This window comes from Pseudopipra pipra, chromosome 3 (genome assembly GCF_036250125.1).
Source record: "Pseudopipra pipra isolate bDixPip1 chromosome 3, bDixPip1.hap1, whole genome shotgun sequence".
Taxonomy (NCBI): Eukaryota; Metazoa; Chordata; class Aves; order Passeriformes; family Pipridae; genus Pseudopipra; species Pseudopipra pipra.
This window is the reverse complement of record NC_087551.1, coordinates 49,602,240-49,881,529: the sequence shown is the minus strand read 5'-3', so window position 1 is coordinate 49,881,529 and position 279,290 is coordinate 49,602,240. Positions and strand designations below refer to the sequence as shown.

General features: G+C 37.8%; 2 protein-coding genes and 2 long non-coding RNA genes across 13 annotated transcripts in view; 1 reads left to right on the top strand and 3 right to left on the bottom strand.

Moving 5' to 3' along the window:
- Positions 1-37,392, bottom strand: part of SASH1 (SAM and SH3 domain containing 1) — a 542,727-nt gene extending 505,335 nt beyond the window's left edge. For all 5 annotated transcript variants that reach the window (XM_064649068.1, XM_064649070.1, XM_064649072.1 and 2 more), the window contains exon 1: positions 35,784-37,392. In XM_064649068.1, the coding sequence (XP_064505138.1) occupies positions 35,784-36,248 (465 nt within the window). In that variant the 5' untranslated portion in view covers positions 36,249-37,392. The remainder of the gene's footprint in view (positions 1-35,783) is intronic.
- Positions 37,393-74,781: 37,389 nt separating this feature from the next.
- Positions 74,782-173,387, bottom strand: STXBP5 (syntaxin binding protein 5). 6 transcript variants are annotated; one of them, XM_064649075.1, is made up of 28 exons: positions 172,981-173,387; positions 171,103-171,200; positions 146,263-146,344; positions 145,384-145,484; positions 133,796-133,930; positions 132,638-132,701; positions 129,123-129,206; positions 123,792-123,915; positions 122,334-122,412; positions 116,139-116,293; positions 115,037-115,109; positions 112,884-113,031; positions 112,442-112,509; positions 111,393-111,433; positions 109,109-109,329; positions 108,228-108,406; positions 106,843-106,968; positions 106,207-106,358; positions 98,697-98,762; positions 95,300-95,359; positions 95,158-95,205; positions 88,298-88,348; positions 83,942-84,181; positions 82,137-82,506; positions 79,506-79,671; positions 78,593-78,704; positions 76,239-76,459; positions 74,782-75,547 (listed from the first exon to the last, which is right to left on the bottom strand). In XM_064649075.1, the coding sequence occupies exons 1-28, from the start codon at positions 173,131-173,133 to the stop codon at positions 75,506-75,508; spliced, it is 3,459 nt and encodes a 1,152-aa protein (XP_064505145.1). In that variant the 5' UTR covers positions 173,134-173,387; the 3' UTR covers positions 74,782-75,505. The 6 variants fall into 6 exon arrangements, with proteins under 6 accessions (XP_064505145.1, XP_064505146.1, XP_064505147.1 ...); XM_064649076.1 differs by having other exon boundaries at positions 98,697-98,759; XM_064649077.1 differs by lacking the exons at positions 95,158-95,205; positions 95,300-95,359 and having other exon boundaries at positions 172,981-173,386.
- A 986-nt stretch (positions 173,388-174,373) lies between these two features.
- Positions 174,374-191,044, top strand: LOC135411479 (uncharacterized). The gene is made up of 2 exons (XR_010429170.1): positions 174,374-178,269; positions 186,691-191,044. It is a non-coding gene; the product is annotated as an uncharacterized LOC135411479 (long non-coding RNA).
- A 77,190-nt stretch (positions 191,045-268,234) lies between these two features.
- On the bottom strand, positions 268,235-273,137 carry LOC135412517 (uncharacterized). The gene is made up of 2 exons (XR_010429713.1): positions 272,822-273,137; positions 268,235-268,447 (listed from the first exon to the last, which is right to left on the bottom strand). It is a non-coding gene; the product is annotated as an uncharacterized LOC135412517 (long non-coding RNA).
- Between the last annotated feature and the right edge of the window lie 6,153 nt (positions 273,138-279,290).

Genomic DNA, 279,290 nt, shown 5'->3' with positions numbered 1-279,290 from the left:
TATTTCCTTCCTAATGTTCCAGTGGAATGACTTTTTGGCAGAACTAGCTGGAAAGTAGAAACCAGATCTAGATGCAGAGTTTAACCCATTTATTTCTGATCTGAAATGAATACTAATATTTATAAAATTTTGAAGTGTCCCCAAAGCTTTAAGTTACAAAAATAATCTTTTTATTCACTTTACCTCATTTGCCTTTTGATATTTATTCTCCTGAGATATTATAGGGAGATTACTTGAGAAACTAACTGAAAAGTCCAACTTTCCCTTTTTATTCAAATGTTTGACTTATTTCTTCATATGACTCTCAATAGCCCTTTCCACTGGGAAAAATTACTCCTAGCCTGATTCTGCACCACACATAAATGTGCACTATTCACCGAAGCCTTCTAGTGTTTTGTCTTAAGTACTACAGAAACAGGGGTTATAATTAAATATATACATTTATTAAACACTCATGTAAAACACTCTATTCCATAACAAGCTGATCGCTGACTAAGGTATGCAGTTTTTGGCCCAAGAACAAAGTGGGAGGGAAAAACATTACCTAATATTTCTGTTTGGTGTCAAACTCCACGAAAAAAAAGGAAGATGCTCAAGCCTTGAATAAAAAAGAAATGTCATTAAAGCACCTGAAACACATTTAACTGAGATATACTCACATGAAGAGTATAAAAAACAAACAAAACCAAACTAACAAAAAAACCTCAAAATGAAGCCAACAAAGAACAATCCTCAAAATCATGCTCAAAACTTACTTTTTCTTCAGAAAAGCATGGCCTTTCTTGTGCAATATGTAAAAACTATAGTAATAACATTTTTATACTAACTCCCAGAAAACAATTTCCATGGGATTAACACTTGAAACATTTGAACTTTAGACATGAATGAGTCTTTTTCTTCTAGTGGGGGAGCTCACTTGAATAAAACTAAGTTAACATTATTAGAGTTTATAAACTCTTATTCTACAAAGCCACTTAATTGCTCAGTGTATCAGTTTTATTAGTGCACTCCAGCTTTATCTATATCCTTCACTAGCTATTGTCATTCCCACAGTACTGTATTTCATTGTAAGTTGCTTACAAATTTCCATAGGTTAATGCATCCCTCTTCCTAACCAACTGTTCTTTCTACATTACAAAGGAGTAAACAATATAAATTGAAAAAATCTCTTTTATAAGCAAGTAATAGCTGAAATAAAGGCAGAACACGGAAGTTCTGCAGCTTTTCTTGGGACCATTTAAGACAGGGATCTCCAAGTGTAGGCATATGTTTTGGTATTAACTAAATATTAAGTCAGAGCTGTTCTGTACAGCTTCATCATGCAAAGTTATCTCTTGTGTACTTGGAATTAAATGTTGGCATTTGCACAAGATGTGTTTTCTTTCTGCAGAAACAGTATTAAAGAGAAAATAGAAGTAGTCATTATAAGTTTTCACAGAGAGACTATGAGAAAATCAGTTAGGTTGTTTATGGCATGTAGCTATTCATGGCAAAGCTACTGTCACCTTCTCTGCCTCAGAATAATCTGGAGAGAAGGAAATTAAGTTCTTTTCCCTCTATGTAGACTTAATTTGGACAATCTTGCTATGTCAGAAAGCTAAAAGTAAAATTCCTTTCTGAATGGCACCTTCAAGGAAGTACATTAAATGGGTTATTGCCTTCATAGCTGGTATAAATTATCTGCAGCAGCCTTATTTGTTCTTTTTCACGTGTCCACAACAACATGACTTACCAAGAGCATTGCAAGCTCAGCAAGTGGGTTCACACACGCTGCTGCTGAACTTCAGTTTGCATTCCACTGTCAAACTTGGTTCTGTTGTTTTAACTAATAATATACTAAATACTCTACTGTATTTACTACAGTATTTAGGATTTACTATTTAGTATTTACAAGTGTATTTAATACTGCTTGAGGATAGACAAAGCACACACCTCTCTGAAGGATATGAAAACATTTGAGGATAACACAAATAAGTCAATTATTACAGTAAAACTGATTCTTGTTAGAAACTATCGTCTTATAGTTCTATAAATATAATGTGCATGCCTGGATAAGTGTGTGGACCAGTTTTTATAATAACAGTTACTGAACACTTCTAGACCATCCACGTGATTTGTACAATAAGTCATACATTCTCATTATAAATCCCTCCGATCATACAGGGTCATGTAATTAAAAAGCTCAAGCCACTTAAATTGAAATAGTCAAATAAAAGGGGTATCACACATTATAATCCATTGCTACTGGCAGCTGTGTCTTCAAACAATACTCTATTACATTTAAAGCCACACAAACTGAAAGAAAACAAATTATTTCTGTATTCATGATTCTCAGCAATTACTTCACACATTTCATGATCATTTCTCCATTTAATTACTTTCCTTGGAGATTACTTTATGCTACAGTACTTTGTATTCTATTTCATTTCAAAGGATTTTGAAAGCCAGGCCTCTTTTATCATTAGGTTTCCTGGTTTTAGTCCTTCCGAAAGAGCCTTATGAAGGGCTCATTCCTTCTACCTTTCTCCCCCCCAAAGAAGAAAAATTACTTGAATAAAAAGCCTTTTCCTCTAGAAAAATAAACAAATATCACAAACATTCCTAACTGATAATAATATTTGTTTCTATGTTGTACTCAACTAAAAGCAACTAAGTTAGCGAAGAATATAAAAAATCTACCATATATTTAATACTGAAATTCATCAAGGGAACACTGAGCATGCACTGAAAAATGTGCATATAAGTTACATAAAATTATGTGATGCATAATCATGGCATATTTATCCATGGCACTGTAATAAATAACCAGCTGTCAGCATCCTGGAGTGATTTTCCAAACACATTAGACATAGGATGCTTAAATATTTTTAACTTTTTTTGTTAACATGCTTCTTTGAACAAGCAGAAATTTTACATAGGCACTGTATTATTATGAATGCCTGAATAGGATTAAGAGGTTTTCTTGAAATACAGAGACCAAGTGGTTCATCTGCTATGTGGGAAGGCAGCACTGTTCATGGGCTTCTCAGGTTTACATTACATTCATTATCTTCAAGCACTGTTAGGTGTTGACAGTTCTAACTGCCTTCATTGGAACGACAGCCCCTGCAGAACTGAACATGAGCAGAATTTATGATTTACCACCCATCTGCCAAGGCTGAAAGTCAGCCCTTCAGAAGTGCATGACACGGCAGGCACGTCTCCCACCACTCTTCGGGGGGAGATGAGAATGGGAAGTCAGGGCCAAAACCAGGAGAGGGTCTGGGAAGAGCTCCCCCAGCACTCCCTGCAAGCTTCAACTGAGTGATTACACTCACCTCACTGCAGGAGATCACCCAACATCCCCGGAACCAACAAAAATCTAACTGAGAGGTTTACACACAGTTTAAATGGCACATAAGTCTGTGCCTCAACCTGCTATGCAACCCGCAACTCCTGGAGGAGTCAGAATGAGCATGTACTTTGATAAAAATTTCCAAGTCCAAAAGAGGGCCACACAGATGAATTAGAGGGATGGAACACCTCTCCTATGAGGAAAGGCTGGGAGAGTTGTGCTTGTTCAGCCTGGAGAAGAGAAGGCTCCAGGGTGACCTTATTGTGGCCTTTCTGTACCAAAAGGGGACCTACGAGAAAGCTGAGGAGGGACTTTTTACAAGGGCTTATAGTGACAGGACAAGGGGGAATGGCTTTAAACTGAAAGAGAGTAGGCTTAGATTAGATACTAGGAAGAAATTCTTTACTGTGAGGCTGGTGAGGCACTAGAACAGGTTGCCCAGGAAAGTTGTGGATGCCCAGCCCTGAAGTGCTCAAGGCCAGATTGTACAGGGCACTGAGGAACCTGGTCTAGTGAAAGGTGCTCCTGCCCAGGGCAGGGAGTTTGGAACTTTAAGGTCCCTTCCAACCCAAACCATTCTATGATACTATGAAGAATACAGAGACACAGGTGAAGTTGGGAGAGATTCTTTGGTCAGTAATATGATGTTCTGCTCCAAAACCCAGGAACACCTCTTCCTTATTTTAGTTGTAGAAGCAATCAACATATTTTGAAGTATTTCTAGACTTTAACTTTCCCCTCCTATCAGGAACATAAGTTTTGTCTATAGATCACATCATTTTTTTTCCAAAGCATACTTAGGTATATTAAAAGCATATTTTTATCCTACATTTTGTTATTATGCTATTATGTAGGTTTCATTAGGCAGACCAACAGTTTTCAGGGGTTGAAAAAAAAGTAACACTTCAAATAATTGCCTGCTGGATCCAGTATGTTATCTAGGAGGCTGTTATTAATTGATTTTGTGTCCTACCAAATTATGTAGTGCAACCACAAAATGCTAGACAGATTACACAGAAAATTTCATTCAAGCATCTTCTCAAACTACTGCTTATGGTATTTTTGAAAGAAAAATGGATATTAAAATACTGAACTAAGGAAAACAATAAATACAGTGGAAAAAATAAATCAATGTTTTAAATACAATTTAAAAAAGGCATCGTGTTGTTCCATACCAAAAAAACCATGATCCATCCTTTACTAGTAAAATTCTTTGACAAAAAAATAAACTTTAAAGTACATACAATAAAAGAGTATTTTGTATGCTGCTGATATTGAGAGATGAAATTCAAATGATGACAAGCAACCCCCTTCAACAAATTATACTGGTTGTTTACAGCAAACAGATTATTTAAATTTTTTAAACATATAAGTGAAATATAAAAAAAATAAAGCCATTGTGTTTGTTTTTAAAGATAATAATTTGAAAGGTCCTCCTGTCTCTTGAAACTTTTATCTGACCCTATTCTATTCTGTTACAATCTTAGAAAGAAAAGTCCCACATAAACGTACACAAGCAGCTTTGAAGTCAAAAGAACAAGTCGTATCCTATTTTAAGCATTTAAGAAACTGATGAAGAGGAAACCAAAAATATATCTTGCAAAGGCTTATACTTATGTTTAACTTTCCATAATATATATACTTCTACTGCTGGGCTGCTCACCGCGTGCATCAAGTTGGACATTCACACAGAATATCACCAAAATTTTGCAGTATCATATTTATCCTATACACAAGTCCAAAGTTATGAGTGAAGAACAGTATTTTATTGAAGAAGCCGCAAAAGCAATGTTACCTCAGTAATTGAATCTACCACTTAGAAATTCATGAAAAAAGGGGACTAATAACAGCAAGGCTTAGTGGCTGCTGAAAGAGGTAGCCACTTTTTAGCAATTACTAAAAAAAGTTTTGGGAGGATGGTGTTTAAATTTAAGCTATGGACCAAAACCTACTTCAATTCACAGAATCACAGAATGTACCAAGTTGGAAGGAACCCACAGGGATCATTGAGTCCAACTCCTGGCCCTGCTCAGGACCATCCCCAGGAGTTACACCATGTGCCTGAGAGTATCATCCAAATACTTCTTGAACTCTGTCAGGCTTAGTGCTGTGACCACTTTCCTGAGGAGCCTGTTCCAGTGCCCAACCACCCTCTGGGTGAAAAACTGTTTTCTAATATCCAACCCAAATCTCCCCTGACACAACTTCAGACCATTCCCTCAGGTCCTGTTCCTGGTCACTACAGAGAAGAGATCAGTGTCTACCCCTCCTTTTCCTCTCATCGGGAAGTTGTAGACTACAATGATTCAATTTTCAGTAGCAGAGGATAGAAAACAGAAAGGCAGGAGACATGAACAAGAGAGGCCTGACCTTGTTAACCGAGGCAGAGGTTTATGCTTGAATTTGAAGAACTAGATCAACTGAATTCCATAATTGTGAGCAGGAGTAAAAGCCATCAGGTCAATGGGAAGATTTTCACACAAACCTAACAGATCACTTGTTGCAGAGATAAAATGTGGTATGATTAGGGATTTTACTGTTTCAGGTCTTCTTCACATCACTGAAGAAGACACTCATCAAATTTTTCCCACCATAAATCCTGGCATGATTTCCTGAGGTCTTTCCCAATTCCTTCCCTTCTGTCACTCACCCCATGAAATTCTTCCAATTCCCTGGCAAACTGACCTCTTTAAAAGTATTTGGTGTGGAACCACAGTCTTTCTGAAAATCCAGTGATTTCCAGGTTGGTCACTCAAGCCTTTTTTGTAGATGGGAGCTGTAGGGGCAATCTGCACAGTGTCCATCAGAAATGGGACACTACTCACCTTGGTCAGCAGCTTAGTGATTTTGCACGTCACAGTTGAGTCCCTTCAGGACCCTTTGGTGAATGTCATCTGGATCTGGTGAACTGTTAACCTCTCATCTGTTCAGTCTCACATTTTTTCCATATTTACATCACATTTGTCTAGTGTCCTACAGGAACAGCAGAGTAATGAGTGCAGGAATTTGAAAGCAGTCAGAGATTTAGCTAGGTTATAATGAAAAGGGAACTGAAATGTAAACAAGCTTGATGTTGGCATTCTTCAATGATCGGTCCAAAGACTGATCTTACTTGGCATTTTGACCCTGAGATCAGCTCGGTTAGAGCATGGTGCTAAGAACAACAAGGTGGAAGGTTTGATTCCCATACGGGTCATTCATTTCAGAGTTGGACTCAATGATCCTTCTAGGTCCCTTCCAACTGAGAATATTCTGTGATTCAGTGAAATTTTGCCTGACACGAAAAAAAAGAAGCAAGTGAAATTTTGGAATGTTACAAAGGAGGGAAGGTTCATCAACACACAGGATGGTCAACCTCATAAAGAAAAATTATCTCAAGGATTACTGTATGGAAAATGAACAGCTCTAACACTTCAGAGTGAAAGGTCTGTTTACATCAAAACATTAGAGAAGGAAAGATCTGAGTATATATATCAAACTGTAACTAACCATGAGTGTCAGCAGGACAACCTTGTCCACAGTAAAAGTAAATATAATCCAGCAATGGATCAGCAAGGTATATACAATGGAAATATTCCATTTCAGCTGTAATAAATCTAATTTTTGCATATGAGGCATTTATGTTAAAGATAGAAGTAAAAGTTTAATCCCACTTCAGAATTATTTCCTTTGATCCATGCTGGAGGTCAAGAATAATCAATCTTAAAAAAAAAACAACATACACACAAAAAAAACCCCAAACCAAAAAAAAAACCCAACTAAACTTTATAGAAGAGAGAAATCTCACTTTATAGAATTAACCAAATCTCCCTTTTTTTTCTTCATTCTTTTAAACCACGGAGATTGATGCTGTCATTAGAGAAAAGACAGCTTTGTCTGATTGGATTTAAAAACTATATTAGCATTGTAGATAATTAGGGATATTAATGATACTTATAATGTATAATAAATATAACCTTGCAGAAAATTAGAATAATTAGTGTTTGCAAAGAGCCATTAGCAGGCATGCCCTATATACAGCACTACATGCACACACATCTACTACCTGTTACTATTTTCAATAACTGTCATCTATTCTTTTCAGGGGGAAAAAAAAGAAATTGCAGGGGAAAACCATTCGCACAGGGAAGTATTTTTTTTTCTGAAAAAAAACCAAGAGAGTGGCATAGGAAAAATGTGGTTTATTTGCAGTATATTCAACTGATGTAATGAGCACATTCAGGTGACTTAATTTGCTACTGTCCATAAGTTTCATCAGACGTCAGATGGTACTTATTTCCATTGTAAAACACTTGAGACATACTGATGAAGATCTCTACACAATAAAGTACTTTCATTCTTTAGTTCACTAAGTAGGCATCTAGGTAAAGAAATTACAGAACCTAATACTATAGGAGAAAAAGAATTATCATATGCAATATTAAAAAGTATTCCCACAGCCTTAAGAGTATCACTGCTGAGATAATATAGATAAAAAAAATCCAAAAGGCCTACCAAAATAATTGTTCCCCTTAATAAGAAAAGCATTTTCATGAAAAGTGATTAATTTATTTCAAAATTAACTACAGTTTTCTTGAAAAAGAAAATAAATCTCTCTTAATTCAGCTAAAGTAAACACTAACTTAGATTTGTATATATTTTTCTTCTACAGAATATGATTGCACTGGCTAGAAAACCAAGAAACTTAAATATGAACTGGCCCTTTCTTAATTCCCAGGAAAACCAAATTGCTGGAACGTTAAATACTAACTTGAAGTTATTGACACTGAGTAACTGTGTAACACTAAGTAATGTTACTTAAAAAACAAGCAACACTGTTTATCAGAAACAGAAGCCAACAGTAGCGCAGAGCAAAGTAGCCTGTAATTATGTTTTGCAGAACTACCATCTTCTTATCTCTGGGGAGATATTACCAAGTTTTTGCTGAGCTGAAACATAAATATAACAAAGACATTTTTGTCAATTATACTAATTTTTTTTATGCTCAGGTTACTCTATCACTGAAAATAATTTGTATAACACTCCGAACTTTACATATGCTAAGCAATGGAAAAAAAATACTTTGTCACTGAGAGGTGACAGGAACTGGGAGGCTGCCAGCCAGCTCATCCAGCCGTGACTTCTACTCCTTCCTTGCCGGAAGGGGGAAACAGAAAAATTCTTGTATCTGTTTCTGTATACTCCAGGCAAGATAAAAAATTATGACACTTGGAACAATGGCAGCACCAGAACACTAAGTGCAGACTACATGCCCTGACGAGCCACCAGGCTTCATACATTAGGAATTAGCCAAAAAGAAGATTCCCCAAACAAAACTACAGGGCTGCTGAACCAAGCACAGGAGTGTCCAAGGGAAATGGGGACCTTTTATTAGCAGTCAGCAGAGCTTTGAAGACAGGTTATCAGCCTGGAAAATTTAGTCCCACTTGAGCTCTGCACTTCACATTTTTTTCAGTTTCATAGTTCACCTTGCCTACTCAGATGGCAAGTCCACGAGACAGGCTCCTCAACATGTCTGTAAAGTAGAATGACAGCACAAGCTAACCTGGCATAAATATAATTCTCATTGACAAATATCACAAAACTCAGTACCTCAGATCCTGTAGGCTAAATAGGAGCCTAGGTGATACCCAGGTATTAAATAATAAATTCAGAGGATCTCCATTAGCTTGCAGGTCAGTTCTTTACCAGCCATTTCTCAAACCACTCACTGTTGGCTGAACTTGGTGCATCTAAATTGTAAAGGATATGGGAATTATCTAATATTTACTGCAATAAAACACTTGCCTACGATTAGTATACCTTGAATAATCCTGGGGTTTTGGGGTTTGTTTGGTTTGGTTGGGTTTTTTTAAATGACACTTCACAATTGATCACTTAGTTCAAGGTCAGAACATCATTAATTTCCCCCCTGAAATTTTCTCATGAACACCTGGTCCACTTAAAACTCCAATTCCTCCTTCTACAAAGCTCAAAAATTTCTTATCTTTTGAGAGCCACTGCTTCTGGTTGGAAAACCAACACACAATGTACAGAACAGTCTTGTGCATATGATAGCAAAAATCCTGTGCACTGATTGACTCTGTGAAGTCCTGGGACTGAAGTATTGTAAAGTTAATAAAAAATGCATATAAAACTATATTACATAAACAAATACATATGAAACATTCTATTCAATTGCAGGTATTATCTATTTTCCTGACTCCAGCTCCAGGAATACAACCACTGTCCTTTAACTGTTTAAAGATAAAACAGCCCAGTGCCTTTTAACTTAAAAGTAAATGATAACACTTATTAAAAAAAAAAAAAAAAGTGATGTCCACTTCAGTAAACCTACGTAGTATCAGGTTTTAACACTCATGAAAGAATTTTCATTCCCAAATGCTTTGCTTTATAACATATATGGCAATGAGGAGTTGGACCAAGTCTGTTATTGTGAAGTTTGTGGGTTTTGGCTTGGTTTTTTTTAGTATTGAATTAAATGGCATCTATTTATCTCTGTTACAGCCCTTCTGCCATCTGTGACACATCATATTTCTTGAATTCATCATCAGGAGATTACTTGTTTCATATGTTACCTCTTTATGCTGCTTATACATGCATTCCAATCACTAATATTTTACCACTAGGAAAGGGATCTTCTGATTTCAAGAAGCAGAGGGAGACTAATGACAGAGCCCTCAGCATGACACTGCAGCTCCTCAACACCAATCAGGGATTACATTTCCTCCCTTCCACTGCATCAGGAAAGCACCAGCTGAGCAGTTCAGAGGAGATCTAAGTAGTGTAGAAAAACACCTCAGAGCCAATCACAACCGCCTACTGGACACAGCAGTCCACAGAGAATAGGATTAGTATGCAAAGTAGGAGGAAAATGCAAGTTATTAATCATCTGGGTGCCTTATTAAACTACTGGGGAGGAGGCAAAAGAAACAGAAAATGACAAAAACAGTGTTAGAAAAAAATCCCCCTTTCCTATTGACAACGACTAAATTCATAAGTACAGCTACTCAGATATCAGTGCTCTTTGACAATTAATACAACCCCTCTACTGCCTTATCTCCACACAGCTTTCTTCGAAGGCCAAAAGGACCCAGAAGCCAGCTGATTTAACTTCAGAGCTGTACGAATGCAAGAAGAACAGTTCCATGCAAACTTTGCATGATGCACTGTGTGTGCTAGCTGCAGCAGAGACCAAGGTGGGGTGTATGAAGAAAGAAAGACAATGGAGAAACAAGTTGCTCTTGTTCATCACAGGCTAAGAGAGGATCTGGAAGCAATCAATTGCAACAAATCCTGGTCATAAGGGGTTTGAGTTGTCAGCAGAGGAACAACCAGTCATGCGACACCAAGAGTCAAGTTTATTTTGAAATACTGAAATGCAAACCGTAAGGGTACAAACAAATACGCAGAATGTAGATGTGCTTTAGAAGATCCCAATTATCTAAAGCAAGTCCAATAGTCAATTTCTTATCCAACAGCATTTAGCTATCACTATTCAAACATGCAACAGGGATAACAATATCAGTTTATATGACATGCCACAGCTTTATTTATTCCTATTTATTCCCCATAATACAAAACAAACTCTCCCAAAAAGCAACCATACTCAGATATACACTAGGTTTTGTACTTGGGCATAGGACGGCTATACTAACCTATACTACCACCTCAGCCTTCTATGTGTTCCTTTTACTCTGCTACATTTCCTTCTTAGTTTCCAAAAGAGAAAGAATAAAATTGTAATGACTCTCCTGAGTAGCCTCCATCCCATTATATCCCTTACTTCCATATCCCACATTCCTTACTCACAAGTCTCACATCAACACTGACTTTTTTTATTTCAAAGAAAAAAAAAAAACCTATCAGATTAATTTTCCAGAAAAAAAACCTCACCATTTCCCTAGGGGGTAAAGACAAAAAAACAAATGCTAAAACATAACTTGTAATTTTTATTTAAATAAGTCTGTACATTAAATTACTGTATTCTAGATTGACCACTTAAACCCTTTTTTAAAAACTGTTGTTCTTTACTGTGAAAAACTGAAACATTAAAAAAATGCTGTAGTATCAAATCCCACATACTTAATAAAAATACTGCTTCACTAAAATATTGTCAGAAAAAAATGCAACCAGCTCCAATTAAGTATAACAACTGGTTTTAAAATTTGGACAAAGGAAGTCATGGGATTCTGAAGTTCTAGGATTATACTCACATGCAGAAAAATGCCTAAAGAACAGAGGATGTAAACTCCAAAGAACTCATTTGTATATCTTAGACAACTAGCAAGACAAATAATGTAGCTGCTCACAGCAATATACATTTTCCACAACAATAAACCCAACACGACGTCTTCCCTAGTACTTGTAAAAGTATCCTGTTTGTACCACTCTCCTTATTTACACTTAGGACAAGAGAATAATAAAGTTTTGGTCTGCTTTTTCCTCAGTTAATGTATTGCCTCTCTTCACGCTCATGAGCTGTCCTTGGCAACTAATGATTTACCTCACCTGTTCCAGGCACAAGCTGATTGTAATAAATTAATCTGGCTTTCAACACTACTTCTCTATCCATATGGCCCCTAGTATAAACTCATCATTTATCTACAAGGTTTTCTGAAACAAGCGATGCTGGGGAAGGAAATGCATGGTAAAACAACATTTCAATTTATTTACAACAGGTACAATTTAGAATTAATAAATTCAGTATTGAAGCTTAGCTTGGTTCTAGGACTGATCAGTCACAAGTGTCTGAATCCAACTGAGCCTCTAAAATTGCACCTTTTACAATTATGTTTAGGCCAATCACTGAAATAGAGTGTCTGCTACATACTGCTTCACAGATGAATGACAGCACTATTGCTGTAGGAACCAATCCACCAGGCATGAATAATGTAGACAATTACTATGATCACAACATCACACTTGGACTTATGCAAGTCCATGCCAGCTGCTGCCATTTCACGCATTCTCTTTATTCCTCAATTTCCCTATTTTAATAATATTTTAGAACCTGTAAGTAAACAAAGGCATAACACAATGACTTATCTCCCTTTCACATCTTTACCATATAAGCTTCAGTATTTTGGTTGCTAGAGTAGTGCATTGCATGCTTTGGTATTGCATGCTGAGAAACATACAATAAAACCTCATAAAATGTTCAAGCAGATCATTTGCAATGCATTAAGAGGGAAACCAGTAAAAGGGAAAGAGCTATCCCCTTTCTCACACTTCATCACATAAATTGAATGCAAAAGTCTACTGCAGAAGTCATTCTAGGACAAAGAAATGAAAATTCTGATTCAATAACAAACAGAAGAAGGTATGGCTGTGATGCAGTTCTGCGACTACATCCAGAAGAATTAAAAAATTAGCCCAAAAGCAAATAATTAGGAACTTCAATTTTTCTAAAGTCACCGTAAATCTATTGTGACAGTATTATTTGCCACACATCATGCCTTAAAATTTACAGTATCTCAAATATAAATCTACATTTGTTTTACTGAATATTATTCACCTTGCTAGTATTGTTTTAGTATGAAGAAAACCACAAAAGACAAAACATAAGAGAGTCAACTCTGCATTGACTCCACAAAAGTTTTGTATGTAACATCAGGGACAAATTCTGCCCCTCAAGTTTTGTTAGCAGTCAAGCAAAAACCCCAACCCCATATACTGTCACCATATAGGCACACAGACAGAATACACCTACACCCCTACAGAAGAAACTTGACCTAGAAAAAAGCACCAATCCCTTGGACAGTCTGAGAAGGTCAGCATGTACTCATATGTGTTCACAGCAGCACATTGCCTACCTGTAATGCACATGTATTTGCTGTGAAAGGGCACAGAAGCTCAGCACAGTCTCAGGCTGCAGGTGCAAGCACTCCAACTGCATCAAGTATGCTGCTTTCAGGCATCAGAGAGAAGATGCTGCTCTACCATCAGCAAACTGAGACTGCCCAGACATCTGAAACAGTGGTGAACATGGCAGTTTCCCCTGCTGGTGATCTTCAGTGTCCTGAATGCCATTTGCGGTTCCTAAAAAGCTGCCACACAACCCATATGGAATTGATATTGTAAAAAAGTTGATAAAAGTGACTGGACCTTTTGATGATAATTTATACTAAACTATCCCAACAAGTTACACTCCAATCTCATATGCAGTCACTGCAACACAGTTCAAGTTCATGTTTTGTATTTGCCACAAGAAAAACTGTTCATATAAAGTTCATTTAAGTCTTCTAATGAGAAAACTTTACATTCTAGCAGACTTAAAAATCTCTTTTATACATACAGACCAACCCCACCTGTACCTTCAGTAATTTCCATATCATCTTTTACGACTTCCAAGAGTAATAAATAGTTAATTCATCCCTCTCTACACTAGTTTAGCCCAGATACTTCATATATAATTTTTGAGCCTAAAGGCTCACCCAGCAGTCTAACTCTACAGAACAATGAAGCTTTAGCTAATTACGCTAATTAATTAAGCTAATTAGGCAGCTTCAGCTAACGTATGTAAATGCATCTGGTTTCAGAATATTTCATTTTAAAAAGCTAACATATTTCAGCATGACTGAAGGCAAACAGTCACTTTTATAGTAAGTGTTAACAGACAGCTGTAGCGGGTTGTTTTGCACTGGAAACTATTCCTGTCATACTCCCACAGAGAGGAATGCTCAGGGGACTCAACAGTACTTAACAAATCAAAAAGACTAAGCTAAGCTCCAGGACAGTGAAAGTGTAACTTGTACATCTACCTACCTTATGTGCATTGCTGTCCAGAAAATTCCCAGCAGAATTTCACAGTCAACGCTGAAGTCTAAACTGTGATAATACTGATATCATCTAGTTAGCTTTAACCTGAAACTCTCACTTTGCTTTTGTGCAGGCAGAGGTCATGATTGTAAAAAGAGTCATGGTCTATTTTGCCTTATAGACCACGAATACCTTATTCAAGCTTTACAAGCTAAACAAACAATATAGAATTAGCATGATATAATACACTTTTGACTTGATATTCTACTCCAAAAGGGATTGAATATGTAAAAGTATTTCAGGGTTAAAAATATATTAACATGTATTTGACTTTGGTAACATAAAGATTAGTTACAGATTACTACTACCCCTTGAAGGTCTAAAGGCCTCAAATGTGATTTCAATTGCTGAGCTTCGAGTAAGAGATTCATTTGAAGTCTGCCTTTCCAAAATGTAAAATGCACACTCGCATTTGCAAAGTATACCTCTTTCTCATCCTGCTGCATAAGGCTGGAGAAAATAAGTGTCAGAAGAAACATCCAGACTGAAACTCTGACCTACATTCACTTTGGCTAAGTAACTAGCAGGGTAAAAGGCCAACAGCCTTTAAAAACTAGAACTTGAGATCCTCTACTTTGGTAGAAAGAAGGTACCGAGATTTTAGCAAGAAAGAATTCAACTTGACAATTGACAGTTATGATTAAATAAAACTAAGAGCTGCAGCGTACATACTGGCAGTCTATCCCATTTTTGCTTGCTGTTTATCTTATTTCCTTTTCTTTAAGGAAATGCCTCTTTTCCCTACATGGAACTGTAGTGACATTTGACAAAGTAATTAAGAGAAGGGTGATCATGATCAGCTGCTTTTGCCCCATTACCAAACACAGTCAATACACAGTTCATGGCTCCAGCAGATGTTTGTGCTTTACAGACTTACGGGGAACTTAAGGTCGTACTTTTTCTGCTCTTCCTGTATTATATGGAAAACAGAGTCCAAACAGAGAAATCACTGCATTACTAACAGCTAGTATTAACCCATCCAGCACAATCTACGATACAAATCAACAAAAAATAAATTGCCCAACAGTTTTATTTCCACAAATCCAGAGTTATTTTGAAACAGGCAAGCTTAAACTCTCTTGAAAAATGGCAGAAAAGCTTGTTTGAGCAAAGGACTCTGTCAGAGCCATCGGCTACTCATCTATCACTCGCCACTCCTTCCAGTCAATACCTGACTGAAATAATCCTGCTCACAAAACATGAATCTACAGTGCACAGGACAGAGGGTCACATATTTTAATGAGGCAGAGTCAAACTCCAACTGTAAAGAAGCATTTGTGAATTCTCCCATCACTTATGTCCTCATCTCTGCCTCTACTCCATCTCCTTATGCCACCCAACTTTGCATGATCATGGACTTGCTCATGTCACAGGACTAACCCAAATCAAAACTAATCCCTCTCATACAAAGAGTTTTGTGTGAGAGCGTGTGTGTGTGTGTGTGTGCGTGTGTGTATTTGTGTGTTTGTGCTCACAGAAGAGGAAGGTAACACAGATTTAAAATTAACTGCCTAAAAAATAAGGTTGATTTGGGGGTTTTGTTTGTTTGTTTAAACACAACTAGTTTAAACTGCTTATAAAATGTGGGCCTAATTCTAATACAGACTATTTCAGCTAATGCAGTGAAAGTACAGTAGTTAAAATCTAATTTGGCAAAAGACATCTTCAGTCATTCAAGAATGCAACCTCACTGAACAGCTATGAGGGGAGAGATAGGAAAGATATTTTGCTCCTGGGCAAAATCCTCCTCACCCTGACAATTCCTGGACTTCAAGCACTGGCGCGTTGGCTACAGCACAGAAACCCACTTGGGCTTCACAAGTATATGAGAGATCAGCTGTAGAAACTAGGGACAGATACCAGCTAGGGATTCTCAGGTGATCGCGTGAGGAAGCAGTTGAGAAGGAGAAATGAATACAGGAGGCTTTACAGACCAGAGAGATTCTGCAGGGAGCCTAGACCAAGTCTCATCAGAACCCAAAAGTTCACTCAACATGAAAGAATCCAAATGAAATATTTCCAATGCTTAATTTTAACCAAAAAATATCCAACAATCTCTAGACCCGAAAATAGCATGGTGAAGAAAAACTTTTTTCCAATGAGAGATTGGGTTTCATCTCTCCTGCTTGCTTCTACAAGTCCTTAACCAGGAAAAAATAACATCTTGCCATTTTCCATTTCCAACGCACCCTGTCCCATACCATCATAACCACCTAAACAAGGTACCAAGCTGGAAAGAATATGCCAGAGAGTGCAAACCCCAAAGCAACCAGTACTGAAGTGATCCCTGCCACATTTCAAAACCCATTTTCTGATGAAGAATCTTAACAAGGAGACTTTCTAAAGGCAAGCGCTTCAGAATATTTTGCATCAGTGATATGAAAACTGTTAATGCAAGACAGGGACTGAAACCTTAGTCAACTAGGTTTGACACAGAACACAAGCTAAAATAAAACACTGAGTTTCTTCCAATAACACTACTGGTCAATGATGACAGAGACCCTGCATGAGAGGTTGTAGAAACAAACCAATGTCATCCAACAGTTCAGAAACTTCTCTAGTTTTGAGGTTTTTAGTCAGTATTTCTAACTAACAGGTATATAATCAGTAACTATACCACTGCATTTTACATCGTGACTTGACTGCTAATGTACCTGATCGCTATCTTATCTTAGTTAAAATCCAGGTTTTACAAGGGGAAAGTGCTGCTTATGCTAAAGTATGAGAATGTATACAGAAAAATGTTATTGTTATCATAGCTTTAACTCTTAGAGTTCCCAACTGCAAAGCCCAACTCAGAATCATAGAATCATTGAATGGCTTGGCTTGGAAGGATAATCTCGTTCCAAACGCCATGACATGGGCAGGGACACCTTTCACTAGACCAGGTTGCTCAGAGCCCCACCCAACCTGCCCTGGAACATTTCCAGGGATTGGGCATCCTGCTCTGGTGTCTCACCACCCTCACAGTAAAGAATTTATTCCTAATATCTCATCTAAACTTACCCTGGTTTCCTTTGGAAACCATTCCACCTTGTCCTGTCACCACATGCTCTTGTAAATAGTCTCTCTCCATCTTTCTTGCAGGCTCCCTTCAAATAATACTACTTGCACTAGTTATCTGTTCTCCTTGAGTTTTGATGCATGAAGGTACAAAAAGACGAGAACATATTCAGGAAAGTGAGAAAATAAACAAAAAGAAGAAATGTGAGCAAAATTCCTCCATATTCTTACCTGATTCCAGAGGCATTTAAAAATAATGTGCAGGTAAAACTATAACGTCTTTCTATATGATTTTAAGTGCTCAGAATTTCAGTATGTTAGCTACCTTTTCAATAACTCATATACACCTAGATATGCATTTGGTCTGTGGGAAGGGGTGAAGAAAAGGATTTACTTACATTACCTGCTAGACAGAAATGAGTCTTGCAGCTAACCTTAAAAGTCTTGAACCAATAGAAACTAAGAGGTAAAATATATATATATATGCAACTCTGGCTGCTGTAGTCCAACTAATTCATTTTAGTTGTAGTTAATTTTGAGCAACAAAAGGATATATAAAGCACTACATATGTATTCTTTAACATAGAAGATTATAACTAATATAAAGTCTCTTTTAAATTTACTGTTATCATCTATTAAAGAATAACTAATTTTACAGCTTTCTAACGTGTAGCTCTTAAGCTCTAAATCACTGACCATAACTAATAAGCAGTGTAATAGCATGAGTATCTGAAGTAAAACCACAGACTGCAATTTTGTTGATTGTAAATCAACATTTTAATGCAAAAGCAACAGCAAATCTCTGTAATTACTGGGTGCATTTTGAATCACTTTTATGATTACTGCTCTATATCCATTAAAAATCCAAAACACTGAACTGCACAGGGTATAAAACTAGAATTATGATACGCTACAAGCTGTAATTGAAATCCATAAATTTCCTTAGTAGTGTTCAAAATTATTTTGTTGCCAAGAATTGCAGCCCCACAAAATTGACTTTAAAAACCTTTACTAACATTTATCTAAGAAAGTAGTAGTGGCAGGGACAGTAGTAGTTGCTTTGGGATATGTTTGGGATATGAAAAAATTTAAAATGTCTAAGATCAGATTTGGCATCCCTGCTTGTTTATGTAATATCAAACTCACCAATTAAAAAAACAACTGGTCCAAGTGCTGTAAGCAAAAACTGAAAAGGACAATAGTGGTATATACGCAGTTTGGACCTGTAATTAAAAACTTGAAGACACAGCTTATAGCACCTGGTATGACTTATCACATACAGCACCGTCCAAGAACATTCCACAGAGTGGTAAAACACTGTATATGACCCTAAAAAGGAAAGGAAAAAAAGAAAGAAAGTTCCCACACACTACTTGAGCACTGCCCTTCCTTGGTAATAAGAAGAAAATTGGCTTCTAGAAATGTATGCTTTTCAGCAGAGGTGGAAAGGAAATCAGAAAAACTAAGTATCTCATAACAGGAAAAGACTTTATTGTTTCTAGAGATATGAAAGTGTATGCTAGCTAAACATCTCATTGAACATCAGATTAAAAATTCATCTGGAATAAACCCACATTCAAACTCAGATGGGTACAGAAAAGGGATATCAGGATATTCATGGATTTGGAGGATTTGAACATCCCAGTTTACAAGGAGAGACTGGAAGAGCTTTCCTTTTTTTCAGCTTTCAGAACAAAGACATAGAAGAGATATGCCTGCTCTCATCATACTGTGAATCTGGGCTATTCTTTGAATGGGGACTACGGTTGCAATTCATCTCTGCATGCAAGGAGATACATCCATGTTGGAGACTATGCACAGGACACTGTCAGGGTTGTTCCTTTTACACAATAAACTACTTAAACTAAAAGTCATCACTATTTATTCTTTTTAAAAGAGGAAGACCAAAGCAGTAATAAATGTGGGTTGAAAATTAGAAGACATTTTCTATTTAAAACTAAAAGAAAAAATGAAAAAGGCAGTTTTGGGGATCTTGAAGTGCTTCTATTAGGATGACTGATAGGGATACACAAGTTGCCTAAGTCAGAAAGATTCTTCCACACCCATATATCGATGTCATTGTCTGCTTCCACTGGTCACCAAAGTTTATTATAGTGTAACAATTCCTTTTATTCTGGTGAGTTTTTCCTAAATCAATGACTGCAAAAAATCAGTAAGAGATGATCCGCAGATCCATTCTGCAGGACCTCCAGGGATAGAATTTGAACAGAACAAGGTAAAATGCACACTTTGCCATTTCCTCTTCTTACCCTCCCTATCCCTCCCTCCCCCCCACTAACTTTAATATGGTAATTTCTACATGACCAGATTATAACATCCTATTATGAGCCACAGTCATGGTTGAAGAAGCATTCTTTAGTCTAAAAGTCCCTTTACACTGATTCATAACTTTCTCTAAGTGATTTCCTCATTTTCCCAAAGCTCCAGGCTAGGAGAAACTGCAAAATGTTTTCCCTAAAAGCAATATATTGAACTGTTTGTTTTCAAGAACTCTGTGTTGAAAGTGGGTAACATCAGCATTATTTAAAATGCTTTTGGCTATTTAAAAATAAACTGTTGAAAATGCCAAACTTCATATAAGCAGATGACTGTGTGGTTCAGTAATTAAGTATAATCTCCAGTATGCTGCAGCTTGGCCCCTTCTCATTAAGGGGACATTTGTTGCTCATTAAGATCAGCATTTGTGAATCAAAACATATTCAGTCCATTAGGATGATAATGCCAACCACATTTAAAGACACTAAATGGGTTCCTACTGCATTAACTGGAAGATCTGCTGATCAACTGTGATAACTCCCCTTCAGGGAGGAATTAGCACCTTCACACCCAGCCTGAGGGGTCATCTCCGCTAATGGGCCACACTGGACCGGCATAATAGGCAGCTGCAACACCTAGACCATTAAAAAAGACTCTAAAAAAATCCCAGGACTCACAGAGTTAAATCACCCATTGTGAAACTCCCCACCCTCGGGAAGGTACTGGACATTCCCACCTGAACTTGAGCACGTACAATCTTTGGGTTTTGGTACTTCTGGTACCACTCCTTGGATCCAGAGGAGGACCAGAACTTCAACAGAACTATGATCATCATCCAGACCAACAGGTGTTCTTTTACTCTGCACCCAGGGGGGCCACATGGTGCTCAGCACAGGGGCTAACAAACAGTGTTCTGTTCTTGTCCCAGGGTGTGGGGTTATACATCTGTCTTTGTGGGTTAAAACCAGTTTTTCTCTGTATCAATGGATTTATTGTAGTCTTTTTAGTAAATTGTAAGTCTGACTTGTAATCTCTCTTGAATCGGGTTCATTTCTCCCACCGGTTTACTTTTAAACCAGCACAGATTAAAAAGGGATGAAAATCCTACGGATTAGAAACATGATTGACCTATTTCTGACAAAACAGCAGCAAGAGGCACAATGGGAAGAGTAAGGAGAAGGTACCTTTCCTCTGCACAGATGGAAGGAAAGTTGTGGTATGCCCTGTGTCAGTCATTGAGTTACTCATCTTGTACAGCAGGCTACTCCCGGGCCTGTGTCCCTGTAAACCAGAGAGACGTAATCAACTGTTTTCTTGGTTTAAGTCTACCCTCTGTAAACAAAACAAAAACCAAAACACATCAAAACCACAAACTGTGGGATACCTATCTGCCCATTGTCAAGCACACAAAAAGCCTGTGAAACTTTCTGAGGCCTTGACACCAGAACGAACACATTCATTTTTACATCACATGCCCAACAGGAAAAGGGTTTCCTACAGTTTACACTTTTAAGTCTGAGTAATATAAAATAAAGATAGATCTGAGGGTTGAGAAATTGAATCATGATTCATGTGTGAGCCAGTCATGTTCTTATTTCCTTCAACTACATCCTGAATGACAGAATGGATGCCACACGGCATCCAATACACATTAGACCATATCTTTGGCAGCGCCCAAAAGGCACACAGGACTTAATCACCCGGGAAATCATGTGTGCCTTTGGAGGCCTTCCTTCGCAGACTCCACTTTTGCACATGCACCTTCCTGTAGTGCCTACAGACAAATCCTCCTCAGGCACAAAGCACCTAAAGGGCAGCACAGAGTTATCTTCAGTTCCCTTCACCCACTAGAAAACTAGCAGGAGCTGAAATGCAGAGGACACACATGCATACATTGTATAAGTATGGGGTCAACAGTTTTGCAAAGGAGTTCATCTAGGAGGCTAGGTTTATGATCACAACTAGAATAGTAGCATGGGGGGTGAATCTACACTGCATGCAAGGAGATGGCCCAGAAAGCATGCTGCCCTCGTCCAAAATTGGTGGCATAAGTGACCAAGAGCAGTTACTTTTTTGGGTAAAGGAAGACAGCAGGATGAAACAAATGAGTATTTGTTGAAACAAGATTATTATGCTGTATAGGGTAAACTTTATTGATCCTCCCATATAAAAATGCTTTTGTTTCATTAATCAAAAAGTGATAAGATAAAATTTAACAATCAACACAGACTTGTCAAGAATTAATTATGTCAAATCAACCTAATCTCTTTGTATACCAGGCAACTAGTTGCCAGGAAAAAAAAGGACATAAGCAGATGCCGAAAATCTTAATTTTGTTACATCTTTTGATGTTGTTTCATGAGACATTTGTATTAGCAAACTAAGGAAGCACAGCATAAATGAAAATATCAAATGAGTACAAAACACAAGGAAAAAACATATTTACAAACTACCTATGCCAAAATTTGAAGAAAGATCAAGTGAATTTTTGCAGGGGGCTGTCCTCAGTATAGCAACAATCACTGTTTTTAGTACCGATTTGGATAGAGAAACAGAGAATGACTTTTTTCATATCAGTAGGCCACATTCTGGTTGGAGCATTAGTGCACAGAGCAAGAGGCTTAGATTTCCAAGTGGTCTTAAAGTGAAGGGAGACCCTTGTAAATACAGTGATGTTATTCATCGGGGACTACAGCAAGAAAGCACACCTGACCACGAACCATTGCATTCACTGATAATGAGAAATAAATGGCTCACTCTGCTACCAAAGGTCTCAGGGCCACCTGTGGATCCAAGGCATGAATCAGCAGTATCATAATATCAGAAAAGGGGGGTAAAGAAACCAAATTATCAACTGCAAAGTAACTTATGTACTGCTCAACATCAGCAAAGCCTCCACTGGGATACCATGCCCAGAGGCCTTCAGTCCAGTTAGGGAGGGATCCAACTTCAAAGAATGAGAATTGGTCTAGCAAGTGTAACCTAAAAGAAGGATTAATGAACCATCTTCTTTATTTTAGCAGAGACATTTAGGTAGGACTTAGTAACACCCTTGGACAGCTAAAGCTTGCCACCAGAGGAAAAGACAAAAACTTCTACTCTCCATGACGCTGGTGGAAATCTCAAGAAGTAACAAGCTAAGATTGTTACATAGAAGATTTAGGTAAGATACTAGGAAAAAACTTTGAGCAGCAAGGACAGCTCAGTGCTGTAAAATGAGTAATAGCCAAGATTAAGATCACCAGTAACACAGTCTCTACAAAGTTATAAACTGCTTGTCAATCAGTAGTTTCAGAATCCATCTTACACTTGAGGAAGATACTTACCACTGTGTCACCTCTACTCAAAGGTGTTGGACAAGTATTTCAGTCACAACCCCACCAGGGGTTGGGTTGGTGCTACCGATTAGCCAAACAGCAGAAGGACATTTAACTCTCTGTGTGGATCTGATGTCATACAAATAGAATTATTTTTACAACTTTGGCAGTATCCATTTGGTCAAACCCTAGATATAATGAAAGAGAACACATGGAAAATGGCTGCACCAACTTCACTGTTTTTTCTGCTCTTTAGAGATACATAGTTCCATGCAGCACTACCACTTAATTTGTACAGGGAAAAAAGAAGCTTACATAAAACTACAAGAGTCTTTTTCTAAACATATTCTTCAGCTGCAAGCTGTCTAAACAACATGCAGAGCCATGATTTAAACATGAACCTATGAAAAAAAAATGCTTCTCTTTTCCAACTTTTTCTTGTATTTAAAAGACAACTGACAGTACTTGGAAAACCAAGATTCCCACTGTTTTGGGAATATAGAAAGAAAACACCAGTAGAGTGTTAATAACATACCATTTCAGGCCCTTTTTTTTGTCCAGGCTGACAAAATGGTCTACATGGGCACAAGCACTAGCAGGTCTAAATACGTGCGTGTTTATCAGGAAAGGGAGCAGAAACCACAGATTCTGAAGAAAAAAGAAAGGGAGCATAAGGGCAGATAGCCAACAACTCCTCTGAATACATGACTTTAAATTAAAAAAGAACAGGAAATTAGTTACAATGTCTCCAAAATTTCCACCTTTAGGACTGACCAGACTCATAAGTAAACCAATCTACCCATCTTGAAACAAATCCTACCCTTTCACCAAAGTCAGTGATCTCCTTGGGGCATATAATTCCAATCACATTGTAAAAACCTTTTTCTCTACCTGGCTGCTCTTGATATGTCATTACTACAGCTCATACCACCTTTTCAAGTTTTGCTGCTCCCAGTTTAAGTCTAGTAAGGCACAAATAATTAAAATGTTGGAGTACTCTTCTTAAATAGGCTAAAAATCCTTTTGAAAGGGACTTACCTTACAAGCCTCCAAAATGGAAAAATAAAAAGTGTGTATATGTGAGAGAGAAAGAGAGAAGCAAGCAAGCAAAAAAACTAAGAAAGAAAAGAAGCACAGATTTATTTAATGATATTTGGCTGACAACATTAAGTGGGGCGGAGGGGCACCCACAATCTCAGCAGCTCATTTCAAAGAGAAAGGATTTTACCAGCTCATGAAAATAGCAGCCAATAAAAATATGTTTTAAAAGCCATTTAAATCTAGGCACAGTTTCAACCAGAAACGATAATGGTTATATTTTTTTTTTATTTAATACTTTGAAAGCAGAATTGTAGGTTCTTAGCAAAAAACCTCAGTCCGTTCCCAACAAGATCAATAGCAAAATTTCCACTATTTTATATGATAGGGGGTAATGGGTCACAGCCTAGATACCTGATAGAATCTTTGGAAATCTTGCTATGGCAAAGACAATTGATAACACTCACCATGTAAACTGCAGAACTTTCCTCTTCTGACAGAATCTTTGAAAATCTTGCTATGGCAAAGACAATTGATAACACTCACCATGTAAACTGCAGAACTTTCCTCTTCTATCGACCAACATGCAATTACATATTGTGTATGTCTCATTTTCCAGCAGCTAGTAAGCAGACCACAGAAAAGTGCACAAAGACAAAAATTCAGTTCTGCAGTCTCTTTAGGTTTTAGTTTTAAGGATTTTTGTAATGCTTTTCAATATTCATACATGCCCCTAACCCATGTAATATTAAAACCATAAATATTTCTCTTCTAGCAAATTCCTTTTCCATGAGATATACATAATCGCTAATAGTTACCTGAATAGTTATTATGGGTTTTTTTGGTTTTTTTTGTTAATGGAACAGTTTGAAAGACAAACACACAGTAAAACAGAGGACTGGTCAAAAGCAATGCCATTTTAATGGAATTTTTAATCTTTTGTCAGCAGGAGCCAGAGAAGTAAAACATGTATCAGCAAATAATGAGGAGAAGGAGGAAGAAAAGAAAAAAAAAAGGGCTTCCAGGAAAAAAAAATGCCAAAGAGCAGAGATAAGTTCTGGGAGTGACTGTCTAGAGCAGCAAGGTGTTAGTGAAAACAGCTGAGTCATTCTGAAAGTCATTTTTAAGACACCAGCTCTAAAAGTTCAGAAGAGAATTTAAATGCCATGATTGATTTGAAGGAAAAACAATGCTACTACTTCAGTTAAAAATAACACATCTTGAAAACTCAAAATTAGACACTTATGAATTGAAAACTATCAAGTACATGGAGCATATATTCATACTACAGAAACTACTGGGGAAAATAACAAAAAAAAGAAGACTGCAAAGTTAGAATATGCTAAGTAAAAAGATCAAATTGTTTTTGTCTAATTGTATGGTATATTCAAATTAGAGAAAGATATTTTTCCACAGTAAATATGAAAAGAGAGGTAAGGAAAAGGAAAATAAGCTCTTGCAATTCCTTCAGTATCTTCACTCTGAGTATAATTCATATTCATTGTAAGTACAAAGCTGCTACTTCTTAGTAAGATGATGCTCATTTCCTTATCCTTGTAGGAAGAAGTGTCTTAGGCACTCTGCTTTATTTTCCAAAATGAGATCAATAATATTAACTATTACATCAATTTCATCCACTAAAAGATTTATAAAACAAGTTCTCTGAAAACAATTAGTTCTCCTAGACAAATCCCTGCTCTTTCCAAACCCATCTCATCATACTCACGGAGAAAGGAGGTACTGTAATAGCTTATTTCCTCTTAGACACCATAGGAACTGACTTAACCAATCCAGTGGCTGTATAACCAGTTCTTTTTAATATACACAAGTTTAGAATATAAATTCACTTTTAAGTATGTTTCCAGCTCTATGATGAAACAATTCCTTAGGGAAATACCTCAATCCTTTACAACTTCTTATAGAGGTGAATTAATACCCCCTACTGAAGGCTCATAGGAAACCCACCCAATTTCATAAGTGATATTTTATAAAAAGCACAGCACCCAAACTAGCACATACTTGCTACAGCATTAGTATAAACCAGCTTCCAAGATTCAGACTACCTCTTATTATGATAATCTCTGCTTTCATCGATATGCACAAAACTTACTTATGATAAGGATCATTGCAGACAAAACTCCCTTGGAAAAATATCCCAAAATGGTTCAATCCTCTGCAGTGCTATTCATATTTATGGAAATAAATGAGCACTGAGGCCACCAGCCTGGGAGCACCAGCCAGAAGCAAGCCTGGCTGAGCTGGTTTCCATTGCTGCCTGATAGCTGATAGCAATTAACTTAGTTCCTTTCACTTGGTGGCACATACACACCTTTCTATCAAAGAGAATAAAATAATTTTCCTGGGGAATTACTGCATCAAGACTAAAGTACTACTGAAAGGAGAATTTTTCAACGTTGCTTCGAACACTTGACTTTTTAGACCACAAGCCTGAGAAACAAAGTTAACCTTTTTGAAGAATTTTGCCTTAACCTTTGCTAGGGATACTAATGTTACTTCTTAGAAAGATATAAAATGAGTTACTGGGGGTTTTGTTTTGTTTGGTTTTGACATTACTGGCAATGACACACACAGATTTTATTACTCCTAGTCATTGGCTACATGAAGTATGTCCCTACTGTATGTAATTTTTAGAGCTGGACAGAAACCAGCTAGTGATATTCTTGTCAAGATTTCTCTTGCTCCATCCTACTTCACAAACTACAGAGCATTATTTTTAACACTGTAAATACCAAGTGTATGTGAAAATCCTCTCTCTGAAATAGCCTCTTGGCAAAACCTTATTTACAAGTCATCATAGGAAAGTTCAGGAAGTTTTCTTCACACGAAAACATCAGGTGACATCAAAATGATTCTTTTTCCAGATGTTTTGGTATAGTTTGTCACATTTCCTTATTTTCTGTTTACTCCCCTTTTAAATGTTATCAACTTAAAATGAACAAATCTTCTTTGTTAGTAATTTCTACAGTTAATTAACTTCCACTCTCAGTTGGTTCAGGTCAGTGTTTTAAAATGAGATCCCCTTTCGATGCGTGGTTTCATATAAGAGAGAATGTAGACTCAGAGGCTGAAACAGTCATTTGTTTTTATCTTGAGGTTGAAATTTTTAGCTTAGGAACTAGCACATGAAGATCTATGATAGACTTTCTCAACCTAAATTTGATTTCTTGATGATTCTTTATTCTGGTACTTTTCATTCCCTAACTGTGGAAAATCCTCTGCTAAACTAATAGCTGGATATTTAGGGGGGAACCTCAACTACAAGGTAAACAAAAGGTCAGAGATACATTTGTAAAAAAGCTCTCAATGCAGTACAGCACAAGTAGTTATTACTAGAACAGGTCTAAATAAAAGTTGAAGAAAAACATTTTGGCGAACAATAAACAACTGAACAAGAATTCAGAGATGCTACAATTACAAGCAATTATCATGAAAACATGATTAGCACTAAAAAAATATGCAAAAATGGAGCCTTTCAAAATTTTTGCATTTAACACGTTTTGCATTGAGGTTACAACTTAATTTTTTAACAATACATTGAGTTTTGCTTCAAAAAGACCAAGTCAGTCCTGTACATATGTTCAAAAGCTATTATGCATCCTCCTCTTCCTAGATCGATGCCTTCTTTCTGCCATAGAACTGGGGCTGGAGGGACTCTGGATAACTCCTGCTTGTGGCAGTTTTAACATTGAAATTTTTAAGATCAAAGTTTAGAGCTTTAGTTTTATGAGAAAAATCTGGGCTCAGCCATCTGTGTTGGTTAGTGGGAAGGCAGCTGGGGACAGGGAGCACAAAGGGGAGAGAAGGGATTGCCCCACTCTCCTGAGTGGAAGAGAAAGTTTCTCTTCTCATCAGAACATGGCGGGGGAGAGAGAAGGACACAAATAGCAGCCTGAGACATTGAGGCAGCAAGAGAGAGAGATGGAATGAGACTCACACAGAATGTAGATGGGGAAAAAAAAAGGTTAGGGAGACCAAAGGCAAAATAGGTGTATTCTTGGGTGGGAAAGAGATTGTTCTTAGGGAAGAAGATAGTTTGTCTTGAGGCAGACTTAGGGGAAATGATTTAGGAGAAGTCAGGGACTAGGTAGCTTAGCTTGAGGGCTCTGGGACAGCAGCTCTGGGACATGTGGAGCCCAAGGGACAGGAGCTTGCTAGTGCAGTGGAGTCACTTCCAGCAAACTCCTCTCCACAAACCAAGGGCACTGATGCAAAAATGGCACATGCTCCTAGTTTTGTTTGGAAGTTGTTTGGGTTTTTTCCTCTATGGAATATTAACTTATTTAGTTTTTGGTTTATACTGGCTTTTGGCCTTCTTCACAGCATGAATAGTCTAGCTCCAGCTCTCAGTCACTGAAGTTCTCAATGCCTTTTTCTGCTAATCAAAATATTTCCTTCCATGCATGTGAAAGCATGGCCAAGTGGACACTTAACTAACTCTGGGAAAAAAAAACAGTACAAGCTTTCCTTAGTGCCTGATTGAAAGGCAAGGGTTTTTTCCTAGCTTTTTAACTCTTTTCTTAACCACGTTAAATTTACTGTGTGGTTTTTGAGGCACAGACAACAGAACCAGACTTAATTTCTCCATAAACTTTCAACTGACATCACATGCAATGATAACACCACATTTCTGCTTCAGGATGTGTTTCCTCAAAACCAATACAATTCTTCTGCGGAAAAAACAAACCTTTGGAAGACATACATTTGTACCTGGTTGTAAGCTTTGTTTGCTATATATTATTGCCATTTCTCCCTGATTTTAAGTTAGTGAGATGACAGCTGTTAACAACTATGTGTACTTAATGCCAGGCAATATACATTAGTGGAGATTTCAGAGAATATGTACAAAACATTTATTCTAGCACAGACCTGTAAGATCTATGTTCAGAAGTCTGCCTCACTGCTGTTCAAGCTGTTAATGGTGACATTTAAAGCTCTGAAAAGTTCTGATTTTTATTTCATGCTACTGCTGTACTTACTATTCTCATCTCATGTAATCCTGTTCTCACCCACCACAACAGTTACAGTCAGTAAGGGTATGCTTGTTAGTTGAATTAAATTTGAACACTTCATGCCAAACCCAGCATCAAATGAAATCACTGGCAAAACCCCCACTGACTTCACTGGGAATGAGACCAACTGGAAGAGCAAGGCTCCTGTGAGAGGCATGAATCACTGTCATTCCCATCCTGCTGAGTTTGTGAGAATGAGGATGAGATACTATTTGAAGGTCCTTCTACTTGCGTTTCATGTGACTCGCCACTTCTCTTTTGTTTTGCAAAATCATAAGAAAAGTTTTTTTACTGTCTGCAAGTAGCAAACTGAAGAGGCTGTATGAGTCACTGGAGACAGTTTTGGGCCAGCTTGGCTTGCAGACTGCCAGTGTCAGGGAAGGTTCACTGATTCTCCCCTTTCTGCTGCATAGCCATTCCCAAAATAACGTGGCAGTGCTAAACATAGTGATGCCGTGCTCTTTTAATAAAAGACAATTCCTGCAGGGTGTACAAGCCACCACATTTGTCAAGATAAGCACATCAATATGAGATGTCATATTAGCCTAGACAAAGAGATTGAACAGATAGCTTTGTCAAACACCAAGCAGAGGGGTTCATTCAAACTGACAAAGCAAGGAATTTAAAAGTTGAACATACAATCTAGCTTTAACACATTCCATCCTCTTCTGTTTTCAAAGAGTCTCAAACTAGTAAGTAAGCTCCTGTGATATAATAAATTTATTCCTAATCTACAATAACAATATTTCTGTCAATTCAAACCCCTCTGCTGTGCTTTTCAAAAATTCTGTAATGACTGTTAGTACGTTTCAAATTATACATATGGATCTATATACCTTGGTGGATAGGGACCCTTCATAATGACATATGCACACAGGGTACAACTAACACACAGGCATAACTAATTGCCATATAGCTAAATTGATCACTTTTCTGTTACTTACACGTAAGGAAGTTTATTCTTAATCCCAAGGGAAAGGACAAGGACACTGCCCTAGTCCTTCATCTGTCTAAAATTTTTAATGACTTTAGACAAATCCTTCGATTCCACATTTTAAATCAGGGACCCAGAAGCCCTATATATCATAGAAAATGCAAGATAGGGATATTTGTCATAAGCAAAACTAGAAACAAAGTTCATATGATTCCTTCTTTGGTGAAAAATTATCTTGATTTCTTTGGTATTCCTTACACACAGTTGTGTGTATGGGCTTCCTCATCCTACATATGGCAGAGACAGAAGCTCTGGGGGTGGGGAGAAGTATTTTCCTTAAAATGTGTCTTCTTTTCAGAAAGGCTTATGATCACCAAACTTTTTGAAAACAAGACAGGTTATCTGTGTGTGTAAGTGAAACTGGTAGTTAGACTTTCGTCACACCGCTGGTGGTGTCCCTGTTGAGGTGCGGTATTCACACAAAACCCCGCACTGTGCAGGAATTTTCCCACTGCTAGGTGGGAAAATTCAGTTCAGTTTTGGACCACAGAGCTCTGACTGAACTATATCCTTTGGGGAAAGAGAAAAGCCTTCAAGGAACTACCAGAGGCCAGGCATTCCTCTTTTGCCAGGAACCAGTAAGTTTAGCTTTTCCTTCAAACTTAGAGCCTTGTGGAGGATGCAGGAAGGATCACCCTTGCAGGGCTCAGTCCCACACAGCTCCTTGGAACCGAAAACTACACACTCCCCCTCTCCTCTGCCAGCCACCACCATGACCAGAGCTCAGATCATAGAAAGGGGGCAAGAAAGCTGTGGAGCTGATACTATCCTCTCTCAAAACTCCATATATAATATACCTTAAAGAGATCTCCCTCCCCTCAAAACTGAGAGATAATGAAACCTATAAAGATTTGCATTCAACATTTCCAGAGGAGACTGAATACACTTTAAAATATTCAGGAACAATTCAAATGCAAATATAATACAGTACTGTGTTATTCATATTCTGCAACATTTTGCCTTAATGGTCTGATGGGAAGAAGATCTTTTCCAGTTTGTTTTCTGTGAGTTCAATAAACCAGGACTTTAGAACAGCTGCCAAATATATGAGGTGCTCCGTTTTCTTTAAAAGAAAACAGAGTTATGAAGTCAAACACAAATTCAGTGGTATCTTATATAAAATACCTTTTCACATCCTGAACATTGCCTGTAGCTTTGCTAATTTATTGCCATGAAAATATTGTTACTACTTAATGCACTAGTACTTCTGTCAATAGGCAGCTTTCCCCAAGGCATATTTGAGAACGCTCTGCTAATCAGAGTTGATGCAGTTATTCTAAAGCAGTCGGGTCTTTAGAAAAAGGTTCATGTTTAATTCTAGTATAGGTGAGTGTTGCCATTTCTTCAAAGCACAATATTTTTAATTCGCTGAATTCATTTCTGAAGATAAAGTGCTGATTACATTATCCAGCCCCAGCTTGAACCTGTGTATTTCAAAGCAGCATTTATGGCATCTTTACCTCTTAACACTTAACTTATGTGAAATATTCCTCATTTTGTAGTGGCAAGGATTAAACAAAGACTTAATCAGAACCACAAATCTGTGCTATATCATCACCACATAACTTAAAAAAAATGTGTTTGGGTCTTTAAGCAGATACTCACTTGGATCTGATTTTTTAGTCTTCTGCATCTGCTTGAACTCTTGAGATTATGATCTCAAATGCAGCTGAATTTTTAGTGTTTGTTTTCCAAGCATGCTGATAATCATGAACAGCATAGTGAGTGACAATGAGGTCATGTACATATGTCACACTACAGTTTTATTCTCTCTAATAAATACTGAAATCTACATGAGAATATCTTTACTGAGGCTAAGCAAATCATCTTAATTGGTGTGGGAGATTTAATGCATGTATGTTTTTAATGTACTTGCAATTCTCCGCAGATGAAAAATTGAAAAAAGTTCCTCAAGAAAGAGGTCAGGCCATTTATTTCAATTAGAAATAGTAATGAAATTCCAGTAAACTATTAAATGTCACTTAATCTATATTCAAGATAAATAGAGTACTAAATTTCTCTTGGCATGTTCCACAACAAGGTACCCTACTTCTCTTTATATTGACAAAGTTGGTGCTCCACAGCGACATTTAGTGACTTTACTCCCAGTCAAACACCGCATGGACATAATCCGTTTTGGAATATGCCCACCAAAGCAAGAAATATTGCCATATGGAGTTTAAGGATATACTTCTCTGATCTGGCTGGTTCAGGTCTGTACTGCATTTTTCTTCATTCGTCTTCACTGAAACGCAGTGGGGCTGCTCATTTTGGTTTTCTTCTGCCATCAATTCATCCCCCAAAACTTCTATGTGGCAAAAGACCATTAATAATGTTTCTACATTGGGCATAATTAACTTCCTAATTAAGGACAGAATTACAACCATCAATGACAATTTTTCTAAGCAGCTAGATGTTTTGACATGACAAGATGTTTCACTTGACCATGGGTTCTTGTTTGAAGGGCATTCAATCCCATCACCTCCACAAGAAGTTTCTTCTAGGGCTACCAGCCAGCAACAGCAAGCTTGGTAGACAAACTAAAACAGAAGGCTTTGAGTATTAAGGAGCATTACCAACATGGAACAAAATCTGACTTCTGTAGAGTTCTCCTCAGTTACAGTTATGTTCCTTGGTTTATACCTGAAAAATATATAAGATGCAATATGAGAAGGTGAGGCCTCATTCTAATTCTCCATGGAAACAATCAAGATGGCTTATGATAATTCTCTACGTCTGAAGTCACCCACACATATGGTTTCAATTCCAAGTTTGCACGTCTTTAAGGGATTTATATTAAGGTCTGCTAAGTAATTGTAAGCCATTTCTGCCTGACTGTAATCAAACTAAATTAAACTAAAATTTACTCTGCCAATACTTTTCTATTCTGCCCACTCTGTTTCATCCTTCATCTGAAACTACAGCAAAAACAAAGGACAGCAAATGGATGCTTTCAACATCTCTACAGCCACATCCAATATTCATTTTTGATCTTTTGACACGTCTACAGCTCAGGCAGCTAGCAAAAGCTAGCTCTGCAGCTAGCAAAAGGCTCCAAACAAGCCAGAGGAGCAGCACTTGCAGTTCTCAGGGATGTTTTAAAATAAAACACCAAAATTCCCTGAGAACTACATAACTGAGCACAAGAAGTATTCTTCAGGAGACAAGGGAAATGCATGTATACACACATACATATACACACCAGTATGCTCCTCCTTTTATGGATGCTAATTTCCATTCACAGATATTAAGAGGAACAGAACATGGCATTCTCCATGTAAGTCATGGAAGGAAGTAGAAGGCTAGATTGCAGTTCAGCAGAACAAGAAATGCAAATAAATGTCAAACAGGTCAGTGGTCTAGTGCCCCACTTCAGAATACCCTCATGACAAGGATGTGCGACAAATGTATGCTAAAAAACTTGACACAAATTTCAAGCTGATTCTTTAATTCTGTGTACTGCAGAGAATACATCCAGTTTCTTTTGACATGTAGAAGCCTGTACACTGCATATTCTATATTAAAAATATAATGCTTAAATTATAGCCACTTTTTTCTATAGTTTGGCTTTGTTGTTTTTTTAGGCTTGTTTTTGGGTTATAATATGTTATAATATGGCTCTTTCCCAATTGAAAGAATACAGTATTTCATCTTTCTTGCTCTAAAAGACATCCAATAAATAAAGTACAGTGACATGATCTTTTGCTATTCACTTTAAGCTGTTTTGGAGATGGATTGCTGCAGTATAGGGTGACATTCAGAATAACGTATGTTGAGCAACACACACTCAAATCTTGCCAGTTTTGTGGTTTCTTATAACATGATACAATGTGAAGTGATTCACACTGAGGAGATGGAGAAAATTTTTTCTGTTGTTGTAAAAAAATGATGTGATATGCATTTATTAACCAAAATAAATACATTGACACCACAGCCTGAATTAAAACTAAGAAAGTAAAGTTTGCTCCTCTTTCTATTTCAAAATATTGCATTTAAATTTAAACTAATTAAAGCTGAGTGATGCTTTCTGTGTAACATGAGCTTGCCCTGACAGTTAATCTACACTATTATCAGACTCATCAAATTAAAATAAGGTGAGCTAAAGAAGAAACGAATGCCAAAGATTTGAATTGCCTTGATGTCATATGCTAGCATCTTATAAATGTTACAATTCCTGTAGAAGAGTATCATAGAATCATTTAAGTTGGAAAAAACTTTTAAGATCATTGAGTCCAACTATTACTCAGCACTTCCAAGTCCACCAGTAAACCATGTCCCAAAGTGCCACTTCTACACATCTTTAAAATACCTCAGAGAGAAAGTAGAGGATCCACTTGGTGGGATAGAATTGGTAACTAAAAACATCCATGAAGTCAAAAGGAAGGAGTGAAACGCAGCTGTGGAGGTGGGTAATGTGGTGCGGTTACACTGATAAGCCAGAACTTCCATAGAATTTCTTTTATATCAGACATGTAATGGTAATTTCAGTCTCATGATGTACCACTTCAAAGGAGGGGGGAGGGAAAACCTCTCAAAAATGATACAGTAACTTTTGGAAGATGCTGTACCTAGACTAGATGTTCATGAATGTTAAATTTTGCACGATGTCCCTGATGTCATTAAACAGAAGTTTCAGGAAAAGGGAACAAATAAATATCTGAAACCAAACAACTGTACTGTACTCGAGAAGTGATTAATGGGCCTCTATCACCAAGATGTTAAAAAATTGGAATCCTGAAATTTATGGTCTTATTATCTGCACCTCCACAATGTTATTCACACACACGGGTTCCCTACGACAGATTACTTATTCTCTATTTTAATTCGGCACATTTCTGTAAACCCAGAGCTGCAGCCCTCCCCAATAGCTTATATACAAAATAGTTTATATACATAAACTTTTTAGAGGTAAAAAGTACCCACAAGTTGAAAGTCAACTGCAACTGCTCGGTCTTTCTGAAAAATGAGACTTCAAATCATTAAAGAAAATACAGGCAAACTTGAGTCATCAAACTACTCTGAAGCACTTCATTGTGAACTGCGAAACCACCATGCATTATAATATCTTAGTTTGTTTCAAAAATTATATTCTTCTTCATGGTGTTATTAATTTAATACTATTATTCCATTTATTCTCCGTATTCTGTTTTCAGCAGGAAACCTACCAAAAATTTCCAACAAAATGATTTCCAGACCACATTAATCTTACATTTTAACCTTTTCAAAAAATAAGAATTAGGTAAACATTGACGCTTCATCAAACAGAACGTACCCTTCTGAGATGTGCAGTTTTCCGGACTTTCAGCAGACTGTGCTGACACAACCAGAGATTGGCTGACCTGTGCTGGAGCAGCTGATGAATAGTTTTGACATTCACCAGTCACTACCATCTTCCAGTAAATAAATCCAGGCAACAGAAGGAGTTGTTTCTCCAGCCAGATTACCACTTGCTACGGGAGCCACTTCACCAACAGAAACTGACACTAAAATATGACTGCTACCAAAAGATGAGAGGAGCCATCCCTCTTAAACACAATGGAAAAGTTTCACAGAAGAGAAAAAACAATCAAACAAACCCCCAAATCATTAAGACCAGTCCGTCAATTTCTGTTTTCCCACCTCAAGCCAAACTAAAAGAACTGCTTAATGAAAAAAAAAGAGGCAAAACCAAAACACAGCGCCATGCCATACCACCAAGGCCAAGAAGTGTTAGTGGATCCAGCCTTTGTTGGCCCCACTCCTCTTCAGACCTAGCTGGTGCTCAAGCCTTACCAGGTTCCCCTCCGAAAATGCCACTGGGCAACTGGAGGCATTCAGCACCAGCGCACAGCAGAGGCGGGACCAGGCCCTGCCAGACCCCGCATCTCCAGCCGCTGCCTATGGCAGGATTCGTCCAGCGGCTCCGCTGCCCCACCGCACCTGGCAGCCACGGCTCCTCCCGGGGTGGCGGCCGGCGGGGACCCTCTTACCTTGTTGGAGTAGGGGGGTTTACTCAGATTGATGCCGTCGCGGATGAGCTTGTCCCGTATCATGATCTTCAGCTTCAGCCTGGGGTAGGCGGCCAGCCCCTCGCCGCAGGCCGCCCCCCGCCGTCCGCCGGGCCGGGACCTGGGGGCCGCCCCCCGCCGGGGCTCCTCCGGGCCCCCCGCCCGGCGGGGGCAGCGCCCGGCCGCAGGGGGCGCCGGCCGCGGCGGCGGCTGCGGCTCCAGCGTGAAGTACAGCCCCGCCGCCGACTCGTCCGCCTCCTTTAGCCGCCGCACGGCTTCGTGGATTCGGCGCCTGTGGTGGGGCACGGCCACGCCGATGGCATCCAGGTCCGGGTCGCCGATCTGCTTGCAAACCTCCAGGTCGTCGTAGCCATTATCGACGAAGGACTCCGCGTACTGAGGGAGCTGTAGGGTCTTCAGCCACTCGTAGACTATGTTGGTGCACATGCTGGGTCCAAAATAATAACGACTGCAACTTTGAGCACCGAAGCCAGCCTCCCCCTTTCCACTTTTCGCCAAAGGAAATAAAACCACAAAAACTGCGATGCAACTAAGACGTCTCAAAATCAAGGTCAAGAAAACAACATCCACCAGGAAAAGAAAAAAAAAATCCCTGAAGCAGATCAGCAGGGCACCGCGAGCACTGCTGAGCGAAATCCCCCTGCTTATTCCTCCTCCTGTTTTGTTACTACCAAGTATAGCCGCTTTCTGCCACCGGAGAAGGGAGGCTCGGACTAGAGAGCAGCAAAATGTAAGGGTGCATCCCCTAAAATCCCAGGTCGCTGCTGCACAACATCCACCCACTTTCTCTGGAAGTAATTCGCAGTCGCTGTCTTTTTTTCCCCCTTTCTTCCTTTCAGTGTTAGTTTCTGTTTCTGCTTCTGTGTCACCTTCCTGAGCTCTGTCGCACGATGAATCTGTTTACTATGAGTAGCTGCTTTGGTACACGACCGTGCTGGGGGAGAGCCGAAGGTAGGATCCCGCACCTTCTTCCAGCAAGGGTGCCGGTGTGCAGTGCCCTCCTCTCCCGTGCCTCTCCCAGCAGCGGGCGCACGGAGGCTTTTGCTTTCCTTTTAAACGGGTGTTTTCGGATTAGGAAGAAAAAAGAAGTAATAAAAAAAAATTAATCCCAGTCACTTTTCCGAGTTACTTTCCCAGTTCCCCTTCATTCCCGGAATGATGGTAAAATGCGCTTCGCCGGCAGCGAGACCAGAAACTGCTTTTCAATCCCACTTTCTCCGCGCTGATGCCGGCGGTGCCCTCCTGCCCCGGCGGGGCACGCAGCCCTGTGCCCAGCCCGCACAACTTTCCCTGCGCTCCCCTATCCCCGCTGGCGCTCCCAGCGCTGTCCGCAGCCGCCCTGAGGAGACGGAGGCGGCGGCGGCGGAGGGTCCGTGCGGGCTCCCGGCGCTCCGTGCATCCTCCGGCGGCGGATGAGCCGATCTGCGGCAGGTCACCGGCGCTGCCCCCGCCTTCCCCGGATGCCGGCGGAGCTCTCCCCTCCCTGCCACCGGTACCCGGAGCGCTGCTCCTCAGCCGGGTCCTTCTTCCCCTCTACCCCGAAGGCGCCTGACACACCGCCCGCAGATCTCCTCCGGCTCCTCCCGGTGCGGCTTCTCCCCGCTCCTCCTCCGCGCCCGCCGCCCCGCTTCCAGCCCCCTGTCCCGACTCTCCCGAGGTCTTTCCAACTTTCCCCGCCGGCAGCCCGCGGTCCCTGCCGCCGGCGCTCGCCCGCCCTGCCCGATCCGGGAGCGCGGGGAGGCGGCGTGGGGCCGGCCGGGGGCACGGCAGCCTGGCCGGGCAGCGCCTCGGGGCCACCACCGCTACGCAGGCTCTCCTGCGGGCTTGCCTGTCCCCGTTGCCCCCGGCAAGGAAGAAGCACCGCGCCCGGGGGGCACGGCCCGGGAGCTGCCCCCCAGCGCCCTCAGGACGGGGGCGACGGCGGCGCCGGCTCCTCCGCGGGGGCACAGAGCCCTTCGTAGTCGAAGGGCGACTCTTCGCGGGGCGGGGGGCGCAGAGCGGTACTGCCGGCGGGGGCGAGCCCCCGGGAGGCGCTGGCCCCGCTCTTCCCCCGCCGCCGGGGCTGCCCGGGCCGGCGGAGGCGCCGCGCTCTGCCCGCCGCGCTCTCCCCATGAACGCCGGGCTCGCAGCGCCCCCGCCGGGCCGGCCCGGGAAGCGCCGCCGGGCCCGGCCTGGCGCCGCCGCCACACCCTCCCTTTTCCGAATCCCAGCGGGGTGAGGCGCGGACCCCCCTGCATTTTAATTTAAAACTGGTTGAAACTTATTTTCTTGCCAAGATCCCTCCCTGTCTGGGTTGGGGGAAGCTGGGGACCGGCAGTGGGCCACCCACCTGCCTCCCGCAGCACAGGAGTACCGGAGGAGTGATGTGCTCCCTTTTGTAATTTGGAGGGGTTTATTCGTGACAGGGCCGTTTTCGAGCAGAAGTAGGCACACATTTTTCCTCAGGCTTCATGTAGTTCGCCACAGGATTGCGCAGCACAGCAGCATTCTCACAGAAACTTGCACTGCAAGGTGTTTGGGAAAGGTTAGCTACTTACCAGGGGTTAAAATGCAGCCTCTGGGTATAAAGCTTAGGCATCACAGGTTCGTCTGCCAAAAGAGGAGTAAGAGAGGAAACACATTTTACTCTCTTTAAAATCTTCCATCCCTCTTTTTTTTTTCTGTATCTTATTTTCCTTCCAGACCACATAATATGTCAAATCCTCTTCTCAGCCCAGAGACACAGTGAAGCAGCAATTATCTTCTCTTCATAGACCTGGAGAAAGACTGACAGCACCAGCAAAATCAGCAGGGAGGTTCTGTGATCTGGAGATGGAACTGATGGCATGAGAGGCAGAAAAAACTGACTAGTGCAGCCCATGTTTATCAGTCTTACTGACAATACATACAGAATAATTTTTACGTGTGTATTTTGGAAGGGTCTTGAAAGGCTTCTAAAGTATTGCAAATGTTATAATTCAGATATGCTGGGTAAAAGGGTAGGGTCCTTAGCTTCTGATGGGAGAAGCAGGAGAAGTGGTGCACCCCAATGGCACCATGGATTCTGGCAGTTTACAAACATTGTGAAACTCCCTGGTTGTGTTTGGCACTGATTTTGGTTTCACGAAATGAGTTCACCTGGTAGCGAATACAGTAAAGTTTTATGTGACTTTGAAATATAAAAGTAAACAGCAATAAAAAGAAAATGTTATGTCCACTTTTAAAAAAGACAGAAGTCCAGGAAACAAAAGACCAGTCCACCTCACCTCAGTCCCTGGGAAAACTTTGGGACAAGTCTTTGGGGTAGTCAGTATCACAGAATCAGAGAATATGCTGAGTTGGAAGGCACCCACAAAGATCATTAAGTTCAGCCCTTAGCCCTTCACAGGACCATCCCCAAGAGTCACACCATGTGCCTGAGAGTATTGTGCAAACGCTTCTTGAACTCTGTCACAATATGTTGGGAGGCTAATTCAAGAGTGAAAAAGGAAGAAGAGCACAGAGTGGCAGAGCAGGAAATGAAGGCATCTTTTGAGTGGTAACAGCAAACTCAGTTTGAAAACCTCCTTTATGTCCTTTTTTTATTAAGTGCAATGTTATTACTAAAAATGAAAAAAAAAATTATCTTGTATTCAGAAGAACCAAGTCCAGGTGAGATGCATGGCAGGAAAAATATCATTTTTCAAGAGGATTTGTTTTCTCTCCTGTAAGCTTTGCAGGCTCACTATGAAGAAAAACTGAGATTCCTGGCAGATTTCATCTTGTCCAACTACATCGTTCATGTAATACAATACAAATGTGATTCATATTGCTAAAAAGTAGATACAGCATAACAACAACATATTTGCTCAGGAAATGTAAATGATATTTTAACTGAATCATTGGTTTAGGTATCCTTTAAACAGAGGGCACTATGCATTTATGCAGTGTACTAAGGAATGAAATAGTTTCATCATTAAGCTTCTGAATGGTATTCTATGAAATCTATGATTATATATCGGATAAGATTATCTTACAATAATATATAGTCACTCATTTTCTATACCATGGGGTGTTGTATGTAGTCATTTTGCTTGGGATAAGATAAATAACAATGTAGCTTAATGCTAACTTACATCCAATAAATACAAAAATATATCCAGAAATCCTTAGAGTTGTTTATATTTTCTACCTTTATTAAGACTTACTTGATGTATGACATGTTAAGGAAGCAGCATGGGCCTTTGCTCTGGATACCTGAATACTGCTTAGTGTTTTGAATCAAATGGTGATATATTTGATGGTTGAAAAAAAACTAGACGAGAACACAAATACTTAGAAAAGTACTCACATAGTGGATGAATGTGAGGAAGACTCTAAAATGAATATAATTCCGTTAAGATATTTGTGAAAGTGTTCAGCTAGGAAAGGAAACTCAGATTCACACACCGAGTGAGGTAGTACCCCATGATTTTGTTGCAAAGAATAACATATAACGAACGAGTGCAAGCTAATACTTTTGTGCTTTTTTAAAACAACAGAAGTAGATTCTCAAATACTTTTCTAGGGTTTCCACTAGGGCACAAAGTGAATAATTCACTAGAATGAATGGAACTGCTCATGCACAATGACAAATGTTTGCAGAACCAGGCTATTAGTTTAGGTAAATAGAGCTTGTGTGTAAAATGTTGTGGTTATATTTGACGGTACCTGGTGTATACACTGGAAAAGTGTCCAGAGGGAAATAACAATGATGGTGAGAGAAAGTTTGAATATATCCGATGTCTCATCTAAAGTGTTAATCCTAAAATATATGGCAACCTAACTCAGCATCTAAAGGAAGATTTGCCCCTGTAAACACTGCAGAGAAATAAGCTTAGAACTTCAAAAACTGGTACACATCATGTCAATTCCTACAGCTATACTAACTCTAATGGAAAGTACTGGCTGTTGAGTGTTCTGAAGATTTTTTCCTCATTAAAAAATCGGATGACCATTATTTTAAGTACTCTTTCGTAGACAACTAGGACATTTTAGATTGGAAAGGACCCCTGGGAGTCACCCGGTTCCATATCCCACTCAGAGCAGAGCTAATTGCAAACTCTGATCAGGTTGTAGACAGGTTCGCCCCATTGACTTCTGAAAATCCACGGGGATGGAGGTTCCTTAGTATCTCTGGGTGGCCTCTTCCAGCATTGACCCATTCTCACCATGAAGAATTTCTTCCTCTTGTCCAGTCAAAGCAATGGTGACCTTTGTCTTATGTTCTTTGCTGAGCACTTCTAGGAAGGGTTTGGCTTTGTCTTCTTTATAGCTTTCTCCATAGGTAATGAAAGACTGCAGTTTGGTTCCCTTTGCCTTTTCATTTTCAGGATAAAAAACTAAGTTCTCCTATTTTAATATTTTGTCAGCAGATGAAAATCTGAAAAGATGCTGTTTGTGAGGTATGTAAGTATAAGTTTTATCAGAGAAAAGAAAAAAATCCCAAAACTCAAAAGGGAGACTAACAAGAACATCACAATCAGGAATTTATATGAGATTTAAATATAAAAATAGAATTGCTTACAAAACAAATCTATCACTTAGATCTTTATATTAACAAAGCAATGTTAATTGTAAAGCAAACTTAAAAATATACAAAAAATGACCCCCACTCTAAATTTACTCACTATGTTTTTAATAACTTAATGCTCACTGAAACTGTATAACTGGGAGTGTAAAAGGATCTAGCTCAAGAAACATCCATTTTTCTCTGTTGTGAATGTAAAATTATTTTGGATTTGAGAGTGCATTTAAAACAGAGCAGCTATTTTATTTACTATGATACTCCTTTGCCATAAAAATTTACAGGCATTATTTCAGTTCACTTCCTGAATGCGATGGAGAAAGAAACTGACTAAAAATGGGAATAAATATCCAAATCAAGGCTACCATTTTCCTCAGACCAAGTTCTGTAACAAGAATTCAGTCTAAAACTTTATCCTATTTTCCTCACTAACAAAAAGAGCTAATTTCATTTAAAAATGATTCCCTATAATAATTTAGAATGGGTTTGCCTTTACAAACAAACCACTGACCAATTCTCATTGCTACTAGCTTTGAGCTAGAAGGTAATGCTGATATGGTGTGCACATGGTTGAATTTTACCCGTACTCAAAATATTTTGCTTCACACTGAATGCTGTTTAAATGAACTATTTATTGTAGGTAAATAAAAGAAGAAATCCTAAATTATTACTTATAGTCACATTCTTACTACTACGTAAGTTGTGGAAGTCCCTAGAAGTACCAGCTGAATATCAGTACAGTGGGTAGAAAACCAATATTTACATTCTCACAGTTTGCAATCTAGTGCTTCCATGTGATGCTGTCTTGAAATCATAATGAATATAAAGCTTTGCTCTCTTGGTCTTTTACTTTGGTTTCCTTTCTTCTATGAAATTCCCTTTACTCTTCTTCATCGAGAAGAGCTTCTTCATCAGACACATGCACAAATCATGAAACAACAATCTTTATGTGGCTTTCAAGTTGGATTTTTTTCCAGTAAGAAATTGAATTTAGAGCATACAGCTAATGCCTAATAAAATTGAATTCTCAGTCAGCATAGTAATATGCCTTAAACAAATATGCTGTGAAAATCCACAAACATCAGGCACCAGGTTTCCAGGACACCAAAGCATTTTGTTGAGGGGGAAAAAAAAAGTAAATATGCATTAAAACTGTGTTCTTAAACTTCTTTCTATTATGGACATAGCTGATAGTAGGGACAGGCTCTTCCTATTACTTGTTGGCATATGTTCAATTCCCTTATTATCTGGGATCTTTCTCTAATCATGCCATTCTTCCATCCTTCCTCCATGTGTATTATCTCAACCAATTTCCTATGGTTCTTTGTGCCTCGTGAACTGTGTTATTTCTCCTATTTCCACCATTCCTACTCTTTTGCTTCACAGTGTCTCTGCTGAATGGCTTTTTTGATAACACTCCTCACTTTCAGTTATTTTCTCCTTCTCTTCCTGTGTCCAGATCTGATTCTTTCCCCCTATAGCTCCAACAAAAATAGTTAAGTTGGAAAATTTCCTTTTAATGTTTGCCCTGTTCATGTATTTATTTTTCACTTGGGCATCTGCTACTTAGACAGGATATTGAGCTAGAAGGACTTTTCATCTGTTTCAGTGTGGCCATTGCTAGGTATGGTTTTTATGAAGGGTGAAAGCACCATCCTAACTTTACCTTTCTCTCTTAAGCTCAGCTGCTGTAGATAGTATAAACACATAGAGCTTCCTGAATGGCACTTCAAACACAAGGCGTGAAGGTGGGAGCTGTCTAAGGTAGAAATAAGCAAGAGCAAAGTTAATACTTATTTTGTTTCTTGAAGGTCATTGAACAGAAAGTTCTTCCTTGCAGGAAGAAGTCAAGATTATTATCCAGGTGAGTATCAGGTAAAAATTCCTGGAGTGAAGCAGCACTGCAGGTTAGTGGTTGTGATTTTTCCTCTTATGGACTTGAACCCATCACATCAGCAGGACCAATAGTCCTGGAGGAGGAGAAGGAATCAGCTGGCATGAAAGGGTACAGCACAGGCCAAGTATATTAGACCATCTGAAGCAGCTAAGGATTTGGCTCCTGGATGTGAAATAAAGTGTCCTGATAGTGCTGAAATGCTGAAGAACTTCCACCAAGAAATTAGAAAGCTCCCACTATGCCATTTTAAAACAAAGACAGGATAAGGTGTTTGGATTTATGCAAAAGGTTTTCTCCAAGTAATCAATGTTTGAAAGAATCAAATATTTCCCTGAATTCCCCCTGGACAGTCCCATTCTGGATGAGTAATGAGAAATTAATCATCCTGTCAAAATAAATGCTGTGAGACCTTTTAGTCATGCTCGCCCTTCTCTCCGTAATAGATTTTTGTCAGTCATTCAACTAGGTCTCCCAAAAGACAGTGCTGCATCCCAGCTCCTGCCCTTTGTGTAGTCTTTATTTTTTTTTTTCTCTCTGGGACTCGTTCTGCTATTCCTTGGTGTGTCAGGAGTCAATCACGCATCACAGGACCCCAACCCATCACACCCTCCTTGCCTCCACTGACTGCCACAGCACCAGGCAGCACCAGCTCTTCATTAAGTCAGTGTTGATTCCAGTCGTCCTGCAGCTGATACCCAGTATCTTCCTGACACAAGCAGACACAGCTGGTGCATGCATGGGGTTTTAACTCTTTAGGTGAATAAATACAAGGCTAGCAGAATATAATGTCAGGGAATTAAAAGTTCTCTCAATCATATGAATTCATTTACACCACACATATTTCTGCTAAAGTTGATATAACAGTATAATTAGAAAAGTGAGTAAGAAAAAGGAAGAAGTAACTAGTGTTTTCTGTCCTGAGTCATGACAGCTAAAAGAACCTTGAGTTTTTCCATAGATACAGAATCAGGATGATGGTTTTTTCTCTCCAGGGAACATATCCGTCTTTGTGTTTTTGATGCTTTAGATTTTAATTTCTTTTTCAACAACCAATAGCTCAACAGAAGTTTTCTTATCTTTGCATTACTGGCTCTTCATTTCTGTATAGCAGCTTCCATTCATTCACAAACACTTCCATTAGAGCGAACCATCATCTATCTTTAATTATCAGTTTACGTTTGAAGTGAATCTGGGAAGACTGTCGAAGGGTTCAGACCTTGACTACAGAAAGCTAGACAGGTGTGTGGATTAACCTCTACACCTCTGGTGGGAGAAGACAGGAGGAAAATAAATTATACAGCCAATAACTCTCAAATTTAAAAACATACCATATGTGCAGAATCACTGATGCTTTTTAACTCTAGAAGTGTTCTTGGGGGAATGAAGAAATGGTTTCTTCCCTTCCAGGCTTCTGTAGACTTTTACATCTCACCCACTTTAGCTGAGTATGCATTGCAGGAATGTTGTGGAAGTGAAAAAGGGATGCACACGAGATGATCCAAGCTGTGACACCAGATATGTAAATGGTACATATCCATGTCTGATCTAGACATGGATCAAAACTTGTCTAGAAACAGCCTCATTGACAACCTTGGCATTTATCAACATCCTGATTTCTCATGATTTCAGGTGGCCAAATTCAGAAAACACAGTTTTAAGTTTAAAGTGCTACCTTTTGAGCATCAGAGAAAGGCTCTATCTCAGCTTGATGGACTAGGGACATTTCTGAGCTCCCAGGTTTTCAGGTGAATTCTCCAGCTGTGTTGCAACCTCTTACCAGAATAGAATTTGGGGTCCAGGTAGTTATCTTTGCATTAACTTGTATGATAAGAACCACAGTCAAACAGCCTGGAAGACACCTATTGCTGATGTTAACCAAAACCTTGATTAAGATATTTGAGAGACCAGGAGTCCAAAGTATGCCATGAAGCACCTTTCCATCTAACAAGCCTCTGCAATTTTTGTAATGATTTGAGACAGGTCAAATCATCTCCTCATAAAGTTCAAGACTCTGATTTGCAATTAAGATTCAAGGTTTGATCTAAAACTAACATAATGATGGATTAGCTTAATTTGGATTAATCAAATAGGGCAATTAGAGCAATTCCTGTTTCATTCAAGCCCAATTGAAGTCCAGGTGGAAGATTAATGCATCTTTATGTCTGAGCAGTCTCAGCCTTAGGAAACTAGCATTGGTTCAGACTGGTCAGCTGAAGTGTCACAATTATCTGGCAGAGATATGCTGTAATGAATAGTTTTTCCTCTTTTCACTTAATATAAAAAGCCAACTCTTTCTAGTGATGCTAGTCAATAAATTATGAGGTAATCTGTAGTTTACCTTTCCATTATCAGGCATATAAGATACTGTTGTGAACATCCCCTGTCTTTCTATAGTAAAAACTCACCTTTCTCATGGCAACAAAAATCAAACCAGAGAAAACTTCACCAGCTCCAGTCCAGGCAAAACATCCTAACTCCAGTGTAGGGCTCATGGGTTTTGTGTTACAAGCTTTTAACAAAATCCCGTCTCACATAAATGAGCTCTTTCAGAAAAAGATAGTCTTCTATGGATGCTTTCAATCAGAGCTTTTAAATTCCTAAAGTCCATATTTCATATTTTCTCTCTTAGCCATTGCTATGCTGAGCTACCCACTGCACATCTACTGGAATTGCAGGAGGGATCATTGGAAGTGGCATGTTGCTAAGTAAGAGCAAGAGAGATGCTAAAGATTTTTGTGAATTAGGTAAGGAATACAAAATGGAAGATCTTATTAATGAGATGAAAGAAAACTGTAGAAGTGAAACATTTATATCTCTATGGTCTGCGTAGTAATTCAACCTTAACACATGAATGTACATTTTAATTAATAATTAATTTAATAAAAATTTTAAATGAAATTTTGAAGGCACTTTCTACAAAGCATGTAGATAAACCTTTGCTATGCTAGAAGACTTCACTAAGCTTCCAGAATAAACTAAATCTGAACACTTGTTTACTCCTAACTGTGGTGTATAGCAATGAACAGTGTTTCTAGATGCCAGACCAAGGAAGCTAGGGGGTTTCAGAGCTCTGAAAAATAAAGATGGAACACCATATTATATTAATTTTGCCTCTGCCTGAAGTACAAATGGAAACTGTGTCTTTTTCCACTGCAAACTGAAAATATTTAGTGCTGCTCTTTTAATATTGTCTAATCTGGCTTTTGGTCCAACAGTCTCTGCGATTCCCCTGAAATGTAACACCCCTAAAACATTGCAGCAGTTTTCAAATATGTGGCTTCTAATGCTAATTCTGATTGTTGTTTAAAGACATATTACTCCATTTACATATCACAACTGCTCATCAGACATGCTGTTTTATATGCTAAAATAAACATAAAGAAGGACGTGTTGCTTTATTTACTTACCTTCCCCTCAAGGAGTAGCAGACACCTTAAACTTATGGAATTGCACATCCCTTGGAAATATTCATGCAGAAACCCCAGCAGTATATGTGGTACCTGCCTATCTTCATTTAATGTAATTGTATTAAAAGGTTGCTGAAGTAAGATCTTATTATAGAACAACAACAAAAAGGAACAGATTGAACAGGAATATTTACTATTGTTTTGGCAGTGCATAGTTCAGCCTAATTTGGGGGATTTTAATTTCATGAGGGAGAATGGAAAAGCTTCCTTATTTCCTCAGATTTTTATTCCTAGAATAAACAAGAAAGAGAGAGGACTTGCAGCAATCATTCTTGACAGTAGATCGCTGTAAAAATTGTAATAATGTTTAGAAACTGGTAATGGCAATATCATTTTTATACTTTACAACAGGGACACCACAAATACATCTGTCTCTGTTAAAAGCAATACTACTGAACCAAAGCAAGTGACTGACGTGTAGCATTCTGAAGATCACTGAGATGAGTTAAGCATTATAAATTCAATTTTCTTTTGCTTCAAATTATTTTATTTTCTTTATAAAAAATATTTTTCCAGTTTTTAAAGGGGGAACTGAGCAGTTCAATTAATTTTATTTTCCTTTTTGGTTGCAGAAGTGGCTCTTGCAGACTGCACTGCCTAACCCAATGTCATCGGGAAATTATCTCAAGCACATCTTGAGCAGTTCTGCATATTTCAGCACAAGTTTTCTTTGAAAAGATGACTTACATAGATCCATCTGCAAGAACAAGCTCATTGGGGAGTTTGACTTTAACAGGCATTTAAATGTCTTGAAAAATAGAGGCAGACTCTGAACCCGAACTAATTTTCTTTTTAAATAGTGTTAGATGATTATTATTAAGGAGAAAAGGAAGGAGGGGTAAAGCATGCCTGGAAAGCATTACTGCTGGTCACTGGTCTGAACTGCTTTGAAAAGAATTATTCACTCACTTGAGCAGATCTTTTTTTCCAAGCATTCCAGAATTCATTAAAGCAGATTTAAAGCACTTTCAGATCAAGTTTTTGGCTCTGATTAGCTATCTCCATTTTGTCAATGTAACATTCACACCACTACATACAGCTTTACTAGAGATCAAAACTAATTATTATTCATGTTTTTGAAAAGTTGAAGAATAGTTGCTTAAGAGATTTAACTCCTTAAGAGAACTGCCTACTATTCTTTGCTTCTGTAGCAACCACTGTGCCTTCAATCCAAAATATTCAGAAATCATGAACTATGTCTGATGTTTGATGACATTAATTTCATTTTCATGAGAGCTCTTTGTTTGTTGAGAGTGTAGAGGTCCTTTTCGTTCCTCTTTTTTGTTGTTGGGTTTTGTTTTGTTTAGAAAGAAATATAACATTTTCACAAAATCGCTTGCTCTGGGGATTTGAAATTTTAGTAAACTTTGCCAGTGAAAAGATTACTGGATGCCAGTGGGCATCCAGTTTACCTTATGTCTACTGTGATCTTGAAAAAATCTATTGGATAGTACGTGGTAGCCCTATGCAAGCTGGAAAAGAAGAAGACCTAAGATATTTAATGATTTTGTTCTGATATGTCTGTCTGGACTTAATATCTCTTCTTATGCCTGCAAATGGTTAGAATGTATGGGCAGGTGCATTAACAGTGAGCTGCCACTGTAGTCAATCTACCCCAAACATGGCATGCACCCCCTCCCTCCCCAAAACTGAGTAAAATATCAGGTAAACAGAAAACCTTGGTAGCATCATGGTAGCACATGCAGTGATCATAATAATCATAGAATGGTTTGGATTTGAAGAAATTTTAAAAATCATTTAGTTCCAACCCCACTGTCATAGTCAAAGACACCTTCCACTAGACCAGGTTGTTTAAAGACCTGTACAACCTCAGATCCCTGACACTTCCAGGCACTATGCATCCACGTCTTGGCTGGGCTAGCTGTTGCAGTGCTTAAGCCTTGCAGTAAAGAGTTTCTTTCTAATATCTAATCTAAACCTACTTTCAGTTTGAAGCCATTCCCCCTTGTCCTATCATGACATGTCCTTGTAAAAAGTCCCTCTCCAGCTTTTCTGTAGGCCCCCTTTAGGTACTGGAAGGCTGCTGTAAGGTCTCCCCAGAGCCCTCTCTTCTCCAGGCTAAACAACCACAGCTGTCTCAGCCTTTCCTCATAGGAGAGGTCCTCCAGCCCTCTGATTATATTTATGGCCCTCCTCTGGACTCACTCCAATATGTCCATGTTCCTCTTATTTCAGGGGTCCCAGAGCTGGATGCAGCACTACAGGTGGGCTCTCAGCAAAGCAGAGCAAAGGGGGAGAATCACCTCCCCTGATCTGCTGGTCACACTTCTCTTGATGCAGCCCAGGATATGGTTAGCATTCTATTGCTGTATTTACTAGAAACAGATATTAGTATATCAGCAGTTGTTTCTGAACTTGCTTCCCACTTGAATGGCAGAAAAAATTCTCAGAGATCCAAAAGAGCTGCAGGAGTGAAACTCTCTGAACATTTGATCCTGCCCATGGCAGGGGCACGCTGTGCTAAGCCAAGGCTACCCAGTGTCTTCACCCCACTTTTGGCTTAACCCCATATAAGTTCAACACAAACACACAGCTTTGCCTGTGTAGGTATTCCTAGGAAAGGATAGAAATAAGCATTACTGCTCCCCTGCCTTTCATCCACCACAAACAGCCCAGCAGTCATCTGAGTAGCAGAGACTTGTCATGCCTGCCTTCATCAATAATTAAATGGAAATCTTGATTGCCATTAAGAAGATTTTTTTGCATTTTTGCTAGGCTGTAACAAGCATTTCAACTGTTCATTTGTGTTAATGTTGCAAGATAGGGTGTAACCTGTAGACTAACTAATTAAATGCTCTTTGATTTTGAGTGAAGTGTTTGGTACAGTCTAGACAACAGAGTCTAATTAGCGCTGGATGTTTAATGGAACTAAAGACCCATGAAAAGCAAAAGGTGCTGAAATAAAAAGTCCGTGAGAGACATCTGAAGATAAATGAGAGTGAAATAAGAAAAACAAAATAACCCTTTTCTGTGCTAGAAATGCCACTCGCCTCAGATAAAAACACTATATTAATTATGAAAAAATGAAAAAAATCTCATCAACTCCAATGTCCAGCTGTTTAGGGTAATATAATGGAAAGCTATCCAAAACACATTATGTCAGCAAGCAACAAATTAAGGCATTTCACACTATCTCACTTCATTTCATTTCTTCCAGGCAACAAATCCACTCCAGTATTTTTACAACAGAATAAAAACTCCATGTGTATTGCTTTGTGAGCTATGATTCACAGCCTCTCAGCAGGAAATAGAATGTTTGCCTTAGCAGCACCTTCTTCTGTCTGTAAATGTAGCCAATTTGTGGTTTTCCTTAGCTGAGAAAAATGTGTATGCAACTTTCTACCAGTATGTAGTTAAATCTATAAATTTATAAAACAAAATAAAAATCTCAATAGATGGGTCTACAGTGTAGCTTTAAACGAATAAAATTTTATTCAATGCATATGTTCTCTCTAAGAAGGGATTAAGCTGAATGGTTTAGGAATAAGAAGGCTGGATTGCACCCCCAGCTCTGCACTAATTCTTTGGTATTATCATCTGCTGAAGACCTGGGAGCAAACTGTACCAAATCAATGCTAAAAGCTATGGCCCATTTAGTTTTTCAGCACCTCTGGCTCCCTGGCACCACCTTTTTTTGCAATGGGGAGTTAGTTTTAGTTTTAGGTTTGGAGGTACACTTGGGTTTTTTTCCCTTTTAGGGCTTTTCAGTGTATTTTCAGTTTATTCTGAAGGAAAGAAGGTGAACAATGAAGTCAGGAGGCCAGTAATATACTGTATGTTTACATTACTAGACTAGTCCCTTAATAGGGTGATTAAAAAAACAAACCAAACCAAAACAAAACAAAAAACCAAAGCAAAGCTAACACCCAGAGCAATTGCAGTACAAAAGCAGATGCCTTAATCCTGCAGCAGCATGTCAGCGAATGTATAATCCAGCCTTGCTTTCTAAGAAATACCATTTGCCTAATGATGTACGGCATCCCTACCTAGTGGAATACAGTAGGGCAAGGATCCTTACAAAGGCAAATCTTCCTGAGGAGGGTTGTGTGCCCTGAGCTCTTTGGCAGACTGCTGGGGAGCAGAACTGTGCTGTGGGTTAGTGCAATGCAGAATTGGCACCTGGCATGTCAGGCATGAAGATCAGTAGCTTGAGCACCTCAGACTTTGTTTAGCTGTCATGGGGCAGAAACGTCTCAGTGGTTCGAATCCTCTTCTGCCTCTGAGCTCTGTTGCTTTTCTCTTCACACCTCACTGCCCACAATGCAGTGTCAGACAATGCTTGCACCTTCTACACACAGCCACTGTACCCTCTTCCTTCTCTTCAAAACACAGGAACTAGGACAAAATATTCCACAGAGCTGAACTCCTGTGCAGCAGGGGGGCATGCTCCCTGATAGAGGTCCCAGTAACTCTTGACTAAGGTTGTTGGGCAGGGCTTGCTCATGATGCCCAGGAGCTGCTCCAGCTGCTGAGAAACTCACAGGGGTGTTTGGAATCTCGGTCTCACATGGGCTGATATGGAGTCTAGGCCCCAACCCCAGTGAATCATGTATGACCAGACCCTCAGATACAGGCTCCATACCAAAGGTCTCTCTGCCAAAACAAGTGCAATATGTTCTGCTGTGCTGTCTGTTTTGCTTCATGGGCTTCAGGTAGGCTGCCTTTTCATTTTTGGATTGTTCTTATATAGTTCTTATATTGCTGCTTGAAGCAAAGTCCAAGTCACAACAACTGCAAACCAGAGTGTTAAAGTCAATGAACTCCGTGTGCTTTGGCCATCAGTACAGAAATGTCTGGCTGCTTCACAGCCCACCACAGGCAACTTCTTACAGAACGTGTCGTGTCCACGTGTATCATATGGAGACCTATATGTGGCTTATGAGGGAAAGACCGCAAAGGTTGCTGGGATGGTTTTTGTATGATAAGGGCAATCTTAGAAAGCCAAAAAGTTTTGTTTACATATGCACTGCATCTACAGGCAGCCTTCTCATCACACCCATGTTTTCCTGACAAAGGAAGTGGTTAGTTCAAACCACCTCAAAGCCAGGGTATGAAATAAAAATTCACAATTTGGACATCTGTAGGAAAATTAACTGGATATTCGATCGCACATGGGACATTGCTGCTACACGTGACAAATTCAGCATGTATAAGGTTATTATCTCCCAACTTCTTCTGATTAACACTTACCACTTTTTTTTCTATAAACTTGGTAGAGATCAGTGAATGCTTGGTGGGCATCACAGAGCAGCCTTGGAGCACAGGAGCTGGTTTCCTTCTGGTCAAAACCAAACAAAAATATATGCTCTAGCAACACATTGATGTGCTTCACCTGCATATTGGAGTTCAGCCCAGAGGACCAGAATCAACCTAGTCCAAAACAACCTTCCTGACATGGGTATAGTCTGAAAGTCAGATATTTAACACTGAGTGTTTCTCTCTACAAATATATTTTTATCTTTCTATTCAATCTTTCTATTACTATTTTCTAATACAGCTGTAGCCACACTGCTCAGACAGTGGGTTAAATGCTTTCACCTTCACTACTTGTCAATCTTAAAGCTACTCCTATTGCTGAGAAAAGGAAAGAACTGACTCAGCAGTCAGAGCAGCAGGGTTTCATACAGATCAGCACAGCACACAAGGTGGCACCATATGTTCCTGCCCTTCAGCATCTAACAAATATCAATTAATTCCAGCAGGCATCAACACAGAAACAAATACTAATTAGAGATTTGGAGGAAGTGGTGGTATTAGCAGTCTAAATAGTGGGGAAAATTCATACTATGCTTAGAGGCACTTGAAGGAGGACAAACTGAAGGTCATTTGCATATTTGCATTAAAAAAGCTGTGATAGCAGTCAGCCACCCCCTGCTCTCCAAAAGATGCTGAGCCAGAGTTAGCTTGGTCAGAGTTAATCACAAGAGATTTGAAAAACAGGCTTAGAAGCTCATATTGGGTACAATGAAGAACAGCAAATGAAGAACAACAAAGAACAAGCTCCTGTGTGAGTGGCTAAAAGGAACAAAACATTGAGCTACAAGAAAGATACCTTCACTCTGGAGTTTTGTGAATGTCATAGAGCACCTTGGTACTAATTATATGTAACTAAGAGAAAAACAATCAATCATTTCTTCAAAAGTACAAATGCATGTAATTTCAATTATTTTGGGGAATACATCCCTGTTTATATACGCAACAAATTTTAACCTGAATTTACTTGAAGTCTTTACAAGACATTTATTTTCTGTGGCTGGGAAGCTTACATGGGCACAAGGAAGAGGGGGTTTAAGAGCTCTTATTTTTTGTTTGTTTGTTTGTTTTTCTTTGGGGGGGTTGTTTGTTTTATTGGGACATTTGTTATATCTGCTAACAAAATCTGCTGTTTTCTTTGAAGTCTTTTAAGTACTATGACTTTATGACTGGACTCTATTGGCAACAGGAGAGTGGAAGTTGCAGCTAGGGGCTCTGTTTAAGTGAGCCCTAGCAGTGGATGGAAACACTGTAAGGTCAAGTTCAGCCTTAAGAAGTTGTGTCCCCAAGATCTTTCAAAGTTTCCAGTCCAGAGATTAGAATATCAGCAGCAGTGACATACTCTTTAATCTGTGCAGTTGATAAAAAAAAACCAAACAAACAAACAAAAAAACAACACTAAAAACCAACAGAGCAAAAACTAACAATAAAACCCCCAAAACAACAGAAAGAATCAGACCCAACACAGATTTAAATTCAAGTCTATATTTTGAAACGTAGCAAGAGGAAGAAGGGCCAGAGTGCCAAAGCCATGGAAAAGTGGCTTTCATAACAGTGACCACAACTTAACAAAGTCACTGACTTGTGAAATTCCAGTCCTTCACCTACAATCTGTCAGACTATTTGTACTGGAATATGTGCTGGCAAGCATAACTATTTGCACAGAAAAAAAAGTTAAGAAGTAATTACTGAATTGCCAGGTGTATTTTGATAGAATTTAGAGGTTTTCTTTTCCCTCAGTGCCAGTGCAAATGAAGTCTCTGGATATCAACAACACAAGTATTTCTTTTGAAGCAGAGGAAAGTCATGCCACTGGTGGCTTGCCCTTCTCTATCTACTATTCTTTGTTTTCCAAGGTAGGTTAGTGCAGTTCTTTGCTTTTCTCTTTTGTTTTGGTTTTGATTTTTTTTTCTGTAGAAACTTTGTTAATGCTAGAGGGGAAGTGACAAAGAGCTAGTTCAAGCTGAGAAGATGAGAAATGTGGAAAACTCTACTCTTAGGATGGTTTTCATGACTAATTAAATAAAAACAACTGGAGCAACAAGACTACTGCAAAGTCTGCATGTCATCTGCTTTTCATGTGGATTAGTGCTGAGAATGAAGAAATTAAATGGATGAAGCTCAGAAATGTAGACAGTACCCTGGAACACTGCTCATGTAATTATTTGAAATGAAACTCCTCAAACTTGAATTAATATCTGGTGCTGGGTGTTTCTGAAGTCACAGCTGTTTCTTTATGAGGAGGGAGGCAAGGGGAGGAAGACTTCAGCGTTGCTGTTTGTGCTTAACTTTCCACAGTAATATCAGATCTCCAAAAGTAAATCACAGCTCCAAAGTATGGCCTTTTCAGTGTCTATCAGTTCATACTGCTTTGAAGACTATGAGTGGCACAAGGTCACCAAACTTCAAAAAGCATACAAAAAGCCCCCTAAATGCTTAGAAGAGAAAAAGCGCTGAGGTTTTAGAACAGAAACTTTTGCACCAAGGGCATTCACAAGAACATACCACCTCCTAATCCTGAAAAACTGAAGGTCATGTGAAACCTTGGGGGCAGTTTAGTGGTTAGACAAAATGCAGGCAAAATATCAAAACAAATAGTCATTATACCAGTCGCTAAACATCGTTTCCAGTGCATTTTTTTTCCTCTCTTCTTGCCTTCCTCAGTCTAGTGGATTCTTGAAGACTTCACACATCAAATCATCTACCTTATAGGGAGGTATGACCAGACTTTGTGCCACTGTCACCATCAACAGCTTCCCTATTCACTCTAATAGCCCAACACTGACTTTCTTTTAGCTCAGGTCTTTTCTTTGATCCAAGGACTCTAAAATTCCCTGAACTAAGCTTTGGTGGACTTTTGAAAGAACAGGTAATATTCAGGGATTTTATTGAACCCAATCCTAATGTCTAAAAGAAAAGACAATACTCAGAGGATGGCCAGAGCCTGTTTTACATTCTTAAGGTCATTTTATTCATGACCTAGACCAAAGATATATCTGAATCCTTGCGGGAAGTTTAAGTGCATAGACTTAGTTGTATCTGAGAACTTCTGTGTGTCATTTGAAAAAGAAAAAACAACCAAACTAGAAGACAGTAATGGATTCTAACCACGGAGTACAAAACAATGAGTAGCCTTACAGTCACACATTTTAGTGCTCTAAAGGACAAAAAAATTGGGTTTGCAATTCACATTGCAAACTTCACTGGGGGTTTTAAAAATCCTAACCTCCAAGCCTGGCCTCCAGGTATGTTTCCTCCTTGGTGGAAGACAATGGAGAAGCTTGAACTGCCAAAAGACTCTTAAGCAAGGAATGAAAAAAATGCATTTGTGTGGATATCCTGCTCTCAGGTAGGTGAAATTCAATAGCAGAAAGTAAATGTTTTGTATTGCCTTTTTTTTTCTAAAAAGACTCATCATTTGTGATAGAAACTCTAAAATGCTTACTCCTAATAAGACATGACTATGATATTTGGTAAATACATGATATGGAAAGAAATATCGTTACTGCTTTACCTGTCCATCAAAATTCTTAAGATACTTTTCAGGCTTTGAAAGAGTCTCTCAGGAGAGTTTGGTAGAAAGGAGGGTGATGCTTTTGCAATCCAACTGACAGCTGGAAAGGCAGCAGCAATTTTTCTACTGAATTCAGGTTGCTGTATGATAAATGCTGTTTTAAATTGAAAGCTTGATATATGAATGTAAATTGTTTGCAACAAGAAAAGCACTGCTGACCAAAAGACACAGGTTATCAAAACAATATCACCCCAGTCCTGCTGTCTTCAGCAATTCTATATCTAATAACAAATCGAAGGAAGAGTTTGATTCATCTTTTGTGAACAAATTGTAATTTGTGTCTGTAGATCATTTTATTCATGACCTAGAATGGATTTTGGAATTGGGATTTGTAACTGGATTAGAAGAATGGGCACTCAGCTCTGTGCAGTGGCACTGGGGGAGTGCCCATGTTTTGTTTTGTTTCCCTGTCAGTTGGTTCAGGAGTCCGAGGTTTGTAGCTCACTACAAAATGGCACTGACATGACCAAAACATTTGCCATATTCAGGGATGAATACACAAGCCACTTCTTTGACTTCTTCTCTAGAGAAAGAGGTAAATGCAACTTTTTCACACTCAGTAGCTCTGGGAGGTGCTGGGATTTTAATCATATGTGTAAGGACCTCAATCAATAAAGTTCAAGACAAAGGCAAAAAGAAAAAAAAAATACCCAACCATCTAGCACAGAAAGCACTGCTGAGGCTGCATTCAAGGTGTTCTTATAAAATAAATGACAAAAACGATTATACAGCTTGGTGACTGAAAGGATATAGCAGTATGGAGCAATTATTAAAGTGGACAAAAAGCAGATTTTCCCACAGGGGTCAGCTTAGACCCATCACTAGGGCTGTGCAAAGCTGTGGGATGAAGGAGGGAACTGAACATTTTATACCTGGCAACAGGCTCTGGTGAAAGGAGGGTGTCCGTTCTTCAGAGTGAGCCTTAATCCCTCTTTTTGGTCTTTATAGGTAGGGAACACTGTGGGAATTAGTGAAAATCAAATAATTTGCTAAACCTTGTCTATTCAATTCAGCAAATGCTTATCAAGGTTTGTTTATTTTTAGGCAGAAAATTATTGGTTCAGGAGGATTAGCTGGGGCTGGGAAGCCAACGTCAGACTATGGAACTGGAGACAAAACTTGAATATGGCAGGATCTGAAGGAAGTCAGATTGGCAGAAAATGTAAAAGAGTGATAGGGTAGGAGAGTAGAGAGGGAGTAGATTGCCCTAGAAGAAAGGGCAAAGCCTGGTAAGGATACAGATGCTGGGGGATCTGGGGGCAACAGCAAAGCAGGGTTAATAGGATCTTATCTGGACCTTCTAGGCTTGTCCTAGCACATAAGCAGAAGAGGTGAGGGCATGGCTGACAGGTGTGAGGTGCTGCAGGGCAAAAGGAGCAGCAGGACAGGTGTGATGGGTACAAATCTCTGCTGTGGTGGGGGTCTCCAGTCCCCAGCAGTTCCCAGAGGCCAGCCTAGAAGTAGTAGTGGGGATGGGCACTTGCTGAAAAGCTGATGTGTGGGAACAGGGGCGAGGAGAAAAGGTCTGCCTTGCAACCAGAGTTGCTCCTAGAATGTGTATACAAAGCAAAGCTAATTTGCCTGAAGTGGCTTACATTTTCACTTTTCAAAATAGGAATGCAATCTGTTCTGACCTGTTTGTCATGTTTCAGGTTAGCATAAAAACATATAAATCTTACGTGCATAAAAGATAAAGGATTAGCAAAACTTAACATCTAAAATGCAACTTTCCATCACAGCTCTCTCTATTTCTGTTCAAGATTCGAAAGGAAAGAAAAAAATCACTTGTTTTAAGCTGGTTTGTTTTCCCTTAATGAATTTACTTCAGAATAAGCTGTTCTGACCCATCTGCCCACAGATCTCTGTGGTATGAAGTGGATTAGTTTTCCACGTGTCATTATGCCAGCATTTACTAAATTTCCTAGAAATTTTTAAAAGCAGAGAAAAAGGACATGGCAGCTAGAAAACCTCCAAGCTCTTTTCCTGGATCAACAGATTTCAGGGGAATTTTGATGGGAAATGGACAGCAGACACAGCTGTTCTATCAACATGGGTTTTTCCTTCCTTGGTTTTTCAATTCAGTATAAACTGTTAAATTTTAGTTACCATTAGTTCTATTTGTGAAGGTACAAGTTGCAGATGTATACTCCTAACAGTTGAATAAGTAATTATAAGTAAAATAAATAGTACACAAATATGCGTATGGCAACCAAACTGATAAGAAGTACTGCAAAACCTTCAGCCTGACACAAAAGAGACTTCTCTGATGAGAGTGACAAGAAGGATTGTGAGTGAATTGGTTCTCTGTCTCTGTTTTGCAGAAATCTGAAGTAGGTCATCAGATGGAAAGCATGAGGAAACAGTATGACCACCACACTACTTTGAAGACAACTCTAAGGAAAAAACTTCTCCTCATACAACTAGCACTTGGCTTATAAATATGAAGTGCAAAACAGCTGTATGAGATCCCACACATCACCATGGGTTGACAAACTTCACTTACCCCGGGGGAAACTGCATTTTTCAGGGTTGGTCCTACCAGGGGTGCAGATTCCAGCACAGAGTGCAGCATTTATGCCACCATGCCACAGACATTGTGTTCTGAAACACAGGGAAAGCATTAATGAAAACATAAAATGCCTGTACAGTCATTTTCCCAGGGTCAAAACCAACTGCTTTGTTTGACATTGAAGACTTAATGTAGTGCCTCAAATCCAGAGAAACAAAAGAAGTGGAGGCTACAAAGCATCGGTTTTGGAATCTGTGTCTGAAAAAAGGTTCTGATTGTGTTTTTGCTTTTCAGCAAGGGCATTTGATTAATTTATTGCAGTTTTTAAAGTTGGGGTGTTTTAACCCTTTCCTTATAATGGCAGTAATTATACCACAACAGGGAGGAAAACCAGACAGGTGTGGCACGAGCTGTGTTGTCCTTGGCTGGAGCGGGGCTGAGCTGGGAGTGGTCCTACCATCCCCACCTGAGCAGGGTCTGGCCTTTCTGCTCTGCTCCCTGCCCCCATGCCTGCCTTTCTCCCCCAGGGAGGAAAATGGAGCACCTCAGCCTGACCAAACCATCTCATGTCACCACATGAAGATGGCTTCATTCCTGCCTGGCTCCCAGTGAGTCTTCATCCACCATTTCAAACAGCAGCTGTACTGGTGCTGCAGCTTAAGCTTGCAATTAAGTTGCAAGCTGAGGACTTTTGTGAAAAATGCCATGGGATTATGAGTGATCCCAAGCAATCAAATAAACATCTCTAGCATGAGAGAGCTGCTGCTGCTAGCTGGTGTGTCAGGGAAATTGTTGAAGTACTTATCACCTGTGATACCATTTACCTGTCATGATTTAATGGGTTCGCAGCTCCATAGGCAGGAATCTTAGTGATACATAAATACCCAAGCATGTGGATAGGTACTCAATCCCCCAGGTTCACAGCTTCCAAAGAAAGTTGTGAAAATTTGGTGCTTAAGTGCTTCTGGAAATTCCCCAAGAAGCAAAGCTTTACAGGTAAGCATGACCTGATTTCCCCTAATTTCAGGGAGCTAAATATCTTTAAGGACCTGGTTCTAACTGCTTTACAACATCAGATTCCAGCATAAGATGGAGACAGACCCTAAGCTTGTGCTGCTGTGCTTTTTCTTTAGCAGTGACTAGTTTTACTGGTGTACAGAGTGCTAACAGGCAAACTCCAGAATGATTTCCATATGCTCAAGCGTTATTGTAGACCACACTTGGATTGACCGCCACACTGTTCTTGTTGGCTTCATAATTTTTTGTGGTAGAATTTGAATTTTGAAATAATCACACTCTGTCACATCTGCACTTGAAGGGAAACATCTAAAACTTTTTTTTATGTACCAAAAGAATTGAAACTAACAAGTTGCTACTTTACAGCTGGCATTAATGAATCTACACTCTGTATGTCTTCTACCAGCCAAGAAGCTCTGCCATAATGGACAATACCATGGAAATGAGGCTGGGGTTGCATAGGGACACTCCAAAATAAAAACACAAGCGGCTCTATGAGAACATGGTCTTTTAATAAATGGGATCTGCAACCCAAATAAAATATCTGAGTAGACTGAAGCAAGGATGATACGTGGTTTGTTAATACCCGTAGTAGCTGCTCATGCCAGAAATACGTCAGTGAGTATTGTTCATATGGAAAGGCAGCAGAACTCCCGTTTCAGCAAAATCATTTGAGAATAGGGTTTATCATAAGCTGCTGATGTTACACAGTATCATATCCAAGGTGCTGAAAGACATAATTTTTTTTCTTTAGAACAACTGCCAGAGGCATACCTGATGGGTCCATGGCCTCACTATGTGGGGGGAAAAATTCATGTGCTTCTTTTGTCAGGAATGCATAAGTAACTATTTGCACTTGTTCATTCTAGAAGAGAGAAATTGTTTGCATGTGAGCAACAATAAATTAGGCATTTTAAATAGTTGATCCTCTGCTGTCAGAAAAAATGTCAATACAAAGGCAGTTTCCAGTGGCTAAGATTTGTAATAGAAATTTAAGCCCTTTGTGAAAAACACTTTGGACTTAAGGATCTCATCTTTTTCTGTAGTAGAAAAATAAGTAAGAACACTGTCTATTTAGGTGAATCTCTATGCTTGATAAAAACTTTATAGGTTTTTCAACTGGCTATTAGATTTAGAATGAACCCTTTAAACATTGTTATTCTTCCCCTTAACTGAAATGCTGGATTTTCCTAACGCACATGGCTGGTTAATGGGGTCACTGCAGTATTGAAAGAATAATTGCCAGAAACAGGGTAAATTGTTTTCTCTGTGTTTTATTGTTACCATTACTGTTTTGAGATGTATATCAAACAAAGTTACCTAAATTGCCTCAGAGAACCTCATTGCAATGTGATGGATTCCTACAATTTAGCTGAAAGAACAGATTGCCTTATGGTCCTAACATACTGCTCTGCTCCTTGCCCCCTCCCTCCTCCCACCCCAATTCAATAGACATTTTGGTTTAGTTTCTGAATAAAGACTTACAGCTGAGCTACTTCATCACATCGCTGTGCCTATAAATACTTCAAGCAGACTTTCTATATATTTTTAAAGATTTCCCAGGGCAAGAATAATTATGAAGATTATAATCATGGTTTCCACAAAATATGTTACAGTAACATATGATGAGAGTATCCATGTAAAACTGAGAGGACACGCTTGAGTCCTGCAGTAAAAACTTAGAGAATATTTCTTCTGGAATGCACTTATGTAAAAATGACTTCTGATTTCCAACTGAATAGCTTCTTACAATATCCAGTCACATCTGCTTAGTTGTTTGACAGAAACTACTTTTATTGCCTCTTCCCCTTGAGATACAGTATGTATCAATGCCATTTTATAAGTCTCCTTTCAGTGCAGAACCACCTCTTGCAGCCAGAAAGAGACAAAGACTCCAACAAGCCCTTTCAGCCCAGCCTGGCTCTCCTCTCCCCCTGCCTGGGCACATGCACTATAAAGATGGTCTTTCTCTAAGATTTTTTTGTTGTTGTTGTACAATTTCTAATTTATTGCAAGTATCCAGAGAGGTAAATTGACAAGCAGTTGCATGTTAGGGTGATATTTCTCTCCTGACAGCACTAGATGGACCCAGACATAGGAAACAATGTGGTATCATGGGATATTTTTGCTGAATACAACACTTTCAATTGAGCATCTTCAAGACTGCTTCAGCTTTAAATCTGAAGTTGCCAGATATAACAGGGTTTTGACATTGACCCTTCACCTGACAGTAATACATTTTTTATCTTTTAATAACATACAGTAATGCTGCTTTGTGATTTCAGGAAGCTCTTTGAGTAAACAAATCATGTTCATCGCCTAGAGACTAACATGCCTTTCCAGAGTCTATAAAGATGAGAGATAAGCTGAAAGGCAGGCTTGAAAAAGTTTTCAGCCATCTAACAGAATTTTTTTAGGAGTACATTGCTGCACTAGTTAGAAATAATATTTAAAATTCCATTTTTTAAGGTACAGTTGTTTATATGATTTCTTGAACTGATTTCTCAATAATGTTTGATCCAAATGTACTGAAGGTTTCAAATTGGGTCTTTAGGCCAGTTTCTCAGGAAAGCAAGTTTGATGTGCATATACAGTCTAGCTGCCTATGCTGAGCAAATTGTTTTTGAACTCAAACTTCAATTTACAATTTCTGTTAAATTTCACATCACACTAGAAGCAATCCCCTCTAGATTCTAATTCATTCTCTGGTCATCAACATATAGAATGAGAAATGCAGTCATATTTATACTAGCACACCCAAACTCCATGGCAGAAATGTTTTTGGTCCGGGCAGAAATGAGTCAGAACAGGAAAGGTCAGTATTAGAGTGAAATTAGAAGGTGATGCTTTAAAACAGAAAATGAAGATCCCACCAATACAATTGAGGAATTTCGTTTAAAAGGCATTTTTGCAACAGGTTTGGAAGGGACATCAGCACTGCAGTGTGAAATCAACACAGGTATCAAATGCTGCATGTATATTCCTCTGGGTCCTCCCAGAAGACCACAGCATGGACTTTCCTCCAGATCCAATTTTGCATGAAAGCTGCCAATTACAGGGAACTCCATTTGGCATCTGATAGTAGGAATGAAACGTGTCCAGCACAGTAGGATGACAAAAAATTAATTAACTGTGGTGTAGCTTGGGAAATTAACTGAATGAGGGGAAGCAGCAAGATTTGTCTGAAATTTGAGGAATAACCTCAGTGAAATATTTCAGAATATAGAGGGGATCCATGAACATACTAGCCATCAGAGAAAAATTTCCAAATATATATTTGGAAGGTGAAAGCAGAAAAGCACACACAGCATTGAAGAACCGAGGATGGAACATCACCCACATTGGCCACATATAGGTCTTGAAATTTCTAATGGGAGTTTTGAAACTGTGTTCAAACTGGAAGGGAATATTTTTGTGTAGCATAGTAGAGAGTAATTACTGACGGATTGACGTGAACAGTACAAGTATTGTACTATTTATTTTATCAATTGAATTCTATGATTTGTTCCTTATCCCACAGTCTAGTAACAGCATTAAGTGATGATTGTGTGCTAGCACGGGTAATCAGAATGAAAATTAGCCTTTTTCAGTTGAATTAATTGTCTCTATTTATTCTGCTTCCAATTCAGTTTTTAGCCATTATTTACATCTATTTAAGAAAGATTGCATCTCTTCTGCAAAACCACTGTCTTCAGCAAAACCACTGTCAGAAATAAAAGCAGTTTTACAAAAACTGAAATAAGGCAGTGTTTCTCCTTTCAGTTGGCTGTACCTTCCATACTTAGTTTTTGGCTTGAAAGGAAAGCCATTATATTCAGATAATAGTTTTCCCAGCCAAAAGCATGCACTCATATGGAAAAGATTGACTGTTAGACTCTAGTAAAATCTGTAATCTATGCACAATGACATTTTATAATAGCAGCCTACACTAAGTAAAGGCATTTTGTTTTTATTTAAAAAAACTCCTGAGAAACCACAGGGCTGATGTATCTGAACCCAGAGCAGGAGCCTAGTGTCCCATTGTGCTTTTGACAAAAGCTGACTCGTTCAGTTCTAGAAAAGACTGGGGCAGTCATATCAGTGTTTTTGCAGTATGGCAAAGGTTGCTATCTGAAACAACTTTATCTTGTATAGGAGCTGAGTACCTTAATTCATAAAGTGCTTATTATTGATCAGTAATTGCTAAATGACCCAAGGTTCACTTCATTACAGTCAGACCTATGTAAAAAATCCACACTGTTGCCTTTATTATGTATTTTGAGGCAAATTTTTCTCCTTGCTCTGCCTCTCAGCTCCCTAAGCAGGCAGTATTCACAGGTCTCTGTAAAGCATCCTCTGAGAAACAAGATTTTCCTAGCAAACACAAGTTAGAGGTGAGAAGGATTATATGCAGTGCAGCATCTGCAAGTATTTGATTCAGCCAGATTTTGGGTGACCCACATGCTGGTGCCACTGTTCCTGTCCTTAGGAGATTTTCTCAAAGCTTCAGAGAGTAAAAGACTGTGTGTACAGCTAGAGAGTAAAAGACTGTGTGCACAGCTAGTCACTCTGTTGTGCTCTTCTGGTTAGAGGATGAATTTAAACTGAAAATTAATAGCAGGACTTGGAAGAGTCAGAGAAGCCAGGCCACTTCTCACAGGTCTCTGGGGTTGCCCAGTATTTGCTAAACAGGGCACAGGGTCCTGGCTGGCAAAGCCTCTATCTCTGCTGAGCCGGTGGAGCACTGACTGTCCCCACACAGACCTTCTCTTCCTGCCATCCTTGGCCCCACCTTCTCCACTTTTGAACTCGCCATCTGCCCAAAACACCACTGTGTTGGCAATCCACAGGCTTTTCTTCTCTCCATCCCTCATCTGTCCAAAATACAGCTGCACTCTGCCTGGGACCCTGCCCAGCCTCCTCCTGAACTCAAAATGCTGTCCCTGAGTCCAGGTCCTGTCAACTACTCCCCTTGCTCCTACATGCCTCCCATCCTGCCCCAGGGGTCACCTCACCTGGGAGGGGGCAAAAAGCAGAGGCTGGCCAGCAACAACCCTGCAAAACCCAAGACCCTACACCGCCTGTCCTGATGCCTCTCATTTCTCCTTCTCACAGCATAACACCATCCTCTTTGCCAACCTGATGGGAAAAGGGTGGCTGCTTGGAGAAGCTTTCCTCTTCCTCAAGGTATGCCTGCAGTTCCTCCACTCCCATGGCCCAGTGGCATTTATTTCCCTGGCATAGCAAGCAAGGAGCTGCCATGTTAATGCAAAAAAAAAAAAAAAAAAAGAGGATGGGTTTTGGAAAAGATTTTCCTGTAGCTCACACAGATGTAGGAAGAGTTAAAATAAAAATTAGCTGAGTGTGTGAATCTTTTAAGTGACTTGATCAAAGTGAAAGTTTCTAGAGACCCATATTTTAGTTATATAGGAACTTTTTATGGGAGATTTTACTACAGCGTGTACTAGTTACTGTATTACTCCTGTGTGCAGAGGACTAAAGGATAATGCTGTCAGGAAGACATACAGCTTTCAATTGCCTACACAGTAAATCTTCCCACACAGGAGAAGAGACATCTGCAATTTCAGTCATTCTTGCTGCCCTATGATGTACCAGCACAGCTTTTAATTAAAACTATGGAGCAGGAAGAGTTTTTATTTCACTCCAGAGCAGGATGGGTGGTAACGATGAGAAGGGGATGGCTCTTTACTTATTAATTTGCAATATTATTAGTACTCCTCCCATGAACAGCCATCTGGTGCCTGAGAACCACAGGGTACGTTCACTACTCAGCCTGTGAGTTTGCTGCAGAGACCTGGCACTGAAGCTCAGAAATTTGGCATGCCCACGAAGCCCTGTCTCATGAGTTTTCAGCCAAAATGTGACACTTACTGAAAACCCTGGGAATGAATGAAAAAATCTGCTCCTGTGTTATGTGCATTGCCTGCAGGGAGCAAGAGTCCCAAGGCAAGGCAGACCTGCAGAACAGCAACTGTGAAGCCAAAAGGGTAGGCACTTGAAAACTAGTAATTTCTTTGCACCAGAGGGTGTTTGCATCTGCAATGCTCTATGGACAGATGTGGCCACGTATCAGTGCACTGAAGGAAGCTGCATATCTTGTGCCTTGCTTATACTGAACAACATTGCCAGTTAATTTGGCCCAGAACGGGGCAGGTTGTGGCGGGTTTTTTTCTGTTAAAGAAAAAGAACTGTAAAATCAAAGGCTGTATTTTTACATTCAGTTCATAGTCACCTTGGAAAACCTTGGGGTCAGAGCCCCAGTGTCAGCATCAGAGCAGCCAGCAGGACCCCACAAGGGGTACCTGAGTCACCTCCTACCAACTGCAAAGGAAAAGAAACTCACTGGTATAATTTTGAGGAGGACAGAGATCCCGGTAGGGATGCTGAGGAGGAGGCAGCAATGTCAGACTCCAGCTCTCATTTTCCTTGCCACCAGCAGGAGATCCCTGGTCAGTGGTCTTGCCTTGCCTGCCAGACAAATTTGAGGCCAGTCCCTTCTAGGCTGTCATAAGCCACAGGGCTGCTCCACGTGTGACTGTGTTTGGAAACACATGGCCCATAACTGGTGGGGTCCATATGTGAAGTGATGCCTGGGATAACATGGGTCCTCTGGTAAAGCAGGTGTCTTGTCAGGCACTGTTGACTGCTGCTCTCTTCAGGTGCTGACAATGTGGCTGCCTTCTGCCTCATTGGCCCTTTTTTTTGTGCACTTCTTCTAAAGAAAATCCTATTGTATACATCCCCATGACAAAGCTTCACAGCAGTGCTCATTTAAAGACTTTACCTCTGTGGCTCTGTTGTGCGCATTTGTCAGAACCAGAGGAATTTCGAACTCTGCTGCTGTGCTTGTCGCCTCCCCCTGTGCTGCCTTCCTTTTGCTTTCCCCTTCTTGAGAGCAGCAAATGCAAGGAGCTCGCCTCCACGTTCACTGCCTTCTCAGCACCCTGTTCCCTCCAGAGCTATCCCTGCTCCTTTAGTGGGATGCCAGATCTCTCATTGGCCAATTATGCTAAACACTGTCAGTTCTGGTTAGATTTTTCAAACAGCCCAGCTTCACTTTTTCCATGCTGTGTATAAAAGGTAGCAGCTTCCTGTAAATGCCCAAACAGCCACTTTTTCTCATTTTAAATGCATTCTTAAAAACCTTTCTTTGCCACAATAGCTGCACAAACATAGCAAGAAGAGAATCAGCAGTGTGCCAACCAGCTCAGTCAAACATCTCTTTCTTGTTTCTCCTTGCCTCTCTGAGCTATGCTGGATATTCTTTTACTGGGCTGAAGCTTATGGAGACACAGGCTCAGATCCATGTTTGTTCAAATGTTTTTACACTGACTGTAATAATAAGGTAGTAGACCAACAATAGCAGCTCAACAGTAAAGCAATCCACACTCTGACAGAGTAAATGATAACCTTATAGCTTATAGTGCAAATGTAAAGAAATTCCTTTTAATAGCTACAGAAGAAATTTTAGGTTATTCCTTGTCATCAGTCCAACGGGGGACTATGGCAAATGACCATCTGTTTTGCCTTTTCCCCACGTTAAATCACAAGGAGTGGGGTTTTCAGGTTTGAAATCTGCTCTCCAAGATGTGGCCAGTCTCTGTCACTGTAAAACATGTAAACATGTAAACCATGCATCCATTTCAGCCATCCCCCTTCCTGAGGTAGTGAAAGGCCTTTGATGCAATGCTCTCCAGGTCTGACACAGTGCAAGTTTCAAGGAATTACACTGTGCCCTGCAGAGGGCACAGGGAGAGATTTTTGATTGTCCCTTAGGGCATAATCTGCTAAATACTTTCAAGTAGTTGTGATACTGGTGTCAGAGTCTCATAGGCTTAGCAATATTCAGGTATTTTTCAGTTTTATTTACCTAGAGAAAGTTTGCATTGGTGACTACAGCCCACAAGCTACTTGCCAGAACTGGTTCATGCAGCATAACTAGACTACTGGAGAGAAAGCAGCTGCTTCCAAAGAATCCTAACATGAACAAGAAGTTGCATGTTAGACAGAGCCAAACCAACTACTGGCCTTTTACAACCAGGGGAAAGCTCTAGAGGTCTATGCAACTTTGAGGAATCCTGCTTTGGCAACAAATTACATTCAAAAATGTATTAAAAAAAAAGTTTTTAATGGGGTTTAACTGAAAGAGTAAAAAATTTATTTCTATCTTCCCAGGAATTTCACAGATTTCTTTCAGGAGATTCTGGAAACTGTAAAACCCAAACAGAAAGTGCTGTGTTTAAAGACAAAATGGGAGGTAAAGGACCTCTGAGTTTATGGCTAGAATTGTCTTGAGTTTGAGCATATTAAGAAGAAAACCTTATATGACCTTGATTAGTCCTTCTTCTAACCATTTCATAGGAGATAGATTAAAAAAATTAAATAAAACCCAGCCCAAAAAACAGTCCTTCCTTACATAAATTAGTGTTAAGTTCTGAGATCCATCTTGAACAACATACTTCAATCTGAAGACAGCAACTATAGGGAAAAGAAGTCTCAGTTGGGCCTGGACCAACTGCAGTGTGTCCTTCAAGATCCTGTAAGGAAAAGTGCCATAGTTGATACTAACATTCAGATAAAAGGTACTTAACACAAGTGCTGCTAAGAGACTTGCAGGTGCACAAGAGAATTAGGGGATACCAGCTTGAAATTGTTTTCTATTCACTCTGACACAGGAGACTGCATTTCACATTCTTCTTCCCAGGAGTGCCTTGCACCACAGAAACCACAATTATATCAAATTTCCCATTATGTCTGCTTAATTAGGCAGAGGAGTTGGTAAACTTATCAAAACATAAGCACAGTCTGACATTTTGATTACAAACTTCTTCAAACGCTCAACTCTCTGTGAAGTCCTGCTCACACTGTGACTGCAGCAAGATACAGAAACAGTTACCTGCTCCAAAACACATCAACCTTTCCATTTTTATCTTGACTGTGGCTTTTCTACAGTCCTCCATCACTCCTTCTGAGTAGTGCTGGAATCAAACAGCTCTAAATGAGTGTTTGAGGCTAAAGGAGTGCTTCCCAGTTCTCAGCTAAGGTGGTGGGGGTGGGTACAGATCCCCCCTTCGGAGCAGGCTGTGCACAAGCCTTAGTCCAGGTTGTCTCCCATGGCTAAAAAATACAGAAAGCTGTTTGCTACAGCCATTGAGCAGAACTCTGCTACTATAATGAGTTACATATGCAAGCCCCTAAGCTCTTATTGAGGAAGCATTAATTACACATTGTGAAAAATCGGCCAGCAAACTAGAAGGTGAGAAACTGGTGTTTGCTGACATTCTGCTCTCATGGGCTTATCTCAGTGCAGGACTGTGGGGGAAAACATCCCATTTCCTTAGGCCAGACTAGGATACCTCCAGCAAGCCTGCAACCTTTCCTCTTAAAAGAGGCCTCTTGCTCGGCTGACCTGTGGTCAAGGGAGCAGTCTAAGTGCAGCACGGTAGGAGGAGAGAGCAAGCAAGATCAGGGATACCACTGAGCACCCACAGGCCAATGGGAAACACGGAGGAGCTGGTTCAGTGACCCCGCCTGGTTGAAAATTCTCAATTAAAAAATCTGGGTAAGAAAAATACTGATGGGCACATAAACATGTGACTGTAGCTCTTAGATGCATTTAATTAATAGTACATTAGCACCAAAATTGTTGGAACACATGAAGTGCGATGGAACCAAGTTTTAATATAGGTCTCATCAAATTCTGACCTTAACAAAATCAAAGTGCTTCATTTTGCAACTTCACTCTGGCACTCCCCTCCCCTTGTCAGTCCATTGATGCTCAGTGCAGCCCCACAGCCCCCATAGGAAGGGCGCTAGTTTCACTGTAGCTTTTTTAATTTTTTTGGAGACTACTGGAGCTAGTGAGTGGCTGGAGGCAGTGTCAGTCAATATTGTCAGTCCAATTAAACTGAAGATAAAATAATTTTTTCATTCCAATGCATTGTCCTATTTATAACTCCACGTGCTGCAGAGCTTCAAGGTCATAATATGTCACTATCAGATATTACAGAAAAAACAAAACAGGAACACAGAAGAGGTCTGGAACTAGCAGACTCTTCCCACAGATGAAACTGCATCCTCACATGCTAAAATAACTAGCACTGAAATATTTTGCCATTTGACATCATGAAATTCCAAAAATTTCACCAAGGTACAGCAATTTCACCTTTCAGATTTAAAGCTCCAGCCTTTCTTTGGATTCATTATTTCCGCATCAGGGAGAGCATGTTTACAAAGGTGGGTTGTTTGTGTTCCTCTCCCTCCCCAACAGCAAAAGACAAAATTTAATAGACTGCAAGTCAGAAATTGGCAAAGTTCAGCCATAATACATCTGCTGTGCCATAAATATGGTAAAGAAAAAATATCAGTTGCATCTCTTCTCCCCATACACTCTGGACTTTTAGCTTAATAAACACTGTCGAAATGCAGCTAAAGAAAATACTTTGCTTTACTGAGTCTGTGCAATGAATGACCTGAACTTTCTGGTAGCTTAAAAGGATAACAGGACTTAGCATCTTCACCAGCAGTACGTACATTTCAGAATGGTTTTAGATGTGCTTGAGAACATCACTGCAGATAAACCATTTCACCTTTCGCGCTCCTTCAGGGCTACTCAACATCAGCCTCCCTGCTGGTGCTTCAAGCATCCACCGCTTTGCTCATTATAAAGCACATCTCACATTTTCCTGCTGCTCCTGCCAGCAGGAAAAGAACTGCTTAGGAAGAAAAGGAGTAAGCTCCACTCATTTCAGGAGAGATTTGAATAGTTTATTTTGCCCAATCAAGAGCCCTTCAGCATAATGACACATTCATATACACATATATGAACATTTTTTTTTCTGAAACATTAATGTATAATACATTTTAAATTTAAAATACCAGCTGCACAGGTATTTTTATTTACAAAAATATTCCATACTTAATTTTTTAACTTCATTATGATGACATATTTCAGTCCAAGTACATGTAAGTAAAATAACTCTATGCAATCTAACATAGTTGTGTTTGTAACAGTACAGTTTGCAGTTCATATGAAACTATATTTGTAGACAGATGGATTTGCAACCCTACCTAAAAATGCATATTCCAGTAATCATCCTCAGAAGAGCTAGTGGGGCTCAGCAAGACTTAACTGAAGAATAAGTTGCAATGAACATAAAGGAAAAAGAAAGCACACGTACACACTAACAAACACATAAACGAGAACTGCTACACATCAAGCATGCTTACCCACGAGTGGGCAACGTTAGAAAAATTTACGGATGGTTGTTTTTTTTTTTTCCTCCATGGTGCTGGTACAATGAAACAGCAGCGTAACTAGAAAGCAGCAAGTTTTCCTAGTTCTAACCACTACAGATAGCAGAGCTCAGGTCTAAAATAAACACAGTACTGCTTATTTACAATTCTGTTTTAAAAGGGAATATTTAAAACATGTTCCCACCCCTATCCCTTTGCATCACCTATTACTGAATGGTAGTGGTAATCCACATACAACTCCTTAAATGTTTTCAACTGAAACAGTTTAACTTCTAGTTATTTGCCTGGTAATATGTAACTAACAAAAATACTAACAAAAAGAAATACAAGTATAAAGGTAACCTACAGCAGTAGGTTAGCTTAAACATTTCTAGGCGCACATGGAAATATTAAAGAAATACTGATTGACACCTTTCATTTGATTGTTCATTGTTTCTGCCTCATTTCTCCCCCCCACCCCTTGTTAAAAATCAATGCCCACTTCTTTAAGCCTGAACTTCATAACATGTAAAAGAACCCAGAAACGCAGCACACTCATCTGGCTTGAAACAGTAACAGAGTAGATATATAGCACATCTTTATAATGGGCTTAAGAAGAAGAAATTGGCCCAGCTTAATTTAGCTTTTCAATGAAAATTTAAGTAAAATCGGTTTAGCTGATTTACCTACACTACACATTTTTTTTTTATTCGGTTTTAATTACTTCCTCCCCTCAAACACGATTAATCTCTGTCTACAAAGTATTTGAAGATTTTGCGGTAGTAGCAAAGGTATCAACACCCACCCAAAAAGATTCACATAAATTATCCAGAAAATTATCCAGAAATTAGAATGAGCAAAGATTCAACTGACAAGCTACCTTTCTACTTGGAGGGAGGCAAGGCACTGCACTCCTTCACTCCTGAACTAGACTTTGGCTGCAGTCAATGCCTGCCCTGGGATGTTAAACCATGACGAGAAAGTAGAGGGCACTTCAGCCACAGGCCATTAAATTTTCCAACAACCCCTAATCCACAAAAAAACCCAACCCAGATTTTCATGTAAAGAGCTGATGTAATATCAAGATACACAGATTAATCAAAGAAAATGTTTATTGGACAAACTTCACTTCAATTTTGGAGAATTTTAAAAGTTTGAGAAATAGGGCTGAAAAAAGTCTCTTGTGTTTACCAGAAAAAACCAAAACATAGAACAGCAGTCAGCCACAGACTGCAGCTATTGAGAAAACTTTCACATTAGGCTAGTTTTCTATCTTCTCATTCCATACTTAGGGAATTGTTAAAGAATGTTCAAAATGGGAGGTAAAAATAACTGATTATTTTCTGCAAAGCAAAACGGGCAATTTGTTTTCATTGCTTAGTAATTGTATCATCTCGATATGAGATATGAATGTATTCATAAGCTTAAAACAACTTCTATGGATAATATACATACTTTAAGTACTTTGACTTAAAACTTGAACGTAAGTCTTTCTAAAATTAAAGGTAGAAGTGTACATATAAAAATTATTTAAAACTAAAAGTATATTCTTAAGCAGTATGTATAAATATAACAGATTTTTTTTGCATTATCTAGTAATAAATGTGAAAGTGTTGCAGTAATTTATAAACTGAATGCTGACACAGGATATGTGCCTTTAATTAGACTCTATACTGTATATACATATTTTGCTAAGAAAACACACATTCTAAATAAATCACATGATTAGCAAAGGTGCCTGAAAGTAATCTGTTTTAAAGTCTTTATTGAACATGTGTGTTTATATACAAATAATGAACCTGAACTGCACAAATGTAGAAAAAAAATTAAGGAATAAAATACCATGATTGAATTAAAGTGCAGGAAAAATTCAAGTTTAAAAGTTCAGGTAAGATCAGTGCTGTTAATTAAGAAAAAAAAAAAAAAAAAAAAACCAAAAAAATCCAAACAAAAATTCCCCAACCCCCCCTTCCCTCAACCCCCCCCCCCCAAAGAAACAGAAAAACCAAAGGAAAAGAGAAGGGAAAAAAAAAAGAAAATGAACTTGCTTCCAAAAATTCTCCTTTGGATGTAGCTTTCCAATATCACCTGCCATGCAAGTACCACCTCAGGCACAAAAACCTTGCATAAAGACAGACAAGGAACACAGCTATATATTACTATATTTTAGAACTGACTGTTTGCTGAAGAACAAATCACTGGAGATGCCTGTGGTGTAACACTTTCAGACTGATTTCGAATACACGCATATTTACACATACCAGGATTCAAAAGTTACAATTTGGCAGGACTAAGGTGAAGAAAAGCTTCTTCAATTGACAGTTCCTAACGAGACACACTACATATAAACAGATAGTAGCAGCAGTTTTTTACTTTCATCCAAAAAAAAAAAAAAAAAGTAATAGCTCAGTTGTATTTTATAGTTTTCCAGACACTCTAAAAAAGTTTCACACAACTAAAATGCTAGTGAAAATACCAGGGGTGCTTCCCCACAAGGATTTCAATTTACTTTGCTGTACAAAAGGTGCACCACCAATAGCAGAATAAGATGCAATGATGTATCTATGATAAACTTCCTTCCACAGGGAAGGAAAAAGGAACATTTTAGACTAAAATTGTACATAGCCCCTTTTATTGACCAAGAACCATTTGTGTGTTTATCTCATGAGCAATCATTTCATTAGTCTTCATATCTAGAAGCATACTCTGAACTTAACCAACAAAAGAGATTCAACTATGATAGATTCTATAATATCAAATAAGCCACTACTCTTCTTGTACTGGCAGATGGTCTCTCACTGCCTCTTATTTTTTTGCTTGCTGGTGGTTGTCAAATGTGTCTTGATGAGAAAGTTAAGTACATTTCCTTTCACGTCAAGGTCATCTTCCATTGAATGATACCATGATTTATTGAAGAGTAATTTTACCATCCTCTCAACCGGAGCCTGGCCAGATTAATTTCAAGGATTCTATTGCCTTGAAATATAGTTTATCTTCACCTGGTCAAATAATAATCAGTCATCTCAATTTATAAACATTGAGATAAGGAAGGGAACAAGTGTCAGCTAGGGTATTTTATTTTCGTATGTGGTATGGATATGAGTTTATCTAGTTTTCTTCTACCTGGATTTTTAACAAAATGGTGTTAATTTAAATATGCATTAATTAGACGCTAAAAAATAAATTACCATGCAGAGGCAAATATTGCATGGCAAGCTGAGTTAAGCAAATGGAGTTAACATTGCCTCAGTAGGTATGGGAGAGAGCCGTCAAGAAACCAGTGTTGCTTGTTCAAATTGTCATGTTCTCATAAGTCCTTTGAACAGTGGATGTGGTATGGCATGTCCTCATATTGGCAAAAGAATTCACTTGTCTTTTTAAATTAAATGCTACTTATAAAGCAGGAAAATTTATAAGTTTGTGCTACAAAGCCCAAACATATTGGCCTCTCATTTAAAAAGCGAAATTAAAAACCATCAGTAACTTCAATATTTTGCATCCTTTTGCAAAGGTGTTTTGTAAGGTTGCCTTATCTGTGTACCTGCAACATCACAATACAAATATAACCAAGGTTTTGCTTTGGGAACATTCAAAACATTTGTGAAAAAAGCAAACAAAACAATGCTTGGAGAAGCAAACTCAAATGATTAATTTTAGACAATGCAAACCTATCAGCTTCTAAGTACTCCCTTTTATAAGACAAAACCAGTCAGTAACTATTTCTACTTTGAGGAAAAATGTCTAAATAAATTTTTGAAATGCAAGCATTTATTTTAAGAAATCTTCTCAAAAAGAGCTCTGGGTCATTCCCACGATATCAGCTTTAGTGCAGTAGCCATTAACAAGTTAGCTCAGCTGTATTATTTACCTCACCCAAACTGAAATTATTTCACCAATTCCTAAAGTTTCTGTGCACACTTTACCACTGTTTATATTGACAACACTGCTTTAGAGACTAAATCCAAACTTCAGGCCAACTGCCTTTAGTGATGAGTGGGGCTGAGACAGGTACTTGTAAAATAGCTCTACTAGCAGAACTTAGAGATTTGCTAAACCACATACTGACAATTGGTAAATATTAGATGCTTGCTTGCCATTATTCATGCATCAGCACCTCCATGGCATGTAAAAGTTTGAAAACCTGAGTCCACGGTTATCTGATTTCATAGTAAAGGGACTAAAGGGGCATCTAGAACTCAAGTTTTGAGCAAAACTATCTCAGCTATTTTAATGAATGGCTGTAAAGACACATTCTGTTAAACATTTATAAAAACTCACAGCATGAATGGAACCCACAGCCATTTCTAAATGTTACACAACCCTAACCAATAACTATTTTTGGCAAAAAAATAGCATTTAACTGAACAGAAGTTGAAGTATTCTTACCACAAGGAAGATGTTACCACATTTCACATTGCACGGCCATAATACAAATGAAAACTCCCAGCATGACACATTCCAGTCATATTATTCACTTGACTTTTTTAATGCAAAAATTATGTTTTCTTTTGTTTTGCACTTCACAGAATATGATGTGAATACAAGAATACTAGATCAGGGGTCCAAGAAAAGACTATGCACAGGTCAACTATGTGTACAGTTTTCAACAAGGAATCTCCCAAGCTTCCAGTTTCTCCGATGAAAGAAGTGACAGCAAACTTCAACTCTTCTTCAATGATAATGGTAAATACAGTGAGTCCTAGAGATGGTAAGTGTAAGTCAGGTACTGTCCAGCAAGACAAACCACTTGATTCCAGCTCTTGGACCCCTGATTTATTGCCTCTCCTCACAGGAGGGTATAACACTGACAGCAATTACAATAGCACAAAAACTTTTGGCATATGAAATATTAACACAGGATTGACCCTGCATTGCCCCTGCCCATCTCACACTATGTTTTCTCTTTACTTTCTTTTCCACATCTTCTAGTTACTTTCTCAGTTCCACCTCTCTTCTAACCAACAGCTAAGAAACACTCAAGTTTGTTTTGTGTATGTGTTTCTTAGATATAAAGCTCCTCAGTTAAAGCCATGACTGAGGTAAAACAGTGTGTCATTTGTGCTAGGAAACAACAGTATCCAACGGTGAATACTCCTTTAAATTTCAGTGGTCCTGCCAAAATTAATGAAAAAACAAGATTTTTTTTCATCAGGACAAAATTAAACAGATGTAATTGATGAGCGTCATCAGAATTGGTACCACTTCTTGTCTTTGTACTTCAACATCATCTAAAAAAAACCAAAAAACAATTTCTAATTACTGTTTCTATAATGTACCAAAACATACAATGACACAAATTATATGATTACAAAGCAGAATGAGAAAGAGGCATTCTAGTAAGGCTTCTGAAAGCTACAGCAACAACATTGCTGAACAGTGAGGGTTTAGCATGATGAATTTTTTAATGGTAGCAGCATTGCTGGTGATCTGGCCTCAGAAAAAGGCATATTTGAGAGAACAGGACGTTTGCACAGGAGTTCAGGAGTTCACATGAAAATTGATGAGAACAGCCATTCTATGTAGCTACTGAAGAGAAAGACTAACTTGCATTCGTGGGGTTTGCGTACAACTGGATCTTTCTTAAGGACCGCGGCAATCTGATAGAGCATTACTCTTCTTATTAATTCTACTCTTCTTATAATTTCAGCAAAAATTTTTTCAATAATGGGAATTGAGTTACAATTTTAGAAGATTACGTGCCACTCCAGCAGACTGCATGCTCTAGACCAATGTGCCGCAAGACAAAGCTGTTCACGTTAGTACTTAATTATTAGGACTAACAATTGATAGATAAAAGGGAAGTATCCTTTATCAATGATACTGCATTCTCTTTAGATACCTCTAGCATGCCTTTGCAGAACTCAGATACTTGCAGAACTTGCATTATTTGATAATCAGTGTTCAGTTTAACACACTTACCTCATGAGCGTGTTTTGAGAAAGAATCAGCACTGTAAAGCATAGCTGCAGTCTTTTCTTCCAGTTCTCCTAGTTTCTGTCCTCTTTCATCTAATGCCAACCGGGCTCGTGCTAGTTCACCAACTACACCAGATGCTGCTCCTTTGACACCTTCAATACCTCCAGGTCCTGGAATATGCTGGGCAAGACTCCTTGATGCCTTCCCAGATGCTGATTCTCCAACTGGAGGCATTTGCAAAACAGCAAAAACAGAATAGTAAGGTTTTCCATCATTATTACATAAATATCAATGAAACTAGTTTATACAGAGGTGTAATTTCTTTGCATGGAGACCCAACACCTAATTGTAGGTGTGACTATGAGCAACACTCACTACACAATGTTATTAGATATTACTACTTAATAAAACTGAGATTTTTCCAAGTTTGCAGGCAGGTTATAAAACTGTAACCTCTTCGCAGCTCAAGTGTGAAATTAAAATGCTCAGCAGTGCTAGCATCATGGTCATCAACAGAATTGTGCTGGTGAAGTGTTTTTTAACAATGTAGCTTATTTCACATGAAACATGTTATGAGTTCAACAGACAAAGCAGGATAATTTTGAAAATACAAGCTGTGGTCGGTTCTGGAAGTGCTTTGCTGGTGTGTAAGCCAGCCAGTACGACCGCACCAGCTGAAGTTTCCTCTGATGGAAGTTCAATTTGAGATGCAGACACCTGAAGATCAGGTATCTATGCTCTCACTATTGTAAAAATCTTGAAAAAAAAAAGCAATGTAAACCATAAAAATATAGAATGACTGTAAGAACAAACCACCTCATCCTATAGTAAACATAAACAGCCACGAATGGTGAGCTGTACAGCTGAACAGCTCCAGACTCCAGTGCTGGCACTGACTACATCGACTTTGCTCCTAATGGGACATCAGCCACCTAGTTCATTCTAGACCATTAATGGATGTGCTAATCTCATGCTGAATTGTTTACACTACAAAAACTTGAGGGTTTTTTTTTCAAACATTAAGATATAGTTTAAATATTTTCTTTTTTTCAGCTCTAGGAAAAATAATATTGTTAATATATTTTGATGCAGTACTTCAAGATTCTCATTTGATTTTATGCTTCTATTAAGAATGATTTACATTTACTAACACTATAAACATCTTTCTGTGAATTTCCATAAAGAAAAAAGAGAACTCATTTCACTTATTACAGACATTGCTGTGACCCTCATGGTAAATACGGCTACTCTAGAGACATTCTCAGACATCTTTTGAATTGTCATTAAACTCAATTTCAGGCTACAATTCATTATGCTTTTTTTTTCTTCCATTAAATATTATTTTCCTTGTGAAGATCCAAGCCAAAACTTGAAATTACGTAAAGAGGCAGCTTCTAAAGTTATAAGGTATTTTCCCCTGTCCCAGTCATATTATTAAACTATAATTTGTGCACACAAACTTCTCTCCTAGAATATTTCACCAACCTTCTGAAGTATTATATATATAAATAGAAATCTTTAACACAGAAAGTGATCTCTAAATATCTGATGTCTGCTAAAAATGTACAGGAACAAGCAATGAAGTCTAACTGAATTTTTATTGTAGAGATCTAAAGAACCGATATAAGAGAAAGGATTGGCAGGGCACCATGTTCATTTAAACAAATATGTTTCATGTTAATAAGGAAACAGTTCTTATAAATAAACTTGCATAATATGGTGCTGCACCTAGCAAATCTCTGAATAAGTAGAAGGTTTTTTCTTTAAATATATTAAAGTGCTGAATGCTACAGTAAAAAAGAAAGGTGTAATAAAAAAAAAAAAGAGAAAATGATAAAGCAATGAAAATTTTGCCAAATCTGAATTTTACTGTCCTATAAACAGAAGACTGAATCGAACAATCAAACACTTCTGTCCTTCCTTGCAATTCTTAAGGCATCTCTGCACAAATCAACTGAGTAAAATCTGGCAAAATAACTGAAATAGAGTGGAGTCTTAATTTCCCCACTGTCCAGAACAGCATTCTCCAAAAACATTCCCTTTCAGTTTACCAGCATAAACAGCACCACGGTCAGTACTACACAATTCACAAAGATGAATAAAAATAAGATTAGTTGTTCCATTTCTTGTCTTATAATCTGCTCCAGGTAAAAGAGCCTGTGAGAAAAGCAAGCTTTTCTGATCTTGTTGGTAAGGTGTACAACATAAAAAAGATACAAAAAAAGTATTTGTCACTGCCTTTTTTACTTTCCTCTCTACAAATGTTATGTTCTATTTACACAGGTAATACATTTATCAAGGATCACTGCCTTCCTTGGGTAGAAATACCAGAAAAATAACAAAGAATAAAAACTTACACAGTTCTTCTCTGTCAAGTGACTGTGCCCCACCTCCAAACAGGCCTTTAAAGAACCCTCTGTTTGGTGCTTCTGGTGTTTCTACAGGAGTGAAGAGCTCACCCAACATTTCCTTTGCAATGAAGAAGGGACATAACAAGGCATACGTTACTAAAATTAATGTAATGCTCTCACTTTCAGGATTTATTTAACTGATTTGCATTTCAAAATCAATATGCTTAAATGGACATCTGCCTTTGCAAGGCAACTTAGGAAATATAAAAACACAGTAAGAAATCTGATCAAACCTTCCGTTCTGATGTCTGCAAGCTTATAGCTCATGGAATTCAGAAGCAAAGAAATGCATTCAAAGTTGTTTTTGCCCCTCAAAAACTTGGGTGAGACTCTTGATTTTGTTCTACGGAAACTGTATCTACAGATACGCATATCCATTCAGCAGTACCAAAGTAGAACTTATAGCTTGCATCTCTGCTATTTCACTATTCTATACAACTACCAAGCTGAAGCATGACCAAGAATCTTTTCAAGCTGTTAATACCCCTGAAACATAATAGCTTCCTTCAAGTATCCCGAGCTGGCATTCCCCTCTTGTGTCAGCACCCACCTCCACTAGCATCAATCGAACAAGGGAATTTTAACTGCATGTTAAAAAAGGAAGTTTCCTATTGATCAAAAGGAAATTAAGTAAGAAACTGATTCAAGTACAAGAGCATGGATGAAACAGAAAAAATTAAGGATAGAAGTGATTCATCCTGAATCGGACTCTACAGTGAAGAAAAAAAATAAAAAAAAAAATCAAAGCACAAAAGCCAAAGTGCTTGGCTTTATGACAAACTTCATTACTGTAGGCATGAATCTAGAACGAAGAATCTCAGAATATATCCAATAAATATTTTTTAAAAAAATTCATTACCTGAAGATTTTCACATGTTTCTTGGCTGTAGGTGAGCCTCTGTATTTCAGTTGGTGAGACCAGATAGAGTGCTTGTCCATTATTGGTGAAACAGAATGTTCTGGCTATCCGCATATTGGTGAGTGGCAGGTAATATACATCCAACAATGGCCTTAAACTTGGCAAACTTAAGGAAAAGAATTTTAAACTCCATTAAATATAGCAGAAATGTCTATTATTGATCAAATGGCTCACTGCAATACATTATTCTTTCTCTTCATCTGCATGAGTACCACATAAACAGGGTTTCATCAAATGCAATTACAGAATCTCAAAACGTGAGATTTTTCAAGGTAGCAGCTCAAAAGTGAAATTTAAGCACCTGCATCACAGATGCATTTAAAAGCATTATTTAAATGATACTCTGAGCATGTGAATTACAAATTTGCTATTTAAAGAATTAGACATTACTTAATAATTACTTACAAAGTATTTCAGTAAGTATTTACCAAGAGTTTACAATGAAACACCCTGTCTCTTCTCTCCTTGACTAAAAATACAAGTCTAAAAGATTTCTCCTCAAGAACACTTAGAAATATGCAGGGGTGTGCTGTCAAAGGAAAACAGAATTCAGTAGCCTCAAACAATCCAATTAATTATGTCCACCTTTTTTGTCTGACTGGATACTTAAGAGAAAGTTCTTTTAGAGCAAAGTTTGCTTACCTTGTACTTTTTGATTCTGCACATGTAACTGCAGTACTTATTGCATCAATCTACTGAAGAACAGACACGGCACACTTGGGCTATAACAATGTTCATGCTACCAAACATTCCTCTCCCTCAACATAACAATAAATGTGAGTGAGTGACAGAACACCTGATTTCTTGACAAGAAGAAGCCAAAATAAACTGCTGTCTCTGAAACATCCTCTGTGAAGTTTTTGTAAAAGAACTTACACAAGCTGTCAGCTGCAAATGTCCCAACAATACATTAAACAGCTTCTGCTGCAGACACCACCTGCATAAGATTATTTCTAGAAACTAAAAGAAGCAGCAAAAGAAGCAAAGTGAAGTCAAAACCAAAGAAAGATGTAATAACCATAACGGTAAGTGTTGGGTTGCCTTTGTTTGTTTGTTTTGGTTTGTTTTTTTTAAACAATAATGAGATTGGCTTTGGAGGCAAGTTTTAAAAGTGAGAAATAAAAAGCAATATTTTTTTGTAACACATCACCCAGAAATTACACTTCTGCCAAGAATAAGAATATTCTTAAGAGAGAGTTAATAACAGGGAAGTGTCTTGCTTCAGATCAATGGAAGCATAAAACATCCTTACAGCTTCAGAACACAAACCCATTAGATCAGGTAGGACAAGTGTGACATCCATAATAGCATTTTCATAGTTTGTTACAGATTTGTCACTAAGTACTATCTAAATTTATATCAGTAGATAAGTATTGGGCATCTTTGGTATGATACAGTGACAGCTGTATCATACTGACAGCTTTACACAAACCTCATATTAAATCCACTTCCCAATAGCAATTCATGCTTACATAACGGAGCTAATCCTTGGGAGTCCAACTTCCTCACACAATGTAACAATTCAGTATTTATAATTTAGCACCCATGAAGAGCTCATCAGAAAACAACATGAATCCTGAGTAAGACAGGATTTGTTTCAATATATGGTACCTGAACATTACCAAGTTTAGTTTTAATGAGGAAAAACAACAGTGTTTGCCCTGCAAGGTGAGCAGTATCTTGTGGAGATGTTTAGAATATATGTTGGGATACACACCAATGGAGTTACAGACTTACAATCAAAACTTATTTTTAACTGTAGTAGGAGTAAAACTAAAGCTGATATATGACAACTTAATAAATAAGTATTTCCCAAGCTGAGAGCTTCTTTTGTCAACCTTAAAAATAACATTTTAGGAATTTTACTGGCATAATTTTAAAATGCCATCTTCCATATTCATCCTAGCATTAGGCCATGACTAAATTGCAGGTGCAAGGGTATAAGCATATACACTGCTGTTCAGAATAAAATAGCATTTAGAAACATTAAGAAAAAAAATTCATGAAAATTACATAAGTGACAAGTAAGTATATTCAAAAACTACTACTACATGTTTAAACTCATAACTTAAACCTGTACAACTGTAGCAATTCCTGTACAACTACTAGCAGTTAATCTTGCCTTTATAGCCTGAGTTTAAGGCCTTCAAGACATGAGCAAGCTACACAACATCAGTAAGCTTGAGGCATGAGTGTGATGCAAACAGCTGCACAGAAATCAATAGAGCTGTGGTCAGGTACAAGCTAAAGTTCTGACTCAAGGCAGTTTTCTCCATCAGGGAGTAAATTCATCTTTTAGACAAACTTCAATTCATTGACCTATATCACGTTTGAAACTATGTGTTGAACCAGGGTAGCTTGAGCTAAAATGGTAAACTTTTTCATGTGTTAGAGGCATAACTAACAGCAATGTGTAATCAAAATTATCCAGGCCCAAGTGTTAGAGATTCATTAAACCTGAATGAATGTAGATTTTTTTTTAAATTCATCTTCTAATGGAAAAGGAACCTTTCTGTGTAGCAGAAGGCTACTACTTTTTTTATGTTTAAGTTACTATCAAACAGGTCTTACCTAAAAGTCATAATATGCCCATTGGCACAGAAACATGCAAGGCAGATACTGTTACTCAATGACACTATGTCTCCACGAAGAACAAAAGAAGTCTCTGTTATATTTTGCTTATAAGTACAGTTCTGGGATGGCAGTGAGATAACTTTTGCTTGCTTTTCTGAACATATCACTGCATATTGGTTTTCACTGATTTCCTGAGAGGAAGAAGGGGACACTGAGACAGGACGTCGTTTTTTTGCTTTTTCTTTTTCATCTTTATCTTCAGGAACATTGTATTCTCTCCAGGGTTCATGTGCTGGTGGGACCAAAGATCCTGTGGTATCCAAAAAAGCCATTCTCAAGATTGCCCCTTTTAGCCTCAGGATGGTTCCTAGGAAAAAGGAGTTGAGCACATTTCTGAAACAGTTCTCCTAAATTGCCTTTCAAGCTACAAAATATTCCTTTAAGAAGCTAGCAGAATGAAAAGAAAACAAAAACTTCGGCTTGCCTCTGTAGCAAAACAGATGTACCAAAAACTTTGTACATTTATCTAAAAACCAAGGAAGTACATAGGTACTCAAGAAAATTTTAGACCAGTTTTCAAGGGTGTATGTATTCTATTCCATTAACTTCCCAGGAAATGTATACATTTAGTAAGAGAACCAGACTGCCATACACATTTGTATTCAAGTTCAGTGCCACAAATGCACCTGATTTCACTCTCTCCTGAGAAGTACAAGTGTGCTTAATATTGACAATAAATGTTATTAGTCAAAGGTGAGCACCACTTTTTCCTTCAACTGGTTCAGAAACAAGCAATGTGTGTCTTACTCCTCCCCTGCAGTTAGCTCTTGAATCCCTCTCTCTAGCATAAAATGAAAGAGGAAAGTTTTCCTTCCTTACTGTTCAAATCACTGTATCTGTAGACCAGATTTTAATAGATTTCTTAATTTACCTTAGTATATTCACACATAAGTAACAACATGAACATTTGCTAAGTACAAAAAAATACTACACACGTGGCAATATCTTTAATGGATTACACTGCAGATCCAGTGATTAAACCTACTGTCTAGCCTGCAGCCTTGCCTTTATGATCAAATGTTACCAAATCTGAATACTGCTACCAATACTTACTTGATTTGGGCACAAATTACATATATAGTCTAGATATTACACCACTTCTAATCATTATTACAATCAAATAGCATAGCAATTTGTATGTATGATATGATCTGTGTGAGCAAAATGGACTAGACCAGCATGTTTTCATGAGACAGTGGTAGTAGGAAAGCTGAATCTATGCTTAACAGCATATCCAACAAACCACTAATACATAATTTCAACCAAATCAGTTGCTGTGTATCAGAAAAGATACAAGACTTTTTACAGTAATCTAAGGGAATATTTTGTCACTAATATTTCAAGCTAGTTGTTCAACATACAGCCTTAATTTGCATTCTATTCTCTTCATGAAGAAAAACTGAAGGGTTCTTACCTCATGACAAAAAAAAAAATAAACTGAGCATTTGATATTACTTGTCTCTTCTGCTATCTCTGTTTAACAATTGCAAACATGGTTTTCTCAGCAAGTATACACTAAAGTGGTATTTTTATATTTTATGAGATTGTATTTTTAACTTTTCCAACTTTAAAACTCCGGTAATAAACTAAACAGTCTAGACTGTTATCTTAGGAGCTAGATCGATGGAATATATATTCTTAATTACTCTATAATTGAAAAAACCACAATTTCTTACAAAAATGTGAAGAAGGACAACAATACTTTATCAAAGTATATTTTAGCCTGTCTGCTTTGTACATACCACTAGGAGAAACAATTACTGGCTGAAGAAGTCTTTGCTCTCCTCCTGGGGGTAAGTTCAGTACAATGACAAGCACTGTGCCCAGCGTGGTCCCAACCCACAGGCACGGGGAAGGTGATGTATCAGCCTTTCTTGTGAAAGTCTCACAAAAATGAAGAGCTGAAATTGCCTCGCGTGACTCTTTATCAATGCTAGTTACACTAGAACTCCGGGATCGACTGAAAGAGTTGTCTTTGACATCTGAAAATAAATCAGTATTAATTAAAAAGAATGGCAAAATGCAGGCATTAAGAGAATTCAATATTGTTGTGTGTTCTTTAGCGTCAACTGTATACTAACTACCATTCTATTGATTACTACCCCTGTATTCTTCCTTCTGTTTCCTTCTGGCCCAGTTTTCAACTCTGTATCTGAGCAAATCCTTGTTACAGAGGTTGTCATTAGAATGATCATGAACAATTTTTATGCATATTTCTGTCTTCTAGGGCCAGAGAAAAACAGTCATTAAACAGGACTCCTTAAAAAAATTGAATTACAAACCTCTCTGCCAATTAGTTCATTGATCAGATTAAAAAATACTGGCTTCCATGGAACACGGTTTACTAATCTTATGAAGAAACAAGTATTTTACTTTAGGAACTTCAGTGACATCCGGACAGCATGGTAACACGGAACCTGTAATGACTCATAATAATATTGCCCCACTTCAGTAAACTGTATGGAGGAGATCCAACAGGGTATTTACAGATCCCCAAAATTTCGGTAAAAGAAACAACAAATGCTACCAAATGCCACCTGGTACTGGTATGCAAAGCTGAAGATTTCCACTTTGAATGTTGTACCATAGTGCCAGTAACGGCACTAAAACTTTTCAGGATGTCTTGCTCACTGCTTAGCAAATAAATGAATTTTAATGTTAACAAAAGCTCAAATGAATAAATGTGCTGCTCCATTCTAGCCATGTGCTGTCTGCAGGTGTGGCAACACTTAATACATCCGCATACACTGACTTTATCTGTGCATTCAAAAATTATTGCTTTACTTTCTTAATTCATAATTGCAGAATTTTAGCACAAGACAGCTCTTACCAGTAAAAGTTTGATGCAATTTATATAATGACTTTATAAAAAAAAAATCAAGTTCTTGGTCTAGATCTTTGTGTAGGGTGTATACATTTGGCATCTTTAAAGCAGGACTAAGAGCTAAAGAGCACCATTCAACCACATACTTTTTGGAAGTAATACTATGTTAGTTTCATTAAATTATGGCAAAACTTTCTACTAAGAACATCTAACATGCATTTAGAAATCATATATATGAGATTTCATGTGACTAAATACACACATCTACTTAACACAAACAGTGAATCTTCTCAGGATATAATTGTCTCATTCCAACAAGGATACAAAAAAATTATTGTCCTGTTGAATTTTAGCTGTCAAATGTAAAACATGGATTATAGAAAGAAATTAACTCAACCACTCAGATATTAACATCATTTTTCCATTTAAATAAAATTAAATCCAGAGTAAAACAATGAAAACAATTATTTGGTTTTATAATTCTTCTAATGACCACCACCTCTTATGATACTTGGTTTTTTTTCAGGCTTGAATATTTAATAATTTAATGCATTTTTTTCAACTTTAACATGGATTAATCAGTCTGAATATAATAATACAGTAACTGCAATAGGCATAACATTAAATGTGCATTCCTGAGTTCTAGCTGGTTGAATATTTGAAGAACATGTGTACAAATTCCAAAAGCATTGGAATGGACAGGAAAAAAACCCAATAAAAATTACCTTGCCAGATAATATGGGCATTTTTGAGAGTGGTCAATTCATTCTGAAGAGAGAACTAAGGGTAAACAGTTTAACTGTTTTAGTGCATCTTATTTATCCTGAACTCAAGAAAGAAGTCAATGATTTGTTAATGGATTAGGTTCAGGTGAAGAGGAAGGAACAACAGTGTGATGAATCATTACACACCACTTCATCAGAAAGATGGAAAGATGAGGCTCTTTTGAGCAACTAAACCAAAGAATAGGACCTAGCGGCAATAGTATCTTTATCACTGGATTAGAACATTGGAAAGCAATGGTATAATGCCGACAAGGGTATGTTCAAGAAACTTCTGTTTTAGAAAGTGGAGAATAAATACAGAAACACAATTTAATTTTCTTTAATGTATTCAGAAAGGAAAAGGTGTAGGTTAAAGATCTAAAGACAGAAAAGTAATCTGAAAGAACAAGATCATGGAAGAGTAGATTTCAAGAAGCCATGGAAAGAAATGAGAGAAAATGATAGGATAATGAATTTGGGAGAAAGGCATTTCAGCTGTCTCCTACAGGCAGTAGATGGAGCCACATAAGCAACAAAAAAACCCAAACAAGCAAGGCAACAGTCTTTCAAGAATATTATGCAAAAGCTATCCCACTAGGAGAAAAGATAGAAATAATAAAAAAAAAGATTATGATTGCTTAAGGAAGTTATTTACAGACCAAAAAACCTTGAAGAATTTTATGCAGAACAAAATGAGGCATCTAAGTGCAGATATTTACACACACAAAAAACCAAAACCAGTCAAAGGCTATTACAATTCAGAAGGTACAGACTATTTTATGAGTATATCAGAAGTGATGTGACAAAAACCCCCTTCCATTATTTCGGTAGAAAGAACGGCAAATACTAAGTGATTCAGAAAATGCTTCAACTCTTTCAGGACTGGAAAATGCTGAAAAAACTTCAACATTCACTTTTCTCCAGTCTTCATTAGAAAAAATAACACTTCAAAGTACTTATTGCCACCAAAGAATTGGGAGTAAACCAGCAGAATTACAGTTGGATAATATTTAAGTACAAATGTGTTCCAGCTTGCAAAGTATGATAAAATTCACTCTGTGTCAAAATTACCCCTAAACCATGAGTAAACATAGTAAGGAAGAATATAAACATATCAAAAAGAGAAGTCAAATTCTTCTGCTCTTTAGTGCAAAAAAGGCCACAGTTAAATCCCTCTAGTTCTGGGCACTGAGTTTAGAAAGAGAAGGAAAAATTCCAGTTCCAGAGAAGATTAGAAGAAGCCATCCTAGGTTCAGACAACATAATCTAAAGAAGAAGGAGCTGAATTCTGTAAAAAAAAAAAAAAATCTGCAAAAATGAAATTAGAGATATGATGACAGATTTCAACAGCATAAAATGGCTAACAAAGATAGGGAGTACTTGTTACCCCTGTTCATTGTAGAAAGGACAAGAAAAAGTTCATATTAAAGCAAGGAAGTTTGATTAAATAACAGAAAATTCGTCTAATTACTATAAAGCATTGAAACTGTCTTGTATTTTCTGGAGGCCCATGAATAGATCAGAGGTTTAACTGTCAAACATCTGTATCCTTGCCATAGCAATGGATTAAAGGATCTCTGAGGGTTGCTTCCAACTTCACATTTCTCTGAGTGGGGCAAGCTGTAATTGTAAATCAGGGTGGTCCAGCTCAGTTTCAGAATATCCCAGTGTCATGGACTTTTTCCTTGTCAATAGCAGCAGCAGCTGTCACACACGCAGTGCTGCAGCTGCCAGTCTGGTCTGTCTTCTGCTGGGCTTGTGGTAGCAGTTCTGCTGCAAAAAGGGGAGTGAGCTGTGGCAGGCAGAAAGCAGCTGCATCTACTGCTGTAGGTCTACAGCTGTTCCCCATCACTTCTTTAGAGAACAAGGCAAGGGGAGCTGGATATGACCTACAAGCTGGCTGTCAAAGTATTTTAAAAAATAATCTACTCATTTGTATGCTGTTTTACTTATGCAACACAATGACCTTTAGTATTACAGACTTCAAAACTGAACTGCTTCCTATATAAAAAGTTACTGTGCTTTTTCAAGAAAAATTAAATTCTCAGACTGGTCATCCATCCAAACAGCTGTATGTTCCTTTAATTTAGAGAGAGTGGTCACAAGACAATTAAAGTTTATAAAACTACGGCCAACTATTTGTTGAGAGGACCTCAACATACCCTGTTAAAATATTTCATTTTTCAGTTTAAAATGTATCAGATGGCAGCAGTTTTCCTTATGTTGTCTGCTTGTCATGCTTTTGCTATCACAGCACTATTGATAAAGTGAGTGACAGATGCCTAAAAATTGACCGAAGTGTGATAAGCCATATACAGGAATTATAGGCTTACCTTAAGATGATGGCAAAGACATTTTGTGCCTGAGAGTCCCCAAAAAGAGTGGAATTAAAATTTTAGTTCTATACTTCAGATAAATGCAACATAAAGTCATGATAGCTTACATAATTTAGGACTCTAACGTACTTGCATTCAGTTTTAGTAAAAATAAAATTAACTCTGTAAACTTACCTAAATCAGGCTTTAACTCAGTTGGCAAACTTAGCTTCCTGGACATCTTTGCTGAAAAGTGAAGTATATCTTTTTTTTAAAAAAGAATAAACATAATTCTGCTGGCCTTTATTTGCTTCTTTCCCAATATTTAATATATAATTGTTTATTACATTAATCGCAGTACTTTACAGGATTTCCACTAAAGCAAAGCCTCACTTCCACAAGTGGGGGATGCAAAATAAAACATGGAAGACAGCTAAATTCCTAAATACATCATTTTATGACTTTTGCTGAGCTTGATTTCTCCTCAGGCTTCAGGCAGAACTTGATAGATTGATTGACTTTGGTTCAACCCCAAGCTTTATCTCAGGTGAGAGAACAGAATACAGACTCTTGGCCACTGCAAAGATGCGCACTTAAGTTTACATAAAATTAAGACACAATCCCCCTTTCTTACGCACTACTTTCTGATCAAACTGGAGACATTTAAAACAGAAAAACATGAACTCGGAGGTGCTAAATCAGTAACGCAAATGCGTAAAAAGCTAATAATTTGAGATGCAACCCACAACCTTAGAAGAATGATCACAAAACCAGCAGCATACAAACACTTGCAACATCACCATTAAAAAAAAAAAGATAGATAATTTTGATAATACTGTTCAAATGATAAACAGCACTTGAACTGATTCCTAACTTAAAAATTCCTTTTATAGGAAGGGAATTCTTGCAGTGCATTTAAACTGCAGTAAAATACTTAAAAATGCTGCTATAATAAACATACCAACTGAACTAGTAGCATATACATCCCTCTTCCATCTTTCTTTCAACAATTACTGGAGAAGGAATTATTTTGATGTAGCTTACTAGACTAGGACTACACTCTGAATTTATTTCCCACACACATGCTTGAATTTTGCTATAGCAATTAATTATTCACCATCTTGCAAGGATAATACTTCTTTTGCTAAAGTAGATGTTGAGAATAACCTCATAATTCTAGAAATACCCTGCAATGGATACCACTCATAAAGCATCCTGAATCTTGCTGCTTTTCTCTGTTAAAAATGGAGTTAATTCATTCTAATTATCACTTTAATAGAAGTCATTCCATTTTCTGCATACCCTGAAGAAAAGCATGTGATTTAAAGTTACTTCTACTCCTTCAAAAAGTGTAATTCTTCACTGTATCACCAATTATGCTCATCAATATTGCAAATGCTAGTTATCTGAATAGTTGAACAGTTTTATTCCTGTCATACATTATAAAAATTTGAAAATAGGACTCCAGAAATAATCTTCTAATTTCCTGCATGTGTCAATGTTAAAAGTATGTTCAAATTAAATTGAAATTACTTACTCTCAGATGGAAATGCTAGTCACTTATTTTAGTGCAGGCTGAAATTGAAAAGGGCAGTCTGACTGCATGTTTTCTGCCCTCATCCTTGCATTAACACTGGCACATACCTAGCTTAATGCTGAGGCCAAAACTAATCTGGAGTTTCTGCCAAGGGTTGTATCCGAGCAAGATTATCTCATGTTTCAGATCAGAGTTCAGACATACAAACAGAAAACCATGGTACAAAACAGCACTAGTGACCAGGAGCCCATCTTTTTGCTGTCAGCTTGAACTTAAATCAGCTTGCAAAGAGATCATTCTCATCTGGAATAGTGAATTACAAGATGGGCATTCCTTATAAGACTTGTTTTCTGTGTTAGACATTTAAATCATAAGAGCTGAGATACTGAACAAACCCTAGAGTTTGTACATGGAAAATAATTGGAGTTATTTTTGGATTTTAACAGCTTTTACCATGTGTGAATACCAGCAATGATTAATTAACTTAGTCATTGAAGACCAGAGTAGTCACTTTTGGCTTGTCAAACAGAAACATTTGGCGCAATTTTAATAATTTGGAGAAAACTTACAAAAATAAGAAGATAGCAGGTAATAAAAGCACAGGCAAGTGTGTTGGATTCTGAGTACTGATCCACAGTTTTAGCTTTTTGTTTCTTAGTGAAAGGCCAGCTGTGTGAATTAGGTTGACAAGATAAATTTGTCAGACAATTTTCAGCATACACTGAACTATACCTCATAAATAGGATGAGAGGATACGTGAACTGTGAAAAAGGATATCATTGCTGGAAATTGTGAATTACTGTGCTATGCAAAAAATACCCCAAAACATTTCAAACCATATATTAATGTGCCAAATCTCCCAATAATTCAAATGTAAATAAGAAATAAGAACCTATTTCAACAGCAATGGTGCCATCTTGTGTTTAAAGAAAAAACTGCCTAAATGTGCAGTAAGAAAATAGGACTATTTCGCCAGATAAGCCACTTTTAACTATCATTACTCAGTATAAAAAATCTGCTTGTATTCATACCTGGCTTATGGTTTACAATACTTTTGGTAAATTCAATTTTGCTACACCTCAGATGAAAACTAGCAATATGCTAGACACCTTCTACAAAGCAAAATATAAAAATCAGAAAAATGGAATATATAGGATGGAGATCTACAGAGAGAGCAGGCTTTTCACTCCAGCTGTACAACAGGACAAAGGTGATGTTGACTGCTCCTGCTGCACCTGGCTGACCTCAAGTAGTAGCTGTCATATCAGAGTTCCACACCTCTCTCGTGGGTGGTGGTTGCTGCAGCATTTACAGCCAAGACTACCCTTCTGCCCCTGGTGTGAGACAAAGACAGATCAGGGAGCTGTTTTGCTCCTCCTGGGATACTACTGCTCAGGCCATCAGTGACTATTTTGCCTGAGTTTAGACCTACCTTTAATATTTCTCTAAATTAGAAAACGTTGAGTAATACACAGGCCCACCCATATTCTTTCTGTTATTAAATATGATTAGGCATCATATTAGAGAACTGTCCAAAACCAAGGGTTCTTGACATTTCTCATACATCAGGTTTGGGAGGGCAGGTGTTAAAATATGAAAGGTTGCCTTAGCATAGCATGTTACATGTCAGTATGGCAGGTGCAACCTTCAATTCAATGAGGAAAACCTGAAGGCTGAGACATGACTGAACTATGAATAGGAAGCTATGGCTTAAAAGTAATATACATTTTATTTGCAGTGGATTATCCTGAGCTTATACTTTACAATGTATAGCAGTTTGAAAGCTACAGCAATTTCTCCTCGGTTTCTTTAAGAAAATAATCTAAACCTTTCAAAATAAAATTCTAAAGATTATAAAGGAGACAAGTGTCTTGGAATTTTGACAACCAAGAGAACAGTTTATGAAGCCTATTTCATATAACATTACATGAAAAATAACTAAGCAGCTTAGAATTTGTTACACGTACCCAAGTTCCCAAGTTATTCCATATTTGACAACTACACAGAAGTGAAATACTTATATTACCAATTACCAAATGTTGAAATCTCTAAATTTCCTATAAGAATAATAAAACCATTTTATAAGAGAGTGTAAGAAAACATGTACTTGGGTACATCCAAAATTAGATCAAAGTATTAAAAACACATTGGAAGAAACAGTCATAGTCTGACAATAGGGTAAATGAGAACTTATTATGAGCATCTTAAAATTTGATTCAATGAAAATTATTTTGGTAATGTTTGAAAAACTTAGGTGTACACTTAGAATGTAACAAATGTGAAAAACTTTATGTCAGTAGTAGCAGCAGGGATTACAGAAGTCTGGAATTAAATCTACCCTGCTCAGCTCTGTCTACTAATAATGTTTGCAGTTGTTTTTAAATTTACTAACTGCAGAAAATAAACAAGACCAATTTTCCTGAGAAGCATTTGACATGTAGGCTACTAGAGCAGTTATAGGTCTTAAAATCTACCACATTTTGCAATAACCTTTACGAAAGCTTTTCCCAGAAATGGCCATTACAATACATCTTAACTTTCAACATGATTTTTAGCTATAATATTTAATCACCTGTATCTCTTCATGCCAATAATTAACTAACCAAAGTACAAGTAAAACAGCTTAAGATTTTGCTTCCACTGAATTTGGAGTCCAATATCCTTCTATAAAAATGACAGCCTTAGGAATTAGGTACTTCCTACCATTCTTCTTTCTGTAAATTCATCTACAATTAGTACGCTTCTACAAACACTTTACAGCATACTATTTATACTTTCAAATATTTGACATTCCTAAGAGAATGGGTTGCTTTCAATAATGGCCACAGTACTTTCTAGAATTTCTAGAAATAGTTAAATCAACTATCTCAGTATTTCCAAGATAACTATAACTTATTCAAAGTTCATCTCTGCAAATAAAAGGCAAACACAAGACAGAAGCAACATATTCACAATAGGTCTTAACTTGAATTGCTATCCATTCCTTAGCACAGAGCACTCACAATTGACTTTAAAAAAACTCAACAAATAAAACAGACCAACTGATCAGAATGTTGGTACAGGAAGCATTTGCATATTGTTTTACTTAGGCTATTGTTTCATTTTATGTGGGTGTTGATCCTCTAACAAATCGGAGACTCCTTGTTTAGTACTAACACTAATTATAGAAATCTGTAGAAATTACAATGTCTCATATTTCTAACCGTGTTACGTTACCACTTTACAGCCCTATCACTGAAATGAAATTACTTCACACTTTGCTAGCAGCATTCCCTTGCTCCCTGTTCCCATGTGACAAACACAGGAGTGATATTAACAGCAACTGAAGTTATCAATGTAAATGATTCTTATTCTATTTTGCAACACATTTATCAGGTTGTATTTCACATATTGACAAAGAACAGAAGGAACTTGAACTGATTGCACTAATTGCCAGTGCAGAGAGCTATGACCATGCTATATACATCAAATTCTTCCGTGAGAACACAGTTGATGGTAAGCAATTCGTTTCATACAACACGGTAATGTTAATGACAGTGACACATTTTACAAAACTCATTGTCCATTCACATTTGGTTGGCAATTCAGTTTAAAACAATGAAATGCAAAAACATGCAACTATTAACACAGAAGAGGTGTCTTATTTGTGTGAAAGAGCTTAAAATGTAAGTTCAGAAAGAACTAGAGTAAACATGCCAGATAAGCTATAGTAAACATGGCAGTGAAACATCCACACTCAGTACACAGTACCAAACCACTCAAAACGAAGAGAATGCAAAAGAAATAATTATCTTTAAAGTTCAAATAAACTCTGCAAGTTACAGAAATCATACTATAACTTAGAGCATGAAGAATGCATTACTTGTAAATAAATGCTTTTCTTTCTTTAGCTGTGAAAAACATTCACAATGTTTTCAGTTGAAAGGTTTCAAGCTGAAACAGATGTAAATAGCTCTATAGAATTGTCATTAGCATACTTTATTAATGCTCTAACATAACTCTTTGAAAAGAAGTGAAAAAAGAGGTCACAGACAAACTTTCCATGTGTTTTGCATGAGACGGTGTCTTACGTTCAGAAGAGACAAAAGGGAAACATTACGTCAACAGACATTGACATAACATGCACAAGTGTTGTTTTTCTCATTAGAAGACTTGAACATTAGGCTCTAGTTACCCTAAATTTCCCTTAGAGAAGCATATTAAGGGTCATGTAAAAGATAATAAATTTTTTTTAATTACAAAGTCACATAATATATTATTGACAGCCATTTGCTTTCTGGAATTATATTCAGGCTTCTGCTGTCTCAGAACTCATCTTTCCTACCATTTCTGGTATCGCTCCAAGAAGGGCTCAATATGGTACTGTACAAAGGGCATATTCCTGCTCTTCCTCATTCTGTACCTCGGATTCCAAGGACCACTTCATCATACTCATATTTGTCTCTGAATTTTGAATGATTCTTTGTCTTAATTACTGAATTGCAATGAAGGGGATTAATGATTTAGGACAGAAGTTAAATTGCCAAACAGAATAATCCAAAGGAGACTGTAGGAAAATAAATCTCTTCCTCCCTAGTCTTACCCTATGCTTCTACCCAACCTATGAAATAGCAGTTTAGCAAACAGTTTTACTATCTAAAGTCATTTCAACATAAACTGACTGAAGAGATAAAATGAAATTATCCTACAATGATATACTAATTTGCTAAATGAGAACAAAATGAACCATTAACAAAGTGATTTTGCAATGAAAGTAACCATATCCCAGTTAAGGCAGAAGAGTCCCTTTCCCAAAATTAAATCATACAGCTCTCACCTTCATTTATTTAATGACCCAGCTGTCAGAAGCAGAGTTATTTCCATGCCAATCATAAAAGCGTTCAATCTACCTGCAAACAACATATCCCAAGGCAATTTTGTTGCCAAATTGTTAAGACACAAGTCTAGAGCTGGTAGGGAGGGTATTGTGTCGCTGTTAGATGCAGAAAAGTAAATGGAGGTCTGGAACAGTTATGGGGTATACTTATATATACGAACAAGTCCTCTTCCAGATGAATAACTGAAACCACAAAACTACATCTTTCTTGACCATAGCCATATAGAAATCTGACCATATGGCTATGAATACAACATATAAAAAAGAAATTATATCAGCCACATGTTCTCAAAGATTCTCGCAAAAGCAGTGGAATAATGTTGTGACTTGCATAGACTGAACTCTTACTATGTATTAGAATTTCACCCATCCGGAAAAATAGAGAAGTGCAACTGTAAAATCAGAGAATTTCAACCACCAATACCATTGATTCTTTTAAAAATTATTGTGCCCAGTGTATTTAGTACAGAAGCAGCCCATAGAAATTACCACTTAGCATAAAGAATGAAAAATAAAAAAATAAATAACTTAATGCACTGAAATTTGACTGTTATTTTGCCTTTTTTTTTTTTTTGCTGCTGGGTTAGTTTTGCATAGAGTAAGGCGCTGGATTAGAAAGAGCAGAATTTTTCTAGTTCCTACCTATGTCATTGGTTACCATCTTGGAAAACTTTCTGCTTTTGGTCTTCACTGTAAATAATATTTTAATAAAAAAGATCAATCTAAGTGTATCAAAAGGTGAACTGAAGAAAAAACAAGACTAGAGAAAAGAAAAATACTGTACCCTTTTCTATAAAATTATTCATTTTTTGTTCATCATCAGAATTGTTTGGTGAACCAGAACCTACAAGTGGAGACAGAATGAAATGGATATACATTTGTCATGAATGAAGTGGATATACAACACAAAAATCAATGTATGAATACAAGCTTTGAGTTTAATGAAGATAAAAAGAGGTATTAAAATATCAAATACTGATACTGGTATTCTCTGTAGCTGTACTAAATATTATACAGTACAAATTATTTTGGTATGACAAGAATTCTGCCATATCAGGATTAATCCCAGAAATTATAATGCAAGGTACAATGCTGCACATTGCAGCAAGTTTATTGATAGAAGTATTTCCCTCATTGATTAAATGTTTATATTGAATAACTAAATAGATGTACTAATCATTCCTCCAGACACAATGATTAACCTAAATTATGATTCACAAAACACTGATGTAACAACAAACTCAAGTTCTATACAGCTGTTTCTTTGTCTTTTTTCAATGCAGTAAAGTACTGTTGGACCACAGTTCTTCAACTATCCTGCAGACAACTCTGAGCCAATGCTACCACCTGGGATTTTTCTGTATCCCTAACCCTGAAATACTGGTGGTGGCTACAGATCACAGCTTCAGGCTTACTGTTGTCATGAAATTAAAATATTGTCAGGAAAGTAAAACATTGTTTAACTAAAAACATCCAAATTTAATTGGATTTTATGCTGCTGAAGTGTAAAATAAGAACAAAACACAAGCATTTTGGCACTCCTGAAGAGAAAATCTTGTCAGATTACAACGCTATATAATGTTTTACAGGTCAGATAAACACCCCCAGAGTCTAGGCCTATTACTGCTTGACATTTATAGAAAAAGTGGGAGACGTTTTCACAGTATTTCTACAATTCTGTGTTACTGAAACTGTAGGATATTGTCCTAACTTGCATAGGCAGGTAGTCCCTTTCACAGTCCTCTCAACTATATAGCTACCCACTGGAGTAAGTCTAATGGAAGTTAGCTTCCACTTCTCTTTACCTGGACATTCAAAGGTGGAAGATTTAGATCATTTGAGCAAATTTAGACTTCGGTCCAAACAGAGACTAGTCTCTTTCATAGATCCCATTGTAACAATCAAAGCCAATAAGGGACTCAATTGCCAATCCCATCCTCCAGTCTTAAAGCTAGGAATATGCAAACATTTTGTGCTTCTGTATTTTCCTCTTAACTAGAGAGCCTCTAGATTGGAAAAAATTTACTTAAATCTTGCCTCCATCCTGCTTCACAAGCTCACCAACCCTTTGCAGCAAATATCTCAAAAATGTCCTCTCTTACCTCTGAAAATTAGATGGAATTTTAAAGCTTGTCTTGTGCTCTTGTCCAGAAAAGATATAAAACTTAAACCAAGCCTAAGGAATTGCAGTTCTTCTCCCTTCATAAACTTCAAATTATTTCCATGTTAGGAGGTGCCTCCAAGTTTTTTTCAAAAGAAAAATTGAGAAGCCTACCATGACCTTAATCTCATTCACTGAGAGCTGGGAGTAGAGGACAGAATCAAGGGAAGCAAGGCACAGTCCAGCCTCACTACTTCAAGATTATATTTTACATGAGAATGCAACAGTTCCATTTGTCCTCCATCTTTTGTCCATTCGCTGGTTTTGGTACTTTAGACTTATTTATCCACAGTATTGTGCATGTACACATCATAAATTATATATCTTTTCACGGAATACTCAGCTCTCCAAACTTCCAGGTTTTATTCTAAAATGAACTAAGTTCAAAACAGTGTTCTCAGAAAGTCAACCCAAACCTTACTTCTAGAGGATTGGAGATTTCCCTCTGATTTTGTGTCCTTTCAGGACATTTGAATTCACCTATTCTAAGCCATCTCCTTATTTGATCCTCTTAAAGAAACATTCAAATTTATAATTAATTTTTATCGTACTACAGCTCACAGAACTCAGACAGGAGGGAGGGAAGTAAATTGTTAAATTTAGGGGTTTCCTTGATTTTCATCTTTGGACTTGCCTTCATTGTTAGTAGAAATGGTGAATCAAGGTTTACTCTACTTGAATTCCAACTTATGAAAGAAACTCTCTAATTCATACTACACAGGGTGTTACATTTAAGCAGTATGAGTTGGAAGCAGTTGGGGTTGATATTTGGGTGATGCTGGAGCAAGGGGAAAAGAGGATACACATTAGGGTTTACAACTCATTAGCTGTTCATTGCACACATTTTATAGTAGCCTACCAGAAACCACACTTAGCCTGGACTTTTTAAGTTGGTCAAATTCAAACACCTTAGTGATATTGATAACTATCCTCAACCTTGACAGACAAAGGGATTTACTGCAACTGCAGCACTGCACAGCAAACTGTTCACAGACATCAGTCTTCATATTAAAAAACGAAATAGGAAAGATGCACTTTATTCTAAACACCACAAAAAAATGTTTTCACTATAAATGATGCTGAAATTAACAACTTCAGCATGCCAGTACTCAGCACTACAGATGTTTGTCATGAAATCACATCTTCAGTTAAGACTTTTAATTAAAGTTCCCATCCAGTTTTTGCTTTAATTATAAATAAATTCAATTTACTTTTAGAAAGAGCTAGCAAAAATGACATTGATTGATCTAGAGGTGAGTTTTGCACAATTTAAAATTAACATCAAAACACAGCAGTTGTCAAATCGGAAATTAAAATTTGTTAAACTTTCTACTAGAGCTACAAACATATTTTGTTTTATTACGCTTTCAACTTGGCTTTGAAAGATACAGGCTACAATAGAAAAGGAATCTATCTTTAGATTCCTATCTTGATTAGCATTTTGCACTACATTGCACATACTACTTTACATACTTGATTTAAACCTGAAGTTTAGTCCGTTACTCTAACTTTGAGTAGTTTTGAATGAAACAAAATGACATCTTTAAAAGTTCTCAGACTAAGAAATGAAGATAAGCGACAATTTTTAGCTACTACAAAAAATATGCACCTCTAATACTACATACACTATTAAGAATTAACATGGCTATAGCCTCAACTAGCCAATATGAAATAAAATGTTAAATCTTTAAAATATAATTTAAAATGTTCACATACAGCAGTTGCAATTGAAAAAAATCAAACAACTCCTTGTTTAGGATGCTGGTTTCTGAAGACCTCTGATTCCAAAGAAAAATAGTAATTTGCCACTTTAAGTTGCCACTCATCTTTATGACATATTCCTATTGCATCTCTTATATCAGCCTTGTTTTAAAAACGCAGCTGTGCAACACAGCAAAATTTATGACAGCTCAAAGAGTTTGTGGGAGGACAACAGGTTTTATATAATTACTTAACTAGTAAATGTTGACTTAATGCATAGGAAAATAAGAAGCTGAAGATCACAGAAAGTTATGATTACCTGATGTTGGCGATTTGCACCGGTCTTCTGGCACCACTGTACCTTCATTAATATCACAAAGACCTGCTGAAACACAAAGTCGGAGTATTATAAACACAGTTGCTATTTTATTCTTACTTCCACTGCAGTTAGGAACTTCATTTCTTATTAGATACAAACAAGCCAGTTGTGACAGAATTTGTGTTACATATTCTTTTTGACACTACCCAGAGTGACTGTAGAGTCACTAACAAAATACACTCTCACTAAATTTCACTGAAAACCACCATATATTCAGCAAGACAGACTTATCAGAATAGTTAATTATTTACACACTATAGATATATATTAAGTACAAGCAAAATCTGTTTTGAAAAAATCAGTTATATTAAAAATTTAAATGCAAAAGAAAAATCAAAGAGGATCTTGAAGATTACAAACACATATGTGAAACTACAGTGCCTTTTTTCAAACTACTTTCCCGCTGATGCTGTGATATGCTTTATATTTGTCAATTTGCATTGCCAAGTTCATTTTCCAGAAAAACTCCTTATTGATGTCACTTACAGAATTCAGATCTTAGGGTGTTTACAAAGGCGTTCTTCCTAGAATGGAGGAATTTCAATAGAATTTTTACATCATCAAATTTGATCAATTGGGATAATTGCAGTATGTTAACACGTAAAAACTAATTCCTTTCATTCCAGTGAAGGAAATAAAGTCTAGTAGTCCACAATCAGATGCCAAAGATGTAAGTTGCCCCATAAGCCTCCAAGTATTATTCCATAGCACAAATTAGAAGTACACAAGGAATTTTTCTATTTTTCTTTTTGACACGAAATTGCTGTCCAGGCTGTCCACAATTAAGAAAAGTGAATTTTATTGATATTTTAAGGTTAGTAATGCGTCTTCAGGTTTATATCATGAAGTTTTCCTACAGAAATTTCATAATGTGATACTAAGGCAAGAAAGCATGGAATACTGAACAGTAATAGTTAAGAAATATTTATTAAATTTAAAGGTTTTTGCATGCACACAAATGTTCCCAGTAGTGAAAAAGTTTGAGAAGTGTAAGGGTAAGGGCTAAGACAACAAAGGCATCACATGGAAAGCCTGTCTATACAGCTGTACACTACACATTCACAAGTGCATCTGTGAAGAAATAGAAAACATAAGAACAGCTCTATTCTATCAAAGTTTTAAAATTTCCAAACACTAAATGAGAATTTAATAGTTTTAAGGGAAAAAGGTTCTCCTGAAATGCCATATCAATCTGGAACACACTGAAAGTATGTTGCATTAACAATTTCATTCATCCTAAATAGTCTTTTTTAATATTACTAAGAGCATGTACAGCTTAAACCTCAAAACTCAATCACTAGAATTGTTGTCAAATGACCTTAAGACTTCGTTAACCCTACACTTGAGAGTCCTGGAACCAATTTCAATTTTAAAAAGTCAAGCGAAATTCCAGGTGAAAGCTATGTCTTTCCACTACACAGGAGAAAGAAAAAAGCAATTTATTTTGTTATTTATCTGTCAGTAAATCGATGAATACTATGGGATAATCATGGTACATATTCTCTAAATATGATGTGACCTCTGAAAGCACCAGTTTTAAATAGGCATGGGAGTCTAAATGTCTTGAACTAGACAGGATTACATAAAAAGATTTTTCAAAAATCCTGATGTTGCTCTCACAACAAGCAATACAAGTTTTAGATAGTAACAGTGCTGGGAGGATAAACCTGTACTGTGCTCTTAGAAGTAGTTGCTCCTTCAGGAGCCAAACCAAACAAATCCAAACACACAGTTTAGGAACTCAATTTTCTCTTTTCTGTAAATATCAATTCTTTACCTTCAAAGGAAGAGTTTAACTACTTGCACTGTTTCTCTTATGAAAACTCATGAATTGACAGGAATAGTCTTTAGCCAAGAATGAAGTTATACACATGCATACTTGATTTCTTTGTAAGAAGTCTTGAGGCTATAATTTGATTAATATACATCTTAATGAACAGTAAGTGTAAGCGTGCATTATGGTAATCATTATGGCATGTAAACCTTGGAAATCTAATCATAGCCATCTAGAAAAGGAACAGGAAGAGATGAAAAGTAATTTTACCTATGACTATATTAGTAATTAAACTAAGCAGAGAATAACAAGAATGATCTGAGTTAAGCTGTGAACTAGGAGGGTCTGTCTATGACCAGCAAGAAGAAACTGGCATGACAGTCTCTATTGCTGTTCATCTTAAATCCCCAGGTACCCTGATAGAACCTCTGGCAGCAACAAAGCTCTTCTGGAAAAGTTCTCTGGTTTCAGGCTTACAGTACACATGCAAATTGCTATAAATTACCAAAGCAAATTGATCCAAGAGTTTCCATTTTAGAACTGCAAAGACTGTAACTACCTTATATATCAAGGTATATACAAGTGACTTTCTAATAAGCTTTTAGTTTATTTATCTCTCTGAACTCCAGAAGCAAGAAATTTGAAAACCCTCCAAATTGGAAAAAAAACTAAAATCAAATGTCAAAGACATAAACATTACCATGCTGCATTAAAAACCTCCCTGTTGGTTTTTTGCATAGGCTTTAGACAGACACACCTGAAGAACCTACAACTGGACTGGAAATCGGTCTAATTAAAAATTACAACTAAAACTAGATTGATATGAAGATGTAAAAGTTAGAACTAAAAACAATTAAGCTGAAAAACAGAGTCAAAAAGCTCCCCAAACCCAATAATCAAACTTTCTGATACAGTTCTCGCCTTGGCTGATGTCAGTTACAGCTGATGTTGGTCTTATGACATTTAAGTTAAAATTCAAATAGGCCATGAAAGGGGATAGGGGAAACAGCATGACCAAGCAACCCCAGAAGAGTTCTAGGCATGTATTTTCTTCCAGTTTGCCTCAATTCCAGTTCTGAATATCTCGCAGCTTACATTCAAAAGAAGGCTTTTTGATGTATAATAAAAATTATGAAAAGTCACATGCATGCAAGAACTGCTTCAATTTTGTCAGAAACCTAAAATGTCTCTGGTAGAACTAAGAAATGCTAACTTATAGAGTTGTTTTATACTGGACTAATCAAAAAGTCACATAAAATCTTGCAATCCTCCGCAACAGTTATTTGCAAGAGTTAAAATTGGTGTCCTGTATGAACTTAAGTAACTAAGAAGGAAAAATAACAGCCGTCTAAGTTTTAGTGTTTCATCATGAAGTTATGACTTGTCTCATCATTTGGTATCAGTATTGACTTGATGGCTCCTGTCATATTTAGCAAACAGTACTAGCAAAGGTCTTAGTGTAAGCCCCCACTGTGTATAGAATATACAGAATTTTCATCACACTGTAAAGCTTTTACTTACACATTTCATGTCTTTTGGCACGTGGCCAAAGCTGATTTCCACCCCTCCCTTACTATTACAGTCTGAAGGCAAAAGTTGATTTTGTTTTTAAGCTTGACAAGCACCTGATGACACTGTCTAGCAGGCCTTAACAAAACACATATACTGCATGCTTCACAAACTATAAATTTCCACCCAAAACATGTGAGTAGTATACCTGGTATGAATCACTGATAAATTCCAAAACACGATCCCAACTGGGAGCTTGTATCTGTAGAGCTAGCCTGAAATGACAGTTTACAGTCTAGCTAGTGTAGAGAGCCTTGTCTCTAATTAGATGCTGCTTTAAGACGGGAATCTGAATTTCTTTTCTGAGTAGAAAAAATAAGATGACAGAAACATACATCATATTCTTGCAACATAAGCGAAGGGAAAAATCTTGCATTTCCATTCATATTTTAGAAGATACGTAACTCTTACTATATGAATTTCTTTAAAAAACACCTTTGTAAATTTTCAATTGGTCAATCAAGGACATGCCATTTACTAAACTGTAAATATGTTAGCAGATATTGATGATCTACTGAATTGACATTCTATGCTGAAACATACAGAATATTGGGGTTCTTCATGAGAAAGGACCAATCCTTCCTCCATTTTTTGGAAGTGGTTGAGTAATAGAGAATAATGTTTTCCTACTCCCCTCCCTGCCCTCATATGGAAACAATTTTTCAGTTCAGCCAATTTTGTGATACTATGTACAATATATTCTGCTCTGTTGCATGCTGTCTGAATGTGAATTTAATATAACTAATTAAGAACTTGTCTGAATGCATATATATATAGGCTAGTATGATTTTTTTTTCTTAAATACAGTTAAATACAGGAATTTTCTAAAACTACTACATGACATTACTTACCTAAGCACTTTTTCTCAGGGAATTTAGATATTAAGTACTACTACTCCCTGAAGATTATTAGAGTTGTAAAAGTGTGAAAATGTCTTATTCACAGAAAAATTAATGTTGAAATATTAAAATATAAATGTTTTCAAGATAAAAAATACAATGAAGGCATATCTTTCAAAATAAAACCAAGGAAGCATAAGTTCCTTGCATTTTTGAAAATGCAGATACTAATGTCCAAGAAAGGGAGAATGCAAAATCCAAAAGTGTTCTGACTATCTCATACAGTTCCAATCCCATAAATATATCAAAGGGTAGTGCTTAAATATTAAGACTTATTATTTGTGGAAAATTACACAGTAGTAATACTTTATTATTTAAATTATTGAAGTCTGGGCAGCACATACATTGAAAGAACTACAAATAATGAGAAATTTTAAATGAAGGAGAAATTATTTTCAGGTTTTAAAATGAATGTAGCTCCAGCTAACCAAGATATTGTCAGGATGGTAAACAGAAAGAGAACTACATGACTAAGAAATTAACTCTTTTGTACAAAACTTTTTTAACCTATTCCTAAATAAAATAGTCCAACAGAATTCAGCTTTACAATATTTGGTTTCAAAAACTAGTTTTGGGATTTCTACTCATCTTTGGCTCTTCTTCAAAACAATAATCAATCAGTGCCAGATTCTGTTTTTCAGTTCTGCATCATCTTAAGGTGAAGGCATTTCTTTTATGCCTAGTTCCCTTTCTGCCTTGGCAGCAGAGGATTGAAGACTATAGAGAAAGCAGGTTTTTGCTATTAAGACTTCTCTCTGAGATGTATTTCTTTTTTCTTGTTCAGGGAAAAAATGGCAGAACTATGAACTGGATGACAGTATCAAGTGTTTGGGTTTTTTATTTGTTTTTCTTTTGGTTTTTTGTTTGTTTGTTTTTTAAACTCCAGTTCAGTCTTCCTGTAACTTAGTTTTATTCTACTCCATTAAAAAATGGGGTGAGATTACCTACCTCTGCCAAGGGCTGGAAAAAACTGACATCCTATGGAAAGGAACAGTGTTATGCTTTAAAAAAATAAGCTTTACATTCTCCAATTTCTTAGATGTTGTAATTGATGTTGTAAGTCAGAGAATCTCTCAGGTAAATCATAGTTCTGATGGGCTACCTCCCTTTACATAGACACCTGAACTTCAAAACTGCTTGGAAGGTTCTCTACAGTATTGTGCAACACACAAACACCTCCACTCTTAATCCTTATAAAAAACATCTTTGTAGAAGTAAATTTTCTTTTGTAGTAGAAAAATCACTGTTTATCACAATGTTTATTATTATCACTACTACTAATAGTCTAACTAGAGTTATGAAACTTTTTCTGCCCGAAAGGGAACCAAGCAAGGGAAGCTTATAGTAAAAGAACACTAAATTCCTAAGATCTTAGGTCTGTAAACATCAGTAACTTTAAAGGTAGAATCTCCTTTTGATTTTGATATTTATTTCTTTAAAAATACAAAATACAGAGACTATTATGATTGCCTTTTTCTTCAAGTTTCTTTTAAAGATATCATGAACAAGAAATACAATAGAGGTGTGATGAATTAAAATCAGTTTCCAGAAGGAAAACAATTACTTAAAATGGACTAAGAAAAATACTTATGGTGAGTGAACAAATAAAAAAAATCAAATTCAGATGTTCAAAAATATTTGAATGCCATGAGATGACTTACTTATATAAGAGGTGCGAAGCTTTTTCACAGACTCTGAATATAAGTTAGAAAGGCCGCACATGCAAGAAGCCACAGTCAGCATACCTTTATGAAGCAATGAGAAAAGGAAAGACGGAGACACTAACAGTACATTTGAGACAGAAAAGCCAGCCAAATAACTTGTATAACCAGGTTTTTAAAATGCTTTTGCCATGCAGATTGTTAGTATTAAAAGTTAAGATGAAAAAAATATGACTTCATGTAACAGCTTCATGAACAAAAAGGACTTTAATCGTGAATGTCTTAGAGACAGTTGAAACAGTTATGTGGATCCAACACATTAAAATAACAAATGCTAAGAAAACAAAGGCAAGTTACGTTTAGCACTCCAAAAGGCAGTTTATAATCTAAGTGCGTGAAGCAGAATTTAAGCCCTTTACTCCCAAGACAAGTTAACACAGTTAACTAGTAATTTCTTTTTCTCAAAATAATTTGTTTTTTCATTTCATAGAAGAAAATATTTTTTCTGACAGGATACAAACTGCATACATTCTGTTCTATATTAATGATTTTTAGATAAGTTTCCTGAGCTGAAATAAGCTGACTAGTGTTAACTGGATCTTTTTCAAACCAACATTTGCTGAAATATATCCTACACATTTCCAGTTGAATATCATATAATCTGAAGAATTTAACAGGACTTTATTCTGGATCTCTCAAAGAAATCAACACTAGTGCATGAAGAAGGGTTTTTTGAACAGTTGATTTCCCATCAAAAAAAGAATCATTTGGGGCAGCAATGACACTGTTTATCGTTCTGTCTTCAGCTGTTTTCCCAAAATAAATTAGAAGTATCCATGACATATCAGGGAGAAGAAAATTTAAAAATACTAAATTTTTCTTTAGGTTTCAAAAAACTTGGCATTTTGACTGAAAAGCCACTTTCCTGCTCAGCTGAAAAAGAACACTCTTCAGCATATTTTTAAATCAAAGTACTTTTTTTTTTCTCAAAGATTTATTTATTTTATGAGTTTATATGTGGAAGTTTATTTGGCTTCCTCTCAAGCATAACATAACAGCATAAACAACAAATCATGCTTTAGCTTATCAGGGACATTACTATTCCAAGTTTAAAACAGGAAGTCAAAGCTCCCAGCAAACGCACTGGCTGTTGGCAAACATTAATGGGTTTATACAAGCATATGAAATGGGTACTAGAGCTTTATCAGAAATATCGGGTACTTCCTCATGCTGTGTTATTAAGTTAAATTCTTATAAACTGCATAAATCCACTGTACATACTTATATCTACTTACACATAGTATTTTCCAGTTTATGTTTTCTTAAAACAAACATTACATTGAAAAAATAAGTAATGATATCAAGCATCACTAGATTCCACTCAGCAACAATTTTTAAGGAAACACGATTTAACAAACCTGAAATAGTGCTATTAGGAATAGATCAAGGAGAAAGAATGTAACTGCAGTATAGAAAAGTATATTTGTAAGACTAGATGACCAGCTGTGCCTTTCTTCTGAGCTTAAAACATGTTTTGGGTTGCTCACCTCCAGACGGTTGCCGAGTTTTTCGGGGAGATCGTGGCTCCCTGCGATAAGGATCATTGGAGCCATACAGTTCAATAGTGCCTAGATTCAAGAGCACTGTCTTCTGGAGGTAATCAACCATGGCAATACCATTACAGTTTCCAAAAACTACTCTGGAAAAAGACAAGTGGAAGGAAAGACAGTGCTAATTAAATGTTGGTAAATTTTCACATGAAGATTTTTTACCGTTCAGCATTTGAAGACTTCCTACTTTTTAAGAATTATCCTAGATTGAATATATCTATAAATTACTGTTTTAGAGTGCAGTATTGCTTAAGTGTTCTCTTGTAAAAACATGGCACTGAGTAGAACAGATCATTGTCATTGTACTTGCCAACCTATCTGACAGAGCCTTAAATGACACTTATTCTCGGCTGTACAGTGGCAGCTGAGAAAGAGTGATGATGATTTGTTTCTGCTGCTAGCATAATCAGGATCTGCCATGACCCAATAGGAATTATCTCCTAAGCACAAGAGGCTGATTACCTCTCTGTCTTGCCATGCAGCTCATGTGAACACACATAGAGACTTAGTTTTAATGGATAATTTTAAACCCCTTTGACAGAATAATGAAAAAACTGCGTAGAATATACTTACAGGCCATATGCTGAGTTGACTGCTAAGCTGGTTATCTGTTGAGGAGGTTCTCCACTCACCCACACTAGCTGGATAACTAGCTCAGTTTGGTAGCCTGGAGACTGCTTGAGAGGAGAATTTTTAACTCTGCAAAATAAACAAAACATGGTGTCTTTTTATTCCCCTCCATAGTCTCCATTTTTAACTTAGGGGCTCGGAGTTCATTAATTTCTACACCACACTGGACTTCAGAAAGTCAGGAAATTGTAAAAAATATGATCAAAATCACATAAAAGCAATCAGAAGAAAAATCCACATTGAAATTGTTAATTCATGTTTTTAGGGGCCCCTTTGATTCACTACCTAATTGAAAACTAATAGAACGGTGATCACAAATACTTCATTTTTCCCATCTTCAGAGCAAGGCATAACATTTTCTTTAGAAATACACCACTGCAACTTGGCAAAATCAATACAATTGAAAATTCTCACTCAGATAAAGTAACCGCATCAGAATTAGTTATTTGCTAGATAGACACACTGAAAGAATTAAAATCCAAGCTGGGACCTTGAAACTTCAGAAAACAAAAAGTACATACTTAACTTTATATCTGTAAGATATATACATTCTGCTAGAAAAAGTGATGGCCAAGAGGTCTCATAATGCACTCTTGTAGAAGAGTAGAAAAAGATTGCCTTCTTTTAATTTTCATTTCTCAAATAAGTAAAAGTTCACACAAAGAAGCTTATAGAAAAATTCCCAATTTAAAAAGACCAAAAAAGTGGTCAAAGACCTATATTGCAAGCACTATGAGGCATCATGCAAAGTGAAGATCCTTGACAATGGGACATTTATTTAATTCTGTTTTCAAAACATCAAGTAGTTCTCTTAGAGAGTTTTCAAAAAAGATGTATATTTATAAGCCTAAAGAGTTACCACTCAGCTAGCTATTTGTAAGAATTTTCACCACTTTTGATTTGGCTCTAAAACCTAAGGCTCTGGAAAACCAACAGATGAAATGTATTCAGCCACAGAACATCAAGTTTCCTATTCATTTCAATGGACAATGAGACACAGTGATTAAATTGCTGCTATTGAAAAATGTTTGCTCTAAAGAGTGATCACCTATAACAATACTAACATCTGTGCCAAATTTTCCTAAGTCATAACATAAGGATTTTCAAATTTTTACCAAGTCAGCTTATGAAGTTTAAAGAAATTGAGATAGCAATATTCATTTCTTAAAACAGAGCTCAACTTTCATATATTTGGAAAATGTTGCTCTATAAAATAAAACATTCTCACCAGCAATTACATATCTGTAATAATATCAAAGTACATATATTCTAATGACATATTTTCATAAAGTCTCACACTCAATGACAGTGTAACAGAATATGCTTACTTTAAACACGGGACATTATCACGAAGTCCATCAGATGAACTGCTACTAGTAGATGGGTGAGACTGGGGAACAATGGATTGAGGATTGGAACCTGCACCTGGAGTTGATGAAGGTGGCACCTGCTCACCATCTGGAGTTTCAATATCATTTATTTCATATAGCAGACGTACTTCCAGCATCTGTGAATTAAAATTAAAAAAAAAAAAAAAATCAGTAAAGTCTGCCTTTCAAAAAAACTGGATACAAAATAAGTGAAGTGCAACAGAAGATTGTAGTGATAAGTGACATGCAGGTCTTTTTCATCTTTTAAAAGACAACACTAGGTTAATAAACAGTGCAACCTAAATACCTATGTAGTCTTTAGAAATAGAGTCTTAGTAACTACCACAGACTGAATATCTGAAGATTACTGAAACTTGAAAGTCTGATATATTTCCCAGTTTTTAAAAGTTTGCATCTTAATATTGAAAGAAATTAAATACTGGATAGAAAACCCATTTAATTATCATTCTGCTGACATACATTCTCAGTTATGGTTTATGTAATTCTGGAATAGAATTCTGAGAGCTAAAGGCACATAGACAGCTACCCTTTATACTGATGTAACACTGTACACATGGGACGTGGTTCAATATTGGATGTGCTCAACTAGCTCATACATTTTAAAGAACTGCAAGTTCATCATGACTTCAGATTTTCTTCTGTTGGATCAGTAACAATATTAGTATTAATTGCAGTGCAGTGAAAAGAAACTTTTCCACTGTTTATTCTCATCGTCTCCATTTCACTAATAAAATAAAAGATAACAAAGCAGTAAATTGCTAGAACAGTCTTCTTATAGGTAAATCCTACAAAATTCAAAAATGGTCATAACTAATTACCGGAATGACTTCTGTTGTCACTTCCTGCTTGCTGAACCTGTAAATAATAACATGTGCAGAAACTCCAGCTATGCACAGCATTCTACTTTCTGGACACCACGAGATGATCTGAATAGCATATGGATCTTCATCTACTATATCTGTGTTTGGTCTGTCATCTTTATTCCGTGATTTTTCAAATACTTTGGCTGTTTTTAACTTATAGAGTACTTGCAGCATTACTAGGAACAAAGTAAAAGAGAAAAATTAGTTTTGATCAGAACAGATTTTTTTTCTTCTCAATTTTTAATTTATTAACTTGTCTTCATAGAGAAAGATATTATGTTCAGCAAAAGAGGGCAGAGTAGAAGCAATGAATATCTGTGTTGCCTCTGTCCATGCAGTGCACCACTTGATCAATATAGTATCAGTTAGTATAAAAGAAATACCCCAACACTTATCCTGAGAGATATATACTAAGCTACAGTTATAAACTAAGCCTTCACAGCTTCTCAAGGCTTTACTGTACCTCAGGATCTCGTTATAACAACGTCATCTTGTTACATATGCCATACCTACAACTTAGTCCTGTCTATGGTAGAGGAAGTAAAGCTCCTTTTCTTTCTTTCCACAGTATTTCAAATCCATGGCCTCTCACCTGTGCTCTCATACGTAACAGCCCCAATTCCTCCAATTTACATATTATTTTGTCTGATCATTCAGAAGTGCTGCCCTCTGATCAGTCCACTTTTTGTTGATAACAGGTTTCCTAGAACTCTTCTAGTGATGCCTTTCCACAGTTTTAAATAGTGAGTTACTCCATGTTGGTTTTACAGACATACCCACTTCCTTATAGCAGTGATTATTTTTTTCTATGCAACACAGACTGCAATTCATGAGATGTCCAATTTTTTTCCCCAGAAACTAAGTACTAAGTGTACATCATTCATACTATAGTCAAGTAAATTGTCTTTGATATAGCTACCTCTTGAATAGTATCCTTCTCAACTGTAATTTTAATTCTGTATTAAGTTTTCTTTCAAATACCTTCATGCTGTTTTCAAACTTCACAGGCATATCCTTTAGTCAATGGCCCAAATCACTGCTATAAATACTAATCAGAACATTAGGAAAACTTAAATTATAGCATCCTTTCTCCTCTTCCATATTTCAGTGGTTTTACTTGAATCACATTTCCCTAGTTCACCTGTAAGACTGTCCTATTAGAGAGATTTAAAATCAATAGAGGATACTTGCAATTTTTCGCTTAACAGGTTTATGTATCTGTTTTAGAAAGAAACTAAGTGTCTTTAAGAGAATCTCCTGTGACAAATTATGCTGAATAGATCTTTTAAGCACACAGAATCACTTGGTTCTGGCTAACCTCCTTCTCCTCTCTCTCCCAGGTTCTACTCCCACCCCAAACTGAAATTAAAGATCTATTACACTCCAAATAGTCCTCCTCCCAGTTTTTTAACACATACATTGCATCTGTTCCCTCCCACAACCACACACGCCTTAGCATTTTGGAATCTCATCAGTTTTCCACAGGTTTTCAAAGACAACTAATGATGATTCCAAGATTGCTTTAAACAACTTTTAAGTACCAAGAGTAAGGTTAGTCAGAACTAGATTAACTAAAACATCTAACTCTATGCAGTCATTTCTACTTTAAATTCTTACTGCATTTCTCACTGTGAGCTGTGTAGGCCATCAGATGCAATTGACCCTTTGACTGAAGATGAGAAATGTAAAATAGTATCAGACTCTTCAGGCCTGTTCAGTGTTCCAAAGAAAAGTTTCTTTATTTTACTCTTCTCCTGCCTTTCTTCACAAATGCATAAATCATTTTAGTAGCACAAATTTCTACTGGTTCCAATTCTCATTTTTAGATACTGTAATTTATGGAGAGCTGATGTCTTGAACACATGCCTCTCTCCTGTCCAAAAAGACAGAAATAACTTACTGAAAATCAATTGTATTAAAAAGGAATGCATTTCCCTGTCATGCATCTTCATGCTCAAAAATAAAGTTTAAGGCGCTTCTAAAAAATTTTAGAATTCTTCTATATTAACCGGCCCTTGGACTACCAATGCATTTACTCTGAGGTGGTAAGAAACAGTGAAGCACCTAAGAAATAACGTCAATTATACTTAATTTTAAATAAAAATTTTCTGTGAAGTTACTGACTCTACAGAAGGCAAGAAATAATGACAATGACTAGTTTGCAAATACATTCCAATACAGAAATCAGTTTAGAAAACTCCTACTGCACAGGAAAAAAATCTCTACTGAAAACACTTACTTGCTGAGGCATCCCAAAACTTGATTGATCCATCAGCATGCCTATGAAATATTAAAAAATTAATAAGACGGAAAAATGATTAATTGGAGTGCTAGACCTCTTTGTTACTGATTGGAAAGTATACTGTTAACATTCTATTTTTATTAGTACTCTTAGTGACACTTTATTTTCACAATTTATTGGAAGTTGACATTTTACCAACATGTGCTCCAATGACTTTGGATGGAAGGGATTAGAAAAACATCTGGAGGCTAACTCCCTGATGACTCCACTGTACTAATTTACCATTTTAAATACTGAGGCATACCTTACCATGTGCTGCTTATTAAAATATGCCCTGTATTAGGAGCAACACTTGTAAAGAAGACACCTAAAAATACAGTATCCCACTGTAAACGAGTCACCTAATTTGTTTATTTAGCCTTAAAATGAAGAATCAGATGACCATATTTTTTCAGGACTGTCTCTCAAACTCTCTCCAAGGTGTAGTATAAAGTCACAGTGATTCTCATTTGGGCTAATGGGTTGTTCTAAAAAAACTCCCTTAGTGCTCTTAATTTCAGTGATGCACTGCACAGTAATAAATTAAATGTTGCTTGTTAAATTGTTCCTTACAGTAGTATTAGAAGGATCAGGCTCAAAAGTATTTGATTGTCCTTTCTGAAATAAAAAATTGGCTTCCCTTTAAGAACTGAACTCAATAATTACCTAATGGACTTCTGGTGCTTTAAAACAGTACTCAATATTTTCCAAGAATTAAAGAATATATGATAAGTTTGATCCAGGATACTTAGATAAGAAACACACATAATCACAATACCGCATCATAATAATAATCTCTGAAAACACTCACTACCTTCCCTTCCACATTCTGCCCCTTACTTTCTCAGTAATGCCTCAAGGACATTATGCCAAGGACTTGTTTGGTGAACTAATTTCATAATCATTCAAACCACTCATAAAAAACAATGTTCTAAAAGATGAATAAAACAGTCTCAATTTTACTTAATCAGCTAAGAAAATTATTAGTACACTATGGGATCACTTACCCTGTAATAATTATCTCTGGATAGCTCTGAGTGATCAAACCCCAGTTGCCTCCACTGATAGGCCATTCCTGGAAGATTAACAAAAACACTGAGGAAGAAAATATCATACAGTGCAAAGTTAAGCCATTGAAATTACTGCAGATACTGCAGAATCCAGTATTTCACATGACTTCAAAAAAATTACACATATCCACTGCAGGGGGTGAGGGGAAACAAACAAACAAACAAACAAACAAAATCAAACACTACCCCTGTTCCAGGAATTCCTTTAGCTTCCAGTGATATGGCAATTGATGGGAGCACATCAGGAAAACATGATTATAAGGCTTGACATGTGACAGGATGAGTCAGATGGAGCTCTGGTCTTAGTATGGCCAATCGTTATCTAGACCTGCTGATTTTCAGTATTTTAAACCACATATGTATGTAGTAGATGTTGTACCTTCTTACTGTAACCTTGACGTTTCTGACGAGCACCAACTGAATAGAGTGCAGGTATGAGGTCCACAGGACAATCAGCAAAATATTCACAACAGGTAACTGGAGATTCATGTATAGTCAAAGGATAGGGATTCTCAAATATAGGATACCTTCAATGGAAGAAAGGGGAAGACTGTTAATCTAGGAAAAACCTTTTTTTAAAATGCAGAACACAAGTAAAGTACTGAAGACTAGGCTGGCATTCTTTTTGTACAGAGAAAAATAAATGCATATCAAATTAGATTATGAACAAATATGCAACTTTACTGCTCATCTAATACACTATAAAGATAGATGGAATTGGAAGTTTGTACTGTTTATAGAGTATTTCTAGAACACCTCTGTTCCCTATAGCTTTATATTTTAAAAGCTTACTAATTTCGGCCTGTGGAAAAAATTAAGTTACCAAGTCCTAATTGTAGTAATGTGGAGATATGAATTTATTTCTAAGTCTTCAGTCTATTCTCCTGTGGCAAAAGACAGGAAGAGTCCTGTCTCACTTTGTATTAGTATACCATTTACCAATTAGAAGAACATAAACACTTATGCTTCCCCCCACCATCTCCATCAGAAAAGTGACAGAGCCTTTATGAGGAAAAAAGTCAATAATACTAATAGAGGTAAATATATCTGTGTTCAAAGAACATTTATCTCGAGAGAAATGTATGCTATGTGTATGTTTTTTTCCCCTTTTTATCCCCCCTTTTTTGAGAGGTGAAAAGAGACGCAGCTTCAAGCCATCTAAAGGAAAAATTGGCAAGAACAGATGAAAACTTACTGCATACCAAGAATTTTATACATAGCTATCTGGAAAGCTTACAACAATCTTTAAAACTGAATGAAGACTAGGCTTCACTTTAACAAAATATGACAAATCCATATTTGGATTTGGTAAAAGGAAGCCTGTAGATTTATTTTGGCATTAATTTTTTTGCCTTTTTAGGTGTCAAACAATTAATACTTTGCAAGTCAATCATAACAAAGACCATTATAAGTCTTCTAAAAACACAACTGCTAAAGATTTTTTTAGCATGAAATAGAATAAGCCTTACCGTAATTTCAAATTTCAAGCATTGCAAATTAAATATGAATTTTTGAAGCTTAATGCTATTGGTATATCAGAAACAAGTTCTGGATACAGCACATGGCTGTAACACTGGGAAAAGCTAAATGAGATTGCTCAGTACCTGGAAAGATATTAGGATAAAACCTGATCTTCTGAATTCCATAGAGTCTTTATTATCTAAGGTATCACCTTAGATAACACACTTGACTTTAAGGATAAATATTTACAGGGTTTAGTTTTGCCCTACAAGGATATTCTTCACAAGGATTTTTTTTCATTGACCATTGGAGATTTTTAATCAGGAACACTACCAACATCTTACTGAGTCCCTCTGCTCCTAATCCCTTAATGGTTAGTTGTTGCTGCCTATACTAATTTTAAAACCCTTCTTAAAATTTTTGTAGTTTCCTGAACTTTTAATCACCACCTATTAAGACTGTATGGACTGTCAACAGACAAAGAAACAAGAGACTCAAAATGTGCTAGGCAAGTATTATTTGTGAAAAGTGTAATAGGATACTACTCTTAAGCAACTTCTTACCACAGCTGTAAACTAGGGAGTAGATGTTATCATTCAAATTTTATGTATATGATAGTTATTGCATCAGTATTGAGTTTCTTTAAGCAATACTGATAGCAATTTATTTGGCAGTAATATCTGCAAATATTTAAGCGATGACAACAGCCAAAATTACCTGGCTTATCTGATCAGTTCTTCTCTCTGCTCCCTTCCCCAAAACTGCAAGCTCCCCTTCACAGCACTAAGGAACCAACTTCAAAATAAACTGTGGTACTTAAAAAGCAGCAGTGATCTATGAGTAATTTCTGTTAGTCAATCAAGCCTGGAAAAAGTCACATGATATTCTACTCATCTACTACATATTAAGCCGTGAAAAGTGGATATATTAAAATTCTCAGTTCAGTTGATGAAATTTTATATTTAATATTCAAAATTTTATGCTTGGACAGGGAGTTATGCTAGATTAAAGCTATAGAGCAGAATAACAGGCTGATCACCACAGTCAACCATTACTACACAAGATTCTTACCCATTTTGTGCAAGGTCAATCAGTACTAAGTCCTTTTCTAGGAGAACGACTACAGCATATGGTTCCTGAAAGTCTGAAAACAAAAGAAAAAAAGGTTACTTACTGGTAAATGGAGTTCATGCATGTATAGCCTCAAGAATGTAATCAGTCTTTGCACTATAGCAGTTAAAATTAGAAAAAGCCACTTAGATGACTACAGTTTTTGAAGATATTTTATACACTCACCCTCCTGAATACTCCAAGTTAATTGCTCTTCCATTAATTCAATATTTTCAACAGCTCAAATAACAGAAAAAGGAACATGCAGAATAACTTGTATAAGCAGGTTATATGATAGAGCCAAATTTCTCAACAATAACATCCTCCCACCCCCAAACTCTTTGCCTCATATTCAGTGGGGTTTAAGTTTTAAGCACTTACAAAATGGATTAAAAGACAGCTGACTTGACAGTAAAATAAGAAACTTTAAGCAGTGGGTGAAGTGCATATTCCCCTCTTTCAGGCAGACCTCAAAGTCCAAGCTAAGCAGTTTTATATACTCTGATAGAAGCTGACAGCTAAAAACACTGTAGTCATCAGCAACATAATGCTATTCATCTGGGACAACTAGCTAAACTATGATAAAAAAATCACCTGCTGCAGAAAAGAGATTATAGGTTAGTGATGAACTTCATGTAAGTATTGGAATGAACAAAGTCACTAAAAGTAAAAATAACACACAAATGCTCTTCACGATTTAGCATTGAGTACATACTATCTTTCCACCCAAATATGTACTGGTGAACACATTTGCTGCAGTAACTACAGCTTTAAGTTGTAATGCTACTTTTTATCTGCACATGCTTTTGGGATTAAAAAGAAAAAAAAAATATGTACTGCATAACTTGCTTCCTTCTAGTAGCAAAACAGGCTTTATAATAAACTATGCTACTAAGATGCTTTGGGAAGTAAACCATACTTCAGATAAATAGGGATAACAGATGTTGCTTCTTAAGTCCAATCCCCAGAAACAAAACAGAAAGGAAATAGTCAAGAATATTCTCATGGGATAAAACTCCAGAGACAGGAAATCAAGGTACTGAGAAAAATCTTGAGAGCCTACCATTAGGATATGGTGTTTCACAGAGCGTTAGGAAATCAACAATAGAATAATCCATTTCTAGCACAGCAGTACTTTTTCCATGCATAACTGTTAAACAGGGTCTTCTTCCTACAGTGTCATACGACAAGCCTCCTGAGAGAATGATGAAAGGCTCCCTGGAATAAAGCAGAGGCATTTAGGATCAAGCCAAGATAATATACTAAAAGATATTATTGTAAGGTTGCAAAACCTGCCCAAAGTTCAATGAGATATCATTAAGCAGAGATAGAGTAAAAATAACGCAAACCAGTTCTCCATGCAATATACAGCTTGAGTGTGAGTTTCAAAACTTAAGTTATAGTCTTCAAAATCTTGTTTTAAGTCAGACATCTTCTCCAAACCTTTCATTCCATATTACTTATTACCAATCTTTGCAACTGCTTGGCAAAATGAGATTTTTTGAAACTTTGTACAACTTTAGAATTGCTTTTCTTCTACTGAACTGTAGTCAGATTTGCCAACAGTCCCATTCATCCATAATATAAAACAGTCTAGCAGAATCAGGAAGAAATAGAGTAATATGACTGCCTTGGAGAAGCTTGATAAGTTTCAAAGACCTAACATCTTTTAAGTAGTACCACACATTTACTCAAGACATTTTAGCCATTCCCCCCCCTACTACCATGCACAAAATTCAGGAAACTACTATGTCACAGACTACTCCTACTGCATAATCAAATAGCTGAGTAGAGAGCAAAAATATTTCTTCTAGTTTTGAGAACAGATTAGATGCTTCCCTTGAAAGATTTTTATAAAGCCTTTAGAGGAACATATTTTTAAATACACCCATATTTTTCAAATATGCACATAACGTACAATTTATTATTTCATTTACTGAAAAACAAGATGAAGTAAATATATTCATTTTACCGTATATTTTTTTATTTCCTGATTATCAAGCGTCACTCATTTTAATACTTCTTATGTTTGAAATAGGACATAATATCTTTTAAAGAGTAGTGTTTATAAGTATATAGCTCAAGAAATAAATATCACCCATTACTGACTATTGCCTCAAATTCCACATTATATTTCTGAAGGAAAAATAGGCACTTTGAGTGCCTAACAATTATCTCTGATCTACTTTTATGCTCACTTTACGTAGAAATCCTACCCTTCATTTGTGTCTTTCTTAGAAGCAGCTAGTATGTCAGTATCTGGAGAAAATTTCTAGTAAAAAAAGCCATCCTGATACATTGTAAAAAGAGGCCGAAGAGATATAACTTTTTTTTATCCTTTCCTATAACACCATCTTTCCCATACTGTCTAAATGGCTTTCACTAGTTAGCATTTGAAACACTAATGTGAGACTAGATACATCTTTATTCTTGAAATAAAGATGTCTATAAAGCGTCTGGTTTATGCACATGTTGGCCTTCATGAATTTAAGGCTTGGCTGAAATGTGCTCTGTGTTTGTAGCATTGAAGGCAAAACAGACTGAGACAAGCTTCCAGCTTCTACAATTACTTCACAATCTGCCTGATCCTCCAGAAAGACCTGTGACTGAAGATTTGATAAGATCAAAGAGTACTGCTGGCTGAGGAAGAGACCTGAATGGAATGCCATACATTGGACCATAGATCCATTGAGTTAAATATCCTGCCTCCAATAGTAGTACAAAGTGTATTTCTAGAAAAGGATTAAGTTTTTTCCAAGTTTTCATTCAATCTCAGTTCTTCATATTGAAATTTCACACAATCTTTTATGGTCAGGTCCATGAAATAATTTGAAGAAAGTTACAAACTTGAATTTAACCTGATATTTTTCAGGATGTCAGTGAAGAGAAAAATACTGGTGTGATGTATGTGCAATATCTCATTGTGTTGGAATGATTTACTGCAGTACTTTTTTGTCCATAGAAATAATTAGGTTTTTTAAGCAGTAATGCTGCCAGGACAATTTGCAGAAATTAATGGACTTGCACCTTCACTGAGATCAACTGACAATACTAAAGTGACAAATTTTAGTTTTTAATTTTCATACAACACATGACAGTGTGACATGACAGTGTGTTGGATTCTCCTGGTTTTATTTCTCCAGGTAATCAGACTGCTTTGGGCAGGCTTGCCAGTCCATATCCTTAAGAAGCAAGGAATGGAGGAGATACGAATAGATTACACTGATCTGTCACATGGATTTTTCAAAATGAATCAAAGATTAAGTTGACTTTAGTCTGCCAGAAAGACGGCTACAGCTTTCCATATGAATTTTTCATATTTTCATGAAACCATGGATTTACCATGAGGACAAGCTGTTTATTTTCTAATTAAAGGGCTGTTCTTCAGCTGTGATACATGTTAAAAGGTTAGTGCACATGAATGTTATTAGAAATACCTAATTTAAAAGAAAAGCTAAAGAGATTTGTACTTTACATCGGTTGAACCAACTTTGGTAATTTAACAAAAAGTAGTGCTCAAGTCTTAGAGAACTGCTATGTAGCATTTTTAGCAGCTGCTCATATAGAGATTCTGTGAAACAGTTCTGCTTCAGCAGGTTTGGAAGCAATCCCCTTACACGAATTTCCTCATGAGTTAAATCTCTAAAAACCTCTTGGAGAACACTATAAGAAATTCACTACAGAGGGCGGTAATGTTTCATTGAAAAAAAATTCAGAAAACACAGAATTAGGTCTTGCAGTATATGAAAACATAATACAATGGAGAGCCAAATGGCTCACAACCCTGGAGAATGTTTCTAGTAAATTTTAGAAGTAAACTGTCAAATGTTAGCCAGTTTCTGGCAGTCCAGAGGTGTGAGAGAACAGTATGTACAGAAATAAAGCCATTGGTACCATCCGCCTTACTTTTCAAACCATAAGTAAATTTGTCAAAAAGTTAATGCTACTATAAAGATGGAAAGGACTTCGAGAGTTAGTTTGCCTTAATACTGGCAATCCTGAGGTAGTAAAGATAAACTACCAATTAGTTTTTGGGAAGTATGCTTTTGAACTGACAAGCTTACACAATAAAATAGTACTATTCAAACTAAATTAACAGATCAAGAACTTTTACTTAGCAGGAGACATCATTATTTATGTACACTCTAGGTCCCAATTATATACATCCATCTTGCTAAAAAGTACTGCTCTACAGTCAGTCAATGACAGCTGCATCAGCTGCCAAGACAATACTCTTTTTTATGGGGAGAATTTTGAGCTCTAAATTCTATTAGACAAAGCTCTAGTAGAAAATAGTAAGCTTGGGCAATTTTACTATAATGCTAATATCAACCAGAGTAAATACTATAAGGTACTGAATCACCAGGGGTGGGAAGTGGCATTAAGAAGGACTGAATTCTGGGGGGTGGGAAGTGGCACTAGGAAGCTCAAGAGCTTCTCTAGATAAACTTTAGACAGAAAAAGTATGCATAAAAGGCAATGTGGAAGCCATTTCAGAAAGCTCAAAAGGTAACCTACCTTTGGAATTCATTGCATCACAAAAAGATGGAGTGTTTTAGATGAAAAATAGCTGCAGTACAATGACCTAATGCTCTGGGATTGTAAAATTATGCCAGTTTGCTCAAGAAATATAACAAGAATTTGCCTTTTTGACTCCCAAGCTGTCAATAGCAACCTTTCCAAATGTATTCTCCCAGAGATAAAGGCACAGACATACAACTCTTGTAGGGTAAACCACTTTGGCTCTGAAGATTTCACTGGCAGTATCTGCATTAGACTTAAAAAAACCAACCAACCAAAAAAACCACAAAAAAACCCACAACAGAAAAAGCCACCAAGTTAGAAAATAAATAGCTAGTCTGTGAAAACCAGAAAAAGTATCATGTCCTCCCATTTCCCTGACTCCAGCTTTGCAATATGGAGAACTTAATGGAGAAAAAAAAATAAGAAGGGATTAATAAGAGCTGCAACAGTAAAAAGAATAGTGTCAGTAGCCCTTAATATAGGTTGCCAGCAGTCATGTTCCTTCCTTTTGTGGGGTTCCAAACACCTTTTCTCAAAAAAAAAGTTTATTAGAATTAGAAGCAGTAAAGAAAACAATTAAGATCATATCAACAGAGTGTTTACCACAGGAGGAGATACTGAAACAACCTAGACCTTTGAGCACTCTAGATAGGGGGAAATAAGAAAGGGGTGACAGAAAGATGTTAGAGGTTCAATATAAAGCATGGGAAAAGTGAATGTTTTTCAAAATAAAGAATTGAAATATAACTTAAATATGAATTAAATAGTGCCTCAAATGTAAGCTATTTTGTTTCATTTTCTTCTGTGATTTTTTTATTTTCTTTTTGAAGAACAGTTATAGCAGACTGCTATAGAAACAAGTTTATTTGGTTTGTTTCTTACATTGTTTCAGTAGCTAGAAAAAATTTTGTCCTGTCCAGAAGTGATTCTCCTCTGTGCTACAGAAATTAAACTATGAACAAGAAATGACAGTGCTTTACATAAAAGTTAAAATTTTATCTTGCTCATATATAACCAATTTCAAATCGTAAACAGAAAATCTATCAAAATTTTAAGTCTTGAAAAGTAGTTCTGCCTCACCTTAAAATTCTTGTAAGATTACAAGTGAAACTGAAAACAAACTCCAAACTGAAGTACATGTAGCAGGCAAATGAACGGAGATTTTCAGTGCACTGCTTCACCACCACAGTGCAAACTGATGGGGTTTTGTTTGTTGTGAGTTTTTTTCACCCCCTTTCTTAATTAAAGTTCAGGATAAGTATCAACAATTATAGATTTAACAGTACACTGGAGACAGCAAACATTAGAGAGTATATTAAATTGAAATATAGCAAAACATTCAGTTTGGAGAAACACTGGAAAGTGAGCAAGTGAGAGGTGTAACCAAAAAAAAAGCCCAGCACTAGGAAAGATGTGCCTCCTGAAAACCCCATGTATTCTTAGAAGTTATACTAGAATAAGCTTCTCTTTAAACTGTGTGAAAAGTCAACTAGTTTTCACATTGTAATATGTCACAGAACAAGCTTCAAACTAATCTCCTCCTTCAGAATGACTATTTAGAATAGAAAGCTTTTGATTGCAGACATTGTGACTTGCTGAAGCTGAGATTTTTTGATTATTTCTCTTTCTTTAGATCAGCTTTTGATCTTTCAGTTGAGAAAGGATTATGCAGACAGATGTAGACTTCTGCAAGCAAAACATGGCTTTCCAGCTGATCATAGATTTTCATACATCTGGGAGCTAGCCACAGTCTGAAATTTCTATTTAGCTCACTTTGAGCAAAAAATAAAAATACATAAAGCCACTGATATAAGTATGGGTACACCAATTTGTAGTAAACTATATTGCATCAATAACAATGTTCTATAGATTTGAACACCTGGAAGACAAATGAAAGTGATACAAACACCCTTCCCAACAGTAAAATAAAACAAAAAAAACCAAAAGAAATCTCCCCAAAAAACCAAAACAAAAAAAAAACCCACGAAAACCCCAAACAATCCAAAAACCAAATTAAAAAACCCACGAAAACCAACCAATCCAAAAAAAAAAAAAGTTTTCATGAATATTTTCTTTACACTGCACTTTTCACTCTAACACTTTACAACCACAAATAAAAGAAATTCCACACAGTTCATGAAATCCATCTGTCCTAATTGCAGTCTTGGTGACAAAATGCGCTACTCTAGATATGTAATTCCATCTGAGCCTCTTGTTGCCAATTACTGCTTTGTTACATTCTCAATGTGCATAATTAGGCACATTTCACTGTGTAAATCACTGCACTCTACTAGAAAAGCTTCTGTTAACAACATTTTTTTGGGGAAGAACATGTATTCAGAATTTAGAATATTTGCATCAGGCCATTATTTGTTGAAGTTCAGTTTATCATGTCTGTGTTTTGGTGTCTTCTGCGCTTTATCAGCCTTTCTTTTCTTAAATAGTCTCAAAAATTCAGCAAAAATACACACAAGTTTTAGTAGCATGAATAGCATGTAGATAATGCATTAGCAGTATCTTTACCTAAGTTAAAGTTTGTGTATATTAATTACTTCCTATATATGTTTTTGTAGTTTGTTCATCAATACCTGATTTGTCAAAACTAAAACAAAGCTATTTTACCATAGCTCAGTAGCAACAGAATATTCATCCCAACAACTGGGAAACAATGTATATTGCCAGAGCACTACATTTCTTTTATGTATGTTCATTTTGCATACAAAAGAAGTCTTACCCAGCTCTAGTAGTTTTATATTCCACCTTAAGAATAGGTTTGCAGGGTTCTGGCTTCTTTCCATCCTTCAGCTGCTTTCCTAAAGTAAATTATTTTCTTATATTAATCTTACAGTTCATTATGGTAATTAATGGAATTCACTATCCAACATGAGAAGTAGAACATTCATATAAACATATATTCAACAACTTTGACAATTACAGAGTATGTCTTGGAATAATATAATTAAAAATTTGTTAAACTCTCAATACACCAACCTGGAATGTTTACAAAAAAACCCAACCACCAATCCTATACCTAAATGTTGCAGAATATTTATTTTCAAACATATAATCATCCCCTAAAGTCTTGTTTTAAGTAGCACTAGGAGATTTAAAGTTTAAGTTGTGTCAAGCATTTTGCAATTAAAATTGGTCAGCTTACAAGTAAAGTGAGGTTTATCCTGAGTGTTATCCTTCAGGACTAAGACTTCAATTGAGCATGAAACCCTGCTCTTCCTCAACCGTGTGGTGTATCTATCTGACCATTGATAAAATACGATACAACTATGAAGTTCTCCAGAAAATTTAATTTCCAGCCCATAATAAAAATAATGTTTATTAAAAGAGGTCAAAACATATTAAAATAACATTAGTCTTGTTAAGTAGTTTTACTACTACAGTAACAGTTTCTTTTTCAACGACAGGAAAAATGGTACAGGATCATATAGAAATCCACAGCTTCTTTTTTTCCACTCTAGTCCATGGTCAGTACAGTAAACATGGCCTTGCTCGAGGCTCAGACAGATAAACCAGCACACATAACTACAGCATTCTGCACTACATTTGTAACCTCACAGATTATCCTCACTGTTACATTACTTAAGAATCTGAAGTAAATAAATTGTTAAGACATAACTTAGAGACATGCACACCCTGTAACCTTAGGATTTTATAGAACTCAGTTGAAGAGCAGCAGCATATTTCACAGAATAACAACATGCAATGTTAATTTCCTAAATTAACATTAATGTAAGACCTCTCAGAAGCGGGAACATTTTACCAGATGCCAGTCTTATTCTGTTACAAACCTTTCCAGAAACTGACGTGGTAATCTACACATTTAAACGTAAAACAGATGCTTCCTTATATGTATTTTAAACAACATATGGGATTGCAATGTCAAGCAAAAAGCAAGCCCTGCAAAATATGCATTAGTTAACTTTGAGATCAATGCCACTGTGTGAAAGGCAAGCTTGAAGTTTAGAGATTTAGAGAAAACTACACTGATTTGGATTCTTATTTCATAAAGACTTTTTTTAGTGAAATCTACCAGAATTTCATAGGACAGAGAAAGCTTTTTACTTGCATTTCAAGTGTACTTTTAATATTTGTTTTTTGCAAAACACACTGCTATTAAAAACAAGTCCTCTGTGTTTTAAGAGCTGCCAAACACAGTTGGTATCCATTTTCATCTTACCATGTGGAGTGATTGTCTGGAATGGTTTGGTAGGAGATTTTACATTCCATATGGTCAAGGTACCATCTGAGTGACTACAAATAAATTGTTTTCCTTCATGATGCCAAGCCACAGAGTGGATAGCCTATGCAAGAGAAGAGAAAAAACAGAACAGCACAAGTTGTGTATCTTATCATTTTATCCTTACATCTTCCTCAATGACATTAGACAGCGTAAGCAAATTAGAGAAATTACTAATTAAATATACTGCTCTTAGTATGTACTAATTTACCCATGGCAAGTTTTCTGTTCTTAAGTAGTACCTTCAGTCATACTTTATCCATCAAAAATACTGTCTTCATTGTAGTGACATGTTTAAGGAGGGGAAAAATCATCCTCCTCAGCGTAGCATTGAAGCATTTTTCAATGAAAGGTAGCACACAGAGAATAACTGCAAGCAATTATTTGAGCTTTGCTAACCAAAATTTTTCACTATTGGGAAAAACATACTGTCCATACAAAAAACATGGGATGGGATTATTATGTCCAAGTATTATATGACATTTTGAGGTGTCTATATGGATGTGCACAAGAGGCAAGCACGGGCTGAAAATATAAGCAAAATGAGAATAGAGGTAGCAAGGTTTTTTGAAATTATGATGATGAAAACAAAGTATTATTGAAGAAAATAACATTGCAATGGCAGTTTTGAGGTGCAGGAAAGTACAGAAATCTACTAGTAAATCTTTCATAAAAATCTTTCATATATACAGGAACATCTTTATTTTCATAAAATTAGGAATGGAATGATTAAGCCATGCCACATGAAACCTGCAGAAAAAAGCTGACTAAATAAAGTCCTCTGTGAGGAAACGTGGATGTATGAGTAGTAAAAGAACTGTAACTAGCAATGAAAGCTTAAGCAATAACTATTAGGTGAAGAGCAAATCTCACGACACAAATCCAAGCCATCTTTGCCCAAACTGATTATACACAGATCAGGTCTTCATATTTCATACAGTTATACAAAGAAACAAGACAGTTTCCAGCAATATGACTGGGAGAATCCAGAGCTTAAGTGACAGAGGAAAATGGCTACACTAAATGACTGGAGTCTTCAATAATAATTTTTCCAGTCTAAAGCAGGAGAAGATCTGGATATATGTAAACTACAGATTAACTTGGTGAAATTTAATCTTGTTCCCTATGTATTGTGGAATCACTATAGATTTTCCTAGAATACAGATTGTCTGTACCAATATCACATCTGCACATGTAGCTCAGAAACCTAGATGATTCGCATGATGTCTCCTAGTGTCAAAGTGAAATAGTCTTGCTCATTCTGTACATGAAATTTTTGTTTAGCAAAAAAAGGTTTTACAAAAGAAACTTTGCATAAATACAGAACATTTGTTTTTATTTACCAACATAGTACCAAATAAAGGAAGAGATCAACAGTAAAGAGACTCAGTAAAGAGAAGGTTTCATTTCAAAAAGCTCTGACACTAGGAAATTAAAATATCTATATTATGCTTAGCAATACAATCCAATCAGTACATTTTACATACTCTCCCACACTCCGACAATAGTAGGCACCCCATAGTGCAAATGGAACAGTTTGACACACACTTATGTATAAATAGGTCTTAAGAACTAGTAAGAAAGCAAGCCTTATAGAAGTAAGTAAGGAAGGAAGGAATCTGAGAAATGAACACTACTTTCTTTTCTTGAAAAACAATCTCAAGAGGAAGGGAACGCAACAACCTCTTACTGCTGAAACAGCATTAATGCTTAAGAACATAAAAAGATCTGATAAACTGAGCACAAAGGAGAAGGATGACTGCTACCACAGTCTCTGCAAGGAACATGAAGGGATAGAAAAAAATCACTGAAAGAGAATAATGAGTCTTTTGTTTTATGGCTATTTAATGTTAGTTTTATAGAACCACTTGTTATATTTAGTAATGCAACTAAATATTGTTTAAACTGCAACAAAAATATGTGTTTTATGTTTTGTAAAATAATCCAACTAACAATACTATGGGCTGGGTATGATAAAGTTCTGTACAGAGCACTGTCCTTTGCTATCACACAGTTCACAAATTCTTGTAAACCTGAAAAACAAAACCAAACCTGATTAAGCTGCAGCATAATCTCTAGGTACAACAGGCTGGTATATCTACAGATTTCACTGTCTTATTATGACAGTCATTTAATTTCCATGGACACTCTCAGTATTTCTGTTAATGAATGGATGATCATACTGACTCCTTTTCTACAGGTTTACCAAAATATTCAAAGAAAGTATAGCAAAACTTGGGAGTACCTATGCTAACCCTCTTGTCAACAATCTAAGAAAAGAAGGGGAAAAAAGCTGAAAAAGGAAGAAAAAAAAACAACAAAAAAATGCAGCTACTGAGATTTACATGACAATACATCATGAAGATTGTTTTGATGAAATGAAATACATTGACACACTTCGTTTTCTGGCAAGTCACATACCAGGGTTGTTTCTCTCTCCCCAGTCCTCTTAATTCCACAGGCTACTTTGACATGTTTTTAACGCTGGAAAATAATCTCTTACACTCAGCCATGTACCAGAATATTGTGTCTAAAAATAGTAATCTATAATACATTACAGTTAATGCTATCAAAGCTTACTTTACATCAGAACAAACAAAATATTACTTGAAGAAGGGACTTTATTATACAACTAGTTTTAGTTTTCAGAAGTTACATTTGAGGGTTATTTTTTAGAAACAAAACTTATAGTTGAGAAATTTGTTTTATTTCTTTCCTGGATCAAAATACAGGCTGGGAAATAACTGCAATATAAGTGTATTCCACATAAGAAATGCAAAGCTTACTTTAAGTCCCCAATGTCTGAACATAAAAGGCTTAAGAATGGTGCAAAAAAAATGTAGTCTTATTTTTTCATTGAGCCTGCCCAGGAAAAAAAAGGGATGCTTTGAGTAAAGGGTTTCAAAGAAACCTTCTAAAGAAAGGTCCCTTCACAACTTCAGTTCTACTATGTAGAGATAATTTCCTTTAAATTATCTGAAAAAGAATATTACATTTGTGTATTATTTAAACTAATTCTAAATACACAAAATATTATATACAATATATAATAAAAAATATACACTACTTTAAGTCAGGATATTATTTGCAATATAGAAAAAACAAGAACAAACTCCAATTGAATTCCCTGGATTTTCCACGAACTAGAATGTTGTGGAGGGAAGAATATGCCAGCAATCAACACTAATCGTGACACAGAGCTGCCTCCCTCAGCTATGGTTAAGCAGAAATCCCATTACAAACGGTTTGGGGTGGTGATGTTCCTGCCCTTGGGATGAGTGTCCTAGTGTTCTTGTGCAACAACTATTAGAGCAGGGTGCTGGAAAGGCACACATGTGAAGAAAATGGTGTTCCACTGACCTAGGTTTCAGCAACAAAAGAGACTGTCGCACTACAGCATGGGAATTTGCTTCAGGAAAGCCTCCTAAAGGTCAGGCCATTTGAAATGAAACCAAGCAGGAAGCTACAAAAACGTAATTGGATTCAGCTTCTTCCCTCAGGAAATAACACAGATATCTTTTCACAAACCTCTGATCACGCACAGAGTTTGACCCTCATTATGATCTTCCTCTGCTAAGGAACAAAAGGATGACATTTGGATCCTTTCACACATTCAAAGTTTTCAGTCAAAAAAGTTGCATCAAATGATTGTGATAGACTGTACAAGCACTCAAGTTACACGCTCTAAGACTAAAGTAATTTATAAAGTGATGAGAGAGGAGGAAACTAATCCAATGGCAAAGTTTCTAGCAAGCATTCTTTATGGTATCAATGTGCCTGGCCACCCAGCTCATGGTGCCTGAGAAAGCCTAACCACCCACTAAGATGGCAAGTATGACAAAATTGAACTAAGTAGCTCTCTTCTTACTAGTTGTCAACTCCACACTCAGAAGAGCTCTGACCAAGAACAAGTGGAGAGCCAAGGACACAAATCCTGAGGATTCAAATCCTGCTCCTGCTACAGGGCAGAATGTCATGTGCCTTCACCAACGTGAGAAGAGGTAAAACATGTTGTGACATTAGGTGCTTCCTTCCCCTTATGAGTGGGTTATCACACATGCCCATGGACCTTATGGTCAGTGTATGAAAGAAGTTCCCTGATAAAGCCACTAAACCAGAGTCAACAAGAAACTATCTAGAAAGGTTCTGTGTACAGACATAAGACAAAGCAGAACAGTTAAAAAGAGTTAAGTAGAGAAAAGCATGAAGAATAAAAGGTATACAAAGAGTTTCAGACTAGAAAAAGATGGAGACATAAGTTTCTGAAGCAAATGACAAATAGGTGCATGCAATGAAAATGGGAGAGAAAAATATTCTTCACATAACATACTTTAAGGCTTATACAGACATTTCTGAATACAAAGAAAACTCATTCAGCTCTGATGATCTACAGCTTAGACTACTTCAGATACCTCCCTCTTCAGAGAAACTCTTAAATGGTAGAACACACAAGTATCAAACCAGAACTGCCACCAAAAAACACCAAAAAACTCCTCTAAATCATGTCTTGTGAAAACTTCAGCACAGGGCTATGGAAAATACACCTGCTGTGAAACAAGTAACAGGCCTAGCTGGTACTGAACAATGACACAGCCATTTCACAATCAATAAAATATAATTGAAACCAACTTTTTCTTATTTTTAAATAAAGTACATCAACTTGCATATTATGCTGAATGACTTTTCTTAATCTCAGTCTTTCAAAAAGTTTATTCTCAGGAATAAAGGTTTAAAGAAATGAATGCCATTTAATGCCATTGTTTTTGCAAACTTCTCCTAGTCTTATTTCAAACCCTGATCTTATCCTACAGAGAAAAGGTGTGTTTATAGAAATGTTGCAATGAGATTATTTAGTAGTTTCTTCTCCCCCCCCCCCCGTTTTCAGAATATGCAAGAGATTCCAAATTACAGAAATTGTTAAACCATGTAGTTTCAATTTAAGACTCAAGCTCTCAATACAGGTGTAAGTCACATGACTAACAGAAAAAAGATCTGAAAGCTTCACCCATAAAAAAATTTGTGAAGAAATCCAATCCATGCTACCATTCACTACTTCACAAACTTAAATTCAGTGAACTTATTTGAAGTTCATTGTCCAAACTATACTGCTCTATTAGAGAAAACTTCAAGTACTTGTAATTTCAAAGAAACCTATTTATTGATCCACTGGTGACAGAAGCTGTATAAGAAATGAAAAAAAAAAAAATAAAAATCACCATTAGAGTAGTGAATGATATCCTCAGAGTAAGTAATGCAGATGACAAATGTTACCTCATCATGTGTGTATCTGTAATCTGCCTTCTTTGACTTCAGGTCCCATAATACCACCGTTCCAGATTCAAAGCCAATCAGAAGCTGCATTAATAAGCAGAATTGTTAAGTCTTTATAAGGAAAAGCAAAATTATACCATTTGCAATGCCTGTAGTTCTTGTCCCAAAGATATGCATCATCATACTTCATGTAGTAACTGAAAGTAGTTACAAAAATAAAAATTAAAGAGGTGAAGACCTAAATGCTAGAAAGGTTTACTTTGTACTTGTCATTCTCCTAAAGTTCCAGCAAATGCAATGGACATTCATGCAAAACTAGAAAAAAATGAAAGTATCATTCTGAAGATTCCTTGGAAATCGCTTTGTGTTTCAGAAAGATCAACACTAAACCTTGCTAAGTGTATTCCTTCCTGAGTGAAAGTTGGGGGGCAGGTGGCAGTGTTGAAAAATAGAACTTCATTGTGCATTTTCCTCACTGGAATTCATTCTGCTTAGATTTGCTGGAAGAATATACTACCCTCCCTGAAGTTTTAGGTAAGAGTTCATTTTCTACAAAGAAAGTACTATAAGCTTTCTCCAGATGTTAATTACAATTAAGATAACTGGCTAAAGAAAGACCAAAACCATTATTTATTCATAGGAGGAAAGCTAGAAAAATTCAAGAAGATAATTTCCCAAATAATCTTTTTGCTAGAAGCAAGATTAAACCTTTTCTGAAGGGAGAGAAGACTCAAATTGCTCACTATAATTGGTCTAACACATTGCTGAGTATCTACATGTTTTGCTCTCCTATTTCAAGTGACACTTCTCTTAATGGAAAAAAAACCCAAACAAGGCCAACATAAGGCAGTAGTAACAGTCTTGCCACTTGTTATATGGAAGAATGCAGTGCAGCTTCAGCTTTCCTAGTTGCTGGATCTACTGTGAGATCTTTCCTTTGAGCATTGTTGCTACAGCAGAAGCTGCTCCTAGGATTGAGTAGCACGCCTTCACTTTCAGTTTTTCCCCACCATGGACATACGAAAAAAAAGGAGCAGTTGGCTGCTACAATTTACTCTGTTGAAACAGACTATTTCCTGTGAGCAATGTGCCCTGAGGAGTGTCCTTCAGATTGTAAGTCAGAAACCACTGCCTTCACACGAACTTAGATTTAAATCAATATGATCTATTGCCCCACCTAGATGTTTTGCTTGGACAATCTTTCCAGTGTTAAGATTGTCAGGGTGTACAGCTGTTTTCAATATGAAAAATAACAGAGGATCTCCTATCAGCTTACAAAATATTTTACCTCTTTCAGTGCTATACAGCACTAAAACCCCATAAAAATTAGACCTTTGATCTAGTAAAAGTGAATATTCAATTTTTTCCATTAGTGATATGCACAGTATTAGTTTAAATCAACTTGCCAGTTATAAGCCATATTTTATAACTTTTCTATTGTAACTTAAACATTAGAAAAACCACTGCTTAGAAGGCTAATAGAATGAACAAAATTTAAAAATGAATACATAAGGGGTTCGTGCAACAGCACATGGTTTTTTTCAGCAATACTTTTCTTATGAGAAATAAGAGAAGTGTAAGGTCAGAATCTAAACCACTGATTGATATCCTGATCAATAAACCCAGTCATTTTTAAACTTCAGTGGACAAAAATTAGATGTGGGGTGGAATACGCCAAAATAAATAAATAATTTTTCTTTTCTGAAACTACCATAGCTTCATTGTGTTCATATTCTAGAGTCTATAAGCCTGGAATGTGACTCACACCTAATTCTACAGAGAAAATCATTAGTTATGGACTTACTGCAGTGAGCCTCACCCTAATGAAAAAACTCCACTCATTAAATTCCCTTTGTTGGACTGAAACTTCAGGTGTCTAGGATACAAGCTCATACTCATAACTAGCTAAAACATTCAAACCACTAAGACAATAGTATCTCTTTGATTGTCTCCAATTTAATCTACCACCGACCTGTCAAACAAAAAGTAAACAAAAAAAATGTGTCTCCTGCATATGTAAAACACTACTAAGCAAACTATTTTCTCTCTCCCTGAAGACTCTTTACACATGGGAGTTCAAAACTCTAGTATATTTGCAACATTACACTGACAAAAATAATAATCCAGTATTTAATTCATCACACTACTCAATCGCTTATTCCTCGTTAATCTAGAGTGGTGTCATTAATGCAGACGTTTAAAGCAGCATCAAGGGCTCTCTGGCTAAGTTATAACTGTACTTTTGCCAGGGGTCTAGGTAGTTCTGGAAAAGGTTCATATAACACTGCTGCTTTCTAATAATTCTTTAAAATTTTGCATTATTCCTATAGTTAAAACTAAGGAAAACCCCTCCTGTCTACTCTTCAATGTGGACCAAGTAATCTGAACAAAATTAGCAGTAGACCACTAAGATGTGCTAAATAACTATATGAGGCACACAAGCTAAAGCATCTGAAAACCCTTCATAGTGTCTTAGCCCTGTGACACCAACCAAAAACTTGCAAAGAGGTCCACTTACTTAGCCTTGTAACCATGACTTAGGTGACTGCAGCAATTGCTGTCACCTAGAGAAGACATACTGGCATTTTAACTCCTTGCTTTCTCTTTTTAGCTCACAGTGAAGACTTAATGAATTAAGTTATGCATTCTACATTGTTTGTTCATGGGCCTCATAACAGATGTCCCTGTTAGTACCTGTAGATTTACTTTAATACAGAAGGAACTCCTGAACGTTGAGTTCATAGCTCAACTTCTTTGTGGTTGCTATGCTGCAGGACAAAAATTCCTGTCTTCTGAGGGCTTCAAGAACATGTATTGTAAAGCTTCTTGCCAAGAGGAACAGATGATTATGTTAATACTATCTCATAAGAAGGAAATGACAAGTCTAATACATAGCTCTTTCTTACGCATTTTAGTTGAGTTTACTTTTCTGAACTGGTTAGTTGGACTACAGACCAGTTTCAATAGCAGACAGTAGCTAGTGATTATATTAAATTGCTTAAAATGTGGTTATGTGAGTTAGACCTCAAATTCCATAAAAACACTGTCTCAGATTAGTTAATCTAAGGTATATGGTATTCCATATAAATACGCTATATAAATAAGCATTTTACAGTTGTGAAATTACAAGACCCAAGAGCATGGTAAAGTTTAATTATTTTCCATCACGCTTTCAGCACTCAGATTATGATTGGGGTTTTTTTTTTGTAACATCTTACCTTTTATCGCCATAAGTAAAATTCTTTGCTTTTATTTTCCAGGACTAAGCATTTTCATCTGTGTTTTCAAATGCTTCTGATTATAAGATTAATTATTCCAGTAATGAGCTCTACAGACATGTCTGTACCTTATTTCGTGTTACTTTCAGAGCCTAAGATCTTGATTTAGAATTCCTTTACACTTTAAACATTGTCGTCATATACTTAATCCTTCCTTAAGTAGCAGTGGTATCTATACTTTAAAAATAAGTCTTCCTTGAAAAATAAGGTATTGAAGAGTCTTTAAACACATCCTACCTTTCCTTCATCCATTGGATTGTCACTAATGTGGACAATAGGTCCTGGGTGAGATTTGGACGAACTAAAAAAAGAAATATTTCCATTAAAAAGAATTTCCTCTGCTCTAAACTGCATCTCAAAATTATTGTAAGCAATACAGACTCTGCAGATACAGATTCCATGTAAGCAAGTTGTTCAGCGTGGAGTTACTTTCACCTTTTATCTTCAAGCCCATAAATACTGTGTCTATTTGTAGACACTTAGTTTCTGTCTTAAGGAAAGACTTATTCACTGCCTATTCACAAAAGAAAATTGCTATTACCTTTACAAAATTTATCTTAACATCTGTTGTTACACAATTGATACAGTTGGATAAAATGTTTACTTTTATGCTGGAAAACCAGCTTTGGCATGAAATGCCCAAGGTGGCCATTGTTACAATAACACAGAATTAACACTTTATGTTAACTTCTTACTAAGAAGATGGACTAGTGAAGAGCTGTGTTTGTTTCAACAGGCTTTGGAAACTGATGGACTTCCTGTGTTTTTGAAAACAGACATACTGGGAACAAAATAACTGCACAGGAACAGAAGCACACAACTATATCTTTTCACCCAAACCCTACTATATTTGTACACCCAAATTTGTCACTAAAAAAGGTAGAACAATGACAATAGCTGTAAAACGTATTTTACTCTTGGAACAGGCTTATTTAAATTTAGGTTTTTAGACAGTCATTTTAAACTCAGAATGTATCATCAGCCCTCTTAAAAAATGCATTTCTTTACACTTTGGTCTTTAACTCTAAAGCTGTAGATGCGACATGTCTGTCCAAGTACCAGCCACATCATAGTTTAATATATATTATTTTTCTTCTATTTTAGCACTACATGTAATGATTTTTAAGTCTATTCCCATACTGTCTGTTTTGTGTATTTCTATGTGTATTCCAGGCATGATGATAAAATATTGTTATAGGCAGAAACATATATACTAATTAACACTTCACATTCATGAAAACAAAAAGTATTTACATGACTACGTACTTTGATTGTATATTTAGTGTACTGAGACTAATATGGAGGCCACTCTAAATAACGACATTTCTGCATGTTAATAACAAGTGGGACACTGCTGTTCCCTCCCCTCAACAGACAATACTTGACTAAACTCACAGTTCAATGGCTTTATTCCACATGATGACATAGCCTGAGAGAGTAAATGATTCCACATTGACAATGTGAATGTTTCCTCTTTCGGTCCCCACATATAGCCACTTGCTTTGGAAAGGCAGATGACAAAATGTTATCCTGAAAGAGAAAGCCACCAAAAAGAAATTAAAGAAATGTCTTTTGGATATCCTACACTTCAAGGCAGGAAAAATGCAATAGGCAAACTGGAAGGTATAAGACAAGTTCAAGTAGAAAAGGCAGTACAAGACAAAAGTACGAGATGGACAGACAATGGACAAACTTAGACTAAATAAAAAAATAGAAAGTGAAGTATTCTAAAACTCAAGTCATTCAGACAAGAAAAAAATATAGACTCCTTTGAAAATTATCATATTGAATGTATCTGATCGAGATTTCTGTCATTTTAAACTTAAAATACAATACTCCTATATTCTACAAATCTCCCTTTGGAATCTACCTAGTCTCAAGTTTTAAAGAATTAAGGATTTTAGACATAGTCTTACGCAGATTAAGCTACTTTCAAGTAAGGATTCAAAGGCAAAAGATAAAACACAAGAAAAATAAGTTTACATGTAATCCAAATTGACCCCTAAAAAGTAAGCCTTAGAACAATCCTAAACAATTATAAAAGTAATTTTAAAAGTAGTTTAAATTCTGGGCTGTTACTTTAATTAAACCATGTTTTAATTTTCTGCCTTACAGTTTTCTCTTTTGCTAGAATAAAGTACCTGAACAAAACTCAAGAGCTAACAACTGTATGTACCAGCAGAGAACTCTTTTTGACCCTAGGTCCAGCATAAATACTAATATTTGAAAACTCGATTATTTCTGTGCTCTTGGGTCCTGATTATTGTTGACTATTTCTTCAAGATAAGGAAATAATGTCTGTACAAACTGACAGAATGCTAACTTGAAACTGGAGCCTAGAAACTTTCTGGAAACTCTAAACCACTTTAATCTGACAAGGTATAATATAAAAGAAACTACCAAACTACTTGACTATCAAACTAGGGCTTTCAGAAATGTTTCAGTGATAAGGTAAAACAATTATTAAATGGAAATTGTTCTGTTAGCTCTAATCCTTAGCTTTACAATTTTTTATGTTCTTGTTTTTTCCCAGTTGGGTTGCCTTATTGCCAAATCCATGCATCACTTCACAAGCCTGTTAATAAGTCTTCATGCAAAGAACAGCTTTAGATCCTTTGCATTAGATGCCGTATATGCACACCAACTTGAGCAGAAAGGAAAAGCTAATGGCAGCAATGAAAAATTGCTATGGCTGAAGAGATGTTAATTTGCACTGCAGGTTTCAAAAGTTAAGGTTTCTGTAGTAATACTACCTGGATTCAAAAGCGTATCACTTTGTTTTTATATCACTAATTCCCTCTTAATTAGGAAATGCAGTTATCTCAAGCAAATCTTTAATTTATTTGTTTTTAACTTGATTTCTTTTCCTTGAACATTTATGCCAAAAAGAGGCACTTTTCTATCAAACGTTGATGTTTGATAGAAAAAAAGACCTAAAATGCTTTTCCAATTCATTGAAGTTATAGACATTGTAACACATTTAACTAAGCACACTATTCTGCAAAAACAACAGGTTAAAGACTTGTGTTTCCCCAACATCCTTGAAAAAAAATATTTTAATGGAAGCTAAATCACAAACATCAGCACATGCACTTCCTAAGCGGGCAGTTACTATATATACAGCTAAAGCATAAAAATAAACCCTCAGCACTCTGCAACACCACTGCTTTACGTGTCAGCACCCTATACGCCAGAAGCAGCTGGCAACCAGATCAGTTAGATCAAAAATCATGGCCTAGCAGCCAGAAAAAGTATTCAGGAGCAGGGTTGTGGGCCTGTCTTGATTAGTAAGTCAATATTTGTCGATTACAGTTGTCCAACACTTCCATTATAAAAACCAATCTATTTCACAACACGTAAAGTGGGCAAAATAAAAGTTGGGGCTGCATCTTTGACTGCTATAGCACAAGGGTAACATTAAAGAAGTGCCCAGCTCCTCAATAATCTTGATACTCTTCTTGAATATGAAGACCTATTGAATTTACTGTCTCCTCTGTGCAACTGAGATTAATTTTGTCAAGAGTTAGCAAACAATGAAGTGATTCCATACCAATGGTAAATTAGAACAGAACAGGTAACTTCACAAAATGTTTACAAACTCTTGAAGGCAGGAGGTTGAAGAAACTCCAAAATTGTGAAGTATAGGCACATAACTGGGTTCCTAACCTTATCTTTTAAAGTGTGCTTTTTCCCAGTCTTATACAAGCAGAACAAGTCTTGTATGATTTTTCTATAAACAAAAAAATATTCTTAGAGCTTTTCTTTCACAGAACAACCAGTTAAATCCAAAAGGAATTTGCCACAATGATCTTGCTAGAAAAATCAACGTTTCTCCTTGAATGTAGTAAATGATACTCCATTTGCAAATAAAAATATTTACTGTTTCTTTATTTTCTTAATAGAAAAACTATGCCTTCCAACTTTCAGAAATTCAACTATATCTTGACCAAAGTGACTTACTTCAGATAACTGCATTTATTTTAGCAATTTACAGAGTAAAATTTCCAACATTAGAGTTCATGTACTGAGCTTGTCCCTTCACTGAGTAAGGCTTCACCTTAAACTATATAGATTTTAAACAACCTTGCAAGTTTTACAGCCCTCTTAAAAACTAAAAACCACCATCTGAATGGCCAGTGATGACATACTAGCATTGGTCATACAGGCTGCTTTTGGTGGCCTTTTTTGCTCTGCTGAGAACTGGACTGAGGATTAAAGAGATTCAAACTCATTTTGGAGGATGGAAACAAAAGGTTAGAGTCTTCTTGGTAGTGATGCTATACTTGCTTATTTGACACTTGGCCAAGGACAGGATATATTTTTCTCTGAAAAAATGTAAATTTTTCTTTAAGAAACCTATCTTCCTGCCACAAGATTAGAATAATATACTTCATCCATAACATATTTTAAGATCAAGAGAAGTGAAAGTGGGCATTCACAAAAATCTTAATTGTTGTTGTTTCACAACATATACCAGAAGAATTACTACAGCAAGTGATAATAGAATTTCATTTTAGAGGAACTATAGAAATATTAAAGAACATGAGTTATTAAATTAATATGTAAGTAAAAAAATTAGGTTTTTAAGAGAAATATTACAGAAAAATGATAGGCTGCTATCTTGACTGTATTATTAGGACAACAGAAATCCTTCTAAATTCATCTTTACCTTTCCTTACTCTACTGCATTATGAAGCATTATACATTCTTCAGAATTTTCCATTGCTTTAACAGAGCACAGTGACAAATACTATGAAGTATGACAAAGACTGATAACAGGTTTCATTGTTAAGCCACTAAAACTATTTCAAGTGCCTCAGGCTATCATTATAGGTCTGCAGTTATTGTAACTATACTACCTGCTCTGACCATTATTGTATAAGCAACATAAAAATTTTCTAAGAAGCAAAGCATTAAGCTACCAGAGTTGTACTCCGCACTCCTTTATCTTCAACCTCTCATGCATGAGAGAGGATAATGTAAAATTCAGAAGCTAAGAAGTTTAATTCTTATGCTAGCATGGATTCCACACCCATGGTTTCTTGTCGAAGCCTTCCAAGGTCTTAAAAAAATCAAGAACCAGTGTCAGAATGACATACTGATGGAAGCTAGCAGTAGCTTTGATTCTGCCAGACTGCTGCAAAGGGTCTTTTTTCACGTCTGGTAACTGCAACTAGCTTAAAGCACCTACCTGTACAAAAAAAGCACTCAAAGACCAGAAGGCACATGCAGAGGAAGAAATCCTCTTCAATGTATCTCAAAATTGTTCTACTAAAAGATCATGTGGGTAAATGCAATATATCATAGGAACTGAACCAGGTACTCCAGTTTCATTTATATCCATAACAGTACTCCAGATGGTGCTTCTCCAAATATATTGGCTTAAACAGCTGCTTCTTAAGGCAGCTGAGAAATACCTAAGTTCAATATCTGAGTTGTGGTTGACACTAGTGGTGTCAAGATGGAGTAATGGGTAAACGTGTTAGAGAAAGCTACTCAAGTGTCTTGTGATGTCATGGTCTGGTTACTTTTTGAGTCATGTCAGGCATACCAAGAGGAGTTCACAAATATGTAGTGCAGGGTATTTCATCATGGTAAGGAATCATCAGATCTTTAGGGTGTTTGGTGTGAATTCCTTCAATACTGAAAAATTCTTTTCATTTTTGTATCAGTTGCCTCAAAAGGCACCTAGGAAGTCACAAACTCTGACTTAAAATAAATAAATAAATGGTCATTTCAGAAATGTAGCTTTCCCACAGAAGACAGAAAAATTATGCTTGCCACAGATGAAGAAGTCTGTCAGATAGGCAGGGCTTAAAGATTAGAGGTCAAATTCTGCCCAAGAACAGCTGGCTATTATATGCCTCATACCACTGTGAAAGTCAGTGTGAAAGGAAAACAGCTAACAGGGCAACAGAGGCAATCTAAAAGCTGACTCTGAAATCTGAAATTTCTGAGTAACAGGATTCAGCACACTGGTTTGTCTCAGTGCCAAAAGGCAGCAGAAGGCAACTGATGCAATTACAGTTCCATTGACCACACTTGCATGTGGAATTCTGCACAAACGCATGGCCTCAAGACAACACTTTTCAAAGGAATCTGATCTTCATGAAACAAACATTCACATCTACAGCAAATCCAGGGAGTCAATAAATTCATTTTCTTCTGCTAATTTCCTGAAAGAAGATCAAACTCCTAATTACATCATCTAGTGGTTCACCACTAAGTTAAATTTTTAACCTCAGCAGCTAAAAGGCTTTATATGACACCGTCAAGTAAATAGACCCAGTGATAACTTCTTTTCACTCTAAAGAAAGTAATTTTAAAAAGGCTAAAAAAAAAAAACACAAACCTTAGTTGCGTGCGAGAAACTTAGTTGTGTTGTATATTAAACTTGTAGCCGATATATCATTGACTGCAAAGACTCCAAGTATTTAACTTCTCAGATCTATTGTTTTGAGTATGTATTTGTAATCCAGGGCAAAAGAGAAAAAGCCAGGCCTTAAAGGCTGAAGTGAAATAGTGATATTTATACAGAGAAAGGGGAAGAAAAAAACCACAGCCAGAAACACATAAACAATATCTATCATTACCTGCTTTCACAGGCAAGAAAACCTGTATGTCCTTCTGCTATCCACAAAGTGGCAGAATTGGTCAGTTTATAAATTCAGTGAGGTGGAAGAAAACTCTCAGAACTAACCTCTGCTAATGCACAGGCTGGGTACAAAATTACAGTATCTAACAAGGTAATATATGTGACAACAGTAGTTTAAAGTCTTATTACTAATGAGAAGTAAATACACTCTCTGTAGACAGAGTTTGTGTTTCAAGCACAATGTTTAAGTTGCTGTTTACAGCAAGATATAACATCAGAGATATTTTAAGCATGATTTTGTAATTCTGAATTATGCAGTTTCATGTTGAGAAAAACTATTTAAATCTCACAGCATAGAAGCTGACATATTAAAAATTAAACTGCTATCAATGCATTCAGGGATCAATATGCAGAGCACTCACACTAAACGCTCAGTTCTATTTTTATGCCATGATTCTGATTCTTGCTTTGTGACAGCATAAAGACATGTAAACTATTTCTTTTGGCATTACAAGAGGGAATGTCAGCTCAGGAAGGATGTTAAGTCTTGGATAACAAAACAAAGTTTTTGGACTTGTATATAAAGCTGATTTGCAGCACAGGAATCTCAAATTTGTCATCCCATGCTACTTTTACTTTTTTTTTTTTAATCAAGTTAGTCTGTTCCACCCTCTTAAACTTGGTGTTGATCTGTAGTGTGAAAGGTCAAACATGCATCACTAACCAGCCAGGGACTTTCACAGATCCTGTTTAACAGTTCCTGTATTGTAGGAAACTAAAGCTAGATTAGGTACCTATCTCAACTTCCTTTCAATATTTACTCTAATAAGAGGTGTTAACTGCATTTATTTCAGAGCTAACCTAGCCTAACAATAATATTTACTACTAAGTAAATTTAAACAAATTTGATGTGAAGCTTTCATTACATGTTAACACACAACAATTTTACTACGCTTAGGATATTTTTACATAGATATGTAGATGACAAAGAAACTAGTTTGTGATTCACTGAAGATATCTTAGGGAAATACAAAAGCTAGGCTACTAAGTAAGTTCACACTTCAAAATTATGCATTCTGAAAAGAGGTACTACTTAGGACACTTCTAACTCACATGACAAGTCACACAGGCAACTGTTCCCCATATAAGCATCATTATGTATTTTTGTCCTGGCCCCTACACACTGATTCCCACAGTCAAGGAACAGCGGTCAAATATGACATTGGTTTACTATCTCCTAACTCTTGTTTGGTAACCAGAACATGAAGCAGCTGGAAACCCTCACAAATGCAACAAACAAAAGGCTAGAAAATGTGCAGAACTACCTTATTTTTCACTATGCTTTTGACACCTGTCAGTAATTTCAGCTAACTGATTTGTTATACATCTAAAACTTCACCAATCCCTGCTTCAGAAGACTTGCTTCAAATTACTAACCATCATTGTTATAAAATACAGTCAGGAGTTTATCAATCTATTAATGGTCATTTATCTACAGACTCTCAACTAATTTAATGATTCAACAGAAAGCAGCATCTTTCAAGACTTTTGGCCACTGCTTTTAAAGAAATGTTTTGCTCAGATCTAAGAAAATGTAAGTTACCCAATGAAGACATTTTCCACAGATCAAAACAAAGCCTTTAATGGCATAAAATTATATCAAAAAAACTCTTTCCCTACTCCCTGCTCTTAAAATTAATGAATAGAAACATAAGAATTCACATTACTTTCCTATCATATACTAAAGACTGCATTCTGAAATAATTTTCAGGTGATTTAATACTCCAATTTTCACGTAAATATACAAAAATACTTAAATACATGACACAAGCTTTTATAAACAAGCTACACCCGGGGTTTTTTTCTTAACTGAAAGATGTTCAAAAGACCTGAAAGCAAGGTAGCCAAACTCAATTACCAACAGGATAAGCAAATATGAAATCTAAAAGTTGTGTTCTTAGACATTGGGCAGTAACTCTTCTACATGGTTAAAGCAGGGAATTAGCCAGAGCTAGTAAAAGGCTGTGCCAGACGAATACAGCATTCACTAATAAGTAATAGCTTTATCAATTCCTTTTTTAATTAATTTCTTTAAACATGGTTCAAGAATAGTTTTCAAGACTAAGAAAATCCTTTCATCTGGATAGCTAACTGCTACAGTTAACTTTCTATGCTACAATCTTTTAATTCACATCTAAACCTTACACAAATCCCGATTTAGAAATAAAATCTGAATAAAAATTCACCTGGGACGTTGAAATTCAACTTCTTTTAAACAGGACACAAATACTGCTTTTCTGCAATGTCAATACACTTCCAGGTAATCCCAATCAGGTATATAATTTTAAACCTTAGCATCTACAGATTCCTAGAGCAAATACTGATGCAACTAGAATAATTACTTCAGTCATATATTAAGAGTTCCAAGACATTTAATCTCCCTTCACAAGCTGACAAAGTATCATCAGTGAAGATAGTTACAAGCCTGTGTTGTAGTATTTAATACTTCAAATAACTCCTGTTTGAGAAGTTAGTTATCCTTATGAGCAGATATTCCCACAACATACAATATTTCAAAAATTTTATTAATTAGGTTTCTAACAACTTTTGTGCTCATGAATTGAGAATGTAGAGGCCAAAAGAAGTTGACCGTAGTCACGGGATGGATTGTGGTGCTGCATTCTCCGCTTCCCCCCACCCAGGCCACACTATGGAGCTGAGAAATGCTCATTAGGCCTTGGCCTTGATGAAGTGCACTTGGACTAAGCCCCCCTTAAGCTTATCAGAAACACTGTCTGTTCCCAGGAACTAACATGTATTTAATGAGCACCTGTTTTTAACAAATAGCCTTGGAAATTCATTTTTCTTGTGTGACTAACAACCCAAGTAGAATAATATTTTTGTTGTTGAATCTTCAAAGAAAGTTATCGACTCAACAGCCAGGATGGAAAATTACTATGACTAAAGCCCACTCTCTCGCAACCCTATAAGGAGTGGTCCAAAATGAGACCCTTTTGAACTCTTGATTATAAGAGGTTAATGTATATTAAAGCCCACTCTCTAATGACCCTGTAAATAGCAGTCCAAAGTAAGATCCTTTTGAGCTCTCAATTCCCAGAGGATAAGGGGCTAATGTGTATGTCTCAAACGCTGATAACCAGACGGCTGTGGAGCCAGCCAAGGACTGTTAGTAACTAACAGACAAGAATTGTTGGTAATAATCAAGGACTATTGGTATTAACACACCATGAGAAAGAATAAGATTTGGCTGGAGAAGGGGGGCCAGGTGGAGGTACAGAAGCACTTTTCCTTTAGAAAGAACCACAGCACAGTACAGTGCAAGCAGAGGAATGAGTGGCAGGCAGTGAACATGGACTATAGGGTGAGATTAAGACTACCAAAGACCCCTGAAGCCCTCTGACCCATTTCCAGAAAGGCCTGAAAGAACAGACTATGCATGATAACTAATTTACATAGAAAGCACGAAACCTATCTTTGGGGTAGAGAAACCTGTCCATAAAAAGGAACTCCCCCAAGCCCGGGCAGTGCCCCCAGGATCCTGAACGTCTCAACAGCCAGACCGAAGCAGCTGGATCAAAACTTATCACCTGGATTGACGCTGAAACCAGGATTGACATGCCATCAGATGGATTGATGCTGGAATGACTGCTGATCTCTTTCTATCTTTTCTCCTCTTTTTCTTTCTTAAATTCTCTCTTTTTCCCCTCTCTTTTCTCTTTTCCTCTTTCTTAATTCATCTCTCCCTCTTTAACTCCTCTCTTCCCTCTCACCCTACTCCTATATCCAAAACTGACAGCCATGTGCTTATATAGTAGGTCAGGGACTAATATACCCATTTCCATGCTAACTGTGTAATTTACTAATAAAACTCTGATTGTTTGCAGACCCTCTGACTTTTGTTGTTCCTTTCAACCAATGAGCATTTATGAATCTTAGGTGCTACCTTCCCCTTAAGGATGTGTTCTCACAGAGAAGACCCAGTTTTATTCGTGAATGCTCTTCTCAATAAAATTCGTAGTTAATATACATCATAACTGACCTAAGCAAAGCCCATTTACTTCAATTTCATAAAACATTTAGATATAATTAGGTATAAATTAGGTGTAAAAGCTATTAGGTATAATTGATCACTAAGAACCCCTAGTGTTTTAAGGGCATCTCTTTAGAACTATTCAAGGGTGAATTTTTTGCAGTTCTCTCAAGTTCAAATCAAAATAATTTCCTGGTAATGCGATTACATATTATTGTTTAATGCTGTATTCTATAAACTAGTTGAATGAAAATAGAATATTTGAAAACACTTAACAGTCATTCAGCATGACCTAAGTGGCTATGCCAATGTACAGATCTGGGATCTTAAGTGTTCTGGCTACATTTATATGTTATTGTAATGGATATGTCAAGATTAAAATTGCTAGAAGAATAAGCCCTTGTCTCAAACTATACTGACACCACTCATGGTGACTATGGTGCTCTCATTACCTATCTTAGCAAGGCACAGGTTTTCCCAGAAAAAAACAGTACTCTGCCCAAAATTAATAACTAATACAGCCACTAAAGTGACATCAGTACCTAGAATCCTTTCTACCCCTACTCCTCTTTCTGATAAGAGTTCTGTGTCTGATAAGACACAGTTCAAGTCCTGTGACAGGTTTTGCTATTGACATCATCACATTTACAGAAAAAAGACAGTTAAAAACTTTCACTCTGTTTAACCACAGATACCCATACATCTAAAACTCTAAGCCAGTTTACAACGGATTTGCACACAATCAGAATCACCTCCTCAGATACCTGTTTTAAAGCATTAGTTAGAAGCCAATGTTTCAGGCTGCAAATCATAATTTTATATTGACACTTAAGTAGGTGCTACAAGAGAAAAGTCATTAAAAAAAAAAAAAAAAGGAAGGGAGAGGGAGAAAATTCAGTTTGGATACACTATCTCCCACACTTGGACAATCCTCATTAAACTAGCGGTTGTAAATTGCATTTCTCTCCATTTGACTTTTATGCTGCATAAAGGAACACTGTCACTCCCTTGGGGAAAGAATTTTGCACTGTCAACAAAGCTTTCTGTTTTCTGTATAACAGTTCAGAATCATGCAATGCTTTGGGTCTGAAGGGGCCTTTAAATACCAGTTAGTCCAATCCACTTGCTCAAGGCAGGGACATCTTTCAGAATATCAAAGCCCATCCAACCTGTTCTTGAACACTTCAAGGGATAGGGCATCCACCGCTTTTCTGAGCAATCTGTTATAGCATCTCACCATCCTCACAGTGAACAATTTCTTTCTAATACTTAATCTAAATCTTGCAGTTTAAAGCTATTACCCCCTGTCCTATGCCTAAAGACGTCATTAAAAAGTTTATGCACTGTGATCTTAGAAACAACTTCAAAAAGGACTTAGAATCACTTAGTCCTTTACGCAAAAAAACCCCAGTAATCTGCATTTATGTTATTTCTGACAAAACTGTTTATAACCTGCTCTTTAAAACTACAAGGTTACTACATAACCCAACCAACAGTTTGTTTAGCACTATGTACGACACTACACTAGAAGGTATTATATAAGTATTTAACTTACCTCTTTCTATTGCTATCCATTACTTAGAGCTTATTACTTCCTGCTCTATTTAACAGAGATACAAGTCACAGATTATTCTGTGTTCTTGCTAGTATCCTTTGAGCTCTCCAAGCAGTCCATCTCTAATGCATACTCCTCAAAAGCAAACACAGCATTCCAGTTGAGACTTTATACATACTGGAAAAAAAGGGTTGCTTCCTAAAAAGGAAGTACTACTTGCAATTAAAAAGAGGACTTTTTTTTCCAGACATTTAATCAGCAGAATTTTAGAAGTTTAATCTTAAAAGTCTCCCTAGAATGCTTCAAATGGTGTTACTTGAGTCTCAAATGTGTTAGTCGAAATGCAAGTTGTTTTCAGCTTCTCTGACACACACAGGAGCTCTAACACTGCAGAACTTCAATTTGTCATGAAGGGAGAAAAACTTCCAGGTAAAAAATTGAACTAGTACTCCTGTTGTCTTGTTGGTGCATACACTTCCTCTTGTTCCAAAATTACTTTGCAGACATGCATTTAAAGTATTCTATCCCTCCACATTTTAAAGATGTGAAAACTGATGTTCAACAATGCAATATGTAAAGTAATAGAAAAATCATCTCAGTTTAGGTGACTAGTGTGTCTAGTCACAAGTACTATTGGCCCTAACAGACTGAAATTCAAGCCCAGTGCAAATCCAGTTTCGATTATTTAAGAAGTTATGAATTGGACTGCATTAATAAATCTGATCTTACAATAGGACGTAGTGTGATGCTAAGGGGCAAGGTAATAATAACCCAAACCCTACCGTTCTCGGTTGAATTTGAGTGAATGAAGTATAGCAGGTCTCTTCTGACGCAAGTTCCACAGGTGTAAGGTATCGTCAGCCAAGGCACTCACAAGAGCTCCCTACGAGAAACAAAAAGTTTTAGTCAACTTGTTTTCATATCCCTAGTAACAGCACATCATCACAGGGGAAATATATCACGTATTTATCACCAGGATGAAAAAAAAATTATAAGCAGGATATAGTAGGAATGAGGTAACTGATGTGATCACATGTTCAGCTTGCTCACATTTGGTTCAGAGCTATACTGAGAGGTGATGGGGAAGGAGCTTTTTCCAGTGTGTGCACATCAATTCCTTCATGCCCATGTCTGTAAAGAAATCAAGCAATGAACTCAACTGCTAATATCTATGTGCTGACAAAGCTAGAGATGTCCCTCTTCAAATCTGTCCCTAGCTAACTCAAGTACAGCACTGCTGCCAGATGTCAGATGCTACATCCCTATAAACACACACCTGAACTTGAGGGAACGTTATTCAGCTCGTGTCTAAAACAGTAACTCTATCAAAATAAAATGAACTACCTAGTGAAACTGGCAGTACTATGGAAAAAGTACTTTACCACTTCTACAGATAAGTTGCAATGTTCAACAACATGAAGAGATATTCCTATTAAGTTCTTGCTTATTACAAAAAAGAGCACTCTAGAGACAAAGATATTTTCAGCAGTTAGTCAAGCATTTTCTAAAACTAAAAAAGTTAATTTATTTATAACTGTTTTTACTGTTTGTCATTCATGCTAAGTCATTTGCATTAGCTAACTTTTATGTTTGCTTAATGAGAAATTAAAGAAAATACATTCTGTATCTTCTTTGAATTACACATACATCATTTTACTAACCTCATTAATCAGGAACTGAAGCTGGATTACTGCAGCTCCACTATCATGTTGGCAGTAGCATTCAACTCCTGGCCGACCAAAGCTGGAATTGGCACCATTAAGGAATAATTTGTTGCATGTAACAGAAACAAACACACACCACAAGCAACATTTTCACTTTCACTAATATCACATTCACACAGGCTGACATCCTGCTTCTAGCTAGGGCACTCAAAATATTTAACCACACAGAGCAGAGTGGTCATGAAAACAGTAATTCATAAAAGCCACAAAGTAACACAAAGAAACTAAAAGGCACACCTTGAAATAGAAAGAAATTAAAAGGCAGACCTCGAAATACAAAAAAAATACGCTTAACTTATAGTTATTTAAGAGATTCTTCATCATGGAGAACATAATATTAAGTTCTTTGAACAGTGTTAAATATCAGAACTAGAATAAAATGAAGTTAATCCAAATAAGCATCATAAAACAAATGATTACATTTTTCAAGATCCTTCTCTCCTTTTTTTAAACATTACTTACAGAAAGAAGAGCTCAATAATGCAAGGCATGTTAAAAAAAGTCTGCTGTAACAGAGGTGAAAAGATCAGTAGTCAAAATACAGAAGAGTCAATGGAAAATTATGTATAAATTAAGCTTCCAGGATCTCTGTATCAAGACTTCTGGATTCACACCAGCTATGAGATAACAAAAGCTTGCTCATTTTCTCTCTCACTCTTAGATCAGTCCTATACTTCCATAATGAGTATTGATAGAAGTAGCAGCAACACTGCTCCTTCAGTTCTCCATAGGTGATTCATTTATTAGCTGCAAAGATTATGTATTTCAAATGTGATTATCCACTTGCTTTTGATACAAAATTAAGTAAGTTCTCTAACCTCTAGGAGACAGAGCAGAAATAACATAAGTCCAGATGAATTATGCAAAGTGGTCAGCATTTCATCATCATAGTTTGCCCATGGTTTCTGGAGTATAATTTGTCAGGGCTGAGCAACTCTTCTTTTAAACAGGCATCATAGCTTTTGGAAGAAAGGAAATTGTCCCAAAGCTGTATTAAAAACAGGGAATATTATGTACAATTTTTTTTCTCTCAGTATATGATAGAAATTAATAAGAGTACAATTCACACCCATTCTGCAAGTTTTCCATTTTCTGAGAAATTGCTGATCAAAACCAACGTGGATACAAATACTCACAAAAGATATGTGCATTCATGCTAGAGACAGCTGAAAGGCTGAAAAGAGTATTAGGCTGCATGTAAATCAAAACTCAAACACATCTCCTGCTCAGCCTCTAAGCTGGTGAAATAAAATGTAAGTAGAACAACAGTGAGGAAAAGTCTGCTTCAATGCACTGTGATAGTTTAACTTTTAAACTTAAATAATTCTTCTAGAATTCTAATGAGTCTGCATAACATCCAGCTAAGTGATGAGATACACACTAAACAGATGCTGAATAATCCAGCAAACTTAATACCAGCTTTCTTCCCCAAAAAGAATTAGTAGCTTAATTTTGTTCTCGCATGGAAGGACTTAGAGTCAGCTTGCCTCACCTGTTTTTTTTTGCTTTTATTTTACATTCTTAGCAATATGGTTATTTACAAAGCAGTCATCTGTATTCCAGTCACAGTTTACAGCTTTAAAAAAAAAAAGAGCGGAGGGGGTGTTGTCCCCATAAATGATACCTTCCTACACAAACTCAGGATACTTTTAATGTGAAGTCGTTGCTTTTACATTAACTATGGATTGACTACACAAATTGCCAGACTGGAAAAAACCCACAAGGAATACCATAAGTTTCAGAGCTGATTGGCTTCAGCCTTGTTCATGCATCTGTATTCACTTGAATTAATAATTATTTGCAGAAATAGATGAAAAGTAATTTCCAAATGTGAAATTCTGATTCTTGTTATTTATCTGCGCTGACACAAGTAGTTTTCTAATAAAAGAAGATTTTCCCAGCCTGTCCCCTGAATATCAGCTTTCAACATAATTAAATGTAAACCTTGTTCATTCATCCACCCAGAGTTTATTTGGAATTGAGGCTCTACAGCTACCTTACCTCAAAACCAGAGGAGTACAACCCAGAAAAAAACAGAAAGCCCACAGATTCCTTAGGTTACTTCCCCCTTTAAATTCTATACTTCAAATGTTTTCTGTAAGCACTTCTGAAGCAAATATTTCTAGAAGCACTGTTACAGCTGGTCAGTAAAAATTTCAAGATTAAGAATGCTTCAATGTTTCCTTAAACAAAAAATTCTTTTACATTTTCCAGGACACCTGAACCGTTTTTCCAGAAATCCGTAAATATGCAGCACTGAGAATAAGATTACACAAGCTTTAAATATGCAGAGCAAATTTCTCTGACAAATTAGTGAAGATCTGAAAATAGAGTTTGGCCTCTTCTATAGTGCTTACTGTTATAAAAAAAAAAAAAAAGCCCTTGCAGCTACTCTTACTTAGTTCCTTTGCTGAAGGATTATGTCATCCTCACTTTTTCACCTAGTAGTTAAAATTATTCTTCTCATCTCAAATTAATATCATCCTCCTAACCAGCATTAATCTTCTTTTCTAAAGCAATGCAAAGCCTTCCAGTTTTGCGGGGTATGCTGAGTTGAAAAAGCATGTCACTTAAATACTGACTGTAGAAGGATAATACACGCCTGTTTCAGTACATGTGAAGCACCTCTCAAACACACAAAACAGGCAGCACGCCAGGGAATGCAGTTTGCCCAAATCCTCTATACTTGTGTATGTGTCCTGAAGGCAAGAGAGCTCACTGTGCTAAGAAGTGATCATCTACTATATAGTGGTTCCCAAACCAGGCAAGAATTATAATGAATAATGACAAGATGGGCAAAGCATTTTAATTATGTAGACAGGAAAAACTCTCTGCCAAAGCCCTAGAATAGCTCTGGAGGAAATACTCTGCTCTGAGCAGTTTTCTAATCAAAGACCCATTCCTTCTTCTTTCACGTCCAAGCAGTTCATTCTACTATTTCTGCTTCAACCCCTGTTCCAAATATTAAGAAATTGGATAAATTAATAGCAAGGTGTACTTCTGAATATTGCTTCTGTGTTCCCCACTGCTACTTGGAAATTAAACCTGGAAAACACTAGTATTTCACTGTCTTCACTGCACGTTTTCTGAAAAAAACAAGAGACAACAGCTGTGCCTGAGAGAAGGAAGAGATAACATACTCATGTCCTAACATCAGTGTTCATTTTCATAACTGCTAGAAGTGCAGGTCATACATAGTAAAAGCACAGTAGGACCTTAATTTAATATCACATAATAACACTGATTTTACTTTCATTTATGAGAAAAGGCAACATTTCCAAAAGATATTTTTTCCAACAAGCTTCAGACTTACGCTTATACTTCGAGCATTTGCATTAGCAACATGCAAGTTTTCTCTGCAAAGCACTCTTTTTTTTTTAAGTTATTACTCTTATTTATAGCTTAGCTACATGGGAGCAACTTCGTGCACATCTGCCCTTAGAAATCATGTTTGAAAGAGAGAATTAATTCCAGAATAATTATAAAAATGACAGAAGAGCAGTCTTCTTTTAATTCTTTAGTTACTCTAAGTAGATCTAGGGGATATTGGGAGATTCGTGATTTGTGGTTGACCCATCTGACATCAGAAACAGTTGAAAAAATTGTAAGTATCAATTCAATACTTAGCATAAGGCAGTTATCACAGAATCATTTAGGTTGAAAAAACCTTTAAGTTCATCAGGTCCAATCTCTGACGGATCACCACCATGGTGACCATGGCACTAGGTGCCACATACAGTCATTTCTTGAACACCTCCAGGAATGGTGACTCTACCACCTCCCTGGGCAGTCCATTCCCATGTTTAATAACCTTTTCCATTATGAAATTCCTCCTGACATGTAACCTGAACCTTCCCTGGTGCAGCTTGAGGCCATGTCCTCCTTTCCCGTCACTAGTTGCCTGGGAGAAGAGGCTGATCCCCACCTGGCTACAACCTCCTTTCAGGTGGTTGTAGAAAGTGATAAGGTCTCCCATGAGCCTCCTTTCCTCCAGCCTAAACAACCCCAGCTCCCTCAGCTGCTTTTCACAGGACTTGTGCTCCATTCTCTTCTCTGGATGCACTCCAGCCCCTCAAGGTCTTTCTTGCAGTGAGGGGCCCAGAACTGGACACAGTACTCAAGATGTGACCTCACCGGTTCTGAGTACACTGCTCTAGTCCTACTGGCCACACTATTTTTGATACAAGCCAGGATGCCATTGGCCTTCTTGGCTTCTGTTTAGACGGCTGTCAGATCACATCCCCAGGTCCTTTTCTGCTGAGCAGCTTTCCAGCCACTTTTCCCCAAGCACTGCATGGGGTTGTTGTGGCCAAAGTGTAGGACCTTGCCCCGGCCTTGTTGAACTCATACCATTGGCCTCAGTCCATCGATCCAGCCTGTTCAGATCCCTCTGCAGAGCCTTCCTGCCCTCCAGCAGATCAACACTCCTACCCAACTTAGTGTTATCCTCAAACTTACTGATGGTACACCCAATTCCCTCATCCAGATCATCAATAAAGATATTAAACAGAGCTGCCCCCAACACTAAGCCCCACTAGTGACCAGCCACCAACTGGATATGACACCATTCAACACCACTCTCTGGACCTGGCCAGCCAGCCAGTTTTTAACCCAGCAAAGAGTGCACCTGTCCAAGCCATGAGCAGTCAGTTTCTCCAGGAGAATGTGGTGGGAAACAGTGTCAAAGGCTTTACTTAAGTTCTTAAGTACTTAAGGCAAACAACATCCACGGCTTTTCCTTCATCCATTAGGTGGGGCACCTGATCACAAAAGGAGATCAGATTGATCAGGCAGAACCTGCCTTTCCTAAACCCATGCTGGCTGGTCCTGATCCCTTGGTTGTCCTGTATGTGCCATGTGATCACACTCAAGATTATCTGTTCCATAAACTTCCTGGACACCAGGGTCAGGCCAACAGGCCTTAGTTCCCAGAGCCTCCTTTCAGCCCATCCTGTGGATGGGTGTTACATTGGCCAACCTCCAGTCGACCTCTCTGGTTAGTCAGGACTGATGATAAATGATGGAGAGTGGCTTAGCAAGCTCTTCCAACAACTCTCTCAGTACCCTTGGATGAATCTCATTCAGTCCCATAGACTTATAAGTGCCTAAATGGCTCAGGAGGTCACTAACTACTTCCTCCTGTATTACTGAGGGTCTATTCTGCTTCCTTTCCATTTTCCAACAACAACAAATAGGAGTCAAAGCTCTTCTTAAACTTCAAAGTTGCTTAAATAAAAATGCACAGATACAGCATTTCCCAAACAGCTACAAAAAGTGTCAGCAAATTTTCTGTAGAGGCTGTATTTGGTAGAATTTTTCTCAGAGCTGCCAGTGAGAGGCAATCGTTCATTGGAACAAGACATAATTGAGAAGTACAAATGCAAACAGGATGAAAAAAGCCAAACCCTGTGATTTAAAATTAAACGAGAAAAAAAATTTGTTTTAATGATAAGTTTCTATATGCACAATTCACAGATGGTAAAGCGTGCTGTTAAATGAAGAGGTAAAAACATCAATTTAGACCAAACAACAAGAAACTAAAAGGGCTACAGGCTTTCCTTGATTTCACTTGCTTCGCTTTCTGATACAGATTCTATTACTTTAGTCTAAAGGCTGTATTTCAGCACTAACAGCGCAAAGAAGATGACTAATCCAGTATTTTTTTCTCGGTGGGACGGAAGAGAAGGAGAACAGTAGAACACAAGGGGAAGAGTAGGACACTGTTACAACGGTTTCTGTTACACTGTTTCTTCTGACTACAGGAGATGCAGTGAAATGGGCGAAATCCTAATTCGCTGAAGTTTTTCCAAAGACTACATACGCAAGAGTAAATCCAGAAAATAATTATGCATTTTTTTTAAGAACTCCATCAAAATTCAGAAGTAAAATCTTTGTATTCTGTTGCAGGCTTTAAAGTACTGCTCATCTGTCATCCATTTAATCCAGTTTAATTCTCATGTCAAATTTTAATGTGTTATTACTGATATCCTACCTCATCCATGCTTTTGGTAGCACCTACTATATCACAACATTAATAATTAGCCAGGCTTTTCCTCTTACATCCACAGCTTCTTGGCCAAGAATACTCCAAGGTATACTTGGAATAAGAATGATGTTTTTTCCCAGAGTCCAGATACTTTGTACAGACATTGCCAAGAGCAGCATTATCAAATGTAATGTTCTAGAACTAGATGCTAAGTGAATTTATATACTTATTTAACTTATGAAAGCATAAATAACCATAGATATTATCTAATAAAAGGACAATTAAACATCTTCAAAGAACATTGCCAATCCTTGTCCAATTCTTTATTGTCCATCAACACCAATTGACCTTTATCACTCAACTTGTGTATGAGGCTTAAATCTACCCTTCTGCTTCTCACGCCATTTTGCATTGTACCAATGATGGTGCTAAAATAACTTCCTCTTCTAAACATCCTTTTGAAGAAAGTTTCTTTCATCACTGGAAGTTTTATCAATACAGTGATGCAGGTATACCATGTGTTTACTTACACAGCTTTTTGAAGTAGTTACCAGCAAAGTCACTTGTCGAAGCACTAAGAGGGTCATAGATTAGAAGCACCAACATTTCCATGGTATAGACAAGGAGAAACTCAGACCCCAAATTAAGATGGTAGGTACAAGTTTAACTCTTCTGTCTATACCAACTTGATATTACAATCTGTCCCCAGACTCACAGAAGTCACAAGCTGTAAAATCTTCCAACTACCCAAAGTGATGTTCACAGGCAGTACTGCTGCTATTGCTTTTTAAGTATTTCAGCTAGCAGTGTCTAAATCCAAAAATACAAACGAAATGCAATAAATGGGTCATAAGAGAAAGTTTCCCTTGTCTGCTCAAAGGCAAAAGTAGAGACATCTTAAATATTCTTCATTCAAAATGACACTAAATAATTTTAAAATTAGCCTCAAGCATACGTAAGTGATCAATAGTTATCCTTTAATTGGTACTCTAAGTATTTTGTAACACGTTCTTTCTAAGACAAGTATTTTCCATTTTATTTTAAGACTCCTCAGGTTCCACTACAGCATAATGTTTAGGTTTGCATATCACCAAAGGACTGAGAAACTTACTATTTCACTACTGTCAAAGTAGTAGTGACAATTTTATAAGTTTGCTCAAAATTACCATCACAAATAAACTAAGGTACAATTCAAACAACTCAGTAGATGGCACTCTTCCACCAAAATCAAAAGAGGAAACTATGTCCTCACATAAACAATGGGTACCATGGAGCTGGAACTCTTATTTTAAATATGCAAACCCAGTGCCTGGTCATTAGAGTGTCTTATATTTTTTTGTGCTTTTCACAGAACATGGAAAAATATATGCCAAAACATTAAAAGAAATTACTGTTTTGTTGAAGTACCTGTAATTTTACTTAGCTATTTTGTCCAGAAATTTGTGCTATTACATATAGCTCCACTTCACACCACAAAAACAGCTGCATATCAGTGTTGCATGGAGTGGTATTTCTATGGCTTGTGTTTACCAGAAATCCAACTTGACATGGACTATTAAAAGGTTGACATCGTCCCCAGAAGTTGCTTATGCAACCTTAGTTCACATCTCCTTAAATGCATGATGGTAATTTATTCTTAAAAGCTAATGCAGTAGCTCAACATCAATTGTAAATGTTTTGCACTATTTAGCTTAAATTTTATCTAAAAATGTCAAAAAGATGAGTGGTCATTAACGAAACCTACATTGCCAGATTAAAAAAAAAACAAACAGCATTAAAACATGCTGTTCTTCAATATTATTAAAATGTAAACCCTGGCTTTAAAAATAACACTACCTATTACATCTTAACTCTTCTTTTAAAAGTTGTTGCAGGTGCCACCTTAGATACTGTAGTTTGCTATTTCTCATTGTACTAGAGGACTTCAGATGGGTCCTTTCTTTGGCCCTAAGAAACGCACTACTGCACAGTGTAAAGAGTTCCCATGAGAGTATAAACACAGAGCTTCTGTTTTGTACAAGCTGTGGATGTCAGAAGCAAAATACTTTTATTAGCACTGGGAAGGGAATAATTCAGTGTTACAAGATTTCCAAGCACACGCAGCCCAGTTTAATACTACAAGATGGAAAACAGATCATCAACAGAAAAGCACACAGTTCAAGTTAGTTCTCCTATACACCCTTCCTGCAGATAATACTTTGCTGTAAAATTCCTATTAAAATAGGAAGCTGATAAGAGGGGAGAAACCCAGATTAGGCCCATAACCCATCCAAAGCATTACCTCAACATCCTAAAACAAGAAACTGTATAAAATGTTGCATGCAATCACAGGAAGCATTTCCAAAGTTACATAACACAGGTAATAATACTACAAGATTGAATCATATGATAGCAGGTTTCACAGGCAAAATGTCTGTCTTTCCTCCAGATGAAAGTATCCAAAAGAATGGATATCCATATATTGCAACTCACTTCCCGTAACTGTTCCAGTTCCAAGGGAAGGGGAAACCCCATTCTTTTCATATGATGGCTAGAAGGAAGTGCCATATACAGCAAAATATTGCTCCAAGCCCCTCAAAGACACCTGTATTGCTTCAAGCCCCTCAAAGAGCTATACCTGTTTATAATGCTCAGCACTTCTAAGTTTTTTCCACAATCCTGTAGCTTAACGGAAATATCCAGCAATATTTCTGCATGAATAAGATAATCTTATGAAAAAATACAAGCACTGGAATTTAATAATTTGACATCTGATTTATTAGAAGCAAGGAAAGGGTCAAAGGGCTTGGTGGTTTAAAGAAACCTGAGTATTTGTGTGCACTTGCTGCATAGTGAAGGAAAGGCTACAGAAACAGTAAGGGTTTTCCTTTCCCCACACCACTTCCATCTCCTTCACTACCACTCTGCTCCCCAAATGCCAAGAGAAGACATTCACATTTCCACTGCTGTTCCTCTCACTTTTTTTAAAATGGTAAAGAGAAGGCAAGGTAAAGAGCAAGTCTATGCAAGATTTGCTTGAAGAAAAATACAGATTCCTCAGAAAATTACTACCTTCAAAATGACTGTTGTTAAATACAAAACAAAGTCTGAACTATTTTTTTGAAGCAATTTGGTTCCCACTGGAATTGTCAGCAACTTATGTACACAAGAACCACTTCAAGAAAGTGAAATGGCTGCTGCTTAGTTAAAAGATATTTGAAAACCTAACAATCATGCATATTCCAAAAAAGCAACATCTATCATCACCACGAGTCGCAGCACTACCTCCACAAAGAAAATTAAAACAAGACAAAAAAAAAATTTAAAAATCAAGCACTCACTGTTTGAGGTAGACTGCAACCACAGTCTAGACCTTTATGGAGGTTTTAATGTTGAATAGATGGGGTTTCCTACCTTCTCTAGGGAAGTTTTCAGCTGTGGAAAAGAGCACTTCAGAAATGCCATAGCATGAAAATATCCAGGAGCTCAGACAAAAGTCTGGAACAGGACTCTTCATCCAACCTCAAGATAGTTTCTAAGCAGCAAATCCAGATAATTAAAATTAATGTGGCATTGTAGCCTCATTAGTTCAGACCTTCTTTGAGCCAGGAGAACTTGCATTTATACAGTGTAAATCAGTTCTTAAAGTGTTTTGATTAAAATATTTGCTTTAATGTTTTGAGTGTCAGACAGCTTTTTCTATTCAGCAATAGAGAAAACTAAATTAGTTTTGGAAGTTCACTTCTGTAACACCTTCCATCAAAAATACAAGAGGAAAACAGATGTAATCATCAGCCAGCTACTATAACTCATTAGAATCTGTAACCTCTGGAATTTTATATATGCTCTGCATGATGAGGAGTAAAAACACATGAAGCTCAGATATAAGCTGGAATAGTAAGCATTTAAGTTAATATCTTTCAGACAAAAGTCACCTGTGATGTTCCTCTTAAACATTTACTAGGGAAAAACAAACAAAACAAACATGGGGGAAAAAACTATTATTTCCAAGATTTTGCTAGAAAACTTTGAAGAGAGTAACACCACCTTTACAAGGTACCATTTAAAGTTTATTTCTTCTTTCAAATGTTAGCATACCAGAACAGCAATCTTAAACAGGAACAAATAATCCCATTGTATATTTACAGTGGTCAATAGCTCTGTGTGAATTAAAAAAAAAAAAATTGAATAGTTAGACTACCTGATGGTAAAGAATTCCACCAGAACTAAATTCAAGTCACATACGCATTATGAGAAAAAGCTAAGCATATTTTTTCTTATAAAAAGGGAACCTTTTCTGGCCAGCTGCATGGAGATTCCCTTTAGTTCTTTGAAGCATTACAAGTCTGGACGCGTTTTGCCTGCAACGTACCCCAACTTCTTTTGCAACAAAGGACTATAAAACCTCCTGATTGATACATGGAGATTGTAGCCAGGTGGGGGTTGGTCTCTTCTCCCAGGTAACCAGCAGTAGGACAAGAGGGCACGGTCTTAAGCTGTGCCAGAGGAGGTTTAGGTGGGATATCAGGAAGAAATTTTTTACAGAGGGAGTAATCAGACATTGGAATGGGCTGCCCAGGGAGGTGGTGGATTTACCATCCCTGGAGGTTTTTAAGATGAGACTGGGTGTGCCACTTAGTGCCATGGCCTAGTAACCACGGTGGCGTTGGATCAAGGGTTGGACTTGATGATCTCAGAGGTCTTTTCCAACCTGGTTGATTTTATGACTCTAAAGCATTGCAACCTGAACTCTGATTATTACTCATTTTTCCCCCTAATGCGCAGGTTCCCAACAGCTGAAAGCTGTTGTTCTAGGAACAGCTGAAAGAACTAGGATATCGAAACAAGAATCACCTACAGTTTCCCACACGCATTCAGTCTGACTCTTTAAAATTTGTGAGTCTGACAGCCTTCAAATTCACCATGAGGTAACAAAACTGCAGAGTCAGGAGAAAAATATTTCAACAGAAACAAGCCTCACCTCTCCTCACAAACCACACATATACCCAAACTCGATCCTCTTGAAGCAAAGAAGAAAGAGGAAACAGTTAAATCATTCACCCCAGATCATCAGAGACCCAGGACAGATACATTCTTGGAAACTATTCACAGACAAGGGCTATAATTTACACTACTAGTAGCAGCACTATAGCAGTACTATAAAGCATAGCTGAAAAACTGTAAAGTAATACTTTTTAAGAATTATTTTCTGAGAAAAAGAAACCAGCCATACAGACACTGAGAACTGCATATGTTTAAGATAAATACAGATGAGATTTCAAAAGACAAGCAGAAATTATTTCTATTAACCAATGATTTTCAATAAATCAAAACAGCAACTATAAAAGAAACAGTATCTTCATAAAATCTCCTCAAATAAAAGTGAAAAAAGGGACATTAACTAGTGCCTTTTTGCTAAAATCCAGGATGAAGTCTATTTTATTAAAAACTGCCACGATAGACCAATACATGTATTTGTCAAACATAAGCAAAAATAGTACATTGGATGGCATCAGTAAGTAGCCTTATACAGAAAAAAGACAACCAGAGAAGTAACATACCAAATTAAGTACAGTTGTATAATTTACAGTTACTGTCTGTACTGTAGCAAACAATGAAAGGTAGAGAATCTTCTGTATGCTGAAACTTTTAGGGTTCTATTTTTGTAGAACAACCTATGTGGACAATATTTTCAAACTATGTTTTAAAATATTTTACCTATATTGTAACCAAAATCTACTAAATTTGACAAATAAATTTCAGAAATATTTTGCAAGAACAGTCTCTTTGTATGAGCTTTTCTACGGTAGGTGAGATTATACTCCAAAAAACACCAATTCAAATGCTTAAGACTGCAACAGCAAACATTAGTAGCATCTTCTTTGTCAAATTGGTTACAATTACTCTAGTAGCACACTATGACATCTGAAGAATAGTACAGAGTAGTATTTCTCCTTTAACTTACTCAAGGCCATTGTTTTCTGAACTTGCCCAGCACTCCGTTCTAATTACAACAGTAACCTCCATTGCAGAAAAGAAAAACTGAAGGCAGAGAACATCACCAGATTACAGTGTGATTACCACACTCCAGTTTGCACAGCAGCTGCCTTGACATTAAACTCACCACTACACCACTTCAGCAGCCTTGGAAATTCATGTTTTACCATACCAGAAATATATTTCCATCAACTGTTTGTTCAGGCATCTCAAGTTTTGCTTAAGGAGCAAAGATGTTTCCTTGCTAACAAACCAGAAAAGCTAAGAAATTTTTGTGTCTATAAAAAGTATTCCCATGTGAAATACTGAGTTTAAATGAAGTCTGTGCAACCACATTGTTAAGCAACTTCTAAGGAATTCTTTCCTCTGACAGGAGTCTGTCAGACCATTGAAAAGGAGCCACCATACTGATTCAAGTCAGAGGTTCATGCAGCCTAGCAGTGTCTCCTACAACAGCAGTTAATGTTAACATTCAAATATATTAACATTCAAGTATTGATCACTTAGCTCTCCAAATACAGCTATGCACCAGCCTTGATGTCTACATACCTGCAGATCTGTAGGAGTTAAGTTTCTCTCTGTATAATCATATTTGCAAACTGCTCTAACGGAGGACTTTATGGCTTTTAGAACTAATACTACACCGAATGTGCTATAGATAACTGAAACTTCTCTTTTAATGCAGGAAAGCTATCTGTTATTCATAGAAAACTACAGGAAGTAAAAGAGGGTGAAAAAACATCATCAAAAAAATTAGAGTGGAAATGACAGCATGCACTGGTCTTATAAACAACATGACTATCAAAGTACTGGAACGACTTCTGGTTATGATATGTTAAAATATAAAAATGCAGTTTCTAAATATTTTGTAACCAAACGTCACTGTTAGCAGCATCTAATGTGCTGCTTCTCTCATTGGGAATTGTCAGCAGAAAGAACAGATCATCAAAAGTCAATAAAGTTTAGTCAGAAAATACCACATCCTCTCTATTTTTTTTTTTTAACCAGAATGCATTGGTTTGATCTGGAAATTATTAGCAGAGTATTCATATTAAAAAAAAAATTCTTTTATACTGCCAGACTTCAAAAGTAGTTTTTGTCCTTTGCTACTCCAGTAAGAAAAGAAACAATATTATAAAAGTTCACGCCTGCTGCCTCTCCTGTAAAACACTTATAAATCCCATTTTATCTTTTTTTTACTAACCCTTTGACTATTAACATAATTAGGACTATAGTCAAAATGCTTCCACAGGAAATGTCTTTAAGAAAACAAGTACCATCACATCTAAGTAGCCACATAAACTGTGGATAATTGAAAAAAATTTGGACCTGTGCCTTAATTTAGTTTTTTTTAAACTGAAAAATAGAGAAATAAGTACAAAATATGTGTAAGAAAACAGTAGTATTCTTTGTGAGTGACTGCTACTTGAATACTATTTCCTTTGACCAACAGCCCTTATGAAAACATGGAGACATTACTAAAAAGACTGTACTTTTAAGAGCTAGGCCACTCTTTTTCCAGGTTAGTAACAGGATTTCTTTTTAAAATGTTATGTTACTCATTTAATTATTTTAAAGAATGAGAGGATATTCACCGTGCCAGCAAGTTTATTGTTGGTTTTGGTTGTGTTTTCAGTTTTTTTGGGTTTATTGTTTTTTGGAGAGGGTTTTGTGAGTTTCCTTTTTATCTGATATTTAAGGGTGGCTGTGAAGCTAATCTCACTGCATCAGTTTACTACACAGGTTTGGAACATGTATAAAAGGGAATGCTAGGTGAGTTATCGCTCTGCAGCCCATTTTGCATATTAATAAGCATCACTAAAGCTTAGTAACTGTACTTCTAATATCAACACTACAAAGTTCAGTTAAGAATGTTTTTCAACTGTGAAGATGAACATCTGCTCTGTTTAACAAGGTAGTATGACTGGAAAGAGCATATGCTAAAAAAAAACAGGCATGCTAATCCTATCAATTCAACATTAAGTGATCACAAAAAATTAGCATTCTATATTTTTCCCTAATGAGCAAGTAGAAAAACGCAAATCGCTTTTGTCCATCTGCTGCTGCTGACTACAAATCAGTGTTACTAGATGGGAAAGAGGAAGAGTCTTCAGTAGAAACTGCTATCAAAAACACTGGACACCAGCTGGATTACCTCTTCAGTTGTCTACTCCTGAAGTGTCAAATTTATCATGTTCATGTGAACCAAAAATCTAATAATATTAATTGAACACATACAGAGTACAAGTCTGGCAGGAGCTTCAAGAGGCTACACAATACAATCCCCTGCTTGAAACAGCAGGAATCACACAAAATAAAACAGCTCACTTAGAAGTACAGAGGTCTTGCTTCCTTTGGATCTGTATCTGTTTTTTAGTTCCCTAGGTTACAAAGTTCCAAAGTTAAACTCCTGTGAAGAGTTTCAAAAGAATATAGAAGCCGGAGAAGACAATTAATTCTTAAAGAATCCACGGGAAATACCTCATAAAAGGGTGAGTTTGATCTATAGCCTTCTTGGTGGAGAACCTAACTTCCTTTCTCCACCAGCATTGCTTGTAAGAGCACTCTGTGTGCTGAGTGGGCCAGGCTAAAACCTAATGTGAACAGGGAAGCAATGGCCACTGCAATAATATTATCTCAATCTTAGAAGGAAATTAAGCTTCAGGTTTCCCAACAGAAACTAGGTTTTGTTACTACTTTATTAAAGTGTTTATGAAACAAAATACCATGATATTCAGCAAAATGTGTAAATAAAGTAGCCTCTAGTTATTTCTATCGATCTATAAACTTCTCTCTGTACAACAGCGATCAAGTAATTGATTTTGTAAACTGCAACACTTCAGACTGCCCTTTTTCAAGTATTACATTATCAGTATCATTGTTACTATAAAAACTTTTGGTTTCATGTTAACAAAGCCATCTGGATAAAATCCTGAGTAATGTGCTCTAGGGGGCCCTGTTTGAGCAGGGAGGTTGCACTAGATGACCTCCAGTGGTTGCTTCCAACCTTATCCATTGTGTGATTCTGTGAACCTAGCATTTCTCAAAGTATTTCATCTTGCACTTTGTTTTCTATACTAGCAGACACACATTTCAAGCTTCACCTACTTCCAGTACTCTTGGCCCTCAGAATTCAAAGCAAATGAAAAAATCTCAAAAATCTCTCAAGTAAGAAGCTGTAAGATTAGAACTATTGTGGACAAAAGACTAGGGAGGACCTACTCCAGAACTTTAATAAAAAAATCTTACTAATGCAGTACTAAAATCAATCTTAATTCAGCAATTGATATAGCTGCCTCAATATAAGCACTATCAATTACTAGATTTCTTTTAAGCAAAGCTTAAGGATTCAAAATAGACTAAATCTTTGCAAGAATTAAGTTAGAACAAGCAGTACACAGACCAAGGCTATCATCGAGTTGTACAGATCTCACACACAAAAGCAGTTTTAGAATCTCTTACTAAGAAGAGATTTTAAGTGTAAGACAAAATGGTTCTCATTTTTGTCATAAAGTCTTAAAGCAAACATCAGTGTGTCAGAACAAACTAAATGACAGCCACAGAAAAAAGTAATTTCATGAAAGTACTGTAAAAATCAAGAGAAAACAGGATTCAGTAAGAGTCCCCACAGGCTGAGAGAGGCTACACATTTTAGAAATTTACTAAATAAGGAATTACACCACTCTACCAGTCCTCTCTATTGAAATATTTCAGTTTTAGCTGTTTCCAAAACCTTCATTATTTTAAACTGTGCCTAAATTCAGTGATACAAATATCACTGACAGATTTAAATTATGTCACTAGACCTTCACCTGTATTTGCACTGGAAGTCAACAGTAGTAGTAACTTTGATAAACATGTAAGCTGTACAATTATCAAGTGCCTGTGATGGAAGCGTTGACATGAAAAAGGTCACTAAGGTATCACCAGTTGAATACTAAGAGGCTACACTAGACTAGCATTGGAGTACCAATTACAACACCACAACTGAAACTTATGGTTCAGCAAAATAAGGTAACTTCAAAAGCTGCTGACAGACAGCACACTGGCAGCAGGTAAGCAAGGCGCTTTCATATGCGGTTTTGCCTCACAAGTACCACAAACTTATTCCTCCCACTGGCAAATAAATAAATCACTATCTGTCAAAGAATTAGATCTCTGGAAAAGCAGTGTCTTGTCTACTCAAGAAGATGTACTTTTCAGAATTAAAAATCTGCATTTTTCAAAAAAATTATAAAGACCAGTTTGATAGTACGCTCCAAGATGAGCCACATTGAGAACATCAAGAGGAAAAGAGAAGACACAAGAGATTAAAGATAAAGACTCACCATAGTATTAACGCTCTCAAAACTATGAAGAACTCTATTTTTCAAAATGTGAAACCATTACCAGTTAGCTAAGATCAAGGACAAAGTGAACTGTTCCCAAAATTGATGTCCAGCAGTTACATTTAACTTCATATTGAATGTAATAATGTACAAGTTTTACTCTGTTTTTCACTGAGCTTCTACACAGATAAGCCTACCAAAAAAAAAAAAAATGTGCTATGGGACTCTGATAAATAATGCATTTTATGTTTTAATGTTCCATTAAACTAAGAAACAAAAAAGAGTTCTAGAAGAGCAATAGGAAACAAAAAAACAATTGAGAGCACTTCGAGTCACCTTAAAGTTACTTTGTAAGAACACTTATCTTTGCCTTGAGAAACCTTTGTACAACAAAGAGACCTTTACACCTAGAAGTCTAATGCAGTTACAAAGTTTCTGTCAAACAAAGTTTCATTAGGAAGGGTTTGCAACCTTGATTTGTGCTTTCAATCTTTCTTTATCACATCTCAAATCTTAAGCTGCTTCTACTTTTCCAGACATAACCTCACTAAAACTGCTCATATCATCTCCTGCAGCAATAACGCTACCTCAGTTCTAAAAGCCCTTCCACAGTGACCAAGAAAGAATAAATCCTTTAAAATGTTGAATTAAAATCCTGGTGAGTTTAGCAGTGTACCACAAGTAAGCTTAAGCTGGGTCCCAGTCAGCCAACTTCCTATTACAGTTTATCCTAACATCATCAGATCACACTATCCATACCACCTCAGTGTTTCACAAATAGCTACAATGTACAAGGAAACAGACTATGCCAGTGCTACAGTAACCTGCAGCCCTGCAAACTTCGCCTGCCTTCCAAAGATTTCCTTCACCGGGCTCACCATGACCCAGCAAGTTTGAAGCTGCAAGGCTTTAGCCATTAAGCCTCTGCTCTGTCGGTAAAATACCTAGAGGGAAGTTTTCATTGTAAAGTTCATTTTTGTAAATTACAGTACGAGTTTCAATACAGTTATACTTTAGGTACTTTTGAACAAAAGGAATTACTACTAAAAGCTGCTTTAGTAGAACTAAAGTATAGGCAATAATTCTTCAAATCAAAGACCTGCTACAATACAGACTTCCCCACAGCCACAGTTGCTCTGAGGTGCATCTGTTCCACCATGACCCTATCCCTGGGTCACAATGCCTTCAGAGATACACCTGCTCCAGCATGGCCTTACCCAAAGTCCCTTCAGAAATCAACCTGCTCGAACATGGCTTTACTCATGGTTGCAGTCCCTCCAGAGGAATACCTGCTCTGTTTTGGCCTTATCCATGGCCACACACTTAGAGGTGTTCCACCATGACCTCATGGGCACAGCCACTGACGCTTCAAGTTCCATCCGCTGCAGCACAGACTTATCCTTGGGCCTCAATCCCTTCAGAGGTATTCCCGCTGCTGCACTGACACAGCCACAGCCACAGACACTTCAAGATGTACCTGCTCTGGCATGGGGTTATTCACAGACACTTCAAGATTTAGTTGCTCCCACATGGTCTCATCCACAGGTCACAGTCCCTTTGAGTTCGCACTGGAGTTGCAGCCAGTCCAGTCCGTCAGCACAGACACCTCAGAGAGTTCCTGGCCATCCGCCAGCCCAGGCGCATCACTGCTGCTGTTATCAGAATGTACCCAGGCACAGCACAGTAAGGTGATAAGCAGCACAGCATGCAGAGAAAGCAAAAACCAGCCACTAACAAGCACTAGACTAATATACTGTCAGGCAAGCAAGGCTCATTACAAGCACCTGCCAATTAATAGCTAATCAGCAATTACAGCTATAAATTCAATCTGGCAAATTCCAGTCAAACCTGTTGTTATCTCAAACCCTTTTATCTGCACATTGGGTGCCCTAAAGGACTGCTGTGATTTAACCCCAGCCATCAACTGGGCCCCACACAGCCCCTCACTCACTCCCCCATTGTGATGGGGGAGAAAATCAGAAAAGAGAGACAATTCACGGTTTAAGATAAAGACAGTTCAATAAGTACAGCAAAGGCCATGCACAAAAGCAAGGCAAACCAAGAAATTCATTCACTGCTTCCCATGGGCAGGCAGGAGCCACCTCCAGGAAAGCAGGGATTCATCATCCATAGCAATAACTTGGGAAGGCAAATGCCATCATTCCAAACAACCTAACTTTCCTCCTTTTTCTCCCAGCTTTATATGCTGAGCATGACACCATATGGTATAGAGTATCCCTTGGGTCAGCTGTCCTGGGCTGTGTCCTGTCCCAACTCCCTCTGCATCTCCAGCCTGCTCACTGTGGGGGTGGAGTGAGAGACAGAAAAGGCCTTGACTGTGTAAGCCCTGCTCAGCAATAAGGAAAACATTGCTGTACTATCAAGACTGTTTTGAGCACAAATAGAAAACACAGCTCCATACCAGCTACTGTGAAGAAAACTAATTCTACTCCAGCCAAAACCAGCACACCGAGTCTCTCAATAAGTAAAACCACAGATCTAAAAAGTACACCATCCTATTTGTTATGGAGAATTCAGTCCAAGCTTTTTCTGTGTAGGACTAAGTTGTTATAATTCCATACATTTTTAAGACATACATGTCTCATCATGCTATTTTGTCCATATTTCACTTCAGAATACCCAAAGGTAGCTATTTTCTTCATTTAGAAAATGGGGATTTTTCATTGAAAGAAAGATATAAGAGAACTAATGATAGCCACATGAATTATGTGCTGGAAGATATGACAAGAAAAGCAGTAATCGTAAAAGAAACGGAAATGTGACAAGATTGACGTATACTTTAAGCTAAGTACTTTTCCTGTTTAAACTACTCTACGTGAATTGGGTGGCAAGGTAGCCAATAAATATTTTCTTATTAATAAATAATCACAGAGTCTGTCCAGCATAACATTACTGCAATATTTTTATTAGCTTTACCAAAGTACTCTTCCCAAAACAGGAAAACTTGTTCAAAGTCCAGAACACTACTTACAAAGGTTGAGAGCATTTTCTTCAGTGTACGAATGACAAAAGACCCTGACAATCCACAAAAGAGTAGTTCAGTTCAACTTGGGCATACTCATAGAAAGGAAAGAATTACAGAATAATTTAGGTCAGAAAGGATCACCCACATTCATCTGGTCCAGTGTCCCAATTGAAGCTGTGTCAACTTCAGTTTGAAAAACTGAAATCTTTGCTCTGCATACTGTAAACAACTCCAGCCACTGTCCTACTGCCAGTGTAGAGCTACTACAGAGAAAGAGCAGGTGTAGAACTACTTCAATAAAAAAATACCTGCAAAACAAAAAACCCAATATGCAATATTTGAAGTTCATGCTTCCATGAGAATGAAAAAAATCAGTCAGACTGCCTTACATAGTCTGAATAATCCAGAGGAAAAGTACATTTAATGGATATAACCACACCGCAAGTTTGAAACGGTATTTTGTTAGGGCTCCAGAGAATTCAGAAACTGACTGCGTGGACCCTCACACTCAGGTTACTTTGATAAAAAAAAGTAAGTTGTGAGTTCTCACAAAGGGCAGAGAATGGAAATCACAGAAAGCAAGCTTTATACACCTCAAATACATAAAAACTTCAGCCTTTTTCTTACATAAAAGTCTGTGGAGAAAGTAACAGCTACTGACACTCAGAATGACTGGAATCTTCAGATATTTAATGACAGAATGACAAACAATCTAATTTTTTTCCTTCCTGTGAACTTGGTTTCCAAGAGAAAGAAAAAGCTAAATTAAATAACCTATTCTACTGGGAATAAAGAGTCTGAGGCACAATTTGGTCTGTGTGAAAGGTACAACAGTTATTCTAGAGGTTTCTCAAGAATTTCTAGTGGCAATGGTCTTCCTTTTAAGAATTCCTTCTATCAAGAGATAGGCTGAGCTTCAAGCTGTAAATGTGTATTTTTAAGTCATGAAGCATCAATAAAGATATTGTATTCATGTTGGCAGACAATCACAATACATCTCATTTGATATATTGTTCTAGTTTTCCTACTGAGAAATTAAAGTGCAGAAAAATGAAGAAACTTGTTTAATATGGAGCAGTTAAATTGCAGAGGGCATGAGAATTACTTCAATTTCCTCTGCTTCAGCTTCACAGTTTATTCTACCTTATAAAAGCGAACAAAAAAGCTCAGCTGACTATTAAATTAATAATTGTACAGGGCCCTGGACGTAAAGTTCTGAGGAAACATCATCCTAAAGACAAAAAAAAGTCCTGAAAAAGCCCATTTCATCTTTCTTAAGCCTTTTTAGAGTTTATATGCCACCCCGCTCAGATCACATTAGACTTCTAGGGGGACTGTTAAGTAGAAGAAAGACAGCAATGGACAGCATGGAAGCAGGGCTATTACCTATGACACTGAACATTGTCTGGATGTCATGGGGTGAAGTCTAGCCAATGACATCAAGTTAAACCATGAGAAGATATACTAAGCTAACTCATTAAAAGGCTTTATATCTGCTGAGAAAACAAAGCAAAGCCAATTATGCACATGGAAAAGAAGCAAAGCATAGATGAACTTTTAACTACTTGATATCTCACAAGTTGCAACAGCAGATCAAAAGGCAAAAGCCATCCTGGTAACAGCAGCTAAATCCCTTCAAGTATGGAGAAAGCCAAAGATATTGACCTGCAATGACAAATGAGGCCACTAGCAGCTTACACTGACCATAGCAGGTTGAAATCAATAGAAAGCACAACTGCTTCCTGTGGGGATCATATCCACAAAAATCCAGCACTGTGAAGAAGGGGGGAGCCCGAGGCAGAAGTGCCACACTAGAGGCAGGCTAAAGCCAAGACTCAAACACCTCGAGCATCTGGAACAAGTGTCCTCCAATCAGCATCACGTACCACATACTCAGAGGAACAACTGGATCGGCATATCCAGGTGAGTGCAACTGTTTGTGACAAATCATTTGAGATTTTATGTCACTCAGCACTGTGCATCTGCCCTTCTGCCTACCTCATCACTCCATTTCCCCTGCAACAGTGAAAACAGAATCAAACAACTATTTTCAACAGATCCTTATGTCAGGGAGATGGTCACATCAGCTGGCTGTCCAAGGTTTGTATTCTACTAAGCTACTCACTGCAACTTTTCCTCATACACAGTAAAGGAACCAAGCTGTTCTTCAGAGCTGAAAACAGACCACAGCCTTTGCTGGTAATTGCTCAAAGTATTCCTTTCTACGGAGGGAAAAAATACTTCTCCATTTAAGGTTAATACCTGAGTAACACCAGTCTGCCTCAAACACTTACTTTTTAGTCTTTTAGCTAAAGAGCTAGAAATATTCCTAAGTAACTCTGGAAGTAGAATCAAGATTTTTAAAAGGAATACAAGGAATATACTGCTGAAGTTAAGGTAGCGAATAATCTCAAACCACCTTTGATGACTCTTTAAGTTTTACACTAAAAGCAATCTTCTCCTAGTATTTTTATGGACTTCTATTCCTCTTAAAACTGCAAGATCTTGAACCAATTGCTGCTTATAGGCATGGAATTGCAGTCATACCTCTGGCACACTAAGTTACCAACTACACAACACTCCCATCCAATTTTAACCCATCGAGCCTAGAGGCAAAGAATATTAACAGAGTAGTAATTCTACTTCAGTTCAACTAGGGAAACATGACATCTATAGTTTAGCTATTTTCATTTTTACAATTATTTTGTGGATTCAGTGAACTCAATATAGCGTTGATGTTATTTAGTATATTTATCTATTAGAGATAAAGACAAAGTCAGTGAACTGATAGTATATTTGCATCCACAGATTTTGTGTTTTCAGAAAAAGCTTTAGTTCTATTTTTACACATCACTATAACAGTACTAGAGACAACATTTAGTATTTGTGTATTAGAAGTCTCTCTGTTCTTTCACTAGTGGTTACAGTCCTCATAAAGAAGAATGAGACAAGCGTGGCTAAGAAAATTCCACCTGTTCCAATTGATACTGGTTCTGAATTTAAAATACCCAGATCGAAGTCTGATCAAATACAGATAACCTCTGTAAAGACATTATTTAGCTGATAAATACCTGAAGTCAAATCAGGACTTTAACATTAATTTCCTCATATGAAATTTCAAACAGGTTCTCATTCCTTGATTCAAGAATATTTTATCTTTAATACCCTTTCTAGAAAAAGACTTGTTTCCCAATTCCTCAGATCACTTACTTACAATAGAAAAGCAGTGAAAGCTTGAAAAGATTCACCTATACTTGAAGACACAAGGAAAACACTAATACCCAGCTCCCATTTGCTGGTAGGCAATGAAAGAAGCATTATCATTCCTTTACTTCTGTACTCTCACAGCATGAAAACAGAAGAAAATTAAGATCCCACTTTTGGATTTATTTCTCAATGAATATCACTTTACTGACACTCAGTCTTTCTAGTCCATACCTCATTTCAATTAAAAACACTCTTGCAGCTTTAAAGAGTAAGTGGCTCCCACTTTAATGAACCCTTGCACATAATTTATTATTCATAAAAACCTTAGCAGGCAAATCATTCTGAGGGTCAACAAGCACTTTTTGGCTCTGTTTTTATCTCTTAGCAATAGAATGAAATAAGCACTTCTTGCAAGCTTTACTCTTTCTCAATGAGTGCATTTCAAACTGGTTTCATTAGGCAGAAAGTGAGGGGCTGGTTTTACACTGGGAATACGTATTGGGAATCTAATTCTATTCCTTCTGCCTGCACTCCTCCATCGACAAGAGGAAGTAATCACAGGAGATGCAACTTTTGCAGTGTTGTCTGTTTACAGCTTACATTGAGGGCTTTTAAGCAGTTCTTCCAAGAATCAAGAACTGCATCAAAGTACTGAGAAGCATATTCCTCATCAAGTTAGGGGAGCACTAACCTCTCAGCCTCTGCATGCAACCTCTTCCCTATCTTTAGAAAATACATTTTCTGCAGTTTTCTCACAGTAACTGTTTCTTCCCCAACAATTTTCCAATTGCTCTCTCGATTATTTAGAAAGTAATTCACACTCCAAGAATTCAAAGGTGTGTGTAGTCACATAAAAGCATCCATAAACAGGTTTTGTTGAGTCATCATTATCCAAACTGCAACATTATGTTGCCCAAAATAATAGGCAAGCTCTAAATAGGTGCATTTTCATCTCTCCTTTTCTTCCAATCCAAATCCTTACTTTTATGTCTCTTGCTTTCTTATTTATTGCTTTCTCACTTTTTATTATTATTATTATTATTATTATTATTATTATTAACAACATCACCTACACTAACTGTACTCTTTATTTACACCAACTTTATGACCTTTTCAAAACAATAGTTTATGGAGTTAAGAGTAGTTTCAAATACAGCATTAAGAACACTGCATTGTCATCACTGTTCATCATGCTTTGAATTAAGAAACCTTGGGAGTTCATAATACAAATCTAGTTTTTCAGTTCTAGTTTTTCAACTTTTAAGTCAATCCTCTTAAAGCAATTAACCTTACAGACAGTAAGTTAGTACAGTAGTGATGTTCCAGAAAGAAACAAAAAAGGTGTACTTGTAGACTAATATAAGTAGCAAAGGAAAATATTATATTTACCTACAGTTAAAAGAAGATTAAATCAATTTTTCTAGCAAGATGGCCTAAGCCTTCCCCATAGTGTTTAGAGTTCAGCCAATTTTAGGACAACAAAGAATTCAATTAATTATCTTATGCTGAAAAGCAAAGGTTTGGGCAATAGCAGCATGGATTAAAGAATCTACAGGACATCATCTTTTAAAAATAAAAGTTAAAACACATATGTTGTTACATGGCTTGGATAGTACCATATGGCTCTGGTACCATATGGCTATGAACATATGGGTAGTTCACTTTTTAGTGAACAAAAGGAAGCAGGGTTACTGGTGCCCTTATTTCAAAAATTCATTTTGCTTATCTCAGTCACTAGGAAACTATTAGCAAGATATAATTCCTGTACCCTTTACTGTTACCACTTGAAACCATCATCTGGCTACTCAGAATTAGTAGCAGGTAACTACAGCATTACAAAGCTTATCTCAGGAACAAGCCCAGCAAAAGTAAGCCCACCACCCAAAAAAAAACAACCAAAAAAACCCTCAAAAACCCACTCTTAGCAAGCAGCACAGAATGTTTCAATCCCAAAGGACAGAGCAGAACAAAATAGAGCTCAGCCTACGTCTCTCTTTAGATTTGCAGTCAGCTGCTGTAAACTGTCAGCACACTAGTAATCCTCTACAAAATGTATATATTAACTTGAGATAATGGGGACTGATCAGCCATGCCTCACATCATGAACACAACTTGAACTGACACAAAAAGCAACCGTAACAGCCAAGCCACCCACAAACAGAAAACAGAGCTTGCTTTTTTTCTCCCCTCCTGCATACCTGGTTCCCACCAGACTTCTGAAGGGTTCCAGCAGCTGAATCAAAACATCACTTGTGTAAAGTGCACTAATTCCACTTCAGAATACAAAAGGATACAGCCTTAGTGCTCCACTCTGAGTCCCGATGGCCAGTATTTTCTGAACCGGATCAAATGCCAAGGCTGAAGGTTGATAGGGGAAACCATGGCGTACAGTCTAACAAGTCAGAGGATCGCAGTAATGATGTGTCAAGCAGGATACCAAAAATAAACAGAATCAATACTGTATGTTAGAAAACAGGATTCAGCGTTTATCACAATTTAAAAAAGGAACTACAAAGCATTTAAATGACAGACTGAGAAAATCAGCTGTCTTACATGAACCAATTATAACGATGTTTTCCAGTCATAATTACTCATTCATCCTTGAGCACCAAGTGATATTCAGACTTACTGAAACTTAATTTGAATCCTACATTTCTACTGTACAAAGATTGTATCAACTCAGCATTTTATTTTTTCGTCTACTTCATTCCCTGAGTAATCTTATTTTTAGCTCTAACAAAGACACTAAACTATCAAAATGTGAGATATGCCTAGCAAGTTTGGCAACAAAGCTAGACTTGCCATCAGAGCTATTACAAATTACTAAAGACTTGCTTTTCTCAGAATCACTTCAATTTCAATCCAATGGGCTCCACATGACAGTGCAACCTCTCTCAGCAGGGAAAAAAGAAAACAACCTGAGCTTGACAGAACCAAACTCTCACTCTGTACTTTCCCCAAAGAGAACAGCCAGCCCCAGAATTAACAAAACCAAAAAATACCCCACCTCGACAATGGGATTCTCTCTTAATATGAAGCTATTGGCACTTCTAGCTTTTTGGTCAGCCAAGACTAATTTGGTAATTGACCAAGCAATAACTCCATTATGCTTCTCAGGCTGCAGTTCATCAGAATTGAGAACATAATAAAAGTGTCACCTACTCTCATTTTTGCTATAAACACACACACAGTATAAGCCATACAAATGCTAGCTTTTCTGTTTCAAAACCTTTAGTTTAAAGCAGGGGTATTCCAGGATCTCATAAACACAAAGCAAACTTCTGATATACTCCTTCTACTTAACTGAAGTTGCAGGCATACCCCACAACTCTCTGTATTTCACAAGCAAATAAGATCTAACTGACAACAGCTCTGCTCTCTTCCCTATCCTTTGTGACCACCTTGCAAAAGCAGCAGAAATGTCTGCAATACTAGAAAAAACAAGTAGGAGAATCCATGAACAAGCTCATCCATGTCAAGCTAGGCCATGGGTGCATTGCAAAGATAAAAATGGGCATTGATATTCAAATCAGCTTTTATTCCTCTTGGTACAGCTCGTGGTTAATTCGCTGCATCATTTTCTGAAATGTGCAGACACAAATCGCAGTTAGTGTATCACACGCAAGTAAATAAATAAACAGGAACTTTGTCTCTAGAGAAGATTTGCAATAGCATCATCAGCAACTCGGCAACACACTGCAGTGAAACCACCACAAACGACGACAGCCTTTTTCAGGCGTAAAGAAACAGGAAAAATGCATTTCCAAATAACGCAGAGCAACAGATCCCCTGTCCTTCGGGCCCATTAGCAGAGGTTTCTACTCAAATGCCGCGATAATCACATCTGCGCTACAGCTAGGTATCACTCCTTTCCCCATCCATCCAACTCTTTCTACGAAGCCTTCATGAACATGGTCAGTATTACTAGAAGACGACAAACCCTGAGACTCTCCAAGAAAGATGACTAGAGAAATCCAGCAAGACCTGTACAGCTACACCCGCCGCTTTCTTCCCTTCTTCACCCCCCGAAATACAGAAATCCAACAAGTAAACAGGAGCAGCGGGCAGGCTCGGCAGGGTCGGCACGGAGGAGCAAAGCCCGCAGCGCCCATCGCGGCGGCGCGGCCCCTTCCCCGGCCGCCAGCCGGCTCGGGGCTGCAGCATTCATTCACCTTGCAGAGCTGGAAGTGCTCGGACTGGAGCGTCTCCTGGATTTCCGTCTCCCGGTTCCCCGCCTGCTGTTGCTGCGCGGCGGACGACGCCGAGGCGACGGCGGAGACCGCCGTCAGGCCGTCCAGCACCTTCCTAATGTTAAATTTCCTCATGGTCTTCGGCGGCGGCGCTCCCGCTCCCCCGGCCTCGCCGCCGCCGCGCTGTCACCGCCGCGCCGCCCGCCCCGCAGGCGGCAGACGAGCCCCCGCCGGGGAGGGCGGTGCAGGGGCGGCCCGCGATCGGGGGCGCCGCGCTCCTTCTCGTGCGCGGGGAGGGCGGCGAGGCGTCAGTCCGGCAGCACAGGGGCGCTTCTCATCGGGGCCCGCGGGCTCGGAGACGCAGACTGGAGCCAAGCAAACAGGAGCCGATCAGCCCACTACGCGCCGCCACCGCCGGTCCCGACTCGCCGCCCGCGGCCGCTCCACGCCCCGCGCCCTGCCCGCCGGGGATCGCCGCGGGCCCGGCCGGCCCCGCCCCAGCCGCCCCTCCCGCCGCCGGAGCTGTGCGGGCTGCCTCGCCTCGCCCCTCCGCGGAGCCCCCGCGCCCCCCGCACAGCCCGCCTCACATCGTGGCAGCCGCGGCCGCCGCTGTCACCTGTCCCTACGTGTGTGTGTGTGTGTGTGTGTGTGTGTGTGTATGCGTGCGTGTGTGTGGGCGTGTGTGTGTGTGCCGGTCCCTGCCCGCCGCCGCAGCCTCTCCCCCCGCGGCAGCAGTCGCCCGCCCCGCGGCTAGGCTCAGGCACCCTCCGCCTCCTCAGAGCTGCATGTGCCGCCAGCCAGTCACCAGCGGGGCTTCTCCCGGCTGCTGCCAGCGGCTGCCGCTGCCCGCCCCCACAACCATCCCCCTCCTCCTCCTCCTCCTCCTGCTGCGGAGGGCGCCTCCCCCGCCTCGCGGTCGCTCCCCCTTGCCTGACAGCGCGGAACGCAGCGCCCCGGGGAGGAGCGGCGGCGGCGGTAGCGGCGGTACCGCGGCGCCGTGCCCAGCAGCGGCGGGGCGGCCGCTCATGCGCGCTGAGAGCGCCGGCACCCGGATGTGGCGGTGCGCGCTCCTCCCGCCGCGCCGTGCAGGGGCCGGGGCGGCGTGCGGGGCGCGAGTGGGGCGCGGCGGGGCGGCGGGAGCCCAGGGTTGGCCTCCGGCCGGGCGGAGGCGGCATCAGGTAACAGGTGGTGGCGGCCGGAGGTCGCGGCTGCCGTGGGCAGCGCCACCCCTGCCGCTGGCGCGACGCCGGAGGTGCACGGCGGCTGCCGCGGAGCCGCCCTCCACGCGTATTTCCCGCGAGAGATTCCCCGGCGGCGGGGCCGGCGGGGCTGTGCCTCATCCCGGGCGGCGGGGCGAGTGTCGGCCGAGGCCCTGGGCGGCGGCCGGACAGCGGGTCCGCCAGGGCCGGGGGAGCGCAGAGCGGCGGCGGGACTGAGGACGAGGAGAGGGGAGGTAGCGGAGGGGGGTGTGTGAGCCCCCCCTACCCCTCACCCCGACCGCCGTGCTGGGGGTGTGACCCCGACCTGGGAGCGCCTGCTGAGGGTGGCCTAAAGGGGCCAACACCGCCCGGGCGGAGGCACAGCCAGTCCCTGGCGTCGCCAGGTGAGCGCAGGGATTACGAAGGCGCTTCCATTCATTCTTACGGCTGAAAGACCAATGTAAACCGGTGGCACAGAGTCAAACGTTTCTTTCTGATAACCGCTGTTGTACGGTATTCTGTACTCGGCTTTTGTTTTTCTTTTAGTACTAGTTTGCATTTTTGGATTATCTAGTCAGTGGTCAGGTAAAAAGTATTACTCGTCTCAATCGTTGTTAGATTGGCGGAGATAATTATTATTTGTGACTCATTATTGAACTTCCTTTTCAACTAAAATCAACTGGAAGATCAATCATCACTTTTGGAGAGAAAACTTGTAGAGGTGTGATTCGAGACACTGGCTCTCATCTGCAAGCTACAGCATGAATGCCTTAGCACTAAAAGTCTCTGCACACTGTAAAATGGTCCTTTCAAATGGTGTTTCCAGCCTGATAGCCAGGCATGCTTTGTTAGCACAGTAAAGGTCATAGTGCACAGAGGGATAAGCATAATTGGAATGCAGCGAAACAGCTATGATGCAGCCATCAGCATAATTAGAAGTAAAAAATCCACAAACTCTTCTTAGACCTTTAAGCCCATGTTAATTTACAGCCATATTGCCAGCAGGTATACCATGTATAAGCATTTGAAAGAAACCAAGACAGTTCACATATTCCTGCAAAGTGAACGTACAGAGCTGTTCTTTTGTGCTACCAGGACTGTTGGACATGTCCTGAAATCATCTTAGTAAAATGTGAAAGAATGCTTCCAGAGATGGCAAAAGCCCTTGAAATAAAATAATCAGACTTAATTAAGGTTCAATAAATATCTGATATAAAAAACAACTTAAATTTTAAAAGATACGTGTGTGCATTTTCAGTGTGTCTTTAGTTATCTGTGACATATTTTAGTTAATGTATATAAGTTACAATGTAATGTCTGTTTTCCCATCTACTCACTTGTGCTTATTGTAACACAATAAACCAGGAAAAAGCTTGGAGAACTTGGCCATGTTTGACTGTAAATACAAACTGTTACAGGTAAAGACATATATGTGTATAACTTTAAGAATGTAAGTTATAGTCCATTTGAGTCCTCTTGTCAGTATGTGTTAGGCCAAGCCCTGCAAACACTCCTAGTTACAACTTTGATAGCACAACTAACCTCATTATTTGTAGTAGTATTAATCATCTTCAAACACTGGCTGACGAATTAAAGGACTTGAAAAGCCCACTTTTTTATATCAGAATTTCTTTCCTTTTCTTACCTTCTATGTGCTTAGCCCATGAATGCATTCTTTAATTGGACTGTACATTTTTAGAGGAGAGATTGGATAGGATTTTCTGTTTACCTTAGCACGTACCAGGAGAACCCCCATTCATTATTGCAACATTGTATCTATACGTGCAAACATTTAGGCAAATGATACAATATGCACAACTTTGAGAGGACAGCAGTTCTCTTTCTTCAGGCTTACTGGTTGATGCTGTTCAACAAACCAATGCTCCCTGGGACATCAGAGCTCTTCCTATAAAAAATTTTAGAGTAATTTCCTCTAGAAAATTTGTGAAAAAAAAAAACCTAGGTTCACTGGGATGTCAGTGGGAACAGTAATAGGCCTTTTAATTTTATAGTTCAGCAAAAATCCACATTATCTCACAGGATTTAGCTGCTGTATTTGAGAGCTTCTTTGGGGCCTCCAGTTCTTACACAATAACCACATCCTGTTTACAGATGAGACTATTTTGCTTAACCTCCTTCATGTGTCCCACTCAGTCCTTCCGGCCTCTGATGTCTGAAATTTCTTTCCAGTGTTTTATACCCCAGTCCAAAGTCCAAGTGTCTTGCATAGCTGGGCAAGAAGCAGTCAGACCCAACTAGTTTGCAACATTTTTATTCTCAGCTATGGCAGAGTCCAACTGTGACAGAGTCAGTGTTAAATATTCACAAGTTGTTTAGGCCCCAGCAGCACCATGCAAATCCCTGCCACCAAATGAATCCACTTGGCTCTGGTCTTCTTTGCCTTCCTATTGGCTAACACTGCTAGAAAAGGAGAGAGAGGGTCACCTGCTCATTTCTTGATCAGTGTTCTACAGATACCGCATAAATAGCCACTGTTCCTAACAGTTGTTTGAGGCCATGGGGAACTTCTTCATGGGGCATGAAGTGTTGGCCTAGATACAAATGCGATCCTACAGACCAATGGTTGGTGCAGGTCAGAATTGTTGGGTCTTTAGCCTCAAGATAAGCACAATAACTTAACAGATAACTGCAGAGTGCAGTCATCACTGTGCTTATGAGCCTTTGGGGGGGTTTTTTTGTTTGGTTGGTTAGTTGTTTTTTATTTGGTTTTGGGGTTTTTTTGTTTGTTTTCACTGCTGATGCTTTTGAGAAAGGATCACACAGGATCACTCTTGAGGAGAAAAGACAACTCAGAAAGAATCGTGTCTTGCAGAATATACCACCTAAGGAGTCTTTCTGCTGTGCCTTTTGCAACCAGACGTGTCTATCTCATATTGGCCTTTTTAGCCACCAGCGCACTTGTAACAAACGTGGGTAGAGCCCTTCTCAAATCTTTGTTCGCGAAGCCCAGCCATAGTGACTGTACCAGCAGTTTTACCCTGAAGAAGAAAGAGAATTATAGTAGTTCCACATGAAGCAGGAGTAAAAGTCCACCCAGTTATAATGGATGCTAAGATGTGGTGGAATAATCCAGAGCAGTGGGTAGGTAATGAAGTGACAGGTCCATACATATTGTTTGTCATACTTTGTACATAAGCTCCGAAAGCATTACCAGCTGTATCCAGAGAAGGCAGTGTACTCCAGGTGATTTGCACACCATAATAATTATTGCAATACTCAGCACAGATGAGAAATGGACCATCAGAAGTGTCCTCAGGATCTCTGCTTGGCCTCTAACTGCACTAAAGCTTTTGAAAGTCAGTCAATCCAGGCTTTGAAGACTAAGAAAGATGCTTAGCTTTTCTGAGAACTTCTTAATGGTGCTTAGTCACTCACACTGCAGTAAGGATTGACTGAGCCCTAGCCAAACATTTCCTTGCTATAAATAGAAAGAAACTGGGAAACATTTCTGGAGTAATGTTATTCAGGTTGTTCTACTCAAATGTATTGGACAGGGCAGTGTAACCACAGCTCCAGTGAGTTTTGGAATCTTTCCTGCCTGCTGGGAAGCTGCTCAAGCTTTCTAGACTCAGAGCTGTTGCCAAAAAAAATCTGTGATTTTTTTCCCCCAATAATCTGCATTGGTGACAAATCCAGCTACAGGTGAGGTTTTTTTGATATTTCTGCAGCTTGATTTGAATAAACCATGAACAAGAAGGAAATTAAGAGCATGTGTCAATTAGCTTGTCGGTTCCTGGAAAAAAAAGCTATGCTAGTGCTTGGGATAACCACAATTGGAGATGAACTGTCTATGGTTTGTAAATTCACTGATTTCAGAAACATCCTGATTGACCATGGCTATACCGATATGATGAGTTTCTTCATTTGAAGCCTGTGTGGTCTTTGGCAGGTACACAGATCATGGAGCATCCTTAATAAAAGACCTATGGAGCAGCATAGGACTAACATCCTCTGTATGGATGTCATCAGGCTGTATGGACATGGATGGCAGAGAGAGGGCATATCCTACTGCCACAGAGTCTGCACCAAGATTCCTGCACATTCAGCTCAGGTCAGCAAATATAATATCAGTTGCATACATGAGTTGGTGAAGTATGAACTAGAAAGGGTCTGCAGCATTGTTCTGCACAACCAGTATAGCTAATAATACACAAGTGACAGTGTAGCTGTTGTGTGTTGAGCTTTAGCATGGCAAAAGAAAGTGGCATGGCTGTCTTGGAAGAACTGAAGGAATTGTTACCAGCTGACCACCGTGGGTGTCTGACTGCTGGCCACAGCCAGTGCTATGTGACAAGAGGTGAATGGCTACAATGCACTAGCAAGGCAGAGTACATAAGGCAAAAGGAATGAACGACAGCAGCAATACATGATGGAAATGTGAGACTTGGTAAAGGGGCTGTACAGCGTCCTGCTCGGTATCTCACATGCTTCTTTGCACCTTTGTTTCACCCCTGTTGTCTTGGACCAGACAAAGGCAGTGTCAGCTATTAAACTGCAAAAAATTTACTGCATCTAGTTAAAATAGATTACTAATATTACTTATTATCTGTTGACCTATTTAGATATTATTCTCATCTGATGATACACAGATGCTTCAAAAAATGTTGTACTTAAGCATCCATCTGTCTTTTGGAATAACATGAGGAAAATTTAAGAAGGATGTTAACACCACAGTTTTTATTTTCAAATTTATTTTAATTATTTTCAGCCATGTCTTTAGTTCCTAAGGTTAGGTTGTTCTAGCAGCATAGTCTACCGATTTGGCTTCAGCCAATCCCTTCCTTTTATCACTATCTGAAGGAGTAATTTATTTTTCTGCTTATCCAAATCTTCTTTGGCCAGTGCAGGCACTTAATTAATTTCATTCTTATGTTGTACTAAAAATGTACAGTTCTCTTTTGTTCATATAGTCTGATGATTTTTTCTCCTTTCTATTTTTTTCTACATTTTCCTTGAGCCTGGGCCAGCTCTGTGTTAAGAATAATTGTTTCAACCTTAGCATCTACTCTGCTCTCTTGCTTCACACTTTTATTTACAACAGCTATCTCAGTTGTCCTGTACCATTCAAGTTATTCTCCTGTGCAATCAAAACAGGCAGTTTTGGTGGCAGTATTTCTTCTTTTTTGTTCATGATTTTCTAGGTTATAGTGCATCGACAGTCCTAGGAGCAGGGTTTACAATTCAGGATGCTGGCCTTCCAAGAGGATATTCTGTAAACTGCAGAGACTGTCTCCTTCTGTTATCTACTTTATTTTTTGGGAAAAAAAAAAAGTCAGTATGTAAAGTGGAGGATAGATTCTCTTCCAAGACCTTTTCATCTAGATTGTGTCTACTCATGTGGAAGATGAGATGTCTGAATTAAAATTCTCATTTTATTTTCACGAATAAGCACCATCAGAGCTAGAGCGGTCATAGAATGAGCAATTTTGAAATGCGGTGTTGTGCTTAGGCTCCTAAAATTCACATCTGTTATACTTTGTATCTTATCCTTTATCAATTTCTTCCATTCCTTACTGATCATAATTTTTATGGATACTTTTTTGTGTAAGAATTAATTTCATAATATTTATCCCTTACTTGAACTGGAGGGTTTTCAGTCTCTGTATATTTTTAAGAAAGTCATTATTCAGATACTGCTAGTGGATTGTAAAGATTTACGGGAGGAGCAGGTAATATGTACATTCGATATTTAAGTTTGCTTAATGTGTTGTAGTTGTTCTTAAGATGCCAAAGCAAAATTACAAATACTGACACTAAGGAGTTTCTAATTTTAACACCATCTATACCATCACTTCAACATGTAATTAACCTTATGTTTCCATCAATTCAATCTGTGCGCCTTATTAACAGTATGTGTAAGATTAAGCTACATCAGAAGACATTGTTTATGCAACTGATAGCATGACATACTAGTAACCAGTACATAACTTACACCATTGCTTGTCTTTTATTGCTTCTTTAATTTGATCTATTTTGATGGATATTTGAGACATATTAATGCAGAATCGTATAAGCACAGAATAACTGAGATGAGAAAGGATCTCTGGCACTCATCTGATCCAATGGTCTACTCAAGTCATAAACTGGAGCCAGCTTCAAAGTCAGAGCATGTCGCTCAGGGTCCTGTCTAATTTTTACGTCTCTCTGATGATGGAGATTCTGTAACCTCCATTTTTCTTACATTATTACAAAATATAAATGACAGTTTCACATCCCATGTGCTGCATTTCTGTTTTCTGAGTTTTGCATTAATTCTAGGCCTAAGCCAGGATTAAAACCTCAGACAAACAATGCTAGTACATTCAGAACAAGTTTCAAACAACTTAAGGCTATTATCTATCTTGAAAAATATGGACCAATACTTTACTGAGTAATGAATATTGTTTCATATCATAAACATTTCATAGTATTCAGTCAAGTATAATACAAGTGCTTCTTATTACAGTACCACTTTAAATCGTGTAACGGTGAAGTAAATATGAAGTACAATCTGTCTCCATTAAAAGACAGCAAAATATTAGAAGAGAAATCAACACAAGCTTTATAAAATAGCCAAATTGGAATTAAGTATGAGTGTCTGCCAAGCGAAGAAGGTTTTTCTTAGACTAAATGAATTAAAGCTAAAATATGATGGACAAAACTAATTTATCCATTCTTAAAACAGAATTACAGTGCTGCAATGTCTTTCAAATATAGTGGTCTGTTTATATACAGTATTTTCTAGGAAACGTACCATTTCAGACAGGAGCTTTCATCAATGAGTCTTTTTAAGCGACTGCCCACTACAAGAAAAAAAAACCCTTATATTTTTTTTTTACTGTAATTGTACTTACAATGCATTAGTTGATAGGGGATTCCTGTTGTACAGTAGTTTAATGATCTAGACAAGTACTCATTTAGACTATGGAAACATTAACCTTTGTTAAAAATGGCTACTATTTCACTGGTATTTTTTCTTCTTACTTTAAATTAAAAGCAGAGAATTACATAAACTGAAAGGCTAAGCACGCAAGCAAGCGGACAATCCCTTTAAAGATGTTGAAGCTAGAAGATCCAAAATGCATCTATGCTTCATTTAATTTTAGGCTTTTTTTAGTACAGTTATTTTCATCCATGTTACCATTTCTTTTCGTGCATGTAAGCCCTTCTTCAGAATGAAAATACCATATATATTTAAATTTTATGATTTGTATAAGAAAATTTCAGATTTGAAGACAATTAAAATATTTATCATAAAAGTAAAAACATTCTACTTGCTTTTAACTTCATTTGAAGCATGGCAAACAGTACCGCTTTCTTCCTCTTCCCCTCTCCCTCCCAACTACTGAAACAGGAGGTGAAATACAAGGAGAGCTGAGACATTCCAATGAAAATGCTAGTGTGCTCCAATTTTAGAGCAACATAATAATTTGAAATTAACTAGGCAAATAATTGTTTCAGAGTAACAAGGCAAATGGGTAGGAGAAGGCTAAAGTATGCAGGACAGATTCCAGCTTATTAAAGTCAATGATCCTGACAGTTCTTTTTTCTCCCATTCCTTACTTTTTTCTAGAGTCTGTTCCAAGACACTCATCAGTGAGCTTCTTGAATAGACTTTAGGTCCAGTTGGTGGCTTAAACATTTTGAAGCCCTAATTGAGGCAGTTGAGCTTTGGCATGTGGTAGCTGATTGAATTAAAGCCTAGAGGAAATGGTAAGCTTTAATTAGATCAGCTCAGCAAGCTCTATAGTGCATGGCATTGTCCTGACCAGAATTCAGACCTATTGCTGAGATTAGGTTCATCAACTTGATATATTATCACGGTTTTGAGCTTTACTTGAGGCAAGGTGTGTAAGAAGTCATTAATATCTGCTCCCACAAATCTCCCTGTGAGTCACCATCCCTTCTTCTGTAGCACTCTAGTTAGGGCTGGTTACAGCACCATTTGGGAATAGCTAACATTTATTAATTATACCTGTATTTTATAGTGCATTACCATATAGATGCTCAGTTTGAAAAGAGGTTTCCTGAGAATCAGTGGGAGAAAGACTCTGTGCAGAGTGACCCCCCCCCCCTTAGGCAAGACAGACAGGTTAATGGGAAAAAACGAGATTGTCTTAATTTTAGCAACTGGAAATTGAGATACACACAGAAATAAAGCTGTACTAGTTTAGTTGTGCAAGTCTCTGGTACAGTTTGTACTGCATACAGCTATGCCTAAATGCCTAAATTATGATTTGCAGTGTTTAATTTGCACTAGATTTGCATTTCTCCCCTTGCCCATAGCGCAAGTAGCTTCCCTGTAACAATGTTGAGGTGTGTCTGGAAGAATCCCAAAACATTCTGGCGCAACCTGATGGTATCCACAGCTCTGCCTCCCAGCCAGGGTGTGGAGATCCATTTTCTCTTTCCCTGGCCAGTCCCACTCCCTTGGTCCTTCTTGTCAGCATACAGCACACAACTCCTCATGGAGCCTGAATGACCCTTAGTTACACTGTAAAGGTTTCAAGGCAAAAATGGCAGCTAACCTTTTAAAAAGCACTCCAGCTTAACTAATATCCCTATCCACTCCCCATCCCTGGAAGTAGCCAAGGCCAGGTTGGCCAGGGCTTTGAGCAACCTGGTCTAGTGGAAGGTGTCCCTGTCTGTTACAGAGGGGTTGGAAGTAGATGATCCTTGAAGTCCTTTCCATCCAAAGCCATTCTATAATTTTCTATGATAATAAATACTGAACAGCACTAACTATGGGCCATGAAGGTTTCATTGTAAAGATGGTTTAATACATACTTGTTTAGGGTGCTGTGAGGGCTGGTGGCTCTGTGGGTCACCGGTGGCTACCTATAGTAGTCCACTGGGACAGGGCCTGGCAGCCAGGGTGTGAGCCACCCCCTAGCCAGGAGCAGGCAGTCTGGGAGGCACCCCTGGCCCTGGGCACCAGAACCTCCACGGGAATGTGCTGAGGCTGGGCAGGGCCATAGCGAACTGGAGACTGGCCCTGCTGCAGCATTTCTGGGCCAGGGGTTGATGGCCCCAGGGGCTGACGTGGAGTCCTGGGCCATGGGGAGCCCCAGGGGGCTGGCAGAGACAGTCAGAACTGAGACTACCCCTGGGGCCCTGGCATTTTCATGCCTACATCTAGAGTAGCAATTCATGTCTGAAGAGCAGTCTTAATTTACATCCCATGGAAATGTTTTTTTGTGTGTCATGACTATTTTTGTCTAGAAGTTCAGAAAAAGCAAATTTTTTTGAAGATAAAAATGTATCTCATAAATAAACCTTATATCAAATGTGAGCGAGTTATTCTCTTGTTGTATATTAAGCGTGGACATACTCCTAAAATGACTTTTCGGGAAAAATTGTATGAAGTTGCTTCATTCACAAATTTAAAATCAGAAAATCTGGCAATACCTATGTAACATGAATGATATTATTAAAGCTGTTTATTTTGTTTGACTTAATGTGAAAATGAGTTTTAAGATTTATATCATGCAATGTCACTTACTTCCTATTACAGGAGTAATTGGAAAGATCTTCTCACTCTCAGTCTTGTAACTTCCAAGCATGAGAGTCCATCGTTTTTGTGAGAGCTGATTTAAGAACAAATAAAACCTGTGCTTCTCTGATCTGTCACTCACACTGTCTCACTTGTTGCATATTTTCATTTGACTGCACAGGTTTTTGATGCTAAAATAGAGTTCTGTTTATTTCCAATACTGCATAGTGTCTTAATGAGTGGCAGTGAAAGGAAACGGGACTTGTAATGGCCCATCACAAATAAGTGCAAACAAGCAGTTCTGTTTTATTTGCCATATATTATGGACTGTAAACCTAACATAGATTTGGAGAACCATCTACGTATATTGTAAAATTAAAGAAGTGCTGCACTTTAGGAAGTGATTATGAAAGATTTCATAATCCATATTCTTATTCAGTAGCCCCCAGTCTTATCAGAAATAGTGTGTCATCCCTAGCACTAGCTTTTAGTGTAGGTTGTTCCCTAGAAATGGAGTAAATCCATCAGGTGTTATCAGTGGCTGGGCTAGGCTAGATTTTTCCACCACTTTTTCCTCAATTCCTAGTCATGTATTTAGAAATTCTCCATATATCAGGTGATATATTCATGTCTGCAGACTTCCTATGGGATATGCCGTTTGGAGGCACTTGTAGACAGACTGAATTTCAGTCTGTGGCTGTAGCCACCACATACCAGAAGCCACCATATATTTAAAAGATTCTTGAGGCTGCTCTGTCTTTCAGGAAATGCTTTGGCATACTTTTGTCTGTCTTGCTGATCCAACACAAAACACAGTTTTTCAGATTAAAGAACATAGGCCACTGAATAGTATTTTCAAGGAATTATTCTCATTTAAGCATAAATTTAGTAAAGTATGTCTCTAACAGATGGATTCATAATGCCTGTGACTTTGGAGCTTTCAGGTGTTGCCATATGTATTGAAAAGATGTATTCTCACAAAAACAGCATATTAGAGTTGTACTATGATAAAACTTCAGCTCTTTTGAAATGGAACATAGAACTAACAAACATTGCCTCAAAAAACCCTGTACATGAAACTGTTCACATAATGCTGAAGAATAATGCTTTCTTCCTCACATCTTTCGAAAGCATGGTATCTTTGAGCTAAGTAAATGATTAAGTGAAATAAGTTCATCTCCCTATTCTGTTCTGCATATGTTCTTATTGCTCTTTTGTAGTTCTGTGTTCAGCACTCATATGTCATATGTAGCTTCTTTTCTCTCAGTCTTTAAGGAGAAATACATGAGCAATGTAGTGCGTCCCTTTGGTAGTTTTCTTTGAGGTGGAGAGTCAGTGGCACATATGCACTGCTGTATTTTTATGCGTGATAAAGTATGATCAAAGAAATATGCCTTACACTTCAAGCAGAAAATGAAAATGTTTGTGACAATCCATATTTCATCAAAACTGTAAATTTAGTGAAGAAATAGAACTTTGTTTAAACAATAAAAAAATGCTTTCATAAAGGTGAAAGCAGAGAGAAATTTTTCTTCTAAGAACATAAATAGAATAAGTAGATGCTTAAATAGGAATGTTGTTTAAATAAATTTTCTCCACAGAACTCTTGTTATCCAAAACTGTAAGACAGTTCAATCAGTGAAACTTATGCCCAGTAGAAGTAAAACATGCTAAAATCTAAGAGGAACAAATTGTTCTCCTGTATTTTCATGCTGAAAAATACCAAAATTAAACAAGTTAAAGGAAGAGCATAAATAGATAAAAGCAGAATTCTGCTTTGCTTTTCATACATATTGAAAAAAATCATAAATCTATCTTTACTACTACACAGTAGTAGATTATGATCTAGTAATCTAATAAATTATGATCGATTTAGTTTATTCTAAACTAAATATTTAGTTTCTAAAGTAATTTTGAGCATTGTGTAGTGTTTGTGAAATAAACATACAACTTTGGACAGGGTTTAGATACCACACTCTCCCCAGTCAGAACATGTTGGATATTTCTTTTGTATGATACAAAGTGTGCAAATGGATAAACAATAGTGTGACCTAGAGATCAGTGACTTTGAGCCCCACTGGATTAACAGAGAAACACATCCTAAAACTGAAGATCCTTTGGTGGAGGTCTCTTCCTTCAGCTTCTGGCCAGTTGAATGTGGAATTCTGAGTACTTCGGCTGATCCCAACTGCCGCAGTATCACATAAATGAGAACTATGCAAAGGACTATGTAATCCTGCCTGCTCTATTTTAATGCATTTTTCACTTAGACTTGTTTTATTCAGCACTTATGCTCCTCACTGTTCCTGTTATTGCTCTAGTGTAGAGGTCTTGTTCCTTTCATGCGACCTGAGTTTAAAAAAGGGGTGTCTGGGTTTTTTTGTGTGTCTCAGATTACATAAAATTTACCACTTTTCTCCGAGTGTATGAACTTCCTTCACAACACAGACTATACACTGTAGCAAAAAAAACCCCAACAACATAATCAAAATTAAAATAATGGATCTGAATTTATATACCTTTTACATGGAAATTTTAAACATTACAGGAGATTTTTTTGAAAGAAAAAGGACCACTGTTTCTTTTCTGAAGTAGTTTTATACATACAAGACTTATTTTAAATGTCTGAGATTACTCTAAGAATATTTACTTTTTTGATGTTACCAGGGATGCTGAGAACAGCCTCAAGGTGAAGAAGAATTTACCTCTAACACAGAAAAACTTCTCCTCAAATAAAGCCAATAAAAGCACAAAAAACCCCCAGCTTTACTGTCTTGAATAATTTAGTGAAATGTAGATTGTCAAAGAAACTATGGATAAAGGAAAACTTGCTCTGCTTTATTTTACTTTTAATTATGTCCATCTGATTGGCTATTACGTAAAAAAAAAAAAGTCACTAACTAGACCTGTGTAAAAGACAAAATATGAAAGCAAAAAACACCCCAGATATAATCAATAATAATATTAACAAAATATTCCACTATGCTTAATGCTTTGCAGAGGCTGCTGAGCTCTTTGGGCTAGAAGTCACCTTGAAGAAAACAGAAGTTTTCTATCAACCTGCATCTCAGGAAGTCTTTCGTCATCCCCATATCACCATTGGTGAATCAGAGCTCAAATCAGTCCAGAAGTTTAATTATCTGGGAAGCATCATCTCCTCGGACGGTAAGATTGACAGAGAGATAGACAACAGGTTAGCAAAGGCATATAGTGCTTTCAGAAAAGTCCATAAAAGAATCTGGCAAAATAAACACCTGAAGAAAAATACAAAGATCAGTGTTTACAGAGCCATAGTGCTGTCTACTCTTTTATATGGTTCCAAATCATGGGTCATCTACCACCACCACCTGCGTCTCCTAGAACGCTTCCATCAATGCTGCCTCCGTACAATCCTAAACATCCACTGATCAGATTATGTGACCAATACATCTGTTCTAGAACAAGCAGCAGTTATGAGTATTGAGGCCATGTTGCTGAGAACACAGCTGCGTTGGGCAGGACATGTCTCAAGGGTGAAGGACTACTGCCTCTCTAAGATCATGCTCTGTGGTGAACTTGCCACTGATTGCCACAAGAGAGGAGCCCCGAAAAGAAGATACAAGGACTCCCTGAAACAACATCTCAGCCTTGGCCAGATTGATCAACATAACTGGTCTACTCTGGCCTCCAATTGGGAGGCCTGGAGACACACCATCTATAATGCTGCTGCTTCCATTGAGAATGCACACAGGATCACTCTCGAGGAGAAAAGACAATGTAGAAAGAATCGTGTCTTGCCGATACCACCCTAAGGAGTCTTTCTGCTGTGCCTTTTGCAACCGGACTTGTCTATCTCGCATTGGCCTTTTTAGCCACCAGCGTGCTTGTAGCAAGTGTGGGTAGAGCCCTTCCCAAATCTTCATTCACGAAGCCTAGCCATGATGATGATGTATTTCTATATATTTATTAATGGTCTTGAAAAGACACTTAATGGCATCTAGGTGAGAGAACTAGTCAGAAGACTTCACAAAACTAAAAAGAATCATATGTCTAGCAAAATGAAATGCTTGTAAATTAAAATATAGAGTGAGAAAATTTCAAATAGAAATATGAATATTTATTTTCAAGTTTTAAATTACCACCATCATGCTTGTAGAAGCTCAGGGAAAAGATATGTTTGGTAATAGCAAATAAATAAATTTGTTTCAGTGTACAGTCAGTGGAATATATTTCTAAAAAGTTACTAATGTATATTGGGTTGAGACTGAATTTTATCAAGCTAAACATTATTGGGAAATGAAAATAGGTTGGGAGAGTCTAACTTGTTTAGGAGAACTGTAAGATATTGAGAGTAAGTATACATCTTTGAGGAAAGAGGTGAATCAGAGGCAACAGTTATATACAAATAATAGTGAAAAAGAGAAGATTATGAGGGGCATGAAGATTACTTTATGAGAAGACGATGAGTCTACTTTATACTTGGTCATCCAAGAAAAAAATGAAAAATATTGAATTAGGAGCTAACAAATTAAAAAATGACAACAGGCTATATCTCTTATACTACACAAAATGAAGTGTTGTAATTTAATGTAAAAAAAATCATCTGAGAGCTTTGAAAGATTTTTAAAGTAGATACTTGGATGATTAATAAAAACATCCACTGATAATTAGCTAACAACTTTGAAAAACATTGCATATAGACATTCATAACCAAATTAATCAGAATTTAGCTGATATAAGGAAGGAATTACCTCTACAGAGGGATCAGTTGCATTTCTTCATTTTGGAGGCTTTTTCTAACTTCCTGTAACTAAGTATTGTCTGGATTATACACAGGATTATATGGACCACTGGTTTAATTTCATTGGTAAACTGCTATTCTACTCCCAAATAAGGCAATTTATATATATATGTTGTGATAGGTTTTTACTTTTGACTGAGTTTCTTTTTGTTTACAGTATTTTTAAGTATCTAGGTTTCCTTATTGTTAGCAATTCTCTCAGTTATGTGATTTCCCTTCATATCTTGGAACAGGCATGTCCCGCCCTCTAAATGATATCAATGGGACAATTCGTCACTTCATAAGTAATATAAGTAAGAAAAATTCCCTGTATCATTTATATGTGTTTGAGAAACCGTGTTAAACTTTATATATATTGGACAAACACAGTATCTGACATTTAAAAACTTACGAATATTTGGACAAGAATCCTGGAAGACACTTTAAATTCAAGAAGCACTTACACCTTGGTATCTTTAGGAAATTCTCACTGCATACAAAGAAACGGCTACTTCTGTGAAATATTTGCAGTGTTTCAGGATTGAAGGGAGTTGCGAAGGATGTGCACTTTTCACTCAAAGAGCCTTTTAAAAGAACGCTGAATGTACATACAGTTCTTTAAATATTCTTTACTGTATTATAGGTTTAACATGGCCATTTGGACCCATAATTTTAACACCGTGTATGAGCTTTTCAGCTGTGTTGAAATTTGAGAGTGAACACTGTACTGGTCATTTCACTTACCAGTTTTCATATTATCATAATGGGATTTTTTACCCCAAAATAATGCAAATAAATTCACCTTTGAACTATTTGTTTCAAAGTATGCAAATACTATGACTATCTATATGCATTTTATATTTTTTTGTTTATTTTTAAAATGTAATTTATAAGAACTGGCTTTAATGAGTGTTTTTGTTATGGGGATTGATAATCAAAATAAGAAGGAAAAGAGTGAATCAAATGCAAATCTGAAAAATCAGGGCATCATGCTCTGGAGGATATAAGATTCAGGCCTTAAAGGGCAGCACTTCCCAATGGTAGGATCACTCATACAAGAAATACCTGTCACTGGATATGACTGAATTCAACATAGATATAAAGCAGGAGTAACTCCATAATTGTTTGGATGCTACTGTGGCACAAACTATAAAATCCCTAACTAGAAAGATAGAAAGGTTGGTCTTAGATCTATGTGTTGACTGAAGTCTGCAGCTGTCACTGAGCAATTAACCAGGAGTTGTGCTGGAGAGCCCTCTGACTTCCCTGGAGTTGTTCTGGGCTTCCCAGAGCTTCAGTCACAATGAGCATCAACATCTTAAAAGCAACTCCTCTCTTATCCTTCAGGTAAAACTCAGTGTGGAGGTAAAAGCTGGCACGCTGTCAGAGAACAGGGCAGAAAAAAATATCTGCTCCCCCAAATGCCTTTCTGCCACCAGACTTCTCTTCTGGTCTGAGCTGTCTTTTGCTGTCAAATCTGGCAAAGGGATGAAAAATTGGAATTTGTGTTTAAGGAAAAAGCTTTGGAGAGCTTAAACTCACTATGATAGTAGGAATCCCCTTAAGTTTTTTGTATAATGCATCAAACAAGAAGGGTCAAAAGAAAGTACAGATAGTTCTTCTGGGAAGGGCTCAAGGAACAAATCAATTCTCTAGCCATCTGGAATCCCCTGTCTAAGTGTAATCCCTGAAATACACCTGTGTAGGCCAGACATACATTATGGTCAATGGTGAGAAGACCTAAAAAATCAGGACAATTACTTCTGATGCTTGCTGTGAGAAGACTTTCCATCAAGCTTAATATTCTGTTAGTCTGTACAGTCTGATTAAGATAAAATATAATGAAGTCTAGATATGTGTCTATACTTAGCCACCTAACACCATTTGTGATAAGGGAATAGGTGCCAGGCAGGACAACAATTTGTGAACCTGTTGGTAACCAAAGATAGCTGGAAGGAAGATATAACTATTGCATGCTTGAGCATGGTCAGCATGAAAGGAGGCATTAACAATTCTCAGCAGTAATATCTCTCTGCTTATTAGTGTGTCTTTGCTAACTTTAGTCATCCATGAAGAACAATCTTAATGATGGTAAGATGGTACATAATGATGTAAGTCTGAAATTTTTAATAGAAGTTCTCTATGTGACAAATGATGTATTAACTTTGACTTGGACTGAGTCTTTAATATTCTGCCCAGTGAAAGAATCTCAGGAGTCTTATGGGTAGTACCAAATTTACAGCCAACTTTCTGATAATACGAAAGATGAATTAGTCTTTAAAGTTTCCTCAGCTGGATCTTGCAGCTGATAAGGAAATCAGTAAATTTTGAGGGGTGAACAGCCTCCCAAATATGTGTGTACATGTTTTACTTTCCTAAATATACCAAGAGACTGGTTGTTGCAATCTCTGCACTGGAAATTGTATTTCACAGTATGTGCAGCTGAGAATAATATAAAAAATAAACCTTTTTTTGTCTAAGGAAGCTTCCTTTCCTTTAATAAAATATTGGGAAAATGCACTTCTTAAACAGACAATGTAAACTTAACAAAACTGGTGCCTTAATACTCCTATAATAAATGACATTTTTTAAATATTCTGTTTTCAAGGCTTGAATTGAACTTTGTTGATTCTGTTCTGAAAATTAGAATTGCATGTTTATTGACTCTTTTTTTTTTTGCTATAATTTGCTAAATTTATGGGCAAAAAAGACTTTCCTAATTGGCAACAAAGTATACTACTTCTGAGATGTGAAAACCAAGATTAATGTTTTATTGACTCACATATCATGATAATGGACCACCCCGTTGGCACCCTAAGCATATTAGAAATAGTTGATCTGCCTCTAATTGCACTGTTGTAATCACACAATACATGAGGAAAATGGAATGAGTGTTTTAATTATTGGCAATATAGAATCTGTTTCACTTTCCCATTGTCTTGTTGGAGCTGAGACAAAACTAAGAAATAAAATTGATGTGATGTACCTGACTAAAAGCAGAGAACACAGTTGAAGTGATGCCCCATCTTGTGTAACAGAACAAAGAACTTCATGTTAAATACAAAACCAAAATCTGAGCCTAGCAAGTAAGTGTTAGCACTAGGCTGTTGAAAAACAGGAAGCTTCAGTGTCTGTTCCATGTATGGGAAAGAATGCAAACATGCTTAAATGTACCTCTAAAATAGCAAAAGCCAATCATTCACAATAATTATTCTTTAATGCTGCTGCATAGAAGTTTTTTTTAGCTTATGCAATGTAAAAGCCAAGATGATCTCAGTAAATATAGATACAATCTTACCACAGTCCATTGCCAAGCCTAATAAAATCCCTAAAGACATTATCCCGCATCATATGCCTATGATACACAAATTACAGGCACCCAAACCATTCTCACTATAAAATTAATAAGCTGTTTGTCATGAGGAGATATTAGGTTGTAGTTTTTGTTTCATGCATGTGTGTGTAAGGAAAATATTCTGAATACCAATGGATATAATGTTGCATTCATCAGGGCCTTAGCCTAAAACAATAGCTGTAATATGTGTTATGAGCTCCATTTCTCAAAACTATGTCTTATTTGCAAATATCACTATTTCAGAATACCAACACTGACCATTTTTTTAGTAGACTTTAATTCTTATCCTAAGTGGTTGGTTACCATAGCAGTTACACAGTGGTAGCCAGCAGATTAAAGATATTCAGCTGCCTGATTTGATGTTTTTCCTCCCTTAATTTTACTTAGCAGGTGCTGCACCATTCCTATGGGAGATGTTGAAGGAGAAACAGTGGGTATGGTAGGCACAGGGTACGTCCTATGTATCCTGGACGGGTTAAGCCACTTCTTGCCTTTTGCCTGCTGTTGTAATGTATTTGAAGCTCTCAGATATTACACTTCTGAGGGAACGGTGACTTTTGTTTGCAGCTGCCAGAAAAAAAAATGCCCTTTGTTTGCAGCCTGTCAATAGACTGACCTTTCCCTCTCGCCAATTATGCTCAAAAAAGACACGTGATTATTTTCCCTTTGCTGCATGTTTCAAGAATCTTCCAAATTTGTTTGGTCAATGGTTCAGAAGCTTTCAAGCTGACATAAGAAAATACACATTTTTGCAAACTCATTTTCAGTTGGACCTGAAGCAGCTGAAGCTAGAGATCAGTGAGAATTAATCTGTACTTAATGAAGGAAACTTGCTGAATTTCTATAAATGCTTGCCTATGACACATATCCAGAGTTACATAAGCAGTCTGCCATTTATGCAATCTGCTTTGGCAATATTTATATTTGTATTCAAATCTTCTCCCTTGTGAAAATAAATCAAAACATTGTAATTGCCTATCAGACAACAACCTGCATTTTGGAATGCATAGGGCTACCTCAAAGGCAAAAACAGGCTTCAAAAACCACTTTCAGGTTTCCAGAGTTGGTGTAGCCAGCAATGCTTTCTTCCTGCTGTGTTCAAAGTAGATGCTGCCTTTGTCTTTAATGAAACAATGCAGATGCACTGTGATTTCATATAACTGCAAAAAAAAGCAACTTTAGATGCATTATGTATGTGATCATGTGGCAGGTATAGGTGTACTTGACTGACTTCCAAGTTCTCTGGAAATTACATAGCCATGTTTCAAGACATCGTATCCAAGCTGCAAATCTCTGCTAAAAAGAAGCATATGTTATCCTGAACACATGTTGCATGTTAACATAGTGATATTGTCTCTTATCGGCATCTCATCTACACTCAGACTTCTGGGAGCAATGTAGACTCCTGCCAATCTCTTTTCTTTCTCTGAAGAGAAATGAATGCAAAATTGTCATTAGGTCCTCTGAACTGCTTCACGTTGATAATATCAGTTATTGACTGTTGCACTGGGTGATGCCCCAGACTCTCCGCATTGGAAGCTTATATATGGTGTGCTCTTGAGTACAGACAATGAGTTATGCCAGTTCTGTGTAGCTAAAGTGCCTTTAAGAAACTCATCTTAGACTGCCTGCACTACCACGTATGTTCTTTGAGAGACAGGAAACAGGGGACAGATTTTTTTTGGTGATTTTAGAGAAGACTGACACCTGTCCACTAAGGTGTCTGATTCCTATTGGATTTTAGCAAGTAGCATGCTGGTTAGAGTCCTGTGTAGTGCACAGGATGGAATACTTGCCTAATTTGCCAAGTCAGGAGCCGTGGTTGCATTACATATTAATTGATCTGCACTTCCCTATTGATCTCAAATCTAAAAATCTACATTATGTAAATGTCATGAAAGCTAGGGGACATGAAGAGCTCATAAATTGCATTGACTGACAGGGGTGTGTTATATATCAAAGACAGAGCAGTGACAAACAAAGGTGAAGTCCCTCAGCCCCAAAGAAAAGAGTTGTAGAGAATTTTAACTAAACAGTAGCATTCATGAGGAGCAAGTGTAAGGATTGTTATAGCAGGATAATTCTGTGATAAGTTTGGGTGGTTCTCAGCCTTTAGTAGCCTGTGACCAGCACTTATATTCCTCTTGCCTTACATGTGGTATCTCACAGTGATGCATTGTCCTAACTCTGCCTCTCAGCTGTGTTTTGATAAGAGCCGTGCTGCCCTTCTGCCCTCTGGCAGCTGCATTAGGACCTCTTCCAAAAGCATCTTAAAATATTATCAGCTTACTCAGTAACATAGAGGTCATGCCAATGTTGTTTGCAGCAAAATATGTCTTTAGCATAGGCTGAGTGAACCTTTGCTTTTAGGCAATAACAGCATTGATGCAGTAGCATCCTAAACTAACTCTCCATTCTTCTTCTCTGAGTCAATGGTCTTTTACTGCTGCTTTTGCCCACTGTATTCTAGTAGCCCTAAGCTGCATAAACTCTTAGCTACTTCCTTACAGCAAGCACTTAATCATGTTGCTCCTCAATGTTTGCTCTAGAGGAAGGCAGCAAGCACTCCCACAGACAGGGAAAGACCTTTCCTGGAAGGTTCAGGGATCATCCTTCAGCTTTTTGTTGTGGCCTCTCAGGTGAGAGTGTTGCCTGAATTGTGAATTTTTCTCCTTCACTGCATATCGCTGCGAAGTGCTGGTGATTTAAGGCCAATCACTGAGGGCACAGCCCTCAAACAAATATGGCCTGTTGCATCAGGAGGCAATTCAAGAAGTTGCTCAACTGTTAGTTACTGGTTCTTGGGTAAGAACTGATGAAAGACAATGCAAGTATTTCTAGTCTCTGAAGTGGACTTTGCCTTAAACAAACTGGATGCTTGGGTAGCTACAGGGAGATGAACAGTAAGCAAAGAGGCAGTAAACATAATCCTAAACAACTCCCAGTTGCACTTATCAAGATTACAGTCTTTCCTTCCTCCCTGCCCCCGCATCCACATATCAAGACATGCATTTTTGGAGCAAGTGTTGGTCAAGTATTGTCTGCTTATTAATGTCACTTGCCCATATTCCTACTCAGAGCTACATGGCCCTGGAGAGTTGTCATGTTTTTGCCTAACATCAGGCCTTCAGAATGAGGCTTCATGCCAAAATACAAGGGTATGTGACATACCACAGGTATCAGGTATGCCCTGAAAAATGGGCGTACATGCTCTCTGTACTAACTTAAAATCATTTAGCACCTTCAGGGCTGTCACTTGAGCTCAGGTTCTGAACAGCTTAGATATGAGTTGGAAGCAGACGCCAGTGCATGGAGAAAAAGGATATATCCATAGTGCAAATGGGAGCATGGTTCGCATTACAGTCATATCAGCAGAGTGTCATCCCAAGCTCATTAGGCTTTCTGAGATGCAAGGCTTATTAGTTCACGCACATTGGCTTCCTTTCCTAGGCAGACTGCTTCCTGAGGCTAAAGCGGTATGCTGGCACATGTGCTACACCATATTGTCATACCAGATCTTTTGACAGATTTGACACTTATGCTCCTCTCCTTATGCGCTGTAGCTCTATTCTATGTAGTTGGTAGGGTAAAGGCATGACTGAGTGGTGGCTTTTGACACTGGTACATGCATATTGCTGATAAGCACCTATGATTCTGCCCTTACTGTCTTTAAAAATCTAGTCCTAGACGAATGTAGGTTTCCAGAGTTGGTAAGTATCTGACAATAGCCAGATGACTACAGGAATAGGCGCTTTCTTCAGTACAAGACACATTTGGCCACTGATACATCTTCCTTTACAACATGTGAATCATTCTTTCCCAGCTCACACTTATGCTCTCAGTAGAAAGGTGCGAGTGCATACATCTAGACAAAGTCATCTTCCATCAACACTTCTTAATGAAAGACCCAAATTACTGTTAATATCATGACAATATACACTTTTAGAACAATTTCTGGGACTGTACTTTCTTTTTCTTTATAACTTTGCTTATGTTTGTTCTTAATTATGCTGAGATTCTTCATCTGTTAAACACCACCATATTCTAGCAGCCATGACTTTAGCAGCCAACAGCTTGATTACCTTCTTCTTTGGAATTAGATAGAATACCTGCCTATTTAGCAGTAGCAGATTTTATTTCTAATGTATTAAGTAGCCTAGGAGTGTACTGTACTTCAAAGACCACTAGCCAGGTAAATTAAATCCATGGAGTCCAAAATCCACATACTGAGCCTCTAGATGCTCTCCCACATTTCTCAAATGCTCTTCTCCCAGTCCTCTCTGCCCTCTTGAAGATCTTCTGAGCCAGATAGATAAGTTGCACTCCTACTGCCTATTTCCCTCATTCTTCTCAAACCAGCACTAACCAAGATAACATTTTGCCACCTCCAAACTGAGCATTACTATTTCATTACTATTCTTACTGCTACTGAAAATGTGGAGGTTTGGATCATGAATAGGGTCAAATATGTAATCTTTTTTTTGAATCCTAACCACAATACTGGATAATGTAAATGCTTTTCATATATTTTGTTACTTTTTGTTTTCCTCTTTTGTTCTCATTATTTGCTCTCTTTTATCTTTCTTTCTCTTGTGTAAAATTAAGAGAGAAACTGCTTCCAGACTTTTAGAAAACTTTGCAAAATAAGAAAAAGGAAAAACCTCTAAAAATCTTTCCATACATTTAATTTCACATCTGCAAAAGCAGATACAAAACCCCTCTACCAAGCAGATACAAAAAACCTCTACCACCCACCTTTGGCCAATAAATATCATCACTGCAAACAAGCATGAGTTGTAGGAGCTGAAGAAATCAAGATGCGCTTTTGACAGGTTCATTTGGCAGTGTAGGAGGTATTCTACAATTCTAAAAATATGTTCTATTTTCACAGATATTTTGAGATGTCTCTGTAAGTTCTCTTACAGAAGATGGCCCAGAGCCCATATGGTACAAGTCAATCTGACAGATGTTATATAATAATCTTCCTTGATTAAACAAGTACAAGACATTCTTTTCTTACCAACCAAACAACAAGCAAGAAAGAACCCATCCATTCTGAAATTCAACACTAACAACTAGATAGATATGGTAGAGCTAGAGACCTTGTTATAAAGAATGTTCTGGTCACATTCAGGAAACCCTTTTCCCACTTTGTCATGGGAGGAGTCCCTTACAGATAAGGTAAAGTAACAAACAGGGCTCGCTAGTTCTAGAGCTTACATCCATGCTATTAGTTTGAAAGCCATATTAGGAACCGCTGAGATACATCAAATTAATTCATTAAAAGGAAAGCAGTAGGTAGAGAGGGATATATTACAGAACTGCTAATAATTTAATTACTTTGCACAGGGAAACTGAAGGCAACTTATTTACAGAGAAAATTTGCATGGTATTTCTTGAGAAAAGGTCACAAAAAATGTTGTATCAGACATTGCAAAACTAGGAATAAGGTATGTTTTGAAATATATATACATTTCGAATACGCTATCTATACATATAAATGGCACATTGAAACATTTTCCCAAATGAGTTTACTGAAGAGGTCTTGAGCATGTAGCATCTTCTAGGAGCTCACTACAAATATCAAAAAATAAAAAAAAAAATCTTCAAGCTTTTCTTAAAGTTATTCAAAACTACATCTGAATCTCCAAAGCTGTTAATGAGAGGGAAAAGGATGTAATGAGACTATGCCTATATTCCAAAAAAAAAGACAATTTAGCTCTGAAACATCTGTTCTGATCATCTAAATTGAATATGAAAGAAAAAAAACCCCTGAACCAGAACTGTTTTTAATGCATATGGCAGAAAAATCTTCAAGCTCTTGCATATAGACATTTGGTTTCCTTATACCAAATAAGCTCATGGAGACTGAAGTTTCTGCTTTTCACTCATTTTTTGAATTGTTAAAATTGCTTTAAATATTTAAATGTAATTTATGTGTGCAGAGCCTCACCACATTGTGGTATGATTTGGACCTAATTTTGCAAACCTGCTTTTTTTAGGTATTTTGTTTATATTAGTAGTCATGTGGGGATGACTGTAATTCATTACTGTCATGAATAAATTACTGGGTCTTTAGTTTAGAATCATAGAGTCATAGAATCAACCAGGTTGGAAAAGACCTCCAAGATCATCAAGTCCAACCCTTGATCCAACACCACCGTGGTTCCTAGACCATGGCACTAAGTGCCACATGAAGTCTCATCTAAAAAACCTCCAGAGATGGTGAATCCAGCGTCTCCCTGGGCAGCCCATTCCAATGCCTGATTCCCCTCTCTGTAAAGAATTTCTTCCTAACATCCAACCTAAACCTCCCCTGGCAGAGCTTAAGACCATGCTTAAGACCAACCTCCTCTCAGGGAGTTGTAGAGAGTGATGAGGTCTCCCCTGAGCCTCTTCTTCTCCAGGCTAAACAACTCCAGATCCCTCAGCCTCTCCTCACAGGACTTGTGCTCGAGTCCCTTCACCAGCCTTGTTGCTCTTCTCTGGACCTGCTCCAGCACCTCAATATCCTTCCTGAACTGAGGGGCCCAGAACTGGACACAGCACTCCAGGTGTGGCCTCACCAGCACTGAGTACAGGGGAAGAATCATTTCCCTGGTCCTGTTGGCCACACTGTTCCTGATCCAGGCCAGGATGCCATTGGCCTTCTTGGCCTTCTAGATCCAGTAAGTCTGAAATCAAAGGGCATTTTATACCATAACACATTTATTGATCTAAAACTTTGTTCCTTTATAGGACTTTTTTCTCTCCTCCCTTTCAGAACAATTAATCATCCTATCTTGTTTAGTTGGTAAAAAATTTATGTTTATGGTCACACCATAGCCTCAGAGACTGAGGACAAGAAAATCCTCTGGTCTAGTGATACAGCTGTATATCTGTGTCAGGGTTTTTAGTCACTCTCAATTCATGTTATTTATACTGATGTAAATGCATTTAAACATGTAGGAAGACTCCCATTCATTTTATTGGTCTTGGCATGCTTGTCTAAGTCTCAGCTGAAGCAACAATCTTCTGTTCATCTTGTAAGAAATTAGACTTCATCTTATTGTACCAAAACTCCTGGGAACTAATTACAAGTCTATTTTCATGGTAAAACAAGCATATTAAAAGTTTACAAATTGGGTGTATGTTTACTTTCCTTAGCTCACATACTGTGCTCTGGAGTATTATTCCCACGTGTAAACAACACTGCAAATATAAATTGCCTAAGTGGCTTCCCTGTTGCCAGAAACAGCTGTTCAGTGTGGTAGTTACTTCATCTTTTTAAAAAACAAATACTAAGCCTCCTAAATTGTTCTTTTTCAAGTGAGTAGCAAAGAGAGATACTGTAGTAATTATTTTCTTTGTTGAACTTTTTCATTTTAAGGTAAGGGTCCATTTATAAAAAGAATATACTAATGTTGATTGATCAAAACAGAAAATCATCAGCCTAAATTGAAACACTAAAGAGTATGTGCTACTCATGCTTAATGCTAATCATGTGCTTTAATTTTGAGAAACAGAGTTCTAATACATCAGCTTTCCCTACATCCTTGTGAATGGATGAGGATAAATTTGATTCTTTGTACTCACAGGTTATGTTTTGAACCTTGAAGTATGATTTTGACGTTCCTTGAAGAGGGATTTGTTGGGTGGTTTTTTTGTGGGTTTTTTTTGCAAATGCGAGGGCCAAGTATATCTTCATTTGTTAAAATAAAAAGTTGCACATAATATTTGGTAATACCAGGTGACTAGATTTAACAGAAACACCAGACACTAGAGGATCATGATAAAACTATGAACTTCCAGAAGGGGGAAAGAAAATGATTGCTATACTGCAGATAAAGGGACAAAGCACTTTTGTGGATGCTCATATCGATGTACAAACAGGGTAAGCACAATACACCAGATACACAAATGCTAAAAGGCACAACTTCACTGATACATTTGCATCTTTTTGGCAATTCTCCAAGTCAATAATTACTATTACCTCCTGTAGCATTTGAGACTGTGAAGATCACAGACAGTTTGCAAGAACCATCAGTAAACACCACTGTAGAATATTAAGATTCAGGGGCTCTAATACTGTACTAGTAATATAAAAAATCAACCCTGTCTTTCTCCAAGCTAATTCTGTGGTTATAATGATTATCTGTCCATTTTTGCTACACCTATTTTAACAGAAGTCTCAGCAGCTACAGAAGTAGTTTTTGTCTAGGTGGGAATTTCAGAGATGAGACAACTGAAAATGAAACATGCCATAAAGAGATGTTTGAATCGATGTTGAAGGATGCATATATGGTGATGGAATAGTCCAGTGTATATTTTAGCTACTATGACACCAATACATTGCTCTGAGCAAAAGAGAAAACCTAAGTACTTTGGAACAAGTAGCAGTATCATTAAAGCATTAGAAGAATTAACTGCGATGGAGCTGGGCCTTCCCCTTGATATGGAGGGTGTGGTATACGTGTTTAAACAGGCACTCCTTAAAAACAGTCCTAGTCTCACCTGTAGCAAACAAACAGGCTCGGCTCACCGTATTTGTCAAACCTTAAAAACTATGTCAATAACTGCATGGATGTTGCATATGACTTTCTCAGATTTAATACCAGACATCAGTGTTAAGTTCCTTAGCTATTGTTTCCATAGACTTTAAAAGATCAAGTCTGGTAAGAAAAAATAAATAATCAAAGCACCCTATACTATCAAAAAGTGTTTGTTAGAGGATGATCAAAGCAGTGACCAATGGCTGAATCCAATGCAGCATACATAAGGTTTTCTGCTACAGGCTTAAGACAGATGTGGAAAAGTCTGTCATCTGAATGCTTGTGGCAGCTGTGAAGGCACTGGGAGTGGTTTAGGAAGACCACTGTTTTCCAGCCCAGAAAAGCAATCTGTACCACCATGCTCCATAGACAGTGCTAGAACTGGAATTATTGTGCTTCCTCCATGTCAAAGCTACAAATATTTTTGCTTCCAGTTCCTTATTTGAAAATGTATATTTCAGGTTTCAATGTCTTTGGTTTAGAACTCTCTTTCATTTTGAGGAAAGGATATGCTGTCACGTATCTTTGAAAAGCTCTTAGAGTATTGAGGCTCAATTCGATTTTGAGTAGTATTTGCATGGCTCCAGTGACAAAAGGAAAAATAAAAACTCTCATTATATCAGAAGTTCAAACCTTTCCTACTGCTAAGGATTACTCAAGTGTCATGGAACTGCTACAGATACCTTCCGGATCATGCTTTCACAACTATTCTCTTTTACCAGATACATCTGATTCAGTAGGGATTGGCCCACAATATCTGCACTCTAACAAATGGCAGCTGATGTTGAAATTAGGTACACTTCAGAGTAATATGGAAACTACTCTCCAAACTGTTAGTTGTAGAGCAAGCAAGCAAGCAAAAAAAAAATCCTTTAAAAGACAGTCCTAACTAGGACTTCATCTTTGGCCCTTCGGTCTTTATCAATTAGGCATATTGTTACAACTTATTAAAAAAAGAAGTAACCATGATTTCACAACTGCTGAGGCATACAGATAAGGGATTTTGTAAACTTGCAGTTGTCCCTGGTGCCAGTCTGTATCCCGAAGATCCTGAAAAGCTTTGCTAATATGAGTCTAAGGAACCAGTTTTTCTACAAAACAATAGAAATATTCTGGGGACTGTGATTAAAGTTTCATTACAGCTTACTTTATTTCTCATTAAGTTTGCATTTTCATCCAAAATTAATGTGAGCAGAATATATATGAGCAAGTGCTGTTACGAAGTATGTATTTCAGATTGCTTCATATATTGACATCAGCTGGCAGCAATAAGAAGAGAGAGTAGCACTACAGGGTAGGGTATGAAAGACATAGGAATTGGATACCTTATCAAATGATGCTAAACATTTTTTCTTATTAGGCAGCAGATAATTTCAAAAGGAACTCAGCAGAAACCAAGTTGTATCTTTATCCTATTTAAAAATCTCACATGTGTTCATCCAGCATGGTGCAATTTGTATTCTTCACCTAATAATTCCTCAGTTACTATTATCCTTGTTTAAACTTTAGACCAACTGTTCTGCTATATCACCTGTTACATGAATGCAGAACATTTACTCCAGGCTGGTAGTGTGAAATATAGAATTAGAAATAGATCCTGCATGTTATTCTATTTAAAAAAAAAATCAAAAAAATTCTTGTTAGTTGGACAGCTCTGAACTACAAATTTGAAGCATAAATAAAATTTAAACACCCCCATCTCCTCTTTATTTCAAAATCTCTCACGTTCACATCATCTTGACCTTACTAACTTTATGAAATAATCAGTGTTGAGCTAGGCTTACAGTGTGAGGGTTCTATAGTGTGAAATTAATGAGCTGGATGGGATCCCTTTTATTTAGGAGGCAGAAGGAAGTTCTGTGGGGAGGTGTGAAGTCTACTCATGTCAGTGGAAATGTGTTGTGTGGGCAATGAGGTGCCTTTAAGAGGAGTTCTGTAACCTGACATTTTCTTGCTTTCAAGAGTTTTCTCTGCATGGATGTCATACTTACTCAGCCTTAACTGATTCAAACAAAGTTCTTCTTTATGATAATATGCACAGTGAGTAGGGAAGTAGTCAACGTAAGGCTGGTGAAACCAGTTATAGGTCTCGATGCCACAAGAAGCTAAATTGAGCAAGCTCACAATGTACCAACCTTAATCCAGTCTGAATTTGGAGCAGAAATATTCCATTAGTCATCATTTGGACACAGTACAGTCTCTGCTACCTGGCAGAGTAGTTTGAGTGAGATTAGAAGCGTTCAAAACCCTTTATCATCATATGAAACCATAAAAGCCTTATTTACTAAAATTGGTTTTTTTTCAGTTTGGGGTATTTTGTTTGTTTTTAACTTTGGAATCCATTTCCTTAAAATCTTGAACACCAACTTTGCCATAAAGCTCACAATATTTGAGAATAAGTGTGGATATGCTAAGAGTGTGTGTTTATGTATGTTAGCAACATGATTATGTAAGTCTGTTGAAAAGTACATTTTTTGCTTTCTGGAGGAAAATTCATGTAGAATTTTTAAAATTTGAATTCTTTTTATAATTGTTGGACTTTGATGTAGAGAATTTATTTCAGGGGATTTATGAACGTGACAAAGAAAAGACCAGCACAAAAGTTCCTAATTAGCACCATTATAGTCAGTAGATTCTGCAGCTATCATCTCTCAACTTTCACCTTCTCTTTAATGCCAAAAAGAGAATGCAACAACCAAATATGTGTTTGAAAATAAAATACTCCTGGGTACATATAAAATTAATTTTGCTTTGTTAAACTTTTCATAAGAACTAAAGGAGAATTTCTGTGCTTTTATGAATTTCACAGTGTTTGCAGACAAGTGTTGAATAGGCAGGTACTGCAACTTTTGAAATGTTTTGTGCAGATGTCTGCAGCGTGGGTAACACTCTCTGATAATGGATTTAGCAACTTTTAACACTAGATTACTGTATACTTTGATAAAACCTTACATTTGATTCTACCTCTTTTTCCAGTGAGCACATACCTCAGGTAATCTCACTTTATCACACTAGCCTGTTATTTGATTACACTGGCAACTAAATCTTTGATTGAGGCAGCATAATGTTTTCCCTTTCTATTCAGTTATTCTCAAACTCAGAAAAAAAATAATAATCAACTTTTGTCTAGAGTATTTCTGGCTTGGTTTCTACTCAAATGGATTTTTTAAAATGTTTGATCAGATATTCGGACATCTGAGTGTAAGCATAAGAAAGTAGACATTTCTCATTACATATATATATATATGAGACACTAATGTTATTTTGAACATTGTTATTTCCACTCCGTACAACTGTAATGGAGAGATGTTAAAAGCTGAAATTGAGTGAAAAACTGTTTCAATTTGCTTGAGTTATATAGGCTTTTGAAAACAGGACCCCACACTTGGTCAAAGCAATTTTTTCTTCATTAACTTGGCACGGTGTGACATTTTCATGGTTAGTATGCTAAAGGGCCAGGGACTGGGGAGCATTTCTGTGTAATTTCAGCTGCAGCTGACAAAAAAACTTTGAAAAATGAAAAATGCCTCTCAACAAAAATTATTTGCCCTTCACTGAAGATGTTCATTGAAATGAATCATATCCAAGCATAAAAGCTCTGAATCTTTAGGGGGGAAAAAGTGTGTTTTGGTTTTCATTTTTTTTGCAAGAGTATGGGAGGCAGTAGTGTTACCTACAATCAATTCTTTCTGTTCACCAAAGGTTTACAGAGACAGATTGTCCAGTAATGCTGGCTACTATTTGGGAACATGGAATTGGTGATACTTGAGATCTGAGGTGGATTGCACACAGACTTCCACTTGACAGCCAAGGTAGAAAAAACCACCAGAGTAGGCAATTATGAAGCATCCCATTACATGATGAGGTTCATGCTTACTGCACTGATGTAAAGGAAAGAAAGCTACAAAGTTCCCAACACCATTAAAGAAAAAAAAAGCAAGACCCAAACCTTTATAGGTGTTGATACACTACTAGGTCTGAACCCTTCATTAAAAATATGTCCTTCCGTATGTATGCCCCTGATTTTCATGGGAACCTTTATGCTTTATGTATGCATCTCTGTGCGATTCTCACTGTGAATAAAGACTAGGTACGTTATTGCTGGGTAGCTACAAGCATGAAGGTAACTTAAGGACCTGTATGCCATGGTGAAGTGCAAATTACTGTGCAAGATGAGGAGTAAGGAGTTTGTCAGTTACCTCATTCCTTGCAAATGCAGAGCTCAAAAGATAATGAGATCAGAGAGTTGCTCTGGCAGCAACCCCCTCTAGACTTTACTACGATTGTCAGGTTTTGAGGAGAAACAACAGAAATTGGTCTTTCCCTTGAAAACAAATATAAAACAATCATTGTCATTCTGAATTCATATATTGGCTAGCACAAGTGGAACTCCCTCTTGTGAATATACAATGCCTAGAATTGGAAGCAGGCACGGTGAGCCAGCCATTTCTCCATTCTTCTCATTCATCCATCTCCACATACACAGTCAGCTGAAACTATAATTAAAATGGGGTTTAACATAAACCTGATAGTCCCATCAAAATTTGGAGTTAGCTAATTGACATTGAAGTCTTTCTGCTATGCCTTTTGCAACCAGACTTGTTTATCTCACATTGGCCTTTTTAGCCCCCAGCGCGCTTGCAGCAAATGTGGGTAGAGCCCTTCCCAAATCTTCATTCGTGAAGCCTAGCCATGATGATGGTGACACAATTACTCCTGCTTGTGTGATCTGGTGATATCTAATCATAAGGGCTGGAATATGATTTAGAATTTATATGTTGCATGACACTACTTACATTTTCACAGATTTTTCCAAGGCATCAGCAGCTTCATATAAAAATCTTCCTGATGAGAGAACATCAGTTGTTGTTCTTAACACCTTACTATGGCTGGCTTGCACCACTGCTTATTCTTGTAAGATGGATCTGACATTGCTGAACACAGGATTTGCAATGACTTTACAAATGATGATTAATTTATTGTGCTTTGCAGTCAAATGTGCCAAGGATTCATATTTGGAAGTATATGATACACAACACATGCAAACGAATAGCCATTTCATTGAGCTGAGTGCTAGATCTCTTGACATGGATCCTCATTTTTGGTATGCATTGTTTTCATTATGGTATTATGTGTTTACTATCTGCCAACCCTAATTTTTTTTTTTAATAGGAGAGATATAATCTCATTTACAATTTAGCATTTTTTAAACAAGTTAAGACAGTAATCTGTAAGGACTGACTTATTTTGGATTTGAGGGTTTATGTTTCTTTGTTTGTTTTTTTTTTGTTGACCACAAAAGAAGTGCATAGAGAATTTAATGAATAAAATAATTTTTTATACTCTGAGCTCACTCGAGAAAGGCCAAGAGTAATTTTACCAAGTTTTACGAAGCATAAGCTTTTGAGCAAAGTCAGAGCAAAAAGAAAAAATTCTCCCCTAAAATTATAAGATCTAACAACAGATATTTTAATGAAAACACCTCATCAACCATAACATCTTTTTGTTGACTAACTGATTCATAACTCTGAAGCCACAGAAGGTATAAGGGGCAAGCATTAAACTGAGTAAGGGTCCCCAGTGATTTTACAATCCCTCAATCCTCAGCTGAAGTTCTGACTTTAAAAGAGATGACCTTTGATACTTGGATAAAAGGGTTTTTAAAAGGCAGTTTGGATGATTTTCCTCTGAGAAGAGTGATAAAGATGCTAATTAAACAAAGATCAGGTGTCTTGAAGCAGACTAGAGAGAACTGGACAAGGCTTCTTTCCACTAAGAGCATACTTGTCCTGTTCTTATGTTCCAGGTGGTCACAGAAAAAAATGTACCTAATTAGAAATAAGTTGGTTTTCCCCATAAAATATTAGATTAGACTGGAGAGCTAAAAATGAAAGGAATTAAATTGGGACTCACAAGTAATGAGTTTATATTTGATTAAACATGATACTAATGACCATGGATAGATTAATTAGTTGTATCTAGGAATAGTAGTTATTCTTCAGCAGAATAAAAATCTCACCTCCATTTGTACATATGCAAGATGTATGCATACGTATACACACGCATACTAACACCAAGAAAAGGAGGAAGGCAGTATAGTTCTCTAGGAAGATATATTTATAGATATAGATCAATGGAAGGTGAAAGGAACTCTAGAGAGGTCCGTTTAGAAATAGAAAAGCTGGATATAGTAAAGAGAAAAGCAAAAATCATGAGATAAATGAGGCTGAGGAGAACATTCGTACAATATAGAAGTCTTATGACCTTTGAAATTGATTCATTGACAGCAGATGGATGGTGAAGATATTAGTATTTCCTGAATGGCATTATTTTTAGAAGAGATTTCCCTTGCTTCTATATAAAATAAAAGACCTGCTCCATTGGTTTTATGAATGCTTTACTCAATGTGCTGTGAAGTATCACATTGATTTAATGTTGACTAACGTAGCCCAACAACTGAGAACTCCTTTTTGCAGGTTTTCCAGCAATCCTCTAAGCTGGGCTTGGAACACTGTACTTGACTACCTACTCAAAATATATTAAAATAAAATATATGGCTCAGGACATTCAGATTTTGAAACAGTTGGCTGACTAGGATAAACTGGTGCATTCTGAAAACTTAGGTCTTTTACCAATTTGCACAAGCCAAAGATTTGGCCTAGAGAAAGCAATAAACTTGTTTCACTTATTGTGGTTGTTTTATGTTGTTTTATAAATGGTTTGGTGTGGTTTGTTTTGGCTGTTTTTTGTTTGGGTTTTTTGTTTGTTTGTTTTTAAAATATAATTGTGTTTTCTACAAGAACAGCATGGATTCTACAGATCAAGACTTTTGAAATTAATTTCCAAAGATTTATATAAATTCTCTGAGGGTAAGTCGCTGTAATTTGAAGGAAAATCCCTACCCAGGTGTGTTTAAGTAAATAAATTTTTTTGGGGGTAGAAAAGAAACAGCTCACAAGAAAGGTTGTAGAATTAACACCATAGAACAAACACTATTTCTGAGTAGTCTGATAAAGCTCTGTCCATATTTCTTCAGGGTTAAGTCTTAAGAGTCATTGTAACTTTAGATATGTTTTATGAAGAGCAGAAGAGACTTGTGTGCTGAATGTGAAAACTGTTGAGTCTGGAGAGGTTGGTAAACATATCCCATATAGGTAATTATGCAGATACAATACACATCACAGTATTAAACAGGTACAGCAAGTACTACTGTTGAGAAAATAAGGGCAGGAAGAACTAAACTCTATCAAGACCTAGCCTCCAAATAAACGACTCTGATGGTTCCATAGTTCATGATTAACACAGGCCATAACTCAGCAAGATCTGAAGTATATTCTTAATGATTCAAGCAGTCTTTTAAAGTAGAGAATCCTTTAGTTAAAGTCAAGATTATACTTAGTTTGTTGGATCACCATTGTTAGTAATTCCCTATGTTGCTTGTAAGCTGGTGGGACAGCAGTGAAAAAAAAAGAAATTCCTCCACTTACTGGTTAACAAGTTTTCTTCCTTCAAATAGAAGAAAACTCTATTCTTCTCCCATATTCTCTTATCATTTGCATTTTACTTCGTACACGCAACATTAGAAACAACTCACCTGAACAGACAGTCTGTCTTTCTCAGCTTCCCTTAGAGTTAATGGAGAAAGAAGCTCCTTCATGGGGCTATTTGCACCAGGAGCTGTGTCTAGGTGAGTTGCTTTCTGGAACAGGGTTTTCTGCCCTTTTGCTTACAGAAGTGTACAAGATTACCAGCTAATATAGGCGACTACACTCGAGCAGTTTAAGTGCACTCTCAATTCGGCTTGAAAACTCAACGAAAATTAAAACTATTAAAAACATTAAAAAAGGTCAGCACTCAGCAATAACTTATGTTTCCTGGATAAGTTACACTTTGTCTATTTGCAGTAATTTTCTCCCTTTGTGATGATAATGGGGGGTTTGAAGTCTGCTGTTCTTCTGCTGAGATGTTCAGCCAGGACATGTTACTGCTTTTAGCAGTCCTCTCAACCCTTCTGCTTGCCCTCACACTGACACGAACTTTTGCTTACTCCTTTCTTTTATTTGATCATTATGAAGATATAATGTAAGATCCGAGTCTTTCCTGACCCTCTATGACAGACACAATTACAAGCCCTTTCCCTTCATTTCTGGTCATGAACAGGAAAGGCTGCCATGACCTTCCTAGGCCCCTGTGGTGCTAATCTAGATGGAGAACTCACACCTTACTCTGACAGGATAGAAGTGCATGCTTCTACCTGCTTGAGTTATCAGAAGGACTGCCTCAAAGATTTAAGAAATATTTAAAGACAGAAGAGTATCTCCTTGCTGGTTTGTGCTTCTACCACAGGCAATTTAAAAATTGCTTCTCAATTGCTTCTTAACTGGTTGGACATTTCATGTTTTTTTTTAGTTTATGCCAAAGTATTGCCATCAGGACCCCAGCATTCCTAACTGTTACATTCTTAAGGGAAATGGTATGGTATCTTCTCCTTGGGTTCTAGTGCACCTCCTCATTAATTTTTCTGTCCTGAATACAGCTGGCTTTATTGCAGAAGTGAATTTCCGTGGGCTTCCATCTAGTAAAAATCTTGAACAGAGGACCAGATCAAGGAGTTGTACACTTTTAGGTTGATACAATCACACACAGATAGACATATCCCACTTCTTTCCCTTTCCACTCTAATTTGTCTAAGTGACTTCAGGATTTAAAACTTAAGAAAATGGACTGAGAAAAGCTAAATGTGCAGGTACTGTGTGGGTGCAGTTCTGATACATGCTCTTCAACAAGCTCACACCTCGTTTCTTTCCCTTTATCAACTAGACCTTTCTTTTCATTGGTTCCGACATCCCAGAAATCCTAGCCCACTTGCTCACTCTAGTAACATGTACGGGGCTTGCTGAACAAATCCCTAAATCAATAAAAACACTATTTTAGAGAAGAGCAAAGAAAAAAATTGTTCAGGGAAAGCAAGTGATATTAGAGCTGGTCAGAAACACACAGAAAATATTTTTGAAATCTAGCTTGACTCAACTCTTGTTCAGCTGAGCTGAACCTAAACTGGTTACTGAAAGGAATAATTTTCAAAAGTATGTCAGAATATATATCCTGTATCAAACACATGTATCTCCCAGTACTTTAGTCTGCAGTTTGAGGCAGAGCCTCCAATAGACAGAATTGTAGAATTTTTAAGTGGCAAATGACTTGGCTTTCCAAACCAAAACTTACTTCAAGTATTTGCCTATTAACCACGTTTTCCACTTATCTGCTGATAATACGTAAAGGGTGTTTTTAGCCACCAGTAAGTATGAAATTATTTCATTAGTTTGCAAATATCATTAATGCCAAAAAATTATCAACATAATTCGTGCATGAGTCAGGCAAATGCCATTACACTGCATCTACTTATTATCTGTATGCTAACCATGTATGTTAAAATTACATGAAATGACACAGTGGCTCGCAACATACTATGAAGTTTTCCATGATTTTGCTTTCTCTTGAAAGAAACAAAGCAAAAGCCCCAGCTTGCTGAGTTGGCTTGTGTGACCATTCATGATTACCTCCACTTCTCCATGCAAACATTATTGGAGAGACCATTTTTTTCAAAATTAAATATGATGTATTGCTAAAAACTGAGATTCCTATGGTCTGAAATTCTTTGAAATGCTAGAAAAACTATTAACATATAGACAGTTTTCAAATAGTACAGTGAAATATGGATGAACATAACCTTTTCTATTAAAAGCTCACATTTCTTGCATGAGAATGGGACGTGCATAATTAAGAACTGTTCTCACAAAGTCTGTTGCCAGGCCATAGTGCTACTGAGAATCATAGCAGAATGCCAAATGATGAAGTTAGGAAAGTTACATGGATTTGAAACTGGCCAGAGACATGAAAGGCAACAAGAAGGCTGTTTATAAGCGCTTAGGAGACAAAAGGAAGACTAGAGAAAATGTGATCAACTTCCTATCTCAACGAGATGGAAGACGTGATTTTGCAAGTTGTGGAAAAGGCTGGAGTGCTGAATGCCTTCTTTGACTCAGTCTTTATTAGCAAGACTACTGTTCAGGAATCCAGGTCCCAGAGACCAAGAAGAAAGACTGGAAAAAGAAAGATGTACCCTTGGTGAAAAAGGATCAGATCGGGGAATTCTTAAGCAACCTGTATACACATAAATCCATGGGCCCTGATAGGATGCACCTGTGAACACTGAGAGGGCTGCCAGACATCATTGCACAGCAATAATCTATAATCAATAATGGCTACTGGGAGAAGTTTCTGAAGACTGAAGGAAAGAAAATGTCACCCCATCTTCAAAAAGGGAGAGAAGAAACCAAGGAACTACAGGCCAGTCAGCCTCACCTCAGTCCTTACAGGATGACGGAGCTGCTAATTCTGGAAACCATTTGCAGGCACATTAAGGACAGAAAAATCAGCAGCAGTAGTCAGTATGGCTTCACCCGGGGTAAGTTGTGCTTGACCAATTTGATAAACTCCTATGATATGGTGGCTGGCCTGGTAGATGAGGGGGAAGCAGTGGATATTGTATACCTGGACTTCAGCATAGCCTTTAACACTGTCTCCTATAAGAGCCTTGTAGACAAGCTGTTGATGTATAGGCTGGATGAAAAACAGTGAAGTGGGTTGAAAACTGACTGAATGACCAGTCTCAAGGAGAAGAGCAAATTCTAACTGGAGGCCAGCAACTAATGATATACCCGAGTGGTCAGTATCAGGTTCAGTCATGTTTAACATTTTCATCAGCAATCTAGATGATGGGATGGAGTTTACACTCAGTAAGTTTGTTGATGACACAAAACTGGATAGAGTGACTGATATGCCATAGAGTTACCCTACCATCCAGAGGGACCTTGACAGGCTGGAGAAACAAGCCAAGAGAAACCTCACGAAGTTCAAGAAGGAAATATATAAAGCCAAGAGAAACCTCACGAAGTTCAAGAAGGAAATATATAAAGCCTTGCACCTGGGGAGGAACCACCCCATGCACTGATACGCTGGAAGACAACTAGCTGGAAAGTAGGTTAGCAGAAAATGACCTGAGAGTTCTGGTAACACCAGGTTGAACATGAGCAAGCAATGCACCCATGTAGCAAAGAAGTCTAAGAGTATCCTCCATGAGACAAATTATTGCCAGCAGGTAGAGGGAAGTGATCCTTCCTATCTACTCAGCACTGGTGAGGCCACATCTGGAGCAGTCTTTCCAGTTCTGGGCTCTTCAGTACAAGAGAGATATGGGCATACTAGATAGAGTCCAATGAATGGCCACATAGATGATTAAGAGACTGAAGCATCCCACACATGAGAAAAGGCTGAGAGATCTGTGACTGTTTAGCCCAAACAGAACGATCAGAAGGATCTTTTCAGAAGGGAGGATGCAAAGTGGAGCCAGGTGCTTTTCAGCAGTGCCTGTGCAAGGGACAATGGGCATGAACTGAAACATGGGAGGTTCCCTCTGAAAATCAGGAAACAGTTTTTCAATGTGAGTGTGACTAAGCATTGACACAGGCTGTCCAGTGAGGTTGTGGAATCTCCATTGCTAATATCAAAAAGTCATCTGGACAGTGATCCTGGAAAACTGGCTCTAGGTGATCCTGCTTGAGTTGGAGGGTGTTGGGCCAGATGTGAACTTAAGAGATTAGAAAATTTTATTTGAAGCAAAGTATCTGTGCATTACACTCAGACAGCCTACCAGTAGCAGCACTGGGTAGTTTTAAATTGGGAACTTCCTGCAGGTTCCTGTGTACTTTGGGCTTCTGCCAGTTTAGAAGGGTGGAAAACTCTTAGCAGCTTCTGAAAACATGACTAATCCCAGAGGGTACAGATCTGAGTAGCACATTTGATCTTCAGTTCTAGAAATGCTTGCTGCACTTGTATTTGTAAAGGAGAAGGAAGAGTTATTTCTATATGAAATGCTTTTAGAAAGAAAACATGGCTTGCCTGGGAAGACATTAGTGGGTTGGAATTATCAAAGTAATAGTGGAGTTTGCCTTTCCTTTTGGTTTGTGCAGAAAAAAAGATTAAAAATTTAAATTAAAAAACAAAGATAAGATCTTTGAAAAAGTGCTTGACTCTCTGTTACAAATAAACTTTTCAGTGTTCTTCCTTCCTCCAGAGTATGGTAAATTTGCAAACTCAGCATTATCACTAATATCATTTGTGAAACTTAAACTTAGTCCTCACAGTTAAAGTCATCCTAAATCCAAGAAGCCTTTGATCCAGTCTACTACAAATTTAGATTTAGCCTTTCTTTAATCTCCCTTCCTAGGCACACAGGTCAGGTCACTTTTTTTTTATTTCATAGTGGCTGGACACGAAAGCAGGCACAGCTGGTTTCAGCTCCTTGTATTCCCATGGCTCCTGTATTCCCAAGGCTCCTGTATTCCCACGGCTCAGGCCAGAGTCACGCGTGACAGACAAAGAGCAAGTGCAGGCATATACCTTCGCCTGAGAGTCCCAAACTGGATTATTCTTAGTGTGACAGAATGGTGGAGGTGTTTAGATGGAATCCTCATTGTGCACTGAACACGCACATTTTGAAAGGCTTTTAATTTCTTTTCAGGCAGAGTTTACCCAAGGGACAGCTCCTTTCCTCCTGAGTTGGCTCCCTCATCAAAGAATCACAAGGTTGTCCAAGTTGCTTAAGTAAATTGTTGAACATGTACTTTGAAAACGATAGAGCACAATATTTTCCTTTAGTCTCAAGGTCAGGAACAGATGATCTTTGTTTTTCCCTCCCACTAAAAAGTCATTCAGAAGCAGACATTTATTATAGTTTAAAGGAACCATAAATGCTTCAAGGCACAGCCTTATTCTGGAAAATATTGGGAAGCCTTGACTTTGACATTATTGGTAGCCTCATATAGCCTTATTTTATATATATACATATATTCATGCCAGTAGCTTATTATGTAAACACATGCTTAAAAAAGCATGAAAACATTTTAAAAAAAGAAATCTTAACCACAGCAGTACATATTTTAAGCTTGGTTCTCTTCATTCAGTCGAAACCCAGCCAAAATACTCCTGTTAAATTATTTACATGGTTTTTTTTATCTTGTTTCTGCTAACTATCATATTGGAATTTAATTTTTGATAATTGTTTTGGTTGACCATAATACTACTGCCAAACAGTATTTCAGGGCCCTTCAGTGTTCTGATTGCGTGAAGAGACACAGTGATTCACCTGAGCTGCTCACGAGTGTGAGGCTGCAGAAGGGCTGCATGCAAAACTGGAAGTGTAGTTTATAGCCTTCGCTCTATACCTTCATACTCCGGTGCCAGGAGGTGGAATGACTGCTGGATTGATTCTCTCATGTGCAATGCCAGCATCCTTTGGTACTTCTACAGAAAACCAAATTAAATGTCAGTAAATAATTAATAATAATAAAATAGTAATTTTATTTTGATCATAGCAAGGGTTTTGTGTGCCAAAGAGAGGCAAGAAGTCTCTAGAAAGAGAAGAATGCATCCTTGCTTTGCAATTGATGGGTGTGACAGATATCAGCAGGGTTTTGTTACTTTGCTTTTGGCATGCTGGGGGGCCAGGGAGTGGCAGGGGGGCACAGGCCCTCCATGGAGAGGAGGCTGTGTCTGAGGAGGCGGTGGTGTTGTGTAACCACACTGACAGAATGCGTCACAACGTGTGACATGTGGCAGCAGAAGAGCCTTAAATAGCTCTCACCATCTTTTCTCCTCCGGAGATTTTGAAGAAAATTTGGTTTTCTGACTAATGTTTTATCCTTCCTAAAATCACCTGATAATGTGGCTCAAACTCCTCTAGAGAACATCTCCTTGAGTTGTTGGAGAGTTTTGGGGCAGAATAGGTGAGGATCTTGGTCCTTTAAGTTCAGATGTTAAATGGGTATACCAGGGACTATGGGATGAATACTTGTTCATTAATCCTGGTGTTAAAATTGATCAATGTCCCTTCATGACCTTAGCTGTAACAGAAGCTAAGGGCTGAATTAATTACTGCTTGCGCTGAAGCCATTATTAGAAAAGTGTCTGACAATGACTAAACTTTTTCCAATGATAGAAGAGTGATTGCAAAATATAAAATTTTGTTTAACTGTTAATTATAATTTCTAATAAAATTTAAATTTTGTTCTTGAAGGTTCATGAAGTTATCTGGATTCATCACCCACTCAAGATTTTTTTATTCATTTGTCTGCTAGACTTCAGACCTTATTATCATTTCTGTTCTTTACTCTTGTACTTACAGACTACAACCAAGTCACTGTTTATCTCTGCAAGCTAAATACATGAGTTCTTTCACTCTTTCTTTCCAGGAGCTGCTTCAGCATGTTCCTTATTGCTCTGATCTCTCCAATTTATCTGTGTATTTTTTGGTCTGTAACACCCAATTTGGACTAAGTATTCTAGCAGTGGCTGTGCAAATGAGGAATACAGTGAAAGCATAATGTCAGCAGTGCTACTTAATATTCCCCTTTTATTCTTCTCAAATCTATCATGACCATATAGGTATGCTGAGCCCACATGTCTAGTTTATCAGTGCCCTGAGTCCTTTTCAGAGTCACTGCTTCCCTGGACCTCCTTCCTGTAATCATGGCTTTTATTTATCATTTGTGGCTGAATAATTTTGTGCGGGATAGTAAAAAAATGCAGGCTGTTGCCCATACCCAGGAGGGCTGTGTTCCACTGACCTATGCCCTTTGTGCTTAACTACACCTCAGATTTTGACATGAACTCACAGTTTTTGTAAATTGGCTTCCCTCTTGACATGCAGAATCAGCCAATAACCTCTAAAAACTTTCGTGGGAAACCTAGAGATCCTGGGGATCAGCCTAGAGTTCCTTTTCTGCTCCCAGAGTTTTCCACCTCCTTTGCCAGAGGAAAAAACCCATTCCTCAATGCACTGCTCCTTTACCTCTCAGCCTGAGCCAAATCAACTTCACAGATCAGCATTTATTACCGATCCTCAGCAGGAAATCCTCTTTTTATCTCAAAGTGAGTTTTTGCAGCTGGCTGGCTGTCAGAGACACAGTCCAACAAAAGATGTTTCACTGCTGGTAAGACACACTCAGAGTTCATGTTTTACAAGGACAGATCTCCTTGAAATGAAATTTATTAAGCCGACACTTAGACTTTCTCAGATATTTCAACATCCAGTGTCAGACAACGTAACACGAACTGGATTCTTCATCTGTATTCTGCACTCACCCATCACCAGGCCAAGGATGGGGCATTGGCTGGGGCTGTCAATAGTCTTTGGGGTGGGAGCTAGGGTACACTGATGGTGTTTGGGATTTAGGGTGAAAATAGAAAGGTAGAAGCCACTCTGGGGGAGTTTGCTGGTTTGTAAGCTATGCAGGCAACAGGGTCATGTGGGATGCTGCCACTGAGGCCACGTATGGCAGCTAGGAATAAAAAGGCAACTGCTGGATGGGTGACAACCAATATGAACAAAAATCTCTTAAGGGGCAGCGGATCAGGAACCAGTGTCTGTGAGCTGAGAGCAGAGACCGAAGCAGCTACAGAGCTCAGATGAGCTTTGGTTCCCTCCATTCCCTCCTCTTCTTTTATTTTCCTCCTCTTCTCTTATTTCGTTCCTCTTCTAACCCAACATAAGCAACTTTTTCTCCAGGCACTCCTTGTAGACAGCATCAAAGCTGTGCATCCACAAGGAAAAGGACTGCAGGAAACAGCCTGTAGCTAAGCTGTCCTGAACAAATAAATGTATTTTCTGTGTATGCTCTGGCTATTCAGATACTTAGGGATGGTATTTGCCTATTTCTGACTCTTTCTTTCCTTTTCCCTAAGATTGTCTTCAACACTGTCTTTTATAGCAAACATGAGATACACAAAATGTAACAAAGGAAAAAAGAAGGCAATGTGCTCATGTTTGCTTCCAATCCTTCCCACCACTGCCCCCCAGCTTCATTTGCTGTGCAGCAGCAGTCTTATGTAAAACTTCCCTCAATACATTGCTCAGTGAATAAGCATTAATTAAAAGGATGAGAAGATGGTGATCACTGTTGATTTATAGACAGAAGACAGGGAGCTAAGCCTGAAAGGATAAATAGCTCTGAAATTACATCTAGAAAATGGTTGGAAAGAAAAGAATGAAATATCTGTCAAGTTCTTCTGGTGGGAAAGTAAGACCCAAATTCTGCTTGGACCTGGGATTTGCATGTCTGATAGAAAAGGGGAGGACTAGACAGCTTTCAAGATACTGATGTCAGTAAGGAATAGGTTGGGGGTGTATCAGGAACCGCTGGTTTCTTTTTGGGCTATGTTTTTTACTTCGAGAAAATGTTTTCCTCCTCCTTGTGTTGTCATGCAAATGCTCCCAGTGATTCCTGAGATGTGTGACCTTTGCAAGAGTTTTCTCCCCATCTTTACCCCTACAGATTCCTCCTTTCAGTCACTGAGGGAACTCTTATTTCCAAGACTCCTTTCTTATCACACAAATATAATCTAATTCCTTCCAACTTCTCCACCCATTTCTTTCTCTCTCTAATCCTCCAAAGAAAATTAGTTTCAGAATATAATACATTTCCACTGTGGTATATGAATGTCATACAGAGGGCAGTGCTGCCTCTTCACAGGCTCTCTGTTTTCCAAATGTTACACTGCTCCCTGTGATATTTTTTTAGCAGGATTTGCTACTTTTTAAGTCAAAGAGGAATCCACTGCAGGAATGAATTTACACTGGCCTTGTGCCACTTAATCTTGAGAACTGAGACACCGAGCTTAACATTTCTGAGACAAACTGTAATATGTTATAGGCAGTATGTAGCTTAACCTCTAGGGAGGGAGAGAAGGTGCTTGAATGGGGATGGTTTAATAGAAGCAGTATTTTTTAAAAAAGACCCATGCCAGCTGAAACAAAACCACCCCCTCTTAGAAAGCAATGGGAAGAACTTGTTTTCTACCTTTTAGAAAAGGGTTTTCAAATGACAAACTACCAAATTCTGATTCTCTGTCACAAAGCCTGTGATTTGCAGCATGATTTGATGCTTGGTGCATGAACATCTGTGAAATAATGACTGAGGCATAGCAGTAAGTTCCTACAACTCTTTTAATGTTATATAGTGCAGTTTCTCCAAGGGAAATAAGAATTTACACTCTAAGGGGTCCCTCAACTACTTAAAGTACGTATCCCTGGAGGCCCCATTAAACTGCAATTACAATGAGTTTTGGGCCGTGCTGATCTCTCCCCTGGCTCTCACATGTTTTGTGGCTCCTCAGCAGGCTCCCTCATTATTTTGGAGGGAAATGCAGTCAACAGATTGAAGATCAAAGAGAGTCAAAAGCAAAATGTGAAATATTAGCCCACTCAGAACTAAACAAATGCCATTTGACTTTTTTTCTGCAGAGGAAGCAGCGTAGTAACAAACACGCAGCTGTGTCTACTGTTTGGCACACACTGGTAGGTGTTTGATCACTTCCATTGCCTACTTGCCCATCAGCTGTTAGATTTGTTTTCAGGCAGTGATAGGGGATGGTAAGGGGAAGGTCAGTGTCACCCTAAGCTGCAAGAGATGAACAGAGATGTTTCCCCATCTACTGGCTGTAATTGGTTTCTCTATTCAAAGCTAGAGTCACTACTCTCCTTCTCCTTCCTTATATTTCCAGCTGCTATCCCATTATGTTCCTGTTTGCTACTCTTTTTGGTGATGTAAAATAGATGTGATGGACTGAAATCAGACAAACATAGAGGTGCAGCCTGCCCCACAGTTTCAGACATAGCAGAACCAGATCTGAACAGGTCTTCAAGGGCTGTACAGTGACAGTACCTAAGCCCTGTTCCCAAACTTTTGTTTGAAGCGACACCACTGTTATGGCTGTACAGGAGCCCCTTGTCTGCATTAGACATGATCCCACTACAGAGCTGTAGCAACAGAACTAGATTAGCTCCAGTAATGTCTGCCAGCCTCTGCTATCTTGTGAGTCTGTGTCCCAAAAGAGAAGCCAGACTTGGTGGGGTTTACTGTTCTCAACATCCTTGAACAGAGACGCATCTTTGATAAAAGATGTTAGCAACAGTTTTATAGAACCAAGTAAATAAAAATTAACTGCAGAATTCAACAACTTTTTTCAAGTTTTAACAGACTTTCTTATTTATAATATAAGCATTTAATTTTTCTGCTTGGCAGCTTTGTACAAACAGGTGGAGAGGAAAGATCTGGGCTGGCTTAACTTGTATTTTTTGACACAGATATTCAGAAGCGTGTCATGCAAATCAAAGCCTCAGATCTGAATGGCTCCAGTCTTAAGGAATTTTGCACAGAGGTACAGATTCTACAGATGGCTTCTGTCTTTTCAATGATCTGACAAAGGCCTTGGGGATGGACTAGAGAGTAGTCTGGAGATGCATGGTGCAGACTGAACTAGTCTGGAAATTTATGAACAAGGAAAGAAAATGGTGTTGCTCTCCAATACAAAAATAGCTTTTCATTGCACTGAAAGCTGACGTTGTTCTAGTAGCCATTGTTCTTACGATAAAGTACACATTAAAAAGGCTAGAAACGCAGAAGAAAGACATTCAGGTGTGCCCTGGACAACATACAATGAACAAAAGAGAAGATACCATTCCAACTTCTAGCTAGTAAAAGTTCATTGGTGCATTTTGAGGCATTTGGATAAAGTCATGAGCAGTCCAAATGAAAAACAATCATAGTAATAACAAAGTAATTCTTCCTGAATGGTCCTGTGAGCAACACTGAAAGCAAAAATAAGAATATGACCTACATCAGGGGCAACTTAGAAGCTGAAATAGAAATGTCGTAGCCAGAATCTACTACAATTTTCTGTGAAATGTTCCCATTTATCTGCATAAACCTTTTACACAGCAGACAAATGCAAATAATTTTTTGTGGAGTTCATTGTATTCCATGGGCAAGCAGATTAACAGTAGGCTTTGCATATGCCAAAAATAAAGGTTTCTCTGTGTTATTGAGCCACTCTTCTGCACTAAAAACCAATTCCAATACAAGGTTAATTTAATTCCAGTTCATAGGTTTTGAAATGGATAGAGGTAAAGTAACATAAGCACATATTAGGACACATAACCACACATTATGCCCATAAACTAATGATAAGGATGCAGCTACCCACCTAGCTTTGTATAAATTCTCTTTAATAATAGCTTTGTATAAATTCTCTCAGCCTACATGGTGTACTGACTTTACAGTCAGTAAATAACTTCATCTCCATTTCTGAGACTAAATACATGTTTCCCTTCAAGGAGATTAAATACTGAAATACTGGAAATAACCAACTAGGCCAGATCTGTAGTTAGGGCATGCCAGAGGGTTCAGTTCCTCTGATCCCATAAGCCCTCATAGTACCCTTAGACAAACTGTTTCAACAAAATCTATAAAGGTGCCTGTATCCTACTGATTTTTTTTTTAAATGGAGTTAGTTGGAATTCAGAATCTAAATATGTAGATTTCAGCCTTCCAACAAATCATTTTCTGCACTAATAAATAAGAGTAACAGCATTACATGTCTTCACGGAACAGATACAAAGTAATTGCATTAAAGCTTATGAGGGTCTGAGGCAGAGGTAATGGGCACTGCACAGATATCACACACTGGAAATATAATAATGTATATTGCAATCACTTCCTACCCACTCCCTGAGGGGACTTTTCCTAGAGGCAGCATGGACATGGCATCGAATCAATTAATTGCAAAAGTCTGCACAGGGAAGTTAATACATTTCCTCCTGGTGTCCAAGGAGACAGGCATAGGAATTGTTATTCTTTAATTTTGCATATGATTTTCTGTATGTAACTTTGCTGTGATTTTCATCACATCACTGAAGAGAAGGTGTCTTGGCAAAACCTGGGCCCTGATGCAAAATCGTCATTATTCTTGATGTTTTGGGGGGGAGAGAAAAGGAACTATCTTCCCCCATTTTTGCAGTTGTGAAAGTCTGTGCAGCCACAGTCATGCCAAGAATTCTGTTTCCTTTCTGCTAGTCAGAAATGGGTCATCACTGGCTTACAGTTTGCCAGCCTTTTTATTTGCAATTTTTTTTCAGAAGTTTAGAAGGACATACACTGGCTAGCTTGGCTGTGTCCATTCCTGCTGGGCAATGCTCATATAATTATTACATTGCCCTGCCCCCAGGCCATCCTGCTTCTTCCATGAGAAAGACAGAAAGCAAATACTCCCTTGGCCTCTCGGCAGAGTTTCTGGTGTTTCATCCTTTAGGATTCTGTGTCATTGATCTGTTTGTGCATGTATATTTTGAACAATTCAGGCTTAAGATATATTTGTAACCCAAATGAAACTTTTAGAAGAGTATACATTAGCTTTTAGTCATTCCAGCTACACTGTGTACAAACAATGCCACAGGGAAAAAAAATCTTATAAATTGTGAGGTGTGACAAGCCCTTGCATGTGTCAAAAACTAAAACAGTTATTTCTGTAATCAACAAATACAGAAAGTTAAAGAAACAGGGAGATTATAATTCTAAACAGTTTCTAATAGGAGCTTCATTTTAGCCAGCATATCTTACCTCTCTTTTTTCAGTCTATCTATATCTCATTCATTCATTTGATCATTTCTTGCAGATTGAGTTTATAAAAATAAAATCCTCATTATAGTTAGAAGAGGGAGAGTGCTTTGAAACTGAGGGCAGTGGTATAGGAAGCATAAGAAACCTCTATTCCTAGCTTGTATACATCTGTGTTATCTTCCCTCACTCCCTATTGTATTGTCAAAAAAAAACATCAGGCAGACTGATTCTTGCTATGGGAATAGATTGATTTTCTTTGTAACTAATCTACTTTTTCATTCTGTAATTTAAGTGGATCAATATAAATATGTTAATGGCCTTACTTGAGGAGGCATTTCAAGAAAAGGTGACTGTAATGTACAGTTTGCGTTCAGAGCTTCCCGTTTCAAAGCGTGCACAGATTTCTATTTTTGTAAAGCAAAGAAAAAACTAATGAGCTTTAGACATAAAAAGAAAAAACTAATGAGCTTCAGACATAAAACATTTGGTGCCATCATGCAGCTGCTGTTTGCCAGAAATGCTGATAAACCTGTTTGTAAGTCTGCAAGAACCACATGACACAGTATGATTCACGTTCATATTGACCTTTGTCTTGTTTGTGATTGAAAACAATTAAAATTACCAGAGTCGACAGAATAAAAACTATGTAGAGTAATTGAGTTTTGTTATCTATGTCTTTAACTGTATTTCTGTGTTTCATCATTCTGGCTTTCATGTGCACAGAAGCTGCTGAACCATTCATGTGTGCTCATGGGAAGATCTAGACTCAGTGTGTTTGACGGCTCAGGAAAGTCATGAGGCAATGTTGTCAAACAATTGCATAGAAGATGCAAGAGGCATTAACTAAACTGTCAATATGCCACAACATTAATGTAAATTATCAAATCAAATTTGTCAAGTATAAACATGCGTTTGTCTTAACGGAAAAGCATTTGAATATTTGATTATTAAGCTCTATTCTAAGACAGCAGAGTAGAACTACAAAATGATTAATGTTTCTCCTATTAACAGATTATCTTGAAATATTTATTCAGGAATTATTTGTCTAGGACACTTTATTTTTAAGGAACACCTTGATCACATGGTGATCATCTTCCTCACATGGTTTCCTTCAGTCAGGTGTCCAACACCTCCTAATGTTGATGAAAGGTGATGACAGTTCCTGAGTAGGATTCAAAGCGTGTCATTCTTGCTACCGGCTAATGAGAATGTCTAGATGTACATCAGTGTGCATGAATTAGAATGAGTTGCTGGCATTCAGGTGGCCTCAGCCATCCTTGGTGCATCCTTTCCTTCTGTATTTGCAAGATACTCTCAGATGATCCAGGGACATATTTCTAGAAATTACCCTGATACAACATATTAATAAGAAAATCACATTGCTTCAAGATAAGGGAAGTTATCTTCTTTCTATCAGCAGTGGTTTCAGGATTCAGCTAATCTCTTTTTGGGTAGTGTTTCTCCAAATGAGAGCTCAAAGACCTTTTTTTTAATTGTGACTGTTATGAAAAATGCAAGAAATGGTGTGTCTGAAGTCTCGTATTTCTCTGAGCAGGGGCATTGCATTTTCCAGAGGTGAGTTCAGTGCCAGAGTTTGGTGTGGTGAGTAAGCAGACAGGCAGCCTAGAGTCTTTAGATGTTGGACCTCTGAATGCCATCTTACAGTACCAGGAATCTCAAAAGCAAAATATGCTGCTATTGCAAGTATCTAGAAAACAAATAACATTGGCCACATTAATTTATTGCAGTATGAAGGAGTTTTATTACCGCTTCTTCACAGAGGGTTATCAGATTTTATGACAAAGTTGAAGATAAGATCTTTAGGTCAGGAAGTCCCTTAGCTGGTCTTATCTTAATGGTGTAACCCTTCCAACAACATTATATGTGACTAGGTCACACACATGTGTTAGTCAAATGAGGAAAGAAGCAATGTTAGGAAATTCTAAGGCATAGTCTCCGTATTATGGATAACATACTCTTCTAGTAGCATTGTCTTTAAATATAGGTTTTCAGCTTTGACTTAGAATATTTTTTCATAACAAACACATCTTTTATGTGTCATTTTCTTGTGACCTCTTCTTTCAAGAATGTCTCCACATATGCTGACATTTTGCATTTGTCATCCCTTAGACTTAATAATGTCTGTATTTGCCTCCTAGTGCCACAGAGTTCAGTCGTACAGCTATTTCTTTTTATTGCTATACAATCTCAGGCTTTTCCATCATGCTCCTCCCTGTAGCATTCCATTCACTTACAGAAAAAAAAAGATAAAATCTTCCTTTTTACAAGAGTTACTAAGCCATCATTGCCTTGAGTATTTTTCTCCTTTGTTGCAGAAACTAGAAATGATTATTCATGTCATGAGTACAGTTTTATCTTTAACTTACTGAGCTTATCCAGGTTAATATCACTTCCTTTTTGCCATTACTCCTACTTCTTTGATGGTAATTATGTTCTTTTATTTCCTAATCTCTGTTCCAAAGTCAGTGACTATTTCTGTTCTTTGCCTTTTCCTAATGAGAGAAGATAGGGGAAAATGATGAAATGTATAAAAAAGAATATGTTTCTTTTTTTTATTATTATTTTACTTACCCCTCCCTCTAAACTCCCCAAAGCCAGAATTATAGTCATACATACAATAATTGTTTTTCCCTTGATAAAATGAGTATTCTTGAACCTTTGTGCTTCAGCATATAAGCCGGCGATGAACAGATAGGATTAAACAAACTTTCTATCATATTTTTTACATTATTTTCCTCTATAGAGTTTTTCTAATCTTCCCCTGAAGCAGCTGGCAATTTTTGCAGAACAAAATACACTGAAGTCTGATGTGGAGGAGGGTTTCTTTGGGCAAATAAAAGGGAAATGTACAATGGGAAATCCCAGCACAAAAGTCAATCATGCCTCTTCCTTAAGTGTTTAACATGAAAATGCCCTAGAACACATTGCTTCCTAATTCAAGCTTCTAAAATCCTGTTTATATGTTTGTTTCATGTATTCCCTACTCATAGGGAATACAAATTACTATTCAAAATATTATAACATCTAGGTCCCTGATTCGTGTATAAAGACCCATTGTCCTTGGCATTGTGGAAATAGGGACCACAAGATATCCTCTCCCTCTGAAAGAACTTAGGCGAAGTGAAAAGACTTATAGAGTAAAGAAATAGCATGCTGTTGTCCAAAGTTTATAAGTCAGAGAAAAGGAAAATTATAAGGAATATAGGGAAGAAGATATAATGAGGTAGCCTTCTGACTAATCATGGAACTTTCTTTTAGAGTATGAAAGATGCCAGAAAGAAATATAAAGCCTCTGGGTTAAAAGGTTAATAAGAGAAGTGCAGGCTGGCATTATATCTGGCCAGAGATCAGTATTCTTATAAGAAATAACAATAAGTGCATATGGGTATCAGCAGTCTTACAGAAGGAAATCAAGAAACGCGGTCAATGAAACAAAGAATGGAAACCCAGGGATGGGGTGCACAGGGAAATCTCAATGGTCAATGTACAAGCAGCCCATGGGTTGGATGGGAGTAAGGCTGAGACTGAATTTCACAAAGAAAGAGAGAAGGATTTTGAAGGAACTGGCATATGAGATAAAGGCCCCATTTTGAGGAGGATGAGAAATGCATTTTCTTAGAAATGTAATTTTTTTTCAGCTCAAATATGTGTGAAAATTTTGTGAACAGGACAAGTTGAAGATGACATTCTCTTCACAGGTCTAGAACACAAGAACAGGGGTTTAGCCTTACTAAATAATTTAAGTAAGGAATGGTAATGTTATACCATGACCTGTTAGATTACCATGGGCTTCTGTAGCTTGCTATGTTTTTTTTTTACTTTCTATAATGCAAATTATGGCAGCATAGTGCAAGCTGAAAACGAAGAATTGATAATCTATTCTTTAAGGAGTGAACTTCCTAAGAAGTAGTGCTCCGAAAATTATTAGCTACATATAGATTTAATTGTTTTGGTGCCTTATAGATGACATTAGACAGATCTTCACATCAGTGCTGTCTCATGAATTGTATAATCACCATGCATTTTTTTCATTATTAGAATTTTATATTAAATAGCTGCCTTTGTACGCATAGGCATTAATCTGTACCTCTGTCCAAACTAAGAATATATCATGCCAGCATGTACCTTAAATGCATCCTGGTGATGCTATCTGATAATATACAAAAATATAAATATATTTATTACATATTATAAAAATATTTTAATACTCTTAATAGTATCCAAGCTAAAGTACATGAATATATAATTGTTAGGGATTACAACTATCTAGAGTACATCTATACTGTCATGTAAATTGCAGTTCCTGCATTAGATCTTTAGAGTTATCAGGTCATATTAATTCTTGAGTCCACATTTATAACAAAAGACTGTCTTGAATTTTTCAGTTTGTACAAATGCAAGGGTCAATGAATGACAAATTCTGGTGAATGTGCAGATACAGGAAAAAGGCCAGGAAAGGTTTTGTTAAAAAAGCAAATATCACTTGGAAATGGTCCCATTTGCATGATAGTGAAATGAGACAACTCTAATGATAGAATAGATCTTGCGATTCTCCTGTTTACTTACTTTTTTAAAATAGAAAAACAAAGGGATATTCAGTAGTATAATCAGATAAAAAAAGGTGTTTTCTTTTGTCAGTCTTGAAAGGTCCATCTCTTCAAAGGACAAATAAAAAATCAAAATACTTAATATACAGTGTTCTGCATAAAATCATATTATACATGAAGTATATTTTATTCCCTCTTAAGGAATAGAATCCATTAAAAAAACCCCAAAACCAATCAGGGGGGTGGGCAGGGAGAGCTCTTGGGCAACATTTACTATCATGACATGATTTTTGTACACAGGAAGGTATAAAACACTGTAAAATAGTACCAGTTTTCAGGAACAATGATTTACTAAGTATATCAGCATCTCAATCTAGTTTTTCACTTCTTAAAACAGGTTTTGTTTTTCCAAATATTTCATAAATGGAGAAACAGAAAACACTTGTTTTCACAAAGAAAAAAATCCTTTTCATGTTCTAGTAACTAAAAATTGTCAAGGAATATTGAAGTCTAGAAGTCCATAGAGACAAATTTAGAGGACAAAGATAATTTTTAACTTTAATTATGCATTATTCCAAACTCAACAAGGTCTCTGAAAAGCAGTGCTTAAGAATATATAACTCCTAAACTGCAAATCACCTTGTTTTTCTAGTCTTGCAAAATTGCAAGATCTTGCAAGGGACTAGAAGAACTCTACTTAAGGTAAAAGAAAATTTTTAGTGGTAGTTTAGGACTGGAGAATAAAGTACATGGCAGGTCCTGCAATCTCTCATCTACACTGTTAATTCTAAAATTATGATCAATTTAAGAGAATTTGGTGATACCATTGAGGGGAATAAAGTTAAATATATACGTAAACAGTGGCAGCACAGGAGTTAAAGAAATCACAGTGTTCCTTATACTAAAATGTCATGAATGTAAGAAAACCGGAATTTGTGATTTTTCAGTAGTGTTTTTATTAATTTTATTTTTTGCCATTCTTTCAGAGCATACCAGGGAAATGCAGGCTTAAAAAATTCTAGTATAGTCCCTTTGTTTTACAATACTGGTACGATTGTTAAGACATATGTTTAGACAAATATTTTGACAAATTTAGGTCTTACTTTTTGAAAGATTATGATTCACCTCTCATTAAAAAAAACAAATTTATTTAGCCTGAACCTCTGATCCTGATATTACATCCAGGTTCTTGCTAAAAGTCTAATGTGCTCTTACTGCTGCCTCTGGTTTACATCTGTTTATTGTAAAATAGTAAGTGGTTTATTCTTCCCTCTCAAAAAGCATAACACACGGAAAGCTTTTAGTATTTTATACCAATAAAGTAAAGACAACAAACAAATAAAATGCAATGATTAATGGTAATGTAATAAAATACGAAGTACCTTTTTACTTGCTTGCATTAAGAAGCAGGAACTTCAGCTAATCTTTAAATATGTGCGGATGCAGAAGAAAGTTTTCTGACATACTGAGCTATGTGACAAAGAATTAATAGTGTCTTCAAACAGGAGTTGTCAGGATGAAATATTTTCATTCTGACACAGCTAATTTTCTATACCAGCCATTTTAATTTCTCAGATTAAACACACAAATCCATATCTCCTCCATATTCTCCATAGATTTGTTCTGAAATCTTTAAGAGGCAAAACACTAACTGTTTTTGTCTTTGCCATGCTGTTTCTCTGATGGCCCTTATAGTGTTCTCAGAAAACAGGAATTCATCAAATGTTACCTGAAGTGTCCATAAAACCTTGAGAAATCCTTACAGACACTATTTCTACAGTGCCGCATTTTCTGGAAATAAATGCCATCAGCCTCAACATGAGTTAGATATATTTAACAGTGTGTCCTTGCTGACTTTAGCAAGACTTACACTAGGTAATGAACTGGCCAACTCTAACCCTGTTGATCTGGGAACAAAAAAAACTGAAAGAATAAAGAAGAAACAAGTTTTTAAAACGTCTCTGTGGATGGAAAGAGGAGTACTGTTATGAGGAAGAGGCACTAAGTCAAAATTTCGTGGTATATGTTGAGTTTTCTTCTATATAAATCTGGCAAATCAGCGTTTCCTCAGTTCCACATCCCTGTTATGCTAACACTTTTCCTCCAATCATCCCTCTTGTCTATCTAAACTGGATGCCCTTCAGTGCAAAGTCTCTTGGGCGCTTGGTCAACTTCCAGCTCAATGGGGGCTGGTGCTCCACCAGAGTCTCCAGAGACTGGTCTAATCAGCTATTTATGTGCTATTTGCCATTCAAATTGAGCTTTGTACAGCCCTGCCCTGAAACAGACAGTGAATTGGACGTGATAGTTTTAAGAAAACTACAACTGAAAATTGCAGTTGACAGAACAAAGATGATCAGCTAGGTCTCTTCTCTGCCTCTGGAGGATGTCAGGGATAACTCAATTAAACATAACTGAATTCCACCAAAGCAGAGGAATGGAAAATCTGGACAGATGCATACGAAGATGAATGTCTGGAAGAGGAGCAGGGACCCAGACTGTGTGTCTGAGCTAAATATTGTTGGCGAGGTGGCTGTAAAGTTGTTGGAGAAGGGATTTTAAGTGTGAGATGAAGGTCAAGCTGAATCAGCAAATTTGTAGGGAGAACATTAAATATCAATGAAGTGGCAAGATGAGGGCAATGCAGATTAGTCTGTGGAGACAGAATTGCTTGCCTTGTTTTATCTGACTTGAAAAGGTATGTGTGTGGGAGAGCATAACAGTGGATTAGTAGAACACAAATAAGGTATTTTTTTCAAACTACAAAGAAAACCCAACACATCTGTCAAATAATGTACAAATGCTGGTAGTATATTTGATTTATAAGCCCATGTTATAGACAAAATTTTTCATTATATCACTTCCAGTGAAAGTCCCTGGGCTTTTTTTTTTAATGGAAAACACTTCTTATATAGCTATGCATATGCTTTGCCCTTTAAAATGGGTTTTGAATGGCAAGCTTTCACCTGGCTCTGAGTTCACTCACAGTCATAAAAAGCTTATTTTTAAAATGTATTTCCAAAGCTATCAATGCTTCATGGAGATGGGAAAAGCAGCCAGTTCAGAAGCATTGTATATCTTGTACCAGTCTATCCAGTCTGCCTTTGCTCAAAGGTATGCACCAGCAACCCTCAGCAGTGGTACCCAGGGCAAACTGTGTCCACATTACCAAATGCAACATCTCAGACACCAAACGCAGCTTCTTAGGCAGACCTGTTGCTTCTTGAATAAGAGCCAAGGGAAGGGAGAATGGGGTTTCCTGAGAGACTTTAGCCATGGCTTGCCGGTGTGCTCAGGGACAAACAATGCTGCTGAGAGATGAAACCTCCTCTGAGACTTCCTCCACCCCAGAAAGTATTGGGCCATGTCAGGGCACCCTGTTGGGGAGGGACTAATGATTTTCCAACTGGTCTTGCAGGCTTCACTAGCCTAGAGAAGCAAGACTGCCTTTTCGTTTATGAAAGTGGGGTTTTTTTAAAGGCAACCATCTTCCATGTAAAGTTTGTTAATTTGCTTTTCTCTTTGCCTTTCCAACTAGAAATATGCCTTACTGCAGAGCTGCTGTCTCAAGAGTATCTATACAACTCCCAAACTCATACAATATTCATACCGTGTAACACTACACATGCCAAACTCCATGAAGTACTGCTTCATCAATGGCTTTCCTATGAATTTCTCCAAGACGGCTGAGCCATCATGTTTACGTTTGCTAGATGTTTTAATGTAAAGCAGAAATTTGTTCTGTGTCAGCTATTTTAATGTAAATTATGCTGGCTGTCAAAGGTGCCAATTAGACTGACAGGCCGACAAGTGCAGGTCTCACTCTCCACAACTTAAGTAGCAACATATTATTTCTGTTACTGTATTGAGACAGCTGTCAGAAACTAATCCAACATGTGGGCCTCATCCTACAGGGTTGGATTATTTAGCAATTTAAAACCTAAGTGTCATGTTAGTAATGAATAATGTGCTGAATAAGGAGGGGGAACTGAGAGATATGGATGACTCAATACTAGTTAGCCTGAAATGAAGTAACTCCAGCTACCTAAGCATTAACAAGCATGTGCTTTTTGTCTTCTTTAAGACAAGAGATGGTTTTGAAGGAGGGGAATTTTTGGAGGCCTTATCATACACAAGAGATAAACACAAGAAAACTGGTATTGGCAAAACTGAGGAAGGGGTCAACAGCAGAAACAAGTGGATATTCTAGGCAGGTATTTCACAGCAAAGAAAGACAGAGAAAGGTTTTGTAGTGAGTTACAGCTGAAGTAGCACGTAGTGCTGCTAAAATTTCCTTTTAGATTAATAGTTCGTTCTACCAGTGAATGCAACCCCTCTACCCTCCTCAAGACAGTACTGACAAGCCAGGAAAAGGATTATTACAGTAGCCTTTGGTCATAGCAGGGGAATAAGAAATTTATCTGAGAGGGTGGAGAGGAGAGGTAGAAAAATTTCAAAAATATAGAGGAAATATGGCAAAAACTTGAACTTTTTTTATCTCTTTAGAATCAAGGAGACAACTATTGTAAAGAGCAAACTGGCAAGGAAGATGGAGTTGTTTCTGCAAAAGAAAAAATACACTTGTCATGCAGAGTTTGGGAGCTCTGTTTTGTGCCTGTGGTGACAGAACATCTGTAAGAGATTCAGAGATTCAGGGCAACATTAAGACATTATGAAATAGGGAGTAATTTAGATTAACCAAGGTAAGCAGAAGAAATTACACTGACTAGCTATTTGTCCAGTTTCAGAGCTGCGAGTTGAAGTGATATAAATAAGAATATTGCTGCAGTTAGCCTCTTCCATGGCTAATTTGTAAACTGCAGTCATTGCTCTCCATGGCACCATCAAAACCTCCACAGAGAATGACTGCAGTGTTACAGACTGAGGTGTATGTGGGGAATTAGCAGCAGAAAAAGTTTCGCCCATCATTAATAATTTTGTTTCTTGGAGACATGAAAGAATTCTACTCAGAATTTGGTTTTACACACCGTATGTTTTATATTTTCAGTAAGGTTTTGTTAATTTTTTTTACAGATATTAGTGAAGGTTTTATCTTCATCTGTCAGAGACTTCTGTTTAACTGTGTTCTTTCAGTCCAGCAAACCTAAGCTCAAATTCAAAGTAATTTGTGTCCTCTGCAGTAACAAGTGCCATCAATTGAAGTGAGCTCTTACCTGTGAATCATGCTATAGCTCAGCTAGCTTTCCCATTATCACATTGGTTTTAAAATGAGACTGTTAGTAAGATCATTTTAGGCAGAAAAGATATGCCAATGGAGAAGACTCATTCAGGAAGAATTACATACAAACAGTACCAATTTCTTTTGGGACCATAAACAAACTCTCTGCTGTACACATGACAGGTGTAAACACAACACAAAGAAAAAGTACAAACCTTATATGGAGACTGTTGCCATAAAGGTCTTCAAATGCCACACTAATTCCACAATCTGAGCAAGCAGTAAAGGAAGTATGAATTTATTCAGGAGAAATTTTGTGTCTGAAAAGTATGTTATGGGTTTCTATAGGAAGCTTATTTATTTGGAATTATGTTTGTGAACTTTCTATGCACTTCGTTTTCCATCCAGCTGTCATGAATGAAAGAAGAAATATATTCAAATGTCTTACAATTACCTAAAAAATTATTCTGAAAGACATGCAAAGCATTTTTTCTTCTGTATATTCCCTAGTTAGTGAAGGAGACCACTTTCAAACAGGTATACATTTCTGCAGAGGAGCTACTGATTAGGGTGTATGATCTCTTACTGTAAGTCAATGATTAATATGTCCTTGAAACAAATTGTCTGGCTGCTTATGATCTATCAAGTGTGTTAGCAGAAGTGACCCATATGTCAACATTTCACTTTGCAACCCTCTGCTGATTGTGAAAGAAGTGTGAAAAAATTCCAAAAAGTTCTATTTCCCTCACTTAAAGTACTACCATAAGTGGGTGTTTGGTTCTACAAGTTCTTGTGTTATTTAAAAACAAACAAACAAATAAAAACCCAAACAACAACAACAACAAAAACAACACAAAAAAATCCCCTGAAATTTTCATAAGGACAAATGTTCACAAGGTTTTGCGTAACTTTCTTCTGAGGAGACGAGATTCTTCATTTTAGTGACCTTACCCCCAAGGTACAGAGGGCATCTTTTAAAGTGTATCCACTATCTTCTTCAATCCTTAGAATGTTTTAGGATCCCTTCTACCTTGCAAATAACACTGAAAACCATGATTTTCAAAGGGCCCCCCTTGTACTTCAGTGCTCAGCTCCAGCTGAAACAGGATCTGAGTGCCTAACATCTTTTTGACGGTTGTACTGACATTTCTAATTCTAATCTCAAGTATGACCAAAAGATATTCAGGAGCTAAGGGAGGAAAGACAAAAAACTACTTTTATTTCTCAAAATCAAGACCAGTTTCCTTAGACATTTTTACATAAATTTTCAAAAGTAATCAGTAAATTTTTTTAACTCTTCTGTCATTTGACACTAAACTATTTTGTGGTGATAAGTAGGTAACATGTCTAAAGTCAGTTTCTCAGAAAAACAGCAATGACAAAAGTTAACAGAAATCTTGTAAGAGCTACTGTTCTGTTGAGTAAGATAGTTCTGTGGTGTTAGTTTCCTTGAGTAATTACTGTGTTATCTTTCATTTTGAAGGCTGAAGTTCTGTAAATTTTGAAATCTCAGCCAATTTGAATGAAATTATTCATGTTCTGAATCCTTAAAAACACAGTGAAATCAGTAAGAACCTCTTCATTTCTGTGTTTCTTTGTTGGCCTATGCGGGCTTTTCTTTGCAAAAGGCATTGCAGACTCTACGTAATCTCTTCACAGAAAGTACATTCACAGCACTGCATCCTGTCAGTAATGTTTCCTTGGCTCATCAGATTTGATGGTTACATGCTGGTGTACTGGGTTGTATGGCAAGGTTTTGGTGGTAGGGGGGTTACAGGAGTGTCTTCTATGAGAACCTGGTAGAAGCTTCCTCTATGTCCAGTGAAGCTGATGCCAGCCAATTCCAAGACAGACCTGCCACTGGCCACGGCTAAGCCCATCAAGAGCACTGTCAGCACCTGCGACCGTGGTGGGAGAAGCACTGGGATAACATATTTAAGAAGAAAAAAGGTACTGCAGAGGAGCAATTACAGCTGGCTAAAAGAAGAGTGAGAGTAAGTGAGAAGAAGAAGCTGTGCATACCCCAAAGTCAATGCAGAAGTGGGAGGAGTAGGTGCCCCAGCCACCAAAGCAGAGATTCCTCTGTAGCCCCTGGTGAAGACCACAGTGAGGCAGGATGTCATCGTGCAGCACATGGAGGTCCACAGTGAAGTGGATATCCACCTGAGGTCCATGGAGGACCCCATGCTAGATCAGGTAAATGCTCAAAGGAGGCTGTGATCCCTGGGGAAGCCCGTACTGGAGCAGGATTCTGGCAGGATCTGTGGTGTCATAGAGAGGAGCTGACACTGGAGCAGGTTTCCTGACAGGACTTGTCAGAAAAAGACTGCAGGAGACCCACTCTGGAGCACTTAACGAAGAACTGCAGTCTATGGTAAGGACTCACATTGGAGAAGTTCATGGAGTACTGTCTCCTGTGAGAGTGACCTCACACTGGAGCAGGGGAAGAGTGTGAGGAGGGAGGAGCAGCAGAAACAATGTATGATGAGGTGAATGCAGACCCTATTCCCCATCCCTCTGTGCTGCTGTAGGGGGGGAGGAGATAGAGAGAAATGGGAATGAAGTTGAGTCTGTGAAGAAGGGAAGGGTGAGAGAAAGGTGTTTTTAAGATTTAATTTTATTTCTTTTTATCATACTCTGATTTAATTGATAATAAATTAAATTAATTCCCCCCCCAACTCAGGTCTGTTTGCTTGTGACAGTAATTGATGAGTGATTTCTCCTGTCCTTATCTCAGCCCACAAGTGTTTTGATATGGTTTTTTTCTCTCCTTTCTCCATTTGAGGAGGGAGAGCAATAGAGTGGCTTTAGTGGGTACCTGGCACCCAGCCAGGGTCAACCCAGTGCAGCTGAATTTTATGCATGCACATATTGGACCAGCACTACATGCAGGGCACCTCAAGATTGAAAACAGACCACTGACCCAAGTAAGAAGGGTTCACTGAAAAGATGTGATGGTATGCCAGTCCATCTGACATATAAAACCAATCCAGGGTAATAACATGCTTCTTCAATACGACACCACCATTGAAGTGACACATAAAGGAGTCATAATAATGGGGTGAAGTATAACTACCATTTTTGCAGTTTTGTCAAAGATAATACTAGAACAGCACGTGTGTTGTGTTGCCTCACACTGGCACTTCAGGGACTGCATATTATTTCCCATGGCACGAAAAGATGTGATCTTTACAGGTAAATGGAAGATGATTTTCTGCCAGCTCTCTGGCAAGTGTAACTTCTCCTCCATGAATTTTGGATCCTTTCTGTGAAGCTGTGTTCTTACTAACGATAATGTTGGATGTGGCAATACTGACCACAAAGGTGCACCCATAATATATGGAAAGCTGAAAACGTACTCAGTTCCTTTTGGGTCTTTTCTACAGCAGAGAGGAGAAGTTTGATTTTTTCCAAGAGATTTTATCCTCCTGTTTTTACCTGGAGCTCTTTTCCCCAGAGTATTTATTTCCTCTGGCTGTATGAGAGTAATCATTCTGCATGGAAGCATCTGTGATCTTATGAAAAGGTGAGTGTAAAACTGACAACCATAAATTCTATTTAAGGGTCGGTGGCAAGGAATAAAATGGAAGTAATGAAACTGGCCAGAAGGCACTGACTTTAGATGGGAGTCTTAATATTCCTCCATCCCTATCTCACTGAAGTTTTAAAGTCTTGGATGTTGTCTTTCAGGGTAAGTTTAATGTTCAGCAAATAAAGACTTAGCCACATGACCCTCATTAACATATATGAGGAGTTGTTTTGCCTTATGTTGTGGGACCTTGCTGCTGAAGCCTGCAAAGTCTAGCAGCAGAGCCCAATTTATGCATTACAAGTGCAAGGATGACAGAAGCTTCTCGTTGTCTTTCACAGGAGAGAATGCTAATGGACAGTCATGTAGAAGAAAGCTTTCCTGGAGTCACTGCTGAAGGAGTCAAAATTTAGGCATTGTAGCTCTGGGTTTTTTTGGGGTTTTTTTTGAAAAGCAGATTACAAAGCACCTGATGTTCAGAAGGTAATGAATATTTCCTAGCTACTTCTGTTTAAGAGGCATTTGCAGCTCTTAAACCTCTTTGAGGTAATACAGTAAATAAACCACTAACAGAATAATAATGAACATAATGCAGGACACAGAGATCTACTGGGTAAGGTTTCAGGGGTGAGACATGCTGTGAGCTCCACTCCATCCTGGCAACATTGCTGCTTTCTAGGCAGTCAGCTCAGCTTGGCCTCAGGGACAAAAGCAGGGAGAGAAAACCACAAAATCAGTTTAGGGCAATAGAGAAAGCAGAAAGATCCACCAGAAACAGCAACTTCTAGCAGGAAGGCAGAAATGTGGCCTCTGAGCTGTGCAAAGAAAAAGTTGTCTGAATGCAACCCCAGTTCCCCCTCTCCCTGGCAGGAGCTGTGCAGGCATTGACTTCATTGCTGCTGCCATGAAGGTCTGACAGGGTGAGCCTGTGGCACAGCCCTGACAGCGTTCCAGGAGGGCAATAACTGTGTGCCTGCCCAACACTGCAGGGCTCTCATTCAGCACGATTACTCGTCACACACACTTCTTAACTAGCTTCCTTTATTCTTAAGGATTATTTTTTTATGAGCTAAATACAGGATTAGGGGTACAAGTGAACACGAGATTTATAAGGTTTGCTATAGCGAAACAGACTACCTACTTTATTTGCATTCTGCTGTAGCAACAGCCTCTCACTATGCAATGGATGAGAACAGAAGATCAAAAGTCTATTTTGAGACTGTCTGGAATTCACTCTACAGATGTTGCTCTTAATATGATGCTTTTAAATTAAATCAGTTTTTTTTTCGCACACATACTATGTTGTTTCTACAGCTTGCAAGGCACAATTCCATCTGAACAAAAACCCCAATTTTATGTTGGGAAAAGAAATCTTACTTAATTTTTAATTTTCAAAACTAGATCCTATACAGCAGACTTCTTGCAGAACAGTTTTTTTTGACTAAATACAGCTAACACATGTGCTTACCTGATGAGAATTTGATATGTGTAGAAGATACAGTACTCTGCCTTGATCCATAACCAGCAACAAGGATAAAACTTTCCAGACTGATTCCTTGAACCATATAGTCCACTTCGAGATTATTTTGTTGTTATTTGTTGTGCTTGTACATGTAGTTCTCAGTGGATGAAATTTAGTTAAAATTTCATGGCATTATTAGGATTTTTGTTTTTTAAGTGTGCCCCTTAAAAGCTATCAAATAGCCATCTGCTTTACAAACTCTTGATTTTTAGTGTCCCTTGTGCTTGTGAATCCTCAAAACTTCAGCAATTTTCCCCCAGGTATTTAAATATTAGTTTATTTAATATTGACTCATTTCACTCAATACACTGAATAAAGAGAATATTGTAAACGCACCTTCACATAAAATGCAAATAAAAATATTCTAAGGGACTGGAAGCTGCCTTCCTAGTTGCCCCTTTAGACTTGAGCAACTGGGCAGGATGTGAATCCCTTGGATGTCACAGTTTGCCATTTTGACTGAAAAAGGAGTATTTGCAATTTGATATGAGACACTAGAAGAGATGATACTTAGGTGCAAGGTGGCACAGAAGGAGGAAAACTAAGGAGTTTACAAGCAGCCATGAGGTGGGATCAGGTCCCACTACCATGGCTGGCAGGGGGGACCTGCCTGCAGCCTCTCATGAAAGCAGCAGCAGCAGCAGCAGCAGCAGCAGCAGTTCCTCATAGACAAAGGAGGTTGCTGGCTGGCTCACTGGCCACACTGCCCTAGGCTAGCAAGGCAGCCTTCAAAGCCTGTACTGCCATTTTTGCTGGTCGCTGCTGGGTATATGACTGGTTAGAAAATTTCTGACAGAATAATGTTTCCACTACAGAGACAGTTCTATTAAAATTGACACATTTCACAGAAAGATGACAGCATTGATTCATTTGGAAATCTACCATTTGAAAAATGAGGCTTCTCATTTCAATTCTATGCTATGAAAACAATTAATCTCAACTTTTACCACTTTGATTGACTGTGCATTTAAATACTAAATGAGTTGTTATATACATATAATATAGATAATATTCTGACATTAGAATGACCTAGTGATTTAACATTATGAAAAAAGTTTCACAGTATCAAAAGCAAGCCTTTTGCTAGCAGATTCATGCTGCAGTTTCTACAGTCTATTCATAGGCAGTGTGAAAGACGAGGCTTTAAAAAACAAAATGAGAAATGAGGTTTGCCTATGCAACGCACCTAGTCAGCTTTCTGAGCGCATTTGCTTGGGAACCCCTAACCTAAGCTATTATGTTCTCTGGGGCAGATGCTTGGAAGCAGCTCTTGATTTCCATAGGCTTCATCACTGTCCACAGATAAGCCAAGAAGCCAGCAGGACTACTGCTTTCTTTCCTCTCCGCTTAAAATCTGTCAGTACACTGCAGTCTGACGGAAAGCCAGGGTATGGAGGACCGACCACAGCTGCTCATCAACCAGTCCCCAGGACCTTCTCCCTCCACTGACTTTCAATCTGGGATGCAGCGTTTCAGTTAGTGGCTGGCCAAACACAGCTGTTAGAAATGTGATGTCACAGCAAAGCTGCAGGACCCAAGTAGGTGTAATTGAACAGTAATGATTGAGGTGCACGACATTTCTCGGGGAATTGATAATCAACTGGGAGGAGTTAATGGCCCACATTTTGTTTTGGCTCATTAAATACTAGCAGATATCAATCTCCAGAGAACATTCCTCATGGGGGCTGGTATTGCTGTTTGAAAAGAGGTGAAGCTATATTTTGTTTTCTGAATGCCTACCTGTTTGTTCTCGTATGTGTTCTGACTTTGATGGTGATCTCTTCGTCAGAATGAGCCATAGGGATCTCAAATCTCCTCCATAAACCCTAGTAAAGGTCTTGAAGTCACCAGGTGGTAGTGGGCTGTTCCTACACAGCAGTGCCTTGTTTTGCTAACTCTTGGCTCATGGGCCAATCCCAGATTCTGTTACTGAATATCAGTTCCACACTGGCATGGAAGATTTTTTTCCTTTTCATAGGCAATGCAATAAACTATGAGAAAGGGAAATGGAGAGAGAATGACTTATGATGTCTTCTAAACCTGTTCAGGGAAACTTCAAGGAGTCCTGTAATATATAAGCTAAAATTAATTATTCTTTAAAGGGAGCTGTTCCACTAACTGTTTCTTAGAAAAAAAGAGGTAAGGTAAATAAGCAGCCATTCTTAGAGGACATAAAAATATAATAACCGAAGTTACTGAGGGGTGTACCCTTGCCAGAGAAGCTCAATCACATCCCCAGTCTTTTACAGCTTCCCAACAGTAATAGAAGCTCTTCCACCTTCCCAGAAGAGATTGTATACAGTTTATGTCACTTTTTGCACATTTTAAAGTTATTTTATTTTCTACTCAGAAGGGAAATAGTTGCTGGAAACATCATACTGAAAAATCAAAACTTTTCTTTTCAGCCTCTTGACAGCAGCCTAAATGACGCTCTCAGACTGCAGACTGGCAGGCAAAAGCTTTTATTATAAACAAACTTGTTCTTTTTATCTGCTTTTCCTCTGTCCACATGCTAATATAATATATGTCATTGGTTAAGTTTTCTTGTTCACGCATCTGTATCTCATCACTAATTGATCTCTACCTTCTGTGCACACGCCCCATCCTGTGTCCTGACAGGTCACTGGCATCTCTTCTCATGTCCAAACATGTTCCTCTATCTGCAGCTTTTTTTCTTCTCTTTCTCACACTTTCTTCCTTAATAATGTTTTACTTGTTCCTTTGCCAGGCCACAAAGCCTGTAGCTCAAGGTCAAAGCTGCCTTACTACAGCATCTCTCCTGAAAACACCAGGGACAGCTTTTGGAATCAGCATCAATGTCAACAGTTCCTGCTTGGCTATCCACTGGGAATTACCTGAAAGTAATGTCTTGTGGAACTCCATTGACCCTGATGAAACGACATCAAAGGTGAATTTGGTCCTGCCTACAAGGAGGAAGGAGAAAATCATGGTGGGTACTTGCATGTGAACATTTGGCTTACTAGTGGGTTTGGAATTGTTCTCTTTGTGTCTGTGCTTGGAACAGGAGGGAAAATTGTTAAGGCAGAAGGAATTTAAAAGGGAAGCTATCCAGTGAGATTCAATCATCATCTATGTGCCCAGAGCACTTGCCATGAACTCATTAAAAAACTGCACTGTTTTATAGCCGGTGCTGGTGAGAAAACCTCTTTTGAATTACTTTACAGCAACAGTGCTTTTTAAATTAGAAGTTGGATAAACTGCTGTAGAAAAATTCCACTTAATAACTGGTCTGTTTCTGGAAGGCAATAAGGTTGAGAAGACTTTTTTTTTTTTTTTGGTTCAGTTTCCTTTTCCTCGTAGTCTTGGCAAGAACAGAGAAATTAAGCAGGGCTGGCTATATTCAATAAAACCAAGGTGGTTGTGTCAAGGCTGAGTGGACTCTGGACACTTGGGTTGTGTTGGACTGGAGGTATAAGCACACAGGAGAACAACCAGCCAACCTGACTGAGCCTAACAGATTTCACAGGGAAAGCTGCAGATGCACAAGGAATATTTTATGGGTAGAGTTTTGACCCTCAATAAGCCAAGAAGTTATTAAGACTGGGACTATGGGCCACTCTGCTGATGCAATGGATTTTGTACACTTTTATGTATATGACTATATTGTGTATTTTCCAAATAAAGTCATTTGCAATTGCATCTTCTAAAAGACTCTCCTATGATTTTAAAAGGTTGAAGAATACCTGTAAAGCCACAAGGAAAGTCACAGCTTCAGTCCCTCAACCATGAGAATAGATATAGTTTTAGATAAGGAAGATTTAAAGCAAGACCATTGAGAAAACTGAGTCTGACTTTAGCAGTAACCACTGACATCTGGTACAAAGTCACAAAATAAAAAGAGAGAGAGACTGAAACATAGGAGCTCAGTGAAATAACTCTATCTGTGGCGTGGTGGAATAGTATGAGAAAAATATACTTATAGTAAGAAAAAGGAATAGATTGGGCACTCCTCTCGGGAGCTATGAAATGCAATAGAGTAGTATTCCTCTGTCTTAAACTCTGTAAGTGTATTACAAGCAGAATGAGAAATGAACCTGAACAGAATATTATTTTAAGGGACAAATGATAAGAAATTGGTTTCTTTATTCTTTGTGTTATGTTGTCTCATGCCACTTTTACTATTCCTCTTCCAAAGTGCAAGAAGGCTTCAATACATGTGTGATGCCAAAAACCACTTTAGATTTAGAAATAATATTCTACACTTATAGTAGAACTGTCATTCAGAAGATGTCATAAATTATATACCTAATAAAACAGTTCTAAGAGTGGGCAAAGTGAGGGCTTTAGACCTCTTTTCTTTTGTATTTCTTGAGTGCTTATGGGGCTCCCACTGCCCTAGAACCTAAAACTCATCACTTTAAGAATTTATTTTCCTAATACTTAGATGTTATTGAGAGGCAAAGGAACAAGTCCATGAGATGTGACAACTAGTCACTTCTAGAGTTCTAGAGTCTTGATGGATCTCCTCAAATTTTGTGCTTAGTTCATTAAGAAATTTTTAAAAAAAAAGATATTTTATATTTTCATTGTTAAGTTCCCTGGAGTTCTGCTTCTTCTTAACTCCAGAGAAAGTTCTTTATCTCAAAGGCTCAGCAAATTTATTTAAATCCATAAGTTGGACAGTCTCCTCAATTCAAAAACTTCTTGGCCATAGTGAACCAGATCTAGCAGCCATCCTCAGCACACTCTGCAGAAAACATATACTCAAGTAGATTTGACCCTCAGCCAAAAAAAGTGCTGGAAGCTGTACTTGTTTAAAGTTACAGAGAAAGAAAGGGGAGAATGATACTGAGTATTGCTTCCCTACCATATGAACATATGCATATTTACTCCATCTGGTAGCAGTGAGTATCGTAATTATGAGTTAATTCAGATTGCAGTTGCTGTCTCTAGCCTTGGGATACACAAAACCTCCCAACCACTAGACCTCATCTAATACAGTGCTCCCATCCAGACTTTTGAACGTGGACCTGCATCACACCGATCTAAATTCATTGGGCAGCAAGAAAATATCTAACCTTTCAAAAGTTTCAAAGCAATAACTTGAGTTCAGCCCCCTAGGACCTGTTAATACTTTTCATTCATTCATTATTTGTCATCAAATACATGCCTGGCTGAGATTAGTTCAAACCAATAGGACTCTTGGTGATGGGTGTTTTAAAAGAAAAGAATTATGCCTCCTGAGTCTTTAGGGTCTCAGCTCTGAGAACTGATCCGGTATTCCATATCACTAGGCTAAATGGTCTAATGGTTTCACGCACATGACGTGACTCTTGGGGATAGTCCTGTGCAGGGCTAAGGGTTGGACTTGATGATCCTCACAGGTCCCTCAGACTCAGCATATTCTGTGATTCAGAACATGGTAAAGATTTAAAATCCAAACTTTTGTCTGAAGCATTTCCTATTTAAAACTTCAATGCTCAAGCCTTTGGAAACATGACACCAAAGTGCCATCTTCCCCTGGGAGAAGAGGTCATCCAAGGATTTTGCAGTTTAAGCACCAGATTCAAGACTTTGGGTTCAAACTATCATGGAAACCCAAAGGTGAATGCTTTTGCAGTTTTAGCTCTATGTGACTTTTCAGCTGTCCCAGCTGGTTAGGATACTGAATGAAAGGCTACATCCCAGCTACAGAAACCACTACTTTAAGACAGAACTGGGTTGCTCACTCTAAGGAAGAACTACCTTATTTATGGGTAGCCATGTGAAAGTTAGATATCTGCTCTTGTCATGTACATATCTCCTTAGCTGGTGGAAGGAGATAAAGGTTGAAAAACTTATTCTTAAGAAGTGCCTGAATGTTTTATGGTAAGAGCCTAGGTGAATAATCTGGAATAACTTTTTTGATGGCAACAACTAGAAGGGACAGATCACATTTTTTTGTGATTAACATTATCAAGAGGAGATGCTAAGGCAACACTGTCAAACACTCAATTTTCATCAAGAAGAAAACTACCACTGACACATCAATCATATGTATGCTTATTTGGGCCAATAGCCAAATGACACAGGCATGAAGTCAGAGACATCTCCCTAGCAAGAAAAGAATCTTAGTTTATAAGTGGCAGTAGGTTAGGTAATAGCACCTAGTCTCACTGTCAGGTTTTTTTGTTAGAGGACATCCAAATACTTCTTTGATAACAATCAGAAACTTGCTTTAGGGAGCTAAAGAAATAAAGCTTGAAATATGTGCAATATACTGCTGTGAACCTTCACCAGACAGAAGAGGGGGGGCTTGCATTGTGCTTTCACACATGGTTTGCTTATAATGTGAGAGTAACTGTCAGTGACAGCATTTAGCTGGTTGAAAGAATGTGTTTTTCCAGCATCTTCTTGCAAAATTCCATTTTCCAGCAAACTCCTTAGATACCAAGTCTCTCAGAATAGATCAAATGGATTGCCAAAACCCATGAAAACAAAATGACTGTCACCACTGATTAATGAAAATACTATGCATGCTAGTAGGTGCACACTCACTGATCACATTTTCCATATGCAAGCCCTAATCTTATATTTACATTCAAAAATACTTATTTTGCATAAAAAGAACAACAAAAGAAGCTGGAAGTAAATACTCTGTGTGAGAGCACAATTTGTAACAGGCTATGTCTGAACTGAAGATGCGATGGTAGCAGTCTCCCCTGATACCTAGATTCCTAGTGACTGAATGGGGTTATACAGAGAGAAAATTCTGATATTTCCTACACATCATCACAGTCTTGAATTCTCCAGACTAGGAAAATATTGCTTTGATAAAAGTGGCAGATAACAAATTGATGAAAGTTAAGCACGAAGAAGTAACTCTTCAATATTTTCACAACATTAAACCCTCCAACTCTCTAAAATAAATACAGTCAGAAGGACAGGACTGATGTAATTCATTGCATCATGCATGGTTAGACATCAAAAATTGTACCCCAGACAAATTCCAGCCACATGCTTGCAGTACCAGGTTCTCTGTCCTTCCTCTTGCCTAGCAGTTGCAACGATTTCCAAATGCTGGGCACGTCCCATCTGCAGCTAGGAAAACAAAAAAAGCCAAGCACACAGAAAAGTGGTCATCTCTCCTCCATCCTTTAGCCTTGGGCCCAGTTGGCACTGGGCACCTCTCTGTGCAGATGGTGGCCTTCTTGCTCCTCCTGTGGTCCTTTGTCTTCCTTGGTTCTGACTGCCAGCTTTCTGGTGAGAATCTAAATTAATTTATCTATTAGAGTGATGTCACCTTATTAGTTCTATTGTGAAGCCCTGCAGAATGGAAAATAAAAGGAAAGGAATAAAGTCTGGAGAAACATGCTGGGATTCTTTCCTTCATTCTCTAATTTCTGCCACAAGACTGCAGGTGTAAGAACCTCAGGTAAATGGTTTATATTTAATGAGCACCCAGCCTGCACCCAAACCTATATTTGTATGACAAATAGTAATAGCCTCTTTTATTCTTCTAGCAGTTGACTGAAATTCAGAGCATATGGAAATGACAAGTGCTACAAGCTGAACAGTCAGCACTTCCATAGTTGGCTGGACCACTCTTAACATTCAAAATCTGACTTCCTTCTCACTGCATCCAACCCAAAATCTCAGATCTAAACTTCCTCTTGAACTTTGCAAAGCTGAAGCCTGGTGCTGAGCTCAGCAGTGGCAGACCAACATGAGCAAACAAGTTGGAAAATCTTGGCCCGTCCTGGATGGCTGAAAAACAAGCCTTATGTTGTTCATGTAACTACATCCAGGGAATAGCTCTAGGTCAGGGGCCTGTTTTTCCTGGCCGTTATAAAGTAACTTTAATCTCTTAATTTCATCTAGGTAACTGGCTCTGTGAGCCAGAAAGGAATGCAAACAGGCCTTGTACATAGGGGTCACAACATCTTCCCTCCTCTGTGCCACAGTTTCTGCGCTCACCGTACAAGCCAGTGAGACAAGGCTAGGAGATCAACTGTCCGCGCCACCACTGAAGTACTCCACCATAACTTCAGATTAAGATGGGAATCATCTCCATTAACTTCAGATTAAGATGGGAATCGTCTCCATTCCTCTGCCTTTGCAGCATGAACCATGAAGTGTTAGCTAGCAAGTTTTTCTCCACCCTTTTATTAAATATATGTCCGCATTTGTCAGGGGTTTTTTTTGCCATTTGAGGAAATTAATCTTTGTTTTTAGTCCCCAGACCAGTCCTGTGAAGACTTCAGGTTTTACCAAATCATAAACTTGACCTAAAAGAAACTCTGAGAGTACATGATTGACAGGAAGATTGTTGTACTCATCCTCTGATACTGGGCACAGCAAAACCAAAGTTATCATGAGGAAAGCAGTTGGCTGGGAATGGAGACAATATGGGTGTTGTGTCGTAAGTTCAGGTGTCTTTTGGCCACAGAGATAAGGAATGAACTCTCACTTCACATAAATATGCATATACTGAAGTCACTGACTTCTTCCCAGCATCCAGGTTGTCTGAAATCAGACTAGCAAGGGAAGACCTGCATTTTGCTATTATTGAAAACCTGTCGGTCATTTATAGCCACTTGCTGAAAGAAGAAAACAAGGGTCTTCTTTTTTTAAATAACTCCCCAAGGTGTGAAGATTCAGAGGAACAGGCTCTGTTACATTGCCAGCTATTCAGTCATGCAATGTATCAGCTTTGTGGGAAATTATATAATTAAGTCTGCTTTGAAATTTGCATTTAGAAAAGAACTTCAAATTCCTCTGGTTTAAGAAAAGAATTTTATATTTTGCACAGTGGAACATTTTTAGAAAAAAAAAAATCTTATTTTTCTCCCTTTTTGAAAAAATATATGTTTTCTCAATTTCTTTGAGCTCTTCTAACTTACAAGACAAATGCTCATGAATTTACATTTCAAGTGGCAATTTTTCTTTGCAACATTTATGACCCAGACAAAAAGAGCAGAAATATTAAAGGTCTAAAGTTATTGCTAGAATTTTTCATAGGTGAATTTCTCAAGGAAAGACAATATCAAGTAAAGATTCTGTATTTCTAACAAAGCTTGATTTTGAAGCTGGATTCCCAGTGGAAATTGTACTGAAGAAATAGTAGGGATGTTGGAAAACACTAGCCATAAGCAGGGGATATAATTCAATTTTGACTAGGAAGGAACCAGAAGAACCAGGGTCATCCAAGGACATAATGGTAGAAGACCTGGGAAAGTGAAATGACCCATAATCTGAAATTTTCTCATCTGAATAGATAGCAGTTAAAAAGACAACACTGATTTGGTTTGACCTTAGAAAGAATATGGCTCTTGTTTTGCAAAGGATCAACCATTATCAGTTCATTAAAAATCTCATCAACTTGAGTATCAGCCAGCAGTCTGAGGGCTGCACAGGTCTGACTTCACAACAAATTAAAAGGAATACTGAAGGTCCATTTTCCTCTACCTTTTGGTAGAATTATAATTTTCCCAGCACTTATGGTAATGCATTTAAGTGAGAATTAGGGATGCTATATGTGCACACACCATGAGATATAGCAGGTGGTAAAGGAGTGAAAATTGGTTATTGAGGACAATTGATGGCCTGGACTACGTGTAGTCATTACTCCTTTGAGGAAGAGTAACTGGCAACAATGCTTACCCAGGCTGGGAAGCTGGAAAAGCTATTTGGTTTTGTTTTTTTTGGTGAGCGGTGTGTGTTTGGAAGTCAACAAACATTACCATATGGCAAAAATAGAAAGCATAATGTTAGCTTTATTTGGTTACTACAAGGAAGAGTCTCCTCTTCCTGTACAACAAGTAAGGGTTTTTTCCTTCTCATTTTTTTAATCAAGAGTGTTTTTTTTAGCTTTAGATTACATAATCCTTTAATGTTTTGCTGCTCTTTTAATTAGTCTTTTATCACTATCTTTTAAGTAGCATTTCTGAGCAATCCTGCATGTACTTTAATCCTGTGTGTTCAGTTGCTTCAGTTGCTTTTGTTTGGAATATACAAGTATTTTCCAAATCAAGATCTTTTTCCATCCTTTGAGTTAAATCATCCCCTCTGCGGTAGAAAGAAGATATGAGCCATAAGTGTGCAATTCTGACCTTCTCAGATATTTGCTCACTGTGAAATATTCCAAAATATGAAAAACACTTGAGTAGAAATTTTAAAAGCATGAAGAGAACATAAACTACTTTTAAAAGTTTGCTGTTATTGGTACATCTATCAAGCAATACCAGGACCTTTTAAAAGCACTGAATACCTAGTGCAAAAATACCACACAACAAGGATGCCAATTTTTTTCTTGTCTTGTATGTAGTCTCTCTTTGTGAAGGAGGGAAGAAGAGAAGCTGTTACCCTAAAAGCACTCCGTTAAGAGGCACTCAGCAACTGCAGTTGTGCCATGATGTCTCTGTCTAAATTAAACTGCAAATTCCTGCAATCACCTAAAGTAGTAAATACTGAATTTTTAAACCTTAGCTAGGTCTTCTGTAAACTACTTCTGTTTTTCTGCTTTCAGTGAGTTCTGTGTTCTCTTTAATCACCAGAGCACACAAAGAAAAACAGAATATAAAAGTGAATTCCTTAGTTTCAGCTCTAACAACAAGCAGTACCAGAGCTATAGCTTTTGGAGAAAGAAAACAGATACAAGACAAAGGGCAGGCTTAAAAAAGGTTTTTTCCCAGGAACCTGTTTCTAAACTTTCTATTTGAGACTGAGCATTTGTTAGTTGGGTTACTTTTATAGAACGATAGAACCATTAAGGTTGGGAAAGACTCCTAAGTCAGAGTTCAACCAGTAACCCAGCACTGCCAAGTCCACCACTAAACCAAGTGCCACATCCACACACCTTTTGGACACTTCCTAGGACAATGATCCCACCACTTCCCTGACCACCCTTTCAGTGAAGAAAATTTCCTAATATCAGATCTAAACCTCCCATGACGCAGCTTGAAGCTATTTCCTTTGGACTTGTCACTCGTTACCTGGGAGAAGAGGCTGACTCCCACATCGCTACAAGCTCCTTGCAGGTAGTTGTAGAGAGCTACTTTGGGCTGTTACGACTGATCCAGACTTTGGAAAACCACTTGCACTGGGTACAGAAATTCTGGTAAAGAAGACACCTGCAGGAGACACAAGTAAAGTAAATCTTGGCTGTAGCATGACATTCGAAGCAGCTTGGGGTGATAACTCTCTAGAGTAATTAGCATACATATATAACTGTATCACAGTTTGCATCTAACTAACCTTGTGCTTTACTTGGGGAAAAGTTCTTCTGCCCTGTTGCATGCACACACTAAGCCCCGCAAGCCCCACGGGGCATGCTTGCCACAGGGCATCTGTAGGTATGCAGGCTATAGCTGTGGCTGCTACCCTAAGGCTGACCTCTTCTTCTGAAACAAGATCAGAGCCAGAAGTGGGCATGGCTATAAGGCACAGGCCTTGCTCCTAGGCAGGCTGGCACCTACCCTCACCAGTAAGATGATTTCTTCTTCTCAGTTGCAGGTCACAGGCCACTCCAGCACAGAGGCAGCAAACTGGTTCCTCTTCAGCTGCAGCTCTATCGTAACAACAGTCATGGACCTATATGCTTCAAGTGGGTTGCATTTTGTTTACACACTTCTTTAGCTTTCATATATATTTTAAGCTTTTTCTTTCCAAACTGTTATATTTAAATATTTTCCTTCTCTACTCTTACCCCATCAGCCATGCAGTCACTAGCCCTTTTACCATGCAAGCCACATACAGAGCTGTTGCTGGATTTGTGGCTGGGAGTGAACCTGCTTCTGATACTCTATGGGAAGACTCTAGTAAGACTTTGACAGCTCAAACTGGTGTAAAGTGCTGTGGTCGGATTTGCTCCAGGTTAGTGCATTCTACTCATTTTGAAGCCTTCAGCCTGTATTATACATGACATGAGCACCACTGGCCTTCCCTCCAGGCAGGGCATCAGCTCAGCAGGCTGCTGGCTTGGCTTACATCCTGGTGTCACGTGTTTGATTTCCTGCTTCGGGTCTGATCCTAGTTCAAAGTTTAGGTCCTGTGGGTTTAAGTTTAAGGCATTTTGTTGTTGTTTGTCAAGTCTGAAATATTTTTCTCCCTGATGTTCATGAACTAACTTCTTGTCAGTGTGTTATCTCTTTATTTAAAAGCCTACAATCCTTTGCTAAAACCAGTGAGAACCATTTTAAAACATTGCTAATATGTTTTCAAGAACATGGTGTATTTTAATCTGGATCTTTGTACATAAGTGAAAATTTGTGAAACAAATCAATGATTTTGGATGCCAACAATTCTGCATTTGTAACTTGTCACATTAAGGAAGCTTGTTTTTCCCCAGTGTAAACACTCACCCTTCTCAAGGAGTCAGGCATCCAGAAAACCTCTAAATACATTTTGAAAATGTAAAACTTACTTGCATTAAGATCTTAGTCCTGCAGTTTTTTATCAGAGCTCTCTTTCCTTTTAGCAAACATCTAATACAAAGTCTGTTTTTCTTCTCCTCCTTCCACTTTCTGCATCTATAATGATTTTTAGCTCTTCAGCACAGGATGTGTCTTTCCATTCTCCCATGCTGTCCATAGCACAGTCTGAATGCTGTGGCTGCACACAGGACACAGGAACAGCTGCGTTGGGCAGGACACGTCTCAAGGATGAAGGACCACCACCTCCCTAAGATCTTGCTTTATGGTGAACTTGCCACCGGCTGCCGCAAGAGAGGAGCCCCAAAGAGGAGATACAAGGACTCCCTGAAACAACATCTCAGTCTTGGCCATATTGATCAACATAACTGGTCTACTCTGGCCTCCAATCAGGAGGTCTGGAGACACACCATCTATAACGCTGCTGATGCTTTTGAAAAAGCATGCCGGATTACTCTTGAGGACAAAAGGCAATGCAGAAAGAATCCTGTCTTGCAGAATATACCACCTAAGGAGTCTTTCTGCTGTGCCTTTTGCAACCGGATGTGTCTATCTCGTATCAACCTTTTTAGCCACCAACGTGCTTGTAACAAACATGGGTAAAGCCCTTCCCAAATCTTCGTTCGCGAAGCCCAGCCATGATGATGATGATGACATAGGATACAGGAACAGAAGTACCGATCTTGATCGTGCCCATGTCCAATCTTCACTGGACCACTCCCAATAATAGTACCTTGCTGTGAAGTTCAGCACTGAGGACACAGCACTGAGTCATAGATGAACTATGATTTTGGCAGGAGAGCTACCAGATGGAGCAAATAAAAACTTCAAGAAGGTGAATTATCCTTTCTCCAAATTTCTGTCCAACATATAGATGGTTGTGTAGTACAGTTTCTTATGTCAAACTCTCATAAAGCTTTTGTGTGAGATTGCAAGTGGCTGACAACATCAGTGAGCAGCCAGCTGGCTTGTCCATGCTACCACTCCTTTCACCCCTGCTGTCTCTCTGAACATGCTATAGCTTCACTATACAGGCTGGCACTGAGTATCTGGAATATATAGCTCTATAGCCGCCTCAAATCCTACCCCAGCTGCAGAGACAAAGCTTTCACTAAAAGAGGTGTCAAATAGAAGATGATACACCATGTTTATATTTTACAGGTTTACACGAAAAACCTTTTGACATTTTCTTTGTGGGATCAGCAGCTCATTTAATCTCTGTTCTTTTCATAGGCACTTTAACAACACTGACACCAGAGCTTGTTAATTTGGCGTTCTGTGCTGCCTGTGCATTGAGACACTAAGCAAGTTTCCTCTTCAGCTCTGCTATCTCTACATGTGGAGGAACAGCAGGACCTGGAAGCACAGCATTCCCTGCCAACGGCCATAAAGCAGCTCTGAGGCACCACTGCTGCTGGGGCAGCACTGGTCACTGCCTGGAGAAGCAATTTTTTCTTGCAGTCAACTCAGTAAGGCAGGGAGCAGGGAGCCAGTAATCCAGAAATATTAGAAATAATTTCTGTAAGAGAATTTTAAAAGCCATTGGAAAATTTGAAGCTGGATCATGCCAAAAATAAAACACAATAGACTAGTACCTAGAGAAGACACCTTAGAGGAAGTCTATACCTCTCCAGAGATTTATCACTGATTCAAATCTCACTATTTCTCTTCTCCTCCCTCAATATCTTCACAATTTCTCCTCTTGGCAGTTTTCTGGAGATAGGGTGTGACCTATGAGCATGAGACAGCAAAAAATCTTTCCCCTCACTAATATTGTGACACATTGGTAAGCCTTTGCTGGGCATTTGCCACTGGCCAATCCTCCTGCAAGTGCCAAGCAGGTGGGTACAAGAGACCCACAATGGCAGGGAATTAAATAAGCTAGAGCTCATTACACCACTCCCAACTGCAGGTGCTAAAATAGCTAATAGCACAGCAACTCTTTCCTTCAGACAAGCAACTTAACTTTAAGAAAACAGCTCTTGAGGAGGTGTAGAGCCATTTGACCCCTTGCCATGGTATGTGCTCAGCTGCACTGCCCCATAGGCACAGCTGTGCTAAGGCAGCCCTGGTTACACTGCGGGAAAGGGTTCTGGCTTGGCAGGGCCACTCTCAGGGCTGCATGAGCATGACATCCTTCTCTGAACAGTCAAGTGCTGTAGGCATCACTTGTCAGAGGAAGATCACATCCTGCTGGCTCAACAGGTTGGGTAGGGACCTGTCATGCTACTGCTGGCATCTGAGCTTGGATGTCCTATAAATGGGCTCATAAGAGTTTAGGGACCAGAAGAGAAATATGTGCTATTCTTACTGCTACAAACTTTTTTCCTGCTGTACTGTACAATTCACAGGGTCAGAGAAACCAATGTCCTTTACTCCCATCATCAGTCTGCCTGCACTCAGCAGTATTACAGTGCCCACTAAACCACCAGGAGCCTGAAGGGATAGGAGGTCACCTGCACTTGCTGAGACACACAAATTCCCAGGTACCAGCAAGAAGGAAAGATGTAACACGGCTTTGAAGAGAAACTTATATCTGAGTAAGCTGTGCTTTTTTTGCAGAGACAACTCGAAGACTTAAGCCAACCCAAAACTGAGGGGAATTTTCCAACTGAAGCTGGAGGAAGAAGTAAAACTGATTTCCTGTAAGTTTATCTTATGAAAAGCACAACTCAGGATGGGATTGGAGAGGATTATTTCAGTTGAGGCACTCTTAAGAAACATTCTCTTGTTTATATTAGTGCCAGATGGAGAGTAGAGAGGTAGAAACTCAGATGCAGATGATAGGCCTGCCTCAGAAACACAGTCTCTTGTTATGAATGACCTGGTGAAAAACCAGATATCCGGAAGGTTTGGTGATAGACTATTTTCCTAGTTTTATTCTGACATTGTTATCTGGGAAGTGTGTCCTTCTAAGAGATCAAAGACTATTATTGTTTCAAACATTAAAGCAGAACTGAAAGTGAGTCAGAACTGGGATATTACTGGACTGAGAAAAACAATTTAGAAACAATACTAGAATTTTTCTGAGAAAAGGCTTAAGCTTTTCTTATGGAATATGCTTTTTTTCAAGGGTGAGAAAATCGGTATCAAGAAATACACAATACACAAGTCTTTTCACAATATATTGTTTGTGATCTGCTATCAGTTGCGCTGTTTGACTGATTTGTATTGATAATGCTTGGAATACAGCTTTTGAGTTGGAAGAACAGCCACTTTCTTTCAACTCATGTGTACGACCAAGTGCCAAGGTGAGGCAGGGGAAAGCCCTCATCAGGAAGAATAGGACACAATGCTCCCAGTGCCCAGATATCTGTCACCCCTCAAGCTCTGAATGCAGAACAGATTACATCTATGATTAAAGGGTCCTTTGGGCCACAGTCTAATGCTCTTTTAAGTAATTATGGATCAATCTCAATCATGCTTTCAGTACTGGATACTCATCTGAAGTCTTAATCATATTTAAACAACCATTTACCTGTTCACACCAAAATATGAGTGTTTTCCAACTGTTCAATATACATACATGCATCTCTGAGTTGGATCTCCTTTAAATTCCCAGCTTCCTTTTTTTTTTTTTCCCACAATGCCAACACACAGTGTCTGGGGATGTCCTCAGAAAGTTTGATAGGGAACAGTCAGTTACAGTCAATTTTAAATATCAAATGTTTTTCCTTTTGTTTGAAGCGGAAAATAACCTGGAAGACTTTCCCTGGTAATAAATCAAGTTTAGTAACATGCATTTTTAAAAGAAAAAAAGAAATTATGATATGGAGTATTCACAACTCATCATGGTATCAAAAATAATATGTACTCCTGAGCAAGAATTTAGCTATTCTTTCTGATGCATAGGAATTGCTTCATTTTTAAGCAGGAAGTTCCTAGTGAGGGGAGACAGGCTGGCAAAGCAAACTCTCAGGGTATTTGTATCCCAGCCTCAAGTTGCCAGCAGGTTTTACCCACACGCTGCATTTCAATATGCACTCATGACTGATAATTAGATCAAATTTCTCTCCTTGATCATAATTTTATTCTTGTTCTTCCTTATTGGTTGCCTTAATTAATGGATTTTTGTTTTATTCTTAGACTGGAATACTTAGTAGGGGGAGAAAGAATTTTGTTTTTAATTTAACACATCAAAACAACAAATCTTGTGATAAAGTGTGGTACATAAAGAACAGCCATCTGCAGCCTTCTCCTGCTCTTTCATGAATCCTATGCTCACTTTCAGATTGGGAACATTTCACTTAAATTTAGTAAAAAACCCCCAAAACACAAACAAATAAAAAACCTCCTATTCCCACCTATAACTATTTTTAAGGCTCTAGAAGTCCTGATACAACTTACATGTCTTTAGAGACTTTGTTCCCATACCTTATTTACACATATAATCACCTCATGCTCCATGGACAGACTGTGCCACCTTGAGAGAGGAAACTCACTAGCAACACTCTGGAGATCTAATTCATTCTGTAAAACTAGCCATAGGAGGAGCCTGTTTCCTAACATAGACTGTAGTTTACTGGACATGATTCTGCAGTTTTTCTTCTTCCGAGGCTGTCAGGGAGCACTTACCTTGCGAGAGAACCCATCCTTGTGTAAGCTTAGTTCAGTTCTGCAGCTAAACTTGTTATCAGGAGAGCATAGATTTTGTTTGTGATGCAGACAATCTTCCTTACTCTATTATGTTTTAATTATATATGCAGTTAACCAATCTCAAGTTCACAAGAACACCTGAAACCAATGGCTTTTTCAAGGAAATGTTATATTTGTAAGAAGAGACTACTTTTCTGAAAAATCTAAGCTAGACTGAATCAGAGGTAACAAAAGAGCAGACTTATTTATATTTGAGATAAGCTTGCAAGTATTTATTGTATTCATATCGAAGATCTTTTGAAATTGTTAAACTGATTTTTTAACTCTCGCCATAAACAAAGAAAGATATGATTGTCTGATCTTTCATGGACTGGAATTATTAAAGCATTTGTGCAGCCTTAGGTCAGGTTAAAATATGAACTCTGGAGGCTGTGGAAGTACGGTAGAATAATTTCTGCACTACTGCAAAACTGTTTTTTTAAGGTTTCATCTTATTTTGATTCACCGTGAACTTCTGATTTTCCCTCTCTACTCTTGCTACTGACAAAGATTCAGAAACCTTGTGATTTCCCTGTCATTTTAGGTAGATCATGTCTTGGCCAAGGAGAAGTGAAGGCTTTAGTTTGTTTATTTACTTGTGGACATTAACTAGGATAAAATCCCATAACTTGTCAGTAATAAACAGGACTTGTTCTTCCCCTTTAAAACTACAGCTCCTCTGTTTCAAGGTACAGCCGCTTTTATCAATGTTATTTGGACTTCAAAATCTCTGCAAAGAGGGCCACCACAAAAAGTTTAAACCCAGTTCTAATACAAGCTCTTATCAGCTTTAAGAGCACATTGCCTTTGTCAACTTTTAGAAATGAAGATATGTGAAATATAGGTCAATTATTATCTGGCTTTAACAACAAAGCTATATTTCTGGTTTGCACTGAACGGAAAAGAGAGTTTCTAAACTCTTTTGAAAGCTTGACATTGTCAAGGGAAATGTTTTATTTTATGAAACTTAATATTTATGAAAATCTTTATAATGGAGCTCCAATAACAGGCTTCTGGAAACAGCACTACACTAGGGCCAATGCATTTTTTGCAGAATCAAACACTTGGAGATGAAAGTGATGTCATTTTAATGCCAGGGCTATAGACATACCAATTACATTGAGCAACTCACAGACAGCAGAGAAAAATGACATGCCTCTTTTTAAATATGAAGTCTCATAGGTAATATGTTCAAATGTAAATAACAAATAGTACCTTCCCTGTCAAGCACTCATCAGCACAGCAATTTGTATACTCAGAAATGTCTCCAACACTTATACACACAGTGTTATATTGTCCCTGTGCACACTTACCCTCTTTGCACATGTGCTCTGCATTACTGAAAATCAAGAAAACAGATCCAGTCATAATTTGCCTGAGAATGTCAAGTCAGATGTCTCCACAGCTATGAAAATCTGCCTTTGTAAGGCATGTATATCCTTTTCCAACTAATCCTTAAACAGGGGCTCAGTCAATAAAGCATCAGTTTTCCATGAATGACATTGTGCTGCCACCTGTCCTTGCTTAGGGCTTGCAAACCCCATTTCACATCTGCCCCCAAATGGGGCTGTTTGGAACAATCTTATCAGAAATCTCTCCTGATATGATTCATAGTAGCTTTTGAGGTATCTCCCTTTAGCCTATTTGGAAATGACATTTTTCTATTAACTTTTAGAGTTAGTTGCAGCACATGCTCGGTAACAGATAAAACACTGCATCTCCAAAGCTTTCTTGTCTGTGCCTGACAGTCCCAGCACAGCTCCACAGTTCAGCTACGATTCACCAGGAGCCACAGTGTTATGATAAGACTGGACTAAACTTCAGTGAACCTTGACCAGGTTTGCTGCAATGTGTTTCCAGGAACAACTACGGTTTATGACTGAGAAGAATTGGCGATAAGAGCTGAGTTTTGATGCAAGTTTTTGAGTTTTCATACTGGACTCTGAAAGCAAAGTACAGACTCAAAGGCTAAGTGCTTCTCGAAAGCTGAGATAACAACATTTCTACTAGATCGGCTGTTTCTTATAACACAGGGAAGAGACCTAATGTCAGCAGGTTGCCTTCTGAGGCGCTGTGGATTAGAATGAGCCAAGTGCCCCTTTCATTACACAATGGAAAAAACCATTTTCCATACACCTGCAACAAAATGTTTCTACCTTATTTGATCACCATTCAGCAGAAACACTGATGAAAACTTGAAATAAGGCTGTCTTTCTCTACTAGGGCCTCAGAAAAAATGAGCTCCACAGAAGAGTAGGAGAAGAAATATTAAGTAAATGTATCAGACAGGGGTATGTCAGGATGTTTGAGATTTTGAATACTGCAATATTATGACTTGAAACTAACAGTAAAGTAGCTCTGTCTTGTCAGGGAGAACTTTCCTCTGGACAAGTCAGACTGTCAGTATGCATTCTGCTCACCTCTCCCGTTCTGTACTTATGTGTGCATAATTGTTGTGACACAAATCTTGCATTTACACCTAAAGTATTACCTCTGGTAGATTATTTTACTTTCACAGTTATGAAGAGATCTGATAGATCACTGTGTAAGTGAGGTTTCTTAGCTTTTAAGTAATGATGTATTAAACACTTACAAGAGAAGAGCAAAAAAAAATTCCTCTATCACATCAGAATTCAGTTTGGCCTAGAAATTTCAAGTCTACTGAACATTTTTCCTCCAAATTCAGAAAACTCCAAGCAGTTTTATACCACTGATCACTCCTTCGCAAATTTGTTCTTGTGCACATACTCCAGGCAGGAATGCAGTCTTTCACCACTTCCATTAAATCTTTCATTCCAATTTTCTACAGTCAAAGAGTATTCTGACTGTCCGGTCTGCTCAGTCAAGCAGCATAAGCCCTCATAACTGCTGACAAAAAGGTCACTTTGCTAGCATTTTGTTATCCAGCGCCTATTCTAAGTCTTGACTTTTTTAACTGAACACTAAAATAAGTAATTTTGTGTGCTGCAGGCCCCAAAGTTTGCCAAACTGCTTTTGGAGTGATTGGTATAATTTATTTTGAAGGTGATGGCTGAGAGTCTTTGTTTGTACAGAAAATGCTGAATTGTTATTCTGATGTCTGCACATAGAAGAATGTACACGCTCTTCTCTTCCTCTCATATTCTAGATACAGTTTAAGATAAAAACAAAACGCAAAGGGCATCTTTTATTAAGCAAAATCAAAGCTCTCCATGGGGAACCAGAGTTTATTCAGAACTGTAGTCTTATAAATCAATCTCACGGTATTAAAGAAGTAAGGTACTACCCTCCACCACTTTGGTCAACTTCCTGGACTTGCTGCTACTGGTTTTTTCCATTCTGTTTATTAATTCACTTTTTATAATAAAGCCAGTCTACACTGCCCACCCTGAACTACATTTTAGTATTGCAATTAGGCTGTTAAACAATTGCAACATGGTCCCCTCAGGCAAGGCACACAGAAGATCATCAATGCAATCATGCTTATTCTCTTGTATATCATGCTATGCTACTGAAGATTTTTGCTTCTGCAAAGGAGAGGTTTGCAGGAGGAGCCTACAGGTCTTGTACTTGCAGTAGAAAATAAACATACACTACTAGTTCTCATTTTGATGAGAAAGGAGCCCAATCCTGCCCTCCCAGTAGGATGTTAGAGACTTTCTACTCTCCACATTCTTTTCCCCTGAGACATTGGGCAAAAAAAAAAACCCAACAACATCCATTCATAAAAATAAATTTATATTTGTCATTTTAAGTGGATCACAGATAGCCTAAAAGCTCAATTTATGTCAGATTATTCAAGATGTGGTAGGTTTTACAGCTTCTCAGGGTACTATGCCATACTCACATATAGCTTTTCACTGTGACACACTTCAGACTTCTGCCCAGAACTGTGCCTGCATGAATGGGACTTCAGAGCACCAGAAAAGATGCAGTCTCTCCTGGTTATACGCTGGAACAGATTCCAGCTTCTGCTTATGCAAATGTGGAAAGGAAGTGAACTGCAGACTTATTTTTACTGGCACAGATGCCTCTACTGTCTCTCATTGAGACTGGCACAAAGACACAATGGCACATTCTGAGACATCTGTCCTCAAGTGTTTTTTTTTCCTTTTAAACAAATGGATGTTTTTTGTCTTTATCACCTTGCTGTTTTTAAGCCTGGGAAAGGTCAGCACATGGGCTCTTGGTGCCTACCAATCTAGGCAATGTTTGCCACAGGTATTCCTTTAAAACTGGGTAAAAGTAGCAGCTGATGCCAGGTTTTGGGTTCAATACCTTTTTCAACTTGGAGTTGAAAAATAGAACCTCCTCCACCTGTAAAGATTTTCACCTAATTCAGTTTTGTCAGGAAATATTCCCTAAGAGACATGGTTTTTAAATCCACCAGCTAGGAGCCCTCCCTTCAGCTGACTCAACCTACAGGGGGTAACTGCTTTCTTGAGCCCTTACAGAGCCCATCCATGCTGCCACAGAGGGACATCAAAGGTAAAGGCATTTTAACTTTGGTCCCAAAACACTAAGATTTTAGTTCAAATTTGTATTAAGAGAAAGCAAGAACTTGATACTTAGTATATATACATGAAGTACACGCAGAAAGAATCGTGCCTTGCAGAATATACCATCTAAGGAGTCTTTCTGCTGTGCCTTTTGCAACCGGACATGCTTATCTCGTATTGGCCTTTTTAGCCACCAGCGCGCTTGCAACAAACGTGGGTAGAGCCCTTCCCAAATCTTCGTTCGTGAAGCCTAGCCATGAGATGAGACTCTCAAGGCAGGTACAAGTAAAATACTTGCAAAAGTAATGCACTTCAGATGAAGACAAAGGACAATTTACACCCCAGAGTTTTGGGGAAAGCAATGTGCAATATGCCACATTTACAAGGGAAATGGGGGTCAGCAGTGTTACCTGACTGAAGAACAGCAAACACAATGCCTTTAATCTAATAAAGGTGACATAAAATATGTTGGCAGCAGTGGACTCATTTTACTTTGTTTGTACCAAAGCTGAAATGAATTTTAAAGAAAAGAATTTTTACAGACATGAAAAGAATTCGGCAATAGCAAATGGGACAGGAGACAACTTGAATTTGCCATTGTTAGATCAGATTGGACTGATTTTCTCCTCTGGTGAGATAATTAGTATTCATAAAGGGAAATACATGGTTGTAGTGGGTTGGCTTTTGGATTTTTTAGGCCTTCCTTAGCAACAGGGGTCAGAAATGTAAGGAAGTATTCTATATCATCCTTTAACATAACACACATATAAATAAGGTGCAGATAAGAGAGTTTGCTCTCTTCTCTCTTCCAGTGGCTGAAGACAACAGGTCTCTCAGCAGACGGTCTTTGCTTGTATAGGCCAGGGCCTGCCTGCTTGGACCTGCTGTTATCTCCGGTCCCTCAGGGAGGTGTGGGGGAGTTGGTTGGTGCTTCGCACAGTTCTGCTGTCTTGTTCAGGGAAGTATTTAATTCGGTTTTTGTATATTCGTTAGCTCTCTATTAACGGGTATATTTGGAAGATGTTTATTCTTAGATTTTTTATCCCTGTTTAACTCTCCCTTTTCCCTTTTTTTTCCACCTCAGGAGCTCCCTATCATGTGTACAATATATTCAAATTGTATATATAATTGTAAATATATGTAAATTTATATTTTTGATATAATTCCATTTCGTTAGGACTTCTTTTGGTTTTTCCGTGGTTAATTTTTTTTTCCCCTCGCTTGGGAGAGTGGGAGGGGGAAGGGGACAGCTTGGACTTGGTGGGAGAGCCAGGTCAAACTGCCACAATGGTTGATCAGAAAATATTTAAATTACTACACCATAGGAAGTTCTTAAACTGGAGAAAATATGGAATACCTGTGAGAATTATAAGGAATGGGTTAAAATTGTGGCTTGGAAGGGAGTATCAAGCTGGAAGGAAACAAGGCAGGCAGCTTCTCAGCAATTGGTCTTTTGGTCTCATCTTTCATAATGTTCTTGTTAGTATTTGGAGCATGCTGGTCAAGTTTGCTGATTCTGTGAAGTTGGGAGGCATTGCAGAGATGTGATAGGGTTAGACTATTGTATTGGAAGAAATGGATGACCTTTCAGACTGGAGTAATAGGAATTGCACTAGCGAACATCATTTCACAGACAAAGCTTATTCGTTTCAGGACGGATAGCAAAATCTTCTCCTTTAAGGCGTGGATATCAACTAGAAGTGATGAGAGAAGAGAAAGATCTGATTGTTTCCAAGTGTGGAATAGTCACTGTCGTCCTCTGATGATCAGGAAAAGCATTTCTGTAACACTGTCATAGTCAGCCACCTTTGCAGTAGGGCAGAATTTTCCCTGCCAGGCCTTTTCCACACACTCATAGAAGGAACACATTAGAGGCTGGCACTTACAACACCATGACAGGGCACTTTGATGAATGGAGCGCTCATACTTTGCAAAGCCATTCTCCCAGGTTCCTGAAAATGCCAGCAGACATAGCACCCCAGTGCCAGTACTATGGCAACAACATTAACCTTTTACAGCTTTCTCAGTGACCGTGTCAGAGACTTACTACTTACAGTGAAAGAAATCAGATTCTTGAGAAATAGGTGCCAGGGAGAAAGAAGTGCCAGTATGTCGTTCTGTGTTACGTCAGCTGAATGTGAGCCTTCAATGAAACAATATCCAAACATCTTATGCACCTGGACAATATGCTTACCTTGGAAATAATTCTTCTTGGGGTCTTAGTTTTTTCATTTGTCCTGCTTAAGTAAAAGCACAGAATGTCAAAGAAAACCAAAGTTCATGACAAGACTTCATAAATTATTAAAGATAAGGAATGTCACAGCAGAAATTCTTTCTTTATACTTTATAAGTCTGCCACATTAAACTTTATGAAGGGCCAGTCTGAAACTGGGGAATACATTTATTCTGAGATGAACTCACAAAAATAATAAAAAATAATGTTCTGCTTCCAAGCCAAATAGAAGGTATATCTTGAACTTGGTCTTCTATAGCACAATCACATGGTAATTCAACTATTAATTCAAGTAAATCTAAAATACCCCCCGAAATGTAAGAAAACTTTTTCCTTCACTTCAGAGCAAAACAGGACCCATTCTTCTGAAACAAGAAGCTTCCTAAACACATTTGTGTCTCAAGAGAGGACCTGAAAAAAAAAGCAGACACTCAAAAGGAATGATCACATTGCTTAATACATTATTAAAAGGATGCTCAAAGTGAAAACTATGGAATAAAAAACCTTCAGAACCCAACCAGAGACAGTATTACCACCTAGAATAGTTTGAAAAAACTGATAAGATTGACTAAAATATGATTTAAGTATTACTGAGGAAAAGCTCTTCCTAATAGAAGGAAAAACCTGAATTATTAATGAAGCTGGGTACTGACTGCTGTTGAAATTGAAAGTAGGCCTGCAAACTCAGACATCTGGCCCTGAGCATGGCTGCACTCCAAGTTCAGGAGAAGACAAGGAGATAGAAGCTTTGGCAAACAGAAAAACACACCCTTCATTGGAAATACTTCCACCACAGCAGAGGGTCAAAAGTCCTCCAGATCTGTGAACCCCAGGATAACCTTATCTAATGTCCCATGAATTACTTCATGTTTCTAAAACACCCCACAGCTGCTAAGGGACAGAGTCTGGTGAATTGATCAATCAAAAAAAAGATTAATCTGGTTTGTAAGCAGCACTCTAAGAAAAAAAAGAGGGAGCCAGAGAATGACCGTAGAGTTTAATTAGAAACCTGTTTATCTTCTAGACACACTTTTCCTGAGACTCACATATAAATTTTGTAACTTTAGCAGATCTGAGCAGAGCACAGGCTGTTCAGACATGGAGCTGAGCTTTGCTCCATCTGCTGCACAGTGGCTCTGGGCACAGTGGGACATCACATGTCTGGGCATCAGAATAGAATGGCTCTCCAGACAACAGGCTGCTGAAATTGCAAAGCAGCCTACTATTCACTGCCTGTTTTGTCATTGCAATAGGCCTGGGTGGTAGGGCTGGCGTCACCCCTATTGCCAAGCAAAAGCAACAGGATGTTGGATATGTCGTAGTCACTTGTGAATACGCCAGGTATTTTTGGTAGTGCACTTTGGGTCAGAAAATGTTTCAGAGCTCTAATTACTGCTGCTCTCTGTGGGGCTACAGGGCAGGAAGGGCAAGTTTCTTTTGGTGTTCTACAGCAGGGAAAAACCCCTTGTACTTTGACTATTAAAAATCGGGAGAAAACCAGTCTTACAGTAAGATATCAAGAACCTAAAGCATTCTTTAAATTACTGGAAAGGTTGAGGGCACTTGGCAAGACTTCAGTTTCCTATAAGGAAGTTTCTCCTCTTTGGGCTTGGTGGTAATGCTTAGTTCCAGAAGCAGAAAGCCTCTTCTGGAGCCCAAGTCATCACTCCTGAGACTTCCCGAGGTAGAGAAGCAGCATGGGGATTAGTACAAAGTTGCACTCATATCTAGCAGTGGTCCTGTGACAGATTATGTGTTTCTAGGCTCTGAACCACTTCTGATTTCAGCATGTCTGTATTACTATTTCGAATGCCTCGTGCCAATTTAAACAGAGAAACAAAATATAGTCAAGCTCTAAGGTCGCTTCACTCTTCAGGTGTGTTGTCCTCCCCACACCCCAGTTGTGGTACTTCCTTCTGCTTTTAGGTTACTCACTTACATGGTACATACCATAACTTGCAACCTTAGGGAAAAATAGCATCTGGAACACCTAAGATTTATACAAATCCCAAAAAGATATTATCATTAGTGATGCAATTATGAGAGAGTTACTGGTCATTATGTGTGGTCATGAGGAGAAAAAGTCAGTGAAAGACTGCAGTAGAGGTAAAACAGAAGAGCTGAACATCAACAAAACAAATAAGGGATAGTGTCCAATTTCTGCCTCTAACCCTCTTCAAGGTAAACATGCTAAATAGATACATTTGTCAGATATACTTTACTAAGCTATCATTAAACCAGGCAACTAATCTTAAGGCTGGGTCTCTGAAACAACAGTTTCAGCTTCATGGGCTGGCATACAGTTGTGCAAGGTAATACAAGCTGTACAAGCTACCAGTTGTAAAAGGTAGTGCAGAATAAAATTGAAATGGGTCAGCTCGGAGTCAAACTTCTGATTGGAAAGAGGTTGAAAACGATAATTGAAGACAAATTAAACTGGTGCTTAAATTTTAGTTGAAACTAAAACATACTGAAAGAGCTCCTTTTCACCTAGAACTGAGAGAGTTGTATTCATTTCATATACAGACACAAAAATTATCATCAATACACCTGCAGAACAAAACACTACAGTCAACATGAGTAAACACTGATTTTAGGAAGCCAGGCTTCCCAGATACTTCTGAAAATTCCAAATTAGCATCTACCTTCCTGTCTACACACCATCATGACTTTGAAAATCCTGATCATACCTCTCATTTGGTACTCAAGTAGTTTGAAAGTTTTACCTCTCAGCAGCACCTATCAAATTCAGACATTCCTTCTAATTCTATTGTTGTAAGTTGCACAAAAATCCTGGTATCACTGTCATTTATGATCATATTTGGCTTGAATTGAGCTTTTAATTTTCCCTGTAGCTTGGAAGCAGAGCTCAAGCAGCAGAACAAGGACTGTAAAGTTGATACATGTAAACGGATGTTTTTGGGAAGGGATAAGAATACTTTAAAATTCAACAGCATACTTACCTGGATCTAGGGCTTTGATTATACTGAGATGCCAAGTGATGCAAAACACAATTTATTTCTGTCCTTTCCTCTCAGAGACCTGTACTACATGAGCGAGCTTATAGCTAAAGGCTTGGTGTGTGATTCATTTATTTGAAGGATATCATTAGCAATAGCAACTTGCTGTATTCTCAGTCGGCTGCCTCTTCCTATCCACTGCAGTATATAATAATGATTGTATATTGCTTTAATTTTAGAATATTCGTTTGTGTAGTTGTTTGTAGGAAACAAATTTGTGATGCATATTAGCCAGATTCTTTAGCATTAACATTCATTAATTCAAACTTCTTTTCAAAGTGGAGTGTGAAAACGGTCATTTCTCCTCCACTCCCTTGGAAGGGGTGGGAGGGCTAGGCCACTCCTTAGTTTAACTGGATGTAAGCTGTGCTTTATGGTAGTTCTAATGCACAAGAAAGACCTTAAACTATGCACAACAAGTAAGAGGATTTTTCTTGCAAGTGTCCTCAACATTTTTATTGCTGTTGAAACACAGTAGTAATATCCAGTCTCTTTTTGGGTTAGTTCAAACATCAACCAGTCATTTTTAAAAACAGGATTCTACCCCATCCAATTGCTCTTCTTGAGAGTCCTACCACATTCAAATTCTAATTATACATAGATAAGACCCTTGGTAGTACCTGACTATATTATATAGAAAAATGGGTAGCAACTCTTTCAACACATTGCAATTCTTCTGCCCTGTTTATCTTTTTTTTTTTTTTTATTTAAACCGAAATTATAAAATCTAAGATAAAAGCAACATACGAGGGTAGAAGGAGCTTGCATATTTGTACAGTGTTCATTTCTGGGTGTCTTGCTACAGTGAGACTGTAACAAAAATATCACTGTAAACCCTAAAAAAAGTACATGCCTACTGCATGTTAGGTTAGCACTCAGCTCTCTCAAGGCAACATACTCTTCAGAATCAGAAAAAGATCATGAAAAGGGAATCTCTACATCCTGAATACACAGCTGCTTTGAAGCTATGTCAGCCATTTAGGCTTCTATTACTGACTTTGCTATCCAGCCCATACTTGGAGAGTTTACAGCCAGCATACTTTAGTAAATGGCAGGATTGATGGCAGTGAGGCTTAGCTAAGCATGTTTGAATTTCTGCTGCAGATCTCACCCCATCAGGAAGTGTGCGGTAAAACAGCATGTGCCTAGGAGTACTGCAAAAGTTTCTCTGCTGCTAGAGAAAGTCAAACTTGTATATAGACACTTATGTACTGTATAGTGAGATTATAGCTAAAAGCTTGCGATGTGAATCATTTATTTGAAGGATATCATTTACAACTTGTTGTGCTCTCAGTTGGCTGCCTCTTCCTATCCACCTCAACTAATCTCACATTTGAATACTTGCAAAACTACATAGAGCTCTAACGTTATTGCATATTAAGAGTTATTTGAATATATGACAGGTTGCTTAGATGGCCTTATACCAATACAGGTGCATATAGTCTTAGAAAGAAAATGGTTTCTACATATGGATCATAAGGAGCTTCATAAATAGCAAAGAAGTTTAGAAAAAGTGTGATTAATGTGATATCATCATAGTGCTTTTTGTCTAGTATCACCTCTATCAGTTACAATGCACATATTTCCAAAACAACACAGATATTGCATTATTATGTTTAACCATCTTATTGGAGCATATTTTTCTTCTATTTATAAAGAAAGGTGGGAGGAGAATGGGGTACTTTAGGAGAAGAGAAATACAATTTTTCTGGAAATGCTTATCAGGGTTTTTATATCTCAATATGTTCTCTGTAAAGTGAAGAGGAACAAAGGACACACTTCACAAAGTTCATGACTGAAAAAGGAGTTGTTTACCTTTAAACAATTCTCTCTAGAAAAAAAATAAAATTTCAGTTTGTCCAACATTAGCTTGTAGGAACTTGCTATTGTCCTGGATTATTATTGGATTGGACAAAGGGAAACAAAACAGATGTGTCACGTAGTACAGAAAGAAGGAAATGTCACTCTAGGGGCTGCAACTCAAGAGGCCTGGCTTTGTTTTTGGACTTCTGAAGAAGGAAGCAGGATATGCTTGTGTAGAAACTGTTGCAGACACACTCTCCATCAGCTGGATATCAGGAGTGCATTCCATCTGAGAGAAAGGGGCGGTAAAGATCATTCTATCTTACAAAAGCATTTCAGTGGAGGGCAATTAGATATCTGTTTCAGCTGCACAGCGGACCAGACAGGAGTTGAAGCTCTTGCAATTGCTTTTGCTTTTTAAACTGTAGGACCAAGCCTGAAAATTCATGGCAAATAAAGGGAAACAGGAACACTGTATGTTTAATATGGCCCTGCAAACAAACTGTGGATCATTCGCCACTGCATCGGCTTAATACAGAATAGAGGACTATCAAAGACATACCTGGATTAATTTTGTATGTGATCGGCTTAAAAAGAAAAACAAAGTAGAGATACAGCAAAATGAAGATGAGCGAGCCTATATGTACCTATCGAAGCAAAATTAGGGAGGAATTAGAATTGTTACCCAAAACTTAAAAAAAACCAACCAACCAAACTAAAATCCCCCCTCAAAGCCCCCCATATCCCCAATCCTTCTTGACGCCCTTTCTTTCTAGATATACTTTGAACCAGTTCAGTAGGACAGTTGTTAGTATTGACTGTTGGGCTGATTATATTGGTTATTACCACTAGGCAGTACAATTCAGTACACCAGTCTCTACTTCATCTCTTACACAGGTATCCTTTCTGTGCTAAAGCTTAGTGAAAGAAAATATTGTGTCTCAATGCCAATAGCAAAACAACCATTATCTTCATCTGGGTCAGGATTTCACCAGCTGTCTACCTCTTGACCTTAACTAGTCAAGAAAAAGTCAACTCACAACTTCAGCTAGCCTTTGGACAAATAAATTTAAGTAGAGCATTTTGTATAAAAAAGTTACAAAGAAACAATGCATAAGAGAAGGGGGAACAGAAATCCAACCCAGACAGACATCTTGCACAGAAGACACTAATCTTCTCTTCACTGGTGAATACAAAGACTGAAGCTGTGCTGGACCTTAGTTCCAAAACAACTCGGGGATTCACAGGCCTAGTGCTAATCCCAGCAAACTCCCAGATTGCTTCCAATTAGGAAAAACGTTGTTAGTATGGGAACTCAGGATCTAGAACGCTAAAATATAAGAGTAGCTGAACACTGCCTCTCATTAACTGATTAAAAGGAAGTGCTTGCCAGATGAAAGAACTCTGACTCCGTACATACTGAGCCATCCAGGGGAAAAACTTGAGCTACAGAAGTAGCTTTGTAGAGTTCTACGTTAAAATGTTCTAATTACTCACCATATTTCTTTCTTTTTTCATATTGAGAAAATACGATTATCTATTTCCATTTTTAATTAATTTGAAATAAATACTTGAAAATAATTTGTTTTAAATTACATTCAGTGGTACAAAATTTAATTAGTACAGCAAGTAACACAACAGGGTGCTTACACTACCTATTGTCCAGAAGATAAACTCAAGGAGATTCAGTACCCTTACACAGTATCCTAGTTATATATACCATATCTGTAATGAACCGATAAAGGAAGTTAAACTGGGAAAAATCAGAGTTTAATATGCCACAAAAAAATAAGCTGCCTCCTTCCCTAGAAGTGAGACAGGTAATATGCATTGTGTAATTCTGATCAGCTACCTTTGAACATTACTAAAAAAACTAACTTGATCATAATTTTTTTTTCCTGCGAATTCCTTAAAACCGATTCTTTAGTCTTGGGTTCCCCACTCCCTGTAAACTGGGTACCAGAGCTCAGCTGTGGTGATTTGTGAAAGGTTTTTGGTCACAAAAATATTGAAGAGAGGGTTGTTGCATTAGGCAATATAGAGCCTGTTTTTTTAAATCAATAATGTGCACTCTACCAGATTGCAACTATAGTTGCAACAGCTAGAACACCTATGTGTCTCTCTCTGTACAGTGCTATTTTCCATGGCTTTCAGGTCCACTTGTCTTTGTCACATAGCAGCTCTGCTGGGCTTTTCCAGGACCACAGAGAGCTGTTATTTAGTAGGGACATGGCCAAAGCATGCATGCAAGTGCTAAGATTTACAAGGTGAATTATACAATTCCCTGCAAGAAGGTGGTAGTGAGGTGGAGGTGTGTCTCTTTTGCCAGATAACAAGTAATAAGACAAGAGGAAATGGCCTCAGCTTGTACCAGGGGAAGTTTAGATTGGATACTATAAAAAAATTTATTCACTGAAGCAGTGGACAAACACTGGAATAGGTTGCCCAGGGAAGTGATGGAATCACTATCCCTGGAAGTATTCAAAAGGCATGTGGATGGGGACATGCTTTAGTGGTGAACTTGGTAGTGCTGGGGTAATGATTAGACTAGGTGATCTTAGAGGTCTTTTCCAGTGTTAATAGTTCTACGATTTTAAGTTTTCCTAGAAAAAAATATTCTAATAAGCAAAGAGCCTGGTAGCAATCAGATTCTCTGTACAACTTCATTACATTGCCTGGGAATGAATGGCTTTGGAGCTGTTTTTACAGGCCAGGCAGCAGTTTGCCGGGTGGTACCACTGCACTGCCGTGGAGCACAGTGGCAACAATGCATCGCTGGAGGGATCAGACTCAGCCTCAGTGCAGCAATATTAATAAATTAAGTCTGTCAAGCAATCCCCCAATGGAGGCAAACATGGGAAAAAATCTCGAGTGCCAGGCTGCTTCAATAGGTAACTGTAGGCAGAAGGAGGAAAGATGCTATTTCAGTTACTAATTTAAAAGATATCTGGGGGAAAAAAAGTACCTGGCTGATAGGGATATGTTTCTTCTACACTTAGGCTGGAAATGTTCCCATTAGACTCTAAATCCAGAAGACTGGCTGTTTCTTGTTTCATTAGAATGATCGAGAAGGAGCCTGAAAGTCTAAAAGCACATTGCTTCCCTCTCTCTTAATTTCTCTCAGACTGCATATTTCTAGTATATATATTAAATACAATGTGTTTTTAGATGCTGATGTAAAAGTTATTTTGTGTTAGGGTGTTCTGTGACCTTAATTAGCTGTATACTGTATCTGAACTCAGAGCAGCCTAACCTTGTTCACCCTTTTCAAGCAAGACCCTCCAAATAACTTGTGAAAAGTTACTAAATGGGCCAGATTTTATTCATAACTAATATATCAAGCAGTGTATTGAAAATTAAAGGTCTTTACTACAAAGCCCTTTCTCTCTTCTCAACTTTGTTGCTCTTGTGACACTAATTATTTAGTTAAAATTGAAATTTTGAAATATAATTTAGAATTTTGTTCCCAGTTCATAAAGTCAACTCTCTTTTCAGGTCTGACTCACTCTGCCCACTTAGTAATAATCTTGAAAGAGTGACTTGAGTTGTAAATGAAATACAATTTAATTTACAGTAACTTAAATTAAGTGTAATTATGTTTTATAATTACCACTTGCAACTGAAAATGCCTCTTTCAGAAACTCAATGGTAATAATTTCTCAGCAATTTCTTCTCTGTAATTAAGACAGACTTGGTTTAAAAAAAATCATCGTACTAGATAAACATGCTTTGCAGACAGTTCTTGTGTATGAAATGTTATCATCTGCCGCACAGTAATTTAACTCACCCCATTTTACACTCAGCTTTCTGCTTTTGAGGTTTCTCACCAGTTAATTTGCCTCATTTCTGAGATGGCTGTATACAGGAGGAGACTGTGTTCTGGGTTTTTGGTTTTGGGTTTTTTTAATCTCATTGGCAGTGCAGTCAGACATACCACCCCTAACCCAGCAGAACTATTTGGCAATGAACATTTGTTCCATAGCTGGGATTACTGAAATGAAGAAGGAGGGGGAAACAAACAACAACAACAACAAAAAGCAGCAACCATTTTCTGCTAATGACTCCTTACTTCTGTTACCACTTCAAACCACAGCAAGCAATAATCCCCAGAGCTGGCAGGTGCTGGAGGTCATTAGATCTTCATTGCTGAATAAGGAATACTTCCTTCATCTTTCAGATGTTCACAGGCCTTCCAAAAGGGTGTATTAGTGCCACATCAAGAGGGAAGCAGGAATCACTTTGAGCACTGAAATCTCTGCTGGAAAGAGGCTGAAAATATTTTCACATTTCTGCATAACCAGGTGTAAGTAACTGTTAGACATATTCTCTTTTCCCTTTTCAACCTCAAAGCTTATTTGCTGCAATTTAACAACAGACATAAAGCAATGATTTAACCATTAAATAACTTGAGAATTATAGGGAGAGGAGACAAAAGTATAATTGTGGAAGCAAACTATCAGGTGCTAACATTTCAGTGTCATTCAATACCAAAATGTGTTTTTATGGGAATCTTATATGGCAGACAATCAAGGTGGGACTGTGACTCCCTCAGGTGCCTTTTTGTTTTTACCTCCAGTGTGCCTCCAAGATTATATGAAGTGGTTTTGACCTCTTTTCCCAAGGGGCAGCCTCTAGCCAATATATTTAACACACCAGTCTACATTTTAAAAGATTTCTTCAGTTTATATAAGGTTTGGAGTGTCCCTCATCATTTTGCGTAGTCTCTGAACACTTGAAGTCCTTTGCTTTGTGAGGGAGAGAAGTTTTTCCTGTTAATTAGTGCCTCAGAAATACCACTCATTTGGAGAGAAGAACCTTCTTTCAGAAACAGTTTAGCATTTTAGGAAGAGAAAAATGGTGCAGTCATATATCAGGAAAGCTCAGACCAGATGTGTTTAAAGAAGCCAGGCATATTAACATGGGTAGATATTTTATATTCAACAAATAACTGCTGTTTGCCTGTCGATAAGGCTGACACAACAAGATGCAGCTTGTAAGGAAGTTTGCTGCGGATTATACATTAAGAGCAGTGGACAACACTGTTTTTGTGCAGATCAAAAGTAAAAAGATGGCATAATATTACGCCACACCTGAGAAAATAACATGTCTTGGCTAGCAAATGAAAGACTAGAGGTCTCTCAACGTACCTGCATAGATTTGCTCTATCGGAGGATTGCTGAAATTCTAATCCTTCAACTACACTTCTGATTTTATGCACCCATCTTAAAGCCATTTATGAGCTGGACATGTAGCCAATGAAAAAACAAAGCCTGCTCCACAGGAGCAAACAGAGGCAGCCTCAGTGCATGGGAGGGCTCAAGGATTGAAAATACTTTCCTCTCTGCATCAACTACATTTGTCCAAGCCAACTTGCCTAAACAATTTCAGAGAACAAAGTTCAGGCAAAGTGAATCCTATTTCACCATAGGTAGGGCATCTTATAAACGAGCAGGCAAATTTAACTTCACTAAAAGTCTTATTTGAGAGGCTGAAAATACCATTGCAGTTTCTCACTGGTCTATCAACAGCTGCAAGCCATTAAGGCACACAACACAAAACTAAACAATCTCACTGAAAAATAAACTTCTTACTTGTAGTAGTATTTATGCTGGTATTAAAATAAGAAACCACAAGAAATGTTAAGTTATGATTCTACCACCACTGAAAGAGACCAGAAAGTCCTTGTAAATTAACATCTGATCAAGGAAAAGAAAATACGACAGTGATTGCAAAGTTTTCTATGAATGTCTACACACTGTATTATATAATACAGTCCATGTACATGAAAGTGCTGGTCATACTGTGTCAAGACGTATTTACAGGGAACAATCATATTCCTCTGTCTCAGATGACAGCAGTAGCTGGAGGGACTCAGGCATGTTTGCTTTGGTTTGGCACTGCTCTCAGAGGGGTGCCCGCAGCGGGTGTCCTCTGCATGACACCCTGCCTACTATTCTGGTCACGACACGACGCAGCATTAAAAGCTGATTCAAACACTAAAATAGAACTTCTAACACTGAGTATAAGAGATGAGATTGCTGGATAAAACTGAGCTAAAATGCCTCAACCTTATCACAACTAAATTGTGTTTTGACCTTCTTCAGATTAAGCATTTCAACAGAATCCAAACAACAAAGAAAAAAAGTTGGTTTTGGCAAGTGGATCTTTTTGGACTTGTTTTGTGATGCATTCTGACCACTTTTAGTGCACAGACAGGGCACAAGGCTCACTACAATGGGCCAGTAGGATGAAAGCATTAGATGTAATTAGATGTAAAACCTGTCATCACTGTCTTCCTTCACCCATCTCATTATTAGGCATTTTTCCCACGTTTCACAGGAAGATGAGGATGTATGTGTTGTGCACAAGGATATGCCCACAATTCATCTGGACTCATAGCATTAGGAAAGCAGACATACAATGAGACGGTTTTACTTGTTTTTAATAATAACATTTAAAACTAGTATGCAACTCTTCTACTGCTTTAATCAGCCTCAAAAATGTAACTGCATAGGATCCTTATAGTTCAAATAGATGTCAATATTTCAGGATGCCCACATGCAGAGAGCTGCTACCAGCAGATAAGATAATACTGCTTGTGTTTTTTAGTAACTGATAAAATTGTTAATTTATAAAGATGAAAGCTCACTGAGTCACTTTAGCTTTATGTTAAGATCCCTGTAAAGATATGCTCCAAGACGTGCCATATACAACCAGAGGAAACAAAGCTCAGGTTAGACCACTACTCTTCCTAAATACCTGTTTTAGGATGACAAAATCAAATAATTGCAAAGCAAATGATGCAGTTAGGGAATAAAAAATTTTCTTGAGTATTTTTAAAATTGCGCACTTTTCCTTTTTGCCGAAGGTCTGCTTGGTGCTTAACAACTATGAGCTATCTGAACTGCTCATTACAGTCACTGCAATCCAATGAGAGAGACTTACTAAAAAAATTAAAAGGTTATGGAACAAGCTCATCAGGAACTATATGATATGAAGTCATAAGAATGATCCAGAATTAAGCAATTCATCCCATGTGCTGCTACTGATTCAGAACACAACACAAATACCCTTTCATTTATGTGTATGTATATTTCATATATACATAAAATACATGTGTCCACATACAGGGGTGGGTTTTTTTGATTGGTTGGTTGGTTGGTTGTTTACAGTATTCCATGGGCACATAGAGGAGCTAAGTGGGTACATAACTATAGCTGATACCTAGAAGGTAAAAAAGCAAGGAATTCCTGACTCAATCACTCAGACTTATTAAAAAATGAAAAATCTCTTTTTCCTCAAAGCAGAACAATCACTTGCAAAAAGTCAGTATTCTATGTAAAATTAAAGAAAAACTTGGTAAAGTGAAGAATCACATCCACACACTGAAAGATGTGTAAAGCCACCATATTGAAAGCCTGGGGCCAATAAACAACATCTACAGAAAAATCCTTGAGAAGGGAGCAAAAAGGGTCCAATACTGCCACATGATCCATTAGCAGAGGCAGTCTTCACAAAGTTGGAGATGTATGCCTGAATGAACAGAATAAAAAAATCATGAAGTCCTGCAGATTAAACCTAAACACACAGTGAGACAGATGGAAACACTTCAAGGCCCAATTGATAAGAAGTACCAGGAATACATTTACAAAGATATAAGACTGATTGCAGAGTCAATTGATCATAATGTAAGAGCAGAAACTATGAAGAGAAGACTTATTATTTCTTGCACGGCTCTCATTCTGGGAGAAGCTGGGAAGAGTCCTGTGTCAGAACTAAAAAAATGGTAGGGGTCTTTTGAGAGTGGAGTTTTTTTGTAAATGAGTGACTCAGAGGATCTGTCTGAAATTGAAGTAACCGTAGAGTAATTTATGAAACAAATTGACAAAATGAACTTTACAAATTGCCAAGACCAGATGGTATTCACCCAGGAGCTCTAAAGGAACTCAAGGATGAAATAACTGAATTATCAAGGATAGTGTGCAGCCTCTCGTTGCATCACTATCTGAGGAACACTCAAAGCGTGATGTCAATTTTTAATGAGCAGTTTCAAGGGAACTCCAGGCCTCTTGACCTGTAGTGGGGAAATAAGTAGCAACTTCAAGTAAAAAACCTCAGAATTAATAGGCATCTTAATGCTCAACTTCAGAAGTCAATATGGCTTTGAAGAAAAGTAATGCCCTGCAAAACTGTATTTTGAAGGGGGCAAGAAACTCTGTGGATAAGATTGATAAAGCTGAAAATATCTACTTTGATTTCCAAAAGGATATCTTATTAAAGTGGTAGGAACAAGCAAATACAGCATAAAAGAGGAATAGCATAGACAAATAATCAGTTGAAAGCAGTTAGAAACAAAAGGTGAAAGTAAATGGTCATTTCTTCCTGACTAGTGGTTCTACCTGAACTCATGCTAGTTCTCATTCTGGTGAAGTACCTGAGAGAGGCTCAGCAATGCAGTCAAAAAGTTTTCTTATTTTGTAAACATTAAGGATGAAGGCCAACAGAAAAACAGCAGGGCCAGAGAGCTGAGTGGACAAAAAAGGAGCAGGGAAAATTCAGTATAGGTGGTAATAAAGGATACACAGAAGAAAAAAGCACTATTCCAGATTCACATATAAACAATGGTCCTTACCATTTTGCTGACCATTACCAGTCACAAGTGGTATCTTGAGACTGTGACAGAAACAGAAACCTAACATTTGTGGGAAAGGGTTAACACCTTACAGGAAGATTATCACAGGGAAGGATGGGAAATGTAGTCTCTGCAGCAGGCCCTCGAAGAGAGTGCTGGACTGCATATGCCCACTGGAAGGATTCGAGAATGATCGTTGGGGAAATAGGACGTGCTCTATGATTATGTAACCTCGAGGAGTATAAAAACGCGTGCTTGACCGGCAATAAACGATTTGCCAGCTTGCACTCAATCTGGTGGGTCCATGCCTAACTGCCACAAACATATATCTATATAAATGTGATAGAAAGCTCCATGAACACATCAGCTCAATTCTTTGCAGTATTCAAAAGCTTAGAATTTAGGCTTAGAATGAAATGAGACCTACATGATATCATGGTTCATTCAGATCATGAATATTATGTGCAGTCTTCTCATATCTTGTGTGAGTCCGGAATGGATTCAGAGGTGGGAAGCAACAAAGACTAAGGATACAGGATTTGGCTGCTCGGCCACAAAAAGAGATGGCAAAAGGGGGTTATGGCAGAGGTGTACAAAATCATGAAACTCATGAATAGATTATAAAGGGATAATTTGTTTGCCCTCTTTGCCAATAAAATAAATGAGGCATTAAAGAAAGCTGTTTGGAGTGAAGTTCAGAGTAAATAAAAAGATAGGGTTCATTTTAAAACATTTCTTAAGACAATAAGAGCTGTAGTTGGAAGAATATTCAAGGTTACCCATGTTTCTACTGTTTTCACTTTTCCACATACCTCCATGTGTGGCCACTGCAGTAACTAAGATAGTAAGCCAGACCTTTAGTCTACCTTGTAGGGTTTTTTCTATTGTCATATTAAGATGCATGACACCTCACCTCTGGATTAATCCAGATACATCTGAACTACAGACCCAGAACAGCAGCTTATCTGGATTTAATGATATATACTATTTACCACATCCTACAGCTTTTTAGGAAGGAGGTATCATGGATTTGAATATCATCTCTACAGAAACATGCATTTAACAGATGAAGAGATTTTAAAAGAAGAGGGATCACTTGTAATTTCTTTGCTGTACATTCCTCTTAGCAATTGATGATTTTCAGTTGCTAAATATCAGCAGAGCTTCTGTCATTTCCCTGCAGCTCCCCAGGAACACCTACCAAAGAATCTCAGAATATGAATATTGGTGCTCTCTGTCCTCGTTAATTAGGTAGTGCTTGAGACTGCTCCTGGGAATGGGGATGGGATGGTCTATACCACTAATTTTTTACCATGGTCCTGTACCAAATAGCACCATACCAAAACCTCACAGCACAATTCTAAACCTAAGATGTTCCAGAGACACTTGCCAAGCCACTTTGCACATGGACATGCTACTTTAAGGTCGAGGGAGAAGACAGGAATTTTCCATCAAAGAAAAGAATGAGGAGAGGGGGGAGCAAGGGAATGGTTGAGGAAAGGAGATGGTTAACATTCGCTGTCATAAATCTGCGCTTAAATTCCATGCTACTGTTGCAAATTCCATCCCACAGATTTTTCTCTTATGTTTCTGCCTTAGTATCCTGGCAAGCCCTGTTGCTCAAACACTTTGGTCTTTCTCTTCAACCAGTCTAAGAACAGCAGCCCTTCACACATGTCATGCTCTGCTCAAAATCCTGGAAATCCCTCTTTTCCACATTACCACATCATTTGCAGCCTCTCCAGTGCAGAAGAAGCTATGGGTATATGACACAGGACCAATTTTTTTCATTGTTGTTCCCTGTGAAAATGCCAGAAAAGCTGAAAAATTCCAGCAATATTCTAGTATTTTTAGACGTGAAGTATTAGTAAGCCATGTTTCTAGAGCCAATATCTAGTCAATGAACTAAGTTTTTAACTTCCTATTGCCCTTGCATTTGAGGTAGCGTGTATAGAACTTTACAAAGACCTATAGATAGTATGGAGCCTACTTACCTATCCAGATGAGTATATTTCTGGTTTGCCTTTTATCGTCAGTTTCTGAAGACTACGTGTTGTGTAACACATATGCTGTGTGCCCAAAGCTCGTGTGGCCAGGGAAGGGCTGGATGCACAGCTCCCACCCACTCCAGGAGACAGCTACGCAGCTGTGAACAGTAAGTCACTGGTGTGTAGTAAAGAGACAAGAGAACACCAGTCTCAAGAGTCTGAAGTGCATTTCTTCTGTTACAGATCACACCATCTACTGATGGAGCTGTCTAGTATCCCTGCCATCCCCCACAATCCTCTAGAAATTCCATTCAAGAAATGTGTGACTCCTTCAAAGCCAGTGAGAAGCTGTGGGTGAGTGAAGGTGTGTTTGTCTGATTTACACTCCCCAGTGGTTTGGTGACAGATTTGATCCAATTGAAATCCTGACTGTGATGGAGACTGAAGTGTTTATGATATTAATATTTCTGTTGGTTACTTTGCAATGAAACAATAACATAGGAACTTTGATAAATAGAAGAAAGGGCAGCGAGATGGGTTCAGTCCAAGCTAATCAAGTAAACTTCAGGAATAACGTCACACACCACCAACTCCACACTAAATAGCTGAAGTAAAGAAATACATGTGGTCTCCAGATATAAACTGTGACAAATATAATAAAACTTAATTATTTCCCATTAAAATAAATAGACAATCTAAATTCTGTGTGAAGATGCTACAGTTTTCTGTCATCTCATTAGAGGATGTTAGAAATCTTTCCCTTATTTCAGACACAGTTATCTCAATACCTATTCAAGTCTCTTGGACATTGACCAGCTCAGCTGAGATTCTTTCCAGCTCTCCTGTTCTCTGTTCTCAGGAAACTGCACCCAATTAACATAGCTCAGTTTATGAGCATATGAGGCCATTAAGAGTGTTGAACTTTTTGTGGTTCTCACATGATTTAATCTGGCATTTACTTTTACATGATGAAAGGCCCTTTTACACAGCACTTGAATACAAATATTCTAGCTAAGTCATGCAGAAAATCCACACTTTTTGAGGTAGTTCAGAAATACTATCAATTACTGCTCACTCCTAAATTGTAATGCTATAAGCACTTGTACAAGTTACATTAGCCTGAGTAGAAGTGATTTATCCTCTTCCAAAATATGCCAATATATACAAATAATATAATCTTATCTCTGGGCAAGACCTCACTCCATTCACTTGTTCCACCACCATGAGCAACCTGCTCCGAGCAAATTTGTTCCCTCCCTATTCCCTGCAGCACAGAAGAGAACCTAGAGGGTGCTGGGGGTCCATATCTAAAACAGAGTTCAGGAACTCATGTCAAGATAGCAAGATAGCCACTCAAAACATTGTGGGCAGGGAATCCAAGCAAATTCTCTTTTTGTGAGAGCTATTACTTTGCACATATACAAGTATACACTGTGAATTACGTTGTTTAGTTGTTTGTTTTTCTTTCCCTCTGCTTAAAAGCTGAAGAATCCACGTCAGTTCGACCTCTTCCCATTCCAGAGATAGCCTGGCTAATCTCAAGGCAGGCTTTACACATTATCCTGCATCTTCTGTACTTGAACAGAAACAAAATCTCTTTGCAGATGCAGTTCTTACTCTGCCAGTTGGTCAGTTTAAGGAAAAAAAAAAAAAAAAGAAAAGATCATGTCTACCCTCTCAAAAGTCAAATAAATATTTTTTTCTGTCAGTTTGGTTTTATTAAGTAGAAATGCTGAAATGGAACTGATTCAAATAGAATTGACCACATTACGTCAGACTTCAAAATCTGTTAGCTCTGCCGTAAGCATAAGAACCGTTATATCTACCTTCAGAAGTTTTATTTCTTTTGCAAAGTAAACAACAGTTGGGCAATATAATGTCAAAGGAAGTGACATTTGTTGTTAAGGAGGTTTTTTTACGTACATTTCTGCAACAAACAGAAATATAAAGTCAACATTTTCTTCCTGGAAAAACAGCCATGGATAAAGATGAATAAAACCTGAGATAAAAATAAATTTGAGATATAAATGGAAAAAATAATACCATTCCCTCTCAAAGAGCTGAAAAATTCCCAAAGCAGAAGTAGTCTGTATGTAAATAAAGATTTAGATAGGAGAGTCAAATGTCTACTCTGTTTTGGAAAAGGATTTTAAATCTCTCTTAACCAGAGACTTGATGCCAGGAAAAAACATTGTCAGTGGTGAAACTGAGGACTGAGAAAGGGTATAAAGAATTGCTTTAAGTGGAGACTAGGTCTTTTCTAAAAATACTCCTAAAGGAAAACGACTCACCTCCACATCATTTGGATGAGTCTTGAAATGATTGAACATTCCCTTTCTTTCGAGAGCAAAATATTTGTTTCGTAGTTTTGATTGTATTTTTTTAAATTAAAAAAAAATGTTGAGAGATTCTGGCACAATGTCATTCTATCATATTAACTTTACTGTAAAGGTAATGTGAAGAGACTATAAAACTACAGGACTATGTTGAACATTAAGACAGGTTTAGGAAACCATAATTTTGGAAAAAAAACGACCCCTTCAGTAAATAAAATAATTTAAACATAAACAGGAAAAAAAGCCATGGACTTGGGGTCCTCTGTGATGAAGAACATTCAGTAGATCCAAATGCTTTTCTTCCACCTGTGGAAGAAGTGTCTTGGTGTAGTATGAATTAGCCCTCTCAGTAATATATCATAAAGAACTTCCTCATTGCACCATAATTTTTGCAGCAGTGCATCACTATGCTTCTTGTACATGTTGAGATTTCTGTTCTTTTTACCACTGTCCAGCACTTCCCTAGTATTTAAAAACCAGAAACCTACCCCTGGCCTGTCCATCCACCATGGCTTGAAGAAGTGCAGCACCAATGGGGTAATTACTGTAGTACCTACTTGAATCACAAGGGTTTCCAGATGAAATTCCTGGGCACAGAGAAAAGCTTGAGAAATGTTTGGGAGAAAGTTTAAGAATTAAACCCCTTGCAGTGCCTTCTTAGCAAGGTGATAAAATGGGGAGTGCTAATTTACCATTTCAAAGAAAACAACTCTTACCCCCAGTCCCAAATCTGCAGTCATATTCAAGTTGCTTAGTTGTATTTTAGAGCCTGGTCTTTATTTTCCAAGAGCATTCTGGGCACAGCAGCAGACATTTAGGTGCCTTTTCATTAAAGCAGCAAAAGTCTATTAGCATATCTGTCCTACTGAGATTTTCTTTTTGCCAGAGAACAATTACTTTCCATATCTCTGAGCTATCATCCAGCATTACAAAAACAGCCTTCCCCTTATGTCCCACACTTTGCTAAGGGAATAACTCAATGTAGGGAGGTCAAGCCATCAGTTCAGTAGAGGATCAATTCACTAGCATAATTATTTCCAGACAAAGCATAGAGTTCATATTCATGTCAGACGAGATCATTGTCAGTATTACAACTGCTCCTCCTAGGATTTGCCATCCCACTGAGTAGGATAAGGCACAGAACAAGCATCCCAGGAAGATCATAGAATAAATGGGGACCTTGTAAGGTCTGAGAGGCAGGGAACTGAAAAGAAAGAGGACATTCTTATTTCTGCCATTTAGGAACTAACTCTAGGTTGAATCTATTAATGAAGTATGTGATTTTGAAATGTCATATTATTGGGGTTATACTCAATAAAACAGAAAGCAAGAAGATATTAATGAGAGAGGTCACCTGCCTACACAAACAGGAATTCTGCCTGGTTTGGCCCAGTGCTATTAATGAAATCAAGACAGGAAGGACTGGAATGGCATATGGCTGACAGATGCAAGCATGTCATTTGATGGTGCAGTGGAAAGAATGACTCAGTACATCATTATCAATTTAGCATTTTCCAATTTCTTAGGAAAAAGACCTGTGGTTCAGCCATTTAGAAGTTAACCTTTCCATAAAGGCAATATGTGTGTGGTGCTTTTCAGATGTAAGCTTTATCATAAGTTACAGCACTGTACAAGGAGATGGCTAGAAAGGACTTTATGAAGTCACACAGTGTGTGCCCAGATTCAGCTTCAGTCTTGTAATTTCTGATTAATGTTTGTCCAATCTGTTCTTAAAGACCTTTGCAGCTTCTCTAGCCTAAGAATATATCTCACTATCTTTACTTGAGTTTGTTGCTTTGAGTTTTGTTCTTTTCCTAACACCTAATCTCTGCCTCTGTTGCTGCAATTAAAGCTCACTGAGCAAAATACTCCATGAACTCAAAAGGTTTTGCTCTATTTTTGAAGTATCAAGATCCATTATTCCTTAATGCTATGTAAAAACCAAGAAAACACCCTTTCATACAAAGAATCCAGCTTGATATCTCCATCAACTTTGAAACTGTAACATTAATAACTCCAACCAGAAAGCAGCTTATCTGGAGATAAAAAATTTTTGATCCAACCCAATTTCCTAAAGTCTACATTTCCCTAGTTGATTTACAAAAATTTCATGTGAAGTAATGTCAGAAGACCTCTTTCCTTTTA

Bases quoted from the DNA above. Each gene is read 5' to 3' on its own strand.
- STXBP5 (XM_064649075.1), bottom strand. From the start codon at position 173,133: ATGAGGAAATTTAACATTAGGAAGGTGCTGGACGGCCTGACGGCGGTC. The intron at 113,032-115,036 runs GTAAGAATCTTG...CTTCCATTGAAG, and splicing joins ATTGACCTTGCACAAAATGG to GTATCCTATATTTGAGAATC. The intron at 95,360-98,696 runs GTAATCATAACT...CTCCACTTGTAG, and splicing joins GTGCAAATCGCCAACATCAG to GTTCTGGTTCACCAAACAAT.